Source organism: Dendrobates tinctorius, unplaced genomic scaffold, assembly GCF_039654945.1.
Source record: "Dendrobates tinctorius isolate UK_male_01 unplaced genomic scaffold, ASM3965494v1 ptg000177l, whole genome shotgun sequence".
Taxonomy (NCBI): Eukaryota; Metazoa; Chordata; class Amphibia; order Anura; family Dendrobatidae; genus Dendrobates; species Dendrobates tinctorius.
Genome location: NW_027361844.1, coordinates 3,584,246 through 3,834,183, shown reverse-complemented (window position 1 = coordinate 3,834,183; position 249,938 = coordinate 3,584,246). Strand labels below are relative to the sequence as shown.

General features: G+C 45.0%; 2 protein-coding genes across 5 annotated transcripts; one reads left to right on the top strand and one right to left on the bottom strand.

Annotated features, from left to right (window-relative positions):
- Positions 1-27,513: 27,513 nt before the first annotated feature.
- On the bottom strand, positions 27,514-71,033 carry NDUFB3 (NADH:ubiquinone oxidoreductase subunit B3). The gene is made up of 3 exons (XM_073551474.1): positions 70,878-71,033; positions 48,544-48,682; positions 27,514-27,751 (listed from the first exon to the last, which is right to left on the bottom strand). The coding sequence occupies exons 2-3, from the start codon at positions 48,678-48,680 to the stop codon at positions 27,595-27,597; spliced, it is 294 nt and encodes a 97-aa protein (XP_073407575.1). The 5' UTR covers positions 48,681-48,682; positions 70,878-71,033; the 3' UTR covers positions 27,514-27,594.
- A 119-nt stretch (positions 71,034-71,152) lies between these two features.
- Positions 71,153-223,384, top strand: HYCC2 (hyccin PI4KA lipid kinase complex subunit 2). Of its 4 annotated transcripts, none has more exons than XM_073551473.1 (13): positions 71,153-71,280; positions 75,690-75,732; positions 159,758-159,835; positions 162,016-162,117; positions 173,955-174,134; positions 183,555-183,635; positions 189,110-189,225; positions 189,311-189,406; positions 190,401-190,517; positions 195,001-195,088; positions 198,897-199,056; positions 204,334-204,471; positions 218,300-223,384. In XM_073551473.1, exons 3-13 carry the CDS (start codon positions 159,785-159,787, stop codon positions 218,887-218,889), a joined length of 1,719 nt encoding a protein of 572 aa, XP_073407574.1. In that variant the 5' UTR covers positions 71,153-71,280; positions 75,690-75,732; positions 159,758-159,784; the 3' UTR covers positions 218,890-223,384. The 4 variants fall into 4 exon arrangements, with proteins under 4 accessions (XP_073407574.1, XP_073407573.1, XP_073407572.1 ...); XM_073551472.1 differs by lacking the exon at positions 204,334-204,471 and adding an exon at positions 120,319-120,453; XM_073551471.1 differs by lacking the exon at positions 204,334-204,471 and having other exon boundaries at positions 159,762-159,835.
- The last annotated feature ends 26,554 nt before the right edge of the window (positions 223,385-249,938 follow it).

The following is a 249,938-nucleotide window of genomic DNA, read 5'->3' as shown; positions in this document are numbered from 1 at the left end:
CTTTGCAGAATTGTTGTAATTCAGCCATATTGGAGGGTTTCCGAGCATAAACCTACCTTTTAAGGTCACGCCACAACATCTCATTCGGATTAAGGTCAGGACTTTGACTAGGCCACTCCAAAGTTAATTTTGTTTTTCTTAAGCCATTCAGAGATGGACTTGCTGTTGTGTTTTGGATCATTGTCCTGCTGCATAACTCAAAAATGCTTCAGCTTTAGGTCACTAACAGATGGCAGGACATTCTCATTCAGGATTTTTTGGTACACAGCAGAATTAATGGTTCCATTTACAACAGCAAATCTTCCAGGTCCAGAAGCAGCAAAACAGCCCCTGGCGATGACTATGCAGGGAGGAAGTAGAGAGAGCAACTTATCGTCACGCACACCATGATTTTCTCAGACCCCAAGACTTGTCAGGGTAATTTTGCTCTATGACGCCGATAAAAAAGGACATATCTAATCGGTTGATTTTTTTTTTGCAGATTCCCATAAAACATGGACATGTAAACTGAACCATACAATATTATGCGTACTTGTTCTATGCTTGAAAATTACGAATAGAAGATGCATGTGAAAAACTGAGGTATGAATGAGGCCTTCAAATGCCACTTCTAGGCAAGACTCTTACCCCTACAGTGGTTTTTAACACCACACAGGAGTAATCAAAGGGTATGTTCACCGTTTAAAGATTAATCTATAGTGTGTATATATACCTACTGTATATACAGTATATAGTAGCTTAACATATTCAGTACTGGTGGTCACCTAAGGTTGGTGGATTAGTCGGAGGCTTACATGCTCTAGAACACAGTGTTTCTTGCTAGTTTGCAGGCCATTCAATAAGATCTGGTACACAAGATGTGGCTTCTCACAAATACTAAGCATATTAGGTGGAAATTCCTATGGAAAATAAGAAAAAAACACCAGAGTACACCATAATAAATAATATCTAGAGAAACAAAAAAAATTAGATTAATTAGAATGCTTTGCGTGACTTAACAGAGAAATACAATAACCTTCTAGGGGAACATGACATATAACAAATAAATTTGCCTGGAGTATGGATCGGCATCATAATTGTTGCCCTAAAGTGACCTTTCAGACTGCCGCTCCTAAGACTCCTTATCCTCAGCATACTCTGTGCACAATTACTAGGTGAGTAGTTTGACTATATCATCATTTTTGTGCATATTTTCCATCTCCAAGCTGTATAAATATGAATGCTTATTGGATGAAGCAAATCAGGTGATGTGTATTTGTGTAATGAGGGAGGATGTGGCCCAAAGATATCAACATCCTTTATCAAGGTGTGCAGAATTATTAGGCAGTTTATTTTCCTCAGGCAAAATGGGCCAAAAAAAGAGAAATTGTTGAAGGTCTTGCAGCACTCTTGAAACTGCTAAGATATTTGGACATGAGATTTGTGAAGAATCAAACGTTCAGTGACCAGGAAGCCATCATCCTCCAGTGCTGTCATATTCCAGAACTTCAACTTCCCTGGAGTTCCCAGAAGTACAAGATGTTCAGTGCTCAGAGACATGGCCGAGGTAAGGAGGCTGACACCCGACCACCACTGAACAAGACATAGAAGTTGAAATGATTACGAATGATTGCATCTCTTCAGCAGACTCAGTAAAAATCTTGAAATTTGCTGATGATATGACACTGATTGGTCTCATCAGGGGAAATGCTGAAGACTTGTATCGGAGTGAGGTGAAAAGAATATGTGACTGGTGTAAAGCCAATAATCTTGTACTCAACACTAAAAAAACCGCTGAGATGGTTGTGGATTTTAGGAAAGATCAACATGAGATACTTCCAATCTACATCCATGACGAAGTGGTTCTTAGGGTCACAGAGACCAAATTCCTTGGTGTTATCATCTCTCATGATCTTAAATGGGGGAAAAACATGGATGCTGTTATAAGAAAAGCACAACAGAGGATGTTCTTCCTGCGTCAGCTGAAAAGATATGGTTTGTCTAAGAATCTGCTGATCTTATTCTTTAATGCTGTCATCAGATCTGTGATTTGTTCCTCTCTGATAGTCTGGTATGGGGGAGCCACTGCGCATGACAAACTCCACTTACAAAGGACTTTCAGAACAGCAGAGAGAATTATAGGTTCCCCCCTGCCTAAAATCCAGGATCTTTATGATAAGAGTATTCGAACCCACGCATTGAAAATTTCATCCGATCCCTCTCACCCGGGACACTCCTCATTCCAACTACTCCCTTCAGGACATCGCTTCAGAGTCCCCAAATGCAGCACCAACCGCCATATGAACAGCTTCTATCCACTCTCTGTTCAACAATTAAATCGTCATGTGTAGACTATATACTGTATCTGTCTTGTTAGATGTTACTTGTTGTCTCTGTTGTTATATATTATGTTGCCTCTTTGCCACAAAGAATTCCTTGTATATATGTAATATGTACTTGGCGATAATAAATTTGATTGATTGATTGATTGAGAAATGTCAAGACTGGGCCAAGAAGTATCTGCAGATGGATTTTTCAAATGTTTCATGAACTGGTGAAATGAGAGTGATTCTTCACAGACCAGTTGGATGGGCCTCTGGCTGGATCATCAACTGGCACAGACCTCCACTTTGACTCAGACGCCAGCAAGATTAGTTAGTTGTACCTTTGTGGGTTGAAGATAAAATCAATATCAACTCCAAAACCTACTGCTAATTTTTAGAAGACATCAGCGATACAGGAAAAAATCTGCGTCTTTCCAGAAAACTTTGCTTTTTATGTAGGACAATGTTCCATCGAAGTCTCCACTGCTCGGTTGCCTTAAAGATTAAAGAATAATGACATGGCGCCTTCCTCACCTGACCTAAACCCTACTGAGAACTTCTTACATGGAAGATTTAGGCCTCATACTCACTGGCGATAAAATCGGACGATTGCAATCCAATTTTTAATCGGATTGCACTCTGACCAATGTTAGCGAATGGGTGACATCTCACTTGCGATTTTTTTCTCAGTCAAAATCGGTTTGAGAAAAAAAATCACAGCATGCTGAGATTTGCAGCGATTTTCCACAATAGAAGTCAATGGGTGCGATTAAAAAAACGGACCAAAAACGGACCATCCGTTTTCCATCCGTTTTTAATGGATACATCACCATTCTGTGGTATAGAACACTGTAAATGGTCCTGTAAATGACTGTAGAAAAAGAGTTGCTGGGAAAAAAAAACGTATGGAAAAAATAAAAAAATCGCATGACACTGGCATAACACTCCACCCTTTTTTCCAGTCCAGAAATTGGACCTTTTTTTAATCGCCAATGGGTATGAGGCCTTACAGTGAAGGAAAAATAGTATACCTCTCTGAATATTGTGTGGGAGGCTGTGATTGGTGCTGTCCAATAAGTTGATTGTCAACAGATTATGAAACACAGACACCATGGGTGGCGGGCTTATAACTGTTATTGAAAAGATGGGTGGCTATAGCGGTCACTGAAATTTTTTTGAAATGTCAAAAATTTATTTTTGCGGATTTTGCGTTGTTTGGTTATTCTTACTTTATTTTTTTTAAATTGTTAATATGTAAAAACTCTCAGTTTCCATTATCTCATTACAAAATCCTGCGGGGGTATAGTTTCATTTTTCTTTTTATGCTAATTAAATTCTGAAATCTTGTGACTGTATTAACGAGAAGTGAAAATGAGTACATAAAGAAACATTACTACAGATGATTTCACGTTGGCCTGATTTATTCAGTAAGCAGAGTTTCCCAGGTCTCTATAACTAGAAGTTGTAAAGTCCAGAACTTTCCTTCCTAGTCTGGAATTTTATTTTCTGTACATAATCGCTTCAATTTCCATAAACTGTATGTGATTTGAATGTACATTATTAACACAAAAATTTCCACATTAGTATGAATTTGAGTCCTTAGGCCATTGGTACATGGTGCCCAGATATTATTCTTTTTGCCAGTGACACATTTGTATCATTTGTATAATCATCTTGTTACCTTAACCCTGTACTGGAACAAAAGGTCAGGGGTGCAACAGAGGTTGGAGATGTATGTTCTAGAAGCTAGAGGGGTCATCAATAAACCAGGGTAATGAACTTAATCTTTGTTCTCATAATTAACAATTTTATAGAAATTCCTGGACTGCCTGTAAAAATAGGGCACTTTTTTTTCTTGTCTGTGAAAACAAATGTGATGCATCCTTGATTTACGTGTTTTGAAGCTGGGGAACTTTGTACAGATTTGACTACAATTATTGACATTTTACAGTGCACAGTGAATGTAGCTAATTTCTTCATGTCGGAATTATGGACTGTAGATATTTATCATTTTTATGGTTTTCCAATGTGTCCGTGAAAAATATTGTCTGTACATTTTTGAAAATCTGTCAAGAATAAATAAAATAATCAAGCTGGCAACCCAGCTTTGTCCTGAGTGAAAGAATATCTAATGTTATTTCTTCAATACAGTTTTTTTTCCAGTTTTGAAAGAAACATTTTGTCAAACTCTTTATCCATTTGTCCCCAGTCGATCTGCAAAGAAAAAAAAAATTCTACCAGTAAAATTGTGGGAACTGCTTTTTTTATATGCTTCAGATGACAAAACCATGCATGGGGTAACTCATCATCCACTTACATATTATATGAAACAGTGGTTATGTTACCCCACCTTACATTAGACTTAATACATAAATCAAACACCACCACCTAGGTATGTTATTCCTTGTAAGTAAATCTTAAAGGGAATCTGTCACCCTTTTAAGGTTTTGGTGTTAAGAATATACAGTATATAGGTGAAATTAGTCATACATGTATACCTCCTGGATATGGTCTTGTTAAGAAAAAAATCATCTTTTATACCTTTTGTTCTTCCAGGCTATGAGGCATGCTCTGCCCGGAAGATAAGACTGCCTCCGGTGTTCATTGTACAGGTTTTCTCCTCTCCTCTTCAAACGACCGTTTGATTTTTACTTAACAAGGCCACATCAAGGAGGCATACATGTATGACTAATTTCTTCTGTATACAGCCTGTATACCAATATTATTAACTCCAAAAAGGTGACAGATTCTCTTTAAATTTAGATTGTATTTATTGAAATATTCTATAAAGTCTGGTGTGACAGCCCCATAACATGATCAGATCAATGATTTTGTGACCATACCAGACTAGCAATGCAGAAGGGCCTGTCTGGTCATGGGCCGCCTCGTCTGCTACATTGTTCTCAGAATCTGCATTCTCAAGACACCCATACTATTAACAGTTGTGATAGAACACAAAGTCACTGGCTTCGTCACTTACCCCAGCAGGCTGCTGGTGTCCCTCCTGTCTATGACCTTCCGAAGTCCAACACCAAGCAGGGGACGTCAGCGGTGTAATGACGTAATTGAATCACGCCGCCAGCATACACTGCGAGAATTGAGAGACAAGGAGACAGACGCTGCAGAGTATGAGGTGTCTTGATTAGATGAGTACAGGGATTTTTTTTGTTTTTGGGGGGCTGTGGAGGACCATCACACTGTATAGAGCTCTGTGAATTGGACTATCATACTATATAAGGGGCTGTGGGTTAGACCACCATACTATATAGTATACTGTTGCGGGGGGGCATCATTCTACATAGAGGGCTGTTGGATGATCCTCATACTATATGGGGAAATGTGAGGTGAACCAACATACTATATGGGGGGCTGTTGTGGTACCATCATGCTACATAGGATCTGTGAATTGTATCATTATAATATATAGGGAGCTGTGGGGAATACCATCATACTATATGGGGGCTGTTGAAGGGACCATCATACTATATGGGGGCTGTGAGGTAGACCATAATACTATATAAGGGGCTGTGTTGTGGACCTTCATACTATATAAGGGGATATGAGGTGAAGCATCATACTATATGGGGGGTTGTTGGGGGTACATCATACTATATAGGAGCTGTGAGAAATACCATCATACTACAGGGTGGGCCATTTATATGGATACACCTGGGTGGGTCGTGTATATGGATACACCTAAATAAAATGGGAATGGTTGGTGATATCAACTTCCTGTTTGTGGCACATTAATATATGGGAGGGGGAAAACTTTTCAAGCTGGATGGTGACCATGGGGGCCATTTTGAAGTCGGCCATTTTGGATCCAACTTTATAAATGGCCCACCCAGGTGTATCCATATAAATAGCCCACCCTGTATATAGGGGCTGTTGAGGTATACCAACATACTATCTAGGGGCTGTTGGAGGGACCATCACACTATATGGGGGGCTGTGAGGTGGACCATCATACTATATAGCGTGCTGTGGAGGGACAGAATTCCCATACAGAATTGGGGCTATGGGAGATCTTCATAGTGTATGAGTGTTACGTGTTACGGAACCACTCAGCACCCAGAATATGTTGTGCAGTTATATGTATGTATAATAGGTTCCATGGGAGATGCATGTTCCTAATGCATCAGCCCACAGGCTGCGCCCTGGGCAGAGGGGACACGATATTCCCCTTTTAACCGCCCCCTCCCCCCACCTTTGTAATTCCCACAGTAAATATCGGCAGGCTCCGGCCACCTGCGGCTATTGTAATGTATGTCTGGCCTGCCGCTTTTCTATTGGCCTGCCCTCTGTATCTGTGTGATATACAGTATTCTGTGTCCTGTGAGTAAAGTGTTGTCAGACTGGAAATACGTGGAGAAGCAGTGATCTTTTATATGCGCCCACGTATCCAAGGAATTCCAGCCAGCGTCCTTCATTCAGACTCCAGCCAAAGCAGAGTGGACCTCCGGAAACACGGGGTGGTACTGAAAGAGGTACCCGAGATTGGAAGACCCCGTTACACTGGGGGCAGCCAGCGGGATATGATACCCCTTCTACAGGGGGAAAGGAATGAATGGAAAACAACTACCAGAAGTTAAAGAGGACTACATTAAAAGATCTGGTGGAAGCCCGAGGGTTGATCGCCAGCAACAAAACAAAAGCGGATTTGATAGCCATCATGGAACACGACAATGCAGCGCCCCCCAATGTGAACGTGGAGGAGACTGAATTCCAGAGGGAGGTAAAGAACAGACTGGCGTTCTATGGCCCAAACCCTGCAGTAGAGATCATACGAGAGGTGATGGCTGATGTGCATACTGATCTGAAGGAAAAGATGGCCGAGCAGACCAGGATAGAGCTAGCCAAGATGGAGAAGGCAGAGCAGACCCAAGTGGAGCTGGCCAAGATGGAGATGGCAGAGCGGAGAGAGGAGAGTCAGCGAGCAGGGGGAGCTCTGGCCTTCGACCAGGTACCTTCAACAGTAAGCCACAAAAAGATCCAGTATAATGCCTTCCGACAGTTGGGGGAGGCAGAGGAAGACATTGATGGCTTTCTGCAGGACTTTGAGCGGCAGTGTGCCCTTCATCAGGTGAGGCCGGAGGAACGGGTTCAGATTCTGGCCAGCAAGCTGACAGGCCGGGCAGCGGACGCCTATCGTACGATACCTGATGAGGACTGTATGGACTATGAGCGGATCAAAGAAGTGATCTTGGCCCGGTATGTACTGACACCAGAGGCATACCGCCAAAAGTTCCACGGACTTATAAAACGCGTAACCGATACCCACGCTGAATGGGCCTGTAAATTACGGCGGTCACTACTACAGTGGGTACAAGGGAGCCAAGCAACCACTAAGGAGGACGTCCTCCAGCTCTTCTTGTTAGAACGATTCTTTAATGGACTAACCCCCGAGACACAGGAATGGCTTTGAGACAGGCGGCCAACAACTCTTGAGGAAGCCGCTCGTCTGGCCGATGAACATCATGATGCCAGGAGGCCTCAGTTGTCCGGATCAAAGATGGTTACTAGGGGCCCACCCATGGACCTGGAGGGCCCCAAACCACCGAAGATTGTAGGGGGACCAGCTAGAAACCCGGCCTACCACAGTCCCCCTGGGGCGCGATACCACACCTGCCGTCAGCTGGGCCACCTGCAAAGACAATGTCCCAACCAGACTCAGCATACCCAGTGGCCAAAGGCGGGAACAGCTACCTTCAGCCGGGCTGCTGTACACTGCTACCAAGGCGAAGCTGACCCGGCATTGGGGGCTACGACTAACCAAGGGGTGGAAGAGATGGAGGAAGTGCTGCATGAAGTAGACCCAGTGCAGGCAGCCCGGGCAGATAATTGACAACAGCATTGACAGGTCGTGTGGGTTAATGGGAAACGTATGCAGGCACTAAGAGATTCCGGGGCAACTTTGACCCTTGTGAAGCCTCATCTCGTCCGGGACCAAGAGAAGACGGACCAGACAGTGGCAGTCCGTGTAGCAGGGGGCGCTATATATCGACTGCCCACTGCTAGGATTCACCTGAACTGGGGAGTTGGGGATGGCCTTGTTGAGGTCGGCTTGATGGAGGATTTGCCTGCAGACGTCTTGCTGGGAAATGACTTGGGGCCCATGTTGTCTGCATTCTCGGTTGCCCCTCTGGCTGAGACATATCCTGTGACCACCCCGAGACAAGCTCGAGCTGCGGAGGCGGAATCACACTCAGAGGAGGCCCAGGTAAGACATCCCAGCCCTACAGGTATTCCCATAGCCACACATTTCTTGGGCCACCCCAGATGAATTTAAGAGGGAGTTAGGGTACCGTTACACCTACTGACTCACCAGCGATCCCGACCAGCGATATGACGCGGTCAGGATCGCTGGTGCATCGCTAGGTGGTCGCTAGTGAGCTGCCACACAGGCAGATCTCACCAGCGTCATCGCTGGGGACGGGGATCGCTACTTACTTGTCAGACGTGGCGATGCTGCGTCCTCCCGCCCGGCTCCACGCGTCGCTCATCGTCACAGCAGGAAGCGCTGCAGGAAGTGGCCGACGAGGAATGATCCAGGAGCTTCTTGCGCGATCAGCGATAACCAGCAGGGGAGCCGGTCGGAGGTAAGTATCAAATGCAGCGATATCGCTAGCAATATCGCTGCAACGTTACAAAATCGGTGACTTTACAACGATATTGCTAGCGATATCGCAGTGTGTAACGGGGGCTTTACTTGAGGATCCTTCATTGGAGGGATATCGTGGGAAAGCAGAGGAGGGGAGAGGGGTACTGGAAGGGGAACAGTTTGTATGGAAGCAGGGACTCCTCTACCGGATCACAGAGCAGCACCACACAGGGACGAGCTCCACTATAAAACGACAGCTGGTAGTTCCCAAGAAGTATAGGCAGGAGTTACTGCGAATCTCTCATGACATACCCTTGGCCGGGCACTTCGGCGTCAGTCGCACCAGGCATCGTCTGACACAAAACTTCTTTTGGCCGGTGGGTAACCTATGATGTTCGTCAGTACTGCCAGACTTGTGACAGTTGCCAGGGCATTGGCAAGAGGGGGGATCGATGCAAGGCCAAATTTCGCCCCCTCCCCATTGTGGAGGAAACATTTAGCCGACTAGCGGTCCATCTGATAGGGTCGTTAGCCAAACCCAGTCCGTCAGGGAAAAGGTATATATTGACAGTGGTAGATTATGCCACACGGTATCCAGAGGCGGTTGCGTTACCTAACATACTGGCAGAGACGGTGGCGGCCGCCCTGCTCCAGGTTTTCTCACGGGTTAGATTTCCCTGGGAGATTATCTCGGACCAGGGTACCCAGTTTACAGCAGAGGTGACCAACCAACTGTGGAAGCTGTGCGGCGTAAAGTCCATTAGAAGCGCCCCTTACCACCTGCAAACCAATGGGTTGTGTGAACGCTTTAACGGGACATTAAAACAGCTCATTGGGACTTTTAATAGGACCTACAGGGACTGGGAGAAATTCTTGCCACACCTCCTGTTTGCCTATCGGGAGGTGCCCCAAGAATCCACGGGGTTCTCTCCGTTCGAGCTGGTATACGGGAGACGGGTAAGGGGACACCTAGACTTAATGCTAGAACACTGGGAAGGCCTCATAGAAGGGGTACCTATTGTACCCTATGTGCTGGAATTCCGGGACCGCTTACAGGAGCTGACCCAGGCTGTACGTGAGAACATGCAGGCGACCCAGCGGCGCCAGCGCGTATGGTGCGATCGGAGAGCCAGAGAGCGCACCTTGGAAATAGGACAGAAGGTCCTGGTGTTAGAGCCCACTAAGCAGAACAAGTTCCAAGCTGCATGGCAGGGGCCCTACTAGGTAGTGGGGAAAATAGCCGACACAACCTATAATGTCGCCGATTGTGACGACCCCAGGGTTATCCGCATGTTCCACGTGAATATGAAGCCCTACCAGGAGCGCCCTGAAGAGGTAGTGGCCATCTGTGCACCTGAAGCAGAGGATTTAGCAGGACTTCCCTTGCCGGATGTCTTAGGGGAAAGGACTCAGTCTAAAACATGGGACCAGGTACACTTGGGTGAAGACCTAGGCCCCCGGGAGAGACAGCAGGCGGAGGAGTTGTTGAGGCAGCGACAGAGGATGTTTTTCGGGGAGACCAGGGTACACTCGCCTGGCACAACACAAGGTTGAGACCCAGGATCAGACCCCCCTGCGACAAAACCCCTTCCGCGTCCCTGAGTCTGTACGAGAGGGGATGTGACAAGAGATACAAGAGATGTTGTGTTTAGGGGTCATTGAAGAGTCAGATAGTCCCTGGGCATCACCCGTAGTGTTAGTGCCCAAGAAGGATGGGACTACACGGTTTTGTGTAGACTATCGTAAGCTCAATGAGAAAACAGTGACGGATGCATATCCCATGCCGCGTGTGGATGAGTTGTTAGACCGGCTGGCGGGGCAAAGTATTTGACCACCATCGATCTATGCAAAGGCTACTGGCAGATTCCCCTTAGTCCTGACGCTATTCCCAAGTCGGTATTTGTCACCCCGTTCGGCTTATTCCAGTTTCGAGTTATGCCATTCGGGATGATGAATGCTCCGGCGACCTTCCAAAAGCTGGCTGACCGGCTTCTGGATGGTCTCCAGGACTATGCTTGTGCCTACCTGGACGACATCGCCATCTACAGTGCGACATGGGAAGAGCATCTAAATCACCTAGAGACAGTATTGGACAGGATCCACCAGGCCGAATCACCCTGAACCCAAACAAGTGTCACGTGGGCAAAGCAGAGGTTCAGTGTTTAGGGCATTGGGTGGGAAGTGGGAAACAGCGACCAGAACCAGCCAAGATTGAGGCCATAGCCAAATGGCCCACCCCACGCAATAAAACCCAGGTCATGGCGTTTCTAGGGACAGTGGGGTATTACAGGAAATTCGTTCCCAATTACAGCAGCGTAGCCAAGCCCCTCACTGATCTGACCCATAAGAACCAACCCCACCAGGTAACCTGGACCCCAGAGTGTAAGGAAACCTTCCGCCAACTAAAGGACGCCCTCACCAATACCCCTGTATTGGCCGCACCCGATCCAACTAAACGTTTCCTTGTTCACACAGACGCTTCTATGTTTGGATTGGGGGCAGTACTGAGCCAAGTCGGGCCGGACGGCCAAGAACACCCGGTAGCTTACCTGAGTCGGAAACTACTGCCCCGTGAAGTAAGCTATGCGGCCATCGAGAAGGAGTGCCTGGCGGTAGTATGGGCACTCAAAAAGTTGCAACCATATATGTATGGACGACAGTTTCCCTCCTAACTGACCATAATCCCCTAGTCTGGCTTAATCGGGTCTCTGGAGACAACGCCAGATTGCTGCGGTGGAGTTTAGCCCTACAACCTCTGGACTTCACCATCCACTACAGACCCGGCAAACAAAACGGTAACGCCGATGGACTAAGTCGACAAACGGAACTTGTACCAACCCCATAAACTTCGGTCATCCCCAAACCGATCCGTTAAGGATCAGACTGTGTATGCCGATCGCGTCGCTGAAAAGGGGGAGCCGTGTTACGTGTTACGGAACCACTCAGCACCCAGAATATGTTGTCCAGTTATATGTATGTATAATAGGTTCCATGGGAGATGCATGTCCCTAATGCATCAGCCCACAGGCTGCGCCCTGGGCAGGGGGGACACGATGTTCCCCTTTAGTCTGCCCCCCTCCCCCCCACCATTGTAATTCCCACAGTAAATATAGGCAGGCTTCGGCCACCTGCGGCTATTGTAATGTATGTCTGGCCTGCCGCTTTTCTATTGGCCTGCCCTCTGTATCTGTGTGATATATTCTGTGTCCTGTGAGTAAAGTGTTGTCAGACTGGAAATACGTGGAGAAGCAGTGATCTTTTATATGCGCCCATGTAACCAAGGAATTCCAGCCAGCTTCCTTCATTCAGACTCCAGCCAAAGCAGCGTGGACCTCCGGAAACACGGGGTGGTACTGAAAGAGGTACCCGAGATTGGAAGACCCCGTTACAATGAAGGATCTATCGTATAAGGATTTTTTTTTATTTTTTGGGGGCTGTGGGGGACCATCACACTGTATAAGCCGCTGTGAATTGGACCATCATACTATATAATGTACTGTTGGGGAGACTATCATACTACGTAGGGGGCTGTTGCGAGGACCATCATACCATATGGGGAACTGTGAGGTGGACCGTCATATTATATAGGGGAATATGAGGTGAAATATCATACTATATAGGGGTCTGTTGGGGGTTACAATCATACTACATAGGAGTTGTGAGGTGTATCATAATATATAAAGACCTGTGGGGTGTACCATCATACTATATGGGGGGCTATGAGGCGGATCATCATTGTATAGGGGCTGTGTGTTGGACATTCATACTATATTGGGGCTATGAGGTGAAACATCATACTATATGGGGGTTACCATCGTAATATAGAGGGGCTGTGAGGTGTAACATCATATTATATAAGGACCTGGAAGACCATATGGGGGACCATCATACTATATATGGTGCTGTTGGAGGGACCATGATACTATACAGGAGTCTGTGAGGCATACCATCATACTCTATAGGGGGCTTTAGGGAGATTGTTATACAGTTTTGGGGCTATGGGGTTCTATCATACTGTGTGGGGTGGCTGTGGTGGATATTATACTGTTCGGAGGTACATTATACTATGTTGAGGGCTATGGTGACCATCATACTGTATGGCATGGTTGTGGGGGACATACTGTATGGGGGTTGTGGAGTCCTCATACTGTTCTGGGGGCTTTGGTAGACATCACATTTTATATAGGGGCCACCTGTGGTGGACATCCTACTGTGTGGGGGTCTGTGGTAACAAAAAAAAAAAAAAAAAAAAAAAAAAGATTTCTGATGTCATTTCTGTCCAACTTCCTCTTTTAGATTTGTCTAACCCACACTCCATTACACACACAGATAGACAGATGATAATAGATAGATATATCTATAGATATTTCCATAGATATATCTATAGATACAGTCATATGTTAAAGTTTGGGCACCCCTATTAATGTTAACCTTTTTTCTTTCTAACAATTTTGGTTTTTGCAACAGCTATTTCAGTTTCATATATCTAATAACTGATGGACTCAGTTATATTTCTGGATTCAAATAAGGTTTATTGTACTAACAGAAAATGTTCAATATTCATTTAAACAAAATTAGACCGGTGCAAAAGTATGGGCACCCTTATCATTTTCTTGACTCCTAACTACTTTTTACTGACTTCCTGAAGCACTAAATTGGTTTTGTAACCTCATTGAGCTTTGAACTTCATAGCCAGGTGTATCAAATCATGAGAAAAGGTATTTAAGGTGGCCACTTGCAAGTAGTTCTCCTATTTGATACTCCTATGAAAAGTGGCATCATGGGCTCCTCAAAACAACTCTCAAATGATCTGAAAACAAAGATTATTCAACATAGCTTTTCAGGGGAAGGATACAAAAAGTTGTCTCAGAGATTTAACCTGTCAGTTTCCACTGTGAAGAACATAGTAAGGAAATGGAAGAACACAGGTACAGTTCTTGTTAAGCCAGAAAGGCAGAGAAGAAGAATGGTGAGAACAGTCAAGGACAATCCACAGACCACCTCCAAAGACCTGCAGCATCATCTTGCTGCAGATGGTGTCACTGTGCATCGGTCAACAATACAGCGCACTTTGCACAAGGAGAGTATGGGAGAGTGATGCGAAAGAAGCCATTTCTGCAAGCACGCCACAAACAGAGTCGCCTGAGGTATGCAAAAGCACATTTGGACAAGCCAGTTTACATTTTGGAAGAAGGTCCTGTGGACTGATGAAACAAAGATTGAATTGTTTGGTCATACAAAAAGGCGTTATGCATGGAGGCTAAAAAACACAGCTTTCCAAGAAAAACACTTGCTACCCACAGTAAAATTTGGTGGAGGTTCCATCATGCTTTGGGGCTGTGTGGCCAATGCCGGCACCGGGAATCTTGTTAAAGTTGAGGGTCGCATGGATTCAACTCAGTATCAGCAGATTCTTGACAATAATGTGCAAGAAACAGTGACGAAGTTGAAGTTACGCAGGGGATGGATATTTCAGCAAGACAATGATCCAAAACACCGCTCCAAATCTACTCAGGCATTCATGCAGAGGAACAATTACAATGTTCTGGAATGGCCATCCCAGTCCCCAGACCTGAATATCATTGAACATCTGTGGGATGATTTGAAGCGGGCTGTCCATGCTCGGCGACCATCAAACTTAACTGAACTGGAATTGTTCTGTAAACAGGAATGGTCACAAATACCTTCATCCAGAATCCAGGAACTCATTAATAGCTACAGGAAGCAACTAGAGACTGTTATTTTTGCAAAAGGAGGATCTACGAAATATTAATGTCACTTTTATGTTGAGGTGCCCATACTTTTGCACCGGTCAAATTTTGTTAAAATACAGATTGCACATTTTCTTTTAGTACAATAAACCTCATTTGAATCCAGAAATATAACTGAGTCCATCAGTTATTAGATATATGAAACTGAAATAGCTGTTGCAAAAACCAAAATTGTTATAAAGAAAAAAGGTTAACATTAATAGGGGTGCCCAAACTTTAACATATGACTGTATCTATAGTTTTTTACATCTGCGATTTTGCTGTGGATTTGCATGACACAATGGAAGTCAATAGGTGCAGAAACGCTGCAGATCCGCAGAAAAGAAGTGACATGCTGCAGAAAATAAAACGCTGCGTTTCTGTGCGGATTTTTCCGCAGCATGTGCACATCAAGTCTGCGGTTCCAATAGACTAACATTGGTTGTGCACTACACTGCGGATCTGATGCAATTCCGTGCGGAAGGCTATGTGCACACGCTGCAGTTTTTGCTGCGGTTCCGCTGCGGTTTTGGCTGCAGCAGTTCTGCAGACAGTGTACAGTAGCATGTTATCCTATGGGATTAACATTCTGCTGTTCACACGCTGCGGATTTTTAACTGCGGAAAAGCTGCGGTTTTGAATCCGCAGAAACAATTGACATGTCAATTATTTCTGCGGATTCTGCTACGGTTTGCCACCTATTCCATTGTCCAGGTGGCAAACCGCAGGTATTTTACATGCGGTTTTATCTGCGGTTCTGCAGATAAAAATCCGCAGACCAATCCGCAGTGTCTGCACATAGCCTAGTTATTACTACAGTATAAGACTGGTTGTTAATCTCTAAATGATAGTGAAAAATTTAAAATGCTTAATTCTTTCTTTTCCTGTAAAATTTGAGAAATTTTCAATAAAAATTACAAAAAAAAAAAAAAAAAAGTAATTGTTCAAGCTTGAATTTAAAGTCTACAGTGACTCTATAAGACTACAGACTTCTGAATCCTCATAGATCGTGTCTGCTGTGTAGATTCTCCAGTGTCGGCGGTGGGAGTTAGTGATCATGTGCAGTGGCGTAACTCGGACTGTGTGGCAGCAAGCCCCTCTTTTGTTGGGTTACTGGCAGTCTTCATCAGTGGGTTGCACCTGTGCTGCCCCAGCCTTTATCAATGGAGGCCTGCTGCATCCTGCTAGTGTATCAGTCAGGGTTTGGTGAGTCTACCAGGGCCGTATTTGCCATTAGGCACTGGTGGGCATGTGCCTAGGGCGGGACTCTGTGGGAGGGCGGCACCTGAGCAAGTTTTTTTTTTTTTATAAGTCCGCGGTCGGCCCTCCCCCTCGTTCACCCTCCCCCCCATCATACTCACCTCCTCCAGTGATGCCTGCTGGAGCTCCGATGGTCCTGCGCTGCGCCGATATCTGTTCTTCCTGTGTGAGTGCGCGGTCACACGTGGTACCGCTCATTAAGATCATGAATATGAACGCCACTCCACTCTCATAGGCTTGGCGCCCATATTCATGACCTTAATGAGCGGTACCACGTGACCGCACGCTCACACACAAACAGGAAGAACTAAAGATGCAGAGAGACATACACGTGACATGCAGCACGGACCAAGCCACTACTCAGGTGAGCCGGCGGGGGGAATGAGCCAGGTGGAGAATAGGGGCCGGAGGGGGGGGGATGAACGTCAGGGGTGGTGGAGAATGAGTGCCGGGCGGGCAATGAGCGCCGGGGGGAGGGGGAATGAGCAGAGCCTGCACTGGGAAAATGGCTGCACTGGGGAGACGGCTGCACTAGGGAGACGGCTGCACTGGGGAGACGGCTGCACTGGGGAGACGGCTGCACTGGGGAGACGGCTGAACTGGGGAGATTGGCAAAAATCGCTGATGTGAAAGTAGCCCAAGTGTCTAGATTAGTCATGCTCACCAATGGGGGAGGCAGCACTAAAAGTGCCTAGGGCAGCATAAACTCTAAATACTGCCCTGGAGTCTACCTTTCATATGTGTTTTTTTTTTAATTCTTGCCTGTTAGGCCGGTTTCACATTAGCGCTTTTTCAGCGCGCGCACGGCCGGGGGTAGCTCCGCCCCCGAGCCGGCTCTCTGCCCGGCGTGCCCGCCCCTTGCTTGTAGCGCCGCCTACTAGCGGACAGCGGCGCCTGCGATCGGCGCACCCTATCTTTAGCATAGGGTGCGCAGATCGTGCGCAGGCCGTGCGCTAGTTGCGCTTTGACCTGCGCTGCGCACTTTTGACGGTGCGCCGTGCGCGCCAAAATCAAACTTTTCGGATTTTGGCGCGCACGGCGCACTGTCAAAAGTGCGCAGCGCAGGTCAAAGCGCAACTAGCGCACGGCCTGCGCACGATCTGCGCACCCTATGCTAAAGATAGGGTGCGCCGATCGCAGGCGCCGCTGTCCGCTAGTAGGCGGCGCTACAAGCAAGGGGCGGGCACGCCGGGCAGAGAGCCGGCTCGGGGGCGGAGCTACCCCCGGCCGTGCGCGCGCTGAAAAAGCGCTAATGTGAAACCGGCCTTAGCTGTTCAGATTTAGTGTTAGGGACTCACAAAATCTGGGGACCATTGACATTTGGGTTGCTATCTTATCTGTCTTGGCCAAAATAGTAACTAGTACCCCATATCTTTATCTTTTTGCACTTGTTATTTTTGCAGGGTGCAGCTAGGCCTCTTTATGTTGGCTTGTTTTTTTCTGTGTGATGCATGTATATAGTGCATAACAGCCGCCTGGCTGGTAATACTATGAGCGTGATCAATAGGCTGTTGAGACACTTTGCACCGCCCTGTGTGACTGATGTCCTATCTATCGTGTTCTGGCAAATGTTCTATCGACAATGGATGCTACTGGGCAGGCGCCCCCAGAGCCATTTTGATGAAACCTTTTTTTTCTCCAGGTGCTATGGGAAAGAGAATGTATGTTTGGAAAGATGTCCCTAAAGCAAAGGGGGGGTCTCCCAAACGTGCAGAGACAAAAGTAAACTGCAATAGAGATAATGCCAATAGATAAATGAAGGCTCAAATAGCCAGCAAGTCACCAAACAGAGCAATCCATGTCAGAGCATCAGGACAAAAGGAGCAATGGTCCCGGGACAAAAGTGATGTGGGGAGCCCCACGCGTATCGCTGCTAGCCGCAGCTTCGTCAGGGGAAGTGTAACAGGGGAGGGTAAGAGACAGCCTTAAAATATCATGCCAATCAGGTATAATAGCAAACCGGTGTGTAAGAAACTAAGCCGTACATACCGGGGAGATTGGCACTCTATGGGCTTTCTGATTCTTTATACAGGGTTCCTTTCCTCATAGCCCCCTGGGGAGGCCCAGGTCAGCATTATACTCATGCATTAGGAGACTGTTTATATACACTGCTATTTTCTAGGGACTGTTTTCCCACATGTATATACCTTTTCTATGTGGTATTGTATCTTGACACATTGTTGTTCCATGGGACTAAGGCTACGTTCACACGTAGCGGAAGTTACCGCGAGAATTCCGGAATTCCATTCCGCGGGAAAATCGCATTTTAAATTCCCGCGATTTTCCCGCGGAAAAACTAGCGATTTGCAAGCGTAATTAGCTTGCAGAATGCTAGCGTTTTCCAAACGATCTGGAGCATCGCTTGGAGAACTGATTGACAGGTTGGTCACACTCGTCAAACATAGTGTTTGACAAGTGTGACCAACTTTTTACTACTGATGCTGCCTATGCAGCATCAGTAGTAAAAGATAGGATGTAAAAAATAAAAAAAAAAAAAAAATATTGTTATTCTCACCGCGGTCCTTCTCGCAAAGGATTACTGGGACCGGGACCGTGGAGAGAGGCGGGAAGGCTGCGCGGGACACCGGAAGGTGAGAATAACAATATTTTTTAATTCTATTTTTTACAGGGATTGGTACCCACAGCCCGGAGGACAGTCTCCTCTCCTCCGGACCGTGGGTACCATCCGCAAATGTTCTGCTTACTTTTCGCATGGTGGGCACAGCCACATGCGGAAAGTAAGCAGAACAATGCATTCCTATGTGGGCGGAATAGGCGCGATTCCGCTAAATTAATGAGCATGCTGCGTTTACCGCGAAGCGATTCCACCGCGGAACAAACCGCAGCATTAGCACAGCATTGTGGAATCCCATAGGATTGCATGGGATGCTTATTTTTCGCGGCAAAATCGCGCTTTAAAACCGCCGCGAAAATGCAAAAAAAACGATGTGTGAACGCAGCCTTATAGTGATGTGTTTTGTCCTTTTTTAAATGATTTTATCGTGGTCTTTTTGTCTACCAATAAAATTTCAATATATCTATACACATTTGTATGTACTGTATATATGTCTATTTTTGGGTGTGCACCTTTATATGCATGAATCTTTCCTCTTTTTCATTGCATGCTACTCTCTGTGCATTGTGCAGCACCCCTGTACGTATTAGATTCTATTTTATATATACCCTTAAGTAGTGCTCCCTATTTCTTTAATCTTCTAATCTTCCTCTTGACAGTACCTCACAGATTCTCTATGAGGATAAGGTCAGGCGAGTTTGCTGGCTAATCAATAACAGTGATACTGTTGTTTGTAAATCAGGTATTGGTATTTTTGGCAGTGTGGACAGGTGCCAAGTTCTGCTGGAGAATGAAATTTCCATCTCCAAAAAGCTTGTCTGCAGAGGGAAGCATGAATTACTCTATAATTTCCTGGTAGACGGCTGTGCTGACCTTGGTCTTAATAAAACACAGTGGACCTACACCAGCAGATGACATGGCTCCCCAATCCATCACTGACTATGGAGACTTCACACTAGACCTCCAGGCAGCTTGGATTGTGGTCTCTCCCCTCTCTTCCTCCAGACTCTGGGACCTTGATTTCCAAATGACATGTAAAATTTTCTTTGCTTGTGGAGTGTGTCAATGACTGCCTTCTGGACATCTGTCATGTCAGCAGTCTTCCCCATGATTGTGGAGCCTACTGAAACAGACTAAGGGACCTTTTTAAATGCTTAGGCTTTAGTTGAGCCAAGAATAAAAAGAATTAGTTTGAACACGTTGAAAATAAGATTAATTTGTTTGTTTTTTTTAACTGCTTGTTCTGAATATTGCTAGATGATTTTAACCTGGCTGGGCTGTGGAGTAGAGGAGCTACATTCTATAACTGCATTGTCAGCGTGCTTACATTCATGCACTGCACAGGTGGCTGTCAGTCAAAGTGCCAGGGTGTGCGACGCTGACAATATAGTGAATTATGACTGTAACCATGCTTTCACGCCTGTATGACTGAGAGCCAGTGGTTCCCGGGAGGAATAAAGTTCATTTTCTCACGGGTACCGCACTTTCAGTACAGTGGTCCGGCACATTCCTAAGGATTTTAACGTGCAGATTAACTCTATATCTGCAGGATAATTAGCATTATCCGACCTTACAGGTTCCCTTTAAACTGCAGTAAGTTGTGGCCAAAACTTTTGAGACTTGCACAAATTTTACTCTTCAGAAAATGTAGTGCCTCAATGTTTTTAGATATTGTCCGCAGATGTTTCTATGGTTAATGAAGTACAATTCTAAGCATTTCATACGTTTGTAAGCTTTTATTGATTATCAAGTGATATCAAGTTTATGCAAAGACCGTTAGTTTTCCAGACTTCTGCACTTTGCATCGGCATTCATAGATATCAGATACTAAGTGCTCTTGGATCACTGGGAGAAGTTTCTCTTGGAGGATGCTTAGATCCCATTCTTTATTCATTGCAGTGATCTTGTGTATGGATGAAAATTGGGTTTGGATGAAAAGCCCTCACACATGAATGGTCTCAGGATACTTTACTGTTGGCATGGCACAGAACTTATGGTGGTGCTCACCTTCTCTTCTCCAGACAATCATTCTCTCAGATGTTACACACAGCCTGAAGGATTCTTTATCAGAGAAAACATTGGACAACAGAGGACTAGGGTAAAGTTATCTTTTCTGAAGAAGTTCTTTCAGACTGTTTGTAACATATTGGAGAATGATTGTCTGGAGAGGAGAAGGTGACCACTACCATGTAGTGATGGGTAAAATGCGATTTTTTGGTGAGCCGGCTCTTTTGGATCGGCACACCAAAAAGAGCCGGCTCTTTTGGCTCCGAAAACGGCTCTTCATTTCCTATTACCTTTGGCTTTAAATTTGAAGCCAAATTCTGGTATGTGTTAACCCATGATTGTATACCTTTTAGTAAAAATCTACACATGTGCCAATTTATGACATAAAACAGAATAGTTTCCAGAATAACCAGATTTTATATTATTTGCTGTAAAAACTTTAACAAACACAAAATGAACATGCAAAATAGCAACAAGATCCTAATCATCAGTGCCACATTTTAAAGCTACCTTCACACTTCGCAAGTTCGCTGTGGGCTGTCTGCTGCAAACAGTCTGCAGCAAAACTGCAGTGTCACATGTCGCATCTTGGCGGATTTAGATAAGGAATTTGTGCCGTTGTGGGTCGGGCGGTGACAGCACGGAGCTGTGCGATCGGTCCCCGGAGGCCAATCACGGAGTTCTGTGCGCATGTCATGCGTGCGCACAGAACTGCCTGTCGCATCTCCGGCCCCGCCCCCTGAGGCAGGGGCATAAGAGAAAATGCAGCGCTGGAGCCGGGAAAGGTAAGAATTGAGCCTACCCCTTTAAACCTGATAATTTATCCACTGTACGTGCACTCCTCTTCTCTCTGCAGGCTATCAACCTCCCTCTTTATTTATTTGTGGGTATTTTAAAAATAGTCTGTGAGGAAATTAATACCCAAGTTCCTCACCGTCACCAATATGGTTGCAAAATTGGGAGGATTTGATTTGATTACACGCACCTCAATCTACATGCACTACTGTTTGTTACACTCTGTATCCGTCCACGACACATCCATCCAGGGTAGGGCAGGCTGCCAGGAACACAGCGTGTGTGTTAACTTAAAAACAATCACAAGAGGGCAAGGAATGCTTGTCACAGATTGGAGGGGGGCGGGGCTGTGAGTCAGTGCTATGTGAGGCAGCAGGAGGAGCATGCATTCTTTCTCAGTCTCCTGGATAAGATCAGTGACTACTGCCGGGAGGGGCGGGGCAAGAGGGGACTGACTGTGGAACGTGAACTGGCAAAGAGCCATTTAAATTTCAATTGGCTCCCTGCCAGAAGCCGGCTCATATGATTCACTATAAAGAGCCGGCTCCTTCGGGAGCTACCCATCACTACTACCACGGCTCTTTTGCCATGCCAACAGAAATGCATCCTGAGACCATTCATACATGTGGCTGCTTGTCATCCAAGGGAGTTTCAGAACAATGGGGCAGACAAGATATGATTTGTGCTATTTTATGGACTTTTAAATTATTTTAAAGCGGTTTTATCCATCTAAATAAAATATATTAGAGCAAATAATTTCTGTTTTACACTATGGTTGGACTTTTGTTTATCTTATGGAAACAGCACTGGATAATATGTATTGTTGAGGAACCGATCCATGGTGGCTAAACAGATGGTCTGAATGCAAAGTAATTTTGCTTCTAACTCCCTATCTATTTGATACTATTGTATTTTTTTTTTCTCTAGTTGCTGTGTGATGACGATTCGATAAGTATCCCAGTGCATGCTGGGATACTCAAACGAAGCCTCATCAGAGCAGGGGACAGAGCCTTTTAACCTCTACATGTTGGCCTACAGTGACTTACAAAAGTATTCACCCCCTTGACTTTTTACCTACTTTGTTACATTACAACCTGTGTTTAAATATTTTTGTAATCAGTTTTGTGTGTGATGCATCAGCACTAAATAGTCTAAGTTGGTGAAGTGAGAAAAAAATCTGATCATATAAATGTAATTTATACCTATAACTAAAAATTGTCATGTGCATATGTATTCACTCCTTTTGCTATGAAGCCTGTAAAAATTTCTGGTGCAAGCAATTACCTTCATAAGTCACAGGTTTAGTGAAAGGAAGCCCATCTGTGTGCAATCTAAGTGTCACATGTCTGTCAGGATTTACACTTTACCTTTTTTTTAAAGGCCACAGAGGCTGGCACACTATTAACCCCTTAACGTCCAATGACAGGCAGAGTCCATCATTGGACACCTCCCCCCGTTTGCTGCCGGCTCCGGCGATGAGCCTTTATCTTTTCTACCAGTGGCTGTTAACATATTAAATGCAGCTATCAAACTCTGACAGCAGCATTTATCATGCACGCGCGGTTCGTCATTACCTCCTCCCATCGGCGCCGCTGTCACATGACCACAGGTCGCTGATGGGTTGGCATGACAACCCAGGGTCAGTAGGAGACCCCTGTGGTTGTCATAGCGATCGGCGCTCATAGCAAGTGAGCATATCTGCTACATAGAGCAGGGCTGCAGCCAAGCTCTAAGTAGCACAAATGATTGGATGATCACAGCTTCTAGTCTCCCATGGGGACTATTGAAGCAAGTAAAAAAAAAAAAAAAATCCAAAAAGTTAAATCACTTCCCTTTTGCCCCAGTCAAAATAAAACAATAAAAAAATCAAATATACACATATTTGGCATCGCCGCATTCAGAATCGCCCGATCTATCTATTCTATTATTTCTCAACACTGTTTTTCGGTGATTCCTTTGTATCCCCGTTCATACTGCACCCACACACACAAATGATACACCATTTGAAAGGTAAACTTGCCCCCTGCAGCAAGAAAATAACTAAACAAACCACACATCCACAATTTGATCACAAAATACAGTTTAAACATTAATTTTCATAAACCCGCAGTAAGGAAAAATGACCTGCAGGTGGCACCACAGTACCCCAAAGCTGCTTTCATACATCACAAACACATTTGTAAACATTCACTGACTATTGAATTGCACACTTGCTCTGTTCATACTCCACCCACAGAAACAAATGATACACCATTTCAAAAGTCAGATAACCTGCAGGTGGCAGCACACTACCACAAAGCTGCTTACAGACATAACAAACAAATCCAAACATTTGCCTTGGGGTCTTTCCAGCTTGCTCAAGTGCTTGCCCAGCCTATTTCAGGCACATTGGAGGATTGCACACTTCACTGCAGGTGAGTCACATATGCAAACACATTTGTATACATGCACTGCCTTTTCGGTGATTAGATGAGACAAAGATTGAACTTTTTGGGCACCAAGGTAAACGCCATGTATGGTGCCAAACCAACACAGCTCATCGCCACAAGAACACCATCCCCACAGCAAAACAGTGGTGGCAGCATCATGCTGTGGGGATATTTTTTTCGCAGCAGGGACAGCAAGAATGGTCCAAGTCAAGGGGAAGATGGATGGTGCAAAATACAGGAATATTCTTAAACAAATCTTGTTTTAGTTTGTCAGTGATTTGCGATTGGGATGGAGGGTCACCTTCCAACAAGACAATGACCCAAAGCATACTGCTAAAGCAACTCTCGAATGGTTTAAGGGGAAAAGTGTAAATGTTTTGGAGTGGTATAATCTTATTGAGAATCTGTGGTCAGACTTGAAGATTGCTGTTCCCCAGAGTAAACCATCTAACGTGAAGGAGCTGGAACAGGTTTGCCTTGAGAAATGGGCAAAAATCCCAATGGCAAGATGTGGAAAGCTTATAGAGACTTATCCAAAGCGACGTCCAGCTGTAATTGCCGCAAAAGTACTGACTATAGGAGGGTGAATAGTTATGCACACTGAAGTTTTCAGTTATTTTGTCCTATTTGTAGTTTGTTATTTTCATCACAAAAAAAAAGAAAGCCAAATATTCACAGTTGTAAGCATATTTTGTACATGAACTAATGCAAACCCTCAAAGGAAAAAAATCAGTGAAATTCCAGGTTGTGAGGTAGAAAGACACAGAACATGCCAAGGGGGAGGGGGGTGTTAATACATTTGCAAGCCACTGTAAATAATACCAATGCACACAACGTATAACTAATAACGTGTAGACTATGTCATTGCGGTCATTGTAATGTATGTTTGATTCCGTCTACAGAAGGCCTCAGTTTTAACCATTTTGCCATGGGTTTCTTAATTTGCACCTCTGGCTGCCAGGACAAAATTCCAGGTTGTGAGGTAGCAAAACATGAAAAATGCCAAGTAAGTGGGAGACATCTGTAACTGAATGTACAGTGAAGCTGAAGTAAACGTGGCCAGAAATGATAAGAGGAAAAAAATGAAAAAGAGTTAAAAGAAAGCCGGAACTGGCAAGTGAATGTGTGTTGCAGGTAGTAACATAGTTATTAAGGTTGAAGGGAGACTTTAAATCCATCTAGTTCAACCCATATCCTATCCTTACCTGCCCTAGTAGAAACTGAAAGAAAAAGAGCGCAATAGGGTCTTACCCGAGAAAACAAAGATATAAAACAATGATTTATACCAACCCTCTGCAGGAGAGTATCAGGCATAAAGGAACAAAGGTCAGCTTGCTGCACATCCAAATGACCACGCCGTGGCCATAAATCTTCAGATTCAAGCAGGGAATTTTTATGGAATAAACGTGCGCTACCAGACCATCACTCCTCACAAATTGTGTGGTTAATACATTTATTTCCCTACGCGTTTCAAAGTTAAAAACTTCTTCCTCAGGGGATGATAGGTACATATCATCCCCTGAGGAAGAAGTTTTTAACTTTGAAACGCGTAGGGAAATAAATGTATTAACCACACAATTTGTGAGGAGTGATGGTCTGGTAGCGCACGTTTATTCCATAAAAATTCCCTGCTTGAATCGTTACCTGCCCTAACATGTTGATCCAGAAGAAGGCAAAAAAAACCCATGTGGCAAACAGTAAGCTTCACATTGGGGAAAAAAATTCCTTCCCGACTCCACATACGGCAATCAGACTAGCAGACTAGTAGGACGAAGAAGCAATGGGGACAATGTCATGTTACAAGCTGTGTCACAGTTAGATAATAAAAAACATGCAAGGCTATTGCCTGGACCGGTGTCAGGTCAGACGTGCAGTGCTAGCTGAACTGGATTACAGCAATATCCAAGAGAGTTGAGAAGAGTAGGATGAGATCTCAGGCCCACACCAAGAAGAAGCTCGGTTAAAGGCAGGAAGAAAGGGTAGGCGCTGCAATTTTTTATTTTGTATTATGATTATTGATTATATAATCATTACATTTTAATACAAATTCAATGTACCACTTTATTAATTGTATATTTAATAATGTTTACTTTAACCACAGGGGGGCTGAAATTTTAATTTGTGGGCATGTAGCTGTCTGAGCAGTTTCTTCTAACTTTATGTGTGCACATTGCGACTAGCCAATCAGTGCACAGGAAACATCAACAATGTCCTGACACAATGGCTTGTGTCATTGGCTGCTGAAATCACATGTCCCGCTCCGTATAAAGAGCGGACATCTTGTTTCAGTGCCAGTTTGACACTGTAACAGCGCAGAGAGGCTGGGACTGTCTGGTGTTAGATTTTAGCTAGTTAGCTAGGCAATTGTTTCTTAGTCAGATAGTTTAGCTAGGTAGTGTCCTGTGTGACTGTGAAATCAACCTGCCAGCAGTTTTTTTTTTGTGCCATTACTAAAAGGTCCAAAGACAACAGGGCACATTTCATACAAGTGTGTTGTACACTGCTTCTACAGTGCTCCATGCATGAGTAGACCATTCTAAATCTTCAGGTATAGATAAATAAACACTGGGGCTTCTACGTATCAAGTTTATATACATGCGCTCGTAATGGATTAAAGGGAATCTGTCACCCTTTTTTTCGTCTTGCAGCTGACGGCATAGACATCGGGGGCTTATCTACAGCATTCTGTAATGCTGTAGATAAGCCTCCGATGTAATCTGAAAGATAAGAAAAACACGTTTTATTATACTCACCGGGGTGGGCGGTCCGGTCCGGTGCCTCCCATCTTCATACGATGCCGTCCTCTTCTCCCATCCTGTAATGGCTGCGGCGCAAGCGCACTGCTCTGCCCTGTTGAGGGCAGAGCAGAATTCTGGAGTGCGCAGGCGCCAGACCTCTCCAGACGCCTGCGCACTGCAGGACTCTGCTCTGCCCTCAACAGAACAGAGCATTGCGCCTGTGCAGGAGCCATTACAGGAAGGGAGAAGATGACGTCATCGCATGAAGAAGGGAGGCGTCGGACTGGACCGCAACGCCCACTGGACCGGACCGCCCACCCCGGTGAGTATAATATAACGTGTTTTTCTTATCTTTCATGTTACATCGGAGGCTTACCTACAGCATTACATAATAATTTGGATTGTGGTGTAGTGAAATCTCTATTCTACTAGTAGGACCAAGACACCAGTTACAGAGACGTTCAGCAGGACAACCCACTGGCTCCCTATGACATCACTTACATACCGGTGCCAGAGATTATCAGTGGCATTTAAATAGTTCTACAGCAGCAATCAGAGCAAGATACGGTTGCTGCAGTTACAGGCAGATGGCGGCGAAGTAAAAGTCGGCATCTGCTTGAAATAGAGTGACTTCAGTTCCTGAGACCACATGCCATAAAGTTACATTATATGGTAAAGTTACATTATATGGTAAAGTTACATTATATGGACTATAGAGGGTTAAAAAGCAAAACCTCTGTAAATCATTAAAAAGGGTTATTAAATCATCAATATTGTCTACTGGAGATAAGGAAATGGGCAACTGCATAGATATTATTGGAAAGGGACCACACATACAGTATGTCTACGCAGAAGCAGGAACCCCCAGTTCTTAGGAATGGTAGGTAAATTCCAACTATTGTATTAGACATCTATAGCCTAGAAGCTGGATATGACGGCATAAATGCTTTTCCTTGAAAAGCGTGAAATGTATTTTCACACTGTGATAATGCAGGCATTGTGATAATCATTAGAAGATTCATCCAATACAATGAAATTACAAAATATACTGTATATAACTTAGAATAACAAACATTTAATAAAGATTTAATCTACAGATTTCTGAACAGCCAGTGTGCGCTCCCTTGCATCATTGTTCAATGGTGGCCGCTGTTTTTCTTGGGAGGGAAGAAAGCGTATTCTACACCAAGTGCTACCACAAAAGCAGCAAACCCCCATTTAAATCCTTTGAACATAACTTGAGTGATGGTGATTGGTTTAGAAAATTCTCCCATGAACCTCCAAGCTTCATTCCTGGAAAAAAAGAAAAATTGGTGTAAGTTTACAGACACAAACACTCAGTCTTGTCTAGAGTAGTGTTTCTCACCTCCAGCTCTTGGGTACCTTTGGGATATCACATAAGAGAGAACGCCAATGGTAGTGTTAGAGGCACTGCTAATAAATACATCAAATAAATAATATAAATGAAACCCTGAAAACATGGTGGAAGTTAGAGGGGTTATTCTGCACTGCCCATATCCACACTGTAAATGAGAGATGTGGATTATGTTCTGTCCCACATCTGAAAAGGCGCATAGGTGATCAGCAAGTATTGACCGTCCACGTGTCATGGTAGGGATACCGGGTAACGTCACCGGCATAGCTCACTAATAATGCGGAAGTGAGCAGCTCTGAAAGGCGCTGGTATCCTTCACTGGATTTGAGAAATACAAGTTTAGACCATCTTTTTTCTCTTAGAATGTACCCTCAACAATAACAAGTATTTTTTGCAAGAACCCAAAGGTGGCAAGCTTTTCCCATGGCTGATGACGTGATAGTGACTTAAGGGTATAGGCCACGCTTTGAAATAGTCCTCTGTAACTGAAAAAGGAGATGTCCTTAAAAGGGAATATGTCACCAGGTTTTTGCTACCCCATCTGAAAACAGCATGATGTAAGGATAGAAACCCTGACTCCAGCTATGTGTCAATTACTGGGCTACCTGCTGTAGTTTTATCCGCTACACATCTAGCAGTGCTCTTAATAATGCAGAGCCCTGTATAACCTTGCCCACACCACTGATTGACAGATACCTGTGTACACCGTGCATAGGCAGAAAGCTGACAATCAGTTGTGGGGTTATACAGAGCTCATGAATATGGAGGACTACATGGCAGAAAGTTTCCTAGTCCTCAAGTGATAAAAATCACAGTTTTATCAGCAGATTATCAAAACTACTTTACGCAGCCCAGTAAGTGACAAAATACTGGAACCAGGTCTCTGTTTCTACATTATGCTGCTCTCAGATTAACTGGCAAAAACCTGTTAACAGATTCCCTTTAAGGACAAATTATGTCTGATCATTAGTTTGGATCACATGAAAAAGGTCATGTGAAGTACATGTAATGATTACTCAAAAACAGGCTGATTCTTACGATCTGTTTCTGAGTTGATGATCAAGGCTCATGTGACTTCAAAAAGAGTCTGATGCATTAAGACTAGTATTTCATACACCAGTCTTAATGACAGATGTGCAAGAGTAAAAATGCAACAAATTCATTAAGAGGCGCACGTCAGGACTTTGCCACCTACTTCAAAAACAAGATTGACCAAACAAGGCAAACCTTTACAGTTCCACCACCCCAACTACTCCACATACCAGACCTCAGCCCTTCCCTAATAACCTCCCTCTCCTACATCACTGAAGGAGAGCTTACTCATCTCCTTTCCAAATCACGCCTCACCACCTGTGCACTTGACCCCATCCCTTCCCACCTGCTCCCCAACCTCACTAACATGATCATTCCAGCCCTAACTCATCTCTTCAACCTATCCCTAACTTCTGGTACCTTCCCCTCTGCCTTCAAACATGCCACCAAAACACCCATCCTCAAAAAATCAAACCTTAACCCAACTGCTATGACCAGCTATCGCCCCATATCACTGTTCCCGTTTGCTTCCAAATTCCTTGAACAGCATGTCCATCCTCAACTTTCCTCCCACCTCTCATCTAACTCCCTCCTTGACATCCTGCAATCTGGCTTCCGCCCCCACCACTCCACTGAAACTGCCCTGACCAAAATTACTATTGACTTACAGCCAAAGCTATCAGACAGTTCTCCATCCTCCTCCTTCTTGACCTGTCCTCTGCCTTTGACACAGTCGACCACTGCCTACTGCTACAGATTCTTTCTTCCCTTGGCATCAAAGACCTTGCCCTGTCCTGGATTTCCTCATACCTTTCTGACCGCACATTCAGCCTTTCCCACTCCCACACTACCTCCTTATCCCGCCCCCTCTCTGTTGGAGTCCCCCAAGGCTCTGTCCTGGGGCCCCTACTTTTTTCCATCTATACCAGGGGTGGTGAACATCCGGGCCTGTGGGCCGTATACGGCCTGCCATATCATTTGATCAGGCCAGCAGCCGCTCCAGAGCCGCGATCGGGTACATAGTTGCAGGAGCCAGAGGAGCACTCTTGCTCTGCTTCCTAGCCCCGCCCGCTGGATACCGCGCACTGATACGTGCACGCACTGACGGGGACTGAGCACACCCCGCTGGACCCCAGCGGCCCCCGCGCACTGATACTAATGAAGAGGACGAGTAACCGCGCGCCAGAGTGCGAGCTGCGCTGGACTGGTCTGCGGCCTGCCTTCTTCATCACCCCAGCCTGCCATCTTCATCACCAAGGTCACCGGTGCGGTGGTGACAGTGTGCTGCTGTGTGCGCGGTGCTGGGCCTGGGGGCCATCCAGGAGTCACTGTGTTCAACACCAGGTCAGTATGTGCTGCCTAATGGGGACCTGTGCTGCCTAGTGGGGATATTTGCCTGCCTACTGGGGACCTGTGCTGCCTATTGGGGACATTTGCCTGCCTATTGGGGACCTATGCTGCCTAATGGGGACCTGTGCTGCCTAATGGGGACATTTGCGTGCATGGGGACATTTGCCTGCCTAATGGGGACATTTGCCTGCCTAATGGGGACATATACCTGCTTATTGGGGACATTTTCCTGCCTATTGGGAGCCTGTGCTGCCTAATGGGGACCTGTTCTGCCTAATGGGGACAGTTACCTGACTATTGGGGACCTGTGCTGCCTATTGGGGACCTATACTGCCTATTGGGGACCTGTGCTGCCTAATGGGGACCTGTGCTGCCTAATGGGGACCTGTGCTGCCTAATGGGGACCTGTGCTGCCTAATGGGGACCTGTGCTGCCTAATGGGGACATTTGCCTGCCTATTGGGGACCTATGCTGCCTAATTTGCCTATTGGGGACATTTTCCTGCCTTTTGGGGACCTGTGCTGCCTAATGGGGACCTTTACCTGCCTAATGGGGACCTGTGCTGCCTATTGGGGACCTATACTGCCTATTGGGGACCTGTGCTGACTAATGGTGACATTTGCCTGCCTATTGGGGACCTATGCTACCTAATGGGGACCTGTGCTGCCTAATGGGGCCATTTACTTGCCTATTGGGGCCATTTACCTGCCTATTGGGGGACCTGTGCTGCCTAATGGGTACCATTTACCTGCCTATTGGGGACCTCAGAGATTTAGTTTTCGTCGCCTCAGCGGCATGATTTATGGCTGCTGGACAACCTGAATACATGTGAGGAATGCCTGTTTGTTAAGGAATCCCCACGTTTTCAGGCTGACCAGCAGCTGCAAATCATGCAAATGCGTCGACAGAAACTAAATCTCCGAGCACGCCAAAATACTCAGAGGACACCCGAGCATGCTCGGAAAAACCCGAGCAATGAGTATACTCGCTCATCATTATTAATAATTTTATGCGGCCCCCGAACACCATTATAAAATTCCAAATGGCCCTCGGCAGAAAAAAGGTTCCCCTCCCCTGATCTATACGCTTGGCCTAGGACAACTCAAAGTCCCATGGCTTCCAGTACCACCTGTATGCAGATCACACTCAGATCTACCTCTCTGGCCCAGATGTCACCTCTCTGCTGTCCAGAATCCCGGAGTGTCTATCAGCCATATCCTCCTTTTTCACCTCTCACTTCCTAAACCTCAATGTACACAAAACTGAACTCATTATCTTTCCTCCATCTCACGTATCTTCCCTACCCGATCTATCTATTATGGTAAATGGCATCTCACTCTCTCCAGCACCTGAAATCCGCTGCCTCGGGGTAACTCTCGACTCTGCCCTGTCATTCAAACCACACGTCCAATCTCTTGCCGCCTCCAACTCAAAAATATTTCCAGAATCCGTCCCTTCCTCAGTCCTCAATCTACTAAAACTCTTGTACATGCCCTCATCATCTCCCGCCTTGACTACTGCAACACTCTCCTCTGTGGCCTCCCTGCTAACTCTCTTGCACCACTCCAGTCTGTCCTCATTTCTGCTGCCCGACTAATCCACCTCTATCCTTGCTACTCCCCTGTCTCCCCCCTCTGCAAATCCCTCCATTGGCTCCCAATTCCCCAACGAATCCAGTTCAAACTACTAACATTGACCTACAAAGCCATCCACAACCTTTCCCCTCGCTATATCTCTGAACTAATCTCCCAATATCTTCCCTCACGTAATCTTCGATCCACCCAAGACCTCCTACTCTCCTCCACACTTATTCGTTCCTCACACAACCGCCTCCAAGATTTCTCCCGAATATCCCCTATCCTCTGGAATGCCATGCCTCAACACGTCCGATTATCCACCACCCTCGGATCCTTCAAACGGAACCTGAAAACCCATCTTTTCAGGAAAGCTTACAGCCTGCAATGACCATTCTGCCGCCTCACCACCGCCTGGGCTGCCGTCTCATCACCACCAGAGCTGCTGTACCCCCAACCTTCTGTCTCTTCCCCACTATCCTGTAGAATGTAAGTCCGCAAGGACAGGGTCCCCTCCCCTCTGTACCAGTCTGTCATTGTAAATTTGTTTACTGTTAACGATATCTATAACTTTGTATGTAACCCCCCTTCTCATGTACATCACCATGGAATTAATGGCGCTATATAAATAATAATAATCTTCTCAGTGGCATATTCCGACTGGAGTAACATTCCTGGCATAAGTTACACCGTCACCTTTCATGAAATGGCTGTATGGGCGCATCATACACCGGTCCTTCCCATTCTCCCCCCACGATGGTGGTGCTGGTATGGACAGTCATTACAAAGCCAAAAGATGCCATATTCTTGCCCAATTTTAAGTTGCACAAAGATTTTGCAAATTTTTCAAAGTGTTTATGCCAGTTTTCTGGAAACACTTCGATGAACTGGCCTCAAAGTCCGTGTTTTAGCTGGCATGTTGGAAAGAGGATGACTTTTAGTTCTGTTTCATGTCAATTTAAGAGAGATAGATAGATAGATAGATAGATAGATAGAGAGAGAGCGCGAGAGATAGAGAGAGCGAGAGAAAGAAAATCTGGCAAAAATTAAGAGACCACTGCACAGTTTTATAAAAATCACCTTCTCTACATGTCTGACAGCCATTCTACTCCAGTGTCAGTTGAATTTCAACCAGAGTACACCTCATTCTACTTAATGTGCTTCTGATTAGGTGATCACCTGAGCCAAATCTTATTTAACAAAGGAAAGTATAAAAAAAACCCTGCTGTGGTGTTCATGTTGCCTCCATCCTTAAAATTTCTAAGACAGTAGTCCATTACAACAAGGTCAAGCAGCAGACATTGGAGACGACAAAGCTACAGATCGGCAGAGGGCGAAAACGGCTCTCCACTGACTGGGATGACTGTAATCTTATTCGAATGCCACTCAGCAACTGCAGGATGACATCAAGTGACCTACAAAAGAATGGCAAATAGCAGCTGGGGTGCACAACAAGAACAGTTCATAACAAGCTCCTAGAGGCAGGGCTCAAGTGAAAAATCCTATCAATGAGAAGCAAAGGAGAGCCAGGCTGAAGTTTGCCAAAGACCATAAGCATTGGACCATAGAGGACTGGAGTAAGGTAATCTTCTCTGAGGAGTCCAATTTTCAGCTTTGCACAACACCTGGTGGTCTAATGGTTAGACGGAGACCTGGAGAGGCGTACAGGCTGCAGTGTCTTGCACCCACTGTGAAATTTGGTGGAGGATTGGTGATGATCTCTGGATGCTTCAACAAGGCAGGAAATGGGCAGGTTAATCTTTGCGAAAAACATATGAATCAAGCCACATACAAGGTTATCCTGGAAAAACAATTCATTTCTTCTGCTCAATGTTTCCCAACTCTGAGGACTGGTTTTTCCAGCAGGACAATGCGCCATGCCACACAGCTAGGTCAATCAATGTGTGGATGAAGGATCCCACATCAAATCCCTGTCATGGCCAGCACAATCACCAGATCTGAACCCCATTGAAAACCTCTGGAATGTAATCAAAAGGAAGATGGATAGTCGCAAGCCATCAAACAAAGAAGAACTGCTTAAAGTTTTGGACCAGGAGTAGCATAAGGTCACCCAAAAGCAGTGTAAAAGACTGGTGGAAAGCATGCCAAGACGCATGAAAGCTCTGATTAAAAATTATGGTTATTCCACAAAATATTGATTTCTGAACTCTTCCCGAGTTAAAACATTAGTATTGTTGTTTCGAAATGATTATGAACTTGTTTTCTTAGCATTATTTAAGGTTTGCAAGCACTGCATTTTTTTATTATTTTGACCATTTCTCATTTTCTGAAAATAAATACAAAATGTAGTGCTTGGAAATTCGAAGACATGTCAGTAGTCTATAGAATAAAAGAGCAATTTACATTTTACTCAAATATATTTATAAAAGAGAAAAATCAGACAAACTGAAATTTTTGCAGTGGTCTCTTAATTTTTGCTAGATCTATATGTATAATTATAGGGGTTACTATTCGATGAGGGCCCGAGTCAGGAGACACCCAGGGATTAGTCAAAAATCCCGCTCTGAAGTGCACAACCTTTGCATATACAGTGCGTTGCGAAAGTATTTGGCTCCCTGGAACTTTTCAACCTTTTCGGACATATCATGCTTCAAACAAAGATAGCAACTGTAAATTTTTGGTGAAGAATCAACAAGTGGAACACAATTGTGAAGTTGAACGAAATTTATTGGTTATTTTAAATTTTTGTGGAAATTCAAGAACTGAAAAGTGGGGCGTGCAATATTATTCGCCCCCTTTAACCTAATACTGTGTTGCGCCACCTTTTGCTGCAATTACAGCTGCAAGTCGCTTGGGGTATGTCTCTATCAGTTTTGTACATCGAAAGACTGAAATTCTTGCCCATTCTTCCTTGGCAAACAGCTCGAGCTCAGTGAGGTTTGATGAAGATCGTTTGTGAACAGCAGTTTTCAGCTCTTTCCACAGATTCTCGATTGGATTGAGGTCTGGACTTTGACTTGGCGATTCTAACACCTGGATACATTTATTTGTGAACCATTCCATTGTAGATTTGGCTTTATGTTTGGGATCATTGTCTTTTTGGAAGACAAATCTCCGTCCCAGTCTCAGGTCTTTTGCAGACTCCAACAGGTTTTCTTCAAGAATGGTCCTGTATTTGGCTCCATCCATTTTAACTATCTTCCCTGTCCCTGCTGAAGAAAAGCAGGCCCAAACCATGATGCTGCCACCACGTTTGACATTGGGGATGGGGTGTTCAGGGTGATGAGCTGTGTTGCCTTTACGCCAAACATATCGTTTGGCATTGTTGCCAAAAAGTTCGATTTTGGTTTCATCTGACCAGAGCACCTTCTTCCACATGTTTGGTGTGTCTCCCAGGTGGCTTGTTGCAAACTTTAAACGACACTTTTTATGGATATCTTTGAGAAATGGCTCTCTTTTTGCCTCTCTTCCATAAAGGCCAGATATGTGCAGTGTACGACTGATTGTTGCCCTATGGACAGACTATCCCACTTCAGCTGTAGATCTCTGCAGTTCATCCAGAGTGATCATCGGCCTCTTCGCTGCATCTATGATCAGTCTTCTCCTTGTTTGAGATGAAAATTTAGAGGGACGGCCGAGTCTTGGTAGATTTGCAGTGCTATGATACTCCTTCCATTTCAATATGATCGCTTGAACAGTGCTCTATGGGATGTTTAAAGTTTTGGAAATCATTTTGTATCCAAATCCGGCTTTAAACTTATCTACAACAGTATCCCGGACGTGCCTGTTGTGTTCCATGGTCTTCATAATGCTCTGTGCTTCCAACAGAACCCTGAGACTATCACAGAGCAGGTGCATTTATACGGAGACTTGATTACACACAGGTGGATTATATTTTATCATCATTAGTCATTTAGGACAACATTGGATCATTCAGAGATCCACAATGAACTTCTGGAGTGAGTTTGCTGCACTGAAAGTAAAGGGGTCGAATAATATTGCACGCCCCACTTTTCAGTTTTTGAATTTCCACAAAAATTTAAAATAACCAATAAATTTTGTTCAACTTCACAATTGTGTTCCACTTGTTGTTGAGTCTTCACCAAAAATTTACATTTGGTATCTTTATGTTTGAAGCATGATATGCGGGAAAATGTTGAAAAGTTCCAGGGAGCCGAATACTTTCGCAAGACACTGTATCGGCTAAATCTATGGGTCTTCTCACCACTGAGCGATGTTTGAACACATAGACTTACCATTAGTTGTGCCCATACAACTCTGTGCATGTGGATCATGAAGGTGCTCTGCACTTCAGAGTGGTGTTTTTCCAAACTGGTGGGGGACTCAGGACCACCAGGGTCCTCTCTGATGAGCAGCACTCATTTTATTACATGATAGTTACTCTTTAAGTCAAACAAGCAAGAGACAAATCCACCTGTGCCAACCTTTTTTCCAAAGACAGAATTAGTCTTACAGGTAATTCGGTTTCTAGGAACCTTCCACGACAGCCATATCGGAGGATGTCTCCCCGCCCTAATGGGGGACAGGAAATGCACAAGAGGTTAAATAACCCTCCCCTTCCTGCTACCTCCAGTGTTTTCTCTGTACACACTAGCATGTATAATTACCACCAAAGAGCAGGAATCGTCCAGTAAGCACCAGATAGGGAGGGAAATTAGTGCTGTCGTGGAAGGTTCCTAGAAACCGAAATACCGGTAAGACTAATTTTATTTTCTCTAGTCACCTTCCACGACAGCCATATTGGAGGAATACAAACAACTAATTTCTTAGGGAGGGACAACAGCCTGCAGAACACGTCTGCCAATCGTTAAATCCCTGTTGAAATTTAGTCTATAATGTCTGGTGAATGTATGGACAGACGACCAGGTGGCGGCTCTGCATATCTGCTCAGAAGATGCGTTCCCTCTTTCTGCCCACGATGTTGATACTGAACGAGTAGAGTGGGCTTTTAGAGACGTAGGAGGAGGAACATTCTGTGCCGCATAGGTGAGGCTGATAGCTTGCTTGATCCAATTCGCGATTTTATTTTTTGTCGCCTTTTTAACTTTATTCCGACCGGAAATTTGAATGAATAAATTCTGGTCAATCCTCCAACACTCTGTCTGCTGGAGGTAGAAGAAAACTACTTAACAGACATCGAGGCTGTGAAAGGCGTCTTCTTTCGTGTTGGAGGGGTTTGCACAGAAGGAAGGCAATACAATGTCTTGGAACCTATGGAAGTTCGAGACTACCTTAGGCATAAAGGAGGGATCTAACCTCAGGATGATGCTATCCGCCGTGATGGTTAAATATGGCTCCTGTATTGAAACGGCCTGCAATTCTCCTATGCGCCTTGCGGTAGTAATTGCCACCAGGAACACAGTTTTTAGCGTTAAGTTTTTCAGAGTCGTGGAAGACAGTGGTTCAAACGGCTCCCTGGTCAAGACCCTGAGAACTAGGTTCAAGTCCCAGGGGGGGACCTGACTACGGAGTCTGGGATGGATCCTAGATGCTGAGGTTATGAATCGCTTGATCCATCGTTGGTTTGCCAGATCTTGGTCGTAGAATGAACTAAGGGCTGACACCTGGACCTTTAAAGTACTAGGTGTGAGCCCCAGATCTAGGCCGTCTTGAAGAAACTCTAAGATCTGTGCGATATTAGGATGGAAGGGATCTGGAGCATTTGGGGAACAGCAAGATGAGAACTTCTTCCAAACCTTCCCGTAAATGGCGTTAGTCACTGGTTTCCTACATTTCTATAGAGTTTGGATTACTTTTTCGGATAGGCCTTTAGCCCTTAGAATTCAGGCTTCAGTAGCCAGGCCGCAAGGTTCATTTTGTGCGGGTCTGGGTGCAGTAGAGGGCCCTGGTGAAGATTGGCCCTCTGGGGCAGAAGCATTGGACCTTCCTGAGCCATGTTTCGTAGGGCTCCGTACCAACTTCTCCCTGGCCACAAGGGAGCTACTAGGATTGTAGTGATTTGCTCTGCCCGTATCTTCTTCAGTGTTCTCGCTATCATAGGAATCGGATGGAAGGCGTAAGCCAGATCAAACTGCCACGGATGGGAGAAGACATCTACTTCCCACACTCCATCAGTGGCACTGAGGGAAAAAGCGTTTCCACCTTTGTGTTTTGACCACTGTCAAAAAGGTCTACAATCGGGATTTCCCCACCTTGACACCAGAGACAAAAAACTGTTTGGTCTAGGCTCCATTCCCCAGGATGAACATCATTCCTGCTGAGGAAGTCTGCCTCCACATTGTCCAATGCCCTTAGATGTACTGCTGATATGGATGATTCTCTGCCCAAGAAAAAATTCTTGCAGCCACCAATTTTAGGTTGAAGAATTTCGTGCCTCCTTGGTATATATAGGAAGGAGAGAAGTCCGGCTTTCAGGATCGCGCTGTTCCAGTCCAAAGTTCACAAGGAGTTAATCCAAGGACCAAGCAGTGATTATAACTTTCTTTTTATTCCACAAAGTTTGTGGAATAAAAAGAAAGTTATAATCACTGCTTGGTCCTTGGATTAACTCCTTGTGAACTTTGGACTGGAACAGCGCGATCCTGAAAGCCGGACTTCTCTCCTTCCTATATATGCAATTCTAGTGACCGGCTGATTGCTGCAGTTCATCGGATCCTACCCATCTGTGCTTATGGTTGTTGTGTTCCACACAACTGAACCAGGTGAGTGGATCCATATCTGTGAAACGTTTATATCATTGGATAAGACCCTATTGTGCGCTTCTGTCTCCCCCTTTTTTATGTGCCTCCTTGGTGACGGATGTAAGACACAGTAGTCATATTGTCTGAGTAGATACGTACATGATGGTTTTGGACAAGAGTTGACACTGCCTTCAACGCTTCTACAGCTTTCAGTTCTCTCACATTTGAGGAGCTGGCTCTGACGTCTCTCAGGGTTCGTGCCCTCTGGTCTCTGAACTTGTAGACTCTCTAAACGAGGTTGAGCTGTCGTTCCCTGAGTAGAAAAGATGTTTGCTTTTCTGAGACCAGGAGTATCCCTAAGAACTTTTTCCTTGCAGAGGGATGAAGGTCTGATTTTTCCAGGCTGGGAATCCAGTCCAAGGACTGTAAAATTTCCAGTGATTTCTCTACGACCTGGTTCAGGCGATATATGGATGGAGCTATTATTAGAAGGTCATCTAGGTATGGGACAATGCAGATCCCCTGCTGGCGAATGAAGATCATTGCCTCTGCCATCACCTTGGTAAACACTCGAGGGGCTGATGATACCCCAAACGGCAGGACATTGAACTGGTAGTGGTTGACCTAGGACCCCTGGGACACCGCAAACCTGAGGAATCTCCTGTGGTCTGGATGAATCGGGACGTGATAGTAAGGCCTCTTTCACACATCAGGTTTTCGCCGTCAGGCGCGATCCGGCGCTTTTGACAGAAACCGGATCCGGCGAAATGCAATGCCGGATCCGGTTTCCCCCCCACTGACTTGCATTTGCGCCGGATCGCGCCGGATGGCCATGCGTTTCATCCGGTTTTCGCCGGATCCGGCAATGTGTCACGATCCGGCGTCTGGAAAAAACGACTACTGTAACGTTTTTTGTCTCCGGCGAAAAAGCCGGACACGCCGGATCCGGCGCGTCCGTCTTTTTTACACAATGAAAGCCTATGAGCGCCGCAATGCGCCTGATCCGGCGAAAGCCGGATCCGGTGGCCGGATCCGGTTTTTTTGGTCTGAGCATGCTCAGTAGCGCTGCCCACAAGACATATATAAAAGCAAGACAGTGGGACCCACAGCCACACCCAACATGCCACCCAAGAAATCAACCAAGCGCAGCAGGAGAAGGCAGGAGACCACTGCAGCACCATCAGCACCACCACCACCCCAAATGGAGCAGCAAATGGAACATGCTGAGGAGGGGAGGCCAGCAGCAGATGAGAGACGGTAATTATCAAATCCCCCATTCCTCCAAACTAGGGCTATTGAATATCAAGATATTCATTGGCCCTTTGTTTCTCTTTATTCAACAGCCGCCCAATAGATGCAGCAGCAGCAGCAGCAATGGCAGCAGCTGGAACACCACCCACAGGCATGGAGTGTGGCCACCAGGAAGACAGCACATCATCTTCTGGGAGCCCTCCCTCGCATCGTCAGCGTTTGACGGTAAGTTTTTATTTCCAAAATCCATCATCTCTGTAATATATGTCTATTCATTGCCTTTTATTTCAAAACAGGATTCACAAGATGAAGAGGAGCTCCCAGAAGAAGAAGGAAGGGGTGGACAGACACCTGGAGTGGGCTCACAATTGGTAAGTTTTTTGCATCAAACGCAGAAACACAACATCACACTACACACAACACATAGAAAACAATGTTCTGCAGACCACACACAGCAAACAAATGCCTACATCCAAAGACATAACATTTTTTGTTTTCTTCTCTAGTCTTCCCAATCTGGTGCTCGGCCAAGAGGTCCTCGCAGTGCCTCCCAGGGTTGTCGGCGACAGCAACGCGGCGGTCACCAGCGTGTAAGTATAAATATTTTTGCTTTGTTTTTTTGCACTTTTTATTTCATTTCTTTTGTGGAGGCTAATTATGTTATTTTTGTCTTTTTCTTTAACAGCCTTCACAGCGTGCTCCCGACTCTGACGGTGAGGATGGAGGACTCGATGTGGACCACCTCATCGATCTCGTCAGAGAAAGGGAGCCGCTCTGGAATATGGCTGACCGCCGCCACGCTGACCTTATCGTTACCCGACGACTCTGGGAGGAAATCTGTTCGCTCCTTGTGGGCCGCTGGGAGGACCTCGATGTTCGGGCCCAGATTAAAGAGCGTAGGTATATACAGTACCGGTTGCTTGATGTAAACCAGTGTTTCCCGAACTCCATTCCTCGTGGTCCCCACGGATCATGTGTTCAGGATTTCTATTTACTATGGAAATCCTGAAAACATGACCCCTGGGGACCATGAGGACTGGAGTTTGTGAAACACTGATGTTGTATACTAACCACTCCTTTCTCGTTTCAGGGAACAGAATTGTGAATCGGTGGCGGTCTGTGAGGGATCGTTTCAAGAAGGAGTTCAATAAAGAGATGCGGGCCCCGAGTGGATCTGGAGGACGCAGGAGCAAGTACAAGTACGCACAAGCCCTGTCGTTCCTCCGGGAAACAATGGTCACTAGAAGGTAAATATTACACACCACATGTGAAAAAAAAGTTAGATGTAACTTTTTTTTTTCAGCCAGGGCCATACCATGTCAGTATTTTAATTGTTTTTTTTTCTCTTTATTCCACAGCACGGTGAGCAGCACTCGGGAGCCTGCACGATTGGACCCTTCTGAGGCGATTACTGAGGAGACCGGCACCGAGGGACACTTCGACCGCCCCGGTACATCTGCACCTTCCCAGCCTTCCCACACATTCGACCCATCTGTCCCATCCACCAGCACAGGAGCATCGTGGCCGCCTACATTACATGAAGCTGCTGGTGAGGAGATCGCTTTCCCTTTACCCCACCCTTCTGCCCCTGCCACCTCTAGTACACCTGCGGGTACTGGGCGGCAGCGGCAGAGGGGTCAGGAAAAGAGTTATGCGCCAGAGTTCTTGCATCTGAATGCATCTTTCCAGAACTGTCTAAAAGTCTTGTCAGAGCAAATCTCCGCAGGCTTTCAGCAGATCAACTCCAGCATTCTGGAGGTGAAGACACTTCTGCAAACCATGCATTCAGAAGCAAGATCTTCGCCAAACCACACCTTTTTCAGGTCTGTTGTGGAGCGCATGGCAACACTATCTCCTACCCAGCAGATGCATGTAATGCATTCGTGCCACGGTGCTCTACAGCAGGTTACCTCCCAACCTCCACCTCCCACCACTGTAGTTCCTCCACCTGCACCCCCTCCAGCCACTTTCCATCCTCCCCCTCCTATTACATCTGCACCCCCTCCAGCCACTTTCCATCCTCCCCCTCCTATTACATCTGCACCCCCTCCAGCCACTTTCCATCCTCCCCCTCCTATTACATACCAGCAACCTTCCCAGTACCAGCAACCTCCCCAGTACCAGACATCTCCCCACTTCCAGCAACCTGCTCCGTACCAAACTCCTTCCCCGTACAACTTTCCATCAACATCATCTGCTCCTACAGTCCCTGCCCAACCTTCCACTCCACCGCCCACCACCTCTTCTGCCTCCCACATGTCCACCCATTCTGTATCTTTTTCCACACCATCACCTCTAACTGTTCCTTCCCCACCACGATCCCAGTCCTCTCTCCACACTCCCATTGTCGAAGCCCCTCCAGCAGTATTTCCACCCCACACTACACCGAGTTATAATGTTTTTTTTGTAATAAAAATGCCCATTTGGTTGGTTTCAAACCTTTATTAAAAAAGTTTTTTTAACTTTAAAAACAGTTTACACAAAAAAAAAATATTTTAAATAAAAGTTAAATTACACAGGTCAACGAAAAAAATTTTTTTTTCTGGTGTCCAAAATATTTTAATGAATTTGGGGTATTTTTGGGGTGCTGATTCTGAATATGTCATCAGTTTTGCCAGATTGGCTCAAGTTTTTGAGATTTTTGGTATCTTATTTATAGCACTTGTTGGTAAATGCGACGCATCATCTCATTAATTTCTTTGGATTAGTACTTGAACTGAGCAGTTCTCAATATAGTTTTGTGTTAATTAGTGTTCTAAAAGTTTGTTCATAGCTTGATTTTTGCACTAACTTTATGTTGTTGTCTGTTTTCCAGTGAAAAGCATGAACTCATCATGAAGAAGTTGTCTTAACGATCCAGACTCATTCTGTTACATTTGTGGTGAATATACACTGCCAAAACATAGAAGAAACATAACAGACTTCGTAAAAAAAGTGTATTTTGCCTATTTTGGGGTTATGCTTGGGGACCAAGACAAGTTTTGGGCACCACACATAGTGTGCAAAGCATGTATCGAATTATTACGAAAATGGAGCAAAGGACAAAGAAAAAGCTTCAAATTTGGTGTTCCAATGGTGTGGAGAGAGCCAAAAAATCATCATGATGACTGTTATTTCTGTGCAGTGCAAGTGCAAGGATTCAATAAGCATAAGAAACGAAAATGGGAGTAACATGGAATCTGCAAGAAGGCCTGTCCCTCATTGTGAAGATGTGCCTGTACCTGTGTTTACCATAAATAACAGTCATCATGATGATTTTTTGGCTCTCTCCACACCATTGGAACACCAAATTTGAAGCTTTTTCTTTGTCCTTTGCTCCATTTTCGTAATAATTCGATACATGCTTTGCACACTATGTGTGGTGCCCAAAACTTGTCTTGGTCCCCAAGCATAACCCCAAAATAGGCAAAATACACTTTTTTTACGAAGTCTGTTATGTTTCTTCTATGTTTTGGCAGTGTGTATTCACCACAAATGTAACAGAATGAGTCTGGATCGTTAAGACAACTTCTTCTTGATGAGTTCATGCTTTTCACTGGAAAACAGACAACAACATAAAGTTAGTGCAAAAATCAAGCTATGAACAAACTTTTAGAACACTAATTAACACAAAACTATATTGAGAACTGCTCAGTTCAAGTACTAATCCAAAGAAATTAATGAGATGATGCGTCGCATTTACCAACAAGTGCTATAAATAAGATACCAAAAATCTCAAAAACTTGAGCCAATCTGGCAAAACTGATGACATATTCAGAATCAGCACCCCAAAAATACCCTAAATTCGATGAAATATCTTTGGCACCAAAAATGCTGTTGACCAGTGTTATTGTTTACACTGGTTGTCGGTCATTTCTCTCTGCGGCGAAATATGTTTAAAAAAAAGGTTAAATACAGGGTATTTAAAAGGTAAAAAGGTATTCAAAACCAGGTATATAACTGTGGGTAAATTTTAGCTTTTTGCCACAGTTGTGTTCCTGGTTGTGTTTGAAGCAAAGTATTTCACCTGAAAAGTTGTGTTTATTGTTGGTGATTTCCTAACAATGTACACAACTTTTGTTAAAAGGTGAAATACTTTGCATAAAACACAACCAGGTACACACCTGTGGCCTAAAGCTAAAAATAGTAAGACCATGACAAGATAGCCAACTTTGGTTGGCAAAGGTATATACTGTTGGTCCAGAAGGTACACAAGTTTGGTTAGGGCACAAATCTTTCACACTCTGTCATCCTGCCAGTGTACTCTGCCTTGAGGTGACATAAAGTATAGTGCAAAATTGTCCCTCATTACTGAAACCGTCACAGAACTTCTAGTGGTAATATTTCCAATGACAACATCCATCTTCGCCAGTAACTTGCTCTTCTCTCCAACCTGCACTTTCTCCTCTACAACCTGTCAAAGAAGGGCTGTAGGAACATGCTATATATAGTTTTCCAGTAGCCAATCCCGTTCGGAAGGCCACAAGGGTCAATTTTAAAAACCAGATCCGGCGTAATCCGTCGAAAAACGGATAGAAAAACGGATGAACCGGATGAGACGGATCCGGTTTTGTCTGTCAAGAACAAGACGGATCCGGCAGAAAACCGGATCCGGCACATCAGGTTTTACAAAACATTTGCCGGATCCGGCATTCCGGCACGACGCCGGATCGCGCCTGACGCCGAAAACCTGATGTGTGAAAGTAGCCTAAGCGTCCTTCAGGTTTATAGTGGCCATCACCCAATTTTGTCCTATGAGGGGGATTGCTGATTTGACCGACTCCATCTTGAATAGTCTGTACTTCACCACTCGGTTCAAGAGCTTTAGGTTTATTATAACCCTGTGCTTCCCTAAGGGTTTTACAATTACGAAGAGGCGAGAGTAGTGGCCTCTGCCTATCTCCTGTTGTGGAACTGGGGAGATCGCTCTTGCTTGCAGAAGTGTTTTTATGTCTGACAGCAAGGATCTTTGGAGGTGCGCCTGTAGGGAGGTTATTCTCAGGCATTGAGGGGGAGGACTCTCGAATTCCAATCTCAGTCCGTCGCGAATGGTGTGAAGAACTCATTGGTTTGAGGTTATGGACTGCCATTGATCTATGAAATTTGAGAGTCGGCCCCCGACCGGAATACTGTCATTGTCAGTAGGGATTTGTTGTTGCTGGGGGGGCCAGAATATTTCTGCCCTTACCTCCTTTCGGATAACTCCATTGGCCCGTTTTGCCCTTCCCTTTGAAATCTCTCTGGGAGGGCTGGTCACTGGGGGGGGGGGGGGGGGGGGGGATGGAAAAATCGTTTCCTAGGTTTCTTTTGTTCTGGAAGCGACTTCTTATCTGTGGCTTTCTTCAGGATATCATCCAGAGCTGGGCCAAATACATAATTCCCCTAGAAGGGAATCGCACAGAGTTTTGTTTTTGCACCAAAAAAGAAAACGGATGGCACTCACCGGTTACAATCTTCTTTATTCCAATACTTTAAAACATCGGCATAGGGAGGAAGGGAGCGGGAGTGGAAATGACAGCCGTTTCGGGCTGCAGTAGCGCTTCTACTGGTCCCACACCAGTAGAGTTTTGTTTTTGACGTAAAGTCTCCTCCCCAAGATTTCAGCCACAGTGTTCTTCTGGCTGAGTTGGAGACGACTGCAGACTTTGCTGCTGCTCGTATGGATTCCGCAGAAGCATCAGCTAGGAACCCTATTGCTTTTTGTAATAAGGGAAGAGAGTCAAGGATTTCTTCCCTGGAGGCCCCTTGAGGTGGTCCTCCAGCATACGCAGCCAGCGAAATAGGGACCTGGCTTCACATGCAGAGGCTATATTGGCCTTAAGCAGGGTTGTGGAGGCATCCCAGGATTTCCCGATTTCCTCTCCGTTTTCCGATGCATGGGATCCTTGAGCTGAGATGAATCTTTGAATGGAAGAGCCGTTCTCTTAGTCATCCTGGACACCTGGATGTCCACTTTAGGGACCTCCCATAGGGAGCAATCTCCTTCTAAGGGAAACCGATTCCTCAGATCTGAGGGGACACTAAGCCCTTTCTCGGGGAGGGCCCATTCCTGCATAACCAGGTTTCGGATGTTTTCGTGAATGGGAAACCCCTTTTGGCTTTCGTTCCCCCAACATTTCATCCTGAATAGAGCATTCCACTTCCGCCTCCTCCAATCCCATAGTGCCCCTTACCATACTAACTAAATCCCCCATGTCCTCAGACGAGAAGTAGTATTTTTTGTCATCGGGTTTGGGGGTGGAAGTGGAACTCTCATTTTCCCATGCATCCTCTAAGTTAGAGGTATCAATTTTGCCCGAGTCCGAGTCAGATTCCACAGGGGCTGCCTTCCTTTTCCTAGCAGAAGGGGGCTGCGGCGTCGGGGTCTGGGCAACAGCCATCATAGAAGTTTGGACTTCTTATTTGATGAGGGTTTTTATACTGTCCAGTAGGGAGGGCTGCTTTGCACGTATTACATCAACCGTGCAGGGCTGACATAGCTTCTTCCTATATGCCGAACTAAGTTTGGTACCACACACACACACACACACACACACTTGCGGCTCGGTTTCTTTATAGGGTCAGGGGCCTTGTCTCCCTAAAACAGAGAGAAAAGGCATACTAAGTCACCTCAGGGACCACTTGGACAGAATAAAGGGGGACCCACCCCGCTACTAACAGTAGGAGGGTGAATGCTGGGCTCCGCAGAAGCAGATCGTGAGGGCTTATCGCCGTCCATGGTCAGTCTGTCACAGTCACCAGTACAGAAATGGCCTTACCTGGACGCACCCAGACCAGGGTTTTAATAGCCAAGGTCCACCAGCTTGTACCGTGCTCCTCCTCCCCTGGTCCACAGGTGGGGGTCATTGTAATCACCCCTCCTCATAGCTGATTCTGCAGCTGCAGCGGCCGTCCCGTTCCCCCCACCCCGTCTGGGGTTGCTGACTCCGCCCCTTGACCCGGTCCAGCCTCTTGTTTAGCGGCCGGTCGGTGTGATGCTGGGGGGTCAGTGGAGCCACTGACGGGGGCCCGAGATGCTAATGGTGGCCCGGTAATACCGGCCGCATAAGAGTTTCATCCGGGAACGTAGGAGGGAGGCCAAACCGGAAGTTCGGCGCCGATCCCTCCGTCACTTCCGATGCGCGCGTGCGCCTGCCGCATGGGAAGGAGGACGCCGGGGAGCTCACAGAGAACCCCGGCCGCACATCATCACTTTGCTTTACCCCGCAAAGGGGCGCAGGAGAGGCGGACAGGGGTCCCGAGTCTCGCCGAAGCAGAGACTGGAGCAGCCCCCGATCGTCGGCCACCCGGCTTCTGGTAACCAACATAGTGCCTCCGGTCGCCGGCCACGGCAGCACTATCGAACCTCTTCATGCCCCATAGGGGACAGGAAAAGCACTGGAGGTAGCAGGAAGGGGAGGGTTATTTAACCTCTTGTGCATTTTCTGTCCCCCATTAGGGTGGGGAGACATCCTCCGATATGGCTGTCGTGGAAGGTGACTAGAGAAAAACTAATTTTCACTTTCTAGATGGAGAGGGGGAATATACTGACACCTCGCAGAAAACACACAGGGAGTATTTTTTACCATGTGGACAGCAAATAAGCAGTGGTAGTCTCCTGGGGGGAATATGATAGATCAATGGAAATGCCAACACTCTCAATTTTCACAAGACCTAATACAGGAAAAATGTCTCCGTTTTTGCACATGGCATTTTTATGGTGCGGCTTTGAATTAGGATTGAACTGTTTAGAGACATAAATTCAATTCCATAGATCTTATGGATGAAATCAAAGATCCATCAAAGTTAAATCTAAGGAATGGAAAAGAATGTGAATAAATTAAAGTACCGTAAATGAGTAAATGTTCAGAAACTTTGGGACCCTTTTGTTGATCCAGAGAAAAGGTAAAAAAATAAACAAAGACCATAAAAACCTGCAAGGCATGAACGAGTCTGCCCCTTCAAAAAAGCTACATTTCCGCTTCTGTTCCCAAGTCACGATCAAACTGTATCATCATTCAGAGCATGAATTTTTATATTGTCATAAATATTTACTTCCAAAAAATGCTCTTTTTTTTCCCCTAAAGCTTTACTTTGTTTTTTAACCATCGGCTTTTCCCGCGTGACCAGCTCCTGAGGTCAGACGTTCCCTGGATCTCATGGTAATAAAAAAAATTTAACCTCCTCTGGAGACTGAACCTCTTTTCACATGAAATGTCCTTTTGTTTTTTGAGTGAATTGCACACATCAGTTTTGCCCCAGATTTTGTTTACAGGTCATTTAGATACTTATATACAAGTTAAAGGGGGTGTCCACTATTGGTGCCGATAAAATAAAAAACACTCATACTCCCCTCCCGTGCCGATGCTGTTCCAGCTGTGTCGGCGCTCGTGTTAACGGGGCTCTCATGCGGTTGTGGTGACACGTGACCCCTGAGCCCAGTCAGTGGCGGCTTCACTGTCCCAGCCTTCAGGCGTGTTGAACATCAGCAGGAAGCCAGGGCTGCAGCTGATCTCTGACTTCCTGTTGATGTTCGATTTGTCAGAAGGCGGAGACAGTGAAGCTGATTGGGCGCCGGGGTCACATGTCACAACAATCGCACGAGAGCCCCTGGAACACGATTGCTGACACTGCTAGAACAGCACTGACACAGGAAATTAGTATAAGTGTTTTTATTTTATCGGCACCAAACATTCAGATCGAGAAGGGGTTGTGCTAGCAGTCGTGTATCGCTTAGGTCTAATTCACAATTTTTTTCTACATATCAAAAGGAGGACGCTATACCCAATCTATGTCATATGTTTCCACATAACCATGAGGAAATCCCAAGTGTGGGGACGCCCAATATGTTGCAAGAATGTTCTCAGACGTCCAGTCTAGCACAAGCTTTTCATGCAGTATAAGTTTTCGTCTGAATGCTACCTTAGCCATGGATCCCTCAGTCCCTTTTTAGCCAGCTTCTTCTGGACATCTTCCAGAGGTGTTCCCTCTATTTTCCATCGCCTGTAATCTGGAATGGGAATCTTCTCATGCCCGTGGTGTTCATGTCCGTGGCCCATACCTGTGAAAGATATAGATTTACGTGATATTTCCATCAACAATTCAGGAGTGGATGGCATCAGATAAACCCCCCATGGCTCTATTATGCAAGTAACGGACATACCGTTAGGATTCTGCTAACTGGCAAGCCAAGTCACCATCATGTGTCCGCACACAAGCTTCGTATTTCCAGTCAGATGCCACTAAGCTCATCTTCCTGGTTCTCACAATAATAATAATAATAATAATAATAATAATAATAATAATAAAGAGAAGCTAGCTGGCACATGACCACAAATATACAGATTACATATGAAAAGTCACACGACTACTGCAAAGACTATAGATTACGCAGTGTTATGATTCAACATCAAATGGGTAGACACAGTCCCTGACAAAATGTACGCCCGGCTAGGAAAATAAGCGTTTCCTGGTGTCTTATACAAAACAGCTTTTATATGTAACACATGGGATGAAGTGCAAGTTCTGTTTAATACAGAGTATAATGTCTGCCATCTGCTGGCCACCTAATGTAGTAACCTGATTATATTGCAGAACTGATTAACCCCTTCTGGCCTTAAAGAGCACCTTTCAAGAAATTTTTCATGTTGATCTGGACACAGGATGCAAAAGTGGCTGCAGAGTGAAATACATTTTTTATTTTATCTCTGTTGTGGAAATAATAGCAATCAAAGTATTTGGCACCTAATGAGTTAATTTTCAGTAAGTCCAAGTGGGTGTTTTCAGATTTTTCACTGGTGATGTGTGCTTCTTCTCCCTGTATGATGGTGACCATGACCAATCATATGCAGGCAACAGCACTCAAACAAAAGAACATCTCCCCACAATAGATTAGAGCAGGATTGTCAGTGTGTGAGATGCATGGATACAGCCTGATCTCCTGGTCTAACCTCCTGCATGAGACGAGTGGGGGGAGGAAGTACAGCTGTGCCACATTAGAGAACCTTCTATCCTTTCTCCTCCTCTCACAGCACTGTCAGTTCTGCTGTACTGTCCCTCCCCCACACTGCCTGGATGGAGCTGAGAGCTTGAAGGGGGTTTTCCCATGAAACAAAATTAATTTTAAAGTTGATTTTAATCAATACATCTTAGAATAATGATAATTTCCACACTTGGATGTATTTTTTTTTTTTTTTTTAAATGTCCCTATGCTGAGATAATCTTATAAATGTGCCCTGCTGTGTACTGTGTAGTGACTGTGTCTGACCGTGCAGGAATATGGTCTGATCACACCACAGATCCTGGGCAGGGGAGGATGCAATAGAGGATACAAATAGGACAGCAAAGGATAGCGAATAATTATTTGAGGTAAAACATTTCTTAAAAACAGACAGGGAAATGCTTTACCTCACAAAAAGAACCAGCTGTGATCCCGTACTATCCTGTCAGTATACGCTCTTTTATCCCTATACAGTCAGACACAGCCAATACACAGCAAGAGCACATGTATAAGATTATCTCAGCACAAAAACATTTTATTTAAACACATCCAATTGTGGAAATCTATTCATTAAATTAACTATGATCATGGGACAACTCCTTTAAAGTGCCATTATCACACTTGGGGTGGAGTCAGACGGCCGTATTGCTCTCGCAATCCTCGGACTGGCCGTCAGCACTCCTGATCTGAGCGTGACACTATGCATTTCTATGCAGCTGTCACACTTGGGTCAGGAGAGCTGACGGCCAGTCCGAGGATTGCGATGTGATCCTTGCGCAAGTAATTCAGCAGCCTAACTTCACCATAATACCTGTTATGCTCAACTTATTCTGGCTTTGCAGTGAGATCAGAGCAGGGTCTCATTCCATCTCAACACAGGAGTAGTCCAGAACAGACAGATTTTTCATCTGTGATATATAACGACTACTCCATCTGCAGTGAGGTCAGGGCCAAGTTGCTTGGGCACAGCAGATATAAGTGTGGTTACTCACTTCTCCGGACAGGCAGTGTGGTGGAAGTGCAGAACAGCAGAGGTGAAGGCTGATGCGGATAGGTGAGGGATGAGAACAAGCACGATGCAAGGTCTCATTCAGATGTTCGTTTTTCATGTAGGTGTTCTATATGAGGTTTTCACGAACAGATCATGTACCCTGTAACCCCTTCACAACCAGGCGATTTTTCATTTTTTTCCTCCCCTTTTTCCAAAACCAGCCCTTTTTAAATTTTTCCATCCACATAGTCATATGAGGGCTTGTTGTTCCTGGAGGAGTTGTAGTTTTGAATGACACCATTCATTTTATCATGTGATGCACTGGAAAGCAGGAAAAAAAAAAGTCGAAGTGCATTGAATTTGCAAAAAAAAAAAGTGCAATTTTCCAATTTTTTAAAAAATTTACTATGTTCACTATATGGTAAAATTGACCTGACAATAATGATTCTCCATTACACAGATACCAAACATGTATAGGTTTTTTTTTATTATTTAAATGGTGACATTTTCTTGGAAAACTGTAAAAAAACCAAAAAAAACCAAAAACATTTTTCTTGTATTGCCATATTCTGAGACCTTTAACACTTCCAATTTTTATGATCGGAGGCTGTGTGAGGGCTTATTTTTGACGCCCTGAGCTGACATTTTGACGCATACCAATTTTTGGTTGATGCCATAAGAGGTGATCAAAACATTGTATTTTATTGCAATGTTGCAGAGAGCAAAATATGGTAATTCTGGCGCTCTGATCTTTTTTTCTTACTATACCATTTACAGATCAGATTAATTTAATATTTTGATATACTGGACGTTTATGAACACAGCAATACCAAATGTTCGTTTTTTATTTTTAATGAGGCAACACTTTTTTTTATATATTTTTTTACTTTTTACTGTATTTCTCTGTAGTCTCTTTAGGGGACTTGAAGCTGCTATCGTCTGATTGCACGTGTTATACATTTCAGTGCATCAGAATTGCTATGTGCCGCTAAAATCATAACCTTCTATGAACGCTAGCTTTCACAGGAGTATCGCAATGATAGGTACAAGTGCCATCAACGCCCCGAAATCAAAGGCTTATCAACGAGTGCGTGAAATTACGTGTCCCCTGTCGGCAAGTGTTAAATGCCGCTGTCAGAGATTGACAGTGAGATTTAACAGGTTAACAGCTGTGGGCGGAGCTACGCTCCATCTTCGGCTGTTAAGAGGCACATTATGGATGATTAAATCAGCCATCATCGTCCGGGAAAGATAGGGCTTGATGTGTGAGCCCGCATCAAAGTCAGGGACACGACCTTTGACGTACATGTACATCAAAGGTCATGAAGGGGTTAAAGTCTGTGGTGCTATTTGCATGTCCATGTTTTTTGCAGACTGTGTGTCTGCAAAAATATCACAGAGACATCCATTTTTATCAGTATCAAAAGTGTCAATACAAGTGTGTGGGTCAGACAAAATCCCAAACAGATGAGAAACTGGGTCTGAGCAGAAAAAGTAAATTAATGTGCATGCAAAATGTAATTGCATATGAACACATGACCTTTACACAGAGAAAACCAAAAGCAAAACACAAAACAAATATCCTGGAATAAAAAAGTAAAAAAAATTGCAAAAATTGCATGAAGGTAGTAATAATAGTAATAATAAGGGTATTTAGTGAACATAATTTTGATCAAAATCCCAAACAGCACAGAGATGGCATGACTGTACAGTCCATGTGCGGTTTGTGATTCTGTGTGTAGCAGTTGCTATACACAGGAGGGAGATGAGAGCGCATACAATGACACTGTGGCTTAATACTGCACAGCCAGCAATTTCACAATGTCCAATCCACGTTATCAGTGCATGGAATCCTCCAGGCTGGGCCTCCTGGACATGCAGCATATGAGAAAGGTTTCATCCAGCAAAAATCCTTGATTAAATAAAAATCATGTTTATTATGGCACTTAGGCTGGTTTCACATTAGCGTTTTTTAGAGCTGCGCTTTGTGCGCATACATGCGCATGCGTCCTGCGCCCCTATCTTTAACATGGGGGCGCATGGTTTAGCATATGCATGCGTTCGTATGCGTTTTTGTGCGCATGCGTTTTTTGTAGTGTGCGCCTAGGAGCGCCGGACGCAACCTGTTGCATTTTGGGCTGTCCGACCTGTCTCAAAAAAACACATGCGCACTCTTGCAGACGGAATGCGGCAAAAAAATCACATTACAGTCTATGGATATGCGCACGCCTGCGTTTAAAATCGCATGCGTTTTAAGAGTTAACATGGCTAGAAACTTGTTAAAACGCATGCGCCTAAAAAAAGCAAATACATACAAAACGCATGATGCATTTTTTGCATGCGATTCTATTGCACACGAAGCACAGCGCTAAAAAACGCTAATGTGAAACTAGCCTTACTCCATTAAAGAAAAAAAAAAAAAACAATATAAAAAGAGAGCACATATAACCCTTACACGTTCCAGACTAGCACTAATCCTTATTTATAGCCTATGAATAAATAAGGACTAGTGCTAGTATGGAGTAAGCTGTATAATAAATTTGATTTTTATTTCATTGAGCATTTTTTCTATTCGGTGCCGGATGAAATATTTCAACCCATCCCCGTTTCTCACAGCTGTAGCTGGGCTTGATCTTTGAAAACAAGTTGCATTTGTCCATGGCACCATCTGGGGTACATATAGTATTTCATTTGGGAAAAATGTATAAAAAAAAAAATGCAATCCTGGTGCTGCCTTATGACAATTCAAATTGTATTAGCTTTACTCTGTGAGTCAGTGCGATTAGGACGACACCAAATTTATAACTCCTTTATTTTATGTTTTATTAACGTTGTACAATAAATGCTCTGTTTGAATTACATTTTTGTTTTGTGTCGCCATATTGCGAGAGCCATCAGTTTCACATCCCCCCCCCCCCCCATCAACAGAGCCGTATTGGGGCTTATTTTGTGAGTGACAAGATATGGGGGTTTTGGCCTTATTTTGGGGAACATAAGGCTTTTTTTTTTTTTTTTAATTTGTTTATTGAACCTCAGGGCACAAAGAATGTACAACACACACAATGGCTTATGATAACAAGTGTTATACATAGCACACGTGTTTCCGTCCATTGTAAAATATTATGCAGAGAAATTGCACACTCTTATAAACAAGGTAATATGTACATATCCTTCCAAGCATACATGAAGGATAATTGCCTATACAATGCATTCTCCAGCATGTATTTCAATCCAATTTCACAAACCTTGTCATATCACTCAAATAAAATCTAACTAAAATTCTTAAACTACAACTACCACTACATTAACTGAAATCTACTATTTCCGCAGCCTGGTTTCCTATATCATATTATGTCGCGTGTGAGGTCTCAACCTTGCAAAGTGAGGTGAGAGGAATTCCACCTCTCCCAAATCTTTTCAAATTTACCCGGGCATCCCCTATTTTGGTATAGCGTGCGCTCATATGGAACAATCGAATTTACCAACTCGATCCAAAATCTAAGGGAAGGACATGAACCCCCCATCCACCGCAATGCCAGCACCTTCCGTGCCATAAACAGCGTCTCACGTAGGAAGATCCCAGTATAGCGATCCCAAGTCTCCTCCTCCCATACCCCAAACAAGCAGACCAATGGCTCTAGAGGGACAGGGGCCCGCACCAAGGATGTCAGTAGTGTAGTCACCTCTTTCCAGTAGTGTAAGATAATGGGACACTGCCACACCATATGAATAAAATCAGCATCTGGCGAGTGACATCGTATACATTCTGATGATTGAAGCCGGCCCATCCTAAAAAGTCGCACCGGAGTCAAATACGATTTCTTTTTGGTGATCCCTGCTTTTTTGGTCAGTAGCTTTTCTACATGTATATGGTACTATTTTCTTGCTGACTGCAGGAGGATCCCACTATTGTATTTGGTGGTGCCCTCCTTGGTTTCACTATTATAGATGGTGATACTCCAGTCGGAGACTCTAGAATCTCCTCCCACTCCTCTCTTTGCGCATTAGGGATGAGTCGTTCCCACTTCTTAATAGAGCTTATGGCCGATTCTGCCCCTACCGACAGCATGTATGTATATAAAGAGGATATGAGACCCTGGGGACCCTGCGAATTAAGGATTCCTACCAGAGGTAAAGATGAAATAGTATGGTCCACACCCCCATCCCTCATATGTGATTGAAGAGCCGATCTCAGCTGCAGATAGCGAAAAAATTGAGATTTCGGAATATCATGTGTGGCCTGTAATTGTTCAAAAGACTTCAAGATCCCCTGGTCATACAAGTCTCCCAGTGAAGAGACGCCACTTTGAGTCCAAAAAGCTTTGGATGGGTGACCCAGCAACCCCAGAAAATAGTTATTATTCCACAGGGGCATCTCAGCCATAAAATCTTTAAACCCTATTACGTTCTTGATTTGTTTCCATATTAATCGTGCCAGCCGGAGCAGGGGCAACAGACGTGGGACATTAGTTTTCTCCAACTCCAGGAAAGGCTACTTTCACACTAGCGTCGTGTGACGGACGTCGCACTGCGTCGTGCCGACGCACGTTGTGAAAGTTTTGTACAACGGGGGCAGCGGATGCAGTTTTTCAACACATCCGCTGCCCCATTGTAATGTCCAGGGAGGAAGGGGCGGAGTTTCGGCCGCGAATGCGCGGTGAAAAATGGCGGACACGACGCACAAAAAAAAGTTACATGTAACGTTTTTGTGTGCGTCGCGGCCGCCAAAACACGGCGCATCCATCGCACGACGGATGCGACGTGTGGCCATACGTCGCAATGCGTCGCTAATGCAAGTCTATGGAGAAAAACGCATCCTGCGGGCAACTTTGCAGGATGCGTTTTTTTCTCCAAAACGACACATTGCAACGTACGTCACACAACGCTAGTATGAAAGTAGCCAAACCTAATGGGCAATCCGCTTGTGCAGCGTGGAGCAGGTGACTTTAAGAATTAGGGAGGCAATTGCCCGGCATCCATTTACATAAAGCTTTAGCCTGTCCAGCCAAGTAGTATAGGAAAAAAATCTGGCAACGTAGCCCCGCCTCCCTTCTTTGGTCTTTGTAAAATGGACAGTTTAAGTTTGGGCCTAGTTTTCCCCCATATAAAGGATGTGACCAGGGAATTGAGATTAACAAAAAAGGACTTGGGCACCGCTACCGCACTGTGATGAAAACATAAGGCTTTTTGATTACTTTTCATTACACTTTTTAGGAGGAGGAATGACTGATGAATTTTTTTTAAACACACTGTTCTCCATTCGGTACAATTTGTATGTTAACTTTATTCTGCAGGTCGATATAATAGTGATAATACCAAATTTACATAACTAGTTTTCAGTTTTTCTACTTTTGCACACACACAAAATAATATATTATATATAAAAAACTTCCTTCTCACCCCCCACTCAGGGAGGACTTTGTTGCCCTTTCTCATTCTCATGTCCTCTACCAAAGGCTTGGGAGTTTGAGGGTTCTGCGCAGGATTTTAGTTGTTTCCAGTATTGAACATTTCTGAACAGAGAGCTCAGATGTTGCTCCTGGGATCTGTTGTAGCAATCTGTTGTGTATACATATAAATACTCAGTGGGGAAAAAAGTACCGTATATACTTGTGTATAAGCCGCCCCCCCCCCCCCCCCCTAAATTTGCCACAAAAAACTGGGAAAACTTATTGACTCACGTATAAGCCTAGGGTGGAAATTGCAGCAGCTACTGGTAAATTTCAAAAATAAAAATAGATACCAATAAAAGTAAAATTAATTGAGACATCAGTAGGTTAAATGTTTTTGAATATCCATATTGAATCAGGAGCCCCATATAATGCTCCATACAGTCCAAGACGGCCCCATAAGATGCTCCATACAAAATACACCCCATATAATGCTGCAGAAAGGTTAATAATGCCCCATAAAAGTTATGGCCCCATAAGATATTCCATAGATTATGCTCCCATAAAATGCTCCATAGATTATGCCCCCATATGCTTCTCCATAGATTATGCCCCCATGTGCTGCTCCATAGATTATGCCCCCATGTGCTGCTCCATAGATTATGCCCCCATGTGCTGCTCCATAGATTATGCCCCCATGTGCTGCTCCATAGATTATGCCCCCATGTGCTGCTCCATAGATTATGCCCCCATGTGCTGCTCCATAGATTATGCCCCCATGTGCTGCTCCATAGATTATGCCCCCATATGCTGCTCCATAGATTATGCCCCCATATGCTGCTCCATAGATTATGCCCCCATGTGCTGCTCCATAGATTATGCCCCCATGTGCTGCTCCATAGATTATGCCCCCATGTGCTGCTCCATAGATTATGCCCCCATATATTGCTGCTGCAAATAAAAAAAAAAACAAAACAAAAAAAAAAACACAACACTCACCACTCATCGCTGGGGGCCCGGTGCCGGTGTCCTGAGCAGGCGGTGCGCTGCTCTGTCCTCTCCTCCACGTCCCGTCAGTGATGTTCAGGCAGAGGGTGCGTCACGCACTAACTGCGTCACCGCGCCCTCTGACCTGATCACAGACAGGAGAGGACAGCAGCGCGCAGTGATGGACCCGGGACAGGTGAGTATAGCGCATACATAGAATCGTAGAGTTGGAAGGGACCTCCTGGGCCATCTGGTCCAACCCCCTGCTCAAAGCAGGATTCGCTAAATCATCCCAGTCAGATGTCTGTCCAGCCTCTGTTTGAAGGCTTCCATTGAAGGAGAACTCACCACTTATCGTGGCAGCTTGTTCCACTCATTGATCACTCTGACAAAAAGTTTTTTCTAATATCTAATCTGTGTCTCCTCCCATTCAGTTTCATCCCATTACTTCTAGTCTTTCCTTGTGCAAATGAGAATAGAGTTGATCCTTCTACAATGTGACAGCCCTTTAGATATTTGTAGACAGCTATTAAGTCTCCTCTCAGTCTTCTCTTTTGCAAACTAAACATTCCCAAATCCTGCAACCTTTCCTCATAAGACAGGGTTTGCAGACCGGTCACCATTCTGGTCGCTCTTTTCTGAACTTGCTCCAGTTTGTTGATGTCTTTTTTAAAATGTGGTGCCCAAAACTGGACACAATATTCCAGATGAGGTCTGACCAAAGAGGAGTAGAGGGAAATAATGACTTCACGTGATCTAGACTGTATGCTTCTGTTAATACATCCTAGAATTGCATTTGCCTTTTTTGCTGCTGCATCACACTATTGACTCATATTCAGTCTGTGATCTATTAGTATACCCAAATCTTTTTCACATGTGCTGTTGCTTAGGCCTATTCCTCACATTCTGTATATGCTTTTTTCCTTTTTATTGCCCCCTCCATGGCGCGGTCTCAGGCTCCTTCCTTCAGGGGTCACGTGGTACTGCTCATTAAAGTAATAAATATGCGCATATTCATGACTTTAATGAGCGGGATTGAGGATGATCCCGCAGCGGCTACGGGGCATAAAGTGGCATTTAAGTGAGTGAAGCGGCAGCACAGTATGTTTTACTCTCACCCTGAGTTTGAGAACATAGTACAGCGACACAGGGAACGACCAAACAGGCGTTCTCGGGTCAAAAGGCACTCGAAGCAAGGTTCCATTTTCCCCGGACCTCCGTAAAAAATGGACAGAATCTCCGACGGTGGATTCACCGGTGTCGCGCCTAGCCGCTATAACCCTGTTATCCGGGCCTAGCGTTTCCTCTATTAAGGATCCCACGGATCGCCTCATAGAGAGCTCAGTGTGCTCAGTATATGAGGCGTCAGGATCAGCGCTCTCTCCCTCGTTCGCAGCAACTGGGGTAGCCAAGGCCATGATCTCATGGTCAGAATCATTAAACAGGGTCGCGCAGGAGCAAGAGCTACCTGCAGAAAGATCGGAAATTGCGAGTCAGATGGCGATGACCGGAGATTACGTAATCAAGGCGTCTTTGGATGCGGCCAATCCTCGGCACTTGCTGCCGCTAACACAATTGCTATCAGAAGAGCTCTATAGTTAAGGACATGGCATGGCCATGGAATCTTGAAGTTGGATAAACTTATCTCCGACTCCACAGGAGGAAAGAGCGGGTTTCTCCCTCAACAAAAAGTCAAACCGCCTTTTCGCCACCCTTTTTAGGCTCGTTTTTGGCCTTTCGCAACCCCGGGTGGACCACAGCGGCCGATTCCGCCGCTTCAGGCCGCCCCAACCAGGATAAGGGGCGGCAGGTCTCAAAATAACCAACCCATTGGGGAGAATGCGAACTCAACAGCCAGATCGAGGGGATCCAGATCCCAAAGATCATCAGCCAAATGACTCAAGGTGCTTGCCAGACGACACCAGCAAGGTGGGCGGCCGGCTACTCTGGTTTCGCCGCGTCTGGTTCAGTGTCGCGCATGGGTAAGAAGTTGGTGGCCTCAGGTTACAAAATAGAATTTGTCAGATATCCTTCAAAATGACTTTTTCTTTCCCGGCTTCCCAGGGTAGATACCCAGGCAAGGGCTCTATTGGGAGCCATCAAATTGCTCCAGCACAACGGAGTCGTTGTTCCAGTGCCGGAACACGAAAGAGCTCAGGGGCTCCATTCCAACCTTTTTGCGGTTCCCAAAAAGGACGGGTCTGTCAGGCCTGTTTGGACCTGAAGCTTCTGAACAAATTCATCAGGATCAGAAATTTCCGGATGAAGTCTCTCCGTCCAGTCATATCGGCCATGGAGCAGTGAGAATACTTGGCTTCAATAGACATCCAGGACGCATATCTGCATATTCCCATTTTTCCTCCTCATCAGAGGTTTCTACGCTTCGCCATCAGCGATCTACATTTTCAGTTCGTAGCGCTACCCTTCAGGCTAGCCACGGCTCCCAGAGTGTTCACAAAGGTTATTGCAGTTGTCATGGCCACACTGCATTCTCGAGGCATAGTCGTCTTGCCTTATCTGGACGACCTCTTGGTCAAGGGCCCGTCAATACGGGCATGCAAGGAAAAGGTCAACATCACACTAGATACTCTTGCCCACTTAGGATGGTTGGTCAGTGCATAGAAGTCATCCCTTGTGCCAGCTCAGAGGATCTCCTTCCTAGGAATGATCTTCGACACTTGCAGAGGGTTGGTAATTCTCCCTCAGGAAAAGGTGCTAGCTCTTCGGCAGGGAGTCCAGACACTTCGCCAGCCAGTCTCTCATACCATCCGATCCGAGATGAGGATTCTAGGGAAAATGGTGGTGGCAATGGAAGCGATACCTGTCGCCCAGTTCCACCTTCGCCCCCTGCAGCACGCCCTCTTGTCAGCCTGGGACAAGAATCCTTTCACGCTCGATCGGCGGTGCCGACTGTCCTCTCAAGTCAGGCAGTCACTCGGATGGTGGATAACCAGTTCCTCTCTGGCCCAAGGGAAACCTTTCCCCCTTGATCATTGGCTGGTAATGACAACCGACGCCAGTCTCCTCGGTGGGGGAGCGGTGTCTCGCCACCACACAACCCAGGGATGGTGGTCGCCACAGGAGGCACGCCTACCGATCAACTTATTGAAGATACGAGCAATTCGGCTGGCTCTGCAGAAGTTTTATCACTTTCTAGCAGGCCCCCCGTCCGAATTCAATCGGACAATGCCGCAGCGGTGGCTTACATAAATCATCAAGGGGGCACCCGCAGCAGATCAACCATGCGTGAGGTGGGGCACGTTCTTCAGTGGGCCAAAGCAAACCACTCGGTGATTTTGGCTGTCCACATCCCGGGCGTGGAAAATTGGTCAGCAGACTTTCTCGGCCGGCAGGGGCTTGTGTCCGGAGAGTGGTCTCTACATCCCAAAGTTTTTCAGCAGATTTGTCAACTGTGGGGAGCTCTGGACATGGACCTGATGGCTTCCAGAGTGAATGCCAAGGTGCCTAAATATGTAGCTCAGGCCAGGCACCCGAATGCATTCGCGGTGGATGCGTTGGTTCAGCCTTGGAACCAGTTCGCCTCCCATATCTATTTCTCCAACCGGCCACTACTTCCGAGAGGCATCAAAAAGATCAAGGTGGAAGGGGTGCCGGCGATTCTGCTGGCCCCAGACTGGCCCCGTCGAGCGGGGGACGCAGATCTAATGCAGCTGCTCGCCGACGTTCCTTGGCGCCTGCCAGAGCTCCCAGATCTACTGTTTCAAGGGCAGATTTGCCACCCGAACTCAGGGACCTGGTGTTTGACGGCATGGCCTTTGAATCTTGGATTCTAACCCAGGCATGGTTCGGGAGCGATGTGGTCGCTACAATGATTAGCGCCTGAAAGCCTGCTTCAGCACGAATTTAACACCACACCTGGAAGGTGTTCTTTGCTTGGTGTCGAAGCCGCAGTGTTTCTCTGCTGAGATTCTCGATCCCCAACATCTTGTTTTTTCTCCAGTCGGGCTTAGAGAGCCCGGATAGCTCAGTTGGTAGAGCATTAGACTCTGGCTTTGCCCCTAGTTCCCTCAGGAGACAAATATCGACCTTATCCGACCTGTTCCAGCACAGAATTGCTATCAATTTGCAGGTGAAGACTTTTCATTCAGGGAGTCTCCCACTTGGTACCTCCCTATAAGGCACCTATGGACGCCTGGGACCTTAACATGGTCCTAAGTGTTCTGCAGGAGGCTCCATTTTTATCCGCTTCAGGATATCTCTTTGAGGTACCTTTTCCTGGAAAGTGGGGTCCTAGTGGCCATCACTTCCATCAGGCGGGCTGCAGAGCTGGCGGCCCTATTCTGCCGAGCTCCGTTCCTCACTTTCCATAGAGATAAGGTGGGGCTCAGACCAGCCCCTACTTGTCTGCCGAAAGTCGTGTCCTCTTTTCACATTAATGAAGATGTTGTTTTGCCTTCATTTTTTCCAGCACCGGTGCACCGTGTGGAAAAGGCTCTTCACACGTTAGACCTGGTAAGAGCCCTCCGGAGGTACGTGTCACGGACGGCACCCTTTTGTCAAGACGGACACGCTGTTCGTGCTCCCCGAAGGGCACAGGAAAGGACTCGCTGCCTCAAAATTGACAATAGCCGGATGGATTCGTTTGACTATTCAGGAGTCCTACCGCATTAGAGGTACGCCGATTCCAGCAGGGATCGGAGCGCACTCTACTCGGGCAGTGGGCGCCTCTTGGGCGCTTCGGCACCAGGCTTCGGCGGAAAAGGTTTGCAAAGCAGCAACCTGGTCCACCCTGCACACATTTGCCAGACATTATAATAGTCATACTCAGGCCTCGGCGGATGCGAGCTTGGGTAGAAGGATTCCCCAAGCAGCGGTGGCGCACCTTTAAACAAGAGGTGCATGTAGCTTGGATAGGTGAGTCAATCTCCCACCCAGGGACTGCTTTAGGACGTCCCACAGTATCTGTGTCCCCCAAAGAGGTGAAGGAGAAACATGGATTTTTGTGATAAACTCACCGTAAAATCCTTTTCTCTGAGACGCTCATTGGGGGACACAGCACCCATGCTATTAGCCAGTTGGCTCTGTTTTTGTTTAATTAATACGCATTTATTTATGTGATATAAGGGTGGTCCTTATATCACATAAAGGACCACCCAATGCAGGCGCTGGCCAGCATTGTAATGCTCCTAACCTGCTGATTAACCCCATATTTGCAGGTTAATAGCGTTTTTTTTTTTTTCTTGTAACTGGTTCCCTTTATCACTTTTATCTGCAGCCACTTTGCTTTTCTAGATTTGCATCTTTACTTCGCCTTTTTCCAAGAGAGATAACTTTTTTTTTTTTTTCCCATCAACATAGTCATATTTTTTGTGGGACCAGTTGTAGTTTTGAATAACACCATTTTCTTTGCTGAATTTTTTTTTTTTTTTTCATTCCACAACATAAAAAAAAGAAATTAAAGGAACCATAAAATCTTATATACCCAGTAATTGCACCAGTGTAAACTGCAGCTGGCCCTGCAAAAAAAAAAAAAAAAAACACTCCTACAATTCTGTGGAAAAATAAGTTATGAACCTCAGGCTAAAAAGGTCTGTGTGTGTGAATGAGATTATATATAATATATTTACAAAAAATGGAGTATACAAAATGTCTCTCCAATCATGATAAAAAATAAACAACTCAGACCTTTTTGAGAAAGCTGGACTTTGAAACGTGCGTCAAGGGCTGCTGGGTAAGCGGTGGGAGCCACTTTTGTGATTTAAGGGTAAGCAGTAGTGATTAACTGTAGCACTGGTTGGTTGACAGTAGACTTTGTCTTTATTGTTGTTTCTGACTTGTTTTCTCTTATTACTGCCATGATTGACGGCTTCTATGAGGCTGTCCACTGTTTCACATGACCCTGGAGTGTCCAGGTCAAGGGACTCGTCTGAGTCGCAATCTGAGGTCTGCTCGCTATCAACCACTGATGACGGGGAGCGAAAAGCAGAGCTTACGGATGCCAAGGCACCGGATGGACTGGGCGACACCGCGTGGATTCGTTTCCCTCGGGTCTGCCTGGAGTGACAGCGGCCCCTGCAGGCGAGAGGCTCTTGTGAGGTGGGGGTCCCCTCTAAGGCCGGCGAGCCACTGTCCCTGCCCCCATCTGGGGCCTGGAGGGACTCAATTGCATGAGCTGTTACAGCGATAGGGCCCACTCTGGGGGGCTTCAGAAAGTTGTGGGAAGCAGGATGTGTTGCAGTCCGCGCTGCCGAGATTCACAAATCACCTGGGATGCAAGATGTTGTAGCAGTGTACTCCTTTATTTCCTCCTACGCTTTTCGGCGCCCTTCCTGCATCTTGCATCCCAGGTGATTTGTGAATCTCGGCAGCGCGGACTGCAACACACCCTGCTTCCCACAACTTTCTGAAGGTGTTTCCACGTGCGAGTGGTTGGTGGAGGTCCTGCAGCAGCTGATTCTGTGATATGCTCTCAAGCCAGTTGTGGGTTACACAACTGGAATAGGTGAGTGGAACTGTATTATACCGCTCATACTTCAAGTGTCACTAGTGATAGGGCACTATTGCGCCTCTTGTTCCCCCCACCATTTTTGTATTGATACTCTGGGGGGCTTGGCACATTGGTCGTGGTCGCCACAGCGGGAATCCTCGCAGGGGAGGGTTACTGGGCGCGTTTGGAGTCGCAGGCTTTGCATAATCGCTTGCTCTGTGCCCGCAGAAACGCAGCCCGACAAGAGATGCATGCTGCTTCTTCAGACATGCTGCATCTGTCCGCTGCTGGGGATGGAGGGGGAAGGAGGTAGCACCTCGTTTTCCCTGTGTCTCCCGGACAGCACTTTCTGTGCCCCCCCATTCCTGGACACCTCCGCACAAAAAAAATCGCGCGCCACCAGCTGTGGGGCGGACCGCCAACATATGAACTGGTCCAGGGTCGGTACTTCCGGGTCTGCGGCCAAGCCGTGCTCCGAAGCCGGGGACTAAATCTATCCACCGCCGCCCAGGCCTGGGGGGCGGGCCGCCGGAAGTGACGCGCGGCCCGGAGGCGGAACCTCCGGCCGCGGCCTAGCTTCGGCCTCAATTTATCTCCTGCCCGCAAGGGGGGGGGGGGGAAATGGGGGCGCAAACTCCATGGCGCCACAAACAAATGGCGCTACTTACTGGCGTGTGCTTCTCCGCACCGCTCTGCAGCCACGCTCAGCCAGACATGGCCGGTGGCATCTGACAGCTAGGGGCTCCAGCCCCGGATCTTCGTCGCAGGAGCCCTCCCAGGCCCTCTCCTCACTGACGATCCTCTTCAGCTTCCCAGCTCAGGTATGTGAGGGAGCCTTGAAAAAAATAGGACGGTGCAGGCACCCTAGCTCCATCTAACCCCTTCAGGGGGTGAGGAGAGGGACTGTCCGCCGCCTTGCAGCACCGCAGTCTAAGCATTGGTGGAGCAGTGGGGACCGCACGGATTAGTCTTGTGCCTCTGTACAGCCCATGGTTTCAATACCTAGGGGTGGTCAGGGCTAAGTCCGGCATTGTGTCCCACGTCGCGGGAGAGGATACGTGGAGGGACACTCGCACGTGGTCACCCGTTGATGGTTTGGGGAAATCGGACCCTTTCAATAGGATCCGTTGCCCCGTCTCATCTTCATAGATGGTAAAAATAAAATAAAAAAAGGTCTGGGGAAAACGGCCCAGATATGTCCCACGGTGCGGGAGAGGATACGCGGAGACGATACTCAACACGTGCTCACCCATTGATGGTTTGGGGAGATCGGACCCTTTCAAATAGGGTCCATCGCTCCTGTCTCATCTTCATGGGGAAAAAAAAAAAAGTCTGGAGCAAAACCAGACGTGTGTGCCTCCATGGACACTAAGCAAAAAACTGAGTTCCGCCCGCAATAGGGGCGAGGGTGTATACGACGGAGGAGCTAACCTCTTTTTTTTTCCACTTAGTGTCAGCCTCCTAGCGGCAGAAGCATACACCCACAGCATCTGAGTCCCCCAATGAGGCGAAGGAGAAATGTACTTTATTCTTCCGCCGCCAGTGTTCCCATTTTAGTCACCACTCAGAGTACAGAGCAGCGGCTGTAACCGGACCCCATATACTTAAGAGCGGTGACTGAAACCGCGTCCCCAGCCCTAACTGACAGCAGGCCCCAATGCATAGCCAGCACCAGTCAGGGCCAGGAGGCAGTTGCAGTCATGGGGTGGCACCGATGCTCGTTCAGGCAACGCTCTGAGTATACAGAGCAGTTACTGTAACCGCGCCTCAGGCCCTGACTGACACTTGCTCTACATTGTGGCCGGCTGTCAGTCAGTGGCAGGAGCATAGTTACAGCTGCCACTCTCTATACACAGAGCGGAGACTAAACCGGCGAACGCTGCTGGGAGGGGGGAATAATGTAAATTTTCTATCTGCAGAGTTTGTCTATGCTCAGGCATTGGCCAGCAATATTACGCTACTAACCTGCTGATTAACCCCATTAACCCCTCAGGTTAATAGCGGTTTTCTAGACACAGGAACCCTTTAAACATTATATAGTGTAACATTATGGGTCAATTTGCTGACTGATACCCAATTTATTAAATTTTTTTCATTCTACTACTTTTTCAAAAGAAAGTAAAGATGAAAAAAAATTAGAGGTGTTAATTAAAATGGTTTACAGTACAGGTTGGTATGGACACAGCTATATCAAACGAGGCTTTTTGGAGGGCGTTTATTTTTTTAATTAGGAAAACTGTACACGTGATCCTTTGATCACATAGGTAAGGCACTACTTACATAGCACAGCACATTTTGCATCATCCTGTCTTTGTTATACTCCAACAGGATCTAATAGGCTATGGCTGATACAGGGGTTATTGTTAGGTTCACAGCTGCCAGAACAACCCATTAACCCACTGCAATCCTGCTTTCCATATGTCAGACGCCTCATGTGCCGCTGTCGGTAAAGACAGGAGATTATATGGAGTTAAACTGCCAGGAACGGCGAGAACACTGATCAACAGCAGAAGCTCGGCTGTGTATATGTGTCAGGGTCCTGCAGCCGACTGCACCTTTACAGAAGCAGTGCACATGTAATCACCATGACATATACTGTATGTACATCATGGCGTAGTAATTAAAAGAAAGCCATCAGAAAATGACATTGCCATTGTTACAAGTTTTGTATTTTTTTTTTTTTTTTTTTTTTTACTTTTTGGCAATTTATTGAGAGTCATTTATGGGAAATTGACAGGACATTGCTGTAAATGTATGATACAAGCAGGTCCTGTCTCTGGGAACTAGAATTGCTTCCAGAATAGTGTCACCTGATCAGGCTGGTGTCCAACCACTTGTGAGTGGAGAGGTGGTGGCCCATTCATCAGCTCTCTCCATACATTGCATCAGAGTTCTGAATACAGCCAAGCACATACTCTCAAATGTGTAGCTCTGATCTGGAGACAGGATCGGATCCCAGACGTAGCAGCTGCATCTATGAGACCTTTATGGAATAACCTAAGGCTATGCCATAAATGTATCTCATGCTACAACCAGGACATGGCACCACTATTGTTACTGGCTAAGGCTGCACAGTTTGCCACATGTGGTTGCTTCCTAATGAAGAAGTAATTATAACTTTGAAATGAGTTGAAGAAACCACAATTCTTTCATCAACTCCTGTCTGGACTGACGTATTCATACGTTCAGTAGAGGGGAACTATTCCACAGAAATCCATCTGATATTAAAGCTAACGGTCACTTGCTAACTCGTGGATCTGCTGCAGCTGTTACTTCCATTCAAAAGCCCAAACAACGGATACATAAGTTTAGTATAATCTGACAAGGATAATTTTAAGTCTATCGGATAAGACTCTATTTGTGCTATTTCTCTCACGGTTTTCTTCATTGACAAATCAGATCCGTCATTCGAATTTAATAAAGAAAAAAAGTCTGTACTTTAGGAAAATCAGAAATTAGAAGTAGAGTTCGGTAATTACGTTTCATTTACTTACTATTATTGGAACACCCATTCTGGCAAAAGTTGACTACGGTTCATACAGCTAAACTGATCGTCATCTTTGAAGTTGCTTTTTCAGAAACCAACGCTTATTCTGTGTTCACACATTGCGTTTTTTTTCACGTTTTTACCAAATAAAACACTTAAAAGAAGCTTCCCATTCAGTTTAATGAATTCCACACTTTGCGCATATTGATGTGTTTTTTTCTGCAAAAAAAATGCATCGCGGAAAAAAACGCAACATGCTCATTAATTTTGCGGAAAATTCCTCATTTCTAGCTATTTTCTATGTGACTGAGACCACTCCGGAAAAAAACACATTAAAAACACGCGGAAAACTTTCAGAAAAAAATGCGCGTTTTCTGGGAAGGAGTCAGGTTTTCATGCAGAAATTTTCTGCATACGTGTGCAGATAGCCTAAATCTAAAAGGCCCCCACCCCATACATCAAGACTAACATTTGTACACCAGTCTTGATGAAAAGTGAGCTGGTGTGTACGTCAACTTTGTTAAAAAACAAGCGTCACTAAAATAAACTTGGCTTATCTTTCACTGCCACTGCCAGAAATATACGACAGCAAGACACTAGAGACATCTGGGGGGCAAATGATGAGGAATTTGCTGGATGAGCTCATCCATGCTCTTTTTCATCGAATTGGGAGAGTTGGCTGCGACTAGTGTAAAGAAGCCAAAAGGTTGCAAAATGTTAGGCTGTGTGCACACGTTGCGGATTCTACCGCGGATCCGCAGCGGATTTGGCCCTGCGGGTCCGCAGCAGAATCTCCTGCGTTGTACAGTACCATGTTATCCTATGTAATTTGAAAAATGCTGTGCACATGCTGCGAAAAAATCTGCGCGGAAACACTGCGGGCTCATTTCCGCAGCATGTCACTTCTTTGTGCAGGTCTGCAGCGTTTCTGCTCCCATTGACTTGCATTGAGTCAGGCATATCCGCAGCAAAACCGCAGGTCTAAAAAAGATCTGCGGTTTTGCTGTGGATGAAATGCTGCAGTTAGGGAGGGGGAAGAGTGTGGGCGGTGACTGTGTGCGTGTATGGTGTGTGGGCGGTGACTGTGTGCGTGTATGGTGTGTGGGCGGTGACTGTGTGCGTGTATGGTGTGTGGGCGGTGACTGTGTGCGTGTATGGTGTGTGGGCGGTGACTGTGTGCGTGTATGGTGTGTGGGCGGTGACTGTGTGCGTGTATGGTGTGTGGGCGGTGACTGTGTGCGTGTATGGTGTGTGGGCGGTGACTGTGTGCGTGTATGGTGTGTGGGCGGTGACTGTGTGCGTGTATGGTGTGTGGGCGGTGATTGTGTGCGTGTATGGTGTGTGGGCGGTGATTGTGTGCACCCGCGTTTTATGCCAAGAGCTGCGGTTTTTGTGTGGAAAAATCTGCTGCAGAATCCGCAACGTGTCCACACAGCCTTAGGGCAACTAACAGTTGTACAAAAGGTTTGGGATATTTTAAGAAGATATACTTTACAATTCTACCAAAAACTTCTTGATGAATAAAGCCCATAGTATTGGCTATTTTGTAACATGTTCGCTCAATACTTTGGAAGTTTTAACAGATTCTGAAAAACTAATTTGTATATGACAAAATTCCAGACTGAAAGAGAAGAATGATTGAAGAATCATCAATTGAAGATGCATTTGAAAGATCACTCTGCAGTCAAATGAAGAGAGGTACTAAGGCTGTGTGCACACGCTGCGGATTCCGCTGCGTTTCTGGCCGCTGCGGACACGCAGCAGTTTTAGCTGCGGTGTACAGTACCATTCATTTGAATGGGAAAAAAAAAACGCTGTGCCGACGCTGCGGAAAAAACCGCGCGGATTTGCTGCGGTTTTGAATCCGCAGAAAGAATTGCATGTCAATTCTTTCTGCGGAAACCGCTGCGGGTTCCTATCTCCACCATTGTGGAGATAGTGAATCCGCAGGACCAAACCGCAGGCAAAACCGCAGATAATCCGCAGGTCTTTGGACCTGCGGATTATCTGCGGTTTTTGCAAAATCCGTGCGGATTAATCCGCAGCGGATTCCGCAGCGTGTGCACGTACCCTAAGAGTCTTCCTTGTTCTTCAAGAATTAAAGATGTTGTCTAGCTTAAGAAAATGTTGTTCTATATTCTTAAAGGGTAATTAAGTGGGTAAAATTATAAAGCGCTTGTAAACGTGTTAAAAGACCTCTCCGTTTTAAATAACAGACATATTTTTATTGTGTTTGTATACTGCTCATTATGTAGGTTACCTGCTGTTCTCTACACTCTATCATAGGTGGCAGGTCTACTAGACTAGGAGTGAGGTGCTTACAAGAGCTTTGCTTTAGGGCTTGTGAGTGCTGCTTGGAAACTGGCAGATTCAATGTCCCTACACTCCTACAATGCTGTAGAAGCAAAGCTGTCACATACCGTAGTATGGAAGAGTGGTCACTCAGTCAAGCGGCTCATCATGCCACTGGTCAGAACTGTCGCTCAATCAGGAGTGCACAGTACTCTGGCAAGAAGGAAACGGTAAGGATTTATGACCAATCCTTATGATAGGTTATCAATATCAGGTTGGGAAGTGGGGGGTGAATCCAACTCCTCGCACCCCCCCTACTGATCTGCTATTAGCTATGGCAATGAAGAGACGTAAACAGAGTAAGGCATGCCTGCTGACAGTCCTGAAGCTCAGTTTTAACGCAGTGCCGTGGAGTTGGTATAAAATGAACCAACTGACTCCTGAAACATAAAATATATTGGGTACAGTAGTACAATGGAGGATGTGATGTAAAATTTTTCATAATAATTTGGGAAAGTTATGAAATGTCCTATAAATGTCTGTTCTGTTCCTGATCAAAGGATCTCTGCTTTTAGTTGAGACGAACCTATGCTGCGCTTTATGTACATGCTCAGTAGTGACCAGTGCTGTGGAGTCAGAGTCAGGGAAATTAAGGATTCGGTGGTTTGGCTTACCAAGTCCACAGCTCTGCGTGGAACGGCCATTACACATGACTAGAGCTGTGCAGTGCAGCTTCATTCAATGTTTACATCCAGCCGGAGCTAAGACGCTAATAACATCTGATCGGTGGGGCTGCTGATCTGATATTGGTGGCCTATCCTGTGACTGGATTATAAGCACAGACAACCCTTTTAAATAAGGTGTTAACACACTACTGTGTTATATACTTTAGGTTTCAGGTCTCCTTCCAGGTTAAACATTGTTTCCAGTGTTTCCAGGTGACCAGAGCGGTGTGTGAAGAGGGCTCAGCTTACTAATAATTGCAATGTCCCATATAACAAGCAGTGATTGTCTGCAACAAGAACATGTGATAAGTATATGGACATCATCAAGCCAGGAGATAAACCTCAATGGTCACATGACCGGCAACCGAATCTCAAAACCGGGAAAATTTAGCCACTGAATAAACAGACTTTTGTGATCCTTTCAAAAGCTTCAATGCAGAAGACCTGACAAAGGGCTAAGTGAGAGGAATGTAGATGTGAGCGCCAACAGGGAGGGTGACGATGTCTGTAGAGCGCTGCGGAATATGATGGTGATATATAAGGACTAGAAGGGGACTTCGGCGGTGCACATGCATTCCACACTGGAGTCAATGCAATGGGGTGATGTGGTGGTATGGAAACTCGGCAGACCACCGGACCGCTGGCTTTGCCATCGTACACCATAACGATAGTCATGTGCAACAGCGGCTTACTGGCGACCTACGTGCAAGTTGTCACGGAGCAGAAAGTCACAGACGATCACACAATGATTTGGGGTCTCACGACTGAAGTCGCCCGAACCACACAGACGTCAGTGATAACAGGGAAAGTCCTTGGTTGCAGCCTTGTCTGTGTGGCACACTGTCAGGTCTGTGCACTGTTTCCCCTCTGTCCTCCCCTGTATGGCAGCCCTGCAGCTGCCATATGGACAGCTACGAACTGATAATAAGTCCTTACCTCAAACACACACTGCTGTAGAGGAGAATTCCAAGCAGGCAGGAACCGGAAACAGGCTTCATGAAGGGCGGATGTCACTCTAGTAACCTTGTGAAAAACCTTATGAAACAAAGATATCAATAAAGTTAGTGAAGAAAAAAAATGAAGCTAAAAGAAAGACATAGTGCTCGATAGACAGCCAATCAGCACGCGCCGCTCCAGAGCGAGGCTCGGAACGCAAACAGCTGTTCTAATCTTCCACGATGACGTGTGCGCCAGCTAGCACACCAATCAGGGCGGCGCTTGCTTGTGGAGCGGAGTTGTCCTATGGCAGGTGGCGTTGGTGCTTTCCTGCGGCTTGTCAGGAAGAAGAGCTGGAGGGGAGACATGACCGGGGCTCCGGGAGAGGAGGCGGCGGAGTGAGGTAACCGGAGATTGGCGCGCTGTAATGTCGCCCGCTGTCAGGAGACCGAGCAATGATTTCTAGCGGATAGAAGGTTGTGAGCGAGACGAGATGCAGTTTCCTTGTACGGACGGGACGCTCTGCAGCACGCGTGCACTGACATCCACTGCTGAGCATGGAGCGTCTGTACGGAGAGCCGTGTCATAAGTGCAAGTGGGCGACCGTGATGTCACCAGCACGGGGGTCATCGGGGAGCGATGTCACCAGGACGGGGGTCGCCGGGGAGCGATGTCACCAGGACGGGGGTCGCCGGGGAGCGATGTCACCAGGACGGGGGTCGCCGGGGAGCGATGTCACCAGGACGGGGGTCGCCGGGGAGCGATGTCACCAGGACGGGGGTCGTCGTGGAGCGATGTCACCAGCACGGGGGTCACCGGGGAGCGATATCACCAGCACGGGGGTCACCGGGGAGCGATGTCACCAGGACGGGGGTCGCCGGGGAGCGATGTCACCAGGACGGGGGTCGCCGGGGAGCGATGTCACCAGCACGGGGGTCACCGGGGAGCGATATCACCAGCACGGGGGTCACCGGAGAGCGATGTCACCAGGACGGGGGTCGCCGGGGAGCGATGTCACCAGGACGGGGGTCATCGTGGAGCGATGTCACCAGAATGGGGGTCGCCGGGGAGCGATATCACCAGCACGGGGGTCGCCGGGGAGCGATGTCACCAGGACGGGGGTCGCCGGGGAGCGATGTCACCAGGACGGGGGTCATCGTGGAGCGATGTCACCAGAATGGGGGTCGCCGGGGAGCGATATCACCAGCACGGGGGTCGCCGGGGAGCGATGTCACCAGGACGGGGGTCATCGTGGAGCGATGTCACCAGAATGGGGGTCAACGGGGAGCGATGTCACCAGGACGGGGGGTCGCCGGGGAGCGGTGTCACCAGGACGGGGGGTCGCCGGGGAGCGGTGTCACCGGGGACGGGGGGTCGCCGGGGAGCGGTGTCACCGGGGACGGGGGGTCGCCGGGGAGCGGTGTCACCGGGGACGGGGGGTCGCCGGGGAGCGGTGTCACCGGGGACGGGGGGTCGCCGGGGAGCGGTGTCACCGGGGACGGGGGGGGTCGCCGGGGAGCGGTGTCACCGGGGACGGGGGGTCGCCGGGGAGCGGTGTCACCGGGGACGGGGGGGTCGCCGGGGAGCGGTGTCACCGGGGACGGGGGGTCGCCGGGGAGCGGTGTCACCGGGGACGGGGGGTCGCCGGGGAGCGGTGTCACCGGGGACGGGGGGTCGCCGGGGAGCGGTGTCACCGGGGACGGGGGGTCGCCGGGGAGCGGTGTCACCGGGGACGGGGGGTCGCCGGGGAGCGGTGTCGCCGGGGACGGGGGGTCGCCGGGGAGCGGTGTCGCCGGGGACGGGGGGTCGCCGGGGAGCGGTGTCGCCGGGGACGGGGGGTCGCCGGGGAGCGGTGTCGCCGGGGACGGGGGGTCGCCGGGGAGCGGTGTCGCCGGGGACGGGGGGTCGCCGGGGGGGGGGGTCGTCGGGGAGCGGTGTCGCCAGCACGAGGGGGTCGTCGGGGAGCGTTGTCACCAGCACGCGGGGGTCGCCGGGGAGCGATTGCTCCAGAACAAGGTGTGGGGAATGTCACCATCATCATGTTATGGGTGATATGTCTGAGGATGTTTATACTGTGTGGCTGCATACAGGTCATTGTGCACGGATTGTTATAGAATAAACGTGGTGATCCATGAAAAAAGCAATCTTCTTTATTTCATGTGTGCAGCTTAAAAAAAACAAACCATAAATTCCTCAATCACCAATCGCTTGCACTCCCCAACCAGACAATACATTTTGAAGAGCAGTTCAAAGCAAAGACCTGTTGTTTGAAATGCATTGTCTGAATGGGAAGCACAGGTGACTGAGGATTTTGTTTTCTTTAATGCAGCACACATAAAATAAAGATGTGCATTTACCTGTCAGTGTGCTGGATCACTGTATTCACTCTATTGAAGAGATTAATCACATCAGTTGGATGGATACACAAGTGCAGTGGTGAGCTGATCATATTGGCTTATGATGCCTGGGCCTCTGTGTTCCAGTACTATATCAATGATGCATAGCCCGATAGATACTTGTCTTATATCTGTGCTGTAGTTAGAGGATCACTTTTCACAAAATGTTAGGGGCTGGTTTATGGGACCTGAAAAGAAGCCGTAGTCTGAGACCCCCTGCAGAAGCTGTGCCTTCTATTAAGCATCGCAGTCTCCTCTCTGGAGCAGGCAGTCATAGACTGAGGTCATGCCACAGCATCTGCTCACTTGATCTATTCTTCCACACTTATATATGTGATTTTATTTTCTGCATGTCAATCTGTGCTCTATAGCCACATGTCAAAAATGAAAACTTCCGTATAGGGTAACTGTAAATCCACCTTAAAGGGGCTGTGTGAGATTAGAGAAACAAGGCTGCTTTCTTCCAAAAACTGTTCCACACCTACCCACAGGTTGTAGTATTGCAGCTCAGCATAAATTCACTTCAATGAAACAGATGTGATATCAGACACAACTATCCCTGCTCTTGGAACAAAACAGCACAGATATACTTTTTGTATAAAACGCCTTTATTTCTGACTATATCCAAAAACTGAGGGAGGCGGGAAAGCGGCAGTAAGAAGTCTTTTATTTGTCGTCTTAATCATGACTGCCAAATAACTCCTCAGCATAATGTGTGCATGGAACCTGAAAGAAGGGTTCATGGTGGCATATGGGCATTATAGAAGGGGTCCTCCTTTCTTTGGCAGAGAGCCTCTGTCTATTCTGGCAGTCTCCAGCTATCCTTGTGTTAGTTGGCCATTTATCAATATAACTGCCATGTAATACAGTGTGCCAGTGCTGGGCTGGCTGCAGCATTGTCCAGCAGCATCCACTGATTGCTGAGAGTAGGACCCCGAGTTATCAGCTAATGGGCCCGGACCCTTTGATCAGACACCTCTTTAAAGTATATTCTGCAGGTAGCAACATACAGAGCAGTTAAAGTGAGAGATCCTAATTGGTGATTGACAGCCTTTGCTTGCAAAAAGAGCTGTCAATAACTGATTAGGACCGCCCACTTGACTTATACGCTTAGAGTGAGCAGAAACTGTACTGAAAATGTGATGGTAACAAATGCTGGAAACCAGGTTCACAATGAATTCTTTGAAGATGGCGCAGAGATCCACAGAAGGCCAGAAGAACAACTCTTAGGTTTCTTTATAATCTTCAATAAAACAAAGCAGTTCTGGGTCCCAGGGAACATTTCTCAAGCAGCACTGTAATAAAGGAGCCCTGGACCCCCGGAATGCATAGTTTTATAATAGATTGGATTGTATTTTCAATGTGACAGGTTTGCAAGAAAGGGACTTTGTTTGCACAAGATGACTGTTCAAACTAAGTAGAGACGCTCGGTGTTTCATGGCGGGCCAACACCTTTCCACCTGCTTGTTTCCCCTCTATTTCCTTCCCCTCTTCTTTGACTGACAGCTTGGGCTTCACAGAGCCAGGAAAGGGAGGTAATAGATGGAAACCAAACAGGTGTATATATATGATTGACCCCACCATAAAGCATCAAGCTGCTGTACTTGGTTTGAGCAATCATTCTGTGCTGCCAGTCCCTTTAAGAGGGAACCTGTCAGTCAGTCGTCCTGTCCAATCCACGGGCAGCATGAATCCCAGCTTGACTGCAGCCAGGTATATTTTCCTCTGATTTATCAATGTGTTTTCGTCAGATTTCTGCTGTAAAATGCTATGAAAAATTGCAAAACCTTTTGCGTGACTTTTGCATTTTTACTCCGGTCCTGGCTAGATCAGTCAGAGTGGGCAGGACAGGGTGTGATGATGTTCGCCCGACAAGCTCTACATATCTGGCTAGGTGATAAGATGCACCTATTTCATTAAGTGCTGTGAATTGGGCACATCTGATGCCGGCGAGTCCATCAGTAATCATGATGTGCACAATGCCAGTCTTAATGAATCAGGCCTATAGTTTAACGGTTCATTGGGGCCCATAGAAGGAGAAGACTAGTCCAGCGCCTCCCCCTGCCGACTTCTCCACTCACCAGTCTAGTTGACTGACAGTTCTTTCCTGTATGTGTGCGTGGAAAAAGACCTGTCAGTCATCTAAAGACAAGCTTACTTTACTGAAATATATGTTTCAGAGGAATATATACCTAGCTGCAGCCAGCGACTGATCATTCCCCCATGATTTGGGCAACATGAATGGACTTACAGGTTCCACATGACTCCATACAAAAAGCCTCGCGATCTATTCCAGTGCAAAGTTCCACTGACCACCGAGGTTCACAACTGGAGAAGGCTGGCAATAAACTTCCATATGTGTAATCAAGCTTTCCTAATAAAGTAACTGATTTGTATCCATTGTATCTTTCACCAGATGCTGTGACCTCCCACAATGCTCCACAGTTTACACTGAAAAGGTGAGGTGTCACTTTTTAACTTAAATGTTTTGTTGTTGTGTCACCAGTTTGTCTCTTCTCAGCTCTGAAGATATTATTATTTATTTATATAGCCCCATTGATTCCATGGTGCTGTACACGAGAGAGGATTACATCCAAAAGATAGTCAGTGGGAGTATTGGTGTGATTGTGGACAATCCTCGGGCTTTAGAGACATTTCTGCTTCCACCTTGCTTGGCTTTAGCCTTCAGCAGTTCTGATGGCAGAAGTCTCGATAGTTCATAAAACATGTAAAGATTCAGGGCGTATCTGTATCTCCAGGCCCTTCTTGGTAAAAGAGCAAACCTCTTACATTCCTGCATAAATGTTTCATTCCAATTATCTGGCTACAGCAGAAAAATATCAGACAGCGCCACATCTGTGCACAGTTTGTGTTTGGTATTGCAATCTAGTCCCATGCACTTTATTAGCGTTGAGCAGCAATAGAGCAAAAAGATAGTTGTAACACTCTACAGAAGAAGTGGATGTTTTGTTTTTTTTGTTTTGTTTTGTTTTGTTTTAAAGATTTGGACATCCCCATTAAACTATTAATAAAAATTACAAGAACAATTTTTTTATCCTCCTTTTCAAAGAATATTATTTAGAAGTGAAAACCTTTGTTGCCAATTTGTCACTGGCACAAAAGGCTGATGGCAAAACCGAACAATGTTGATATATTGGGGAATAAAGTACAAATACTAGCCAAACTGTGGTTGAAACAATCCATGTTCACATCTCTTTAAACACCCATTAAAATCCTAGTTCTTAATGATTTATTTAATTTAATGGCATGTATTTCACTTTTGCAGTCAGGTCTCCTTGAAATTTTTGCACCATTTGGCTTTTACATTTTTGTTTTCCTAGAAATTGCTGAATGCAAAATGAGTTAACTGGGAATATGTCAGTAAGCTTCTTCAGACTGAGAGTTTCTAACTCCTTTATCTATTTTTCTGAGCTACTGTCAGTTATGATCACATCATAGTTTAGCTCAATTTCAATGTGGTCTGGGGTCATGAACACAGAACAACTCAGAAAAACAGGCAAAAGAGTTACAAAACCGTTTCTCAGTTAACTTTTTTTGTAGTAAGCAATTTCTGGGCAAAAAAAGCCAGTAAAGGCCAAACTGTGCAAAAATTTTAATGAGATTCAATTCCGAAAATTATTTTTAACCCCAAATAGGTAAAAAAAAAAAAATTAACACCTAAGGGTTCCGTCCCTTAACGACCACCGATACGCCTTTTAACGGCGGCAGTTACTGGTACTTATGCCTAAGCCCCACTTTCCAGGACGTCCACCTGACAGAACCATGGAGGACGTCCTCCTCCTCCTTACAGGGACAGGAAAGCACACGAGAGGTTAAAAGGCCCTGTCCCACCCCTTTCCCTCAGTGTCTTTCCTGTCCCTGCACGGAGGGACATACAAGAGGAGCAGGAATATTACCTGATGGCGCAGGGGGATCGGGCGGCCTGTCCAATCCTTCCCCCTGTCAGGATGCCCAGGGCCGACACTTCCCGGTGGGGAGTCCCTCTGCCCCAAAGCCAGGAGCAGGACGTCGCTCCTGGAGGAAGCGGCTCCTCCCGGTGGGAGGCTCTCGGCTCCAGGCCGCGCGGCAGTCGCCCGGGTCCCCGCAGGCAGCGAGCGATGCTGGCGCGACAACTCACAGGCCGCGCGGCGGTTTCGGCTGGAAGCCGGGCCCCGCACGCAGCCGGCGGTGTGGGCGCCGGCGATAGAGAACCCGGGGCAGCTGGAGCCGGGTCCCCGCAGAAAGCCGGATTGGTGCCGCCATTGCAGGACGCTCGGTGGGCGGGGCTTCAGAACAGGAAGCGGAAGGGGCCGGCGCGCGGCGATGACGTCATGTGCCGATTTGAAAGCAGCGCGCCAGCAGCCTGGGCACGCTAGCAGCTCAGTGCACGCCAACAGTCCGCCGCACCAGCAGCTCTCACCGCACACCAGCAGTTCACCGCACGCTAGCAGCTCACTGCACACAACAGCTGCTTCAGTGGTGTGGACCCAGAGGCGCCAGCCGACAGAGGGGTAAGTGCGCCTGGTGCAATCCAACCCCCACACTGCCTTCCCCGCAGCCCAGGACAACTGACCCGACTATCCCTATTCTGTATCGTACAGGAGAAGGGTACCCCAGCCCCCCCGACAGAGGTTAAGGACTCGGTAAAGGCCACATCTAAGTCTGTCAGATGCCTGGTTTGCAGGGTAAAGCTGCCAGACAACTATACCAAGACTCTTTGCGGACCCTGCACTTCAAGGGTCGTAAGAGACGAGCAGCCGTCCCTCCTGGCCGAGATGCGATCCTTGATTCGGGAGGAAGTACAGGCCTCCAGATCCAGTCTCTCACGGCAGCAGTCCCCTAGCTGCCGAGGTGGGAGATGGAGCTAGCCTCGGAGACAAGTTCGCCTGAGGGGTCAGACCCCCGGGACTCGGATCCCGAGGAGGGGGAGATCCCGACTGACAGGAGGGACCAGGGCAGGAAATACCTGTTTAAGTTAGAGGACACCGAGGACTTGGTGCAGGCGGTAAGGAACACCATGCAGATAGAGGATGTTCCAAAACCGCAGTCCCGACAGGACCTGATGTTTGGGGGACTGGTCGCTCGGAAACAAACTGTGTTCCCCGTGAGCGAACACATTAAGACAATGGTCCTAGAGGAATGGAAAGAGGCAGAACGGCAACTTGTACTGTCTCGGGACGTTAAGAGCCGACTGCCCTTTGACCCAGAGGAAACACGATTGTGGGAGGAAATTCCTAAAATCGATGTTCCTGTAGCTAAGGTGACCAAAAAAAACGCCATCCCCTTGGAGGACTCAAGTCTCAGAGACCCAATCGACCGGAAGGCGGATATTCTGTTAAAGAGAACATGGGAATCGGCAGCTGCCCTTACTAAGGTTAACATAGCAGCCACCTCAGTGGCCAGGTCCATGTTCCTATGGGTGGGGCAGTTGGAATAGCATTTATCCAACAAGACCCCTAGATCTGAGATCCTAGCTTCCCTCCCTCTGATGAAATCAGCCACTGCGTTCCTTTCAGATACGTCGGCCGAGTCAGTAAGATTCGCAGCCAGAAACAGCTCCCTTTCCAACGCAGCTAGGCGAGCGGTTTGGCTGAAGTCTTGGTCTGGGGATAACGCTTCAAAGGCAAAGCTTTGCTCCATCCCCTTTTCAGGCTCAAGGGTGTTCGGGCCAGCTCTAGATAGCATCCTAGAGCAGGTGTCTGACAAAAACAAGGGGTTTCTAGAAGAAAAACCCAAGCGTCCCCAGTCCTTTCGTAGAGGGTCCTTTTTCAGGAGACAGACCGATTTTAGGAGCCAGGGTAGATCCAACAGGGGCTCCTTTAGAAACACTCAGAGCCAAGGGGGGAGAAGCAAGGCCCCTCTTTTCGCGTCATCCTCCAGATCTAGAAGGCAATGACGCCATAGGCGTCGGGGGAAGACTGCGACGATTCGCAGCAAGGTGGTGCCAGGTAACCCAGAACCGGTGGGTCCTCAGAACCATCACAGAAGGGTACATCATAGAATGTTATTCCCCTCCCCCCGACAGATACATCGCCCCCACCGTAGTCCCGGAAGACTCTACCATGTGGGCAGATCTACAGGACCTGCTCCGGTCAGAGGTCATAGTGCCAGTTCCACAGCAGGAGAGGGGAAAAGGTCATTACTCTTCCCTATTCTCCATTACAAAACCATCTGGCGAGGCCAGAACAATCATAAACTTAAAACCCCTAAATGCCTAGGTGGTATACAAAAGGTTTCGAATGGAATCAATACGCTCAGCGATTCAACTTATAGACAGGGATGCCGTCATGTGTACTCTGGACCTGAAGAGTGCATACTATCAGGTCCCCATCCATCCCTCATCTCAAAGCTTATTAAGGTTCGCAATCAGTCTACCATCCCGGACCTGCCAATTCCAGTTCCAGTGCCTTCCGTTCGGGCTGGCTTCGGCCCCCCGAATATTTACAAAGCTGGTAGCGGAGGTGGTAGCCTACCTGAGAAAGCAGGGAGTCATTATAATACTGTATCTAGACGACTTTCTCCTAGTCGCAGGATCAGAAGAAAGGCTCATCCAGGACAGGAGCCGAACGATCAGAACACTGAAGTATCTCGGCTGGCTGATCAACGACCAGAAGTCAGACCTAAAGCCAGAATGCAGGAAGATCTTCCTGGGAGTCCTTCTGGATTCAAGAGACAGAATATCCCGGCTACCGAGAAAAAAGCAGCAGACAGTTCAAGACAGAGTCAGGGGACTACTGAGACATCGCTCCTCCATAAGAGGTGCAATGGAAGTTCTGGGTCTGATGACGGCTTGCATTCCATGCGTCAGATGGGCCCAGTCCCATTCGAGGCCCCTGCAAAAGGAAATCCTCGCAGGATGGAACAGGCGTCAGGATTCTCTCGACGGGCCCATATCCTTACCAGACACGGTAAGAAGATCCCTGCGGTGGTGGATACAGCCCCAGAACTTACAGGTGGGCGTGCTATGGACGACCTCGCCGTACGTGGTAATCACCACAGACGCCAGTACGTGGGGATGTGGAGCCCACGTAGAAGGGAGAATTTTTCAGGGAAGATGGCCGGTCAGCATCAGAAGCAGATCCTCCAACTTCAGGGAGCTCTATGCGGTCTGGGAAGCCCTGCGTCAGAACCGGTCGGTAGTGAGAAATCGACATGTCCGGATATTGTCCGACAACACAACGGCAGTCTCATTCCTGAAGCATCAGGGAGGTCCGAGACATCGACCACTCCAGGCACTCGCAGGACGAATATTCGCCTGGGCAGAAGAGGTGGTCCTCTCCATAATGGCAATCCACCTAGAGGGTTCTCAGAACGTAGTAGCAGACTATCTAAGCAGACAGTGGGTCAGCCCGACAGAGTGGGAACTAAACGAAGAAATCTTCCATCAGCTTTGTCAGGGTTGGGGGACCCCCAGTATAGACCTGTTTGCAAACCGGAAGAACTCAAAGGTCGCCAGATTCTACTCCTTGAACCCAGCAGACCACCCGGACGGAGTAGATGCCCTGAGCCAGGCCTGGACGGAACCCCTCTTGTATGCATTCCCACCACTGGCGCTGATACCGGCGGTACTCAGGAAGATCTGCAAGGACCGCGCGTCGGTGATATTAATAGTGCCATACTGGCCAAAGAGAAGCTGGTTTCCGCTGCTAGGAGCCATGGCAGTAGGAAACCCAGTCGAGCTACCCCTGAAGGGAGATGTTATCCACCAGGGGCCGATTCGCCATCCAGACCCAGCAAGGCTACGCCTCTCGGCATGGATCCTGAAAGGGACATCCTGAGAGCAAAGGGCTTATCTGAGCAGGTCATATCCACTCTACTGGCCAGCAGGAAACCGGTAACATCCGCAATCTACAGAAAAATATGGAAGAGATTCTGCCTGGAAGGTGGCAGGTCCGACCTCTCGGCAGGTACCCCTGACCTCCCTAGTGTCCTAGTCTTTCTGCAGTCGGGATATAATAAGGGGCTTAAACCTAGCACGTTAAAGGTCCAGATCTCGGCTTTGAGCGCCTTCTTCGACTACCCTTTAGCCTCCCATCCTTGGGTGGTAAGATTCATAAAGGCCACGCAACATCTTCGCCCAACAATTAGGCAGCTCACCCCGCCCTGGGACCTCGGCCTGGTACCCAGATCTCTATGTAGGGACCCCTACATGCCTAGTGATAGAATGTCCATATCGACTCTCTCTCGAAAGACGGCTTTCCTCATAGCCATCACCACGGACAAAAGAATAGGGGAGATCCAGGCCCTGTCCACCAAGGATCCATATCTCCAGATCAGAGACGATCATATAACCTTAAGATTAGATCCGGCTTTTATCCCCAAGGTAGCCTCTTACCAGAATATAAATCAGGAGATAGTGCTACCATCCTTCTGCAGCAATCCCCGCAATGAGAGAGAACAGAGTCTCCACTCCCTAGACGTAAGACGGGCAGTTATAAGCTATCTAGAGGCCACCAATGACTGACGTATTGACTCAAACTTGTTCATCCTCTTCGGGGGTAAAAATAGGGGGAGAAAAGCCTCTAAGGCGTCCATCGCAAGATGGATCACATCAGTAATTTCAGACGCCTACCAGTCGGAAGGCGCCAACCCACCAGATACCTTAAGGGCCCACTCTACTAGGGCAGTTTCAGCCTCCTGGGCCGAGAGCGCAGGCGCCTCAGTCGAGCAGATTTGTAGAGCGGCAACCTGGGCCAGCCTGAATACATTCTGTAAGCACTACAAGCTTGATGTGTTATCTGGTCAACAGACCGCATTTGGGAGAAAAGTTCTCCAGGCGGTAATCCCACCCTGAGGAGGTGCTTTGGTACTCTCCATGGTGCTGTCAGGTGGACGTCCTGGAAAATAGGTATTAGACCTACCGGTAATGATGTTTCCAGGAGTCCATCCTGACAGCACGGGTAGTTCCCTCCCGGATAGGTTGTTATGTTAAGTTATGTCATATGATGTAATATGATGATACCATTAAAAGAGTTATAGCATTATCCACGCTGTGGTACTTGTTAAGTCACTGAGGGAAAGGGGTGGGACGGGGCCTTTTATCCTCTCGTGTGCTTTCCTGTCCCTGTAAGGAGGAGGAGGACGTCCTCCATGGTGCTGTCAGGATGGACTCCTGGAAACATCATTACCGGTAGGTCTAATACCTATTTTTTAACGGCGCTGAGAAATAAGTGTATAGTGCCCCCCCAGGGTCACAATTTCTCTGGGGTCTTGGCTACTAGGGATAGCTGAGACCCCAGAGAACTTGATTCGAGTTGGTTTTTACCGAACCCAGTGTTGCAGGCGCCGTTATTAACGGAATAACGGCGATCTAAAAAAAAAGTCAGATTTCCCATTTAATTTCTCTTGAGAGAGAGAAATGGGGTTCCCCGATTTTGCCAAATCCCCTGATACCTCTGGAGTCCCCCGGGCCGCTGGCGAAAAGATCATTTTTGTGGAAAAAATAGGATTTTTTATTTTCACGGCTCTACGTTATAAACGTCTGTGAAGCACTTGGGGTTTGAAAGTGCTCACCGCACACCTAGATAAGTTCCTTGGGGGGTCTAGTTTCCAAAATGGTGTCACTTGTGGGGGGCTTCCACTGTTTAGGCACATCAGGGGCTCTCCAAAAGTGACATGGTCTCCAATCTCCATTCCAGTCAATTCTGTGTTGAAAAGTGAAAGGGCGCTCCTTCCGTTCCAAGCTCTGCCATGCAGCCAGTGTTTTTTCCCCACATATGGGGTATTGGAGTATTCAGGAGAAATTGCACAACAAATTTTGTGGTTCATTTACACTTGTGAAAATAAAAAAAAAAAATTGGTTCTGAAGTTAAATGTTTGTCAAAAAAGTTAAATGTTAATTTTTTCCTTCCACATTGCTTCAGTTCCTGTGAAGCACGTAAAGGGTTAATAAACTTCTTGAATGTGATTTTGAGCCCCTGAGGGGTGCAGTTTTTAAAATGGTGTCACTTTTGGGTATTTTCTGTCATGTAGACCCTTCAAAGTGACTTCAAATGTGATGTGGTCCCTAAAAAAAAAAAAAAAAAAATTTTTTGTAAATTTTGTTATAAAAAATTTTTCGACGGTCAAATTTTAACCCTTATAAGTTCCTAACAAAAAGAAAAATTTGTTTCCAAGATTGTGCTGATGTAAAGTAGACATGTGGGAAATATTATTTATTAAATATTTTGGGTGACTTCACTCCCTGATTTAAGAGCATAAAAATTCAAAGTTTGAAAATTGCTAAATTTTCATAATTTTTGCCATATTTCTGGTTTTTCATGAATAAATGCAAGTCATATCAAAGAAATTTTACCACAAAAATGAACTACAATATGTCACAAAAAAACAGTCTCAGAATCAGTGGGATACGTTAAAGAATTCCAGAGCTATAACTTCATAAAGTGACAGTGGTCAGAATTGTAATAATTGTCCTGGTAATTAAGTACCAAATTGGCTCTCACTAAGGGGTTAATACTGTAATCTGTATTGTCCTTTTGTAGATATTAAAGCAGTTTAGTTAGCAGTAGTGCATTGGGGATGGAGATCATTCTCTCTAGTAGTAGGATGTGTTTTTTTAGGGGGTCAGAGTAATGGTTGGATCATCAGGTTGTAGTTAAATAATGCTATCACTCAACATCCCCATTGACACTCCCACCTAAGCTACCTCTAAACTTTTATCACTGACTGCCTCCTTTGGCCTCACTCAATGGTCTTCTGCGGCCACTCACAAAGATGGCCACATGTTGGACCTTATCTTCACCCGCCACTGTTCCCTTAATAATTTCACTAACTCACCCCTCCCCCTGTCTGACCACAAGCTACTGACATTTTCTTCCCTCTCCTCTCGTAGTGCCCAACCCCCACTCCACAAACTCACTTACCCTAGCAGAAATCTCAAACACCTCAATTTACATTCACTCTCTCAGTCCCATCTCCCTCTTACAGCCATAGCTTCCTTACATGACACAGATGCTGCCACTTTTTATAACACCACAATAACAGCAACACTCGATTTGGCCGCCCTCTCTCACACAGCAAAGCTCGTACAATCAACAGACAACCCTGGCTACCCTGCCTGACCAAAGAACTGAGATGGGCTTCCAGGGTTGCTGATCAGAGATGAAAGAGATCACGCTTTGCCAAGCACTTTACTGCATACAAGCAGTCCCTCGTCAGCTTCAAGTCCACGCTCACTGCCGCAAAACAAGCTTACTTCTCATCTCTCCTATCCTCCCTGTCTCACAACCCTAACAGCTTTGCAACACTTTCAACTCTCTACTCCATCCCCAGCACCTCCTCCCTCTCCTCTCATTTCTGCTGAAGACTTTGCCCCTTTCTTTAAGCAGAAGATCAATAACATCAGAGAAAGCTTTTGCCTGCAGCCCCCAATGCCCCTCCTCTTACCTGCTCAGCTCTGTTCTTCCAAAACCAACTTCTCCACCATGACACAAGATCAGCTCTCCACCCTTCTGTCAAGATCATGTCTCAGCACTTGCACACTTGACCCACTCCTGTCCTATTTCATCCCTAACCTCACCACAGTCATCATCCCAACTCTAACCCATCTCTTCAACCTTTCACTTACAAATGGTGTCTTCTCCTCATCCTTCAAACATGCCTCAATCACACCCATCCTCAAAAAGCCCTCCCTCGACCCATCTTCTGTGTCTAGCTATCGCCCGATATGTCTTCTCCCTTATGCCTCAAAACTACTGGAACAATATGTCCATTTTGAACTGTTCTCCCACCTCCCCTCCTGCTCCCTCTTTGAACGCTTACAATCTGGCTTCCGGCCACATCACTCAACTGAAACTGGTCTAACTAAAGTCACCAACGACCTACTAACCGCCAATAGCAAGCGACACTACTCTGTCCTCCATCTCCTGATCCTGTCTTCTGCCTTTGACATTGTGGACCATTCCTTACTACTACAGATTCTCTCATCTCTTGGCATCACAGACTTGGCCCTATCCTGGATCTCATCATACCTAACAGACCGAACATTTAGTGTCTCCCTCTCCCACACCACCTCCTCACCTCGCTCCCTGTCTGTGTTCCCCAAGGCTCAGTTCTAGGACCCTACTCTTCTATATCTACACCTTTTGGCCTGGGACAGCTCATAGAATCCCACGGTTTGCAGTATCATCTCTATGCCGATGACATGCAGATCTACCTATCTTGACCTGACATCACCTCCCTACTGACCGAAATCCCACAATGTCTGTCCACTATTTCATCCTTCTCTTCTGCACGCTTTCTAAAACTGAACATGGACAAAACAGAATTCATCATCTTTCCCCCATCTCACTCTACCTCTCCACCAAACCTATCCATCAATGTCAATGGCTGCTCACTTTCCCCAGTCCCGCATGTTCGGTGTCTCGAGGTGATCCTCGACTCTGCTCTCTTTTTCAAGCCACATATCCAAGCCCTTGCCTCCTCCTGCCAACTCCAACTCAAAAATATTTCCTGGATCCATACATTACTTGACCAAGAAACTGTAAAATCACTAGTGCATGCCCTCATCCTCTCCCGCCTTGACTATTGCAGCCTCCTACTCTCTGGCCTCCCCTCTACCACTCTTGCACCACTCCAATCCATCCTACACTCTGCTGCCCACTAATCCACCTGTCTCACCATTATTCCCCAGCCTCTCCTCTCTGCCAGGCCCTTCACTGGCTTCCTATTGTCCAGAGGCTCCAGTTCAAAACCCTAACTATGACATACAAAGCCATCCACAACCTGTCTCCTCCATACATCTGTGACATGGTCTCCCGATACTTACCTACACGCAACCTTCGATCCTCTCAAGATCTCCTTCTCTACTCCCTTCTTATCTTTTCTTCCCTCAATCGCATACAAGACTTCTCCAGAGCTTCCCCCTTCCTCTGTAACTCTCTACCCCAACACATCAGGCTTTCGCCTACCATGGAAAGCTTCAAAAGCAACCTGAAGACCCACCTCTTCCGTCAAGCCTACAACCAGTGATCCTCAATCTACTGAACCACCGCACGACCAGCTCTACCCTCTACTAATGTATCTTCACCCATCCCCTGTAGACTGTGAGCCCTCGCGGGCAGGGTCCTCTCTCCTTCTGTACCTGTGTGAGCCTAGTATTGCTCATGTCTATTGTACTTGTCTATATTTTCCCCTTTCACATGTAAAGTGCCATGGAATTAATGGCACTATAAAACATGTATAATAATAATCACTCTCACTGGGCAGTGTAGCGTACAGCGAGATATTGGTGCTGCCAGTGCACTTGGTTGTCCTCCCCGGCCACATGGGGAGCAGTCAGGCGTCCATTGCTGCAGTGACTGCACCCTGTTATTGTGATATGTCGTGACACAGTCTCGTCCTTGGGTTCGAGTAGAAGTAACATAGTCTCTGATCCCTTTGTGCATATCCTGTAATAACAAGGTAACCGCACTTTCTTCCATCTGTATTGTCTGGTTATAGATACGGCGGCCTTGGCGATGATCATGTCATACATGTGCTGATTGATGCATGTAGAAATGTCAGCTGCTCTTGGGTTTATTGCTCGGGGCATTTCTGCACTCATCTATGAATGAGCAGTGTGACTGCTTCCTTGTGACACGCAGGAAAACTCAATATATCAGTTTGTTGAAGGCAGAATGGCATGTTTGTAGATCCTCCCATGGCACACATCCAGCATTACCGTGACCGTACATTTCCAGAGCGCCACTGAACAAGGTTTGCTTTCATGTTCTCTCACCGTTCAGCTTCGCTTTCCTATATGGTGGTGAGAGAAAGCCGGTACTGTTATATATAGTCTGTGATATCCAGGTATTCGGACTGATGGAGCTTATGTCCTCAGGACCAGTTCACCCCTGCACCTAACTAAAGATTCCCATCATCCACTGCTCAGATATTAATGGGTTGCATTTTTCCCCATTATTTCCCTTCTTTATCCTGTGTTGCTCTGTATACTGCTGACTGCATAGTGAGTTAAATAAGAATCCTTCAGTAAGTTTGTTTTCAGCGTATGAGCACATGATGTCTTTTGCAGGTGGGCGAACCCACCAAGCTTTCCAAGAGGAAGACACTTCAGGAAATGGCAACTTTTTGTGGCCTCTAGAACTTTTTTTTAACGGTTTTTGAACAGAGGTGTTTTTTTTAAATGTTTTTTTCCAGCATTTTTTTTTTCCTTTTCCAGATGTTATTTTTAACTACAGTTACCGATAATGGTTTCTTTATCGCTAAGGGTGCCACGTCTTGACTAGACTTGTCCAGCATCTGTCAATATACTTGCATTGAGTGTGGCCACGCACATCTAGTCAGCATGGGACCGCGTGTATACAAATGGCATACTTGATGTCACACTCCTGGCTCCGGTATCTGAGAATTCTCACTGCACTCACTGCCCTAGATGTGAGGATTCACAAGTCTGCAGTCACATTACAGTAGCTGCAGACTTGTAGCCTGAGACCAGACAACACCTTTAAAAGATGCACAAACAACTGAACATGTGAAGAGCAAGGCGTTTTTAGACAGAAATGCATGTGTCCCTCATTTTCAACATTGAACACCCATCCAAGCAAAATTTAGAGCAGTATCCACCTGAAAGACGATGTGTGCACATATCCTTAGAGATTAGATCACTTTTTTATTTTCAGACATCTGAGCTCCTCTTTGCTGATTTATTGCCACGACGTTCAGCTCAACTTTCAAGCTGAGAAGAGCAAAGATGAGTTATGAACTCATCCATTAAAATGAGCTCACTGACGGATTCTCAGTTACCTCTTACTCTGCAGTGAACAATAGATAATGCAAGACCAAGGCTATAGAAGGCAAAGTTGTTAATGGGAGACAATTGCCTAAAATATATGCATTTAAGTAATAAAAAAAAACATTAGAAGGTGTTCATATCTTTCTGTAATTTCTTAAACCAACATGGCAAATATCTTTTGTATTATGTAATTTATTAATTTATATATTGTGTAGATATCAAAATAGTGCCCCATTGATTCACAGGATGGGTCTGGTTTTGCTGCTTATCCCCATTCAAGTGATTGGATATGATCTTCAGTATCAAATACAACCAATAAAGGGCTTGTGCAGACGGCCATATTATCGGTTTAAGTGCGATCTGATAAAACATCGGATCGTACTCAGACCAATGCTAGTCTATGGGGTCGTGCACACAGACCTGATCCAAGGAAAAAATCTCTGCATGCCAAGTTTGATCTGATATTCGTATGGCATTCAGCCATACAAGTTAAAGTGCATGGAAATCATCGGACTGCACTTGGATGACATCTGAGTGCAGTCCCATTTCCTCGCAATGAAACAGTGGAGAAGATGGAGAAATTTTTTACTCCATCTCAGTGTATGCTATGATTCTCTCATCCATGAGAATCTGATCACACTATGTTGACACTCGGATCAAACGCTAATCAGAGTTTCATTTGCATAATCGTCCCGATTCTCTCGGATGACGGAATTTACAGACATCAGCACAAGCCCTTACTCTGTTCCTAGGATACAACAGAATCTTTTTAAATCCTGGACCACCCTTTTAAGGTCAAACAATAGAGAAATACTCATGCAGCCAGTGTGTCAAGAGTGGGAGAAGAGGGTCGCATTGACAATCCAACACAATGGGCAGCACTTTGAACATATTTTATAAGTGGTCATAAACTTGTAAATAACTCATGAAAGAATAGTTACATTAAACCAAGCACACCATTGTTTTTCTTGTGAAATTCTCAATAAGTTTGATGTGTCACATGACCCTCTCCCCATCGGAAAAAAATAGATAGGATCCAAAATGTCTGACTTCAAAATGGCCGCCATGGTCACCACCCATCTTGAAAGGTTTCCCCCTCCCATATAGTAATGTGCCACAAGCAGGAAGTTGATATCACCAACCATTCCCATTTTATTTAGGTGTATCCATATAAATAGCCCACCCTGTGCAAGTATTTGAACAAAAATTAAATAAATGCCCTAAAAGGTGGACGACTTTAACTTATATTGCAGCAAGCAATAGACAGTGCAGCACAGAGGCTGTAGAATCAAACGGTGCAAACATTGTAGAGAAACCGATTTGTATGCAGGAAATGTAAAATAAAAATGTGTCCGTAGCCATTAAATCCTACATGTGACTGTAGCTATCAAGATTCCATTGATATTGTACTCTTATTGTAGATTTTCAGGTGAGAGATTTGCACCAAAAATATGCATCTAGTCCGCTATAGCATTTCCTTATTTTCGCCATGGAAGGGGGTAAAAATGTAATTTTCCTAATTTGAACATAGTGAATCTTTTATTTTATCATTCCTTACATTTTAAGTCCTTAACCCCTTTCTGCCATTAGACGTACTATCCCGTCCTTGTGCCCTGGGACTTAATCCCCAGGGACGGGATAGTACGTCTAAGGCCGGTTTCACATTAGCGCTTTTTAAGCGCACGCACGGCCGGGGGTAGCTCCGCCCCCGAGCCGCCTCTCTGCCCGGCGTGCCCGCCCCTTGCTTGTAGCGCCGCCTACTAGCGGACAGCGGCGCCTGCGATCGGCGCACCCTATCTTTAGCATAGGGTGCGCAGATCGTGCGCAGGCCGTGCGCTAGTTGCGCTTTGACCTGCGCTGCGCACTTTTGACGGTGCGCCGTGCGCGCCAAAATCAAACTTTTCGGATTTTGGCGCGCACGGCGCACCGTCAAAAGTGCGCAGCGCAGGTCAAAGCGCAACTAGCGCACGGCCTGCGCACGATCTGCGCACCCTATGCTAAAGATAGGGTGCGCCGATTGCAGGCGCCGCTGTCCGCTAGTAGGCGGCGCTACAAGCAAGGGGCGGGCACGCCGGGCAGAGAGCCGGCTCGGGGGCGGAGCTACCCCCGGCCGTGCGTGCGCTTAAAAAGCGCTAATGTGAAACCGGCCTAATGCGATAAGCGGCACCCACGTGGTGAGCGCCGCTGATCGCAGCCGGGTGTCAGCTGATTATCACAGCTGACACCCGACACAATGTGTCAGGGGCGGTCACAGACCGTCCCCGACACGTTAACCCCTTGTACACCGCGATCAAACACGATCGCGGTGTACCGGGAGTTAAAGGGAAGCATCGGCAGGGAGGGGGCTCCCTTCGTGCTTCCCTGAGCCCCCCACGGCAGCGCAATGTGCAGCGCTGCTGCGGGGGGCTCTTTCCCTAGAGGCCCCCGGATCCAAGATGGCGACGGGGGCCTTCGGGGGGCCTGTAGGGTGCTGACTTCCTCACTGCCTGCAAAGCGCAGGCATGAGGAAGTCTGCAGAACTGCCTGTGACAGATTGCTGATCTGTCACAGTGATCTGTGATGTGACAGACAGTAATGTCCCACCTGGGACTATGTAATAAAGTAAAAATAATTTTTAAAAAATCGCTAAATAAATTAGTAAAAAAAATATTCCCCAATAAATTCATTTTTTGAAAATAAAAAAAAAAACAATAAAAGTACACATATTTGGTATCGCCGCGTCCGTAGTGACCCGCCCTATAAAACTGTCCCATTAGTTAACCCCTTTAGCGAACCCCTTAAAAAATAAAAAACGAAGCAAAAAATGATTTATCATACCACCGAACAAAAAGTGCAATAACACGCGATCAAAAAGACGCATATAAATATCCATGGTGCCGCTGAAAACGTCATCTTGTCCCGCAAAAAAACGAGCCACCATACAGCATCATCCGCAAAAAAATAAAAAAGTTATAGCTCGCAGAATAAAGCGATGCAAAAATAATTATTTTTTATATAAAATTGTTTTCATTTAAAAAAACCGACAAAACATAAAAAAAGACCCAAATGAGGTATCGCTGTAACCGTACTGACCCGAAGAATAAGGCTGAGTGCAGACGGAGTTTTGAGCCCTGCGGATTTTTCCGTGCAGAATGGAAGAAAACCGCAGGTCAAATGACCTGCATTTTTCCTGCGGATTTCTTCCATTTTTCACGCGGTTTTCATGCGGTTTTTGTGCGGTTTTCCATTGTGGGTTTCCCCCTGCGGATTTGGTGACAGGGGAGATAGAAAACCGCACAAAAGAAGTAACATGCTGCGGATTTTGTACCACAGGAAAACCGCGCGGAAAAATCCGCAGCGTCTGCACAGCGTTTTTTTTTTTTCCATTCATTTTAAAGGTACTGTACATCACAATGTGGATATGCAACGTTTCTGCGCGGTAAAATCCGCTGCGGAAACGCTGAAAATCTGCATCGTGTGCACACAGCCTTAAAGCGCTTTATAATTTTTACCGCACGCGGAACGGTGTAAACGCACCCCCCCAAAAGAAATTCATGAAACGCTGGTTTTTGTTCATTCTGCGTCCCAAAAATCGGAATAAAAAGCGATCAAAAAATGACACGTGCCCAAAAATGGTACCGATAAAAATGTCAACTCGTCCCGCAAAGAATAAGACCTCACATGACTCAGTGGGTCAAAATACGGAAAAATTATATCTCTCAATATGTGGTGATGCAAAAACTATTTTTACAATAAAAAGCGTCTTTTAGCGTGCGACAGCCGCCAAACATAAAAACCGCCATAAATAGTAAATCAAACCCCCCGTTATCACCCCCTTAGTTAGGGAAAAATAATAAAATTAAAAAAAAGTATTTATTTCCATTTTCCCATTAGGGTTAGGGCTAGGGTTAGGGCTCAGATTAGGGTTAGGGGTGTGTTGGGGTTAGGGTTGGCGTTATAATTGGGGGGTTTCCACTGTTTGGGCACATCAGGTGCTCTCCAAATGCAACATGGCGTCTGATCTCAATTCCAGCCAATTCTGCGTTGAAAAAGTCAAATGGTGCTCCTACCCTTCCAAGCTCTGCCATGCGCCCAAACAGTGTTTTACCCCCACATATAGGGTATCAGCCTACTCAGGACAAATTCCAAAACAACTTTTGGGGTCCAATTTCTCCTGTTACCCTTAGGAAAATAAAAAATTGGGGGCAAAAATATCATTTTTGTGGAAAAAAATGATTTTTTTATTTTCACGCCCAGGCGTTATAAACTTCTGTGAAGCACTTGGGGGTTCAAAGTGCTCACCACACATCTAGATAAGTTCCTTGGGGGGTCTAGTTTCCAAAATGGTGTCATTTATGGGGGGTTTCTACTGTTTTGGTACATCAGGGGCTTTCCAAACGCGACATGGTGTCCGATCTCAATTCCAGCTAAAAACGTCAAATGGCGCTGCTTCCCTTCCGAGCTCTGCCATGCGCCCAAATAGTGGTTTACCCCCACATGTGGGGTATCAGCGCACTCAGGACAAATTGCACAATATCTTTTAGGGTCCTGTTACCCTTGGAAAAATAAGAATTGAGGGTGAAAAGATCATTTTTGTGGAAAAAATATGATTTTTTTAATTGTACGGCTGTATGTTATAAACTTCTGTGAAGCCCTTGTGGGTTCAAAGTTCTCACCACACATCTAGATAAGTTCCTTGGGGGGTCTAGTTTCCAAAATGGGGTCACTTGGGGGGGTTTTCACTGTTTAGGTACATCAGGGGCTCTCCAAACGTGACATGGCGTCCGATCTGAATTCCAGCCAATTTTGCATTGAAAAAGTCAAATGGCGCTCTTTCCCTGCTGAGGTCTGCCATGCGCCGAAACAGTCGTTCCCCCCCACATTTCAGGTATCGGCGTACTCAGGACAAATTGCACAATAACTTTTGCAGTCCAATTTCTCCTGTTACCCTTGGTAAATTAAAAAAAATTGAACCTGAAGTATTTTTTTAGTGAAAAAAAGTTAAATGTTCATTTTTTTTTTTTAAATATTCAAAAAATTCCTGTGACGCACCTAAAGGGTTAATAAACTTCTTGAATGTGGTTTTGAGCACCTTAAGGGGTGCAGTTTTTAGAATGGTGTCACTTTTGTTTATTTTCTATCATATAGACCCCTCAAAGTGGCTTCAAATGTGATGTGGTCCGTAAAAATAAAATGGTGTTGCAAAAATCAGAAATCGCTGGTCAACTTTTAACCCTTATAACTTCCTAACAAAAAAACATTTTGGTTTCAAAATTGTGCTGATGTAAAGTGAACATGTGGGAAATGTTACTTATTCAGTTTTTTGTGTGCTATATCTCTGTGATTTAAGGGCATAAAAATTCAAAGTTGGAAAATTGCGAAATTTTCACAATTTTTGCCAAAATTTCCGTTTTTTTCACAAATAAACGCAAGTTATTTGAATGAAATTTTACCACTAACATGAAGTACAATATGTCACGAGAAAACAATGTCAGAATCACCGGTATCCATGGAAGCGTTTCAGAGTTATTACCTCATAAAGGGACAGTGGTCAGAATTGTAAAAATTGGCCTGGTCATTAACGTGCAAACCACCCTTGGGGCTTAAGGGGTTAAGCTAAAATAATCACGTATTTCATTTTCCATTTAAAAACGATTCTACACGTCTTCAGCTGCCCATGGTGTAAGCAGACGTAGCCTGATAATGCGGCCTGGGGTTTTATGCCTCCTAGACTTCTGTGCAATGTTACCAACAGTCGCACCTTGCAATCTTTCCAGATAGGTGTAGATTTCAGTCTTTTGTGGTGGGAGGTGACGGCACAGCCGCGGTGATAGATGAAGCCACAAAGTAAGAATATATAGAGCGCTCATAAGGGCTCTTGGACTCCGGCCACGTTTCTGCAGTGTGTTCATGTTCATCGCCCTGAGCCATTATTGATCCTTGTCATGGTGAAACAAGATGGGTTTGGCGCGGGATCCCCAGGCGGACTCACACTTATTTAGTGTAGATGTCATTTATATGTTTTCTGATATAGGAATATGAAATAGTACAGTATTTTCTGCCTTAACCCTTGGGAGCGATCCAGTGATTTGTTTGAGAAGATCGAGCAGCATTCATAAATCGTATTCACTCATGCGGCATAGACTGAATACGGGCACATTGTACACGGATCAGTTCCATAAAATGTGACCGTTCACAAGACTATTCCTTTAAAGGGTTGTACAAAAAAATAACAAACTAACCGCTGTGTCTGGCAAATCCATTGATGGTGGTTAGGGTGGGAGCTGAGCATGTGCACCTCTTGGGAGGATTAAGAGGCAGTTTGAGTCATCATTAGCATCTCTGGACCTGAACCCCATCAATCTCAATTGGTTGCATTTAAAAGGACCGTAAACTATATATTTTTTAAATGTTAAGCTGGTTTAGGTTCTCTTTAAAGCCTCCAGTGGTTCAGATGATATCCGATTAGTTGCTTTAATCTTAAATAAAAGAAAAAAAATCTTTTTTCTGCATTTGGATTTCATTGAAGAGAAACCCCTCCGAACGATGTCCATATCCTTTTGTTGGGGTTGTCCAGATCAACGAGAATAAAGTCACAAAATAATAAACAACGCTACACATCGTAAACAGTCACTGATTTTTTTTTTTCACCCTGAAATGGATAACAATTATGCCCATGTGAAGTGAGGGGTCATCTGTTCTTGTCGCCGTGAGCATTGCTATTTAAGGAAGTGTCAGGACGGATTTTTCTTCAGTGAAATAATAGCTATTGATCACCCATGAGTTGGGATTGAGAAGCACTTCATTGTGAAAAGTAACAGTCCCCATTATCTAATTACTATAGATTGAGAACCACCAAGTAGGTTTTTCATCTTCTGTTCCTTTGCTGGAGGAATCCACGTTTGCTGCAGTGTCTAGTGAGGATCTGAGGCCGTGAGATCTTCTAAGGATAAATATCATTGTTCAGGCTTTTGATTTCATAGCCCGAAATTTATGAAATGCATAGGGAAAAAACCTGCTTGTGTGAACATACCCTTAGAGTCTCTCAGCGTCCGTCTTGCTGCTCGTTTTGCAGTGTGATTTTTCCCACAGGGGGATACAGGCAGAATGCAGTGGTTGTTTGTCTCTTACATCCATGTTCTTTGCTGTGATTTTGTTATTTTAAAGTGTGGAGGCTTAGCATTCAGCATTGGAAGGAGTATATACTAAGTCAGCATTTGACTGAGCCGAGTTTCAGCAGTTCTTGCCAATTTTTCCATTTTCATAATACAAAAGATGAGATAATATGTGGCGTATATTAATCGCTGCAGATATTGTCTGGTACTGATACATTCTGTCTCCTCTTCAGTGTTATATTCCAGATAATATGACCAAGTAAAGCCGCAATCATGGCTGCAGGATAAAGTTGCCAGCTTTTACTGCAATGAATGGGTTTGGGGCGGATTCCACCATTAATAAGCTGATCAGAGAGTATTTTGCAGTTAGGTTCTGCAGAGATCTACATTCAGTTACAGTTTCACTGCAGTGCCTCCACAGGGGAAATGAAGTATTGCACACTTGCCACTATAATTCTGGGATGTCCGTACTTCTGTGTGCAAAGTGCTCTTTGGGGTCACTTTCCTATGTAGCAAAAAGTTGAGAATCTACTTGCAGAATATTTGAAGATGGGATTTATGACCCAGACAACAGTATTAATATTTCCTTGGTGTTGTGCATGTTATGTAACTTTTGGAATCCTTCCAGCGACATAATGCTTATTAAATAGATTTGCTACAAATCGTGTTGCAGGATTCAGTCCAGCATCATCCAGGTCAGTAATTTGTGGGGGTCAGACGGGAGCCCCGTGAGCTGCCTTTTACTATGATAGCCCCCCTCGCTCTTCTTTTGATTAGCCGGCCTGGCACGTCGTCACATGTCCATCACACTTTTACAGTGATGTCACGTTAGGCTGGCTAATCAAAAAAAAAGGGACAGAGATGCCAACAGATAAGTGGCGGCTTCCATGGCTCCCGTCTGATGGCCACAGGTTACTGACCGGGCTCCTGCAAATCGATTCACACTAACTCTAATGTTAAATGAAAATTATAAAATGGGTATGAATAATGCCCCGATGGTTTCTTGTGGATCTATAGCCGTGCCATGGTAGTATGTTTCTGTAGAAGGTGGAGATGAAAACCTTAATGTTCAATTTCGAGAGGCTCCTCTTGTTAAGTTGTAGTAGAACAACAAGAACACTTTTTAAACAAGACCGGTAAACAGTGGCCAGTTTCTGCTCTTATTATCCCTGCTGCCCCCCTGATTTACCATGTTTCTTTTTTTTCTATATTTGAGATGCAAGGCTTTATTTAGTGCTAATCTCTATAGACCTTACAATGGGGTGGTGCTCATGGGGCAATTATGCAGAACAGCTTAAATACACGCCCCCAGAGAATCAGGTGAGACACACCCCCTTGTAAAGACCACAAATATTGCCACTGCACGGAGGATTGAAAAAAAATAAAAATTTTGGAGGAATAATTGTTGTGAGTTCATTTTCCCCTTCACCATTGAGGTCTGATGAACTCCCTCTTCTGGTGAAGGAAGGTAGTGAGGCTGATTACCAAGCACCTGGGCAGGATGATGATGACTGGGTGACGGGAATTACTGACTGGATATAAGGCAGCTGACGCCCTTCTGCCTTGCTGGTGACCTCTCTGAGGGATTCTAGGAGACCAGTCTGATTCCTGCTCCTCAAAAGCTGTTTTCTGCTTTGCTTTTTGCATTTGTGTTTTGGTTTTTGTTTTGCATTGTTTTCCTTGATCTCTGCCATTCCCTGCTGGGGTGAGCTGAATTCCTTTTTGCTCTGTCTTCAGAAAATACCTGAGTACTGATATAGTCTTTTTGAAGCCTAGCGTCTTCAGGTCTTTTTTCTCTATCAGCTGTTGGCTCTTGTTTTGATAGGGTTTTGGCGGATTACAGACAGCAGCTTTTCTATCCTGTCCTATCTAGTTAGCTTGGGCCCCATCATATGCTCAGCCTATCTTTCTATCTGTGTGAGTTTTTTTTCATCTTGCTTCACCGTCATTATATGTTGGGGGCTGCCTATTGCTTTGGGGTCTGCTCTGGGGCAGTTTAGATTTCCCTTTCTGTCTTTAGGCTATGTAGTTCTCCGGCTGTGATTGAGGGGTCTAGGGCACCGTAGGAACCCCCCACGGCTACTGCTAGTTGTTGTTGATAGGTTCAGGGATCTGTAATCCGATAGCTGCCAACTTCTCTGGTTTTCTTGACTTGGCTAGTATTTCTGTTTTTGCCTCCTACGGTGACTCATTCATAACAGAATCACCAGCCATGCCGCAGATCCTGGGGTACTCAATAGCAGGAAAGAATTGTAAAAAAAGAAGAAAAAAAAAGGTGTGTATATTTTTTTCCTCTATATCTCTGAGGCCATAGGGGGAATTTTTTTTTAATCTCAATGGACATAAAGCAATTGTCTGATCGTGTGGAGCAGCTCGCTGCGGAAGTGTGGGGAATTTCCGCCTACCTTGCTCATTCACATGCTGCTGAACCAAAGATCCCTACTCCTGATGTGTTTTTTGGGGATCGGTCTAAATTTTTGAATTTCAAAAATAATTGTAAATTATTTTTTGCCTTGAAGCCTAACTCGTCAGGGAGCTCCGCGCAGCAGGTTAAAATTGTCATCTCTTTGCTGCGCGGCGATCCCCAGGATTGGGCGTTTTCTTTGAAACCAGATGATCCTATTCTGACTAATGTGAACGCATTTTTTCAAGCCTTGGGGTTGTTGTATGATGAACCTAATGCTATTGATCAGGCTGAAAAGACCCTGTTGGCATTGAGCCAGGGACGAGATTCTGCAGAATTGTACTGTCAAAAATTCCGAAAGTGGGCGGTCCTTATTACTACTTGGTATGATAATGCCTTGGCAGCTCTCTTTTGGAAGGGTTTGTCAGAAGCCGTAAAAGATACTATGGTGGGATTTCCTGTTCCCTCTGGTCTTGACGATTCTATGTCATTAGCCATTCAGGTGGATCGGCGTTTACGTGAACACAGGACTGCACGAGAGGTGTTGCCATCTGTTGAACAAATGTCTGAACCTATGCAATGTGATAGAGTTTTGTCCAGGGAGCAACGTCAGGAGTTCAGAAGGCGTAATAAGTTGTGTTTTTTTTTTGTGGAGATGCCTCGCATATTATTTGTCTGTCCTAAACGAGAGAAACATTTTGCACACGTTTTCTGTAGGTGGTGTTCAACCTAAGTTTCTTCTGGCAATTACTCTGATCTGCTCCCTGTCCACATTTTCCGCCAAGGCTTTTGTGGATTCGGGAGCAGCCCTGAACCTAATGGACTTGGATTTTGCTAAACGTTGTGGATTTCCTATGACACCTCTGCGGACGCCTATCCCTTTGAGGGGGATTGATGCTACTCCTTTGGCGAAGAATAAACCTCAGTTTTGGACCCAGGTGATAATGCGGGTCGCCCCAGACCATCAAGAAAATTGCAGATTTTTGGTGTTGCATAATTTGCATGATACCATTGTTCTGGGGTTTCCCTGGTTGCAAATTCATAATCCAGTTTTGGATTGGAAATCTGTGTCTGTGGTAAGTTGGGTTGTCGGTGTGCCCTTAGTGAGGCTCCGGTTTTTTCCACCTCTCCTCAGTCGCATGATGTTCCTGACTATTTTTGGCGGATTTTTATAATGTATTTAGTGAGAATGAGTCTGCGTCTTTGCCTCCTCATAGGAGTTATGACTGTGCAATTGAACTGAGCCCGGGGTGTAAATTTCCCAAGGGTCGGCCCTTCAATTTATCTGTACCCGAGCACAAGGCTATGCGATCCTATGTTAAGGAGGCGTTGGAGAAGGGTCATATTAGACCATCCTCTTCACCTTTAGGTGCTGTTTTTTTTTTTTTCGTAGCCAAAAAGGATGGTTCATTAAGGCCTTGTATTGATTATCGTGCCCTCAACAAAATTACTATTAAATATCAGTATCCGTTACCCCTGATTTCGGATCTATTCTGCAGAGTTAAAGGTGCTTGCTGGTTTACCAAGCTTGACCTCAGGGGGACGTATAATCTTACCCGCATTAAGCATGGGGATGAATGGAAGACAGCGTTTAATACTCCGGAGGGACATTTTGAGTACCTGGTGATGCCTTTTGGGCTCACTAATGCCCCTTCTGTCTTCCAGTGCTTCATGAACGATATTTTCCGAGAGTTTGTGGATACATTTTTGATTATCTATCTGGATGACATTTTGATCTTCTCCAAGGATTGGGATTCTCATGTGGAACATGTTCGGACTGTATTCTGGATCTTGATGTAGAATTCCCTGTATGTCAAAGGATCGAAATGCCTTTTTGGGGTACAGAGGATTTCTTTTTTGGGATTTATTTTGTCTCCGTCAACTATTGAAATGGACCCGGCCAAGGTACAGGCCATTTATGATTGGGTTCAGCCCACTTCTTTGAAGGCCATCCAGAAGTTTTTGGGATTTGCTAATTTTTATCGGAAATTTATAGCAAAATTTTCTAGTATTGCCAAGCCATTGACTGATCTGACTAAGAAGGGTGCTGATGTGTTGAATTGGTCTCCGGAGGCTGTTTCTTCCTTGAGGAGCTGAAGCGAAGATTCACTTCTGCCCCGGTTTTGCGGCAACCTGATGTCTCACTCCCGTTCCAGGTAGAGGTGGACGCTTCTGAGATTGGTGCAGGAGCTGTTTTGTCCCAAAAGGATCCTGTAACATCTAAAATGAATCCCTGTGCTTTCTTTTCCCGAAAGTTCTCTCCATCTGAACGTAACTATGATGTGGGGAATCGGGAACTGTTAGCCATGAAATGGGCATTTGAGGAGTGGAGACATTGGTTGGAGGGAGCTAAACATCAAGTCGTGGTCCTCACTGACCACAAGAATTTGATTTACCTGGAGTCGGCCAAACGCTTGAACCCTAGACAGGCTAGGTGGGCCTTGTTTTTTACACGTTTTGATTTTGTGGTCTCTTTTCTTCCTGGCACTAAGAATGTCAAGGCAGACGCCCTCTCTAGGAGCTTCTTTGCTGATTCTCCTGTGGTGACCAAGCCTGCTACCATCTTAGGCGAAGGGGTAGTTCTTTCTGCCATCTCGCCCGATTTGAGACGTGCTCTGGAAGAGTTCCAGGAGGACAAACCTGAGCATTGTCCCAGTGGAAAGTTGTATGTTCCTGACCAGTGGAAGAAGAGAGTGATATCTGAAGTTCATTGCTCTGCATTGGCTGGTCATCCAGGTATTTTTGGTACTAGAGATCTGGTGAGTCGGTCTTTTTGGTGGCCCGCCTTGTCTCATGATGTCAGGAATTTTGTGCAGTCCTGTGGGACTTGCTCCCGGTCTAAACCTTGTTCTCGCTCTAGTGGGTTGTTAATGCCTTTGCCGGTTCCCAGGAGGCCATGGATCCATATTTCAATGGATTTCATCTCTGATATGCCTTTCTCTCAGAGAATGACTGTTATTTGGGTGATTTGTGATAGGTTCTCTAAGATGGTTCATCTTGTACCACTCCCTAAGTTGCCATCTTCCTCTGAGTTGGTGCCCCTGTTTTTGCAACAGGTGGCTCGCTTGCACGGGATTCCTGAGAACATTGTATCTGACAGAGGAGTTCAGTTTGTGTCTAGATTTTGGAGGACTTTCTGTTCCAAGCTGGGAATTCAGTTGTCCTTCTCCTCTGCTTTTCACCCTCAGACCAATGGGCAGACGGAGAGAACAAACCAGACCTTGGAGTCGTGTTTGAGATGTTTTATTTCCGCTGATCAGGATGATTGGGTTTCATTTTTGCCCTTGGCCGAATTTGCTTTAAATAATAGAGCTAGTTCTGCCACTTTGATGTCACCTTTTTTTTGTAACTTTGGGTTTCATCCTCGATTTTCTTCAGGGCAGGTGGAGCCTTCTGCCTGCCCAGGTGTTGACACTGTAGTGGAGAGAATGCACCAGATCTGGGACCAAGTGGTGGATAAGTTATCTCTCTCCCAGGAAAAGGCCCAGCGGTTTTCCAACCGACATAGGACCATTGGTCCCCAGTTTAAGATTGGTGATATGGTTTGGTTATCATCAAAAAATATCGCTATGAAGGTGGCTTCTCCTAAGTTTAAGCCTAGATTTATTGGACCTTACAAGATTTTGGAGATTATTAATCCGGTCTCTCTTCGTTTGGCTCTTCCTGTTACATTTAAAATCCATAATGTGTTTCATAAGTCCTTGTTGAAGAGGTTTGTTGAACCAGTAGTCCCTGGGGTGGCACCTCCGGACCCTGTATTGGTTGAAGGTAACATGGAATATGAGGTAGAGAAGATAGTGGATTCCCGTCTGGCTAGACGGAGACGCCAGTATTTGGTTAAGTGGAAGGGTTATGGTCAGGAGGATAATTCCTGGGTCTCTGCCTCTGATATTCATGCCAATAGATTGGTGCGTGCCTTTCATCGGGCTCACCCTGATCGCCCTGGTGGCGTCGATCAGGATTCGGTGACCCCTTCTCAAGGGGGAGGTACTGTTGTGAGTTCATTTTCCCGTTCACCATTGAGGTCTGATGAACTCCCTCTTCTGGTGAAGGAAGGTAGTGAGGCTGATTACCAAGCACCTGGGCAGGATGATGATGACTGGGTGCTGGGTGACGGGAATTACTGACTGGATATAAGGCAGCCGACGCCCTTCTGCCTTGCTGGTGACCTCTCTGAGGGATTCTAGGAGACCAGTCTGATTCCTGCTCCTCAAAAGCTAAGTTTTCTGCTTTGCTTTTTGCATTTGTGTTTTGGTTTTTGTTTTGCATTGTTTTCCTTGATTTCTGCCATTCTCTGCTGGGGTGAGCTGAATTCCTTTTTGCTCTGTCTTCAGAAAATACCTGAGTACTGATATAGTCTTTTTGAAGCCTAGCGTCATCAGGGCTTTTTTCTCTATCAGCTGTTGGCTCTTGTTTTGATATGGTTTTGGCGGATTACAGACAGCAGCTTTTCTATCCTGTCCTATCTAGTTAGCTTGGGCCCCATCATTTGCTCAGCCTATCTTTCTATCTGTGTGAGTGTTTTTTCATCTTGCTTCACCGTCATTATATGTTGGGGGCTGCCTATTGCTTTGGGGTCTGCTCTGGGGCAGTTTAGATTTCCCTTTCTGTCTTTAGGCTATGTAGTTCTCCGGCTGTGATCGAGGGGTCTAGGGCACCGTAGGAACCCCCCACGGCTACTGCTAGTTGTTGTTGATAGGTTCAGGGGTCTGCAATCCGACAGCTGCCAACTTCTCTGGTTTTCTGGACTTGGCTAGTATTTCTGTTTTTGCCTCCTACGGTGACTCATTCATAACAGTCAACCCAAGGTACTGCACGTCCACTACACTTTCCTAGCTGTTTCCCCACTGTAATAACTGACACCTGTCTAAACTGTGCAAACCTTCCTTTCTCTATTCTGACAAGTCCGTCCGTCCGTCAGGTCACCTTTCCTACATGTGTATGACCTCTGCTTGTCTGACCTGAGTTTCCCTCTCCTTTACTACAGTATCCCTGTAGTAAATATATTACATCATCTGCAGCAGTAGGACGCTAAGCCCCGCCCCTGCAGTCACATGATCGTAGGTCCTTGTACTCTTTACTACTTTCTGCGTCGAAGGTCCTGTCTGCCTGAACTTTCCCTGCCGTATCGGACCCCAGGCCCTCCCGTAGTGTGGGTAAGTCACCCTGCTCAGCCATGGCAGCTTGCTGACGCTAACAGGATCCTGACAATATCAAGCCACTGCGGGGGAAATGTAGTACCTGGGCGGCTGTGCTGCCATCAAATCTGCACAGGGGTTCACTGGTGGATGTGCAGGTGACCTTCAACCAAATTGCCCTTTTATTTTTTGCTCTTCATGCCAACATGACCCTGCACCACTGTGTAGATATACCATTATAAGGGTATATTCATATATCCATGTTTCCAGTAAGTGTAGTATCCTTTTTTTTTTCCTGGATACTACCATTGCCGATTATAACCTATGGTGCTGTTCACATGACCTTGTTTTTCATGGATCATGTGTCTGCGCAAAACACGCAGAGACGTCCGTTTTTTTCTGACCGCACAGATGACAAGGGCCAATACAAGTCTAGGGGTCTGTTTTTTTTCTCTTTTTCTTATTATAATTAGACATACACATGCATACATCATCTATGATTTTTTTTTTTGGGGGGGTACACTCAGGTTTGAAGGTTCTTAGTCTTACAGGATTAGGGGAGCTATGGGATTATGTATAACTAGGCAACCTTGTAATGCTGGCTTTGGGAAGATGCCTTGTGGGGGCTGTAATGGCAGCTGTACCACCCAGCTTTCTCCAATACCGATATTCTTGTCCAGTGAAGTTTTCATTCCCTATCTTATCTTATTCCCTCTCTTTTAGTTTTCTGTGGTGATAATATGGAATAGTACACGGTCCCTTGTGTAGGAGATTACATGTATACTTTTCTCATAAATATGATGACATGCAGGACTACATATGAACGTCTTCATCTTGTACATGGCAGATGCTTATAACACTCAGATACTGGTGGAAGCCGGCAGATTGCCGGTGTAGTGTAAAGTTGGGGTTATACTCATGACCTCATGAGCCGATGCTTCAATAAGTGTAATTTCTGACTACCGTGCATCATGCCATAAGAGGCAGAGGTGATCCCTGCTGATTCTTGTAGGGATCATTCAGTGTATGGTATTGAACAAGAGTTAAGCTACAGAAGCATCCACGATATATAGGAACGGACTCAGGTGTGCTAAGGTGTAATGTACATGTGTTTTAGGGCACTTTTTTAATGGGCAGCATGAATCAGACACTGGATGTATGATTTCCACCATATAACTGTAACTCTGAAATGCTGCGGCGTTTCAGGGAACAACATAGCTTGCTATTCACTGGGGACAGAGCTCTTGGGAGACTCGTCGGAACAGCAGGTCCCGGAGGCTTTTCCCTAGCCGCTGCTCTGGAGTACTAGGTCTCTCTCTATATACACACACATGGAGAGACTTGTTACTCCAAGGGCATGTAGATATACCATTAATGTCTGTTGAGTTAACACCTTTTAATACCCCTCTGGTGATATTTGTGTATTTTCTTTGAAAATTCGTATCAGAGTAGCTGTATAATTGTTCCCAAACTAAGCCTTTTTTTGGACCGGGTTCGTGAAATATTCATTGTATTTTCAATTTGGAAATTTAAAAAAAAAATTAGATCGAGTGACTTTAGGTTAGATCTGATTAGGCTGGTGTACTGACTTTGAAAATATAAGACATCTGCTTTTAAATGGTTATTCCCATCTTTAGACGTTATCATCGATCCATAGAATGGATAACGTGCTGATTAGTGGGCATCTGACTGCAGGAACCCAACCCAATTCCAAGGGGGCTCTGAAATGCCTCATCTTAAAACATGAGATGGCCGAACTGATGCATAACTGCTCTATTCAATCTTCTTTAGACTGACAAAGATGGCAAAGTTCACCCCTTGTGTGTTTTTTTTTTTTTTTGTTTTTTTTTTTTTTTTAAATTTTATGAGCAGCCTCTGTAGACAATGAATGGAGGGAAAGATGTGCCTGGCCTGTCACTGCTCCAGTCTGAGGAGTGCAGTATACTATATGGAGGACAGAGGCGAGTGCATTTTACTATATAGAAGTCTATGTAGGGGCTATGATATTTGGAGGGTTATGCGGGAGACTGTATACTGTATTCAAGCAATTATACATTGTGAATGTTTGTATGGGGGCCATATGCTGTGTGGAGAGATATGGGGCTATTCTACTGTATGTAGGCCCATTATTCTACATGGAGGGTCACAGTTGGGGGATCATACTGTGTTCGGGGTCACTATATTTTTCTGGGGGATGTTGAGGGGTGGGGTATAATAGGGCCATCATGCTTTGTCGGGGGCACTGTAGAGGAATTCACTAGCAGTGTTTCTTGAGAAGTTTAGCAATGAAAGGGGAGTCAAGGGCCTTGGTAGGGGGAAAATTACTTTGTAAATGTTGCAAAGTTGTGATATGCTCATCGGTGGCCCTGCCGACTTATTATTTTACTTTTCTTTTTGGGGGGAGGGCAAGTTAGAGCTTCTAGTATGGGGCCTCATGATTTCTATGTAAGCCCCGGATCCCCACCAATCAGCAAGTTGTTATCTATCCTGTGGATTGGTTATGACTGCTAAGGCTTGAAATACAGTTATGCTCAAAAGTTTAAATACCCCAGCAGAATTTTTGCTTTCTTGGCCTTTTTTCAAAAAATATGAAAGCACCAAAGCTTTTTCTCCACTCATGATTAGTGGTTGGATGAAGCCATTTATTGTCAAACAAAAGTTGACACAAATGAGTTTGAATGGCTACTTAAGGTAACATCCTCACCTGTGACCTGTTTGCTTATAGTCTGTGTGTGCATAAAAGCTGAGTGAGTTTCTGTGATCCAGACAGACTCTTGCATCTTGATAGTGAATCTTGGGAATGGAAAAGAATTGTCAACAGATCTACGGGAAAAGGTAGTTGAACTGTATAAAACAGGTAAGGGATACAAAAAAATTTTCCAAGGAATTGATAATGCCAGTCAGCAGCGTTCAAACTGTGATTAACAAATGCAAAATCAAGGGCTCTGTAAAAACAACAAAACCACGGTCAGGTAGATCAACAAGAATTTTGTCCACAAGTGACAGGAAAATTGTCCGGGATGTAAAGCAAAACCCATGAATAACTGCGCAAATGCCACAAAGTATCTCACCTACAGTACACAAAACAGCACACAGACAAGCTTCAAAACTTCTGGAGCTAGATAATTTGGAGTCGGGAGACCAAAATTTAACTTTTTGGCCACAACCAAAAACGTTTACATTTGGAGAGCGGTCAACAAGGCCTATGTTGAAAGGAACACCATTCCTACTGTAAAGCACGGAGGTGGATCGCTAATGTTTTGAGGATGTGTGAGCTACGAAGGCACAGGAAACTTGGCCAGAGTTAAAGGAAAGATGAATGCAGCACGTTATCTGCAAATATTGGAGGCAATTTTGCAATAATCAGCCCGGAATCTGTGCATGGGACGTACTTGGCCTTTCGAACATGACAATGATCCAAAATGCAAGGCCAAGTCGACCTGTCATTGGCTACTGCAGAAAAAAGTGAAGGTTCTGGAGTGGCCATCTCAGTCTCCTGACTTCAATATCATTGCGCCACTCTGGGGAGATCTCAAGGGCGCAGTTCATGCTCGACAGCCCAGGAATTTACAGGAACTGGAGGCCTTTTGCCAAGAAGAGTGGACAGCTTTACCATCTGAGAAAAGAGAGAACCTCATCCACAACTACCACAAAAGACTTCAAGCTCTCATTGATGTTAGAGGAGGCAATACACGGTAATAACCCCTTCCCGAACCTCACCATACTAGTACTGCTCTGCGGGAACTGCATTTCTGCCCATAGCAGTACCAGTATGGCGGCACGTTCACCACATCCTCATGCTGAGCGCCGCGGTGATCAGGTGCTGGTGTCAGCTGTATGTGACAGCTGACACACCCTGCAGTAATGCCCCTGACAGCGGCATAGAGAAGCATCGCGCAGGCAGGTGGCTCCCTGCACGCTCCCACCCGAACAATGCGATCGCGTTGTTCTGGTGGTCTCCATGGAGACCCCCGGCTCCAAGTTGGCGGCGGGGTCCTTCCAGGTCCTGCAGGGAGGTGGCTTCTCAGTGCTTGCTAAGAGCAGGAGATGAGAAGCCTCCTTTCCTGCATGTCAGATCGCTGATCTAATACACAGCAATGGTGTAGTAATGTCCCATACTGGGACAATGTAATAAAGTTTAAAAAAAACAAAACAAATCGTCACATAAAGAAAAAAATTAAATATTATACCAATAAATACATTTATTTACAGAAAACAAAAGTACATATTGGGTATCGCCGCGTCCGTAGCGACTCGCTCTATAAAACTGTCCCACTGGTTTACCCCTTCAGTGAACACCATAAAAAAAATAAAGCATTGTTTTTTGACTCGTTTTTTATCATCATACCGCTGAACAAAAAGTGCAATAACATGCAATCAAAAAAACAGATGTAAATAAACATGGTACCGCTGAAAACGTCATTTTGTCCCCGCAGAAAACAAGGCCCCATACAGCTCCATCACTGGAAAAATAAGTTATTGCTCTCAAAATAGTGATGCAAAAATAATTTTTTTATAGAAAATAGTTCTTGTGTAAAAGCACCAAAACATAAAAAAAATTCTATGAATGAGCTATCGCTGTAATCGTAATTTTACCAATTTTATCACGTGCGGAACGGTATATATATAAAAAAAAAAAAAAAAAAAATCATGAATTGCTGGTTTTTGTTCATTCTGTCACCCAAAAATCGGAATAGAAAGAGATCGAAAAATGTGATGTGCCCGATAATGGTACCAATAAAAACATCAGCTCATCCCGCAAAAAACAAGACCTCACATGATTCTGTCGGCCGAAGTATGAAAAAATTATCAAATCAAATTTATTATCGCCAAGTACATATTACATATATACAAGGAATTCTTTGTGGCAAAGAGGCAACATAATATATAACAACAGATACAACAAGTAACATCTAACAAGACAGATACAGTATATAGTCTACACATGACGATTTAATTGTTGAACAGAGAGTGGATAGAAGCTGTTCATATGGCGGTTGGTGCTGCATTTGGGGACTCTGAAGCGACGTCCTGAAGGGAGTAGTTGGAATGAGGAGTGTCCCGGGTGAGAGGGATCGGATGAAATTTTCAATGCGTGGGATCGAATACTCTTATCATAAAGATCCTGGATTTTAGGCAGGGGGGAACCTATAATTCTCTCTGCTGTTCTGAAAGTCCTTTGTAAGCGGAGTTTGTCATGCGCAGTGGCTCCCCCATACCAGACTATCAGAGAGGAACAAATCACAGATCTGATGACAGCATTAAAGAATAAGATCAGCAGATTCTTAGACAAACCATATCTTTTCAGCTGACGCAGGAAGAACATCCTCTGTTGTGCTTTTCTTATAACAGCATCCACGTTTTTCCCCCATTTAAGATCATGAGAGATGATAACACCAAGGAATTTGGTCTCTGTGACCCTAAGAACCACTTCGTCATGGATGTAGATTGGAAGTATCTCATGTTGATCTTTCCTAAAATCCACAACCATCTCAGCAGTTTTTTTAGTGTTGAGTACAAGATTATTGGCTTTACACCAGTCACATATTCTTTCCACCTCACTCCGATACAAGTCTTCAGCATTTCCCCTGATGAGACCAATCAGTGTCATATCATCGGCAAATTTCAAGATTTTTACTGAGTCTGCTGAAGAGATGCAATCATTCGTATAGAGAGAAAACAGTAACGGGGACAAAACACACCCCTGAGGTGCCCCGATGTTTGTGACCAAGGTGTCCGAAGTGAATGGTCCAACTTTTACACTCTGTATCCTGGCTGTCAGGAAGTTATAAATCCACAAGCATAAGTTAAGAGGGACTCCAAGAGCTACCATTTTCTTATGAAGTAAATTCGGATCAATGGTATTGAACGCTGAGCTAAAGTCCATGAAAAGAATCCGGACATATGAGTGCAGTTCATCTGTATGATCCAAAATGTACTTCAGTGCCAGATTGACAGTGTCGTTTGCCGAACGATTCTCCTTATAGGCAAACTGAAGCGGGTCCCATAGCTTCTGCGTGAATTTTATTTATTAAAATTATAGCTCTCAAAATATGGTGATACGAAAACTAGTTTTTGGAATAAAAAGCCCTGCCGTGCGCCGAAACAGTGGTTTTCCCCCACATATGGGGTATCGGCGTACTCAGGAGTTCATGAAGTTGTATGAAACAATTTCTCCTGTTACCCTTTTATCAAAATGCAAAATATGTAGCTAAAAAAGATTTATTTGGGAAAAACGTGTTTTGTTTTTTTTTGTTTTTTTTTAATTTCCACTGTTCTATGCTATAAACTTCTGAGAAGAACATGTGGGTTCAAGGTGTTCAATACACATCTAGATACCGTAAGTTCCATAAGGAGTCTAGTTTCCAAAATGGGGTCACTTGTGGGGGGTTCCCACTGTTTAGGCACATCAGGGGCTCTCCAAACGCGACATGGCGTCTGCTAATTATTCCATCAAATTTTACATTCAAAAAGTCAAATGGCGCTCCTTCCCTTCCGAGCTCTGCTCTGTGCCCAAACAGTAAATTTCCCCCACATATGGGGTAGCTGCATGCTCAGGAGAAATTGAACAACAAAATGTATGTTCCATTATCTGTTACCATTGAAAAAGTAAAAAAAAAAAAAAGGTCGCAATGAACATTTTTGTGAAAGAAAAGTAAATGTTTATTTTTTCCTTGCACATTCCAAAAATTCTTGTGAAGCACCTAAAGGGTTAACAAACTTATTGAATGTGGTTTTGAGCATCATAAGGGGTGCAGTTTTTAGAATGGTGTCACTTTTGGGTATTTTCTTTCATGTACACCCCTTAAAGTCACTTCAAATGTGAGGTGGTCTCTAAAAAAAAAAAAAAAAAAAATGGTTTTGTAAAATTTGTTGAAAAAAATGAGAAATCGCTGGTCACCTTTTAACCCTTATAACTTCCTAACAAAAAAAATCATTTTGGTTTTAAAATTGTGCTGATGTAAAGTAAACATGTGGGAAATGTTATTTATTAACTATTTTGTAAGATATGACTGATTTAAGGGCATAAAAAGTTGGAAAATTGCGAAATTTTTGCCAAATTTGTTTTTTTTTTCACAAGTCATATCGAAGAAATTTTACTGCTATCATAAAGTACAATATGTCACAAGAAAACAGACTCAGAATCAGCGGGATCCGTTGAAGCATTCCAGTGTTATTATCTCATAAAGGGACAGTGCTCAGAATTGCAAAATTTGGCCCGGTTAGAAAGGTGAGAACAGGCTGGGTCGCGAAGAGGTTAAGAAATGTGTTATGTGAATTTTTGATCAGGGTCATTTGGATGTTTTGGGTTGTCATTATAATTTGAAAAGGGAAAACACAGTAGTTTGACAATAATGGCTTCACCCAACCACTAACCATGAGTGGAGAAAAAGTTTTAGTGTCATCATTCATATTCTCTGCAAAAAGGCCAAGATAGCAAAAATTCTGCCGGGGTATGTAAACTTTTGAGAACTGTAACCCTTTAATTTTTGTATTGTGAGATCTCTGATGAATTCCCTTATGAATTCCCTTTAACAGACCGCAACACTGCTGCTATTGTCTGAAGTACTAATGCGGTAACCTTCATACCTGTGTGTTTTCTATATAAATCGTTAACCACAACATTGACAATTTACAATCTTGTCTCCTGACTTTTTTTATATTACCTAGTCTCTTTTAGGGCGCTTTTGCACAAAATATTTGTAGGAAAAATGCAAATTTTTTTGGCTTCATAAAACCCTGTGGCCAGATGTTACCTGGAAGTTATTATGGAGATATTAATGTTTTGTTGTCTCTTGTTTTTTTAATTTTCTGTATTTAATTATCTTACCCCCCCCCCCCCCCCCCCTTTCAACTAACACCTTGTTGAGTCAAAGAAATAATCTACAACATGCAGCAAATGTGGTGCAAGCCTTGTAATATAGTATTTAGGCACGCGTCTAACCAAACTCCTGGAGGACCTAATTTAGTAAATCTCGCACATTATTTAAAATAAGGCACAAAATTGTAATTGTAGTCTTGTAGATGTCAGCGATAAGGCTTTTATTTATATTTAGACCCCCTTACACATTAGACTAATCTTTGCCGAGCCCACTGATATCGAAGGGTTCAGCCGACAGTGTAATGTGTATGGGGGCGCCGGCCGACTGATGGTCGGGAGAGATGTCCATCGCGCATGTCAGATCCTGGACTGCTGACTACATTGTTCTCCTAGATGGTAAGCCTCTGGCTGACTTGTCAGTCGTCTACTTTCTCATAGAGAACATAGCAACGCTCAGCCAAAAGAATGCTCCTGTGTATGGGAGAGGCGGCCAAGATGGCTGTCTGCCAAAGGATCGTTGGCCAACGGCCGTCTAATGTGCATGGCCAGCTTAAGGGCCATACATGTCTCGGCCAATAGCGATCATAACCTGTCGACAGATAGCATCCGGCACCTTAGAATGTGTTCCATTTATCTGACTGCGGTTGTTACTTTCCACTGATCAAAATCCGCTGCAAATACCCAAGATGTGAACATACCCTAAGGATTAGGCAAACCAGATTTTGCATGAATCCACAGCAAAAAAAACTGCAGTAAGAATCTCATAAATCTGCAACATGTTATGGATTTCAAAATAGGATGCGTGCCATTAAAGGGAACCCGTGAGTCATGCTGCCCAAACTGCAGCCACATTAATCAGAGCCTGGCTGCTGCACTATTACAGCCAGTTGTGTGTGGGTTTATTTTTTTTTATTTTTTCTGCTTTGGCATTTCAAAGAATAGATAATTTAAAGATCCATCTGTATTTTTACCCTGGGGAGGCTTGTCTGGACTGGAGCCACCCTGATCCAGCGTCTTTCCCGCACTGCTGCAAGTTATTGACAGGGCTTTCCTTTGGGTGGGTGTAGATAGACCTAGAAAAACTGAGAAAAATGAGCCAGGGGGTTTGAAGTGTCAGCATGCCATTTGGCGTTACATTGGCTCAGCAGTTGGGATCCAGGTAATATGTATGGGGCAAGGGACTTTGGTGTTCTAGGATAAATAGAGGTGGACGGCTATTGGTACGGCCATATTTGTGTGGCAATTGAAGGCATTGGCCATCTAAATACTCGGCTATTGCTGTGCCTAAATATGGAGGCTCTATAGCCACCCGGGCTGATTGGTTGCTGCTAACATGGGCATTTATGTATGGTGCCAAATTGAATGCACTATGTCTCTAAATATGAATGCACAGATATACCTAACTAACTGCATTGCATAATTGCTATATGAAATACATTTAAAACATATGCATTAATCCAGACTATGGGAGGACAGTCAGTGGTGCAATTATTTATGTATGGAGATTGAATATACTGCGTCACCTAAATTACTAATTAGTGGCATATTGAGTTGTGTGTATTTTTGTAGCCATTATGGTGCTGGATTCACGGCCAGTAAGAGTACTGAAATAATGCTACTATTTGATGCACTATGTCACTTTAATACCAAATTAATTTCACTGTATGATATGTTAGGTATATACAAAATTGCAGATAATAATTTGATTATATATTCCTGTATATATCTCCTTCGTCTCATTGGGGGGGACAGAGACTGTGGGTGTATGCTACTGCCGTCTGGAGGCCGACACTAAGCATACAAAAAAACAAGTTAGCTTCTCCGCCGCATACACCCTCGCCCCGATAGCGGGCGGAAACCAGTTTTTTGCTTGGTGTCTGATGGAGGCACACGCAGTCTGGGTCTCTCCAGACTATTTTTTGTTTTTTCTCGCTATGAAGAGGAGACAGGGGCGACGGATCCTATTGAAAGGGTCCGATCTCCCCAAACCATCAACGGGCGAGCACGCGCGAGTATCGCCTCCACGTATCCTTTCCCGCACCGAGGGACATCTCTGGGACTTTTCCCCAGACATCTATTTTTTTATTTTTTTATTTTTGTGAAGATGAGACGGGGGCAACGCATACTATTGAAAGGATCCGATTTCGCCAAACCAACAACGGGTGACCACGTGCGAGTGTCCCTCCACGTAGCCTTTCCCATGACGTGGGACACTATGCCAGACTTAGCCCTGTCCACCCCTAGGTATCGAAACCATGGGCTTGCACAGAGGCACAAGACTAGTCTGTGCGGCCCCCACTGCTCCACCAACGCACAACGGCAGTGCTGCATGGTGGTGGACGGTCCCTCTCCTCGCCCCTACAGGGCAGACGGAGCTAGGGAGTGCCTGCACCGTCCAAAAAGGGATTACCTCATGGCCTCGGCTGAGGGCAGGTATGGATGACTGGGGAGGGCCCCGGGGCAGCGAGAGGCTCCAGGTTAGCGGTACGGCCAGAGGTGGCAGGTTCGGGGGCTAGGGCTCGCACCCCCAGATGGGCAACAGGTGATCCAGCCGCGAATCCCCCAGCGGGGTGAGCGCTTCATGAGAGTGCCGGCGGGATCGCCGGGATAGCGGGGCCGCCAGTGCACGGGCGGGCGGGCAGTGACTAAATTTAGCCCGCGGCTTCGGCCCAGGCCGCGGGTGGAAGTCCCGCCCCCCGGCGTGACATCATATCCGGCGCCGCCCCCCATGACCGGGACGGACGCTGGATAAAATTGAGGCTCCGGCTTCAGAGCAGGGTAGGCCGCGAGCAGGTGAGCACTCGCAGCCTACCCAGAGGTGAAGGAGCAGGCAGTCTCAGAAGCGCGGGAGAGACACGCAGGAGCCGGGTAAGTGCGACCCTGTCCTGGAGCCACACTAAGGGTTACCCTCCCCTTCCTCCTCCTCATTTCCCTTGAACCTTCATAAAGGAAGAAAAAAAATAAAAGGGAGAGAAAACTGGCCTATTTCTACAGTATGTCTGGGAAAGGAAAAAAGCACACGTTCCTTTATACCGCATGCGTTTCCTGTGGGGTTATGTTCCCACGAGCGCAGACTGTTAAGTTATGTGAATCCTGTAGTTCCGAACCCGCCCAGGAGCCTTCCCCCGCAACGAAGCCCAGGGGTCTGGATCCCCCGGAATGGGCGTTATCGCTTTCTCGGTCCATGGTTTCACTTACGAAGGTGATTGAGACCCTTTAGGCCCCGTATGGGGGTAGAGACGATGGCTCGCCTGTTTGGGAGGGTTCATCCACCTCACAAGAGCCTCCGGCCTGCAGGGGCCCCACCCTCTCTAAGCAGACACATAGGGAGAAAACCCATATGGCGTCTCCCGGCCCCTCCGGTGCTTCGGCATCCGTGAGTGCGGCGTCTCGCTCATCGTCACCATTTTCTGGGAGCGAGCAGAGTTCAGGTGATGACGTGGAGGAATCCTTGGACCTGGATACCCCGGGGTGTCGGGAGACGGTAGACAGTCTCATTGAAGCTGTCAATCAGACTCTAGGTATTGAGGAGGATGTGTCCCTAACCGCAGGGCATAAGATATCCTTCAAAAAGGCCAGGCGACCACATAGAGTGTTTAGCACTCATCCAGAGTTCGAGGACATAGTGCAGCGGCACAGGGAACGTCCAGACAAGCGCTTTTCAAGACAAAAGACGCTAGAAACTAGATACCCGTTTGCACCAGAGCTCTGTAAGAGATGGGCGGAATCTCCGATTGTGGATCCCCCAGTGTTACGTCTGGCCTCAAAATCCCTGTTGTCAGTACCTAGTGGTTCTTCCATTAAGGACCCCACGGATCGGCTCATAGAAGGTTTAGCCCGCTCGGTGTATGAGGCATCAGGAGCAGCGCTCTCTCCTTCATTTGCGGCAACATGGGTAACCAAAGCCATGATGTCATCGTCAGATTCTTTGAATAAAGTCCTACAAGATAGAGACTTGCCGACGGAGGTGTCTCTGATAGCAAATCAGATCGCGATGGCGGGTGACTATTTAATGCGTCCTTGGATGCGGCTAATTGCGCGGCACTAGCGGCGGCAAATGCTATCGCCATTAGGAGAGCCTTGTGGCTAAGGCTATGGCGGGCTGATTCGATTTCTAAGAAATCGTTAACTTCCCTGCCGTATCAGGGTAACCGGCTATTTGGTGAGAAATTAGACAAACTCATTTCGGATGCCACAGGGGGGAAAGAGCAGCTTTCTCCCACAGCAGAAGATTAGACTGCCTTTTCGTCAGCTTCAGGCGCGCTTTCGAGCATTTCGCACCCCCGGATGGGCAACAGCGGCCAGTTCTTCCGCCCCAATTCGCTACAACCAGGACAAGGAGAGTCAGGTCACGTATAGAACCAACCCGCTGGGTAGGATGCGGGGCCGACCGCCCAGGTCAAGGGGGGCCAGGTCCCAGAGGCCCTCAGCAAAATGACTCGGGGCATCAGGTACCCGAAGACAGCAGAGTAGGCGGACGTCTGCTCAGGTTCCGCCACGTCTGGGTCGAAGTGGCACATGACGCATGGGTGGCGGAATTAGTGTCATCCGGGTACAAAATAGAATTTGTCGGGAATCCTCCAAGACGATTTTTTCGTTCCCATCTTCCCATATCGGAATCCCGGGCAGAGGCATTGCTAGGGGCCATCAGGGTTCTTCAGCGCAACGGGGTCATTGTCCCGGTTCCAGAGTACGAAAGAACTCAAGGATTTTATTCCAACCTGTTCGCGGTCCCCAAGAAGGACAGAACAGTAAGGCCGGTTCTGGACCTAAAGGTTCATCAGAGTCAGGCACTTTCGAATGGAATCCCTCCAGTCAGTGATATCGGCCATGGAGCAAGGAGAATATTTGGCCTTGATCGATGTCCAGGATGCCTACCTGCACATCCCTATTTTTTCCCCCCGCATCAAAGGTTCCTACGGTTTGCAATCGATGGTCGGCATTTCCAATTTGTGGCCCTGCCTTTCGGGTTGGCCACGGCCCCCAGGATATTCACGAAGGTAATGGCGGTCGTCATGGCCATTCTACATTCTCGGGGCATAGTGGTCTTGCCGTACTTAGACGACCTCTTGGTAAAGGGTCCGTCCTTTCGGGCATGCGAGGAAAATGTCAGCAATCACGCTGGATACCCTATCTCGCCTAGGATGGTTGGTCAACGGGAAAAAGTCATCCCTTATCCCAGCTCAGAGGATTCCGTTCCTAGGGATGATTTTCGACACTTCCCGAGGGTTGGTAATTCTCCCTCAAGACAAGGCTCGGGCGCTCCGGCAGGGAGTACGGAGTCTTCAGCAACCAGGCCCTCACACTATTCGATTCGGGATGAGGGTTCTAGGGAGGATGGTGGCGGCAATGGAAGTAGTTCCGTTTGCTCAATTTCATCTTCGTCCCCTGCAGCACGCTCTCTTGGCAGCTTGGGGCAGGAGTCCGTTCTCCCTCGATCATCAGTGCAGGTTGTCCTCTCAAGTCCAACGAGCACTTCGGTGGTGGACGCGCGACTCTTCGCTTCTGCAGGGGAAACCCTTTCCCCCAGATCAATGGTTGATCACAACCGATGCGAGTCTTTTCGGTTGGGGAGCAGTGTTTCGCCATCACACTGCCCAGGGGCAATGGTCACCTCAGGAGGCTCGTCTCCCGATCAACTTGTTGGAGCTTCGCGCGGTGCGGTTGGCACTGCAGCATTTTCAGCACCTGCTAGCAGGACGCTCAGTCCGGGTTCAGTCAGACAACGCCACGGCAGTGGCGTACGTGAATCACCAGGGAGGCACGCGCAGCAGGGCAACCATGCGCGAGAGAGCATGTACTCCGTTGGGCCGAGAGGCACCACTCGGTAATCTCAGCAGTTCACATACCAGGCGTGGAAAATTGGGCAGCAGATTTCCTAAGCCGGCAAGGTGTCGCGGCCGGGGAATGGTCCCTGCACCCTGAGGTCTTCCAGCAGATTTGCCAACGGTGGGGGACTCCAGACGTGGATCGGATGGCCTCCAGGGAGAACGCCACAGTGGGCATGTTTGTCGCTCGATCTCAGGACCCGCGAGCAATCGCAGTGGATGCGTTGGTCCTACCATGGAACCAGTTTCGGCTCCCATACCTGTTTCCCCCACTGCCACTTCTCCCGAGGGTCATCAGAAAGATCAAGACCGAGGGAGTCCCGGCAATTCTGCTTTCCCCAGACTGGCCCCGTCGAGTATGGTACGCGGATCTAGTGCTGCTTCTCGCAGACGTGCCTTGGCGTCTGCTGGAACGACCAGACTTACTGTCCCAGGGGCCGATCTGCCACCCGAACTTAGGGGCCCTGTGTTTGACGGCATGGCCGTTGAATCTTAAATTCTGACCCAGGCGGGGTTTGGTCGTGAGGTGGTTGCTACAATGGTTAGCGCCCGGAAGCCGGCCTCAGCGAGGGTTTCTCATAAAACTTGGAAGGTTTTCTTTCACTGGTGTCGAGAGCATGGGGTTGCGCCATTGTCCTTCTCAGTTCCCAACATCCTGGCTTTTCTGCAGTCAGGCCTAGACGCAGGTTTGGCCCCGAGTTTCCTGAGGAGACAGATATCGGCCTTGTCTGTCATTTTCCAGCGAAAGATCGCTACCAATATGCAGGTCAAGACGTTCATTCAGGGGGTCTCTCATTTGGTGCCCCCCTTTAGAGCGCCCATGGACGCCTGGGACCTTAACCTGGTTCTGGGTGTCCTGCAGGAAACTCCTTTTTAGCCATTACAAGAAATCTCATTGTCATACCTTTCCAGGAAGGTTGTATTCTTGGTAGCCATAACTTCCATTAGGCGGGTCTCGGAGTTGGCAGCCCTATCTTGTAGAGCTCTGTTTCTGCCTTTTTTTTTTAAGGATAAGGTAGTCCTTAGGCTACCACCGCCCTTTCTGCCAAAGGTCGTGTCCTCTTTCCATATTAATGAGGACATTGTTCTGCCTTCGTTTTGTCCAGCGCCAGTACACAGAGTGGAAAGGGCGCTCCACACGTTGGACCTGGTAAGAGCCCTCAGGAGGTACGTGTCGAGGACAGCACCTTTTCGCCAGACAGACTCGTTGTTTGTGATTCCCGAAGGGCGCAGGAAAGGGCTCGCAGCCTCACGGTCGACCATAGCCAGATGGATTCGTCTAACTATTCAGGAGGCTTACCGTATTAGAGGCACGCCAATTCCTCCTGGAATAGGGGCGCACTCTACTCGGGCAGTAGGCGCCTCTTGGGCGCTTCGGCAGAGCAGGTATGCAAGGCGGCAACCTGGTCAAGCCTGCACACGTTTTCTAAGCATTACAATGTGCATACTCAGGCTTTGTCAGATCCGAGCCTGGGTAGGAAAATTCTCCAGGCAGCAGTGGCACACCTTTAGACAGGAGGGCATGCGGTTTGGATCGGTGAGTTGCTCCCACCCAGGGACTATTTTAGGACGTCCCACAGTCTCTGTGTCCCCCAATGAGATGAAGGAGAAACATGGATTTTTGTGAGTACTCACCATAAAATCCTTTTCTCCGAGACGCTCATTGGGGGACACAGCACCCACCCTGACAGCCAGTTGGCTCTTGTTTATTTGATTAGTATAATTCCTTGTTTAATGTAGGGTGGTCCTTTTTCAGACACATGATTTTCTGCGTTAAGGCTAATTTATTGCTATGTTCTCCTACTGCTTTTGCACTAAACTGGTTTCCGCCCGCTATTGGGGCGAGGGTGTATGCGGCGGAGGAGGTGCTAACTTGTTTTTTGTATACTTAGTGTCGGCCTCCAGACGTCAGTAGCATACACACACAGTCTCTGTGTCCCCCAATGAGCGTCTCGGAGAAAAGGATTTTACGGTGAGTACTCACAAAAATCCATGTTTTTGTATCGCTGTAGCTGACCTTCTGGTGTACTATTGGGTTTGAGGTATCCTAATTTTATATGTTTTGTCTTGTAAGATTGATTATAATACAGCAGTTTTTTTATAAATAACTTCAGTCATATACATTTCTTGATCTTGATGCAGCTGATAGGTGTAGGGATCAGTCAGTATGTTTACATATTGTTTGGAGTGTTGCCCACCCTGGTGGTAGGAAATGAGCTTGGGTAGTGTGCTTACAAAATAGCTAGAGTATAATTTGGTATGCATGCAACGCAGAGGGACATGTTCTCACTGGCCACCAAACAGACAAAACCCAAGACATGACTCATGCTGCTCATGGTTTTCAGGTGACAGGATGCCTCTCTTTCTGCACCTTTTTCCCCCTTTTGTGCGGATGCGGCTTTAATGTATTTTACCTTAAATTGTCCTAGATTTCGAGTTCGATTCGGTTGGAGTCTACAAGTGACTTCACAGTCCAGGAAGAACAATCAGATTAGTTAACCTTTTGTTTCTGTGAGCAGATAATCCCTGTGATTCACACTTGCACTGCTTGTCCTTTTCTGAGCTCATGTGATAAAGGAATTTCAAGTATGACATGTTGACAAAGCATTTCATACAAATGGTTCGTGTTCAACCTTGACTCCCAAACCCATTTTCGTTTACTTAAAGGGTTTGTTTAATATAAGCAACCTCTACCTAGATCGGAGATCCCAGCGGACAACCAGAAACCCATACAATTAGAGGAGTCCTCTGCTTGGACAACCTGTCCTAAATAGAGCAGGGCCCCACTGAAAATAAAAATTGCATATACTCCCCTCCCAGAATGGGCCGTTTCCAGCAATGTCTGCGCTGTGTCTTCCAGTACTTGTGTGACATTGTTAGGCTGCAGCGCTCACATAGCGTATGAGAAATATTAAATTGGAAGTTTTCTGCCTCTAGGTATAAATAGTATTGCTCCAGTTTACTATAACCACTAAAAGATTTATTAAAAGTAGTGAAGAATTGAAGCATACATGTTTCAGAACTTTTCCTTTGACGATCATAGTTCTTTATAAAACTTTTAGCTTTTTAAGAAGCTATGTTTTCACATTGTAATTATTTATTACGGTGTCTTTCTACAAGCTCCCTAATATACAAATTTGCAAGGCAGAGTATATAATAAAATTAGAGTTTGCACTGCATATTTTATTTTTCATATAGAAATGTATTTTTGGTGGCGGACCATACAGCATTGCCAGTAACTATCATGAGCATTGACGCAATGTGAAGTGTTTACAAAGTTAAATGCACTTTGCTCAACGTGAATGCAAGTCAATTAGACAATCCAGTATAATGTAACAAGACAAAGTGGTAATGAATGACTCCTCCATGTGGATAACAAATAGTAAGCAGATTATACCAGCACTGCTGGCTGACATGATGGGATGAAAGAGGAGAAGGCCGTCTCTCTGGAGGATCGCCAAGTAAAACATATATAAACGCTAGTCGGGGGGCTAGAGCGAGGAAGCATTAGAATGAGATTTAGCCCCCATTTCCGCAAGGAAACCATGTTTTCTCAAAAAAAAAAAAAAAAAAAGGAATGACTGTGGTTTTTCCAGCTAGAGAACCCAAGACAGAATATTTGCTGCACTTAGTTATCCACTTCGAGAAAGTAAGAGAAAACCTTTTCAACTAGCGGAGGAATAACTTTTTATACCATTATAGACTTTTGGTAAGTTTTTGATGTTGCAGATTTTCTACACCCATTATGTAGATTAGGCTACTTGCATTGTTTTCATTGTGTTTTTTGAGTGTTTGTTTTTTTTTTACATGCGTTTTTGTCTCTTTTTGGTGTCATGCTATAAATTTAAACTGTTTTTGTTACTTCCTGGTATTTGGCTTTGGCAAAACCTTATTGCTGTACTCATTTGAGGACTACATGCGTTTTTAATGCTTTTCTGCCACCGACACATACTAAAAATGCATATGCTTTTTTTTTTTTTTTTTTTTTTTTTTTTTTTTACTTGTGGATTTTCCTCATCTAATGCAAGTCTATGGGGAAAATCTGCACAGAAAATTCAGCGTACCCGCAGAAAAAACTGACATGGATAACTGAGAACTCTCAATCAAACAAGAACAGTTGACCGTGAAACAACTGAAAAGACCAAGCTAATTACATAAATACGGTAACAGATCCAAACTAAAGATAACAAAGGTTCCTGTATTCATGTGTCAAAAGAACTAAGCTCACTGCGTAGAAACAGTAATTGAACCAAACTTGCTGTGTTTGTACGTCAGAAGAACCAGGCATACATCATAGAGTTCCACAATTAAGTTTACATAGATACGGTACCAGAACCAAGTTTGCAGCATGGAAACAGTATCAAAAACCAATCTTACTACATTGATAAAGTAATAGAACTAAGCATACTGCATAGACATGACAAGAGAGTTAAGGTTACTGTATTGCCTTGGTAGCAGAACCAAACTTTTATTACAGATGGCAAGCTTACTGTAATGGTAACCAGAACGAGAAAACTTTCCCACAAGTTCAAGGAGTCCTGTGTCATACCAACAGTAAAGCGTCCTGAGACCATTTATGTCTGGGGTTGCTTTTCATCCAAGGGAAGTGGGCTCAATCACAATTTTGCCTAACTGCCATGAATAAACATCCTCCAAATGCAGCTTCTCCCATCGATCCAGGAGCAATTTGGTGATGAACAATGCTTTTTCCCAGCATGATGGAGACCATATTACAAGGAAAAAGTAATAACTACTGTAAGTGGCTCCGTTAACAAAATATTGACATTTTAGGGTCAGGCTCGCTAAACTCCCCAGATCTCAATCCCTGGGTTTTCTTGGGTGCCCTAAGGGTATGTTCCCACGGTCAGTAAACCCTGCCGGTTGGACGCTGTGTACATCCGCAGCGTCCTGATTTTACAGCATAGTGGCAGACTGCAGCATGTCTATTTATCTTGTGGAGATGCGAGTCTCCGCAAGATAAATATCACCGTCCTAAGTATAGGACGCGGTGATTCCGCATGGTTCAATGAGCACATGTGGAATCACCTGCGTTCAAAAGCCGGCAGCACTTTGGACGGAGCGGACATTTGCTGCCAGTTACTAACTGTGGGAACATACTCAAAAGCATTCACAGCAGTTGAACCACTATCTTTGAACAAGGTTTTCGTGATTAACTTAATTTTCATGGCACAGAATGACTTTGCAATTTTTTACAATTCATCTGGTCGCTCTTCATAGCGGTCTATAGAGTTAATGCAAATTACTACTAAAAAAAAAAAAACGAAGCATCAAACTTTGTTCAAACCAAAATTTGTGTCAATCAGTCTCAAAACTTTGCCCAAGAGTTTAGTAACCCATGAGGCAGTGAAAATCTGATTGCTCTAGAAAAGATCCATTTCTAACTCCTCTTCTGGCCTTTCTTTATGTCATACAATATTTGTCTGTCGAGAGAACAAGTGCATGCCGAAACATTCAGAGCACTGGACAACTACAAGATAAAAAAAGGGGGAAGGGGTAATAGGATTTGGCGTTGTAATTCCCTTTTAATCTAGCTTGGATCAAGCCTTGTGCATCTGTGCTCTGGCTTGTTTATGAGCTGAGCAAAAAATACTATTCCATAGTCCATGATGGTGCAGGTAATATATAAAAATGGCAAAGGATAGAGTGAGCCCTCCATTGTTCTTTTTTTTACTGATATATAATGTTTACCTTTAATTTATATAATGTTATCTACAACAGAACATCAAATCTTCTCCAAGTAACACAAACGCCCCTGATACTGGAGCATGCTGCACTAAAAAACAGAACAAGAAAGCAACTTGGTAAAAAATGCAGTTGCCCCCTAGAAATGGAAAGGGTTACTGTTATGAGAGAAAACATAAAGGGACCATTCAGAGGAAGAAAAAAGTATCTTTATAATCTAATTCTCCTCCCTGACTTTATAGTTCAGATCTGCAGCACCCCTCTCCTGGCCCCAGGAGTTCCCCCTTCTGCAAGCAACACAGGAAGGGATGTTTAGGATGAAAGTAGAGGTGACGCTGTCAGGATCAAAAAGGCAGCAGAAATAGCTCAATGTCCCAACGCCTGCAGAAAATGCTACCAGTGCAGAAAGAATACATCGGAGTTTTTGAGTCCGGTGCATTCGTGGCACTTCCGCCCCTCTCTGCAGTGACTGACAGGCTTACAGGGCAGCAAATTTAAAGGTTTTGTACCAAATATGGAAGATATTCCCTATCAATAGGATGGGGGATAGCTTCCTGATCACTGGATCTGAGGGTATCGTCACACTTAGCGATGCACCAGCGATCCCGACAACGATACGACCCGGTCAGGATCGCTGGTGCATCGCTAAGTGGTTGCTAGTGAGCTGCCACACAGGCAGATCTCACCAGCGACATAGCAGCGGTCGTTACTTACCTGTCAAACGCGGCGATGAAGACTTCCACGCGTCGCTGGCACAGGAAGCCGACGAGAAACGGTCCAGGACGTTCTCGCGTGATCAGCGATCACCAGCGGAGGAGCCGGTCGGAGGTATCACATATAGCAATATCGCTAGCAATATCGCTGCTGCGTCACAAAATTGGTGACGTTATAGCGATATCGCTATGTATGACGGGCCCTTGAGGCTCATCTGACTGACCTTGCGTGTATTCTGTAGAGCCTTGTACTCAGGATCCTTGAGGTAGGGTCACAGTAGTCGGACCTAAACAGCGAGCTATCCTTCCAATTTTTTTTAATAGGGTTTACTTCCATGCTTGGTGCAATCCCCTTAAGCAGAGAGATCGGCTTCAAAGATGATTTCATTTCTTGTTTCTCTGACATTCAAATTGTTAAAAACTAACATTACAAACCAATCCTGCAACAATGGACCGCCATCAGTCAGAGATTGATGGCCAATCAGAAGTCCCAGATCACTTTGATAATAAGGTCACATGATGAAGTGTTTTGTAGTAATTGTCTAAAAACTGTGGCAGAAATGCAGCCGCTTTGGAAAATTTTCAGCGTTTTTTTTTTTACTAATTTTTCTATCCAGTATGACACTTTGTAGGCCAACTATAGAGACAACTAAAATGTGAACTATTCCATGGTACAACAATATGCCTCTCCTGTATATTATTAATTTCAAATTTGGGTTTTGCCCAAGATTTTATTTTTTAAATAAGACAATATAATTTTATCAATTATAACCGTGGGTAATATGGCAAATCTACAACATGAAATGCGATGGATGCAGCTGCTCCACGCTGCCTGTAGCTTTGTTCTCCAGATATTCTTTATTCTAATGGGATTTGGATAACATTCAGAGACATCTGTAGTAACAATTTATTTGATCATGCTTTCAATTTGTTTGCTTTTTGCAGAGATGAGTTTATGTAGAGATAGCAGAACATAGTCATTACCGGAGCTCGGCCTGGAGCTCTGATAGGGTTTTGTATGCTGGGGTAATAGTGGGCATTAATGAAGGTGATTTCTAAAAAACAATTATTCCAGTGAGTGTTTAATAGAATACATATCAAATACGCCAGTTTCATATTGCTATTTTTTAATTGGCAATGATCTATAAAAAATGTTGTAAAATCTTAACCTTTGGGTAATTTACACATCACAATTTTTCAAAGCACAAAAGTCCAATCCGTGACTATGTAAAATCATGCCTGAGCATCGAAGGGCATTTACCATATATCCGTATAATGCTTGCAACAATGAGGGACAGAATTCCTTCCCACTGGGTAAAGAGTCTCCTTGCACCAATGATGTGCAGGTGAACACTGGCTATTTATAATCAAGATTTTCTACTAGCCAAGAAATCATGATGATTGAGCATTGGGACTGCAGGTGAAGGTGAATATCCGTGATCCACATGTAGCCTTTATTGTGGGTGTGCTGTTAGGCTATGTGCACACACTACAGATTCACCTGCAGGTTTTTTCCCGCGGAACCGCAGGTAAAACTACCTGCGGTTTGGCCTGCGGTTTTGGCCTGCGGTTTCACACCTCTACTATGTTAAAGGTGTGAAACCGCAGCAGAATCCGCAGAAATAATTGACATGCTGCGGAAAAAGAACCGCAGCAAAACCGCGCGGAAAAAAACGCAGCGTGAGCACTGCGGTTTTGAAAACCCATAGGCTAACATGGTAAAATTTTAAAAACAGGCATTACTCACTGTTGCGAAGGCTAATTATGGCTGATCATATCGCTCTTGTATTCACAATTGTTGAAAAGAAAAAATCTCTGAACTAAAGCAAAAGCAGGGAGCGTCCTCCCGTTTGCAAAAAAGACACAGCTCCCCGCAGGAGAGCGCGTCCCCCTGGGCGGCAGACAGCCACGGCCGATGGCGCCGCCGAACAGTAGCGTGGTGAGCAGGGGGCGTGACTGGCGGGGGGCGTGAATTGTGGGTGGTGACGTCACCGTGCAAGAACCAATCCTGACGCGTTTCGGGGAAGCCGTCCCCCTTCCTCAAAGGTTATACCTTTGCAATAAATTGCAATAAATTTTCTCCTTCAAACTTTGCTTTCGTCAAAAAATGCTCCCTTTGTAGCAATTACAGCATTGCTGACCTTTGGCATTCTAGCAGTTAATTTGCTGAGGTAATCTGGAGAAATTTCACCCCATGCTTCCAGACGCCCCTCCCACAAGTTGGTTTTGCTTGATGGGCACTTGTTGCGTACCATACGGTCAAGCTGCTCCCACAACAGCTCAATGGGGTTGAGATCTGGTGACTGCGCTGGCCACTCCATTACAGATGGAATACCAGTTGCCTGCTTCTTCCCCAAATAGTTCTTGCATAATTTGGAGGTGTGCTTTGGGTCATTGTCCTGTTGTAGGATGAAATGGGCTCCAATCAAGCGCTGTCCACAGGGTATGGCATGGTGTTGCAAAATGGAGTGATAGCCTTCCCTATTAAATCCCTTTTACCTTGTACAAATCTCCCACTTTACCAGCACCAAAGCAAACCCAGACCATCACATTACCTCCACCGTGCTTGACAGATGGCGTCAGGCACTCTTCCAGCATCTTTTCAGTGGTTCTGTGTCTCACAAATGTTCTTCTGTGTGGTCCAAACACCTCAAACTTGGATTCGTCTGTCCATAACACTTTTTTCCAATCTTCCTCTGTCCATTGTCTGTGTTCTTTTGCCTATATTAATCTTTTCCTTTCATTAGCCTGTCTCAGATATGGCTTTTTCTTTGCCACTCTGCCCTGAAGGTCAGCATCCCGGAGTCGCCACTTCACTGTAGACGTTGTCACAGGCGTTTTGCATGTACTATTTAATGAAGCTGCCAGTTGAGGACCTGTGAGGCATCGATTTCTCAAACTACAGAGTCTAATGTACTTGTCTTGTTGTGCAGCGGGGCCTCCCACTTCTCTTTCTACTCTGGTTAGAGCCTGTTTGTGCTCTCCTCTGAAGGTAGTAGTACACACTGTTGTAGGAAGTCTTCAGTTTCTTGGCAATTTCTCGCATGGAATAGCCTTCATTTCTAAGAACAAGAATAGACTGTCGAGTTTAACATGAAAGTTCTTTTTTTTTTCTGGCCATTTTGAGAGTTTAATGGAACTAACAAATGTAATGTTCCAGATTCTCAACTAGCTCAAAGGAAGGTCAGGTTTAAATCTTCTCTAATCAGCCAAACTGTTTTCAGCTGTGCTAACATATTTGCACAAGGGTTTTCAAGGGTATTCTAACCATCCATTAGCCTTCTTACACAGTTAGCAAACACAAAGTACCTTAAGAACACTAGAGTGATGGTTGTTGGAAATGGGCCTGTATACACCTATGAAGATATTACATTACAAACCAGACGTTTGCAGCTAGAATAGTCTTTTACAACATTAACAATGTATAGAGTGTATTTCTGAATCATTTAATGTTAGCTTCATTGGAAAAAAAACTGTGCTTTTCTTTCAAAAATAAGGAAATTTCTAAGTGACCCTAAACTTTTGAATGGTGGTGTGTGTGTATATGTGTGTATATATATATATATATATATATATATATATATATATATATATATATATATATATATATATATACATATACATATACATACAGGGGTTGGACAACATAGTGGAAACACCTGGAAACATCAACAAAAGTTAGTTTAATATGGTGTAGGTCCACCTTTTGCGGCGATTACAGCCTCAATTGTCCGAGGTATGGATTCATAGAAGGTGTGAATTGTTTCCAAAGGAATTGTAGCCCATTCTTCAGTTAAAACACCCTCCAGTTCTTTGAGCGACGATGGCGGCGGAAATCGACGTCTAACTTGAATCTCTAAAATCGGCCATAAATGCTCAATAATGTTGAGGTCTGGGGATTGTGGGGGCCAGATGAGATGCTCAACTTCATTACAATGTTCCTCATGCCATGCTTTAACGATTCTAGCTGTATGAATTGGTGCATTATCATCCTGAAAGATGGCGTTCCACTTCGGGAACAGGGCTTGAACCATAGGATGCACTTGGTCGCCCAAAATGCCTAAATAATCTCGGCTGTTAATTCTTCCATTAAGGGATATCATTGGCCTCGAAATAGCACCCCAGATCATCACAGAGCCTCCGCCATGTTTTACGGTTGGGAGAAGGCAGTCTGGATGGAACGCTGCTTTCGGTTGTCTCCAAACGTACACTCGGCCAGAGGTCGGAAATAGGGTAAACGATGATTCGTCTGAGAATATCACATGTTTCCACTGCTCAAGGGACTGGAGGTTTCTACACCACTCTACACCCTTGGAAACATTTGTCATTGAGAGCAGTGGTTTTCAAATTGCAGCTCTTCCGTGGATTCCAGATTTGTGCAGCTCCCGAGGAACATTTTTCGTGGAAACTTGGTTCTGTAGGTGTTCATTGAGCTCAGCAGTGATTTTCGGAGCCGTGGTCTTGCGATCCTCTCTCACAATTCACTTTAGAGTCCGACAGTCTCTCTCAGTCAACTTCGACTTTCGGCCGGACCTGTGCTTTGCTGCGGTCATTTTTTTATCTCTTTCAAATGCAGTCATTACTTTGGAGACAGTACCTCTTGACACGCCAAGCATTCGGGCACTTTTTGTTACACTAGCGCCTGCCATACGAGCACCAACAATTTGGCCTCTTTGAAAATCAGAGAGGTCTGCCATTGGTATCAGGTTTTCATCAATGTTCTTAGAATTGTGCAAAACAAACAGTAAATTTACATACACATATCACATAACACAAATAATCAACTACAAAACATTAACATATGTCACGGTTTGCATGTTTATAACATGTTCGAAGATTATGATGCCAAAACGTTAGGTGTTTCCGTTATTTTGTCCTACCCCTGTTTTATATATATATATATATATATATATATATATATATATATATATATATATATATTTATTATACCAATAGCTGGAGAGAGCTGAACTCCGAGACAGCACAGAGGCGCTAATCGTAGTGGCACATGAGCAAGTACTAAGTACCAGGTCCATAGAAGCAGGAATATACCAGACAAGACCCAAGGTACAGACTATGCAAAGAAACCTCAGAAACAGTCCAACACATAGTGGCAGGATGCAAAAGGCCAGCAAGAACAGCGTATACTGAACAACACAACCAAATAGCAGGAATTGTATGCAGGAACATCTGCACAGCACATGGACTAAGTCCAGGTGGGAGACCCCAGAAAAAGTGGTAGAGAATGAAAGGGCTAAAATTCTGTGGGACCTCAAGATCCAGGCGGATAAGCAGGTGCTGGCTAACCAACCAGACATTGCATTGTCATAGTAGACAAGGATCAGAAGACAGCAACGATAATAGATGTGGTAGTCCCAAGTGACTGCAACATCAGAAGGAATGAGAAGCTGGAGAAATACCAGGGCCTCAAAGTAGAACTGAAGAAGATGTGGAAGGTGAAGGCAACCGTGATTCCAGTGGTAATAGGAGCACTTGGAGCAGTTACCCCTAAGTTGGAAGAATGCCTACAACAGATCCCAGGAGCAACATCTGAGCTCTCTGTGCAGAAAAGCGCAATACTGGGAACAACTAAGATCCTGCGCAGAACCCTCAAACTCCCAGGCGTCTGGTAGAGGACCCAAGAATGAGGAAGGACAACAAAGGGGGTGAGAAGGAAGTGTGTGTGTGTGTGTGTGTGTGTATGTATGGTTTAGTTTTCCCTTTCCCTTTATTTTTTTGAGCGTTGTGTGTGTGTGTGTGTGTATGTCCGGGATTGGCATCCGCACCGTCGCAGCTACAGCCACAAAATTTGGCACAGTCACACGTCTTGACCCCGAAAGCGTCATAGGCCATGTTGTGAGGCAAAATTTTAACCCCCTGCGTTCCAGTTCACCAAACAATTTTGCCCCTATCTACATAATGGGGGGAAAAGTGTATGTATGTATTGGCATCGCCACATAAAAGTCGAAACACAAAGGTCACCACTCAAAACTCGCCATGCTGTCCCAGAGCTGTTTAGAAGATGAAAAATGAGCTGTGATTGGTTGCAATCAGCAACAGTTTTCTTTGTAGACAGTTGTGGTAACTGAGGCCTATTATTCTTATCATTTCTATGGTGTTATCGTCCTTCTGTGAAGCTGGAAATAATACAATATATTACCGTGCCAACCAGACCACCCTCTGACACAGACTGCAGGGGGAGCCCAGTATCACACAGGATAGGATTAGATACATTGCTCAGCAGTCAGTATCACACAGGATAGGATTAGATACACGGCTCAGCAGTCAGTATCACACAGGATAGGATTAGATACACGGCTCAGCAGTCAGTATAACACAAGATAGGATCAGATACACAGCTCAGCAGAAAGTATCAAACAGGAGAGGATACTTGGGTAATTGTTTAGTTAATTTGTGTTGCAAATCTGTAGTGTTGAATATATGATGTGAAATGTTTTTATGTGCAATATAATCATTATAATTTGTTATAACTAACCACAGTTGGTTACTATGCCCAGGCAACGCCGGGCTCTTCAGCTAATATATATATACATACACACACACACACCATGTTCCAAATTATTATGCAAATGATATTTTTCTCTGATTTTTGGTGGTCGGTGCAAATGACAGTCTAATTAAAGTCATCACCCTTTAGAGTATACATCGAATTTTATTGAAGAAACATTTCAATGATAACAGTATAATCTCCAAAATGAATAAAAACTCAAAATGCACTGTTCCAAATTATTAGGCACAGTGGAATTTCTAAACATTTGATATGTTTTAAAGAACTTAAAATGCTCATTTGTGGAATTTGCAGCATTAGGAGGTCACATTCACTGAACAAAAAAGCTATTTAATTCCAAAACATCCTGACAGGCCAAGTTACATGTTAACATAGGAACTCTTCTTTGATATCACCTTCACAATTCTTGCATCCATTGAACTTGTGAGTTTTTGGAGAGTTTCTGCTTGTATTTCTTTGCATGAAGTCTGAATAGCCTCCCAGAGTTGCTGTTTTGATATGAACTGCCTCCCACCCTCATAGATCTTTTTCTTTATGATACTCCAAAGGTTCTCTATAGGGTTGAGGTCAGGGGAAGATGGTGGCCACACCATGAGTTTATCTCCTTTTATGCCCATAGCAGCCAATGACTCAGAGCTATTCTTTGCAGCATGAGATGGTGAATTGTCATGCATGAAGATGATTTTGCTCTTGAAGGCACGTTTCTGCTTTTTATACCATGGAAGAAAGTTGTCAGCCTGAAACTCAATATACTTTTGCAGAGGTCACTTTCAAAGCTTAAGACACCCTAAAGGGCCCTACCAGCTGTTTCCCCATGATTCCGGCCCAAAGCATGACTCCTCCACCTCCTTGCTGACGTTGCAGCCTTGTTGGGACATGGTGGCCATCCACTACTCCATCCATCTCGACAATCCAGGGTTGCTCGACACTCATCAGTAAACAAGACTGTTTGAAAATTAGTCTTCAGGTATGTCTGGGCCCACTGCAACCGTTTCTAATTGTGAGCCTTGTTTAGGTGTGGCCGAATAGTAGGTTTATGTACCAAAGCAAGCCTTTGAAGGATCCTACACCTTGAGGTTCGAGGGACTCCAGAGGCACCAGCAGTTTCAGATATCTGTTTACTGGTTTGTAGTGGCTTTTTAGCAGCTGCTCTTTTAATCCGATGAACTTGCCTGGCAGAAACCTTCCTCATTCTGCCTTTATCTGCACGAACACATCTGTACTCAGAATCAGCCACAAATCTCTTAACAGTAGGAGATGATCACACTTAAGTTTTCGGGAAATATCTAATGTTTTCATCCCTTGACCAAGCCATTGCACTATTTGATGCTTTTCAGCAGCAGAGAGATCCTTTTTCTTTCCCATGTTACTTGAAAACTCTGGCCTGCTTAATAGTGGGCCAGCTCTGTCCTGGGATGCCCCCTTGATCCAGTTCAGGAAGTAGGTGACAGGAGGATATTGGCCAAGGTGAGCTTACATGGTGCAGAATGATTCCCATCCCATGTATGAGACCGTGACAAAGATGTGCAGTACTGTCAGTGACTGGCTACTTCATCCTAAATGTGAGAGGGAGCGCTATCAAAAGTCCTTCCTTCCTGCTGCAGTTAGGCTGTATAACCAGCACTGTCCAAAACGGAGAACGACCCAAATGGTGAACTGATAGATCCAAAGTTGTGATAGTCCGGTTATACAGTGGGGCAAAAAAGTATTTAGTCAGTCAGCAATAGTGCAAGTTCCACCACTTAAAAAGATGAGAGGCGTCTGTAATTTACATCATAGGTAGACCTCAACTATGGGAGACAAACTGAGAAAAAAAAATCCAGAAAATCACATTGTCTGTTTTTTTTTTCATTTTATTTGCATATTATGGTGGAAAATAAGTATTTGGTCAGAAACAAGCAAACAAGATTTCTGGCTCTCACAGACCTGTATCGTCAGTGAGGGGGCTCCCTCAGTGCTTCCCTGAGACCCCCGCAGCAGCGTGATGTGCAGCACTGCTGCGGGGGCCTCCTTCCCTGCAGGTCCCCGGATCCAATATGGCGGCAGGGACCTTCGGGGGGCCTGCAGGGAGCCGGCTTCCTCACTGCCTGCAGAGGGCAGACAAGAGGAAGCCTCCAGCAGTGCCTGTGTCAGATCGCTGATCTGTCACAGCGATCTGTGATGTGTCAGATCAGCGATCTCACACATGACAGTGATGTCCCCCTGGGACAGTGTAATAAAGTTTAAAAAAAAAAAAAAAATTCCCTAATTCATTTTTTGGAAATAAAAAAAACAAAACAATAAAAGTACACATTTAGTATGGCCGCGTCCGTAACGACCTGCCCTATAAAACTGTCCCATTAGTTAACCCCTTTAGCGAACCCCTTTAAAAATAAAAATAACAAAGCAAAAAATGCTTTATTATCATACAGCCGATCAAAAAGTGCAATAACGCGCAATCAAAAAGACGGATATAAATAACCATGGTACCGCTGAAAACGTAATCTTGTCCCGCAAAAAAACGAGCCACCACACAGCATCATCAGTGAAAAATTAAAAAAGTTATAGCTCGCAGAATAAAGCGATGCAAAAATAATTATTTTCTATATAAAATTGTTTTCATTGCTTAAAAGCGCCAAAACACAAAAAAAAGACAAATGCGGTATCGCTGTAATCGTACTGACCCGAAGAATAAAACCGCCTTATCAATTTTACCGCACGCGGAACGGTTTAAACGCACCCCCCCCAAAAGTAATTCTTGAAATGCTGGTTTTTGTTCATTCTACGTCCCAAAAATCGGAATAAAAAGCGATCAAAAAATGTCACGTGCCCGAAAATGGCACCAATAACAATGTCAACTCGTCCCGCAAAAAATAAGACTTCACATGACTCGGTGGGTCAAAATATGGAAAAATTATAGCTCTCAAAAAGTGGTGATGCAAAAACTATTTTTACAATAAAAAGCGTCTTTTAGCGTGCGACAGCCGCCAAACATAAAAACCTGCCATAAATAGTAAATCAAACCCCCCTTTATCCCTTGGTTAGGGAAAAATAATAAAATTAAAAAAATGTATTTCCATTTTTCCATTAGGGCTAGGATTATGGTTAGGGTTAGGGGTGAGTTGGAGTTAGAATTGGGGGGTTTCCACTGTTTGGGCACATCAGGGGCTCTCCAAACGCAATATGGCATCTGATCTCAATTCCAGCCAATTCTGCGTTGAAAAAGTCAAATGGTGCTCCTTTTCCTGCAAGCTCTGCCATGCGCCCAAATAGTGTTTTACCCCCCCACATATGGTGTATCGGCCTACTCAAGACAAATTGCAAAACAACTTTTGGTGTCCAATTTCTCCTGTTACCCTTAGGAAAATAAAAAATTGGGGGAGGGAAAAAATCATTATTGTGGAAAAAAAATAAGATTTTTTTATTTTCACGCCTGGGCGTTATAAACTTTTCTGAAGCACTTGGGGGGTTCAAAGTTCTCGCAACACATCTAGATGAGTTCCGTGGGGGGGTCTAGTTTCCAAAATGGGGTCACTTGTGGGGGGTTTCCACTGTTTAGGTACAGCACGGGCTCTCCAAAGGCAACATGACACCCGCAGACCATTCCATCAAAGTCTGCATTCCCAAACGTCACTACTTCCCTTCCGAGCCCCGACGTGTGCCCATACAGTAGTTTTCTCCCACATATGGGATATCGGCATACTCGGGACAAATTGGACAACAACTTTTGGGGTCCAATTTCTCCTTTTACCCTTGGAAAAATAAAAAAATTGGGGACTAAAAGATCATGTTTGTGGAAAAAATTATTTTTTTTTTAATTTCACGCTCAGGCATTATAAACTTCTGTGAAGCCCTTGGGGGTTAAAAGTGCTCACCACACATCTAGATAAGTTCCTTTGGGGGTCTAGTTTCCAAAATGGTGTCATTTATGGGGGGGTTTCCACTGTTTAGGCACATCAGGGGCTTTCCAAACGTGGCATGTCGTCCAATCCCAATTCCAGCCATAAAAGTCAAATTGTGCTGCTTCCCTTCCGAGCTCTGCCATGCACACAAATAGTGGTTTACCCCCACATATTGGGTATCAGCGTACTCAGGACAAATTGCACAATAACTTTTAGGGTCCTGTTACCCTTGGAAAAATAAAAATTGAGGGTGAAAAGATCATTTTTGTGGAAAAAATATGATTTTTTAATTGTACAGCTGTACGTTATATGTCTGTGAAGCCCTTGGGGGGTTCAAAGTTCTCACCACACATCTAGATAAGTTCCTTGGTGGGTCTAGTTTCCAAAATAGTGTCATTTGTTGGGGGTTTCCACTGGTTTGGCACATCAGGGGCTTTCCAGACACGACATGGTGTCCGATCTCAATTCCAGGCAAAAAAGTCAAATGGCGCTGTTTCCCTTCCGAGCTCGGCCATGCGCCCAAATAGTCGTTTACACCCACATATGGGGTATCAGCGTACTCAAGACAAATTGCACAATAACCTTTAGGGTCCTGTTACCCTTGGGAAAATAAAAAATTGAGGATGAAAATATCATTTTTGTGGAAAAAATGATTTTTTTAATTTTACAGGTATATGTTATAACCTTCTGTGAAGCCCTTGTGGGTCCACAGTTCTCACCACATATCTAGATAAGTTTCTTGGGGGGGGTCTAGTTTCCAAAATGGGGTCATTTGTGGGGGGTTTCCACTGTTTAGGCACATCAGGGGCTTCTAAACGTGACATGGCGTCCGATCTGAATTCAAGCCAATTTTGTATTGAAAAAGTCAAACGGCGCTCCTTCCCTTCTGAGCTCCACCATGCGCCGAAACAGTGGTCCTCCCCCCACTTATCAGGTATCAGCGTACTCAGGACAAATTGCACAATAACTTTTGCAGTCCAATTTCTCCTGTTAAGGTACTGTCACACTTAGCGATGTACCAGCGATCCCGACCAGCGATATAACGCAGCAGGATCGCTGGTACATCGCTAAGTGGTCGCTAGTGATCTGCCACACAGGCAGATCTCACCAGCGACATCGCTGGGGTCGGCGGTCGCTACTTACCTGTCACACTAGGCGATCCTGCGTCCTCCCGCCTGGCTCCACGATCGTCTCTCCACAGGAAGCACTGCAGGAAGCTGACGACGAGAAACAGTCCTGGACGTTCTCGCGCGATCAGCGATAACCAGCGGGGGAGCGGGTCGTTGGTAAGTATCACAGCGATATCGCTAGCAATATCGCTATAACGTCACAAGTTATAGCGATATTGCTAGCGATATCGCTTAGTGTGACAGGCCCTTCACCCTTGGTAAAATAGAAAAAAATTGGACCTGAAGTAATTTTTTTGTGAAAAAAAAGTTAAATGTTCATTTTTTTTTTTTTTTTTTAAAACATTCAAAAAATTCCTGTGAAGCACTTGAAGGGTTAATAAACTTGAATGTGGTTTTGAGCACCTTGAGGGGTGCAGTTTTTAGAATGGTGTCACTTTTGGGTATTTTCTATCATATAGACCCCTCAAAGTGGCTTCAATTGTGATGTTGGCCGTAAAAATAAAATGGTGTTGCAAAAATGAGAGATCGCTAGTCAACTTTTAACCCTTATAACTTCCTAACAAAAAAAAATTTTGGTTCCAAAATTGTGCTGATGTAAAGTAAACATGTGGAAAATGTTATTTATTAAGTTTTTTGTGTGCCATATCTCTGTGATTTAAGGGCATAAAAATTCAAAGTTGGAAAATTGCGAAATTTTCAAAATTTTTGCCAGATTTCCATTTTTTTTCACAAATGAATGCAAGTTATATGAATGAAATTTTACCACTAACATGAAGTACAATATGTCACGAGAAAACAAAGTCAGAATCACCGGGATCCATGGAAGCGTTTCAGAGTTATTACCTCATAAAGGGACAGTGGTCAGAATTGTAAAAATTGGCCCGGTCATGAACGTGGAAACCACCCTTGGGGGTAAAGGGGTTAAAATCCATACAAAGTTTCTTTCTGTGGTTCAAGTCAGGCAACACTGATGGTCACTCCAGAATCCTCCAGAAATTCTGAAACCAAGCCTTGGTGGACTTTGAGGAATGCTTGGGATCATTGTCCAATTGGAAAATGCAATTTATCGCAAAACTTTACCTCCCTCACAGAGATGATGACATTGGTACTTGATTGAATTTCATTTCTTTATTTTACACACTTGTATAGCACCATTAATCTCACAGATCTTAGCGCCACTGTCCTCATTGGGGCTCATAATCTAATTTCCCTATCAGTATGTATGTGGAGTGTGGGAGGAAACCAGAGAACCCGGAGGAAACCCACGCATACACAGGGAGAACATACAAACTCCTTGCAGATGTTGTCCTTGGTGGATTTGAACCCAGAGCCCCAGTACTGCAAGGCTGCAGTGCTAACCACTGAGCCACCGTGCTGCCCTAATCGTTATTCCCCCTTCACACGTGACAGGTTTCTAATGCCCGAGGAAGCAAAGTAGCATCATAGTGTCACGGTGGCTCAGTGGTTAGCAATGTCCAGGGGTTGAAATCTCACCAAGGACAACGTCTGCAAAGAGTTTGTATGTTCTTCCCTTGTTTTTGTGAGTTTGCTCCGGGTTCTCCTGTTCCTCCCACACTCCAAAGACATACTGATAGGGAATCTAGATTGTGAGCCCCATCGGGGACAGAGATGATGTGTGTAAAGCTCTGTGGAATTAATGGTACTAGATAAGTGAGTAAAATAAATAACTGGGGCTCCTATGAGTGCCTGAGTTATAGTGGGGAAAAAATATCCAATAAAGAAAAAAAATGTTCTTTGATTTCTTGAGGAGCAAATTATGTAAAAGAAAATATCTATATCTACTAGATGGTGGCCTGATTCTAACGCATCGGGTATTCTAGAATATGGCCAGCGGGGGTTATACTCACCTTCCGACGGCCCCGATCTCCTCTCCACGCTCCCGGCATCTTCCGGTCCCAGTACTGCTTAGCACGAAGGACCGGAGATGTCGTCACTCTTGCGAGAGCGCAACGTCATTAGCGGTCTTTTGCTCAAAGCATTACTGGGATCGGAGTCCGGGGGCCGTCGGAAGGTAAGTATATCACTATTTTTTATTTTAATTCTATTCTTTACAGGTTTATTGTGTGTGTGTGTGTGTGTGTGTGTGTATGTGTGTGTGTGTGTATATATATATATATATATATATATATATATATATATATATATATATATATATATATACACATACATAACGTGCAAAAAAAGTGTAAAGTCTACAATGCCAAAAAAATGAAGTCTCTTTTTAGTTTATTTAAAATACATTTTATTATATGCATGTAAGAAGAAAAACAAACCTATACATTTTGGGTATCTAGCCAACCGTAGTAAACTGAAGAATTAATTCAACAGAATTTTTTGTGTAAAACCTAAATGGTGAAAAATATAAGCAAAAAAAAAAAAGCAGAAATCACGTTATATATATATTACTCTGTATGTGTGTGTGTGTGTGTGTGTATATATTACACAGTATTTCTGTGTACCCAAAATAGTGCTAAAGATTTGTCTAGTTTGTCACCCATAAGACAAAGCCTTTCTCAGCCATATCAGTGGAAAAATAAAAGTGGCCATCATGAAGTTGTTTTCCGGCCTGGTGATTTGGGGGTCAAACTGTTTTTGTTTGGCTTATTGCAAACAGCAGAAAGCTTATAAATGTTGCTGAAAACCTTATTTGCAGTGATTGTTGTATAAGGTGAGTTTCAGCTGGACAGTGTTGGCTTCATCTTGCGATGCTCACCCGCAGCGACCGATGGACCTCATAGACAAATAATAGTGATAGTTGAGTGCGTCATGGTAATGGAACATTAGATGCCAATGTGAATCTGGCCTAAACTAAAGTGACTTCTCCATCTGTAACTTACTTTTTTTTAAAGCTTGAGGCTAACTGCACACGTACCGGAACTCTCGCGGAAATTACCGCGAGAATTCCGGAATTCCAGTCCGCGGGAAATTCGCATTTTAAATTCCCGCGATTTTCCCGCGGAAAAACTAGCATTTTGCAAGCGTATTTAAAATGCTAGCGTTCTCCAAGCGATCTGTAGCATCGCTTGGAGAACTGATTGACAGGTTGGTCACACTCGTCAAACATAGTGTTTGACAAGTGTGACCAACTTTTTACTACTGAGGCTGCCTATGCGGCATCAATAGTAAAAGATAAAAAATAAAAATGGTGTTCTTCTTACCTTCCGACGTCCCGCGCAGCCGTTCCCAGTAATCCTTTGCGAAAATGCCCGCGATGACGTCCGTTCTCGCGGGATCGTGACGTCTCGCGGTAATTCGCGATGACGTCGCGCGAATGACCGCGAGACTTCGCGATCCCGCGAGAATGCCCGCGATGGCGTCCGTTTTCGCAAAGGATTACTGGGAACGAGAGCGTGAAGAGAAGCGGGAAGACTACGCGGGACGTCGGAGGGTGAGAATAACAATATTTTTTATTTTAAATTCTATTTTTTACAGGGATATGGTACCCAAAGCCCGGAGGACAGTCTCCTCTCCTCCCGACCGTGGGTACCATCCGCAAATGTTCTGCTTACTTTCCGCATGGTGGGCACAGCCACATGCGGAAAGTAAGAGGAACAATGCATTCCTATGGGTGCGGGATCGCCGCGATTCCGCAAATTAATGAGCATGCTGCGGTTTTTACCGCGAAGCGATTCCGCCGCGGTAAAAACCTCAGCATTAGTACAGCATTGCGGAATCCCATAGGAATGCATGTGATGCTTATTTTTCGCGTTTTCGCAGCAAAATCGCGCGGTTAAAAACGCCGCGGAAATGCGAAAATAACGCCACGTGTGAATTCGGCCTTAGAGAATCAAGGATGCCTGTACAAGTCAGCAAATGCAGTCCATGTGAAGCCCAGGGCCTCCCACTGCTCCATGTACAAAACTGATTGAATTTATTTTTTAAATTCAGGTAAGTGTGAGTGATGTCTGCTGTGTGTGCTCCACTAATGGAGTAAGACCACCACAGGGATCTTTCCGCCATGAAGGGGGCTTTAGGCTATGTGCCCACGTATGCAGAAAATTCCTGACTAAAAACCGTACTCCTTCCCAGGAAAAACGCGTTTTTTCCTCATTTTTCATGCGTTTTTTCCAGAGCATCCCCAGTCTCATAGAATATAGTTGGAAATGTGTTTTTTACCGCAAAATTAATGAACATGCTGCGTTTTTTACCGCAATGCGTTTTCTATGCAGAAAAAAGCGCATCGTGCACAAAAATTGCAGAATAAGAATGGGATGCTTAATGTATGCTTTTTTTTTTTTTAAAGCCTTTTTTGCATGGGGAAAAAACGGAGATTAGACCTACCGGTAATGTTATTTCCAGGAGTCCATCCTGACAGCACCATGGGGGTTGTCCTTTCATCCTTCCAGGGACAGGAAATGCACGAGAGGTTAAAAGGTCCCCTCCCACACCACACTCCAGTGATTTTTCCAAGTACCACACCAGTATGATGCAATTAAATTTTATTTAGATTTAGTACAAGCATAATGATACCAATACAAATCATAGGGAGGGAACTACCAGTGCTGTCAGGATGGACTCCTGGAAATAACATTACCGGTAGGTCTAATCTCCGTTTTCCAGGACGTCCTATCCTGACAGCACCATGGGGAATACCAAAGTAGGAATTCGCTTAGGGTGGGACTACTGCTTGTAGCACTCTGCGACCGAAGGTCGCCTGGCTAGCTGATAGAGTGTCCAACTTATAGTGTCTACAGAAAGTATTTGGTGTAGACCAGGTGGCGGCCCTGCATATCTGTTCTACCGAGGCACCCGCCCTCTCATGAAGTCGCTATCGCCCTGGTGGAATGAGCCCTAAGCCCTTCAGGTACCGGCGAGCCCTCGGCCTCGTACGCCGAGGAGATTATTGTTGTTATCCACCTCGCTAGAGTCTATGTAGCCGCACTTCTACCTTTATTTTTTCCGCCGTACTGGACAAATAGTTTTGTGTCCTGTCGCCAGTCCCGGGTGACTTCCAGGTAACGGGCGACCGTGCGTCTAACATCCAAAGAATGAAACAATCTTTATCATTCTTTGGGGCTGGACAAAACGAGGGCAGGGTTATTTCTTGGTTTAGATTCTGCGGCGATACTACCTTAGGGAGAAACTTTGGATCTAGTTTGAGCGTTATGTGGTCCTCGAAGATCTGAATGTAGGGATTCTGGATTGAGAGGGCCTGGATCTCACCTAAACGTTTAGCTGAGGTGATAGCTACCAAAAAAGCAGTTTTTTGTGTGAGCTTTGAAATGTCTATCTCTGAAATTGGCTCATAAGGGGGCCTACACAGCGCGTTGAGTACCAGATTTAGGTCCCATGGGGGGACAGTTTTCCTCAATGTGGGTCTTAGCCTCTGGGTGGCTTTAGTAAATCGCGCTATCCATGGATGGGAGGATAGGGAGAAATTAAAGAAGGTACTTAAGGCCGCTATCTGGACTTTGAGTGTGCTCGGGGTCAGGCCCCTATCAAATCCGGCCTGTAGGAAGTCCAGGATCCGAGGGATATTAGGCCGAGATAGGTCTAGAGGGGCACTACCACTTTCTGTACAGAATCTCTTCCAGATTTTACAATATATCGCTCTTGTCACCGGTTTTCGGCTGGCCTGCAATGTGGAGATCACCTGGTCCGAGTGGCCATTGGACTTTAGGATGTCCCTCTCAGGATCCATGCTGCCAGTTGCAGGCTTCCTGGGTCTGGGTGTAACACTGGACCCTGGGAGAGCAAGTCTGGTATTGTTGGTAGGTGGAGTGGCCCCCTCTGAGCCATCTTTCCGAGGAGGGGAAACCAACTCCGCCTGGGCCAAAAAGGTATGACCAGCATCACCCGGGCTCCTTCCTCCTGGATCTTCCTGAGGACCCTCGGTATTATGGCAATCGGTGGAAACCCGTATAGGAGTCCCCTTCCCCAATTCTGGTCCAGGGCGTCGATCTCTTCCGGATGGTCCGCCGGGTTGAGGGAGTAGAACCTCTTCAGCTTGGCGTTTTTTCTTGTCGCGAAGAGGTCCAGCTGGGGTGTGCCCCAGCGATGGCAAAGATCCTTGAAGATCTCCTCTTTTAGCTCCCATTCGGTGGTTCGGACTTCTTGTCTGCTTAGATAGTCGGCTATCCTGTTTTGGGAACCTTCCAGGTGCACTGCTGATAGGGAGTGAGAATTGTTTTCTGCCCAGGTGAGGATGCGAGTTGCTAGCTTCTGAAGTTTCCCGTGCCTTGGGCCCCCCTGGTGGCGTAGGAAGGCTACTGTGGTCACGTTGTCCGACATGATCTTTATATGTTGGTTCTGTAGTCTTGAACCGCTTCTCTTCAGAGTCTCCCAGACTGCTCGCAGCTCTCGGTAGTTTGAGGACTGTAAGCTGATACTCTTGGGCCACGTTCCTTGTAAGAATCAGGGCTGTGGAGTCGGTAAGCCACAGTTGCGACTCAGACTCCTGGATTTTATCAAGCTCCGACTCCGGCTCCGACTCCGACTCCTTCATAAATGGCCAATTCATAACAACAAATTTACTGTTGTAAAATATTAAACATCGTGCTTATTCAGTTTCTCACCATCATATAAGTAATCAGACCACTTAGAGCAAAAACTACATTTATTAGAATACAATTAGAATATAGCAAATAACTTTTATAAACTTTTCTAAACTGTAAGTAAATATGCAATAAACACTTTTATGCAGTTAATAAGAAGAAATCTATAAATTTGTCCTCAGAAAAAGTATTGCCTCTGTCAGATCCTCCTTCATGGATGCCCTCAAATCTGATCTAATTATTTTGAGAGCAGAGAACAACCTCTCTACACTAACTTGTGTTAGTGGCAAAGCAGTAACCACTCGGGCAACATCTCTGACAATGTCAGGATACAGAGGAATCGCTTGTTGCACTGTTATTTTTGATCGGTCAAATTTCTCAATTTCTTTTAGTGCACATGAAAAATTCTGCTGAAATATACTGGCTGTGTTCCTTGATGGGGATGACTCTTCTTCTATGCGGGAACGCTTTACACGGTCCTTGTGATCCAAATATTTTTCGAAATTAAATTCTTCATCAGTTGATGATGAGGGTGAAGATGTGGCAGGACGACCAAATTCTTCTTGTTCCTCCTGACTGTTCTGCAACCCTTTCATCCTTACTGCTATTTCAAACAGAGCTTCTTTTCCTTTACTTAGCTGTTGATCATCTAGAGGAATCCGATGCATTGGGTCTACATAAACAGCTGCCAAAAGAATGTTATTTTGTAATAGTAGCTCCTCTCTCCGTTTCATTGATGTAGCAATGCCACTTGCAATTAATCCTCCTCTTTGGGACAGGCGAAACATCAGGTTCTTCCACTCCTTTAAGAAAATACCTGGAGTTAAGTCCTCTGCTTGTAATTTTTTAGACACTGTAAATGGGTTCTCTAGCAATTTTTCCAGCTCAGTCACCTGATTCCACTGACTTTCATTTAGCATCAGTTGAGGGTTAGCCATGTCTACAAGAAAGGTTTTCAGTTCAACCAAGCGCTGAATCATTAAGTAAGTACTGCCCCATCATGTGGCTTGATCAATAATTGCCCCTTTTCCAGCACGTCTCTTCAAAATTGAGTCAACTTTAGGGGTTCTGGCAACAGTAGCCAATTTTCTCACCTTGCCAATCAGTGCAGCAACATGTCCTTCTTGCAGACTGTCTCTTATAGCCAGCTGTAGCGTATGCACAACACAGCGCATGTGATGAATGAAAGAACATATTGACACAGTTTCAACAAGATCATCTAAACCATCATGTTGCTGTTCATCTGAAGCAACTTCAGTTTGCTCCTCAGTTACAATACTGTGTTCCTCTATTTCAAACATTTCTGTGTCTGTGGACCCAGAATGTTCTTCTAGCTGCTGGTCACCATCATTACTCTCATTCATTAGCTTAATAGTACTTATCATATTTGAAGCATTGTCAGTTACGACAGAAAGAACTTGCTCTTTTTTAAGTTCATAGTCTTGCAGAACCTTTTCCACCAAGACCTGGAGAAACTCACTGGTGTGATGAGCTTTGATGTCTTATACTGCCAATGTCTTGGTAACTATTTCATTTTTGTCACAAACAAATCGGACATTGATGGCAAAATAGTTCACTCTGTGACGTGTGCAGGCATCCATTTTAAGAAACAGAAAGCGTCCCTTGAGAGTTTTTTTAAGTTCTTCCTTTTGTTTAAAAGCTTCTTCGATTACTAATTTTCTAATACTCTCTCTCTCCAGAGAAACACCAAGCTTGCGGGCCATTTCCCCATTCAGACACACAAAAGCTGGTTGTGAAAATAATGAAATAGGCACACTATCCTTTACAACAAGCTCTATGATCTGTTTTTTAAATGTATCTACTGTCATTGTCACAGTAACTTTGTCACTGACAAAATATCTTGCAACTGATGGCTGCAAAGTTCTCTGCTCCTTTGTTTGGCTGGAAGAGCTGGGCATTGGTTTGGATGCAGTCTTTCTCATCCACTGCTTTCAGTACTTCTGGATGAAAGCGCTGTAAATGTCTCTTTAGATTAGAAGCTCTGGTAGGAGCATTTTTTATCTTTGCCTGAATATGCACTCATCTTGGCTTCACAGCATTTGTTTTCGTCTGGATCATTTGTCATACACTGACAGACATTATGTTTTCTATCTTGAGTGATGGTGAAATGTTCAAATAAAGCTGATTTAATGTGATGCTTCTTTGACATACTCAGGTTTTTAATTCTGCATTCACAATCCAAATGACAATTGTTTTTCCTAAAAACAATTGTACAAAATTATTGCCAGGTTGTACAACTGATATAGTGGTCAGTAATACTGTTATTATTCCTCATGTACTCACAGTTAACTGATGCAAAGTGTGTTGAAAGGATAATACTTCTTACAGTCTTCCTCTTCTGAGTAGCAGGCAGCTGTGAGATGCTTGGAAGACGCACACCTAGTATGATCTAGTCTAGAGGAGGAGCTTTACTACTAAGAATTTGCAACACATTTTCACTTTCAGTTTCATACATTGTAAGTAGGGGGGTTGGGGCAGCATGAGGCTAACCAAGTATAAGATTAGATAAGGGCAGTGGAGAACAGTGACACACAAGAAGTAAGAAATGTCTCTATCTCCAGCAGAACTGCTTATCACTGTTGTTCATAGTTTGATAGAACATATATATTTGAGTAACATTTATAAAATTCATATGAAAGTTCAATTATGAAATATTAATACATTTTTTTTAAAGTCGGAGTCGGTACATTTCTACCGACTCCGACTCCAACCAAAACTAACTCCGACTCCACGACTCCGACTCCACAGCCCTGGTAAGAATCTTCTTTCTAGGTGGGCTCCCCATCCTTCCCTGCTGGCATCTGTAGTGATGGTCACGCATGGAGACAGGATCCAAGGAACCCCCCGGCTGATGTTTCTGTTGCTGATCCACCATTTCAGAGATTATCTCAGCACCGGAGACGGTCGGAACTTCTTGTCCAGCGAGGACTGCCGTCTGTCCCATTTCGTAAGGATCTCCTTTTGTAGGATTCTTGAGTGAGCCTGGCTCCACATGACACAGGGTATGCATGCGGTTAGGGTGCCCAGGACTTCCATCGCGGTCCTTATCTAAACCTGATGTTTGCCGAACTGCCGCACCTTGTCCATGATGGGCTTCTTCTTCACCTCCGGCAAGAAAGAGACCCTTCTTCTGGAGTCTAGCATTACCCCTAGGAATTTTTTCTTGGTGCTGGGCCGCAGATCTGATTTTTCTCTGTTTAGTATCCAACCTAGGCTCTCGAGGCTGAAAATTATTGAGCTGAGTTGTTCTTTTAATTCGGACGCTGACCGGGATATTACCAAGAAGTCGTCTAAATAAGACACAATGATTATGTCTCTTTGTCTTAAGTCTGCCACGACTTCGGCCACCAGTTTTGTGAAAACATGAGGTGCTGATGCCAGGCCGAACGGAAGAGCCTGAAACTGGAAGTGGTAGTGTTTGCCTCTTTTCTCTAGGGCGAAACGCAGGAACCTCTGCGATTGAGGATGGATGGGAACGTGATAATATGCGTTCTTTAAATCTATAGTGCACATGGACGTGTTCTGGTCTATTAGCGGGATGGCGGTTTTCAGGGACTCCATTCGGAACCTTTTGTAACGAACCCATTGATTCAATAGCTTTAAATTTATGATAGTTTGGCTTTCCCCCGATGGTTTTTTTATTGTGTAGAATAGTGGCCCTGACCTCTCTACCTCTGGGACAGGAATTACTACTTCCGATTTTAACAGGTCTCTTATGTCTGCCCATATAGGGTCTATCATGGCTTCGGAACGGGGTTTTGTAACCACAAATCGTGCTGGAAGGGATCTTGTGAACTCGAGGGTATAGCCCTGGGCAATTGTATTGAGGACCCATGGGTTCTGGGAGATGCGCTGCCATGCCCCTGCAAAGTGTTTTAGGCGCCCCCCTACCGGCATGGCATCATTGCCTTCTGCTCGTGGAACTTTGTCCGGAGCGAGACGGGGGAGCTCTACTTCTTCCCCCCCCTCGAGTACTCCCAGCGAGAAGATTTCCCTTTCCCTCTATATTCCTGCCTCTGGTATGGGCGGGATCTCTGAAAGGGAAATTGCCTTTTTGGTTTTTCCTCTGGAAAACCTTTTGTCGTCGGAGGCACTCTAAAATTTTATCCAAAGCTGGCCCAAATACCTTCCCGCCCGAGAAGGGTATGGAACATAACTTATTTTTAGATTGGTAGTCCCCCGACCAGGTTTTCATCCATATGGCTCGGCGGGCCGTGTTGGATAGGGAATTATTTCTGTCCGCAAACCGTACCGATTCTGCAGAAGCATCTGCCAGAAAACCGGTCGCGATTTTCAACAGGGGAATACTCTCAAGGATATCACCCCTAGGGGTTTTATCCTTTAACTGTTGTTCCAAGTGGTCGATCCATAGGTGCATGGATCTAGCGACCGATGTAGCGGCTATATTTGCTTTTATCACTGCCGCTGAGGCCTCCCAAGCTCTTTTTAAGAGCACGTCGGCTTTTTTGTCCATGGGCTCCTTGAGACTGGAAGAATCTTCAAAAGGAATCAAAGTCTTTCTCGACACCTTGGCCACCGGTGAATCGATCTTAGGCACCTCGTCCCAAGTGCTGATGTCCTCCTGGTTAAATGGAAGTCGCAGCTTAAAGTCTCGCGGCACGATCAGTCTTTTCTCCGCATCTTCCCATTCTTCCAGGATCATTGCCCAGATATGGTCATTAAATGGGAAGACCTGACGAATCCTGGCTCTAAGTCCCCCAAACATTGTGTCCTGGATGGATTGTTCTTTCGGGGTTTCCTCGATCTGCATTGTACTTCTTACTGCCCTGAGCAGCTCTTCCGTGTTCTCTGATGTGAAGAGGTACCTTTTCCCTGTTTCTAGGGGTTCCGAGGTAATCTCGCCCTCTTCCTCCGAGTCCGTGGCCCGTACCTCTTCTTCCGATGATAGGTCGGACTCCCATCTAGGTCTTTTGGACTGGGACCGGCCGGAAGACTGAGTAGGTAGTATTCCAGAGACCGAGGCTTGAACTTCATCTCTGACTACTGCGCGCATCTCCGTGAGAAAGGCTGTCTGCTCGCCTCTGACGATTCGGAGTGTGCAATCCTCGCATAGGGGCTTCTTCCATGCGCGCGGCAGTTTACTGGCACAGATGGGGCATTTAGGTTTGCCTGTCCTGGCTGTTGCTGGCGCTGGTGTCGCCTTATCCTGAAAAGACAGGAGTCCTCCCTTTAAAAAAAAGCTCCTGTCTCCGGCCATCCTGCCCCTGTGCCCTTTACTCACGGACGCTGGTTCTGGCTGGTCACTGGTCCTAGCGTCCATGCTGGCGGCGTTTGACAGAAACTTAGGCGTCTGTCACCTCTCAATCTGCCTGGAGCCGGTGCGCTGGTCTCCCGCTTCCCCCCGCTCTTATCCTACCTTGTCTTGCGCAGGAACGCTGCTTCTGCCGCCCTCTGACGCGTCCTCCGTGCCCCGACCGGAAGTCGTCATCCCTGGGCGCCCGGAAGTGACGCGCCGCCGCTCTGCAATCTGGGCCTCGCGGGAGCCGCGCTGGGGGAAGCCGGGATGAGTCCCGTAGCGACGCTCCATGGGACACCCGGCGGAGAACCCCCCTTAGGGGGGTGCCACTTACATCGTCCGACCCGGAGGAGTTGGCGGTTAGGACCCCGCACCTCCTGGCCCCGGTAAGATTCCTGGCTGTTGCTGTCTTCCTGTATGCCGCGGCTGCGGCGCTCCCGTGCCTGTCCTTACAGGGACAGGAAAAACACTGGAGTGTGGTGTGGGAGGGGACCTTTTAACCTCTCGTGCATTTCCTGTCCCTGGAAGGATGAAAGGACAACCCCCATGGTGCTGTCAGGATAGGACGTCCTGGAAAAACGCTTAAACGCGAAAAAAGCGCTTATGTGGGCACACAGCCTTACAAACCTGTACACATGTGTGATCTCGGTCAGACATAAGATACTCTCGATGTTGGTGTGAAACCAAAGAACGTTGCGTGTTTTCGATGACCTAAAATCCTTGTGTAAGGAAAGTTAATGCCTTACTAACAGAACAAGTATTCAGTAAGGATGGTGGAATGTTTGATCGGGATTTGGAATAAAAAATTCAGAAGTAGATTAAACTCTTACAATGAATGCAAGAGAAGTCTTCACCATCCAAAGACGGCCCCAACTGAAAGATTTACGTAGCATTTCCCGAAAACAATGTAATTTTGGAAACTTTTCTCCAATGGATCACATTCTCTTTTCCTTGCAGCTAGCCATTAGAAAGTGTTGCCTGTTTTGTGACACCCTATATCTGCTATGTTGGACATTCTCAAAGGTGTTCAACTTTTCTTTTGGCTTTCCCACTCTATTCAAGCGGGTAGCTAATAGTCAGCCAACCCCCTCTCAATCCTCCTCATAGTTTCCCCTTTTAAAATAATAATCCCTACAATCACCTCCGGTGTTGGTGCCTTTCCAGTGGTGTCAGCACTGTTTCTCCCAGGGATTGCATGACATTGTCACTTGATCCCTGCTCCCAATCAGAGCTGGCTTTACTCTTTGGCTGTGTCATATACATCCTGATGAAGTTTGAGATCAGAAGCTCTCATTTCCTCCAGATACGTGATTTGTCCTAAGACGGAGATCGTGAAGCCAGCTCTGATTATGTCACGCGATTACCGGTAGAGTCAGTGCTGACACGGATGGAATGGCACCGGAGGTGATTCTAGGTGTGATTTACTTTATGGGGTAAACATAGGGATTGAGAAAGGATTGTCTGCGTAGTGGCTAACCCTTTTAATGGAACTTGAACCAATCCTTCTTTGCTTTTCCATACATCAGGTCCTACCTTAGTAATGTGTACACACCATGCTGTGTAGGTTCTGCAGAAGTACAGGGTGGGATTTGGTCAGACTACTCCTAAATGACTATACATTTGTATTGGTCTGTTTACAAATAATGACATGTATGGTCTTCTAAATCAATGGGTTGTCCCACCAGTATATAGCCCTCTATACATCTTTTGAAAATTTTACCGAAATGATTGTTCACAATGGCCAACGGCAGGCTTCAAGCTACTGTTTGCCTAAAATTGTTAAATCAGGTTGGATTTTTATTCTGTTAGCTAAAACTATATGTATATATTTGGGGTATCACTACCTGGCCCAGGGTCCCACTCTTTTACCTTGGTAAGCACCATCCCTCTATGGCATTTCTTTTTACCATCTTGACTTCTTCTTATGCTGTTACTTCTTTGGGATGGTTCCTGCCATGGATTATCTACTGATATATCAGCACTTTAGGCATCTGATTGCTGGATGCATGGGACTTGTACAATTTTTGTCTCTATATCGTTAGTTTCACGCTAGCATATGGCAGAGCTGCGGAGGGATGCAGACTTCCTCTGTGAAGCTCCGCCCACAGCCGCGCCTTCTCCAATCAGCTCCGTCTACATCGGTATGCGGCCTGCGTACCCTATCTTTAGCATTGGGTATGCAGGCCATGCAGATGTATGCGGATGCCTCCGCAATCGGCGTTTTGACGGTGCGGCGGCCGCAACAAAATCCAACACATTGCGTTCGGCGCAGGTCGCATCACCGTCAAAACGACGCATGCGGAGGCATCCACATACATCTGCATGGCCTGCGTACCCAATGCTAAAGATGGGGTACGTAGGCCGCGTGCCGACATAGGCAGAGCTGAACGGAGGAGGCACGGCAGGGGGCGGAGCTTAATGGAGGAAGTCTGCATCCCTGCGCAGCTCCTCCATACGCTAGTGTGAAACCAGCCTTAGTGAGTGGTGATCCTGGTGTCTGTTTATTCCTGGACTGGACTGTGTCACATTATATTGTTTCTCTTATCTTTTAGGCTGTGTTCACACACAGCGTTTTTTTTAGCTGTTTTTACCTCCACAATATATGTGTATTGCATGATAGGCCAGCCATTTGCCAATTTATATAATTCTGTTCTATTTTACTATTTTTTTTTCCTCTAAACAGTCGCTCTGATCTTTAGTCTGACATGCTGATAGTCATATCTTTTGTATGAATGATCCAGCTTGCAGGTACTCGGCCAACATTCTGGCAAAAATTAATCTTATGTTTATGGCCAGCTATAGACTACTTCTAACCAAAATCTAAGACTCCATTTGAAGTGAATCTGTTACCAGGTCTTTGCTACCCCATCTGAGAGCAGCATGATGTAGGAACAGAGACCCTGATTCCAGCTATGTCACTTACTGGGCTACTTGCTTTCATTTTTATAAAGTCACTGTTTTCTCTGCTGCAGATCTAGCAGTTCTCTGAATGCTGAGCTCTGTATAACCCCGCCCACACTACTGATTGGCAACTTTTTGCCTATGTACAGTGTACACAGAAAGTAGCCAATCAGTAGTGTGGGTGGGGTTATACAGAGCTCATGACCGTAGAGGACTACATGGCAACAGGATTACTAGTCCTCAAATGGTGATCTCCTGCTGACAAAATGGTGATCTCATCAAAACTGCAGCAAGCAGCCCAATAAGTGACACATTGCTGGAATCAGGCTCTCTGCCTCTCTTATACTGCTCTCAGATTACATGGCAAAAACCTTTTGGCAGATTCCCTTTAAGTCTTCAGTTGAGAACATTTTGAAGACTCAGGATCTATTCACACGTTGTGCATTTACAGCAGATTTTCTGCATGGATTAGCCTGGAGAAAACCCAGACGTGTAATAGTTTACCAAAGCGGATACTTCAACAATTCACTTGTTACGGAAAATGTTTGTGTGGCAATCACAGTACATGTAAATATTTTTATGCTAAATTAATTTGGCATCTGAACAAATGCAAAGGGTGAAATCTGCGTAAAAAATCCATGATGATTTTGCCGCAATTTAACGGAGGCAAAATACCCAGCATATCCTCCACAGCTATAATAAAAAGTTTTGTTTTTTTTCAGTATATACAACGTCCTGTAGTAATCCATATAGATGCAGGTGCTATACACAAGACTAATGCACTTGGAGAAGACTTTAATGTATTGGGACATGAAAATATAATTTTGTAATTTAGCATGCAGGGATTAATAGAATTTCTTACATGCCTTACGCTCACCTTGCAGTTAGTTTTGCGGGGTTTTTTTTTGTTCTCTTTTGTTCCAAATCATTAATGGCAAAACAAAAAAAAAATCTCTTGCAGTAGGGTGGCAATGATTTCCGGTCTCGTCAGGATTGTGCTGAATCATTAGGAGCCTCTGGCAGAGAATGAGGATGCATGGATCACTAAGTATACTTTGCCTCAGTCCATCTCTGATAAAAAAAAAACCCTTTAGATCCATTTGTCCAGTTGCAGTAATTTATAGAAGTGGCTGAATGATGATCCAGCCAGATTGGCAAATGAGAAAACCCTGTATACCCCTATTGAAAAGCAGCCATGATGGACAAAATGCAGCAATCTACACAAAATGGGGGTTAGTATTTCTTCTGAGCACCTCTGTCCAGGTAACATCATAGCTGTGCTACCTGTCAGTCGGCACACCAGGGGTAGGCCTGACCTGACTCAGTACAGAGGCATTGGATGTATATCAGTAATATGCAATCAGTCTTAAAGGGGTTGCCTATTACTCAGACAGCCCCTTCTCAACCCCTATGTTTGACCCCAGTAAAATATAACTCTTAGGGCGCAGTCAGACGGCCGTATAACACGGACGACTATCAGACTGCAATGCTTGGACTGGCCGTTGGCTCTCTTGTCACAAGCGTGTCAGCATGTATTACTTTCTTTTTTTTTTTTTTTTAATAATTTTTATTGAAAGAATTTTTTATCATTTTAGTTTTGTTACAAACATCATTAGCAACCTTCACATAAAGAACCACATACAAACATAATAACCGAAGAGTAACACATACATTGTCAGTGTAGCTAACAATCTAGCTCAACTCTGTCCAGTAATTCTCATTCATTATACCTTACAATCAAAATAGTGTGATCATAACTTCTTGTAGAAGACAGAATTCTTATATAACACATTTCTATTATAGGCCTAAATACAGGGTGGGCCATTTATATGGATACACCTAAATAAAATGGGAATGGTTGGCGATATCAGCTTCCTTTTTGTGGCACATTAGTATATGGGAGGGTGACCATGGTGGCCATTTTGGATCCAACTTTATTTTTTCCAATGGGAAGCGAGCCTCTTCTCCCACTATTGACACACTGATAGCAACACCGCAGAAGAAATGCTAGTCTAAGTGAGGTCAAATTCCTTGTAGGAATGCTCGGACCTGACACCCATAATGTGGTGGTGCATATAGAGGGCAACACCTCCTCATGTAGCAATTTCCGATATCCAGTGGCGTTGAGGTTTCCATTGATGAAGAATGGACCCACTATCTATGTACCCCATACACCACACCATACCATCAATTATGGGTGTCAGGTCCGAGCATTCCTACATGAACCGTTTCCTGGAAAGTGGATTGGTCGTCGTGGGACAGTTAAATGGCCACCAAGGTTTCCCGATCTGAAACCCTTAGACTTTTATCTTTGGGGTCATCTGAAGGTAATTGTCTGTGCTGTGAAGATACGAGATGTGCAGCAACTGAAACAACGGATACCGGAAGCCTGTGCTAGCATTTCTTCTGCGGACTTGCTATCTGTGTCAAGAGTGGGAGAAGAGGGTTGCATTGACAATCCAACACAATGGGCAGCACTTTGAACACATTTTATAAGTGGTCATAAACTTGTAAATAACTCATGAAAGAATAAAGTTACGTTAAAACCAAGTACACCATAGTTTTTCTTGTAAAATTCTCAGTAAGTGTGATGTGCCACATGACCCTCTTTTCACTGAAAAAAATAAAGTTGGATCCAAAATGGCAGACTTCAAAATGGCCACCAAGGTCACTACCCATCTTGAAAAGTATTCCCCCCCCCCCTCCCATATACTAATGTGCCACAAACAGGAAGTTGATATCGCCAACCATTCCCATTTTATTTAGGTGTAGCCATATAAATGGCCCACCCTGTATATAACATCACCCAAAACACCTGATAAAAAAATATTCACATATTATAGTGAGGTATCAGGCCCAGCCTCACCCTCCTCTCCGCAGTAGGTCAAATTGCCTCTCCATCATCAATCCTCTTGATGGCATTCCAGAAGTATCCAACCACGGACCTCATATTCTCTCAAATATATTCATTATATTTTGCTTTTTTGTATATACCCTTTTCTAGTCTAATAATATAATTTATCCTATTTTTCAAATGGCTAATCAATGGAGGTAAGGGATTAATCCATTTGGATGCAATGTGTTTTCTGGCCTGGAATACAATGCGTGAAATTCCTGTAGTTACTGGATTAAATTCCATGTCACCCTCTAGTATTCCCAATAGACATTTTTTGGGATCTGGTTGAATAACAATTTTATAGACTTTCTTTATGATAGACAAAACTTTTTTCCAGTATCCTCCCAGTTCCTGACATTCCCACATCATATGTAATAATCCCGCATCATCCATTTTACATCTTGGACACTCCGCATCAGTTCTATACCCTATACTAAATAAGAATCTGGGTGTCTTGTATTTCCTATGCATTAATATAATCTTAGAAAATCACTGCGCCTCATTTAAAGATAATTGAGGTATCAACTCTAATGCCAGACTCCACTGATCTTCTGAAATCGACCCTATATCTTCCTCCCATTTTTGTGTACCTAATGAAAAGAATTTTTTTTTTTTTTTTTTTAAATTACCTTATTTTTCGGACTATAAGACGCACTTTGTTCCTCCCAAATTGAGGAAAACTAGGGGTGCTACCTTATAGTCCGGATGTACCGGCTCTGGCATTGGTGGGGAGGTGGGGGAGCGGTTTCGGCAGAGCAGCGGGTCACAGAGGCAGGAGCCGGCGGCTGCGGCTAACTCCTGTGCCTGCTGCTAAAGAGAAATGAATATTCCCTGCATTCCACTCCCATGGGCATGGAGGGCAATGAATATTCATTTCTTTTTGGCATCCTGGTATGATTGGGCCCCATTCCTTTCCTGGCATGCATGGCCCCATCAGAAAAGATTTAAAAAAACCAAACCATTACTCTTGCCTTCCTCCGCTCCCTCGCAGTGTCCTGCTCTGTTGCTAGCAGCTGCTTAATGCTTGTAAGCTGCACATGGCAAGGACGTCATGCGTTGCTCACAAGTGGAGAACAGCTGCCAGAATACTCACCGGGACTGTTCATCGCAGAGAGCAGTGAGTATTCATTGCTCTTCAGTAGCACGCAGTGTCAGCCACCGGCTTCTTGCTGCTACCGGCGGTCACGTGTGCTGATACTTGAGAGAAATGAATATTAACTTCTCTTGAATAGCGGCACACGTGACCGCCGGCAGCAGCAGGAAGGCTCCGGCTGACTCTGCGCTACTGAAGACTAATGAATACTCACTGCTCTCTGCGATGAACAGTCCCGGTGAGTATTCCGGCAGCTGTGCTCTGGTTACAATCATTAAGCAGCTGCTGGCACCACAAGAGGACACTGTAAGGGACCGGAGGAAGGGAAGGTAAGTGTAATGTTTTTTTTGTAATGTTTTTTTGTTTTGTTTTTTTTTTTTCTGATGGGACCATGCATACCATGATTGGGATGGGGGCCAATCGTACCAGGTTAGGGATTGAGCCATGCATACTTGAACGAGATTGGGGACCCTGCATACAAGTATAGGGATGAAGGCGATCATCCCTGCCAGGATAGGGATGAGGGAGCCATGCATACTAGGATGGGGATGAGGGCCAGGCATACCAGGATTGGGATGAGGGAGCATGCATACCTTGATGGGGATGAGGGGGGCCATGCATACCAGGATAGGGATGAGGGAGCCATGCATACCGGGATAGGGATGAGGGAGCCATGCATACCGGGATAGGGAGAAGGGAGCCATGCATACCTTGATGGGGATGAGGGAGCCATGCATACCATGATGGGGATGAGGGAGCCATGCATACCTTGATGGGGATGAGGGAGCTATGCATACCATGATGGGGATGAGGGGGGCCATGCATACCATGATGGGGATGAGAGGGGCCATGCATACCAGGATGGGGATGAGGGGGGCCATGCATACCAGGATGAGGATGAGGGCCAGGCATACCAGGATGGGGATGAGGGGGACCATGCATACCAGGATGGGGATGAGGGGGGCCATGCATACCAGGATGGGGATGAGGGGGGCCATGCATACCAGGATGGGGATGAGGGGGGCCATGCATACCAGGATGGGGATGAGGGGCCATGCATACCAGGATGGGGATGAGGGGGGGGCCATATTTACCAGGATAGGGGATATTAAGTAAAGAATTGACCACATTTTTTGTTTTTTTTCTTAATTTCTTCCTCTAAAACCTAGATGCATCTTATAGTCCGAAAAATACAGTATTTAGAAAAAGTCTGTAAATATCAGAAATACAGCCCTCTTGGTATTTCCTTTTTCCAATACCAGATTAATAAAGGAATTATCTATCAGCGAAGGCCTTTTTTCACACTTCAGTTATTTGTGCTCAGTTGAAATCCGCCGCTGAAAAAAACAAACTGATCCGTTTCGAAACAAATGGAGGTCAGCGGACCAAAGTTGCAAAGGGCTTGAAATTTAAAGGAACCGTGGTCTGGAAAAGAGGAGAGAGAGAATATTTTTACGCCGCTGACAGATCGGTATTCAGGGTTAAAATGCTTCTCTGAGTAAATCTTCCGGGCATGCGTGCTTGCAAACAGCGGACCATCGCTATAAAAAATTGTTTCAAAGTCCGTCTGCTCCGCCCGGGATCCGCTACGATTCAAATGGATTCGTCCAAAAACGGATGCAACGGACGACCGTCAGTCAAAATCCGCCGCTAATGTAAGTCTATGGGAGAAAAACAGGATCTGCCAAAAAAGGGGCGGATCCGTTTTTTTCTAAAACTGGTGGATTTTGACTGACGTAAAAAAACTGAAGTGTGAAAAAGGCCAAAGGAGTCAATTTTATTTGTGCATTTAATGAGTGCCTTAGCTGCAAATACTGATAGAGGAGATTGTCAACCCAAATTCCTCCTTCAGTTGATGAAATGATTTTAGTATTGCATTACATAATATTTGTTGTACCATAAGTATTTCCTTATCCATCCAGTTCCGAAATCCCTCTAGTTTATAGAGCGCTACATATTTTTTTATTAAACCATATAGGCGTCTATTCATTAGTTTCCTATTCCCATTAAATGTTTACCTCTATCCCACTCCTTATAGAGTAACACTAGTGTTGGGCATATTGATTTCTTATCCACAACGTTACTTAGTTCCACCAGATGGATAGGGATATTCCATGGTGTCCCTGAGGTAATCGGCTTCATAGCGCTATTTGTATTTTCGGTACTATTCCAGCTGCTAAAATGCTGTAGTTGTGCTGCAACATAATATATTAACGCATTGGGGACGGCCAGGCCACCAGAATCCTTGTCCCTTTGTAAGTGCTCAAATTTAATTCTTGCAGATTTTTTTCCAAATGAGAGAGTGAAACATACTATGAATTTTCTGAAAATAAGAACTAGGGATCCATATAGGGGCATTATTCAGAATATATAGAAGTTGGGGCATCAGTATCATTTTTAACAAGTTTCCTCTCCCCACAGCTGATAGTGGTAGTCTACACCATGTTTCTATTTTCCTTTTAAACCTTTCCAGAAGAGGGTGTAAGTTCAGGGATATATAATCCTGAGGGTTTTTTTGTAATATTTATATCAAGGTATTTAAATTCCTCCACTATTTGTATCGGAGTATGTTCCAGTATCACCGAGCTAGGGGGATTATCAATTGGTAGAAGAATTGCCTTATCCCAATTAATTGATAGGCCTGACCATTTACCAAACTCTTCGATGATAGTCATAATAGGGTCAATAGATTTCTGGACATCACCTATGTATATCAACAAATCATCTGCATACAGGGATACCCGTTCATCGAAATTACTGTATTCAAAAGTCAAAACCCACTATATCCGGGTTGGAACGTAACATGCAGGCCAAAGGTTCAATGGACATTGCGAAAAGAAGGGGAGACAATGGACATCCTTGCCGTGTACAATCATATCGGATAAAAGACCATTGGTTCTTATTTTAGCATGAGGCCCAGAGTACAAAAGTTGTATATATGATAAAAATTTAGGACCCACCCCCAATGGTTTAAGAACCTCCCACAGGTATCTCCACTCCACGCTGTGGAACACTTTAGCAGCATGTATTTCTATGCAGCTGTCATGCTGCGGTGAGGAGAGCTGCCGGCCAGTCCGTGCACAGCGATGCATTGTTGTGCTGATGTACAGTGCACACTCGGATGGTGATGTATCAGGCAGCCATGCCTTTGCAACATCTGAAGAGCACAGAAAGAATGAAACTGTCTGGATCCAACCGTCGGGTCAGCTTCAGAGCAGCCCTTACAAGCTTTATTGGAAAGGGCTAGTAAGGGCTGCACTGCTCACCTAGGAGACCAGCCACTGCTGTAGAGGCAACCTAGGCAATTAGCAGGAAGCGATCCTATAAATCAGGGGTGGCGAATCTCAGGCCCCAGGGTCATTTACGGCCCTCGATGACCTTTTGTCAAGCCCCCGAGCAGATTCTCAGGAACCGCATTCTTTGGCAGGGAGCTATATTTTGATTGCCACAATCTCATTAATTTCTTCTTGCTCTGTTAGCACACACACGCAGTGTTTACTACTGAACATTGAAGGGCATGCAATGAAAGATTAAGTCATGAAACCAGTGCCAGAGTCAGGATGTACTTTGTGGGCGGAGTTTGTATGGCCCCCGAAGGATGGTATAAATATCCAAATGGCCCTTGGCAGAAAAAAGATTCCACACCCCTGCTATAAATCCATCCTTTCTTGAGAACCGAGAGGATTTTTAATATGAAGATAATTGCAAAGTTGTTTATTTTTACAAGATTTTTGCAATTTTACCCATTATGGAACTTGAGAATGGCCCATTTACTATTAATGAATGTTTTTAGTAGGTATGCTCTGGCTCTATTCACGTCTGCACCACTGATTCTTCTAAAAGTATAAACCATACGACACTGCTGGACCCCAAGACGTAACAGGCACCATCTGTGGGACTGACTTCATAGACTTAAGTGGGGTTCATAATTTTGCCGAGAAAAAATAAACACACATGCAGCTTTATTTTTTTTGGTCATATATGAGTGAACCTTCTACAGAGCCTATGGTGGCTGGCGTCGCGGTGGCAGGCTATAAAAAAATTCATGACAATTTCACAGCATTCTGACCTGTGGGTTTTTCGGGGTCAGGTGTGAAGGAGGCTTAAGCGATAAAACGCCAGTGTTCAGAGCACCCGGATAGCAGGGATGGGAGGAACACACATTGCTGCACATCATCAGTTACTTGGGAATAGGAAGCTGTCACCGGCTGTAGTTTTTCCATTTCAGACCTGGACATTAAACACTTTTTTGGGGGTGATTGGTTTTGGACCGGTCCATCTCTTAGGTCCATTGAAAATGAATTACACTTTTTATTTGTGTGTACTTCCAGCTTATACTTTTGGGTCCAATTTGGAAATGTACTGCTGTTTTTACTTTATGAACTGGCGAAAATTATGTAATTGCTTAAAAATTAAAACGACAGTTACTCTTTATGATGCATAGAAATAAGCGACTTTGTAATGCATCTTTTGTCTTAAACTTCTTCCCTTCTTCTCCGGAATGGACCGTTTACACTTAATTCATCGGTAAAATCTGTGTTCAGTGAAAACACATTTTCCCATTACTGATATCAGAGATGATAGTTGGTGTTTTTCAGTCTATGGGAGAGGAGCTAGAGGAACCCTGACATTCTGCTGCAGGTTTTCCTGAAACATCAGTTACAGTTCTCCATAGAATCTTGTGAGCACCAACTGCCATCTCCTCTCTCCGTAATGGGACAATCTGGAAAACTGCGTTCATGGAGGACAGATTTTATCTGTGAATTGAAAATTTTGAGAATGAAAGCAGGATAAAGAAGCTGATTTTTCTCTGATTTTAAGAGATCATTTTGCATATTCACATTACGATTTATGGAGAAAATAATATATAACAATAATCTCTATTTAATAAGTTGTGTCTCAACTTTACTACATTGCTGTACACAGCTACTCCCTGTACCGGCCATAGCAGTATCTGGAGGTGGAAATAATAGCGTAATCTAGTTATGAGGTGACAGCAACAGATTACTCTATGTAACCGGTGGAGAATCCTCTACTTTCTTAGCTGTATCGGCCATGTTTACAAGTGTTTCACAAATCATTGCTCATGGTGTATATTGGATTTTTGCACGTTTCTTTGGCCTTTGCATCCAATGCTCGTCCTTCTTTTTCTCTTTTTTCCGTCCGCGAAGATCTCCTTTCAGTCGGCCTCATGTATATTTAAAATGTTCTGCTGTATCTTTCTTTTTCGGAGCCTCTTCTCCTGTGCCAAGGGTAAACAGTTTAACCCCGTACATTCATACTCTTTAATATCATTCACGTCACTGGTGGACAGATGTGCCTTTCACCAACTAGGAGTATAAAAAGCACAAGCGAGCGCGCTGTCAGTATATAGGTCATTAACAAGTCCAAAGTGTTTCAGAACTGTTTAAGTTAAAAATAGGAACTTGTAAAAGCATGAGACAAGCCAAGCATTCAGTCGTGGATATGCAAATCCTGTCAGTTTCCTGAAAAACCACTTCACCAGTGAGCTGAACACCAAACTGAAGGAAGTGGGGAGAGAGAACATGCCGGTGTCTGGGGGTCCAGCTCACCCAATGTTATGCAGTTTTTTATTTTTATTTTTTATTTTCTTCAAGACATTTCTAAACCCTTTTAGAGATGAGATCTAATTCCTTGTCATAGCTCGGCTGTCCTTCACCCCAGGGATAATGACCTGTATATTTATATATCCTGGCAGAGTGGCTTGCAGGCACCAAGGTCCCACCATCCCTCTTTTCCTATGCCGCTGATTAGATTGGTTGATGTGAACAATATCTTGCATTAATTTCTAGGTTTAAAAATAAGTATTCAATATTTGTTTTTTCTCCTTATAGTAAGGCTTTATTATTTTTTTTTGTTATTGTTATTATTATTATTATTATTATTATTATTATTATACAATTTATAGCTCCATTTATTCCATGGCGCTTTACATGAGAAAGGGGCAAATATAGACAAGTACAACAAACATGAGCAAAACAAGGCTCACACAGGTACAGAAGGAGAGAGGACCCTGCCCGCGAGGGCTCACAGTCTACAGGGGATTGGTGAGGATACACTAGGAGAGGGTAGAGTTGGTCGTGCGGCGGTTCAGTAGACTGAGGATCACTGCAGGTTGCAGACTTTTCGGAAGAGGTGGGTCTTCAGGTTCCGTTTGAAGGTCTCCATGGTAGGCGAAAGCCTGACTTGAAGAAGGCTATATCTAAATACACCCTTCCCTTCGTAGTGGAAGCCAAGACATTGTTGGTTCCAAGATGTGAAAGATGCACTAGACCCCATTAGTTTAATGAGGTCTATCAAGGTCAATTGAGGCTTATGGATTTTGATTCCCAAGAATAATGATGATGACGCTTTACTGTTTAAATTGATAGAAACATTGAGATACCCAAGATGATAGTGATGCCTCATAGAAATGCTAAAATGAGGGGAGATGGTTACTGAGTAGGGACGAGTGAATTGATTGTCCAGTGGCCATGTCCGTATTCTGTGGTCACTGGGTGGGAGCCCTGCGTACCACCTCTGACGTGCCATGCCTCTTCTGATTTGTAGGCCTAGCGCATCATCATTGTGTGGTGTGATGAACGCATAACGTCAGTCCAAGCCTACTAGTCTGAGAAGATGTCAGGTAGGAGTCCGTTCACAGGGCTCTTGTCCAGTGGCCATGAAATACTGACATGGCTGCTGGGCCAGCGCATCAATTTGCTCATCTATTTCTAATCTACTTTTTTTTTCTGAAAAGATCATCTGTTAGGTTTTTTATGTTCTGGACAAGTGTTCGGAATAAACAACTGTTTCTCTCTTTGTTAGTAAGAGAGCAGTGGACGGGGTAAGAAGATGCTGGGATCTGAACGTGGAGTAGTGGAAGAATGGCTCTCGGAATACAAGGTGATTTCATTATCGGGAAGCTCTGCTGGAAGGCTGTAAACTTAACCCTGTTTCTGATATCTTCTCTCCTCTAGAATTGTATAGTTTGTTTTAAAAATTTCTGGAAAACTCTTATTTGTACGGTAACTGCTGCAATGAAGGCTAAAAAAGTTTATTAAAACCTGATGAGTTAAGCGTCGCCTCCTAAAAGAGCATGCTGCTAGTGCTTTAGTATTGCCGGTGTCACCAGTGTTATACATTAGAATTTGGTCTGTTTCTTCATTTTTACCAGAGGTGATTTTCACGGATGAATAAAAAAATAACTGACAAAGTTTCTATTATACTTTATGATGTTAAACACGGACAGCACACTGGTGCCTAAGGGGTATTCCCATCTCTAAGATCCTATCCCAATATGTAGTAGGTGTAATAATAATATTAGCAGATTCCTTGGGTATCCATGGTTACTACCACTCAGTGACATTTACCTGTTAGTGTTCCTAACAATGGATACCTAAGCTACTTCAATGCCCTGCACATGGGGTAAGCAACATAGCAAATCAGTAGAACTATACTACATTTATAATTGGAGGTATTTGCTAATATTATTATTACATGTGCTACATATAAGATCTTGTAAATCGGAATACACTCTTAACTTCTATATTAACAAATTGGCAAGATAAATTCCAATGAATTTATCCAGAATTAGAAATGCGTGCTTATGCTCATACTCCTTTAGCATATTATTCACAAGATACCAGGACTCTTCTGTAATGTTTTTTAAAGGGAACCTAACAGCGGGTACACCCCAATCTATCCACGGGCAGCACGTTCCGGCCCTGGCTATATGATCTCAGCTGGGTATGCCGCTGCCATGAAGTCAACCATACCTAGCCGAGATTCAGCCAGTGTCTGATACTATCCTCCCGGTCAGGCAGCATGTATCAGTTGTCAGGTTCCCTTTAAGTGCTTGATTTGCTGATGTTTTCACAACCTTGTGCAAATGTATTGGGAATTTTCTGCACAGATTTCCTGCTACATGGCAGAGAGAAGTTCACCACGTGAATAAGAACCATACGAATTTCAGTTGAAAAAGCTGAGGATTATCCCCAATGAATGGCAATGGGACTAATCCTTATAGTTGATGCAGGGAAAGAGAAAAGACGTGTAATAAAAATGCATTCCTTTTGTGATAAGAAACTTTGTAATATATTTTATCTAGTTTTATACTATTAATTTATGGCAGAAAAACCCTGAAATGATAGGGTGCATTTACACTGCTCATTAAACAGGCTGCCGATCACCCAATAAAACACTCATTCATCAGGTGAAATGATGTTTTGTGCCGCACATCATCCTGTGTATACTGGACTCGTACTATCGAGCAATGGCATTCTATGTGCGCAGATCTACAGTGTTTATTACAGATCGTTCAGCGCACATCATTAAACGGGCCATTGAATGGCCGCCGATCCATAAAAATGTACCGTTAAAGGGAATCAGTCACCCCATTTTTGATCTATGAGCTGCGGCCACCGCCATCAGGGGCTTATCTACAGCATTCTGTAATGCTGTAGATAAGCCTCCGATGTAACCTGAGAGATAAGAAAGACAAGTTAAATTATACTCACCGGGGGGCGCAGTTGGGAGCGGTAGGTGTCGGAGTCCGGCGCCTCCCATCTTCTAGTGATGATGTCCTCCTTCTTACTTCTGCCTCGGCTCCTGCGCAGGCGTACTTTATCTGCCCTATTGAGAGCAGAGTAAAGTACTGCAGTGCGCAGGCGCTGGGAAAGGTCAGAGAGGCAGAAGTAAGAAGGACGTCATCGCTAGAAGATGGGAGGCACCGGACTGCGACACCCATCGGACCGGACCACCAGGTGATTATAATCTAACTTGTTTTTCTTATCTTTCAGGTTACATCGGGGGCTTATCTACAACATTACAGAATGCTGTAGATAAGCCCCTGATGGCGGTGGCCGCAGCTTATAGAGCAAAAATGGGGTGATAGGTTCCTTTTAAATGCCACAAGTTGCCACCTTTACTCTTCAGTGTTTGGCCGTGAGTCCACCATATACACCTGTTGTATGTTGCATGCATCATAAACACATTTTATTGTTTAGCAATTTTTTTTTTAAAGCATGAATCTGAATTTTATCATAAATGTTAAAATAAACTGATTTCTTTTTGGTCCTTAACAGGTATTACCTGAAACGCAGCTATCTGCTTATGCTGCAACTCTCCATCGCAAGAAAAGTCTAGTGTCTGCCCTGTACAAAGTCATTCAGGACCCAAATAATGAGGTAATAATGTGAGAATGAACGTTTCTTCAAAGTTTACGCATTATATACAGTGTAATAGTCACTGGTGCCCAGCACCTGTTATATCAGTGACTTTTCTTAGACTTCTGCACTCTGTGAATAAATTGACAATTGAATGTTTTTTCTTTTGGAAATTGATTGTATCCCAACAGCCTGACAGTGTAGATTCAGCACTGATCGAGGCTGACTGTATAGGAATGGGAAGGCCCAAATGTCATATATGTATGTACAGGAGGAGTAACAGAGGAAGGGCACCATGGAGGGATCTAGAAGTCTCTTCTACAAGATTCTTATTTGCTTCTAGTCAGGGAAGACCATTCATGGATGCAAACGCTATATGCACTTGGTCCTTGTGAGGAAGTTGCTTGATTCATTTCACTTAGTGGGCATTGCCTAGACTGGGCTACAACCTATCAATTACTCATCTGAAAGCAGCATTAGCCCTTTGTGCGTTTGCACCAACTGGGTGTAAACAAAAATGTTTTTGTTAACTGACAGAAAATCAGGATCTTGAAAATACCTTATGTTGGATTTCATCTTTCTCATTGGGTGAAGGAGAGGCACCTAAAACAATACTTCACAAGTTAATATGGTTGAAAAAAGGCAAATGTCCATCAACTTCAACCGAGAGATGGGAAAGTACAAAGGGAAGGCGCAATGCATGATCCAGTCCGCCCCTAAAGAGTTGATCTTTCTAATCGTTCTTTCCTGATCCCGATTGTCCATCTACTAAACCAAATATTCAGAAAAGAATACATTTACATAAATTTGGGGACATGATGGTCAGTCGGTGCTCTCGTTCATTGGCCCAGGCTTGGACCAGGGCTCATCTCACTGAATGCCCGCACTCCTTCCCCGTGGGCAGAATACTACTCAGACAACACAGGATGAGGGTAAAACAGTATGTCAATACTTGATTGAACCACCAACAGACAATAACCTATAGAATGGTCCCAACAAGAATACAAGCTGTTGCAAATTACAGAATCTCACCTTTCTGCTGGCTCGCCAGGATTAGAGCAACTGCAACTTTAAGGTTTCCAGGGCCAACTATCCTAACCAGTGGCACTCCACTTTGGGTGTGCACCCACAATGAGGGGGTAGCGGCAAGCTTTGGAAGCTGACAGTCCATTGAGCTACGTGGCTAGGTGACCTGATTGTCCCAACCTGACTTCTTTGAACATCTGCATGGGGCCAGGAGACCTGAATGTCCCAACCTGGCTTCTCCAAAAGTCTCCATGAGTTCAGTGATGGTCAATGGAGAGGATCTGTATTCCTCCAATTGGGGTCATGGTCCCCTAAGCTGTCGTCGTCCCCTTAGCTGTCGTCCTGTAGAGTGTCTCACATCTATATTGCTCAGGTTGGAGCCATGGAGCATTGGCTACTCTCATGTAGAGTCTCTCTGGGAACAGAGGCAGATCCCCTTTATTACTTCATAACTGTCCTGCAGGTAATAAACGAATTTAAAAAAAAAATAACTGTCCTGCAGGCCATCATCCACAGGTCAGGAGGAAGGTGGGATGAGGTCATCTCTCCTTGTTAGAGTATTCAATCTAAGCTCCGCCTACGGACGTATGACGCTGCATGCGTCCTGCGTCCCCTATCTTTAGCACTGGGGACGCAGGCCGTGCGCAGGCATGCGTTTGGCTGCGCCTGCGTCCTTTTGATGCGCCGACTAGCGCCAAACGCAACAGGTTGCAATTTGGTGCGCACGGCGCAGCGTCAAAAGGACTCGTGCGCCGCCAAACGCATACCTGCGCACGGCCGGCGTCCCCAGTGCTAAAGATAGGAGATGCAGGACGCATGCAGCGTTATGCGTCAGTAGGCGAAGCTACTGGTGGAGGCACGACAGGGCTTAGCGGCGGCCGTGGGCAGGCCGCCGCTGCGGCCTTAAATGCAAATGTGAAACTAGCCTTAAGGCCCTTTTACATTTAGCGATGCACCAGCGATCCGACCAGCGATCCGACCCAGTCAGGATCGCTGGTGCATCGCTAAATGATCGCTAGTGAGCTTTCATACAGAAAGATCTCACAGCGATGCAGCAGCGACGCAGAGAACGATACTCACCTTTCACACACAGCGATCCAGACGTCCTCCCGCCCGCCTCCACGCGTTGCTCGTCGTCACAGCAGGAAGTCTCAGCAGGAAGCGCCCGACGAGAAATGGAGCCGGACATTCTCGCGCGATCAGCGATGGACAGCGGGGGAGCCGGTCGCTGGTAAGTATCACACATAGCGATATCGCTAGCAATATCGCTATAACGTCACAAAACCAGTGACGTTTTAGCGATATTGCTAGCGATATCGCTTAGTGTAAAACCCCCTTTAGTTGCAACAAATATCAACTCAAGAGTCAACTTTCAGGCTCGTTTGAACAATGCCATATCTCTTGGCCCACTGAAGAAAAATGTTTGGCCTATTTAAGAATAAATGCTGTGTCATCACAATAAACACAAGTAATTTTCTCCTAAAAAGAATCAATGGTTCCTGCTGTGACCAGCTCCAGAGGTAAACTATTCCACAGAGTAACCGTTCTCATTGTATAGAAGCCCTGTCTCCACTGGAAATTGAACCTTTTTTTCCAGTCAGATTGTGACCCCCCAGTGTTTTACAGCAGTCAGCTTTTGGCCATACTTTTATGTATGGACCATTTAGGTTAATGTACGAATTAATCATGTCTCGCCTTAGTAGTCTCTTCTCAAGGCTAAATAAATGCAATCCTTTTAATCTTTCCTAATAATCAATATTCTCCGTGCCCCTGATCAGTTTTGTGGCTCTTCTTTGTGCTTTTCTGACTCCAGCACATCCTTTCAATGAACCCATGCCTAGAACTGAACTGCATATTCCACATGGTGTTGCACTACTAGTAATATTACATCCTTGTCCCATGAGTCCAAGCCTATTTTAATACATGACAGTTGGCAATAGAAGTTGCTGATTGACATTGTGCTTTTATTTAGTTTGAGTTTGCGATACATAAGTACACCCAGCGTCTTCTTTACATTGTCTATGAGGATGTTGTGGTTTTGTTAGCAACTGTCTTATCTGAAGGAACATTCCCATTTGTCCTCTGATTCACCTTGTTGTTTTTGGGTTGCAGTTAGTTATCTGTTGAGGAAGTGCTAGGTCCATTAATGTAACCTCTCTCAAATTAATTTACTTAGTGGGAAGATAAATGGAATGAAATGTCCTTTTGTTAATGAGTTGAGTGTCTAAAATAACCTTTCCGATTAGAATGGTCTCACATTCCCAAATCAAATGCTGACTAGATAGAAGTAGACAAGAATATTACATTATGATCGAGCCCGTGCAGCCCTCAGCTTTGACACCTTCTGCCTGCTGGTATAGATGCCCGATGGGAGAGCGCAGGTCATTAACAAAGGCATTGAAATTACTTTGATATTTTATCAATGAAGCCAGAGAGCAGATAAGTAATTATGTTCACAGGCAAATTCATTACATGGCAACATAATTGCCTCGAAGAGCTCTATGGATGAGAACTCTCTGATGGAGCGGAGATAACAGGCGAGCGAGATGTTTGTTATACGGTACAGATAAGCTGTGCCCTTGAGCGTTTTATAGCAATAATATAGATCACATGGGCGTCCTTCTCTACTCTAATTTTGCCTGCCTGTCGCGGAGATCTTAACAAATTATTTGGCATATTTTGCATTAATTTTCATTGTGTCCAAGTAAGCGTTAACTGGGAGCTTTCACTGGGGGCATGTCCTTCTTACTTCTGTATGATATTGCTCAATCATAAACAGTCAATAACTCATGGTCTGGGAGTAAAGCACAGATGACCAACACCTTTCAGATAAGATCAAGGCAGTCAGTGTGGGGAAAAAGGCAGCAAAGCTGAGTTTAGTTGAGTCACATTACAAATCCTTCTATCAGCTCTCCTCCTCTCATAGCACTGTCACCTCTGCTGTACTACCCGCACACTGCCTGTCTGTAGATGTGTCGGTATAACACTTATGTATGTTGTGCTTAGAGCAACTTATTCTTGCTCTGCAGTGGGAGCAGAGCAGGGAGCCCTCACACATGAGTATCCTGTTTAAAGCCATTGTAGGGCGTGTTCTGTTTCTTTGTGTTTCTGCCTGCTTATGATTGGGCACCTTCCTACCTTCCTTCAAAGGGAAGAAGTACACGCCCCAGTGAAAACTCTGATAACGTCCACTTGGACTTAACAAAAAGTTAACCTAAATATTTTGATTGCTAGTCTTTTGAATAGAGAGTTGAAATTTAAAAAAAAAAAAAAAAATATATATATATATATATATATATATATATATATATATATATATATATATATATATATATATATATATATTTTCCCGTCTCCCATGACGGCACACAGAGAGCGGATCCGCCCAGCCAGGACTGGAACTCTACTGAAGATAAAAGGGGCGGTACCTCTCCCTCGCTTCAGTTGGGTTTCCTGTCCTGACAGGGACCCGTGTGCTGAAGACGGCGTGTCAAGATGTCTGTACCTGCCCACCCCCGTGCCAGCGTGGAAGATCAGGCAGAGTCTGTGCGCTGGGCGTGGAAGCGCCGTCCGCGGGTCCCCCGGGAGCTCAGCGTCCGAGCGGGCGTCAGCGCAGCACGGTCAGGGGTCCAGGGGCTCTTCCGTGGCTGCCGCGCCGCCCCCCCCCCTCTGCCGATGTCCAGGAGCTCCAGGAGGGGTGGCCGTTCCTGGATCGCGCCCCTCTGACGTCACGCGCAAGGCACGCTGGGAATGGGCGTGCCCGTGTGACGTAGGGGGCGGCACCGGGATCCAAGATGGCAGCGCCCTTGGGGAAAACGCTGGCCGGCAAAAGATCATCCCGGCGGCATGGCAGGAGGGGTGAGGGGCTGTGAATGGGCACCGGAGGAGTCTTGAGAGCGCAGTGGATCCCTCTCGGATAGAGGGATGACCACAGAAGACGCACTCATGCCCAGAAAGCTTCACAAGGGAAGTGGGGTAAGAGAGCAGCGACAGCAGCAGCAAAAGCTCTTGCCAGATGCAGTGCCGAGCCGCCAGCATTCCAGAAGTAGCCGTTCAAGTGGTGGGAGCGGCAGTTGTAAACACGACCGGCATGACTTTGAGACGTCCAGAAAAAGCGTCACGAGTGCATCTGAGGAGCCTCCGAGATCGGTACCCTTGATTGACAGCGGTGGTGAGTGATCTACGTGAATGTCACCCTTATGGTAACGGGGTTCCAATTTTTCTGTTTGATCACAAGGGGTTGCTAGCGGCAAAAATAGAGCATGCACCCTATGCAGACAGCCGCTGGCAGGTCAGGGCAGAAAAATCTCTGCGCTGACTATAAACAAAGCCATACGGGATGAAATCCCTGATTTGGTGACTAGCCTTAGGGCTATAATACAAGAGGAGGTGAAAGGCTCCCTAAAGGCAGCCCTTAAAAGGGCGAATAAAAGAAGCCGTACAAGGGACTCAGAGGCCTCGCTAGTGCAAAAAGGCCGTGAAAAATCCCTGTCCCCCCTCCACCTCCTCTTCCTCTACTCAGTCCTCAGAAGCCTCCTCAGACAGAGATATAGGGGGCCGTCCGTGTTTCCAAAACAGAGGACGTGGAAATGCTGGTCAAAACTGTCAGGTCTACAATGGGCCTTAAGGAGTAAAAGTCTCCTAAATCATGGGAGGAGGTTATGTTTGAAGGACTGGAGGAAAAGGGAAAAAAAAAAAAAAAACGCACCTTCCCTGTAAATGATAAGATAAAGGCCTTAATTGACAGGGAATGGGCAAAACCCTGAGAGGTCGGGTGCCTTACCTTCTATATCAAAAAGGTGGTACCCATTTAAAAAGACTCAGAAACCCGGGAAAAAAATCCCAAAGATTGATGGTGCCGTAGCTAAATCCTCAAATTAAAAGTATTTCTACCATTGGAGGACTCTGGCGTGCTGAAAGACCCGCTTGATAAAAAAGCAGATGGTTTCCTGAAGCATATCCAGGAAGCATCGGCAGGTGGTTAAAAAACAGCAATAGCTGGTACTTGTACTGCTCGTGCCCTCATAGCCTGGCTACACAAATAGAGGACCAGATCAGGGATAAAGTTCCTAGGGACGAAATACAGTGGGGCAAAAAAGTATTTAGTCAGTCAGCAATAGTGCAAGTTCCACCACTTAAAAAGATGAGAGGCGTCTGTAATTTACATCATAGGTAGACCTCAACTATGGGAGACAAACTGAGAAAAAAAAATCCAGAAAATCACATTGTCTGTTTTTTTTTTCATTTTATTTGCATATTATGGTGGAAAATAAGTATTTGGTCAGAAACAAAATTTCATCTCAATACTTTGTGATATATCCTTTGTTGGCAATGACAGAGGTCAAACGTTTTCTGTAAGTCTTCACAAGGTTGCCACACACTGTTGTTGGTATGTTGGCCCATTCCTCCATGCAGATCTCCTCTAGAGCAGTGATGTTTTTGGCTTTTCGCTTGGCAACACGGACTTTCAACTCCCTCCAAAGGTTTTCTATAGGGTTGAGATCTGGAGACTGGCTAGGCCACTCCAGGACCTTGAAATGCTTCTTACGAAGCCACTCCTTCGTTGCCCTGGCGGTGTGCTTTGGATCATTGTCATGTTGAAAGACCCAGCCACGTTTCATCTTCAATGCCCTTGCTGATGGAAGGAGGTTTGCACTCAAAATCTCACGATACATGGCCCCATTCATTCTTTCATGTACCCGGATCAGTCGTCCTGGCCCCTTTGCAGAGAAACAGCCCCAAAGCATGATGTTTCCACCACCATGCTTTACAGTAGGTATGGTGTTTGCTGGATGCAACTCAGTATTCTTTTTCCTCCAAACACGACAAGTTGTGTTTCTACCAAACAGTTCCAGTTTGGTTTCATCAGACCATAGGACAGTCTCCCAAAACTCCTCTGGATCATCCAAATGCTCTCTAGCAAACTTCAGACGGGCCCGGACATGTACAGGCTTAAGCAGTGGGACACGTCTGGCACTGCAGGATCTGAGTCCATGGTGGCGTAGTGTGTTACTTATGGTAGGCCTTGTTACATTGGTCCCAGCTCTCTGCAGTTCATTCACTAGGTCCCCCCGCGTGGTTCTGGGATTTTTGCTCACCGTTCTTGTGATCATTCTGACCCCACGGGGTGGGATTTTGCGTGGAGCACCAGATCGAGGGAGATTATCAGTGGTCTTGTATGTCTTCCATTTTCTAATTATTGCTCCCACAGTTGATTTCTTCACTCCAAGCTGGTTGGCTATTGCAGATTCAGTCTTCCCAGCCTGGTGCAGGGCTACAATTTTGTTTCTGGTGTCCTTTGACAGCTCTTTGGTCTTCACCATAGTGGAGTTTGGAGTCAGACTGTTTGAGGGTGTGCACAGGTGTCTTTTTATACTGATAACAAGTTTAAACAGGTGCCATTACTACAGGTAATGAGTGGAGGAAAGAAGAGACTCTTAAAGAAGTTGTTACAGGTCTGTGAGAGCCAGAAATCTTGATTGCTTGTTTCTGACCAAATACTTATTTTCCACCATAATATGCAAATAAAATGAAAAAAAAACAGACAATGTGATTTTCTGGATTTTTTTTTCTCAGTTTGTCTCCCATAGTTGAGGTCTACCTATGATGTAAATTACAGACGCCTCTCATCTTTTTAAGTGGTGGAACTTGCACTATTGCTGACTGACTAAATACTTTTTTGCCCCACTGTACTGTCTAATCTGACACTGGTACACGGAGCAGTGGCTTTCCTAGCATATACCTCAGCAGATGCGGCGAGGTTAACAGCTAGAGCGGCAAGCTTATCAAATGCAACAAGGCAAACCCGGTGGCTTAAAGGGTGTCCGGGGGATTTGCCATCAAAACAAAGACTGTGTTCCATTCCATGTGACGGACAGTTCCTCTTCGGGAAAAAACTAGAGCAAATTTTGGAGCATGTGGCAGGGGTCATCCCACGGGAGATAGGAAAAATTAGGACTTTAAAAGAAGGAGAGGATCGGGCTATATGTTTAAAGGGCCCTCTACTTCCTCCAAAAAATCTCCCCAATGACATCAGGTCGGAGGTAGGGGGAGGACTTTTCTCTTTCTTCCCGCCTGGGCAAAATATCTCCCCCAGTACATGGGTCCTGAGCATAATCAAGGACGGTTTAAAAAATTAAATAAATGAATAAAATTCATCCGTCCGCCCAGGCGAACCTTTATAATGACACCCCAAAGGAAAGCCCAAGAGCAACAACTGACCCTGGAAACGGAAGTCTTGGGACTAGTGCAAAAACAAGTCCTACAGGGGGTCCCAGTTCAAGAAGAAGGAAAGGGGCTTCTACTCCCCCCTCTTTTTCATACAAAAACCAGACGGCTCTTGGAGGACCATAGTTAATCTGAGGAGGCTCAATTAGTGGGTAGACAATTGCTCCTTCAAAATGGAGTCAATCAATACGGCCACAAAAATCCTGTTCCAGCACTGCCTCATGGCTGTGAGACTTAAAAGATGCCTACTATCATATCCCAATCCACCGGGGGTATCAAAAGTACTTGAGAGTAGTGCCCTATGTCCAAGGTCAGGTCAAACACTACCAATACGCAGCTCTTCCGTTTGGCCTGTCTACAGCCCCCAGAGTCTTCACCAAGGTGATGGCTGAGGTAATGTCATTTCTTCGTTCCCGGGAAATGGTGATCGTCCCATACCTGGACGACTTTCTTGTCATAGGGAGGTCGGAAACCCATTGCACACACCAAGTGAAGGAAGTGATATTAACGTTACTAAGGCTAGGATGGATAGTAAACATCCCCAAGTCGAGACTAACACCAGTAAAGGTGCAATCCTTCCTAGGGCTAATACTGGACTCCGAGCGACAGCGCTGCCTCCTACCAGGAAACAATATGACCAGAATAAGGGGCCTAGCTCGCACAGCAATACAAAGGCCAGCTAGAACACTGAGGAACGCAATGTCCCTTTTAGGCTCATTGACATCATGCATACCCGCGGTAGCGTGGGCACAGTACCACTTAAGACAACTGCAGTGGGAAGTTCTGTCAGCACAGAAACAATTGAAAGGGCGTTTAGAGGGCGAACTATGTCCCTCCATGGAGGTAAGAAACTCCCTACTCTGGTGGACTATAGAAGAGCATCTAACAGCCGGTGTCCCGTGGCAGAAACCAATCGAGGACCTCATTACAACCGACGCAAGTGCCACAGGGTGGGGAGCACACCTGAGATCCCACTCGATACAGGGAACCTGGTCCTCACTAGAAAAGGATCACGGTTCAAATGTAAAAGAACTATGGGCAGTAGAGAAAGCCGTGAAACTTTTTCTCCCCTTGCTTCGGGGCTGCCACACCCGAGTCATGACGGGCAATCGTGCAGTGATAGCTTACATCAACCACCGGGGGAGGGGAAGAGATCTCGGGGCCTCATGAAAATACCAGATCAACTTTTCCAGTTAGCTGGACAACATCTGTTGTCCATCACGGCACTGCATGTAAGGGGTGTCGAAAATACACAAGCAGAATTCCTGAGTCGCAGACACCTAAGACAGGGGGAATGGTCACTAAACCCCCAAGTTTTCCAACAAATAGTTCCGGCTTGGGGCAAACCAGAAATTGACCTGTTCGCCACCTCACGCAACAGTGGGGTCAGGAAGTTCTGCTCACTGAATTCAAAAGAAAATCCCTTCGCAGTAGATGCCCTACAAATACCCTAGAAGTTGCCCCCCAATAACAAAGATCCCCGTAGTAGTCCGGAAAATCAGGGAGGATCGAGCAAGAATAATTCTTATCGCTCCGTTTTGGCCAAGGAGACCTTGGTTCTCCCTTCTGGGACTCATGTCAGTGACGGATCCATGGATCTTACCAGAGGTTCCATACCTACTCTCCCAGGGACCGGTGATCCACTCTCAGGTGGGGGGGCTTCCATCTGGCAGCCTGGATTTTGACAGGGTGCTACTGAGTCGCCAGGGTTAGTTTCCACCCTGTTGAAAAGTAGGAAACCTATAACATCCCAAATCTACGGTAGAACGTGGAAAAAGTTCCTAGGCTTCCTGGGGGAGCCTTTGGGGGATGTAGCTCCAGTGGGACCTACCCTAGAGTTCCTTCAGTCGGGGTTGCAACTCGGGTTGGCCACTGGCACCCTCAGGGTCTAGGTCTCAGCTCTGGGGGCCCTGTATGGCTGCGGCCTAGCGGCCAATAGGTGGGTGTCCCGGTTTATAAAGTCCTGTGGCAGATCGAGGCCGGTCATTATCCCAAAGATAACTCCCTGGGACCTGAATCTAGTCTTAGAGGCTTTAGCCAAAGATCCTTTTGAACCATTACATGAACTGTCACCAAAACTACTCACATTTAAAACTGTATTATTGGTAGTCTTAACTTTGGCCCGTAGAGTGAGTGACCTACAAGCTCTATCTATATGCCCTCCATATACGCAGATCTTGGATGACAGAGTGGTTCTAAGACCAGACCTGGCCTATCTCCCCAAGGTGGTCCAAAACTTTCATAGGACTCAAGAGATCTCCTTGCCATTTTACTGTAATAATCCTAAAAACCCTGGGGAGCAAAAGTTCCATACATTGGACGTAAAGAGAGCCATATTACAATAAATGTCAATAACTAGTCAGTAAAGGAAAGATCAGTCCCTGTTTGTAGCTTTTCTGGGTAGTAGAAAAGGGTACGGGATAGCTAAGAGTAACATTGCCAGATGGATCAGGGAGGCCATTATGTTATCCTACTCTGCAAGTGGCGCTCCGGTTCCAGAAGGCATCAAGGCTCGCTCCACCAGAGCCGTGGCTGCCTCCTGGGCAGAGAAGGCTGAGGTATCGAATGAGCAGATTTGTAAAGCCGCTACTTGGTCCTCACCTTCGACCTTTTCTTAAGCACTACTGACTTGATCTATCTTCCTCTACTGACCTAACCTTTGGTAGAAGGGCGCTGCAAGCGTTGGTCCCTCCCTAGGGTGTCTTATTCTACAAAAGTCTCTCATGTGTGCCGTCATGGGAGACGGGAAAACACCAAGGTTACTTACTGGTAGCCGGTTTTTCCGGAGCCCATGACAGCACCTGTATATCCCCCCCCTTATCACTCCTTTGGTGTGCACTATAGTTTGAGTGCTTTTTTTAGTAAGATATAATGTGGTGATAGTTTTACCATGTGTACTAACCCGGGGGGCCTCTCATGCTCTGTAAACCAACTAAAGCGAGGGAGAGGTACCGCCCCTTTTATCTTCAGTAGGGTTCCTGTCCTGGCTGGGCGGATCCCCTCTCTCATGTGTGCCGTCATGGGCTCCGGAAAAACCGGCTACCGGTAAGTAACCTTGGTGTTTCTTCTCTGCAGCCGCTGTTGCATCATCTGTCCAGTTCAACTTAAACAGGACTTTTCTTCAAATTTTTTTTAAGAAATTGTTTCAACTTTTTATTTTTTAAGACCAACACTGTGTTCACATACCGTTTTAGCATGTCATCAGTTGTTCCGTCAGGGCTTATATCCGAAGCCCCCAAAATGGTCTTTGGATGTATATGCTCATAGGGTCATTGACTATAATTATGCAGATGGAGGTGGTGTGCTTTCTTTGACCTCATTTTCAGCTCTCTATTCTTATTAAAGGCGGGCAGCAAGATGTAGACAACTATGTCTTAACTAGGCGGATGGAACGGAAAATTTTGTTCGCGAGAGCACACTGTGACTCCATCTGCATCATTATAGTCAGTGGCCCGTTGACCATCAACTGTGATGTATGATTGATTGTTTTTCTGGATTAGCATTTGGCTTAAAGATGGTACATTGAATTGATTTGGCTTGATTTCATTGACACTTCTCACTGCTTTGTTTTGTAGTCCCTTTCTCCTATTGTCTTGTTTTTGCAGCTTCTGGAACCGATCTGTCACCAGCTATTTGAGCTGTACCGCAGTTCTGAAGTTCGACTAAAGAGGTTCACCATGCAATTCCTCCCAGAGCTGATTTCCATCTATTGCCGACTAACTGCTAGCCGAGATAGGCAAAGCAATGGCTGCATTGAAGCTCTCCTACTGGGCATTTACAACCTGGTAAGACCTTACATTTTGAGAATAAGCTGTTTTTACTCTTTGAACAGTGATACTTTTCCATGGATGTAGCATATTATTTTTCAACCATCGTTTAAGAGTTTGTGTTTCTCCTTGGAGAACCTTCCAGCTGGTATTGTGAGACTTATTGGTCAGGCCGTGCACCTCGGGAAAGGTTCTGCAAACTAGGAGGAGGACTAACTCGTGTGCTACCTACTGAAGATAGCTAACCTATACGCCAATGTCTGGACCATTAACCCTCCTGCGGCAGACAATTTTCATTTTTGCGCTTTATTTTTCTTCTACTTTTTGCAAGAGGCATAGTTTTTTTGTTAACATGGTTGAATGAGGCCTTGTGGTTTTTTTTGCAAAAAAAATAAAAAGTTGTAGTTTTGAATTACCCCATTAATTTTACCATACTATGTACTGAAAAGCAGAGGAAAAAAAAAGTGTGGTGAAATGACAAAAATGCAAATCCTCCTTTTTGTTTTTTTTGTTGTGTTTTTACAACTAAACTGTGTTCCAAATTTTTATGCAAAAAGAGTTTAGGAGTGATAAGGTTAGAATTTTTTTGTTTGTCATTTAAACTCATTGATGGTGATGTGTGTCAGGGCTCTTTATATCACTGAAAGCAATTGCATTTACCTGTGCAAATTAATTTGGCAGGTGTGTCCAAATAAAGGCAAGACTACTTAAGAAGGCTGTTCCACATTATTAAGCAGCCTATATTTTTTGCCAAAATGGGAAAGAAAAAGGATGTGTTGGCTGCTGAGAAGCAACAAATTGTGGAGTATTTAGGTCAAGGTATGACTATAATCAACATTGCCAAGACACTTCATCGTGATCATCGCACAATCAAGAAGTATGTAGCTGATTCCCAGCACACACGTGTGCGGGCTGATAAGGAAAAATTGAGGACTGTTTCCAACAGGCTATTGCGTCAGGTTAAAAGAGCAGCTGCAAAAATGCCTTGTCATAGCAGCAGACAAGTTTTTGAAGCTGCTGGTGCCTCCAACGTCCCCCGAACAACAAGATGCAGGGTCACCCTTCAGAGGTTTGCAGCTGTGCGTAAGCCATCCTGTCTTCCACCTCTATCCACTGCACACAAGCAGAAACGGCTCCAGTGGGTCAAACGATACATGAAGACTGACTTCCAAACTGTTTTGTTCACCGATGAGTGCCGTGCAACGCTCGATGGTCCAGATGGATGGAGTGGAGGATGGCTGGTTGATGGACACCCCATGAAAACACGGCTAAGGCGCCAACAAGGAGGAGGTGGAGTAATGTTTTGGGCTGGAATCATGGGGGGAGAGATTGTCGGCCCCTTTAGGATCCCTGAAGGGGTAAAGATGAACTCCATAATCTATGTGGAGTTTCTAAAACAGCACTTCCTGCCATGGTTCAAGAGGAAGAACCGTGCTTTCCGCAGCAAGATCATTTTCATGCATGATAATGCACCGTCTCGTGCTGCAAATAACACATCTGCATCTCTGGCTGCTATGGGCATAAAAGAGGACAAACTTATGGTGTGGCCACCATCTTCCCCTAACCTCAACCTCATTGAGAACCTCTGGAGCATCATCAAAAGGAGTGTCTATGATGGCGGGAGGCAGTTCACATCTAAGCAACAGCTCTGGGAGGGTATTCTGTCCACATGCAAAACAATTGAAGCACAAACCATCCAAAAACTGACAAATTCAATGGACGAGAGAGTTCAGAAGCTTCTTTCGAACAAGGGGTCCTATGTGCAAATGTAACATCACCTAGAATAAAGTTTTGACTTGAAAACTGTTTGATTTCATTTTGTAATAAGCTGATAATGCTTATAATTTCACAATTGACCATTGTTTTGTTCAAAATAAAAATAAAAAGGTTGAAAACTCTGCTGTGCATAATAATTTGGAACATGCATTTTGAGTGTTTCTTATTTTAAAAATATACTGTTTTCATAGGCAGTTTGTTCAAAAACATTGCAATTATACTAGAATATTAGATGACTGGAAAATAACAATGACTGCAATTCATATAGGTAATTTAGAGAAAAAATGAGGAAATATTTTTTGCATAATTTGGAACACAGTGTATTGTGTAGTAAAAATGACTTGTAATTCCTTAGGTTGTTATGATTACAACAATGTTAAATATATGGTTGTTTTCTTCTGTTTTGTTTTTTTCACTATTAAAATAATAAAATACATTTTTAAAATAAAGTAGGTTTGCCATTTCTGGAGACTCAAACTTTATATTTTATTTTTCTGTCAGCAGGAGCTGTATGAGAGCTTGTTTTGTGTGGCGATCTGATGTTTTTAATGATGCCGTCTTTGAGTACACTTTTTATTGTATCTTTTGGTGGACATGTGCTGACTGTAAAATGGCAATTCTGTTATTTCATTTTATTTAATTTCTTTTACCACATTTACCATACAGGTTAAATCACCTATGTGATGAATCTGAGCTTTTGTGGATACTGAATAAGTTTATTTTTTGGGTCTATTTTTAATGGCGGAAAAGAAGAGTGATAGAAGTTTGTTGCTTTTATGCTGTGTGCACACGATGCGTTTTTTTAAGCGTTTCCGCAGCGTTTGAGCCGGCTCAGACGCTGCAGAAACGCTTAAAAGATGCATCAAATTAATTAGCATGCGTTTTTGGCTTTCTGTGCCAATGCATGCGTTTTTAGCCGCTCAGGAATCGCTTAGCGGCTAAAAACGCAGCATGCTCATTAATTTCCGCATTGCTGAGCGTTTTTAGCCATCCCCAATGATCCCATAAATCGCGTGTCAAAAAACGCGTCAAAAATCGCGCAAAAAACGCGCGGAAAAAGACGTGCGATTTCTGGAAAGGGGATCCTTTTCCTGAGCGTTTAAAAACGCTAGCGTGGCTGGGAGAAATCCTCGCAGCAATTAACTCCTGCAATACCACACTGGCCACTCTAAGTAATCAAATGGAGATTGTCACCAAGGACATGGCCTGTATTAAACAAGAGCTGCGGGGGGTGACTGCCAGGGTGGGGGAACTGGAGGAGCGTGTTGGTGCGACGGAGGATAAATTGCCACCAATAACACGGGAGCTGGGAAAAGCCACGCAAAATATTACAATACTGCTGAACAAGGTGGATGATTTAGAGAACCGCTCCCGTAGAAGTAATCTGCGACTGGTGGGGGTTCCGGAGAGGACGGAGCGGACTGACTCACTGGGCTTTTTTGAAAAATGGCTAATGGACACCTTTGGTAAAGATGTTTTGTCCCCATTCTTTACTATTGAGAGAGCACACAGGTCCCTATGCGTGCCCCCCCGCCTGGAGCACCCCCGCGTCCCATCTTGCTCAAGCTCCTACACTTTAAAGATAGAGATGCTATCCTGCGCAGATCCAGAGACATTAAGGAACTTGCTATTAATGGGAGGAAAGTCTCCATTTTCCCTGATTTTTCCCTGGAGGTGCAGCGTAAAAGGGCGCAATTTATTGAGATTAAAAAACGCCTACGTGACTTACAGGTGACATATTCCATGATGTACCCTGCTAGACTGCGGATTGATGTGAATGGAGAAACGCACTTTTTTGATACGGCGGGAATGGCGCTGTCCTGGCTGGATATTAATGAGAGGTCCATGAGGAGGAAGAATACTTGAAGTTCTCCCTTTTTTCGCCACCAGGTGTTGTTACTCCTTTTTGTCTAGGACGCTATGCTGGTATAATTACTACTGTTCATTCCATTTCGGATTCAGGGCGGGAGCTGACCGGATTGCTGTGGACACTCGTTACAGTGACAAGCTGTGGACCCTTCTCCCTGCATGGACTCTGGGCGAGTTTTCTAGCCCTGATTCTCTCTATTTGAGAGAAATGTGCAAGTTACACTTGTGTTTGGGGGTAGGGGCGCTGTGCACTGGTGTGCAGTGCTCCCTCTCCCTCCTTTGTTTTTTTCGTTTGTTGTTGTATTCCCTAATTGTTCTGTGGGATGTGATGTGCGTCAGCCGTGTCACCCAATTCATTGTACTGAGGGATGGTGGAGATTGCCTCTCTCCCTCGGGAGTGGAGTATGCTCCGATTTCTCATTTTTTAGTCTGCTCTTATGGCGATATCACTTAATATTGTAGCGTGGAATGTTAGGGGGCTCGGGGATGCAAATAAGAGATGTGCTATATTTACTAATATGCAGAAATTTCTCCCGGCTATCCTGTGTATGTCTGAGACCCACATGGTGAAAGATAATATTCATTGGATAAGAATGGGATGGGTTTCACATGAATATCATTCCACGTACTCGACCCATGCGCGGGGTGTCAGTGTGCTGGTGCACAGGTCCATCCCCTTCTCATGTACTAAATCAGTGGTTGACCCTGGGGGCAGATTTGTATGTTTGCTTTGCACGTTATACGGTATACAATTTATTTTGGTTGCCATGTACATCCCCCCGCCCTATTCAGTCGAACCAGTAAAAAGAATCTTGTCTATTTTGGGTTCCTTTCCCCCTGCGCCGACTCTTCTAATAGGAGATTTTAATACATATTTGCATCCCTATTTGGATAAGTTGCATTCGGGAAACATATCAGAAGATGCAGCCTCAACCTCATTTGCTAGAACGTTAGTGGAGCTGGGTATGGTAGATCTTTGGCGTGTCCGAAACCCCACAGCCAGACAGTTTTCCTGCTACTCTAGCTCCCACCACGCTATGTCACGGATAGACCTGGCCATTGGGAATACACTTATGACCCCATATGTACGAGGGGTGGCCTACCTGCCTAGAAGTGTATCTGATCACTCGCCGCTACATGTCACACTTTCATGGGGACACCCCCTCACCCTATCTAGACCTATCTGGAAGCTTAATCCCTTCTGGATCCAGCTTATAGGGGGATCTTTGCATGATGCCATTCTAGAATATTTTCAACTTAATGAGTACTCTGCATCATCACACATAGTCTGGGATTCCATGAAAGCCTATGTCAGGGGCTTATATATTAGAGAAATATGCACACGGAAAAGCCAAAATAGACCCTACACCCAGAGTCTGATCCAGGAGGTGTCTGTTGCGGAGGCTGCGGTGATACTCAACCCGACAGAGGAAACTAAAAAAGCTTTGGAGAAGGCACAGGGATCGCTCAGGGAAAGCCTCATGTCGGCGGCAGCAAATAAACGTTATTTCCTCAAACAAAAATATTTTATAGAGTGGGATTGAGTAGGACATTTATTGGCCACGGTCATTAGAGCACAGGACGGATCTTCATATATCAATAGGCTAAAAACGGACTCGGGTGGTCTTGTGACAGACAGTGCGGACATAGTGAGTGAGATAAGGAGGTATTATATGCGACTATACACATCAGATTGCATTCTCACGGAGACTGAGATTGAGCAGTACCTGGATGCTCTCTCTCTCCCTGCATTGGCTGATAGCGATAGGGATTCATTGGATCAGGACATCCTGTTGGAGGAGTTGGAGGAGGCGCTTGGTCAGATGCAAAATGAAAAGGCTCCGGGAACGGACGGCCTGCCTGGCGAGTTTTACAAAACCTATGCACCCTTACTGCTACCTAAGCTACTTAAGGTATTTGAAGAGGCTGAAAGGCAGAGGGTCCTCCTGCCATCTATGAGGGAAGCTTTGATAGTTTTAATATTAAAGCCCGGAAAGGATCCAGAGGTTCCGGATTCATATCAACCGATTTCCCTATTATCAACAGATGTTAAATTATTGGCCAAGGTACTCGCCAATAGGATGTCCCGAGTTATCTCATCTGTTATACAGAAGGATCAGACGGGATTTATCCCAGGCAGAGCCACATCTATGAACCTTAGGAAACTATACTTGAGGATTCAACATAGTTCTGGGGAGTTGGGGGGAAGAGCAATTTTGTCCTTAGACGCCACTAAGGCGTTCGATAGTCTGGAGTGGGGTTTTTTGTGGGCGGTACTTCGGAAAATGGGCTTTGGACACAGATTTATAAATTGGGTGAGGCTGTTATATGGCTCGCCGGTGGCGAAGGTTGGGGCTAATGGCAGGGTCTCTGAGTCTTTTCCTCTTGGGAGAGGTACTAGACAGGGGTGCCCGCTCTCGCCCTTGCTATTTGCTACTGCGGTGGAGCCATTGGCAGTTGCAATTCGGAAGTCCAGAGAAATAATGGGATTCAGATGTGGAACTGTGGAGTTGAGGATATCATTGTACGCGGATGATTTACTTCTATATTTAGATAAGGTACATTCCTCGATTTTGCCGGCAATGGAGGTCATTCGAGAATTTGGGCTGAGGTCTGGTCTTCGGATTAATTGGTCCAAATCAGCTTTAATGCCGATAGACCCTCTCCCGGCGGATTTCTCAGATTTGCAGATACCGGTCCCTGTAGTTCGGAGGTTTAAGTATCTGGGTATAATTGTTAGTCCTGCCCCAAGGATTTTCGGGCTCTGAATCTGGAGCCCCTGTTTCAGCGATTTAGAGCAAAAGTACATACTTGGTGTCGCCTGCCGTTGTCGAATATTGGTAGATCTAACTTAATCAAAATGGTAATGATGCCACAATTATTATATTTGATACATAATTCTCCGGTGTGGATCTGTAGGGACTTTTTTGCAAAAATAAATACATTATTCCGGGAATTAATTTGGAAGAAAAAACAGGCTAGGATTCGCTTGGAGATACTGCAGCGAGGGAAGGAGGAGGGAGGATTGGCGGTGCCAAACCCATTCATATACTTTATGGCCTCCCAGATGCAACATCTTAAGGGTTGGGGTAGAGACGGGGCGTGTGACAATGGTGGTGATATTGTGAGGGAAGGATCGGTATGGAAATATCCAGGGTGCCGGTTGGAGGTGGGAAGACGGCAGATAAATGGGGCACGATACCCCACGTTGGCTATGATTTTCAGGGTGTGGGATAGGGGTAAGTCTCTTTTGAAGATAAATGGGCCTACGGAATTGTGGCCATTGTGGCGAAATCCGGATTTGCAAGAGATCAAAAAGCTGGTGGGGTTCGGAAGATGGGAAGATAAAGGGATTTATCTGGTGTCACAAATTTTGCAAAATAATACTCTTAAGAGTTTTGAACAATTGAGAACAGAATTTCACCTCCCGCACGTCTTCTTTTATCAGTACTTACAGCTAAGACATGCATTGGAAAAACAGAGGACAAATCCGGTGATAGTGACACATAATCAAACACTACATATGCTGCTTACATCTGAGTCTTCTAGGGGACTTATCTCTGAATTATATAAAAGATTATTGCCTGCCCATCTGGAGACATATCCACTGACTGCTGCTAAGAATAAGTGGGAACGGGACGTTGGCCCCCTGACGGAGGACCAGTGGTCCTATATTCTAGAACAGGTCCCTAAAATGGCGGTTTCTGAGTGCCAGCGGCTTTCGCAAATATATCTCATTCACAGGGTATATAAAACACCCAGCTTATTATTTAAAATGGGACTTAGGCCCAATACACAATGTGTTAGGTGTTGGCAGGATGATGCCCACTTGATGCATGTTATGTGGGAGTGCGGGCACATTGGGGATTTCTGAAGGCAGACCCTGGGACTCATAGCCCAGGTATACCATATTACAATACGACCGTCACCTCGTCTATGTTTGTTGAATTTGTGGGAGGAGGGGGTTGACCCGGACTCTGCAGTGGCCCTGGGAATAGCACGCATCCTGTATCAGGCAAGAAAGATACTTGCATATCATTGGTTGGATCCTATGCCACCAACATTGTCAGAGCTTAAAAATAAACTAAATAATGTCATCAGATTGGAAAGGGGGGCTTATTTAAAAAGAAATGCATTAAGAAAGTTTTACAAAATTTGGCAGCCATGGATGGAGTCACCGGGTCTCCCCTCGGGCGCACTGGTACGGGATGCGATGTTGGACCAGTTGCTGTTGTGCTTGCGATGAGGGGATGCTTGGGGGGTGAAAATAAAGTCTAGTGCCCTTTGTGGCGAAGTAGATTTTGAGTGGCGCGGTGGGAGGGGGCTGGGGTGGTTTGGACCTGATATGCGGGGGGGGGGCGAAATATGATGCGGAGTGGCGCGGCTGGCGGGGATGGTTTTCCCGCTGAAATGAGGCACTGATGTATAATTTTGATTTTTGTTTATTTGTGGAGCCATGTTGTTTATAGGCTCAATTTTATGCAAATATCTGTGTTTTGAGATTTCTTCTTTTTATTTATTCTTACACAGGAAGAGTTTTACCCTTTAAATAATATCTGCTCTCAATGTAATTTTTACTAGCTATATAAGATGTCATATTCTTTCTGTATTGATTCCTGAATGTTTAATAAAAAAGATCTGATTCAAAAAAAAAACGCTAGAGTGGGCACATAGCCTTAAGCTGCTTTTTTTTTTTTTAAAGAGGGGCAGCACGGTGGCTCAGTGGTTAGCACTGCAGCCTTACAGCGCTGGGGTCCTGAGTTCAAATCCCACCAAGGACAGCATCTGCAAAGAGTTTGTATGTTCTCCCCGTGTTTGCATGGGTTTCCTCTGGTTTCCACTCACATTCCAAAGACATACTGATAGGGAATTTAGATTGTGAGCTCCATCGGGGACAGTGCTGATAATGTCTGTAAAGCACTGCAGAATAAGATGGCACTATATAAGCAAAGCATAATAAATATTTTTTTACGAACCACGAAAAAAACGTTTTCCAGTTTTTCATAGACATGGAAAGAACATTGAAACAGTTAGTATATGGATTTACAGAGAGAAAGTTATTCTGTTATTCACCCCAAGCTTCTCCCTCCATCTATTACATAATGGATTGCATTATATACTACATTTTCAGTGTTCTATGACTCCTATCCTAGATTCCGAACCATTATATTACATTTATAATACAAGGCACCGGATTCTACGTATATAAATATAGTTATGGTACTAAAGCCATGGACCCCATACTTTTTCATATTTACGCATAGCTTTTCTTTTTGAATATATTCCTTTCTCCAATCTGATTATTGAATTCATGTTATTTTGAAATTCAATTGTTGAATAATGCGACGTTTAAATCCATCTAGAAGTCGTATGTTTTCTGGCTGGGAATAAGATTCTGGATTTACCTATTTGTACTGGATCATACTCCTTTTCACTTATGGTAGAAATCATGGTCCAGTTCCCATTCTGTGCATTACCCCTAGAGGAATTCCCACTCCACACTGTCAAATACCCTGGCAGCATCCAATATTTTAGCATTTTTAGGAGATTTCAACCTGATTTCTTGTTCTATATACTGCGATACTACAGTATTGCTGTATATAGCTAAAATCCCAGGAGCAGCCACATGGCAGAGATGGGGGGGGGCCTACAACAGATGCCCCCGATTGCATCACTTGATGGGGTTGGCAAGTCTTGTACTGTGACAAAGAATATGTAAACCAGACTACATGTGCTCTATTAGTATAGCTATAAATAAAACCACCTTTAGACAATATCTTCTCTTATTTTCAGGAAATTGCTGATAAAGATGGAAACAACAAGGTGTTGTCTTTCACTATTCCGTCATTATCCAAGCCTTCAATATATCACGAGGTAAGAGAAGGGAACGGAAACCTTAAACATTGGCCGCATTTTTACCATAGGGCAGTGCCCCTTTGCCTGATCGGACCTGACTTGGCACCTCGCTCCATAGCTATGGTGGCTGGCCAGAGTAGCTTTTAATCATGCGTCATACCCATCCCCTTGTCTCTGTTTGATATGTCTTACTCCTGAGTTGCTCCCATGCACCCTTCATAGATTCTCAGTGTATAATTTGCACTGATCTGGAAAAACTTTAATTTAACATGGCATTTGTTGTATATCTATATGTGGCAGATTTGATTCTGCAACTTAAAATGAGTCCCATACATCTGAGTTTTTTCTGCAGTATATACTGTATTTCTGTAATCAAAATTCACATAAATGGGTCGGTCACAATTTTACTTGAAGCAATTTGTTTGCTTCAGATGAATACAAGACCGCGGAAACTGAGTGCTGCAAAATACCCGTGACCCGTCATTGTATTGTGCTTCACTAATAATAGTTTCTCCTTCGCCTCATTGGGGGACACAGATACTGTGGGTGTATGCTTCTGCCACTAGGAGGCTGACACTAAGTGGGAAAAAAAGAGGTTAGCTCCTCCTCCGCCGTATACACCCTTGCCCCCATTGCGGGCGGATCTCCGTTTTTTGCTTAGTGTCCATGGAGGCACACGTCTGTTTTTTTTTCTCCAGACTTTTTTCTTTTTCCCATGAAGATTAGACAAGGGCAACGGATCCTATTGAAAGGGTCCGATTTCCCCAAACCAACAATGGGCGAGCACGTGCGAGTGTCGCCACCACGTATCCTCTCCCGCGTCGTGGGGCACAATGCCGGACTTAGCCCTGACCACCCCTAGGTATTGAAACCATGGGCTGTACAGAGGCACAGGACTAGTCCGTGCAGCCCCCACTGCCCCACCAATGCTGAGACTGCGGTGCTGCAAGGTGGCGGACGGTCCCTCTCTTCACCCCCTGAAGGGGTTAGACGGAGCTAGGGTGCCTGCACCGTCCTATTTTTTCGAGGTCCCCTCACATACCTGAGCTTAGGAAGCTGAAGAGGATCGTCGGTGAGGAGAGGGCCTGGGAGGGCTCCTGCGAAGATCGGGGCTGGAGCCCTTAGCTGGGAGGCCACCGGCCATCGTCAGGCGGCGTGGCAGCAGCCCGCGCCAGTAAACAGCGCCATTTTTTGGCGTCATGGAAGTCCGCGCCCCCCGTCCGGCAGGGGATAAAATTGAGGCCGGAGCTTGGCCGTGGCCCGGAAGTTCCGCCTCCGGGCCGCGCGTCACTTCCGGCGGCCCGCCCCGCACTGGGCGGCGGCGAATAAATCTAGTCCCCGGCTTCGGAGCGCGGCTAGGCCGCAGAGCCAGAAGTACCGCCCCTGGAGCGGTTCATATGCTGGCAGCCCGCCCCACAGCTGGTGGCGCGCGATTTTGGATGTTGAGGCGTCCAGGAGTGGGGGCGCAGGACTGGGGTAAGTGCTGCCCGAGAGGCCACGCTACAGGAAAAACGAGGTGCTACCTCCTCCCCCCCCCCTCCCCAGCAGCAGACAGATACAGCAAGTCCGAAAAAACAAGGACGCACACTTTTTTTACGCTGCATTTATCTCTTGTCAGGCTGCGTTTCTGCGGGCGCAGAGAAAGCGATTATGCAAAGCCTGCGAGTCCAATTTCTATCAGAAGAGCTCGATGGTTAAGGACATGGCGGGCCGATTCTACTTTCAAGAAGTCCTTGACTTCTCTGCCTTATCAGTGCGGCCTTCTTTTAGGAGAGAAGTTGGATCAGCTCATCTCCGACTCTACAGGAGGAAAGAGCGGGTTTCAAGCCGTTTTTTCGTCACCTGTTTCAGGCACGTTTTCGGGCCTTTCGCAACCCCGGGTGGACCACAGCAGCCAACTCCGCCGCTTCAGGCCGCCCCAACCAGGATAGGGAGCGGCAGGTCTCATATAGAGCCAACCTATTGGGGAGAATGCGTGCTCAACAGCCCAGATCGAGAGATCCCAGAGACCGTCAGCCAAATGACTCGAGGCATTTTCCAGACGACACCAGCAGGGTGGGCGGCCGCCTACTCTGGTTTCACCACGTCTGGTTCAGTGTCGCACGCGACGCATGGGTAAAGGAGTTGGTTACCTCAGGTTACAAAATAGAATTTGTCAGGTACCCTCCAAGACGGTTTTTTCGTTTTCGTCTTCCCAGGATGGATGCCCAGGCAAGGGCTCTATTAGGAGCCATGGAATCGCTCCAGCACAACAGGGTCATTGTTCCTGTACCAGAACACGAAAGAGCTCAGGGCTTCTATTCCAACCTGTTTGCAGTTCCTAAAAAGGATGGGTCTGTCAGACCTGTTTTGGATTTGAAGCTTCTGAACAAATTCATCAGGATAAGGCATTTCCGGATGGAGTCCCTTCGTTCAGTCATATGGAGCAGGGAGAATACTTGGCCTCAATCGACGTCCAGGACGCATATCCGCATATTCCCATTTTTCTGTTCATCAGAGGTTCCTACGCTTCGCCATCAACAGTCGACATTTTCAGTTCGTAGCGCTACCCTTCGGGCTAGCCATGGCTCCCAGAGTGTTCACAAAGGTTATGGCAGTTGTCATGGCCATACTGCATTCTCGAGGCATAGTCTTCTTGTCTTACTTGGACGACCTATTGGTCAAGGGCCCTTCAATACGGGCATGCGAGGAAAATGTCAACATCACGCTAGATACTCTTGTCTGCTTAGGGTGGTTGGTCAATGCAAAGAAGTCATCCCTTGTGCCAGCTCAGAGGAATTCCTTCTTAGGAATGATCTTCGACACTTGCCGAGGGTTGGTAATTCTCCCTCAGGAAAAAGCCCTAGCGCTCCGGCGGGAGTTCGGACTCTTCGCCAACCAGTCCCTCATACCATTCGTTTCGGGATGAGGATTCTAGGAAGAATGGTGTCAGCGATGGAATGAATACCGTTCGCTCAGTTCCATTTTCACCCCCTGCAGCATGCTCTCGTCAGCCTGGGACAAGAATCCTTTCACGCTCGATCGGCGGTGCCGACTGTCCTCTCAAGTCAGGCAGTCACTCGGTTGGTGGATAACCAGTTCCTCTCTGACCCAGGGGAAACCCTTCCCCCCCCAGACCATTGGTTGGTGATAACAACCGACGCCAGTCTCTTCGGCTGGGGAGCGGTGTTTCGCCACCACACGACCCAGGGATGGTGGTCGCCACAGGAGGCACGCCTCCCGAGCAACTTATTGGAGATACGAGCAATTCGGCTGGCTCTGCAGCAGTTTCATCACTTCTTAGCAGGCCAATCCGACAATGCCACGGCGGTGGCTTACATAAATCACCAAGGGGGCACCCGCAGCAGACCAACTATGTGCGAGGTGGGGCATGTTCTTCAGTGGGCCGAGGCAAACCACTTTGTGATTTCGGCAGTCCACATCCCGGGCGTGGAAAACTGGGCTGCAGACTTTCTCAGCCGGCAGGGTCTTGCGTCCAGAGAGTGGTCACTGCATCCCGAGGTCTTCCAGCAGATTTGTCAGCTGTGGGGAACTCCAGATGTGGACCTGATGGCGTCCAGAGTGAACGCCAAGGTGCCCACATATGTCGCTCGGGCCAGGGACCCGAAAACAATTGCTGTGGATGCGTTGGTTCTGCCATGGAACCAGTTCCGCCTCCCATATCTATTTCCCCCGCTGCCACTACTCCCGAGAGTCATAAAGAGGATCAAGACGGAAGGGGCGATTCTGCTGGCCCCGGACTGGCCCCGTCGAGCGTGGTGCGCAGATCTAATGCAGCTACTCGCCGACGTTCCTTGCCGGCTGCCAGAGCGCCCAGATCTGCTTTCTCAAGGGCCGATTTGCCACCCGAACTCAGGGGCTCTGTGTTTGATGGCATGGCCGTTAAATCTTGGATTCTAACCCAGGCAGGGTTTGGGAGCAAGGTGGTCGCTACAATGGTTAGCGCCCGGACGCCTGCTTCAGCACGAATTTACCACCACACCTGGAAAGGTGTTCTTTGCTTGGTGCCGAGGCCGGAGTGTTTCTCCGCTAAGATTCTCGATTCCTAACATCTTGGCCTTTCTTCAGTCGGGCCTAGACTCGAGCCTAGACTCGGGCTTGGCCCCAAGTACCCTTAGGAAACAAATATCGGCCTTATCCGTGCTGTTCCAGCGAATTGCTACCAATTTGCAGGTGAAGACTTTCATCCAGGGAGTCTCCCATTTGGTACCTCCCTATAAGGCGCCTATGGACGCCTGGGACCTTAACCTGGTCCTAAGTGTTCTGCAGGAAGCTCCATTTGAACCACTTCAGGATGTCTCTTTGAAGTACCTTTCCTGGAAAGTGGTGTTCCTAGTGGCCATCACTTCTATCAGGCGGTTTCAGAGCTGGCGGCCCTATCCTGCTGAGCTTTGTTCCTCACTTCCCATAGGGATAAGGTGGTGCTCAGACCAGCCCCTTCTTTTCTGCCAAAGGTCGTGTCCTCTTTTCACATTAATGAAGATGTTGTTTTGCCTTCTTTATGTCCAGCACCGGTGCAACGTGTGGAAAAGGCTCTTCACACGTTAAACCTGGTAAGAGCCCTCCGGAGGTATGTGTCGAGGACGGCGCCCTTTCGTCAGACGGAAACGCTGTTCGTGCTCCCCGAAGGGTGCAGGAAGGGACTCACTGCCTTAAAATCGACCATAGCCAGATGGATTCGTTTGACTATTCAGGAGTTCTACCACATTAGAGGCACGCCGATTCCAGCAGGGATCAGAGCGCACTCTACTCGGGCAGTGGGTGCCTCGTGGGCGCTTCGGCACCAGGCTTCGACGGGACAGGTTTGCCAGGCAGCAACCTGGTCCAGCCTGCACAAATTTACCAAACATTATAATATCCACACTCAGGCCTCGGTGGATGCGAGCCTGGGTAGAAGGATTCTCCAAGCAGAGGTGGCGCACCTTTAAACAAGAGGTGCATGTAGCTTGGATTGGTGAGTCAATCTCCCACCCAGGGACTGCTTTAGGACGTCCCGCAGTATCTGTGTCCCCCAATGAGGTGAAGGAGAAACATGGATTTTTGTGATAAACTCACCATAAAATCCTTTTCACCGTGACGCTCATTGGGGGACACAGCACCCACCCTATTAGCCAGTTGGCTCTTGTTTTATTTAATTAATATGCATTTACTTATTTGATATAAGAGTGGTGTTTTTTTTTTTTTGGACATGTTCCTGTATTAAGGCTGATTTTGTTGTCCTCCTATTGCTTTGGCAATAAACTGAGTTCCGCCCGCAATGGGGGCGAGGGTGTATACGGCGGAGGAGGAGCTAACCTCTTTTTTTCACTTAGTGTCAGCCTCCTAGCGGCTGAAGCATACACCCACAGTATCTGTGCCCCCCAATGAGCGTTTCGGAGAAAAGGATTTTACTGTGAGTTTATCACAAAAATCCATGTTTCATAGATGAACAAAAAACAATGTTACAGCTCTGATTTATTTAGTAATTTCTTTCTCCATGTTTGTGGCATTAGCCGTCATCCTTGGGGTCCATGGCTCTGACGGAGGGAGCTTTGAGCCAGCACGATCTCATCAGAGTGGTTTATAGCAATCTTCACCCCCAGAGAGAAACTTTTACAGCGCAGAACAGGTAAGTCAGATTTTGTCAATGAACTCGATTTATATTAAATGTTTTTTGTGGTTGATGTTCATTGCAACACTTCACTCTTTTACAGGTTTGAAGTTCTAAGTTTTCTTATGTTGTGCTACAACTCTGCAATTGTGTATATGCCGCCTTCTTCCTACCAGTCGCTATGCAGGATGGGCTCCAGGTAAGGAAGACCAATGGATGGATAGAAACTCCTGTCTAATGAAACTGATATTTAAAGGGGGCAAACATTCAAGTTATTCCCTATCTTCGTAGTGGGGGATAATTTGCTGTTTGCTGGGGTGGTCCAACCACTAAGACCTCCAGTGGTACAGAGTTTGGGGCTCTGCAGCATTGTCTGTTTGGAACAGACATTTGCATGTTCAGCCTCTGCTCCTTTCATTGTCTAACGGAGAGCCAAGTATAGTGCTTCGCTTTTTCTGACAGCTCCATGGACAATGAATGGAATTGAGGTGATGCATGCTCACCTCCACTCCATTCAGAATAGGGCTGTAGATCCAAATCTTTGGATTGCTGGGAATTCTGGTGGTCAGGACCCTCAGCAATTTATCCGTTTAACTTATGTACCTTTTAAAGCACTCATTATCACTGTCCCCATTGGGTCTCACAATATAAAATCCTTATAGGTATTTGTTTATTGTGTAGGAGGAAACGCATGCAAACACGGAAAGAACATTCAAACTCCTTGCAGATGTTGTCCTTGATGGAACTTTTTTTTTTTTAACCCCTCCCAAGCCTTTAAATTTTTGTATTTGGCAATTCATCTGATCAAGCTTCATAACAATCTAGAATTGGTGCAAATGCCCTATAAAACTAAAACAGCAAACTTTGTGAAAACCAAAATTTGTCAGTCTCAAAATTTTGAGCATTGACTGAATAGACACAACCCTTTATAACACTTGATATCACATATCTGAGATCTTCATTTAAGACCTATGAATAATACATTATTCTCTAACTCAAATCACTTTGCTTCAGTATATTATAAAAGTAGTACTTGCCTTTGTCTTCATAAGGAGAGGTCTCTTTGGAGTATTGATTTTGATCACTAGGTCTACAGTTGCCTCGCCCAATGCCGGATGAAATTCTTTTTAGTTGATGTGAACATCTCATTAAAATTGAATGAGAAAGAAGTAATTTTTTTTTCTTCCCTCCAGATTGTGCGTGAGTGGCTTTCCAAGGCAGCATGAAAAACGTTGGAAGGAACTGTGTGGTCGTGTAGTGTTGGATCCTGCCTTCATGGTCCAGCTGCTCACTGGGGTTTATCATGCCATGTAAGTCTTCTCTAATATCCAAAGTAGATCCTGTTTTTAAAAAGGACCAATAAAGTTGGAAACTTGTAATTTTCACAAATTATGGATCTAAAATTCTTGTTATATAGAACCTTTTATTGATGTCCCTTACATGAGAAATATAATCTTATTCATTTTGTAAGTTTAGATGCGTCTTGTGTAATTTCTTATACTTTTTAGACTAGCTTTATAATTCTTCAGTGATTACGGTATATAAAAAAAAATTCAAACTATTAGGGACATCCGCTGGATAAGTAAACTTTGCAAATGCTCATTTATACTTATTCCATTTTCCATATGTATGAGCGTGTATTGTGTAATGCATTACTGGCATATGGCTAGAATACTGCATTTGGCCGTACAATGTGTGTACACTTGTTTAATACAACACTATAGAGGCATTTTTGGAAATGTAGTGGATATGAGCAACACATTTGTTCTAAAAAGAATTAGAAGAAGTTCAAATCCTGCTGTCAGATTACACTACAGAGGAAAACAAAGATGATCGCCTTTATATAAATCATGCATGTGGTGTGATTTTAAAGAGGGTCCGCAGCACTCCTAGCTTACTTGTTGTCATAAAAACTTGTTTCCCCCAAATAACAATTCTATGTCATCTGTTCTTAGAATTCTGTGTTTTGCAATCTCCCCGTTCTTCCTCCTAGAAATGAATTAAATTTGCCCTACATTGTGTCATCAGTTCACAGATACTGTGGGACCTTCCACAATGACTATTTTCATGTGGTATGGCACAACTCAGAATTGTAGAATAGGGTACTGAGCATTGTTCTTTAATGTAAAAGTGTTTGCTTTTTTTCTTATTGTGTTGTCCAAAGGGTGCATTTCCGCATTAATAGTCAAATGCATAGTCTGGTGTACATACAATGGTTGCACAAAAGGTGCAGAGAGATAGTGTTACCATTAATTAGGGCTGTGGAGTCTGAAAGCCAATCCACCGACCCCACAGCAATGGTCACTACTGAGCATGTACATAAAATGCAGCACAGATTCATCTCCACAGCACTGATCACTACTGAGACTGTACATAAAGTGCAGCACAGATACATCTCCACAGCACTGGTCACTACTGAGCATGTGCATAAAGTGCAGCACAGATTCATCTCCACAGCACTGGTCACTACTGAGCATGTACATAAAGTGCAGCACAGATTCATCTCCACAGCACTGGTCACTACTGAGCATGTACATAACACGCAGCACAGATTCATCTCCACAGCGCTGGTCACTACTGAGCATGTACATAAAGTGCAGCACAGATTCATCTCCACAGCACTGGTTACTACTGAGCATGTACATAACATGCAGCACAGATTCATCTCCACAGCACTGGTCACTACTGAGGCTGTACATAACATGCAGCACAGATTCCTCTCCACAGTACTGGTCACTACTGAGGCTGTACATAACATGCAGCACAGATTCCTCTCCACAGTACTGGCCACTACTGAGCATGTGCATAAAGTGCAGGACATTCATCTCTACAGCACTGGTCACTACTGAGCATGTACATTACGTGCAGCACAGATTCATCTCCACAGCACTGGTCACTACTGAGCATGTACATAACATGCAGCACAGATTCATCTCCACAGCACTGGTCACTACTGAGCATGTACATAAAGTGCAGCACAGATTCATCTCCACAGCACTGGTTACTACTGAGCATGTACATAACATGCAGCACAGATTCATCTCCACAGCACTGGTCACTACTGAGGCTGTACATAACATGCAGCACAGATTCCTCTCCACAGTACTGGTCACTACTGAGGCTGTACATAACATGCAGCACAGATTCCTCTCCACAGTACTGGCCACTACTGAGCATGTGCATAAAGTGCAGGACATTCATCTCTACAGCACTGGTCACTACTGAGCATGTACATTACGTGCAGCACAGATTCATCTCCACAGCACTGGTCACTACTGAGCATGTACATAACATGCAGCACAGATTCATCTCCACAGCACTGGTCACTACTGAGCATGTACATAAAGTGCAGCACAGATAAATCTCCACAGCACTGGTCACTACTGAGCATGTACATAAAGTGCAGCACAGATACATCTCCACAGCACTGGTTACTACTGAGCATATACATAACACGCAGCACAGATTCATCTCCACAGCACTGGTCACTACTGAGGCTGTACATAAAGTGCAGCACAGATTCCTCTCCACAGTACTGGCCACTACTGAGCATGTACCGTACATAAAGTGCAGCACAGATTCCTCTCCACAGTACTGGCCACTACTGAGCATGTGCAAAAAGTGCAGGACATTCATCTCCACAGCACTGGTCACTACTGAGCATGTACATAACGTGCAGCACAGATTCATCTCCACAGCACTGGTCACTACTGAGCATGTACATAACATGCAGCACAGATTCATCTCCACAGCACTGGTCACTACTGAGCATGTACATAACACGCAGCACAGATTCATCTCCACAGCACTGGTCACTACTGAGCATGTACATAAAGTGCAGCACAGATACATCTCCACAGCACTGGTCACTACTGAGCATGTACATAAAGTGCAGCACAGATTCATCTCCACAGCACTGGTTACTACTGAGCATGTACATAAAGTGCAGCACAGATTCATCTCCACAGCACTGGTTACTACAGAGCATGTACATAAAGTGCAGGACAGATTCATCTCCACAGTACTGGTCACTACTGAGCATGTACATAAAGTGCAGCACAGATTCATCTCCACAGCACTGGTCACCACTGAGCATGTACATAAAGTGCAGCACAGATTCCTCTCCACAGCTCTCTACTGAGCATGTACATTACGTGCAGCACAGATTCATCTCCACAGCACTGGTCACTACTGAGCATGTACATAAAGTGCAGCACAGATTCATCTCCACAGCACTGGTCACTACTGAGCATGTACATAAAGTGAAGCACAGGTTCATCTCCATAGCACTGGTCACTACTGAGCATGTACATAAAGTGCAGCACAGATTCATCTCCACAGCACTGGTCACTACTGAGAATGTATATAAAGTGCAGCACAGATTCATCTCCACAGCACTGGTCACTACTGAGCATGTACATAAAGTGTAGCACAGGTTCATCTCCATAGCACTGGTCACTACTGAGCATGTACATAAAGTGCAGCACAGATTCATCTCCACAGCACTGGTCACTACTGAGAATGTATATAAAGTGCAGCACAGATTCATCTCCACAGCACTGGTCACTACTGAGCATGTACATAAAGTGAAGCACAGGTTCATCTCCATAGCACTGGTCACTACTGAGCATGTACATAAAGTGCAGCACAGATTCATCTCCACAGCACTGGTCACTACTGAGAATGTATATAAAGTGCAGCACAGATTCATCTCCACAGCACTGGTCACTACTGAGCATGTACATAAAGTGCAGCACAGATTCATCTCCACAGCACTGGTCACTACTGAGCATGTACATAAAGTGAAGCACAGGTTCATCTCCATAGCACTGGTCACTACTGAGCATGTACATAAAGTGCAGCACAGATTCATCTCCACAGCACTGGTCACTACTGAGAATGTATATAAAGTGCAGCACAGATTCATCTCCACAGCACTGGTCACTACTGAGCATGTACATAAAGTGAAGCACAGGTTCATCTCCATAGCACTGGTCACTACTGAGCATGTACATAAAGTGCAGCACAGATTCATCTCCACAGCACTGGTCACTACTGAGAATGTATATAAAGTGCAGCACAGATTCATCTCCACAGCACTGGTCACTACTGAGCATGTACATAAAGTGCAGCACAGATTCATCTCCACAGCACTGGTCACTACTGAGCATGTACATAAAGTGAAGCACAGGTTCATCTCCATAGCACTGGTCACTACTGAGCATGTACATAAAGTGCAGCACAGATTCATCTCCACAGCACTGGTCACTACTGAGAATGTATATAAAGTGCAGCACAGATTCATCTCCACAGCACTGGTCACTACTGAGCATGTACATAAAGTGAAGCACAGGTTCATCTCCATAGCACTGGTCACTACTGAGCATGTACATAAAGTGCAGCACAGATTCATCTCCACAGCACTGGTCACTACTGAGAATGTATATAAAGTGCAGCACAGATTCATCTCCACAGCACTGGTCACTACTGAGCATGTACATAAAGTGCAGCACAGATTCATCTCATCCAAAATCCCAGATCCTTAGATCAGGAACAGAACAGACATTTATAGAACATTTCATAACTTTCCCAAATTCTTATGAACAAATATTCAGCACAATCCTGCATTGTACTACTGTACCCAATGTACTATATATTTTAGAAGTCAGTTCACTTTATGCCGACTACTACTCCACAGCCCTGGGTACCATGCTGTAGTCTTTTACATTTTCATGGTTCATCCTTACTGGGTTCTTAGAATTGCTTCTGTTTATAAATTTGTCTCTTAAACAGATACAACGGAGAGTGGGAACTTGGGCAGGAGGTTCTGGATGACATCATCTATCGCGCCCAGCTGGAGCTTTATTCTCAGCCCTTGCTGGTATGTGAACCCTATATCTGCCGTTCATTCTACAATAGCTTTAAGATTGTATGGATAAAGATTTTATTTTCAGTGTACACGCTTTTTTTTTTTTTTTTTTTTTTTAATCCGATAAATTATTATTAACGAAATTCAAACAGAGAACAAAGTCCAGACATTCCAATGTTCAACAAGGTCACCTATTTTCAATTACAGCGTATCCCCTCCCTCCCCCCTTATAGAAAAACCAGCAACATATACTCAGAAGTACATCCTCCTTTCGGGATCATCGTCTCTCCACCCACAGTGCCCACAATGAATTGAACATTTTTTCCCTTTTTTCTTTTGGCATACATACCTTTTTCCATATTTACAATAAAGTCTGATTGTCTAATAAATTCTTGTATCGTTGGCTGTTCTTCGTTTATCCAATGCCTGGCTATTAATTTATGTGCAATATATAACAACCTAACTATCGCCAATTTGAACTGATTTTGAATCTGATTCTCCTCCACATAACCCACGATACAAACCGCAGGATCCCTCTCAATTCTACAGTCACACACTCCCTCTATAGTGTTAGTAACCGCTGTCCAGTATGAGTCCAGTCTGGAGCACTGCCACAACATGTGTAAGATCCCGGCCCCATCAGCCTGACAATGAGGGCATCTAGAAGTCTGTCTCAGTAGTGAACACACTCTTTAAAAATAACTTGTTAATGTGTTGAAAAAATGGCCAGTGTTCGCTCTCATGTTGTTCTCTATTCTCCCCGGAGTTTTCTTTCTTTTTCTTTTTTTTGCCAAAAATCCACCATACAGTTCCAGAGTTATGGGCCCTTTTATTTAGCGCTCCTTTTTATGGTCTTTATCAAAAGATGTGGCGCACAGGGTAATAATGCAGAGCAGCCTAAAGACACACCCCAGAGGATCCTGTGAGTAACTCCTCCCTTGCCTGAAAAGTTTATACTGAATATAAAGACCCAAACCTATGGATCCGTATGATTAAGAAAAAAAAGAACGGAATTCTAAGCCTGAGTCCTTTTATGGGGCTAACACCATAGTGCTTCGGAAGGAGGGGAAGGACCCTTTGGAATGTGGATCCTATCGTCCCTTTTCGTCAGTAAATGTGGACTATAAAATTTTCTCCAAGATTCTAGCTACCAGACTGATCTGGATGTATGAGGTTCAATATAATTGAATTCAAACGGGCTTTATGCCTGGTAAAAGTACTTCCATTAACATCAGAAGAGTCCAGTCAATAGTCCAGTATAGCTCCCTGGTGCCAGACAACAGATGGGCATTAGCATCGTTAGATGCTGCCAAGGCTTTTGACTCTCTTGAATGGCCTTTCCTCTCCGCATGTTTGCAAAGGTATGGCTTTGGCAATAAATTTATAACATGGATCAAAATATTATATATGAAACCCAAGGCCCGTATTATAATAAATAACTCTATATCTGAGTCTTTCGCGTTATATAGGGGAAACAGTCAGGGTTGCCCTCTTTCCCCAGCCCTCTTCGCCCTTGCGATTGAGGCACTAGCAATACGTATAAGGTCCTCCCCTAACAACCGAGGTTTAGATATAGCAGGTCGGGTAGATACCATAGGTCTATATGCCGATGACATGGTGATGTTCTTGAAGGATGTGGAAGAAACTTTGCCACATGTGATATCCCTTATAGATAGATTCAGTAAATATTCAGATTTGCAAATAAACTGGGAGAAGTAGGCCCTGTTACCCCTTTCACGTGCCCCGATGCCCCAGCTGGAGGTTCTCTCCTCGCTGTCTTTTGTATCTAGTTTTAAATATTTGTGCATCCACATATCTAACAATAGTACGCTTGATCTACAACTTAATGTCCACCCACTGCTGGAACTAGTTAAAGCTAAATTTGCGTCTTGGAGTAGGCTCCCATTGTATGTGGCTGGACGCATTAACCTGATTAAAATGATATTACTCCCTAAATTTAGCTACTCCCTTCATCACAGTGCGGTAGCGGTGCCCAGGTCCTTTTTTGTTAATCTCAATTCCCTGGTCACGTCCTTTATTTGGGGGAAAACTAGGCCCAAACTTAAACTGTCCACTTTACAAAGACCAAAGAAGGGAGGCGGGGCCAGATTGCCAGATTTTTTTCCTATACTACTTAGCTGGGCAGGGTAAAGCTTTAAGTAAATGGATGTTGGGTAATTGCCTACCCAATTCTGAAAGCCACTTGCTTCACGCTGCACAAGCGGATTGCCCATTAGGTTTCCTTGAGTTGGAAAAAACTAATGTCCCACGTCTGTTACCCTGCTCCGACTGGCACGATTAATATGGAGACAAATCAAGAACGTAATTGGGTTTAAAGATTTTATAGCTGAAATGCCCCTGTGGAGTAATAATTATTTTCCGGAGTTACTGAATCACCCATCCACCGTTTTTTGGACTCAATGCGGCGTCTCTTCAATGGGAGACTTGTATGACCAGGGGACCTTAAAGTCTTTTGAACAATTACAGGCCACACATGATATTCCGAGATCTCAACTTTTTCGCTATCTGCAGCAGAGATCGGCTCTTCAATCACATATGAGGGATGGGGGTGTGGACCATACTATTTCATCTTTACCTCTGATAGGAATTCTTAATTCGCAGGGTCCCCAGGGTCTCATATCCTCTTTATATACATACATGTTGTCGGTAGGGGCAGAATCGGCCATAAGCTCTATTAAGAGGAAATGGGAATGACTCATCCCTGATACGCAAAGAGAGGAGTGGGAGGAGATTCTGGAATCTCCAATTGGAGTATCACCATCTATTAATAACAGAATGATACAACTATATATAATAAATCAATCATATTTGACTCTGGTGCGACTTTTTAGGATGGGTCGGCTTCAGAATGTATACGATGTCACTCGCCAGATGCGGATTTTATTCATATGGTATGGCAGTGTCCCACTATCCTACATTACTGGAAAGAGGTGACTACACTACTGACATCCCTGGCGCAGGCCCCTGTCCCTCTGGAGCCATTGGTCTGCTTGTTTGGGGTATGGGAGGAGATTTGGGATCGCTATACTGGGGTCTTCCTACGTGAGACGCTGTTTATGGCACGGAAGGTGCTGGCATTGCGGTGGATGGGGGGTTCATGTCCTTCCCTTAGATTTTGGATCAAGTTGGTAAATTTGATTGTTCCATATGAGCGCACGCTATACCAAAATAGGGGATGCCCTGGTAAATTTGAAAAGATTTGGGAGAGGTGGAATTCCTCTCATCTTACTTTGCAAGGCTGAGACATCACACGCGACATAATACGATATAGGAAACCAGGCTGCGGAAATAGATACTAGTTGATGTAGTGGTAGTTGTAGTTTAGGAATTTTAGTTATATTTTACTGCTGCATGATTCGACAAGGTTTGTGAAATTGGATGGATTGATATACATGCTGGAAAATGCATAAGCAATTATCCTTTACATATGCTTGGAAGGAAATGTACATATTACCTTGTTTATCTATAAGAGTGTGCAATTTCTTTATATTATATTTTACAATGGACGGAAACACGTGTGCTATGTATAATGCTTGTTATCATAAGCCATTGTGTATGTTGTACATTCTTTGTGTCCTGAGGTTCAACAAACGAATTAAAAAAAAAAAAAAAAAAAGACACTCAGGAGTGCAGTGGAAATAAAATAAGAGCAAACACTGGTCACTGTTGTTTTTATGTCAGATCCTCTTTTAGCAGAAGAGAAACATGGGATGTTGAAAGTGCTCAGCTCTGTATAAAGAGTAAAAACACTGTCACCTCAGTTTTAGTAATGTTTTCCTATTTTTTTTTTTTTGTCCAGGTTGCAAATGCAATGAAAAACTCATTGCCGTTTGATGCCCCTGACTGTTCCCAACAAGGACAGAAAGTACTAAAAGTTGAAGTGACCCCAACAGTTCCTCGCATCTCTCGAACAGCCATTACCACTGCTTCAATACGAAGGCACCGTTGGAGGAGAGAAGGTAACCGCAGTAATCTTAATTATCTCTGTGTTGTGTAATATCAATATTAAAATCTTTATTGTGTACTTATTACACAAATTGAGATTCTGGCTTCGCTTTTATCGTAAGTCATGTAACAAGGCTCGTTAAGGGGTCGACATTGACTTTTAGGATTGCTACTTCCAATAGGTGGCACTAGAGTTCTAGTCCTCTTCCTCTCTGAAGAGACAATTTGCATAATTATATTTCCCAGAGGAGCACTGCGGCTTTAAGTCTCCTCATCTTGACATGCTTAGCATGTCATTCTCCGCAAGGAGAAATGATACTTCTTGGATGTCGGTCAGACGCCTCTCTCACAGCCAAACCAGATCTCACACTTTGCACTGACGAGGGGCAGTACCCTGAAACAGTGTCTGCAATTTGAGATTCTGGCTTGGCTTTTATCCTCAGTCATGTCACAAGGCTCGTTAAAGGGTTGACATTGACTTTTAGGATTGCTACTTCCAATAGGTGGCACTAGAGTTCTAGTCCTCTTCCTCTCTGAAGAGACAATTTGTATATTACACAAATGACATACAGTACCTGTAATTCATAGATTTATACATTGCATACTAAGCAGTATGATGGGTTTGACTTTTTTGGCGTCTCGATTTTTGGGAGTCTTTGTCATCCCTAGCCTGACTACTGGATGGAGGTAAAATTAACTGCTAGCTGATTTTGCATTCCCACCAGTATAATGACTTCTTGGCCACATCTCAAGGGTAAAGAAGCAAGCCAGAAAGGGCACTAAAGCTGCAAGTCATAATTCTTGCAGTAACCCTGAATGCAGGACCATCTAAAAATAAAATCCTGTTTGCCGTATTGCAGGTCCTCCTCATTCCAGTGAATATTGCAGGTCCTCCTCATTCCAGTGAATACCAGACACCACCAATGGACAGACATGGCACAGTTGTTCTAGAACTATTAAAGGGAACCTGACAGCTCATACATGCTTCCCAATCTATGGGCAGTATGTGTCAGACACCGGCTGTATAATCTCAGCCAGGTATGTTTGACTTTGAAATCCTGGGGTGTTAAGCTGCCAAGGACAATGCCACACCACCAGAGGCTAGCCAGAAAAGCCAGTCCCCTGCTGATTTTCCCTGCCCGCTTCTTGGGAATGACAGTTCTCTCCCTGTGTGTCTTCATAGGGAGAGACCTGTGAATCACTGATAGCAGGCAGGAGAAAGTCGCCAAGGACAGGTCTTTCCGACTAGTCTGGGTCCCCAGAAGCTCTTAAAATATGTTTTTTCTTTGAAATGTTGGATCGTTTGAGTCAAACATACCTGGCTGAAATCATGCTGGCGCATAGCAAATGTGGTACCAATATTCAAAAAGGGCTCTAAAAGTGAACCTGGAAATTATAGGCCAGTAAGTCTAACCTCTATTGTTGGTAAAATATTTGAAGGGTTTCTGAGAGATGTTATTCTGGATTATCTCAATGAGAATTACTGTTTAACGCCATATCAGCATGGGTTTATGAGGAAACGCTCCTGTCAAACCAATCTAATCAGTTTTTATGACGAGGTAAGCTATAGACTGAACCAAGGTGAGTCATTGGATGTGGTATATCTTGATTTTTCCAAAGCGTTTGATACCGTGCCACACAAGAGGTTGGTACACAAAATGAGAATGCTGGGTCTGGGGGAAAATGTGTGTAAATGGGTAAGTAACTGGCTTAGTGATAGAAAGCAGAGGGTGGTTATATATGGTATATTCTCTAACTGGGTCTCTGTGACCAGTGGGGTACCGCAGAGGTCGGTGTTGGGACCTATTCTCTTCAACATATTTATTAACGATCTGGTAGAAGGTTTGCACAGTAAAATATCGATATTTGCAGATGATACAAAACTATGTAAAGCAGTCAATACAAGAGAAGATAGTATTCTGCTACAGATGGATCTGGATAAGTTGGGAACTTGGGCCGAAAGGTGGCAGATGCAGTTTAACAATGATAAATGTAAGGTTATACACATGGGAAGAAGGAATCAATATCACCATTACACACTGAATGGTAAACCACTGGGTAAATCTGACATGGAGAAGGACTTGGGGATCCTAGTTAATGATAAACTTACCTGGAGCAGCCAGTGCCAGGCAGCGGCTGCCAAGGCAAACAGGATCATGGGGTGCATTAAAAGAGGTCTGGATACACATGATGAGAGCATTATACTGCCTCTGTACAAATCTCTGGTTAGACTGCACATGGAGTACTGTGTACAGTTTTGGGCACCGGTGCTCAGGAAGGATATAATGGAACTAGAGCGGGTACAAAGGAGGGCAACAAAATTAATAAAGGGGATGGGGGAACTACAATACCCAGAGAGATTAGAAAAATTAGGATTATTTAGTCTAGAAAAAAGACGACTGAGGAGCGATCTAATAACCATGTATATAAGGGGACAATACAAATATCTCTCCGAGGATCTGTTTATACCAAGGAAGGTGACGGTCACAAGGGGGCATTCTCTGTGTCTGGAGGAGAAAAGGTTTTTCCACCAACATAGAAGAGGATTCTTTACTGTTAGGGCAGTGAGAATCTGGAATTCCCTGCCTGAGGAGGTGGTGATGGCGAACTCAGTCGAAGGGTTCAAGAGAGGCCTGGATGTCTTCCTGGAGCGTAACAATATTGTATCTTACAGTTATTGTTAGATTCTTTAGAAGGACGTAAATCTGGGGATTTATTCTGACAGAATTTTATTGGCTGAACTGGATGGACTAATGTCTTTTTTCGGCCTTACTAACTATGTTACTATGTATGTTACTATGCAGCCAGTGCCAATACATGCTGCCAAAACCACAGGTCGGGTTCCCTTTAAGACTTGTATAAGTTAGCCATACACACTGGAGGCCTGCTATCTCCCCATCTACTCTATAATCATGCCCTGATAAAATCCTTGTATTCATGCTGACATTGTAAGATATTCTCTACATACAAGGAGAAGAGACTTCCGGAGTATGTGCCTTCGCCTGTGTCGTATTATACAACCCATTTTCATGAACGTTCTATTGTACATTTTTTTTTTTTTGGCACCCAAGTGTGAAATATCCCAATTTCATTCCTTAATTTGTTAGAGCAGGCATTATGCAAAAAAACTGAAAAGTGTAAAAAAAAAAAAAAAAATTAGCCTCCTAAGGCAGTGCTGCAAAGTTACTGCAGGAGCTCCGCTCAGTAACTTCCTGCGGAAATCTTAAATCTTGTGTGTTCGTTTTTTGCTAAATTACTTTAATCTGTGAATTCTCTCACTTTCTTGTCTCCTTTTTGATATCCTCTACTATTGTACAAATTGGCATGCCAGACCTGGATTGTCACTCTCCACAAGGAGAGATGTTTCCCCTTAAATCGTGTTGTACAAGAAAATCTTTGTAGCATGTAAAGTAAATGCTCATTTGTAATTGTAGTTACTGTTTTTGGTTGGGTTTTTATTACCAAAATCTCTTTTTTTAACCCTTTTTTCTAAGTGTCATAGTCTTTGGATATATGCACATAACAGCTGTGATCGTGAATAGTGCTGCAAGGAGCACTCACTGCTGTACAGGACGTGTTGTATTCCATATGTGTGGAGATATTCTCCTTATATGCAATACAAATATTCATACAGAGTTCAATAGAAAATGGTTAAATATTTTAAACAAAAAAAAAACCCTGTTTTAATATACAATGTGAGGCATACATCAGTCCAGTATAAAGCTTGTGCATCTTTCTGCAAAACATAAGGCTTGTTTAGATGTGGTATGTCCAATAATGTGAACATCAAGGTATGATTACGTCCCGCTTTTTTACATGAGTTAGTCATTTCATTCATGTATCATGCATTGTCCATTTGATTTTTAAGCCGCATAGTTGTATTAAAAGGACTGTGCGTTACTGAGCAACCCCAGTATATTCAATCCAGGATCCAAATTGTGTATATTCACCTCCTGTACTGGCAGTGTTCCTGTGACGTTGGCACAGCTGTCTCACCGTCACGTGACTTTGGCGGTTGCTGTTGCTGGGCGGCGGCTGCTGTTGCTGGGCGGCGGCTGCTGTTGCTGGGCGGCGGCTGGGGCTGAGGGACGGCTTCTGCTTCTCTTCACTATTCTGTCAAAGCTCATGTCCACTCTAATGAAATAGTAACAATTACAACTGACTAGCAGCAGCTCATTGGCTGCAACCGGCATGTGACAACACTGTCATGTTATCACGGGAAAGAGCAGCGCCAAAGCAGGATGTGAATATGGGGGCCACAGACACCATGAGTTAATATCCTGCCACTTAAAGACTGACACTAAGAATACAGGAGACACAGGAACAATGACTTAATATGCTGATACTAAAAATCCAGCTAAGAGAAAAAATCTGCCTCCTCCCCACCAAACTACACCTGTTCAGCCAACACCCAGTAATTCAGTTAAATTCACCCTAGTCTTAGCAGAAGGGTGCCACAAGTGACAGATGCTCGGGTAGTCACTGATTGCTCTTCTTAATTCTTCAGCAGTACTGGTATTAGTTTTCCCACCCCAGGCACAGCTTTATGATATCACTTGGTTCTTATGTTCCCCCAATGAAGTGACCGAGTAATAAAGATTTTTGGTACTCACTGTAAAATCTTTTGTTTTGTAGTCTTCAATGGGGGACACAGCACCCTCCATTGTTTTAGGAGTGGGTTCTTGGTTTGTGCTTCTACTGCTTTTGCACTATCCAGCTGCCCAGGTATAGGCTGATGGAGAGGTATATCCTTAATGTCAGTCTATAAGTGGCAACATATTAACCCTTGTTCTTGTATCCCCAATGAAGGCTTTGAGAAAGATTTAAGGTGAGTACCAAAAATCTTTATTTTTGTTTCAATTTGGAATCCTGAATTGATTAACGAAACCCTCCCATAAAGATTTTTTTTCTAATAAGTCTGTGCGTTATGTGCAAGTAGTGTGAGTGTATCAATATACTCACCTACTTCCGCTTTCTCCAGAATCCAGCGCCATTCTGCTCCTCTTCGGAGTGACATCACTGCTCTTCAGACTCTCATACACAGATTTATTTTAAATACAGATCTTTGTGGGAGTGCTTCTTTAAGCTGGTACTGTCTGATGGTGCCCTGGTAACATGTATGTTAGTTTCCTTGTTATGCACTGTTCATGTTTTTCGTCTTGGTAAATGTCAGTGGACTTGAGATCTTCTCCTTTATTCTGATCTTATTTTGGATCCATAGCCAGCAGCCTAATGCAAGAAGTAGCAGTATCTTCAAAAATGCACTAAAATGTTCCTGTGTTGAATCCCAGATGGTTTTGACCTCGCAACTGACTCGAATCCAGGCTCCCCGAACTTGCGCACCGCTTCAAACCTAGAGGACACTCCCGAAGGGGATGTTCTTGTGTACCTGACCCCTGAGACCATCTTTCCAGAAGCTGCCATAGAGGGTAGGCCAGACATGTGGAGACAGGCATCTACAGGAGAGTTGTGGAGAATCACTGCTCTCTGTTTATAAAGAACCCCTTCCTCTTTCATATTTTTCCCTCAAAACGCAATAGTTTCTCCAATTCTGTGAATCAAGGTCAGGTATTGATGTTCTGTAAATTAGCGCTGATTAACAGTATTTCCTTGCGGACATGCTTAGCATGGCTATAGTATACATTCAGCGACAACCTACGCCAAAGGATCTCTGCTGGTGAACTCTTATTTCACATGTGTTTTCTTTGTGGCGGCCCAGTTTTGGTATTTTTACCTGTATCACACATCTCTGTAGTGGTCACATGGTGTTATAGCTCTGGATAGTGGCATCAGTTTTTGTGTTGTGCTTATCTACTTTCGCTTTAATTTTCTGAGGAACACGATGATATCAATTACCAGAACCATATGATTTGCTGCTGTCTTCAGCTTTTCCCAGCGCCGCTTTGGCTGCACACTACTATTTTGTGGCTACAACCTCTGACTGACCTGATGTCCGAGGTAACATCACGAGCTCTGTGTGTAAGTCTATCAGAACCTTCTTCTGGGTCTCACAAACTGCTGCAGACCGACCAGATTGACGCTGGGAAAAGATGAAGACAGCAGCTGATTACGATAAGACCAGAGCAGAGAACTTAGATTACTTGCACCACTCCAGTACTGCAATTAAAAAAAAAAAAAAAAAATCTGCTGGAGTTGTGCTTTAAAAAGTCAGATTAAAAAAAAAGACATTTAGAATATTTGATTAAACTGATATTTAAATAAGTTTTCCAACACTTTTTGAAAACTGGCTGTAAAAAAGATCTTTATAGCATAAAAAGTGTTATTTTACCCTACCAAACCCTGCCGCTACAGCTCCAGTGCTCACTCCCTGGGCCAGAAGAGAAGATATCCCTTCCATCCGTTACCTGACCCTGCAGACAATCGGTGGTCTGAGCGGTCTGGAGGAGGAGATTCGGAGGTACAAGTAATATTCCCTTCCTTTTGGCTTTTGGAAAACCCTCTTTTCTTCTCTGTGAGATTATATGAATTTCCTGTGCAACAGTACAGAATATTAGACACAGCACAAGCATTTTCTCCCAATAGATGATATATTACAGCTATAAAAACCATTAGCTAAAACTGTAAAATTATAAAAGAACATCACATGTTTAAGCCAATAACATTCAGACAATGACACTGCACTTAATGTGCTTGGAAAAGATTGACTGCAGCTTTGTGTTTGTTCCCGTTACATAATTGCTTTTTTTGCAGCAAGGAAAAAGGAACATTAATAAGGTCAATCTACTGCAAATACTTTATAGCGTGGAAGCCGATGAGCCTCGCATCTACCTGCAAGCACAGCTTGGCTAACGATAGGTAGATACAACTGCCATCTAATGTCTATGAATATTTTATGATCTTCATAGATTAAAAAAAAATGTTCAAAGTATACAGCTACATTCATAAAGGTCTAATACAAGATCATCAACACAGAACCCTTAATACTAAAGACAATCCAAAGCCTATATATCTGGACTGTTACCGGCAGTGGATACTCCTAACGAGGATGCATTCAAAAAGAATGGAGTGTATAATCCAAGTAGAGTAAAAAGAACCCTTTACTAGATAATTAGAAACATACGGTCTTTTACTATGTATTGCCTTGTATCAAGAACAGAGTTGTTTTGAGCAGAGATCGGGTGCAAAATAAATAGTGTAGTGTAGCACCATAGATTTAGTGTGATCAGTGGGAGCCTAGTAATAGTGTCAGTTTCTACGTAAAGTGGCAGTGCCACTAATTCTAGAATAATACTATAATAGATTCATGAAACCCGATTATAATGTACACAATCGGGTCACAAGTCACAAAAATAACATTGATGGTGACATGAATCCCACATTCAATGGCTCTTACCCATATTCCTATCTGTGTGCCACACATGCTGCTCCAACGTGCGTTTCGCGTTGGCTTCCTCATGGGGTCGTGATGAAATAGGGTGTCCCCAAATGCCCCTTTTTTAATCCGTATACCAGGTGTCAGTAATTTCAGCTGGCTCATTGGTATTGTTCTTGAATTGGTAGCACTGCCACTTTACATAGAAATTGATTCTATTACTAGGCACTTCCTGATAACACTATATATGTGGTGCTACACTACACTATTTCTCTCTCACCCATGACAGCACCACGGAGAGAGGGGGTCCGCCCATCAAGGACAGGAACCTACAGATAAAAAGGCGGCACCTCTCCTCCGCCCCCAATTGGGTTCCTGTCCTTGACGGGTGACCCGTGGAACCAAGCAGCAGCTTACCGGATAAGAAGAGGAAGTCCAGGGCCGTCCCGTTCGCAGGCTGACAGCGGGGAGGCCCCTGTCGTGGCGGGGTCGGTACCTGAAGCCGCCACCGCTGTAGCCGAGGGGCTGTACAGGATGAGCGGGCGGGAGAGGACCGAGCCGCCATTCTCCGGATAGGAGAATGGGGCTGGGGCGCCGGTATACGCGCGGGCAGCGCCGTGGTACTAAGATGTACCAGGATGGCGCTGCCCCAGAAATGAACCATCAACTTCCAGGTCGGTGCACTGCGCGCTCCCCGGGGCACAGCGGTGCAGGCTGGGAGGGAGGAGGTGACGTCACGGCCGGGAAATTCAAAGAGAGACGCCTGGAGCTGCTCCATGCTGGAAGCGTCCTGTGAGCATGGAGGACAGCGACCAGCACGAGGAGCAGCCAATGCAGCAGCCCAAGCAGCAGCAGCACAGGCAACACCACCATCGCCGACAAAAAGACAAGGACGGACGCGAGGGCCGGTCCAGCAGCCACTCCACGCAGCGCAGCAAATCGACTGCGATGAGCAAGTCACCTTCCTTGGATCAACCCGTGAGGGATCTGAATCCGCCTCCTGAACCGGTACCTGCAACCGCGCATACGGGGTAAGTGAGCTACGTGAATGTTCCCCATTGTAATAGACTTCTTTCCCTTATTAGGGAAAGAAAAAACAAAGAACAGGGAATGCCCCACCTGTAAAAACCCGCTACCAGCTTCCTGGGATAAAAAACTGTGCGACTCCTGCATACAGGAGGTTCTCTGTGAGGAAACCCCGGATTACGCCTCAGATCTAAGAGCAGTAATCCGTTCGGAGTTTCAGAGCGCCCTTTCATCCCTAAAACAAAAAGGGAGGGGGGAAAAAGAGGGACACAGTAGTAGGCTCCCAGTCAGAGGCCTCAATGTCAGGGGAAATTACCTCCCATACTTCAGACACCGACTCGTCATCCTCGGATGAAGAGACAGAGGGTCGTCATTGTTTCCCCCTGGATGAGGTAGATATGTTAGTAAAGGCAGTAAGATCTACCATGGGGGTAGCAGACCCTCGGCCCGACAGATCAGTCCAGGACATAATGTTCGGGGGACTGGGCCAGAAGAGACGGAGAGTATTCCCATTAAACGAGAACGTACAGGGCCTGATAAAAGAATGGGAGAGACCAGATAGGAAAAACTCCACAGTTCCCTCTCTTAAAAGGAAATACCCATTTGACGAGGAAGCATCCACATCCTGGGACAAAGCCCCCAAGCTAGACGTGGCGGTTGCTAAAGCCTCGAAGAAATTTGCCCTCCCCTTTGAGGATATGGGTACTCTAAAGGATCCGTTAGATAAAAAAGCTGACACCTTCCTCAAAGGCACTTGGGAGTCAGCAGGAGGAAACCTTAGGCCAGCAATAGCGGCAACTTGTACCTCCAGAGCCCTCATGGTATGGGTGGACCGACTAGAGAGGCAAATAAGGGAAGGTACACGCAGGGAGAAGATCCTGGAATCCATTCCAGTCATAAGAGGAGCGGCGGCTTTCTTAGCCGACTCATCAGCTGACTCAGGTTGTCCTCCAAAGCGGCAGTCCTGTCAAACGCAGCCCGTAGAACGCTGTGGCTTAAATGCTGGCCAGGGGACTTACAGACTAAGATGAAGCTATGCGCGATCCCTTGTGAAGGGAAATTCCTATTCGGTGAAACATTGGATGACATCCTCCAAAAGGCAGGGGATAAAAATAAGGGATTCCCAAACGTGGGCCCAACAGGCTTTAAGAGGTCCTTTCAAAACAAAAAGTTTTTTTAGAGGAGACCCCCGAAAGGGCAAAGATGGGACGACAGGAGAAGGGACAGGGGGTTCTTCGGTAACCCATCCCGAGACAAAAAAACCCCCAAGTGACTGTTTGCCCAGGGTGGGTGGGAAACTAAGTTTTTTTTCTACCAGCCTGGAGGAGAATATCGAACAACCCCTGGTTATTAAATCTGATAGGATCAGGGCTAAGGATAGACTTTCTCTCTCTCCCCCCTCAAAAATATGTGGTAACCCCACTAAGATCATCGATAACGGAACAAGAAGCCCTCGAAAAAGAGGTCTTAAGTCTATTGAACAAAAGAGTCCTCCAGGAGGTTCCCCCATGGGAGAAAGGCAGAGGGTTCTACTCGCCTCTCTTTCTATTCACCAAACCGGACGGTACCTTCCGGACAATAATAAATGTAAAGAGACTGAACGATTATGTCAAAAACAAAAAATTCAAAATGGAGTTGATCAAGTCAACCATCAAAATTCTCTCCCCACGTTGCTTCATGATAGTATTAGACCTCAGCGATGCGTATTATCATGTCCCCATCCGCAAGGACTCCTGGAAATACCTCAGACTGGCGGTCTCCATAGGAGGCGAAGTAAGAGAGTTCTAATACAGGGCCCTGCCATTTGGAATTTCTGTAGCCCCGTGAGTTTTCACGAAGCTAGTGGCAGAGATGATTGCGCACCTGAGAGAACAAGATATTCTAATAGTCCCATATCTGGACGACTTTTTAATTGCGAGCAACTCGGCCCAAAGATGCCGGGAACAGAGAGACAGAGTGATAGACACTCTACAAAATCTGGGCTGGCTTCTAAACCTAAAAAAATCAAGGCTGGAGCCCAAACAAGTTCAGGAGTTCCCAGACCACAAAAAAAAAGATTGTTCAGGTGGTAGCAAGAGCAATGCAGAACCCTTCCATGACATTAAGGAAAGCAATGTCCCTGTTAGGGTCCCTCTCCGCCTGTCTGCCAGCGGTCCAGTTGGCACAGATACATACAAGAGATCTCCAATGGTATGTATTGGCCAACCAGTCGGCATTAGGTCACTTGGAGGGTCACGTCACACTAGACTCCAAAACTATTCATTCCCTAGCTTAGTGGGGGAACAGAGACAACCTATCCAAAGGGGTTCCCTGGGTGATAAAAATCACACGTAATCACCACGGATGCCAGTCCCAAGGGATGGGGAGCACATATGAGCAAAAGAGTGGCTCAGGGGGAATGGGGAGCTCAGGAACTAGAAGCCTCATCGAACCAAAAAGAACTATTAGCAGTACACTATGTCCTAACACACTTCCTGCCGGTACTACGGGGCCATCATGTCCGGATATTTTCGGACAATCGGGTGACGGTGGCCTATATAAACCATCAGGGGGGAACCAGGTCCCGAACTCTAATGAATACATCCTCCGAAATATTCACGTTAGCCGAGGGAAAACCTACTATCCCTCTCTGCACTTCACATATGATGGGCAGAAAACCAGAGAGTGGACTTCCTGAGTCGCACCCAGCTACATCAAGGGGAGTGGGTTCTAAAACAGTCCATTTTTCTACAGATTGTAAAAATGTGGGGAACCCCGGACATGGATCTGTTTGCCGACTACAGAAACAAGAAAGTAAAAGCTTTCTGTTCCTTAAACCCCAGGGGAAACCCCCGGGCCCTGGATGCATTTATGCTCCCGTGGACACAGGGCCTAATGTGTGCCTTTCCACCGCCCATTCTCATCCCGGCGGTCATAAGGAAAGTCAGAGAAGACGGGGCAAGAATCATACTAATAGCCCCGTTCTGGCCAAAAAGAACCTGGTTCTCCTGGCTGAGAATACGATCAATAACCGACCCCTGGGTTCTACCGGATCTCCCCGACCACCTCTCCCAAGGTCCCGTGCTACACCCTCGAGCTTTGAACCTCCATTTAACAGCATGGAATTTGAAAGGACACTGCTAAGGGGGAGTGGGTTCTCAGAAAACCTGATCTCCACTCTACAAAAAAGTAGGAAGCCAATAACAACCAGGGCCTACGGGAGAATTTGGAGGAAATTTCTGTCCAGCTCCGGGGCAAGGTTTCAGGATGGAGTTCAGGTTGAAGAAAAAATTCTTGAGTTCCTGCAAAAGGGGCTAGAACAGGGGTTGGCGAACAGTATGTTGAAGGTACAGATAGCGGCTCTAGGTGCCCTTTATAACCAAGACGTGGCAGGCAACCCATGGGTAGCACGGTTCATGAGAGCCGCAGCCAGGTCTAGACCAATAATCACCCAGAAATTACCATCATGGGATCTAAACCTAGTGTTATCTGCACTAACGGGGGCCCCATTTGAACCCATCCAGTCGGTACCCCTAAAAATCCTATCATTAAAGACGGTACTTCTAGTGGCCCTAACATCTGCTCTCAGAGTGAGCGATATTCAGGCTTTGTCAGCAATACCCCCGTTCACTAAAATCCTAGACAATAGAGTCCTACTAAAACCTGACCCGGCGTACCTACCCACTGTGGCGACACATTTTCTTAGGTCCCAAGAGGTAGTCCTTCCTTCCTTCTGCCCAAACCCTAAGAATAGGGGAGAGGAGTGATTTCACACCCTAGATGTGAAGAGGTGCCTAGTTCGATACTTAGAGGCCACCAAGGAATATAGGAAGGAAGGGTCTCTTTGTGTGTTTCCAGGGGCCTCGGAAGGGACTCAAAGCGTCCAAGAGTACCCTAGCAAGGTGGATAAGGGATGCGATTGCCCTGGCGTACTCATCCAGTGGGAATACCATCCCGGAGGGTTTAAAAGCTCACTCTACAAGGGCAATGGCGACCTCATGGGCAGAAAAATCAGAGGTATCGATAGAACAGATCTGTAAGGCGGCCACCTGGTCATCACCTTCGACCTTTTTCAGGCACTATCGACTAGATCTAGCCTCTGCGTCTGACCTAACCTTCGGGAGAAGGGTCCTTCAGCCGGTGGTCCCTCCCTAAGCTACCAATCTCTGAAATTCTCTCTGTGGTGCTGTCATGGGTGAGAGAGAATAGCTTAGTTACTCACCGATAACGGTGTTTCTCGGAACCCATGACAGCACCCGCTTATTCCCCCCCCCCCCCCCCTTCACGTGTGCGGTGAGCACGGTTTAATGTGTGTAGAGTGTTTTTTGTTAGACACGGGGCTTCTCCATAATATGCAATATTATAACATTATGTATATACTTTTGTTGTTGACTAACCGGGAGACCCTCTGATGCTCTGTAACCAACTGAGGGCGGAGGAGAGGTGCCGCCTTTTTATCTGTAGGTTCCTGTCCTTGATGGGCGGACCCCCTCTCTCCGTGGTGCTGTCATGGATTCCGAGAAACATCGTTATCGGTGAGTAACTAAGCTATTCTTTTGCGTCCGATCTCTGCTTGAAATAACTCTGTTCTTGATACGGTCTTTCACTATGCATTGTCTTGTTTGTATCTAATTATCCGTTAAAGACTTCTTTTTACTCTATTTTGGATTATGCACTCCATTCTTTTTGTATGCATTTATAAAGGTCTGATGTCATCGTGTTGTAATGGTCACAAACCAGAAGACCACGCCAGAGCTTTCAATGGCCATGCCAAAACTGGGAGCACATCGATCACTCTTGAAATGAGACTTCCCAAGTCAGTTTATTGAAGCATGTAAACTTTTTTGATTGCATGTGCATGGCTGCAAATCGCTCAAGGAAGATTGGTATTTGGCTTTTTCATGTTTTTGACTTGGGAGCACTCGAGCCGCTATTGCACAAATTGGGACTCATAATTTTATTTTAATCGTGTTTTTGTGCATGCCCTTTGCTGAGCCCTTTTAGGGTGGATAGAAGAATAGATGGCTAGGTGAGTGGACAGATGGATCAGGTGATGCACAGCTAAACAGGAATATTTGATGTTTTTTAATACGTGCCTAATCCTTGGGGAAAAAAAGCCTTATCTGCTTCCTCGACTCTACGTATTGAGTCAGATATCATTGGGTTCTTAGTTTAGTAGAACCAGGAGGAGTTTCGATATTCTTGCCATGTGAGATTGGCCGGGCCCTAGCTGTGGGGAAAAGCAGAATATTACTCTGTACTTGTGCATACGACTGTACATGCACCATTGCTTCAGGATTCTGAATTGATCTTTTCTCTTCACATAATTCTACAAATGGGTTGGTGAGAGAATGTATCGAAAATGTCACTTTTAGATTGCCGCTTTAGTAATAGAAATGTGGCATTTTTGCAAAAGGAGAGAAACTTTGTCATTAAAAAGAAAGTATGTATATAGAATCATGAAAAGGAATTGGCACTGTAGAGTAAATTGGTCTTTGTATTCTCCATATACTGCACAACATACTGTATATGGACAGCAGATCCATCATCCAATTCAACCCGCTTTGTTTCTCAGCAGTATAGAGACATCAGAATTTAGATATCCACACAAAAGATAAAGTAGCGGCACTCACCATCCATCTTTAATTAATTCACACTGGATCTTGGATACAGATAGAATAAGCTATAGCCTTTTCATGTCCTTCAGCCTTGTTTAATTGCTGCAAGGTTTCAAACGGCCATAACCTTTTCTGTGTGCATCCGCATTCTGACATGGATGGATAAAAGTAGCGGCACTTACCATTGATCCTCAAGTTACTTTATCTTCTGTGTGGACAAATAGAGAGCAGTATTTGGGACCAGTGCACATCTTACAAAAATATTGTGATTATCAATATGTACTCTTATATATTCTGATGACTATTCTGGTTTCTTCAGTAGCATGAAGATCCAGTATGGTTACCCCTTTTTTAGGCAGTAAAATATTTGTAAGTATGGAATTGTATACTTTCACAGCTCTATCCATCTAGCAGTAGGTGACACATCAGCAGTCACTTGGATATTCCCATCCTCTTCCAGTTTTCCAAATACACAAGCGTCCCCACATAGCTTGATTAGTCATTTAGGACTAAAATGGCCTTGAAATTGTCGATGCTGTTATACTGATTAAAATGATACCTTGTGTGATTAAATCCGTCTTGTCCTTGTTGTTTAATCTTAATTTGTAGTAATGATATGCTAGTGCTTCGGGGCGGCCTGTGGGGGATCTTTATGTGGTTCTCTGCTTACATATTCATCAGTAAGGCTTCTGACAGGTCACTTACTCACTGCATATAGTCATATATGATTTAGTCCTATAGTATTGTCGGGTGAAAAAAAATTATCTTCATCAAAATGGTATCATCTATCACATTCCTGTATATGCTAATGTGCAGATGCCAGCGCCGTTTTGCTAGTGGAAAACAAATGTAGTTCCGTCAAGATGGTGACGGTGTCTTTATTATAGAAAAAAAATTAACTCCATCAAAATGGTGCCGCCAGTGGCGCCCGCACGGAAGCATCTATCGAAGATGGATGCTACTGCGCTGGTGCCATTTTCCTAAATGTTAATAACACACTATGCAGTTTGTAAAATAGGGGGCAGGTCAGTGAGGGATCGATGACCTGTCGTAAGCCCATATGAATGAATATCTAATCAGAGCACCACATGAAGCCCCCCCCCCCCCAGGCCGCCCCGGAGCATGAGAATCTCATTAATTGAAAACTGATAAAGATTAAACAACAACCACAAGATGGATTTCATCACCGTGTATCATGTAACCAGTATAATGGCGCTGACCTGACAGTGTCTGTAGGTTACTGTGCACAATCCTGCTGACAGGGGCACTTTAAGCTCTAGAATCTACTTCCTTACTACCAGTATTATCACCCTAAATATTTCATGCTCGATGGATGTGAATGATCCATCTCGGTGATTCTCAGATTGTTACTGTGTCTCCTATCTATAATGGGTTGGATGGAGGCCATGACGGCATTTCAGCTAGTGCTACGCTAGTGTATGAATGGAGCAGCTCTTTACAGAAAAGAGCCTTGATCACATTACCGTGTTCTTGCACATCCAGGGTCAGACATTTTAGAATTGTCTGTTTGAGAACCACTGCTGCATGTGTAATATACTCCGTTATCTACACTGGTCTGCATGACGTCTGCCCTAATCTTACTGGCTCCGCGCTCATTATTGTGTACGCCTAAAAACCTAATGCATCTGCTTTCATCAAACGTGCAGTCTCCTAGAGACATGATGGCCCTGACAGGGCTTCATCAGGTAGGTGAGGGTAATTTATAACCATGCATCATGTGCAATATGTTGTATGTTATCTTGAGTGTGCCTTGTACTTTCAATTCTTACCAAACACATACCAGTCTGGTTGCATATTCATTCATTACTCTATCAGATTTTCATTATCTTTTTTTACATTAATTTTGTTTTGCTTCTGAATATATAGAAATATATTTGCTATTTAATGACCTTTCTGATTTTAATTTTTGCAATAAAATTGCAGATTTATTAGTATGGTTTTTTTTATTCTTGCATAAAAAGCGCAAACACAGCTGATAAGCCCTCCTTAAAAGGAGTCCTTAAGAAAGTCGGGTGTGTAATACCTGCCACTAGTGCATGCCAGCCGGGCATATATCTGAACACTTGCCACCAGGCCCACTCAGCACCTGTTGCAGCACTGAGTGAAGCTCAATTACACCTTAAAGGGAATCTGTCAGCAGGATTTCACTCCCCCACAATATTTATATTAACATGCAGTTCTTTGAAAGACAAGCTCACCAATACCATTACATTGTCAGTCCATTCCTCGAGCACTAAGAAATCAGCATTTGAATTGATATGCAAATGTGGCTAAAGGACTAGTTATAGATCTGGAGCCTCTGTCACTCCAGCTCTATTCCTCGCACATAGCCTCCACCTCCTGCTTGAGCTGTGTGATCTCAGGCAAAATAACTAATTAGTCATATATAAGGAGGCGGTGACGCTGAGCAGTTAATGGAGCTGGAGTGACACAGGATAGCAGATCCATAATAGATCCAGATTAGCCCTTCAGCTTCATTTGCTTATCAATTCAAACGCTGATTTCTCAGTAATGGAGGATCAGACTGGCCCTTTAAAGGTGTTGCAGGACTTGTGCACATAGTTTGGGGGATGAAATTCTGCTGACAGATTCCTTTTTAAAGTTTGATATACAACCTGGTAAGCAAATAGATCAGAGCAATGATCTTCACAAAAATTGTAATAAAGGGGCAAATAGCCACCTAAAAAATACTATAAGGCGACAGAACACTCCTATAAATATACTTGAGAACTGAAAGAGATGGAGTCAAAAAGTCTGTCTATTGTAAATACAAAAATCTTTATTACAACATAATACAACAACATTTTATAAAATATTTTTCACTCAGAATTAATAGTAATACAAAGCATCAGGTAGATGGTAAAGGACTCTGGCAAAACGAGTCTGGGAGTCAACACATAACACTATAGTAAGAGGATCGGGGGAATCATGTTCCTGAAAAAGTATACCCAGGTAAACTAAATGTGTTAATATGCTGTTAAAAAGCCAAAAGTACTATAGGTATATCAGGGGTAGTCCTTACCCATGTGGATCCAAGTGTGACTCTAGTCTCCCAGCGCCAATGCGCGTTTCGCTTGGGCTTCCTCAGAGGGACTGTCCTCGGGGGGGGGGGGGGGGGGGGGGACCTTGGTAAGACCCAGGTCTTTATGCATTTCCAAAAGGAATAATTGAGGAGAAGCACAACGTAAATGCAATAAAGATGGAGTTGAGACTGGATGTGGCACTGCTGTATTAATTTTCTACTGTCACTATCTTTGTGGCAATTCTAGTCTGCGACTGGAATACATTTATGGAATTATGCCACTAAAGTGGTGTAACTCCATGAATTTGGCGGGCAGATGTAGCCACTTTCCTTCACACCCATGCTCTGCCCAGATTGGCATCCCTGACAGAGATTGACATATAGTTGCCAAAAGTCACAATAATAAAAAGAATTCTGCCGTAAATACCTTAAAGGGAATCTGTCACTGGAATATGAGCTGGCGGCACCGCCATCAGGGGCTTATCTACAGCATGCTGTAATGTGTAGATAAGCCCCCGATGTAACCTGAAAGATAAGAAAAATTAGTTATATTAAACTCACCCAGGGGTGGTCCAGGTCCAGTCCGATGGGTGTCGTGGTCCGGTCTGGCGCCTCCCATCTTCTAACGGTGACGTCCTCTTTGCTTCCCGTCGTGGCTCCGGCGCAGGCGCACTGGTCTGCCCTGTTGAGGGCAGAGTACTGCAGTACGCAGGCACCGGACCAGATCAGAGAGGTCTGGCGCCTGTGCACTGCAGTACTTTACTCTGCCCTCAACAGGGCAGAGCAGTGCGCCGGAGCCGCGTCGGGAAGCAAAGAAGAGGACGTCACCGCTACAAGATGGGAGGGGCTGGACTGCGACACCCATCAGACCAAGACCGGACCGCCCCCCGGTGAGTATAATATCACTTTTTTTCTTATCTTTCAGGTTACATCGGGGGCTTATCTACAGCATTACAGAATGATGGCGGTGCCGGCAGCTCATAGTGCAAAAATGGGGTGACAGATTCCCTTTAATGAATGGGGCACCTAATTTGAGGCGTCTCCTTGCATGGCTTCTTTCTGCACCTTTCTATTTTATTGACAGTTGTGTTCCATGTGTGTGCATTTAAGGAGAGACCTGTCAATCATCTGGAGCAACATGGGCTCTTCTAGCTTTTTTTCCCTGAAACACTAGAGCATTTCAGAACAAAATGCCCCTGGTTGCAGTGGTGCAGCTGGACTGTTTCCTGCTGCCTGTGTTTCGGGCAGCATTAGTCAAGTGACAGGTTCCCTTTACAATCAAAGCTGTGCCTAATTTTAATTTCTGCCTATTGACTATTTGTGGTCAGAATACAGCAAAGTCAACAACCAGTCTGCCATCTGTTTACTAGGAGATAACCTTAGTTCTCTAGTCTGGTCTTCACTTGAAGGTATGGTTTTGTACCACTACATGGTAGATTAAATAATATCGACATTTTAAGCCATGGATTTGCTGGGATAGGGCTGAATACAAATGTTCTCTCGGTTTTTAGTACCCAAGTATAACCTTTTATGTACATCTAGGGATGAGAAAATGGAAAAAGTCACAGAATAGTTTTACAGGAGTGTCTGACTTTTCTAGAAATTTAATACTTTGCTTTTATTGAGAGAAATTTTAATTTTGTATGGGTTGGGCTGTCATTCTGTTTTTAGACTTAACGTGACTTTGGTTCTTAATTTATTTTTTTTTGTCTTTCCACAAATGGCTATGGATACTTTTTGGGGGACATTTATTTTTACTAAAATGCATTCATGTTTTTTTCCAAAATATATTTTGTTACATGTTTTGTATAAGAAAAGAAAACATTGCACAAAAAAAATAAACAAAATTTTCAGCTATTTGTCTTGTGCATGCCATGAACGCTGTTAACTACCTGTCTGTCATGGTGACCGCTCAGTGTTAAACACCTCCTTGTCCTTGCATTTACACCAGCCCATGTGACAGATTGCTAGTGAATGGCTTGCGATATACGGTGATACACAGAACCTGCTAAAGACAAAAAACTGGGTTTTTTTTTTTTTTTTTTTATATAAAACCCAATTACAGTCAAATGCATTTCAGAAAAAATGCCCCAAGGTTTCCAATGTCTTTAACGCACTGATTGTAATAAATTTAATGCAGTGTTTGTTAACCGGGTGAGAATAGATCCAGTTTGTATATAAAATCTTACACAACAGAGAGAGACATTTTTTGACATTTGCATTGGTTGGCATTTTAATAACCTATATTTGTGTTTTAGGACCTGATGGCACAGTGGCTGGAGAAGACTCCATTAATTTTAATGATGCCGATGAGGGGTTTTCATCTGGAGCCTCTGTTAGTAGCCAACCTGTTGGCATCAAACAGTCAACATGTCCATCCCAGAGAAGCGGTTCAAGGAAAGGAGGAAGTGTGAGATCCATTAAAGAAAAAGATACGCCTAGTCCCTCAAAAGCTACCGAAAGTCGCGATTCCACACCAAGGAAACAACCTTGTCCTGGAACAGCAGATTCCTCACTTGAAGCTATAGAGCTGTTGCCTATGAAGAAGCACCTGAGCCTCCCAGCAGGCCATGGGGTGGCAAAAGCAAATAGTTTAAGCCTCGTCCGAACCTCCAGCGCCTCATCAAGTAAATCCTTTGACTATGTAAATGGCAGTCAAGCTGGTGGAAGCGGAGGAATAGATGGCGTCACTAATCTTTCTTCTGGCAACACCAACCGGTTTTCCACTATAAGCTTACAAGAGGACCGATTAGGAGGAGATGGCAAAGACCTTCTGTCTGCTGGTGCCCCTTTGACCAAACAGTCTAGATCCCCCAGTTTCAATATGCAGTTGATCTCCCAAGTGTAAGGTGTCCCCCCCGTTCCTGTGCTTATCTGCACAGATTAAAAAACAGAGGTAAAGCATTTCCAATTATTTTTTTCCCTTTAGTTTGTTTAATTCTGTAAATTATAGCAAGAGCAATACAAATTTCTGTTCCCCATTGCCTACCCCGAAAATCTATGTACTGTCCATGCAGGCGCTTTTCTTTGCAACAATTTTTCTTTGGGTGTTGTGCAATTAAGAAGCCGTCGGTTCCATTTCATCACTTAGTCGTTTCTCTAAGAAGAATGAAGTTCTGGGAGTGTTCTTATAACATAGGATGCAATGACATTTCCTGTAAAGAAAAAAATTGGAAATTTGAAAGGTCACTGAATTCATGTGTTGGTGTGAATAATGTTACACCCTTTCTTTTCCGTACCTTTGGACAATTTGTGGAAGTTTTCCCAAAACTCATCATCAACCTCAAAATCCAGACTTAATTTACATATATTTTTTTTTTATTTTGTCAGAATTTTGGTTACAAATATGGTCACAGTTTCCATAACCCAACATGTTTGTCTTCCCTTCTTCCCATATGTGGGCTTCATTACATCCAGGGACATAAACCTGGAGAAAGAAAATCTTCAAGGATAATCTGGTGTGTATTTAGGATAACCATGTTCTGTACTTGCTCATGTTTGCAGTCGGATGTCAAGTTCAATGTCGGGTAAATGGGTAAATGAAGGACTCTATAGGCTGTGTTTCTTTGGCCAAAGAGCCTTCTCAGCTGCTCCCCATTGTTCCCTCTCCCCGCTACTATTCAGATCTGCTGTTGTACAAAGTGTAAGTGTGTTCTCTGTTTTCTTGGTGATCCTTCTGACCACACTGCCTTTGTTATGATCATTCATTTTGTAACTTGTAGCGACTTCCCTAAACTTACCTAGATGTGGAGGGACGAGTGAGTAGTGGGTGGTCTGATCATCGCTGTTTTATTCCCACAACTTGATGCAAACTTAAAGCAGATCTGTCCTTGGATTTCACAATACTGATTGTGTATGTTATTCAGTAGATCGTAGAGCTGATGAGGCTGTCGTGCTTACTGGATGCATTATCCTGATGTGGAGATGACCATTGAAGGAGTCCAGCTGACCAGTTAAGAGCTCCCAAGTCTCTGCCTACCTAGTCTGCCCAACAGCTGCAGTTTACACTGAGCAGGGTGAGAGTTGGGCTAGGGCTATACGACCTGCAACCTACCAGGTCTGCAACACGGCATGGCAAATGTTTCCAAAATGTCTTGGATTTTCTGTCTTTTGTTGCAAGTCACACGCGAGATTTCAATGCAAATTTCACAGGGCTGCAACGTGTCTGCATTTTGGCTGTTAGATATACAGCAGTGTCACAATTCTAAAATAGTTATCACTGACGAATTGTACAAATGTGTTTATTCAGTCAACACTTTGCTGTGTAGCACAGGCCTTAAGCAGGAGCATGGAGGAGTGACACTGAGGAGCTGTCAATCATGCCGGGTGAGCGGAGAGCGCTGTTTAATCTTAGAGGAGGATTATACAGTCATTCTGACATAGATTTACCCCAGATCTAAGAGCTCTACTTAAAGGGAATCTGTCTGCAAGATTTCACCCCCCCGACTATATGTTTATGGACAAGTCCAGCAATACTATTACATGGCCATTCTATGCCTCCACTACTAAGAAATCCACATTCAAATTGATATGCCAATGAGTCTGAAGAGCTATTTGTAGATCTGAAACCTCTGTTACTCCAGCTCTATTCCCTTGCCCAGTGTCGCCTCCTCCTAGGTCATACAACATAGAGCCTGTCAGTTAAGCAAGAGGATGCATCAGCTGCAATAGAATAGAGCTGGAGCGACTGAGGCTTCAGATCTGCAAATAGTTTGTCAGCCTTATTTGCATAACAATTCAAACGCCAATCTCTCAGTAACGGAGGAGCTGACTGGTCATGTTAAGGTATTGCTGGATTTGTCTTTGAATGAGCTATATGTGCATATCAATAGTTTGGGGGTGAAATCCTGCTGACAGACTTCCTTTAATAATATATACAGTGTATCATGAAACTCAGTGACAGATCTGCATTATGTGTTTTAGGTTCCCTTCCACTGATCTGGGTGTGAATGTATTGGGATGTTAAATGGCAAAACGTAGAAAGTACGCTCTTATATCAATACTGTGCTGTTGAAAATAATAGTCTGTCGTGTGGTTCAGTTGTGCGGGAACAGGCAGATCTAGCACCTTGGTTTTTAGACGTTTACAGGGATTCTGTTAATGCCAGCCTATCACCTCCCGTCATTTATTTTGGCGACTAAGTTTTTTTTGCAACTGCAGATGTTACTGAGATGTACTGTTTTATTTTTGTGGGTTATCCAGATATTATGGCTTATTTGTTGCGAATGCAGACATTTCCATTTTTATGCTGTTGTTTCTGTACAGTGATTTTTATTTCATGCTGATATATATTTTTTTTATACAATTTTTGTTTGATAAAGCAGAATGGCAAGTGTCCAACTTGCTGCTCTCAGTCAAATGAAGCTTGAAATGACAAGTAGCTGCTAAATAACCCCCAGTTATATTCATAAAGGGGGGCGTAATACTGTATTAACAAGTGGATGTAATGTTAGCTGCAAGTTGTGTCCTGGGCTGCTGCTATGGACCTGGCAATAAGAAAAATGAATATACTGTGCATATGTAATGTAGACAGCCGAGGCCGTCGTTGGCTGAACGCCACGGTTCACGTTGATTCAGCCATGCTCGTGGTGCGGGAGTTTCCATATGTCGCTGTTATGGCATGGACAATCTGTTATCTCCTGTGTTAGCCATCCTTAGACTTTCCCTTTACGTGTCTGTCCATCTGCCCGAGGATTGCTCTGACTGGAGTCATGAGATGTGGTAACAGTATGGACCTATGTAGCTGAGCTCCTGAACGGACGCTGAAGAACCATTGCCTTCACCAATTCATTTTGATAGATTAAATTATCTATTATTTAAAGAGAATTTATGTAAAATAATCAAGTATATATATTTTTCTAAGTATAATTATGACGATCACATACTGTGTTTATCACACTTTAAACTCTGCTGGAAGTAGATGGGTGAATGTGTGACCGTCTGTACAGCAATGATAGTGAAATCCTAGATAAAGCTTCAATTATTCCTGATAGCAGCTGGAAATCCATGGGAAGCGCCCTAGTGTCTCCTGTACCCCACAACTCTCGTCAGGTACATTCCTGCTGAAAATGATCACAATGGTTGTATATTACATTGTGCAATGCATTTATACAGAGTAGGGTCTTTGATTTGTCTGAACATTATAGCCACAGTGTGATCGATGCTGGAATAGAAGAATTTTATATAATTTAATCTAGGACACCTATTTATCTAACGATCAATACTTCCCAATGTTCCCCATTTCTGAAAGGAAGCGTTGAGCCGGGCACCTGCATTTCTGAACGCTGCTACTGCTGCGGTGGTCTTCATAGGAGCTCGGGGGTCCAGCGCAGTGCCTGCTGGATGCTGCTGAGATCTTCTGGGGTTGTCCTGCTGCGCGTTGCGTTGATATGTAAAACATACTGTAGCTGTGTCACACATCATCACGGTCTGATATTGACCCTAATTTATCCAAACTGACATGACAAAATAGGTCTTGTTTCCCATAGTAACAAATGCCCGGCTTTCATTTTTCCAGAGAGTTTTATGTAGGGAATGCTAAGCTCTCTTGTGTTGCTATGAGCAATAAGCCCAGTTTTGGTTTTATTATTAAATGAATAAGGAGCATTATTTTTAAGGCAGATTCATCACCAGAGTTCACAATGTTAACTGAACACATCATTAAATAGATCTTGTAGACCTGATGAGGCTGGTGTACTTGCTTTGAAAAGAACAGCTGAATAATTCTTATTGGCATTAAATTCGATAATGTAGGAGTCCATGAAGACAGACAAGTTACACAGCGATTCTGGTATGGGTTTTCAAAGTAAGTAGTGCACAGGGGGCAGTTAATTTTCCAACCTCACGTTACTGCTGTTGGTGTAAGACCATCCTGAATGCTGGCACGTCTCTGGAGCCTGCAGGCTCGGGAGTTCAGCTCTGGACCAGAAGAAAAGTGCTGCATCTCTGGGTTCGGTACACATGAATATCTATCTATCTATAGATATAGATATATATATATATATATATATATATATATATATATATATATATATATATATATATATATATATATATATATATATAATTTTTTTTTTGTCTTATCATGTCTGTCTGTAACCGAAATCCTGCATCGCTGATTGGTCGCGGCAGTTAGGTCGTGACCAATCAGCGACAGTCGCTTAGTCGTCGCGGCAACACGGCCGCATCGCTTATTGTACAGGCACATTACAGCCGTTAAAGGCATCACTGCTGCGTCGCTCATTACACAGGCACAGTCCTGTACATATACAATACATTAGGTAACAGCAGAACAGTCACTGCAGCTCTGGGTGTAACTGGAGTACACTACGTTAGGTAGCAGCAGAATAGAGACTGCAGTACTGGGTGTAACAGGAGTACATTAGGTAACAGCAGAACAGTGACTGCAGATCTTCGTGTAACTGGAGTACACTACATTAGGTAACAGCAGGACAGTGATTGCAGCTCTGGGTGTAACGGGAGTACATTTGGTAAGATCTGAACAGTGACTGCAGCTCTGGCTGTAACAGGAGTATAATACATTAGGTAAGAGCAGAATGGTGACTGCAGCTCTGGCTGTAACTGGAGAACAATACATTAGGTAAAAGCAGAACAGTGACAGCAGCTCCGGGTGTAACAGGAGTATAATACACTAGATGGTGGCCCGATTCTATCGCATCGGGTATTCTAGAGTCTCTGTTAAAATAAAAAAGTTATATACTCACCTTCCGACGGCCCCCGGACTCTGTCCCTCCTCTCACCACGCGCCCGGCATCTTCTGGTTCCAGTAATGCTTAGCGAGAAGGGCTGAAGATAACGTCACACTCACGGTGTTTCACGCAAATCATTACTGGAACCGGAAGATGCCGGGCGCGTGGAGCATGGAGAGGAGAGAGAGAGTCCGGGGGCCGTCGGAAGGTGAGTATATAACTATTTTTTATTTTAACAGAGACTCTAGAATACCCGATGCGATAGAATCGGGCCATCATCTAGTATACTTATAAATGACAGTTACTCCGCTCGTTAGGTAATGTACTTATAGGGACGTGTGATCAGTGTCTCTGCGTAATGTGTGCACCATACAAGATCCACACTCGGAGGTGAACGGATTTTGTTTTGCTTTTTTATTTTGGTTACAGTTGTGTATAGCAGCCTTATAAAAGCAGCGTTTACTACTTCTAGGATGTGTGTGTTAATTTTATTCTGATTTCTCTAAGCAAAAATTGTTCTTGTACTTTTATTTTTTGTGTGTTTTTTTTTGTCCTTTTTAATGGGGAGAGGTTCCCCTGATTAGGACCCAGTATAGCTTAGTGTCAGGTCCGTTGAGTAGCAGTGGTTATTGGAGAGTGGTCTGCAATGGTCTGTCCCCCTACTAAATACAGACATTCTGAGATTACCTTTACTGCAGGGTGTCCTGTACTAGGAGCCAATGTTGGACAAGCACAAGAAATGCCCATCTTTAATATATGCGCAATATTGCAAAACATTGAGTAAACTCCTTATTTTGCGCTGCGACCTGCTTATTCACGGCTTTGGCTTGTTTTTGTGCACGTGGTGCATTTGCCATTTGGAATCAGCCTTACTTCATTATCTGAAAATCACAATACACATCTGGAGAACACAATGAAAATGTTGCTGTAAAAGTGCAGCGCTGAGCCTGAGGCCATATACACCGGCATTGTGATCCACCGCAATACACATCTGACCCTGCCATAAAGAAATGTTGTATTTTCTCATTTGGTTTTAGGAATACCGCTGGTACAATAAATTCTTACATTGGTTCGCCCTCGTCAGTCCTAAGAATTCATGTACATGGGGGTAATGTGTATTGTGTTGGTTTGGATACAAAAATTAGAAATAACAGCTTGTATTAAAAGGAACCTGTCTCCTCTAGTAACGCTATCCACCTGTAGATATAGTGGTATCATGCAGGTAACTGGCATTTACATTATGTCCAGATGACTTCCTGGTGCAACGGCTACAGGGAGAAAATTACGTTTTATTTAGTCATCGATGTGGTGCAAGGATGTGGTCCTGTCTGATCCTCTCTTTTGCTTCCTCCCCTGCCCAGGAGCTGTGGTATGCTCAGACCATGTCCCTGCACGGTCAGACACAGCCATTACACAGTACACAGCAGGGCACATTTATAAGATTATCTCAGCACATGGACTTTTAAAAAAAAAAAAAAAAAATGCATCAAATTGTAGATTTAAAAATCTGTTGATTAAAATGAACTTTGTTCGTGGGACGACAGCTCTAAGTGCTATGTAGCTGCAGATTACAAATATATCTGCAGATAAAGGATTTCTTGAGTTGACAGGTTCCCCTGAAATAACAATAATCCCAATTTCTTGCTGTAATGTCTCTTCATTGTTGCCCATGCTGTAGTTTTGCTGTAACCCCTGGCACATCCTTGTGTGATGCACTGTTCTATGACTATGCACATTGCTGTATATTGTGTTTGTTACGTTTCTTGGCCCAGACATACAGCATGGCATTTTTTTTCAGCTGGAAAGTCCTTTATTTTATTTTTCCCTTTTTATGTTTGAAAACATATTTTTTGTCTCAGAATGGTGTATGTATACTATTAGGAACTCAGGATCATTTCATGTATTTATTTATGCTCGATTATATACAATGGCTGAACTCCTTACATATTTATTCCAGTATCCCAAACTTGAATGACACTTAGTATCTTGTGATATTAATTGGATTGTGGAACCCCTAGCTGCTACAGGAACATTATCGTGTGTAATCTGCTGCTGCCGCAGTGGGCTCCGTCCCTTCAGAGTACGCTGACACCCCTAAAAGTGATGCACTTACTATGCCTTCTAACTGTGCCTCAGCAGTTTTCATTTTTTCTTATTTTTTTTTGGAAAGAGGTGCATTTGAAACAGATTATGCTATACAAACTTCACATGAGATTAGCAATCAGATTTTTTCCTCCCTCTTAAAATAATGAATGTCATGTCTTTTTTTTATTTTTTTTTTTTTAAGAGTAGTTATTGAAGAAGGAAAATGTCCAGGAAAAAAGTGGCACTCGCCACTCGGATATAAGAAAACAGCACTTTATTGAGGTCGTCACATGAAGGTAGGAAACATGGAGGAGTTATTGAGCAACAGCTGCTTCGCGCATCCTACTTTTCTTTTGACTCCGGAAGAAGCTTAGGATAGGCGAAACAGCTGTTGCTCAATCACGCCTCTATGTTTCCTACACACTTGTGACGACCTCAGTAAAGTGCTGTTTGCTTTTACACCGGTGGAGAGTGCCGCTTCTTTCCTGGATGTTTTCTATCTTCAGTATCCACATTTATGAGACTTTACTTGTGGGCTGAGCACAACTATATCTGTCTGGTACAAGGTTTTGTTACAATCTGCAGCTTTTCCCTTACTTCATATGTGTAGTAGCAGTGCCAGCGCTTCTGCTCTTTTTCTATTATTTTAAGATCAGAAGATCAGATCAAAGGTGGTGCCTAGCAAAAAAAAAAATCCTGGCTATGGATTGTAACAATTGTTATTGTTCAAGGTTTTGGAGAATTTCAGGGACGCCCTATTTATGAGCCGTCAGATGTCATAATGAGATTATACATTGAGGTCTGCGCACTCTCACCACTCCTTAAACCATGGGAGTCCGTTCTAAGTAGGAAAGTGATTATGGAGCCGGTCTCCAGTGAAGTGAATGAGAGTTACAGACGACCCCCAAATGATACTTAATAAGGTAAAATAAAAACTATCTTCCAATAGATAGAAGGGAGCAGTGTTCCTGAGGTTTTTCTTTCTCCTGTAGAGATCTGCTCTTGGCAAAGCAAAATGGATGGGATACACTTGTGCGCGCCTGACGTCCGCAGTGCAGACTGTAGGGCTGGGTTCACATAGAGCAATTTATATCGATGTTTGAATCCTTTTGTTCCTTTTTTTCCCATTAAAATTCCCCTTCTTTTAGGATTTGGTTTGGATAAAACATGCATGGCCCATCTGAATTTACACCACCTTATGTGAACAAGACTGCGGCCCAAATTTTCAGTTACAATTGATTTTATTACATTGTAACAATAGTATAATTTTATAACCATTTTGTTATTTTACTGAATACAAGGAGCTGTATGAAAGAATGAAAACCACACCACTTTTCTCCATGGGTGCCTGGTACTATAGTACTGCTTCATTGATTGGAGCCCGCGGCAGTACATGACACCACCAGTGTCTACGGCCATGGCCTTTGGCACAGTATACCATATGACTATTAACATTGGATATTCTCCGGACCCAACTAATGAAGAAAAACCTTTCTCTTCTACCAAAGAGTTTCTGCAATAGCTTATTCATACCATTGCTCCATGTAGTCATCTACTGGTCAGATTGTACTCAGATTTCTGATTGTCCCTGGTGCCCCTGGCGCTCATTCAGGCCTTCCTTTGCATGCTGTATGAATCTGTGTATAAGGATGAGGTGCTGCTTTCTCCTCCTGCGGGCTGATGTTTGTACAATGACAAGAAAGCTACGTCTTGGCCCTCTGGCATTGATTTGGTGGCATTTATTCTTGCCTCCCGGGACCATTGTATTTTTCTGTTTAGTGCAGAATTGATGCAAAGCTGTGGAAGATCACAATATTGCTGCATGTCAGACATATTTATAGTATATCTGTCTTAATGGAAGCTGGTAAATGCTGTTCACTGTTGTTGAAAATGTGAAACTTAGTTGCTGTTAACAAATGTAAATATCAGAGTAAAATAAATATTTTAATTCATTGTAAATAGAGATGTACAAATTTCTGGGTCATTCAGAATATCTATACTATGTTCAATAAATATTGTTCTGTTTCTGGCTGCAAGAGTCTGTCTGTGGTGTTGGAAGCGTCACATGTTTGCAACTGGTAAAGACAAAGTCACAGATCAGAGGAAAAAAGCATTTATGTCAGAGAGAAGACCCGAAAGTGCACATTTATATATTGAGGTTATTACAGTAGTAGTCCCATCATCCGGCTAATGTGTTGAATGTAAAAAAAAAACACACACACACACATATATAGTTCATACTCACCATCTACACCTAATCCCCGAAGCCCTCGATCACATGTAAAAAGAAACAAAAAAAAATTAAATTAATAAACCAACAATATACTCCCTGTGTCCGACGTAATCCAATTAACATGATTGTACCATGACGATCGCTCGTGGAGAGCTGTCACATCAGCTGATGCGACTGCTCTCCAGGGGCTCCGGTGATACAATGACGAAGATAATCCTCCGCATTGTATCACTCTGCCGCCGACAGGTCACCGGAGTTCACCTGTCACTTTGTGGCGTGGCACTACAGCATGAGAATTTTTTCACGCTGTAGTGTGCCGTAAAGCGAGAGGCTTATCTCCGATGACACACTGCTGGAGGGTTATCTCCGGTCAGTGTGTCATCGGAGGCCTATAGAGCGGTCACATCTGCTGATGTGACAGCTCTATAGGGGAGATCGTCGTGGGACAATCGTTATTAATGGGATTACGTCGGACAGGGAGTATATTGTTTTTTTTTGTTTTGTTTTTTTCAGGTGATCGATGGCTTCGACTGGATAGGCGTAAAGTAAAAATTTTGAAAAATGTGTAATGTTTTATTTAATTAAAATACTTTTCTTATGTGTGTGTTTTTTTTAATCCTTTATTAATATAAGATTAATAATGTATAAGCGTCTTATTGATGCCTCTCCATTATTAACCGTGATTAATGTCGCCTTCCAATAGTAAGGTGACATTATCCCCTTATTACCCCACATGCCACCGCTACACGGCAATGGGAAGAGAGGGGCTAAGTGCCAGAATTGGCGCATCATAGTGATGTGCTGTTTCTGGGGCGGCTGGTATTTGTAGCCGGGGGGGGGGCAATATCCATGGCCCCTTCCTAGCCTATGAATATTAGCCTGCAGCTGTCTGCATTGCCTTTCTGGCTGTAAAATATAGGGGGCCCCCTTATTTTTTTTGGTGGGGGTCCCCCTATTTTAATAGCCAGTAAAAGCTATGCAGACAGCTGCGGGCTGATATTCATAGCTTGGGAAGGGGCCATGGATATTACCCCCTTCCCAGGCTACAAATTTTGGCCTCCGGCCATTGGCTTTCCCCCTCTAGCACAGAACATTGCGCAGAAGCCCGTGCCGTTTTTTTTCCGTTAAAAAAAAAAAAAAAAAATTAATAAACATTGGCCTTGCTATTATCTACTGTAATATCCATAATACACAAAAATGGAACAGCACAATCCAATTATAATGGGTGCTCAGGCCTCCTCAGCAAATATGCCAAACGCCAATATCAATATATGAAAAAACGAAGACAGTACTCCGTTTCTTAGCAAAGTAGAAAAAATGTGGTGTTTTATTTCAAACCCACAAGGAAGCCTTCGTTTTTTCATATCTATCAATAGATATATCAAAATATGGATATATCTATGTATTCTATCTGTATCTTTAGATCTGTCTACCTACGTATCTCTGTGGGCATTTTTAAAAACACATCTGTCAAAAAAAGGAAGAAACGAATGCGACAGATCCGTCGCATCAGTTTTTCACAATCTGCGACGGATCCGTCAATCTGTCGAGCCAACGGATTGTGACTGATGGCAAAAAACTGATGTGTGAAGGGGGCTTACAGGGACCAAAGTAAAGCACAATTGCAAATGGTATTGTAAAAGATGAATCCATGAAATAGCTATGACTTATATATTTTTTTTTTTTACTTTTAGCTGATTTTTCTTAAGAATATATGTAATCTATTTATTTGACTCCCTTATATAGCCCAATTAATTCAAGAAAAGTATTAAATCGGCAACATTTATTCCATATAACATGTTGAACTGTAGAAAACACATTGGCAGCACCTCCAAAAATTACGATCTAATGCCACTAGGCAAACATTTACATAACTGAACATGAGGTTCTTTAACATTCTGATGAGACTGTATGAAGCCCACTGAGAGGTTCGCTGTGACGTGGCAGTGGGCTTCATACAGACTGATCAGAATGTTAAAGAGCCTCATGTTCAGTTTTGTAAATTTTGGCCTATTGGCATTAGATCAACAGATACATGTTTTTTTTGGAAGTGCAGTCCATTTTTTTTTTCTATACAGTTTTAGGATATTAAAGATATGACTCCATTGTACAGTCGAGTTGTCTATTGGATAAAACTACGTATGCAAATAGTGAGGTGTGCAATCAAAGAATACAAAATACATACAGACCAGATCAATGACAACAAGAGACACAAAAGGGATGGAGTGAGCGCAAATGGAGATCGCCAGAGCAAAAGGCAGTAAGATTCGGTTCAAACACAGAGGATCCGATAAATCAAAACTTTCTCTCCTGAAAGCCGGAGTAATGACTTTGAATAGTTTAAAAATGTAGTCGCACCTCAGCGATGTGCCAAAATTTTGCGCCCTTTGGCATTTTCACAACAGTTTCTCCCAGCTCTGATAAAATGGGCACAGCTGGGATGCAGGCGCAATGCCTCGGATCGTCTTGTTCGTGGCTGCTTGTGGCATTACGCACATTGCAAATCTCACTCTAGTCCCTAACTTGAATAAGCTTTCTGGCATGGTGCACACCACTCGTCAGAGGCTCCAGATTCATGAATCAGGAGCATCTGACTTTGGCACACCCCATCATCAAGGGTAGCATGAACAAAGCGGTTCTTGATGAATTGTGCCCAAAGTGTTTTGCACTGTTTGCTATGTTGCCATTTCTATTGGAATACCCTAATAACAGGATCCGATAAGAGCCCTGATGGAGCCATTACCTTCAAGGAATCAGTCACTTTCGACTCTGTCTGGTCTCCATACTGACAGTATTCATCTTTTTTAAAAAAGCGTTAAAAAGCGTTTCTGTACAGGAAAAAGTTCACAAAAATCCACACAAAAAAATATTCATATTATATGTCCCAAGAAAAGGCATATAACAACAAAAGACATATAACAAGAAAAAAACTAAAGATTTCAGCCTATCCAGCTTAGTACAGACTCAGGAAATACGATCAATCTGAAATGTAGTATTATCTGTTAGCATATAAAAATTGTAGGAAAAAAAAAAAATCCGACTTACATTAATTGGAGAAATACTACTAGAGGGGTATGGAAAAAGCTAGTTCTATATCAGCATACTGTATGTTAGAATCACAAAGATACGTAGTATTGTATGGTCGATAAAAAAGGGAGATATTTCCAACCAGAAAAAAGCAAAAAAAGAGGGGAAACAAAAAAAAAAATGTATGTGTGTGTGTATGTATGTATATATATATATATATATATATATATATATATATATATATATATATATATATATATATAATTTTCCATAATGTCTCCTACCCTTATAAACCTCAAGAGATGCCCTGTGTGTTCCCTTGTGTAGTTGAGTGAAGCCGCCTGCAATTTCACTGACAAGAGGCAATGATATAGTTAATAATCGATAAGCAGAAGGAGCCCAGCTAATATGCCCGTGTGAGAACCTGCTATACTTACATAGAAGCGCAGAAGTGAAGGAACTGTAACAACGGCGCCTGTAAGAAGAGAGGATGAACCGCTCTGAATGGTGATGGCGCTGAAGGCAGAGTGCCCTTGGTCGGGTTTAAATAATAGTACTGTGTCCAATATATATTGCGCACCCAGCTCTTGGGTTTAGCACCCATTAATCTCTCTGTCTCTATATACTATAGTTCTCGATGCATTATATTATATTTGTTTATTTAGTCTGAAGAAGGTCCTAATTGAGACCGAAACGTTACACTGTTATAAACCTTTCTGGATTCCTATCTTGTGCTTAAAGAAGTATTTTTTTTCTCTTAAAAGAGAGTGCTGGAATTTTATCTTCTGTATATTCCGCTCATGTGACCTGGGCCAATATGACCATGGACGGAATATTACATCATCGTGATCGGCCACGCTCACAGGGGGGTGCTCGACCGATCACAGCCATGTGTCAGCCGATTCTCACAGCAGACACCCGGCACTAGGTGCCAGGAGATGTCACAGACCTCTCCCGGAACTTTAACCCCCGAAATACTGCGATCAAACAAGATCGCAGCATTCTGGGAGCCGACGCAGGGCTGACAGCCCCTCTGCCTTTGGATTGGAGACCCTGCGGCGTGATGCGGGGTCCTGATAGTTGCCTTTGTGAGCGGATGTCATTATGGCGGCATTCAGGACACCAGAGTTAGGAAACTTGTTGATCATTCACACTGCATGAACACCAAGTCTCCCTGTAAGTGCACCACTGACAGCTTCTATGGCATGTAGATGTTGCTTCATCTGCATGCTATAGAAGCGATCAGCCAGCAAAAAATTATTGTCCCATAGTGGAACAAAGTAAAAAAGTTAGGAAAAATATAAAAAAATGTTTAATTGTAAAATATTTTTTAAAAATCAATAATAAAAAATATATTCTATCACTAAATAAATATTTGAAAAAAATCTAAACTATAAAAGTACACATATTTGGTATCCCACGTCCGCAATGACCCGACCTATAAAACTGTCCCACTAGTTAACCCCTTTATTGAACATTGTAAAAAAAAAAAAAAAAAAAAAAGGCAAACAATGCTTTATCATACCGCGAACAAAAAGTGGAATAAGACGCAATCAAAAAGATAGATATAAATAAATAAATATGGTACCACTGAAAACATCATCTTGTCCCACAAAAAAAACAGCTGCCATACAGCTCCAAAAATAGTTATAGCTCTCATTATAAAGCCATGCAAAAATATTTTTTCTATAAAAGTTTTTATTATATAAAAGCGGCAAAACATTAAAAAAAATATAAATGAGGAATCTCTGTAATCATACTGACTCAAAGAATAAAACAGCCTTATTTATTTTACCACACACTGGAGTAAACGCCCCCCCCAAAAAAAAAAAAAAAAAAAAAATCATTAATTGGTGGTTTTTGCTCATTCCGTCACACAAAAATCGGAATAGAAAGGGATCAAAAATGTCATGTGCCCGAAAATGGTACCAATAAAAACGTCAGCTTGTCCCACAAAAAACAAGACCTCACATGACTCTGTGGACCAAAATATGGAAAAATTATAGCTCTCAAAGTGTGGTGATGCAAAAACTATTTTTTGCAATAAAAAACGTCTTTTAGCATGTGACCGCAGCCAAACATAAAAACCCCCTGTAAGGCCTCTTTCACACGTCCTGATATTTCCGGTACCGGAGATGTCCGTGTGTGTATAATGCTTGTGGCACACGTGTGTTGCATCAGTACTACAAGGACGGGCGCCAAGGAAGTAGCGTTACAGTAAGCTCTGTTCCCTGCCATTGGGTGCTGAACACGGCTCTGATCATTCTCCCCTGCTTTGCCAGCGATCGGCGCGAGCAGGGGAGAATGATGAGTTATATTTAAGTAGTAAAAGAGACAGCAGGCGGTGGCTGATGGGGCTAGTACTCCCATCAGCCTACCCCTTCTGCTGCTAATAACAGTGACAGCAGGAGCGGTGGATGGAAGTATTCATCTGCCGCTCCTGCGCTGTAAATAAATACAATAATTTAAAAAAAAAACGGCATTGGTTCCTCCCTATTTTTGATAACCAGACAGACAAAGCTCACAGCTAGGGGCTGCAACCCTCTGCTTCAGCAAGGCTGGTTATTAAGAATAGAGGGGTTCCCATACTGTTTTTTTTAAATTATTTAAATAATTTAAACAAACTGCGTGGTGTTCCCCCGTTTTTGAAAACCAGCCTTGCTAAAGCTCACATCTGGGTGATGGTATTCTCAGGCTGGTAAGGGGCCATGGATATTGACCCCCCCAGCCTAAAAATAGCAGCCCGCAGCTGCCCAGAAAAGGCACATCTATTAGATGCGCCTTTTCTGGCACTTTTGCCTGACTTTTCCCACTTGCCCTGTAGCGTGAGCAAGCGGGCTTAGTAATGGAGAGGTATCTAATCCTATAGTTGCATTTGTATTGTTTATACATAAAGATACAGCCAGAATAAAGTTCTTTATTTGAAAAAAAAATGACAGACTGCTTTATTAATCTCAATTAAAGCATATTTACAACCATGCCTAATCCAAGAGAAGCCCTCAATCTCCTGTAATAAAAATAAAATAAGTGACTTCAGTGAGATCCCCGCTAGCACCGTGAGCCCTCACAGGGATCTGATCGCAGTTTAGCCCGGCTGGGAACAGAGCTCAGTGACCGAAGGTAACCTCTATGACGTCACCCCCAGTCAAGGAAACAAGGTTGGCATATATTTTAGAGATAAGTTTTGGAGGTAGGGATTTTAACCTAAGAAGAAATTCCAGCCAAAGCCAATCGGTGTTGTGAGTGACTTTGGACTTGAATGTAGAGATGATATGTTGTATGTGGTGTTTTCGTAGGAAGTCACGAGGTCGTTTTTTTAGCATCTCGTGGCCACCCATTGTCACATTGTATCTGATTGGAGAGAAGACTCGAGATAGGTAGGTTAGGTAAGGATTCCCACAAAACAAATGCATCTACATAATTTGAGTCCGTGAGCCAGGGGATAATTTTTAAAGGGATGTTATCCAAAAACAGGCACTGCGGTAATCCATTGGGAATAAGCTTTCGTCTAATGGCTAGAGTATTGCTTGTTATTGCATCTATTGAATGGGGTGGAGGTACAGAGGATGTCCAAAGATAGATCTCTGCTTTCCTACCTAATAGAATAAGTTCAAGATTGGGTGCTTTGCTGTCTGGTTTAGGTGTTACCAGGTTCAACCATCTGGCTATGTGTATTGCGTGGTAGTATGTCTTAAAATTGGGGAGGCCAAGACCTCCAGCATTTTTAGGTAAGGAAAGGATTTTGAAGGGGAGTCTGGCTCTCCTAGCTCTCCAAACGAACTTAGATATCAGTTTATTTAATAAAGAAAAAAACGACTCAGGAAGAGCAATGGATCATATTCATAGGGTAAAAATTTTTGGGAGAATATAGGATTTGACTATATTAATCCTACCAATCCATGAGAGGTAGGGTAAATCGTATGATTTGAGTAGGGATTGCAATTTATCTAGCAAAGGAGAGAAATTATGTTTATACAGTGTAGATGGATCTGGTGTTAGGAACACTCCAAGGTATTTCAGCTTTTCTGGAGGCCATTTAAAAGGGGTAATTTGTTTAAGTCTGGAAACCACTGACCTTGGTGACGATACATTCAAGGCTTTGGATTTGTCCATGTTGACCTTGAAGTTAGAGACAATACCAAACTCTTCAAGCAGGGTTAGGAGATTGGGAAAAGCTGCCTCAGGATTCGAAACAAGGAGTAAGAGGTCATCTGCAAAAGCTGCTGTCTTAAATTCAGACTGATCTGTTACAATACCTCTTACCTCCATTTCCTGTCTTAGTTTCTGAATCAGGGTCTTCATCACTAGCACAAAAAGGGTAGGGGAGAGTGGGCATCCCTGTCTGGTACCATTTCCAATAGCGAAGGAGTCCGAGAGCAAACCATTTACCCTAACCTTAGCAGTCGGGGTTGAGTAAGGAGTCATTATGGCATCAATAAAAGGGGAGGGAAACTCGAATTTCCGTAAGGTGCTTACCATATAATGCCAGCTGACTCTATCAAAGGCCTTCTCGGCATCAGTTGACAGAATGGTCAGGGGTGTACCCGAGCGCCTCGCGTAGGAAATGGCAAAGAGAATTTTTGTGGTATTATCTTTACCCTCCCGGCCTCCCACGAAGCCAACTTGGTCCGGGTGGATCAAAGAGTTCAGAACAGTGCTAATTCTAGAAGCAAGAATTTTTGCCCATAATTTTATATCCGTGTTGAGCAGCGAGATAGGCCTATAATTACCACAAAAGCCGTCATCTCTCCCCTCCTTAGGGATAACAGTGATGTGAGCCTCAAGAGTCTGTTTAGATGGAGTGTCTCCTGCCAGGAATGCGTTAAAGAGAGAAACTAGCTGAGGGAGGAGTAGGTCCATGAATTTCTTATAGTAGCCCAGAGGGAAACCATCTGGGCCTGGAGTTTTGTTACTTGCCATTGATTGTATAGTGTCCTTAATTTCTTGAGGAGTGATGTTATAAAGCAAAGTGGGGAAATCTTCAGGGTGGACTTTTGGAAGGGAGAGGGGGGTCAAAATTTTTTGAATCTTTTCCTCTGCAGACAGTGGCTCCTTCATTTGTTCAGGTAGGTCTAAATTATAAAGGGAATCATAATAAAGTCTAAACGCCTCCGCAATCTCATCAGACCTCTCCACCTTCGTATTGGAATTTTTATGTATATGTTTTATGAAATTATTTCCAAGTTGATTTTTGAGCAATCGGGAAGTGAGCTTACTGCTCTTGTTCCCATGAACATAGCATCTATGTTTACAGCGCAAAAACATTTTTGCGGAATTAACATTGAGTAGGTCTTTTAACTTACTATGAAGGGAGGAGAGGTCCTGTTGATACTTTTGCGCACCAGACTTTTTGTGGAGTCGCTCAAAGGTACTTATTTGATGTAAGAGAGACATAATCTCCTTTTTCCTCTGTTTCTTGGTATAAGAACCGATAGATATGAATTCTAGTGTTGAGCGATACCGTTCGATACCCAAAAATATCGTATCGGATGGTATCGCCCCAAAACGAAAAAAATATCGGGTATCGCCGATTCCGATACCAGAAGTCACATTCAAGTCAATGGGACTTCCGGTATCGGAATTTAAAGTCCTTTATTTCCTTGTTGGCTAATTCTACGTAATTGAAAACAAATAAGAGTCATGTAGAATGTATTGTGGGAGGTGGAGGAGACATTAAAGGCATAGTGGTTTATTCAAATCACATGGCATAGCATTAATTCCAATTTTTTTTTTCAAGACGTTCGGAGTTAAAAAGATATTGACTATGTTAACTTTTTTATATTTTGTCAGATATGTATGTTTCACAACTTCCATGCTCTTCACCTTCTTTTGTACTTCTCCCACACTTTCTCCTTCATGATCCGCAGCAGTAGCATTTTTTTTCATCAACTTTTTCTTCTCCTTATTCATCTTCTTCACCTTCTTCCCATTAAATTTTTTTTTCCATTCTTCATATTCTTCTTATTCAGCTATTATTAATTTTCATATGCTATTTCTTCATCTTCTTCCTATTCTTCTTTTTCTTATGGTGACAGGCATTCCTGTAGTACTTATCTATAAAAGTTATAAGATTACACCTTACGTTCTGCCTGTCACAAAAGATTTACAACAGGATTTGTCCGCGTTCAGTTTGGCCTGCAGCAGCAGGCATTTTCCAGGGGCACCACGAGGAGGAACGGACTCACCCCCATTTACTGCTTAGTCTTCTTCTGCTTATAATTTTGATTTCTTCTATGCTGATTTTTAGTCTTATGCTTTCTGTTCTTCTGCTTTTGCTTCTTCTGCTTTTGCTTCTTCTGCTTCTTGTTCTTCTGTCTTTTGTTCTGTATCTTGGTGGTTGTCTTTATGTTCTTTGTCCTCTTGGTCTTATTATTTAGGTTCAGATTTCTGGTCTTCTTTGGTGTGGTCTTCAGGGTCGTCGTCATCAGGGTTGTCATCATGGAGATCAATAAGGATTACCAAAGACAATTTCAAAAAGCTTGATCTTGGAAATGTAGCAGAAGGTACAAGAAGGCTGAGAAACTGGCGAGAACCAGCTGACAGTACTGGAACCCCTAGTGGCACCAGAAGGAACAATAGCCAATGGCACTACTGAGGAACAGCTGACGGTGCTGGACCCTGGTTACTATGCAGGAGGTACCTGTGCTAGAAACCACCACCAAGGACCAGCTGACGGTGCTGGACCTCGGATACCGAGATGGAGGCACCTAGGCCAAAGGCTCTGGCGAGAACCAGCTGACAGTGCTGGCACCCGGATGGGTAGCAGAAGGAACAAGAGCCAATGGCACTACCGAGGACCAGCTGACGGTGCTGGACCACGGTTACTAAGCAGAAGGTACCTGTGCTAAAAAGCACTACCAAGGACCAGCTGACGGTGCTGGACCTCGGATACCGAGATGGAGGCACCTAGGCCAAAGGCTCTGGCGAGAACCAGCTGACAGTGCTGGCACCCGGATGGGTAGCAGATGGAACAAGAGCCAATGGCACTACCGAGGACCGACTGACGGGGCTGGACCACGGTTACTAGGCAGGAGGTACCTGTGCTAAAAAGCACTACCAAGGACCAGCTGACGGTGCTGGACCTCGGATACCGAGATGGAGGCACCTAGTCCAAAGGCTCTGGCGAGAACCAGCTGACAGTGCTGGAACCCGGGTGGGTAGCAGAAGGTACCCATCCAAAGCAAAGTAGCCAGGCCGCAAGCCGGCCGCAGTTACCGAAACCCACAGTCCTACAGGGAGTCCATGTCCCATTGGCACTACGGATCCAGCCTTCAGTGCCAGTTCCTGCAGCCCACATAGGAGTCACCTAAACTGCAGGCACCGTAGAGTCGGCTAACCCGGCCGCAAGACGACAGGACAACGGGTTGGTGGCATTGTGACCTTGACACTACCCGGAAACAGCTGGCGTGCTGGAACCAGGCTGGGCAACAGGGAGTACCCGTGCCAAAGACATTGCCGAGAACCAGCTGACAGTGCTGGAACCCAGATGAGTAGCAAAAGCTACAAGAGCCAATGGCACTACCGAGGACCGACTGACGGGGCTGGACCACGGTTACTAGGCAGGAGGTACCTGTGCTAAAAAGCACTACCAAGGACCAGCTGACGGTGCTGGACCTCGGATACCGAGATGGAGGCACCTAGTCCAAAGGCTCTGGCGAGAACCAGCTGACAGTGCTGGAACCCGGGTGGGTAGCAGAAGGTACTCATCCAAAGCAAAGTAGCCAGGCCGCATGCCGGCCGCAGTTACCGAAACCAACAGTCCTACAGGGGGTCCATGTGCCATTGGCACTACGGATCCAGCCTTCAGTGCCAGTTCCCGCAGCCCACATAGGAGTCACCTAAACTGCAGGCACCATAGAGTCGGCTAACCCGGCCGCAAGATGACAGGACAACGGATTGGTGGCATAGTGACCTTGACACTACCTGGAAACCGCTGGCGTGTTGGAACCAGGCTGGCAACAGGGAGTACCCGTGCCAAAGACACTGCCGAGCACCAACTGGCGTTGGAACCCAGGGACAATCATGGTGAAGGCCGAGGCCTACTTGGTGGTAGTTTTAGATTGTTTGTAGGCTACAACAGACTGTCAACGTGCTCCAATTAGGCATCTGTCTCCACTCTGTTTCCAGGATTTCACGTGACCACCAACACCGCCAGTTTATGCGTACAGTAGCCGTCTGCCCAATCCACACGTGTTCCTGTGTTACTGGGGTTCTGTAATGTCAGCAGATCCCCTGATGTGTGTCTGCCAATGTCTCCTGCGCTGTCCACATTCCCACCGCTTGCAGTGGGAAGGTGGACAGCGCAGGAGACAGTGGTGGACACACATTGGGGGATCAGCTCACGTAACAGAACACCAGGAACACAGGAACAAGTGTGGAATGCGTGGACGGCAACTGTGAGCAGGAACTGGCGGTGTTGGAGGTCAGGGGAAATACTAGAGACAGAGTGGAGACAGAGGCCAAATCAGAGAATGTTTAAATCTGAAGTAGTTACAATTTGGAGGCAGCAGCAGTTTGCCCTCCACACAGCAGGGGATCAGCTGACGTTACTGACCCCCACTTTCACATGAACGAGTGTTTTTTTCTGTGTGGACAGCACTTCGAGCACCAACTGGCGTTGTTGGAGCCCAGGGACAATCACGGTGCAGGCCGTGGCGTACTAGGAGCCAGGTGTAAATCGGAGATATTTTGACTTTGGAGGGAGCAGGACACTTTGCCCTCCACACAGCAGGGTATCAGCTGACGTTACTGACCCCCACTTTCACATGAACGAGTGTTTTTTTCTGTGTGGACAGCACTTCGAGCACCAACTGGCGTTGTTGGAGCCCAGGGACAATCATGGTGCAGGCCGAGGCCTACTAGGAGCCAGGTGTAAATCGGAGGTATTTTGACTTTGGAGGCAGCAGCAGTTTGCCCTCCACATAGCAGGGGATCAGCTGACGTTACTGACCCCCACTTTCACATGAATGAGTGTTTTTTTCTGTGTGGACAGCACTTCCGAGCAACAACTGACGATGTTGGAGCCCAGGGATAGTCATTTTGTAGGCTGAGGCCTACTTGGAGGCAGTTTAAAATAAGACGTTGTTTGAATTTGGAGGCAGCAGGAGAGTTTGCCGTACACACAGCAGGGGATCAGCAGACGTTACCGAACCCCACTTTCACATGAACAAGTGTTTTTTTCTGTGTGGACAGCACTTCTGAGCACCAACTGGCGGTGTCGGAGCCCAGGGAAAAACAGGTAGTAGGCTGAGGCCTACTTGGAGCCAGGTGTAAATCTGAGGTTGTTTGACTGTGGAGGGAGCAGGAGAGTTTGCCATACACACAGTAGGGGATCAGCTGACGTTACCGAACCCCACTTACACATGAGCGAGTGTTTTGTCTGTGCGTACAGCACTTCTGAGCACCAACTGGCGGTGTCGGAGCCCAGGGAAGACCAGGTAGTAGGCTGAGGCCTACTTGGTGGCAGTTTTCGATTGTTTCTAGACTACTACTAATTGTCAACGTACAGAGGGCAAATCAGAGAACATATTAAATCAGAGGTAGTCAGAAGTTGTTGGTAGCAGGAGAATTTGCCGTACACACAGCAGGGGATCAGCTGACGTTACCGAACCCCACTTACACATGAGCGAGTGTTTTGTCTGTGCGTAAAGCACTTCTGAGCACCAACTGGCGGTGTCGGAGCCCAGGGAAAATCAGGTAGTAGGCCGAAGCCTACTTGGAGCCAGGTGTAAATCTGAGGTTGTTTGACTGTGGAGGGAGCAGGAGAGTTTGCCATACACACAGCAGGGGATCAGCTGACGTTACCGAACCCCACTTACACATGAGCGAGTGTTTTGTCTGTGCGTACAGCACTTCTGAGCACCAACTGGCGGTGTCGGAGCCCAGGGAAGACCAGATAGTAGGCTGAGGCCTACTTGGTGGCAGTTTTCGATTGTTTCTAGACTACTACTAACTGTCAACGTACTCCAGTTAGGCCTCTGTCTTCACTCTGTTTCGAGTATTTCCTCTGGCTTCCAACCACGCCAGTTGCTGCTCTGAAATGCCGTCTGCACAACCCACACTTGTTCCTGTGTTACTGGGGTTCTGTAACAGCAGCTTCTCCCTAGAGGTGAGTCAGGCAATGTCTCCTGCTCTGTCCACTTCTCCACTACAAGTAGTGGGAATGTAGACAAAGCAGGAGACATTGCCGGACTCACCTCTGGAGATGAGCAGATGTTACAGGACCCAGGTAACACAGGAACAAGTGTTGATTGTGCAGACGGCACTTGAGAGCAGAAACAGGCGGCGTTGTAGGCCGGAGGAAATATTCAAAACAGAGTGGAGACAGAGGGCAAATCAGAGAACATATTAAATCAGAGGTAGTCAGAAGTTGTAGGCAGCAGGAGAGTTTGCCGTACACACAGCAGGGGATCAGCTGATGTTACCGAACCCCACTTACACATGAGCGAGTGTTTTGTCTGTGTGGACAGCACTTCTGAGCAACAACGGGCGTTGCTGTAGCCCAGGAAATAAAGTTCAGGTCATAGAAACATGAACACAACAGGAGACCTGGATCCGGTTGCCAGACAATTATTTATTCTGGAAGAGGACTGGCAAATTCAGGTGAGATCCAGCCCTTGTTCATGTTCAGAAAAGTAAGCCAGTCAACATTATCGGCGGATAGTCGCGTGCGACGGTCTGTTACCACACCACCTGCAGCACTAAAGACACGTTCTGATAATACACTGACAGCAGGGCAAGCCAGCACCTCCAATGCATACTGGCTAAACTCTGGCCATGTATCCAGCTTAGAGACCAAATACTTGAACGGGGAAGAGCCGTCTGGGAGTACACTAACAGGGCAAGACAAGTAGTCTGTCACCATCTGACGGAAACGTTGCCTCCTGCTGACTGGAGCCGTTTGTGATGGTGTAGCCGTTTGTGGCGGTCCCACAAAACTTTTCCACATTTGGGCCATACTGGCCTTGCCTTGTCCTGCGGCACTGCCTCTGCTACCTCTTTGTGCAGAGCTTCCTCCACAGCCTCTACCCACATGGCTGCTTTGAAAAGCACTACCAGCAACACTTGCGGGGGGAATGGAGAACATGATGGCCTGCACAAGTGTTTCTTAGTACTCCCGCATTTTACGCTCCCGGTTCAACTGTGGTATGAGGCTTTGTAAGTTGTCCGGTAGCGAGGATCTAGGAGGGTGTACACCCAATAATGAGCTGTGTGGAGAATGTTGGCGATGCGGCGGTCATGTGCTGCAGACTGCCAACTGGACCGGAAACGCTGTCCCCAGCTTGAGGCAGCATCTCAGCCTGCTCAGCATCACCCCACCCTCGCTGTACAAACTGACTACTAGAGCCTTGTGTACCTCCCTCCTCTGGAGAGATGTGTTCCTCCTCCTCCATTGACTCCTCGTCATCCTCCTCACTAAGTGTCCCCTGCCTGGGCCTTTGTGTGGAAGCACGTTGCGCAGACTTGCCAGAAGCAGATGGCATTTCTGACTGCTCATCCTCGACCTCTTCAAAAACCTCCTCACAGTGCTTGTAAGGTTTTTTGAAGCAGACAGATAAGGGGGACAGTCATGCATACTAGTGCATCATCTGCACTGGCCATCCGCATGGAGTCATCGAAGGCACGCAAAACTTGGCAGATGTCCCTCATAGTGGCCCACTCAGTGGTGGTGAAGTGTGTCCGGCGCACAGTGCGACTTGTTTGCGCCTGATGCAGCTGGTACTCCATTACTGCTGCCTGCTGCTCACACAACCGCTCCAACATATGTAACGTTGAATTCCACCTGGTGGGGAGGTCACATATGATGCGATGTTCTGGCAGGCGGAATCGGTGTTGCAGAGATGCAATGCGTGATCTTGCCATGCTGGAACGCCGCAAGTGAGCACACTCTAGGCGAACCTTGTGCAGCAGTGCATCAAGATCCGGATAGTCCCTCAGAAAGCTCTGCACGACCAAATTGAGCACATGTGCCAGACATGGTATGTGAGTGAGGTTGCCTAGGCCCAGAGCTGCCACTAGATTTCGGCCATTGTCACTCACTACCAAACCTGGCTGGAGATTCGCTGGCACAAACCACACATCGCTCTCCTGCTTGATGGCATTCCAGAGCTCCTGTGCTGTGTGGCTCCGATTCCCCAAAGAAATTAATTTAACGACGGCCTGTTGACGTTTGGCCACACCTGTGCTCATATCTGGCCTAACAGGCTCATGCAGTGCTGATTCGGAGGAACTAGAGTAGGAGGAGGACTCAATATGTACAGACTGCATTCCTGCAATCCTTGGAGTTGGCAGAATACGTAAAGAGCCACTCTCCAGATCTGTACCCGGCTCCACAACATTGACCCAATGGGCAGTGAGGGAAAGGTATCGTCCCTGTCCATGGCTACTGGTCCACGCATCGGTGGTCAGGTGGACCTTGCTACTGACGGCGTTTAGTAGCGCATTTTTAATTTTTCCCTCCACATGCTTTTGCAGGGCAGGGACGGCTTGCCTGCTGAAATAAAAGCGGCTGGGCACATTGTATTGTGGAAATGCCAATGACATAAAGTTCTGGAAGGTGTCAGTCTCCACCAGCCTTAATGACAGCATCTCAAGGGCCAGTAGTTTGGCAATGCCGCCATTCAGAGCCAGTGCTCGGGGATGGTTTGCCGAGTATGGCCGCTTTTTCTCCCATGCCTGTGCTACCGATTGCTGGTGAGTGGCCTGGGAGTGTGCTGATGACTGAGAACGTGGTTCAGTGGGTGGAATTTCACTGGGTCTCTGGACAACAGTGGCAGTGGTTCTTCCATGGCGTTCCAGTGAGGAAGCCGAACCAGCTGTGTGTGAGCTGGAGGAAGAGGCCCCAACACGAGCTGAAGAGGTGGTAGGTGCTGCTGAAGGTTGGCCTATATCTTCAGTGTGTCTGTGTAACTCCACCTCGTGCTTGGTACGCACATGTTTCCACATATTTGTGGTATTGAGGTTGCTCACATTTTTCCCTCGTTTAACTTTGTGATGACACAGCTTGCATTTGACAAAGCAAATGTCATCTGCAACTGTGTAAAAAAAAAGACCACGCACTGCAAGTCCTGGGAGCGCCCGTTTTGTGTTTTGGAAGAGGATTGCTCCTCACGGGTGCCAAAGTGGAGGCTACAGGCAACCAAGTCTGCCCCCGCCCTCTCCCTCCTCTTCAGTGCTCTGGCCCTGGGAGGATGCGGAAGTCATTGAAGTGGATGCGTTAGCTGCCATCCATCCGACAACGGCTTCAATTTGTTCATCACGCAGCAGTGGGGTACGGCGAGCTCCTACAAAGCTGCGCATGAAGGACTGTTGCCTGGTAAAAGTGGGGGATGCCGGGTCACTGGTGGCCGCAGCAGACACTGAATCCCCACGTCCTCTCCCTGCTGAATCCCCCCGTCCTCTCCCTGCTGAAACTCCATGGCCACGACCACGTGCCTTACTCCCTGCCTTCTTCATCTTGGTAGACTGATAAAGATAGGCAGAAAAGTAAAAAAGGGGTGGCTTAGTGTTCTTATTCCTGAACACCTGCTAACCAGTATAAGAAACACTAATTTGGCTAAGAGTGTGTGTACTACACTTTAATATGATCTAATGTGGCCTACACAACTCTAAAGTGGAGTGTTTGGTGAACTTTATTTCCTTTTTTTTTGGGGGGGGGGAAAGAAAAGGATGTGACCAAAGTTTGAAAGCTATAGTATCACAAACTTTTTGGAGCGATTACAATGCAGGAAGCTAACCTACAATGCAATTGATGAGGCTCCAAAAAATAGGGTGATACTAGTCTGGCTGGCCCTGAAGGGCACAAGCCAGCAAAAAGGCTCCTCTATCTAATCCTATATAGTGTTTGCAACCAACCAATGACAATGGATGCGGATGGAAGCACACTAATATAGGAGCAAAAATCTGGACAAATTAGCTGCAAAAAAAGGACTATGTATGAGGCAGTGACGCACGCTAAGCGGACTACAACCAGCGATGGCTGTAGAACACACTGCAACGTGAGCTGCACTCACACACAGAGAGACCTATCAGACAGCCAAAAACAGTGCAGAGAAATGGGCTATAGCACTGAAAGGCTGCTGAAAGGCTCCGCTGTCCACTCCTTTAGTGTTTGCAACCAACGTATATGGATACGTATGGAAGCACACTATACAGGAGAAAAAAAAAGCAGCAATAAAAGAAAAATGTGTATGAGGCAGAGACACACGCTGGGCGGCCTACAAGCAGACGTGCCTGCAGGACACACTACACAGCGTGGGTCTGCACTCACACAGCCCTTGCAGACAGCTATTAAAACAGCGCTGCTGGGCTACAAAAATGCTACAGTGGTGGATTATGTAGCCTGGGTAGAGCAATAGATATGTTTGATCGCTATTTCTAACTGTCCCTCACAGTCTTCAACAGCAGCCTGTCCCTAACTGAATTCACAGCAGAGTGAACCCGAAATGGCGGCTGCTGTGGTTTTTATAGTGCATCATGACATCATTTCAGCAGCCAATCACAGCCATGCCAGTAGTTAACATGCCTGCATGCCTAACAGGATGTGCCCGCACTTCTGAGGATCCCCATTGGCTGAATCAAATCGAGCGGGCTCCTAGCATTATGGGAACTTCCGATTCCGGTATTCGATATGAAAAAAGTATCGGAACTAAGTATCGGAATTCCGATACAGCGAATATCGGCCGATACCCGATACTTGCGGTAACGGAATGCTCAACACTAATGAATTCGCCTCTAAGTACGGCCTTATGCGCCTCCCAAACATTTGGTGTGAGAGTACCTTCTGTTATGTTTTCCTTAAAGTAATGTGAAATGCTAGATTTTATTTTTTCATAATTCTGCGGAATGTCCAATAAAGGTTCATTTAACCTTCGAGACGTTACAGGACGGGGTAAGGTGTTAATGGTGATTTCGAGGAAGATTGGGGCGTGGTCAGATATTGTGATCGAACCTATCTCCGTAGACTTAATTAAGTGCAAGGCTTGGGACTGTATTAGGAGAAGGTCAATTTGATGATGAGGAGTGTGGGGGGGGGGAGTAGAATGTGTAATCCTTAGTAGTGGGATGGAGAATATGCCAGGGATCTACCAGATGTAGGGAATTCAATTTGTTTAGAAGACTTCTTAGATGTTGGGAAATGGGTGATGAGCCGCTAGATGCGCCTATTTCAGGATTGAGAGTTATATTGAGATCACCTCCTACAATCAACAGTCCCTCCCTAAATAAGTGTAATACCTCAAGTGTTTTGGCGATCCAATGGACCTGGTGGGTGTTAGGGGCATATAAGTTGGCAAAAGTAACCTGTTATGAATGAGTCACCGAGGGGGAAAAAACAAAAAGCAAGCTAAGCCCAGAAAACCGGAGAGGTTGGTAACTAGCGGATTGCAGACCCCTGATCCTATCCACACAACTAGCAGTAGCTGTGGAGCGTGCCTACGGTGGTCCTAGACGCCTCATCACGGCCGGAGAACTGAATAAGCCTAAAGAAAGAAAGGGAAAATCTAAACTGCCCCAGAGCAGACCCCAAAGCAATAGACAGCCCCCAACATGTATTGTCGGTGAAACAAGATGAAAACACAAACACAGATAGAAAGATAGGCTGAGCAAACGATGGGGCCCTCACTAACTAGAAACGACAGGAAAGAAAAGCTGCTGTCTGCAATCACGCAAAAAACCCTGCCAAAAAATGTCCAACACATCTGATAAAAAAAGGCCCTGAAGTCGCTAGACTTCAAAATGACTATATCAGCACTCAGGTATATTCTGAAGACAGAGCAAAAGAGACCAACTGATCAGAGACAAAATGGGGATTCAGCCTAGTCCCAGCCAGGGCTGGCTGAACACAGAAACTAAGTAAACCAGACGAAAACTCATATGAACAATAGCAGAGAAAACTTAGCTTTAAGAAGGCAGGAACCAAACTGGAAACCAGAAGCCACAGTCAGGAGAAATCACCAGCAAGAAACTAGGGAGTTGGCTGCCTTAAATCCAATCAGAAATTCCTGATGTCCAATCACAGTTATCTTCTTCAGGTGGCCAGTCTCTGCCATTTAGATCAGCTTCATTACCTCCCTTCACCAACAGAGGGAGTCCAGATAGAGAACTCACTACTCCTCTGTCAGCACAGCTAGCTCTATAACCCTCACCAGAAGCCAGAGGCAAACCCGAAAATGAGCTCACAACAGTAACCGTTGTGTTAGCCAAAATCCCTTTAACAAAAATATATCTGCCCTCTTGATCACTTAAGCTATCCTTGAGTAGGAAAGGCAGGCCCTTCCTTAAGGCTATACTGACACCCTTGGAGGAGGAAGTACTACAACTTTTAAACCATATAGGGTAAGCGGAAAAGGATGTGTTGGGTACTCTACCTATTTTGAAATGAGTCTCTTGGAGAAAAACAATTTGTGAGTGTTGTTTTTTTAGAAGTGTAAGGATTTGGTTTCTTTTAGCAGGAGAATTAAGCCCCTTTATGTTAAAAGAAGCCACAGTGACGGACCCTGAACTCACCTGGCTACTCCCTCTCGACACGTCTTGTAGAGAAATACGTCTCAACCGAATACCTGACATAAATATAAAAAACGGCATAGCCAACAATCTTTTTACATACGATCGCTCATCTAACGCAGGGGGGGGGATTCATATACCCAAACATAGGTGAGGTAGTCCGAGTTGTGAACTAAAAAATGGGAATGTTGAATAAAGCTTCAGATATTTGTAGACTATAACAGCTTAATTAAAGTATGGTCCACGAGATCATGGACATCGAAAAGAGAAAAAGAACTTAGGAGAACCAGTCAGATGAGGTGAGGTCCAGAAGACTGCTTCTTCATTGAGGGTGTTTCTTGGGGTCATATTTCTTGACTTTCGGTGAAGCTTGCCTTTTCTTTAAGGACCATTCTTGTGGTCTGGTAAGCGGAGGAAGTCTCCAGCTAGAGTCCACAGGCATCCACGAGGGGAGCTCAATTGGGGAGATGTCGAGTGACTCCCAAAAATTTGGCAGGTCCTCTGGGGTGCGAATCACTATCTGTCGACCTTTTGCGATGACTGCTAGGCCAAAAGGAAAAAGCCATTTATACGGCAAATTCCTAGCTTTTAAAGCTGAGAGAAGGGGCGTAGAATCCGTCTTTTCGTCAAGGTGGAAGCAGCCAGGTCTTGGAACAGCTGAATTTGAGAGTCCTCATACAAAATCTTTTCTTGTTCTCTGGCGCTTGCCAAAATAGATAGGTGCCGTGTCCACATAGCTAAGAATGCCACAAATGATATCTCTTGGCGGTTCATCAGTTTTTGGCTTAGGTCTCAGTGCTCGGTGAACTCTCTCAATTGTGATTACAGATGCTCTTTCCTGGCCTATGAGATTTGCAAAAATTTCTCTGGTTACTTTCTCTAAGGCTTCACGTGCGAAGGATTCTGGAATGCCTCTTATGCGAATGTTTTTCCTCCTACTCCTATTTTCCTGGTCCTCTGCTGCCAGTAGAGCAACATTGAGATGGTGTTGTTGTTTAAGGACATGGTCTTGTAGACTAGACAATGCATCAGCAGTTTCTACGGAACCTGACTCCAGTACCTCCACTCTTTGTCCCAACTGTTGAAGGTCAGAGCGCATACCAGATAGCTCCTCCAGAAGAGTCTTCATATTCTGGGCCATTAGTTTCTTCATAAAAGCTCTGGAAATAGGCTCTGTATCTTCAAGTGTGGAGTCGCAGTCAGAGTCAGCCTCACTGAGGTCCGAGTCTTCCATATTATCCAGAGAAATAGATTTTTTAAGGGTGCGTTTTGATGGCATGTGGGAAGAATCAACCTTGTTCTTTAGATATTTGTCAAGTTCTCCATGAGCGTTCTTCTTCTGTTCATCTGCAATAGCTTTATTTGCTAACTTTTCACATTCTTTTTGTTATTTAACCATGATGAGGCTTTTAATAACGTGAGTAGCTACGTACACAACTTGGACAAATGTGAAGAAATTACTTGCCCATATTTTAAAACTAAAACAGCTTACCAGGAATGGACACTAGGTGTCATTATAAGCGCATTAAGGGGAGATACCCAAGTGCAAAGCACCTTCCCTCTATGTGTTGGAATGCTAGGACATGTTTAAATTCAAGTGTCTTTGTTTAAGACTCTGCCCAGAGCAGCCCGCAGGCATAGGAGACAGCCCGGGAGGTATTTAGAGGCAGAAGACAGAGCGCCACACTATGTGATTAAAGAAATGTCCGTTGTCTCAGCAGATCGCCTGTTTTGTCTGCAAAACACCTGTCTAAATGAATATAGAAAGCTGGGTCTGGGGTAGCAGTTTGGGGTCAGAGTTTAACTGCAGGCAACCGATACCAGAGGAGAGATGAACTCCCACACCTCACCCACTGGCAATAAACAGGTCTCCAACCGCGGAAGAGGAGCCCAAAATGGTGTCGGCATTGGCGGTAAAATCTTCTGAACTGCCGCGTCTTCGCCGCTGCACTCCAAGTGTACTCCTACCCGGGGTCCACCGTCGGGACAGAAGAGCCACATAGCGTCGCTGTATGCAAGTTAATCGTACTCCACACCGCGCTTGGCCATGAGTCTCTCCCCTCTCCGGAGCCCCCTCACACCGGAGCCGAGGGCGGGAGATATGAGAGACAGCAAGTCTCGGCGGTGGAAAAGTCCCACCAACCCCAGGTCCAAATCTCAGACAGCAGGAACCAGATGTCGATAGATATTGTGCCGTTGTTGGGGCGAGAGCAGTATTCAGCGATATCACCTCTATGAAGCCGCCTCACACACACCGCAGGGCAGGTCTCAAGATGGCGTCTCCTCACAGCGCTGTTCTCCCAGCCCAGGCCACTCGCCAGGCCAGAGCCAAAACGAGCT

Excerpts from the sequence above, each read along its gene's own strand:
- HYCC2 (XM_073551473.1), top strand. The coding sequence starts at position 159,785 with ATGCTGGGATCTGAACGTGGAGTAGTGGAAGAATGGCTCTCGGAATAC. Across the intron at positions 190,518-195,000 it reads ACTGGGGTTTATCATGCCAT|ATACAACGGAGAGTGGGAAC; the intron begins GTAAGTCTTCTC and ends TCTCTTAAACAG. Across the intron at positions 199,057-204,333 it reads GCACCGTTGGAGGAGAGAAG|ATGGTTTTGACCTCGCAACT; the intron begins GTAACCGCAGTA and ends GTTGAATCCCAG.
- NDUFB3 (XM_073551474.1), bottom strand. The coding sequence starts at position 48,680 with ATGGGCCACGGACATGAACACCACGGGCATGAGAAGATTCCCATTCCA. Across the intron at positions 27,752-48,543 it reads CTGAGGGATCCATGGCTAAG|GAATGAAGCTTGGAGGTTCA; the intron begins GTAGCATTCAGA and ends CTTTTTTTCCAG.